This window comes from Poeciliopsis prolifica, unplaced genomic scaffold (assembly GCF_027474105.1).
Source record: "Poeciliopsis prolifica strain line A6 unplaced genomic scaffold, Auburn_PproV2 SCAFFOLD019, whole genome shotgun sequence".
Taxonomy (NCBI): Eukaryota; Metazoa; Chordata; class Actinopteri; order Cyprinodontiformes; family Poeciliidae; genus Poeciliopsis; species Poeciliopsis prolifica.
In genome coordinates, this window is record NW_026562394.1 from 8,272,042 (window position 1) to 8,560,399 (window position 288,358).

A 288,358-nucleotide genomic window follows, 5' to 3' on the forward strand; every position below is an offset into this window, starting at 1 on the left:
GTTCATAAATAAAAATATGCTTCAGATTTAATGTGACATACAGAGCAAAACACTAAAGTTGCTTGTAATTTCACTCATAAAAGGAAGAAACTATTTCTTGGAACTCACCCAAAAGTGCAAAACTACGACCGTTTCGATCAGTGACAGCTTTTAAAATGGAGGATATGACTCACCACCCAGAGCTGTATGGGCCAGAGGGGCAGCACAAGTTTAGGCAGTTGCACCCAGAATGAACTTTTGATTGCATATTTGCATTACCAGTCAGTGGAGAGTGGGAGGCTCCCCTGTGTTGTACACACTGAAAGGAAGCATATTTAGCTGTAGCTGCAGATTTGCAGCTTTCTGATCTGCTCTAAACCAAGGAGTTGTTTTCATCTTATTTTACAGTGGAGTCCAAACTGCATCTGGTTTTTGTTCTGAATAAACCCGAGCCAGAAAACCTGTGTCCACCAATGTGTTTCCAGTGTGTATACTGTATTCTACCAGAATATTAGTAGAATATTGGTACATTCTACCAATATTTTATTCAAAAACAGTCAAACTCACCAAACCAGCTTGACTGGTAGTTTTGTATGATTGTTGCACAGCAGATTATAAATCTTCCTTTTATTTACAAAAACTCTTTGCATTACCTTTATTTTCTCCTACAGTTTACTTATAATAAATCTTTTAAAAAACAACAACAACAACCACATACATACTTGCGAGGATTGTAATCAATTCAATAACATAAAATTATTGAACGCAGTCATGTGTTTTGGGGTGACTTTGTCCTTTTACTCAGTCAATTTGGTTTATTCTTCCTGTTCCGAAGTTTTGTCTGATTTTATTGACACCAATTTTGGTCCATAGAAGACAAAAATTCCATTAGAGAATCCACAAAAGTGCACATTTTGTAGTCCTGTCAGGATTCCTTTTAACAGGAAGCATTTTTATTGAACGGTGACATTTTGTGAGCAGTTAAAATCACTGTGGAAGAACAAAAATAAAATGAAAGCCAAACATCTTAACTGACGCCGAAAGGTTTGTTCAGCTACTTCATTTTTCAACTGACAGTGCAGACCATTGATAGATTTTCCCCAAATCTAAACATCGGAGCAGATAATTCAACTTCCTCTAAGGAGAAATAAACATCTTATTAAACCTGGAAGTACTTCCCTGGAATAAACAGAAGACTGTCAGTCAAGAACCGCAATTTGGCACATCAACTTTTCCTCTCAGCAGGGGAGTGGTGATTATTTTAAAGGGCTGGTGGACATTAATTGGTCGCAGGGTGATCAACCCGAGCTGCTGCCCCGGAGAATGAACCAGACACCACCTGCTTTTAATCATTACAACTGCACGGGGTTGCAGATATCACACTTTTAGTTTGGCTATTTGTACAATAAATTTTTTTTTAAATCTAATTTTAAGGTCGTGGCGTGATTTGTCGAGGTTCGGCGTAGTAAATGGTGATATTTGTGAAAAATACGACGATAAAACTATAATCAAATTGTCACAATTTGAACATTCAATCAGCTTGTCTGTATACACCAAGATTACTTTAAGATTACTAAAATTACTACTATAAGAGTGCAATGACAACTTCTCCAGCACAAAAAAATGATAAATAAAATTAAGGTTTTGAAATGGCCTAGTCAAATCCTGGGTTCAAATTATACTGAAATGGTGCCTTGAATTGGCTTTTTCTACATAAAATGGCTGAAATAAATGAATTGTGAAAAGAAGTGTGGCCTGATATTCCTCTACAGATCGATGGCAGACATTTCTGTGACTCGTTCACAGGTGCAGCACAAGAGCCAAAACAGGAGCTATATGAAGGGAGGGTTGTGCTGTTTGTGCTGTTTGCACACTATACTCTGTTGTTACAGAATAACATTTTATGAAAGCACTTCTGGTTCAGCCGAGTGCAGGAAGTTAGGATCTGAGATGAATCCAATTAGCAACCTTGGATCCACCTGCTTTTTTTTTTTTTTTTAATTACACAAAAAAGCCTGGGAGGGTTCTGGATGGATGGGGAACGCCATGAATAATGCAGGCCTCCATTAAGAGCAGGGGGGAAGTTGTGATTCACAGACTAGGAAAGGTTGACATGCAAAGTGGTTTAGAGATGAGTGCTTTGTAGGCCAGAGTCTGTTTGGTATTCATAAACTCAGCATAAATCAGAAGTCATATATAATATGACTCTCCACTGATTGGTTGATATTTCTTACGGCCAATACAGTCGCACGTTGTGAAAACAGCTGGGGTTAGTCTAATCGTAGCAGACCTACTACTCTCTCCAGGTCCAGAGGCATGAGGGAAAAAAAAAACAAACGAGAAAACTGTATTTATTTTTTCCTCTGATCTACTCTTTGTAACCCCTCAACATGCTGGAAGCTCAGTGCATAGCAGGGCGCTCTATTAATAGATACCCCCCTCCAGCTGTGGAGTCAGGAGTCGAGTTAGTGAGTGCATTAGCGAACAGGCATGCAAAGCGAATAACTACAAGCGGAGGAAGAACAAGAAGTGATGGAAACGACCGATCTGGCGATGACATCACAGGCTGCAGGTTTCATTTCACTCAGCGCTGTGAGACGCACGCACACAGAATGACACGCGCAGCTGGCTCCACTCATGCAGCTCCGCCTGCGATTGACTGCGACGCGCAGATCTATGGGATGGTAGCTGGTTCTGTGTCAGTATGTGAGGCCAAAGTGTACCGAGCTTTTTCTCTTATACACACAGAAAGAACTGCTGACCTAAAGTCACCAGATACCACACTGCTCTTCCTGAATCCGAGGTTCGACTATCCGACGGACCCTCCTCTTCAGGACCCCCGAATAGACCTTGTCAGGGAGGCTCAACAGTGTGACCCCTCTATTATTGGAGCACACCCTCGGGTCTCCCTTTTTGAACAAGGGGATCACCACCCCAGTGTCCCAATCCAGGGGAACTGTCCCTGATGTTCATGTGATATTGCAGAGTTGCGTCCGCCAACACAACCCTACAACATCCAGAGCCTTAAGGTACTCCGGCCGAATCTCATCCACCCCTGGGGCCCTGGCACTGAGCTTTTTAATTCCCTCAGCGATCTTGTCCCCAGAGATTGGAGAGCCCAACCCAGAGTCCTCAGGCTCAGCTTCCTCAATGGAAGTTATGTTGGTGGGATTGAGGAGATCAACAAAGTACTCTGCCCACCGGTCCACAACGTCTCGAGTCAAGGTCAGCAGCACACCACCCCCACTGTAAACAGTGTTGGTGTTGCACTTCTTCCCCCTCATGAGATGCTGGATGGTGGACCAGAATCGCCTCGAAGCTGAGCGGAAGTCTTTCTCCATGGCCTCTCTGAACTTCTCCCACGCCCGAGTTTTTGCCTCAGCATCCACCCGAGCCGCATGTCGCTTCACCTGTTGGTACCCATCAGATGCTTCCGGAGTCCCACAGGCCAAAAAGGTCTGATAGGACTCCATCTTCAGCCTGATAGCATCCCTCACCGAAAGTGTCCACCAATGGGTTTGAGGTTTGCCGCCACGACAGGCACCACAGCTTCTTAATGACTTGCCAAAGGTGTCAGACTAAGATAAAGTCTTGTGGAGCATACTATAACATTGGCAGAACTGCAGGAGGCGCTGCTGAGGATGGAAAATAGGGTAGGTTTAGGGTTAGGGTTAAGTTGTCTTATAAATCCTGTTGGCTGTAGATCTGTTGGAAGTACTCAATAACATGGTGGCAAGGGGAATGTTACCCCTTAGCTGTCGTAGAGCTGTGCTCACTCTTACTCCTAACAAGGGTGATCTCTATGAAATAAGTCTTTTGTGTACTGACTGTAAGATCTTCTCAAAGGTTCTGGCATGCAGTTTAAAAAAAAGTTATACATGTTGATCAGTCTTATTGTATCCCTGGCAGATCACTAAGAGATAATATAATATTAACTCGAGATTATTTGGATGTTTCTAATTTACTGGGTTCAAACTTCGGCCTGATTTCTATTGACCAAGAAAAGGGATTTGATCGAGTTAAGTACAGATGTTTATGGATGAGTTTGAAAGCTTTCGGTTTCTCCTCTAGGTTCATTGTCATGAATAAAACTCTCTATTGTGACATTGGTCCTGCTCTTTGGAGGAAGCAGTCTCCCACTGAACCTGCTTTCCTGGATGCTGATGACAGCGTGCAGAGGGTGGCTTGATGTTGCTTGTCCATAAAAGTCCAGAGCTTCTGTAAACTTCTCTTCTCCGCCATTGCTGCCAGAGAGTCCAGGCTCGTACCGACCACTCAGCCCGTCTGATTTGTTTCTCAAGGCTGGAAAGGTCTGACTTAGAGATGCTTCCACCCCAACACACCACAGTGTATAACAAGACGCGAGTGACAACAGACTGGTAAAACAAACCCAGCAGCTTTCCACAAATGTTAAAGGATCTCAGCCTCCTCAGAAAGTACATTCTGGTTTGGGCCAACTGCTTGATGTTGCTTGTTCAGTCCGGCTTGTTGTCCAGCAGCAGGGCAAGATATTTATTGCTCCACATGACCTCCACACTCCTATCAGAACTGGTTGTGGACTGCCTTTGACCCTTCTGAAGTCAATGACCAGTTTCCTTTGCCTTGGATCTGTTTGGCTGCAGGTTGTTTCTATGGCACCAGACAATAAAGTCTCTTGCCAGGCTCCTGTACTCTTCTTCGTTTTCTTTGATACAGCCCATGATGGCAGTGTCATCAACATAATTCTGAATATGGCACAAATATATATATGTATATACATATGTATAAAAAAAAAAAATCCCTTCTCACCCACCGCGGGTGGTTCTTATCCTCTGAGCTCGGGTCCTCTACCAGAGGCCTGGGAGCTTGAGGGTCCTGCAGTATCTTGGCTGTGCCAAGGACTGCACATTTCTGGACTGAGATGTCTGATGTTGTTCCTGGGATCTGTTGTAGCCACTGCTCCAGTTTGGGGGTTACTGCCCCGAGGGCCCCGATGACCACAGGCACCACTGTGGTCTTCACCTTCCAGGCCCTCTCCAGTTCCTCCCTGAGGACCTGGTATTTCTCCAGTTTCTCGTGCTCCTTTTTCCTGATGTTGCAATCACTTGGTATTGCTACATCTACCACAACGGCTTTCCTCTGTTGTTTATCCACTACGACAATGTCTGGTTGGTTCGCCATTACCATTTTGTCTGTCTGGATCTGGAAGTCCCACAGGATCTTAGCTCTGGCGTTCTCTACCACCTTTGGGGGTGTTTCCCACTTTGATCTCGGGGTTTCCAGTCCATATTCTGCACAGATGTTTCTGTACACTATGCCTGCCACTTGGTTATGTCGCTCCATGTACGCTTTCCCTGCCAGTATCTTGCACCCTGCTGTTATGTGCTGGACTGTCTCAGGGGCCTCCTTGCACAACCTACACCTTGGGTCTTGTCTGGTGTGGTAGATCTGGGCCTTTATTGCTCTGGTGTTTAGGGCCTGTTCCTGGGCGGCCAGGATGAGGGCCTCTGTGCTGTCCTTGAGTCCAGCTTTTTCCAGCCATTGGTAGGATTTACTGATATCAGCCACTTGGGTTTATAGTGGGGGTTTTATATATATATATATATATATATATATATATATATATATATATATATATATATATATATATATATATATATATATATATATATATATACACAGACATTATTCTCACGCTACTGTTTTACTTTGATATTTACATCTTTCATGCATTCACAAAATATCTGAAAACATTGTTTTCCTGTTGATTTTTGTTTCTCATATGGAGGTTTTGTTCCAGTAAAAGACAGTAATCTAGAAGTGGTTTGAGAGAAAAAGCAGCTTTCCTGCAAATACTTCACCGATGCGCGATCATCTGAAGCAGCCTCACTGACACTCTGTTATTAAGTCTGTAAAACAACCATCAGGATGCATTTTGCTAGGCCTGAGTCACTCACAGGGCCTGACTCGCTTCATTGCTCTCTCTTGCATGACTGACCATTGCGTGAAAAACTCGGTGAGAGGAAGCTACAACATCCAGAGGCTTGATGTTTCTGTCATTATTAAACACAGCTCAGAGTGACTGATTAAACGTCTCAGTGAGGAGAGAGACAGCTGATGCAGAGGAGACCTTACAGGTTTAATTTTCTTTATTTTCTGGTTCAGTGGCTTAAAAAACAAACAAACACATTTTCAGATATAAATCGGTTGCTTTCCAACCCAGTGACACAGCGTTATTGGCAAGGGACACTACCAGGTGGGTTTGAAGATGCAATAAATAACAGCTAAAATCATCTGTGAATGGGACCAAGCTGAGATGAGTCCTTCAGAGGAGCGTAGTCACAGCTCAATGAACTGGCACATGGCAGTGGTGTAGATGTGTTTACACCATGTGCTCGGCTCAATGCTGTGGGAGGATGGGGGAGGAAAGCAGGGGCAAGCCATAGGGCCAATTTGGAAGAAACAGTAAGATATCCCCCGTTTATATTCACAATTACCGGTAGATAAAACTCTTATATAAAAGTGCGTGTGTGTTTGTGTATGTCGCTGAGTCACTGGGATGATGACTGAGAGAGCTCAAGCCCGGCACGTCTTTCTACTTCTTGGCCACGGCTCCTGAGCTCTCCACGTTTACAGGAATGGTGGTCTCAGAGTACTCCAGGGCTGGCTTGTTGATTGGAGCCTCCACAGTCAGGACGCCCTCTGGAGACAGGGAGGACGTCACCTTCTCGATGTTGGCTGTAGGGGGCAGTCTAGAGAGGCGCGAAAAGGACACGGTCAAGTTTTGGGGTCTCAAAAGTACCGAATCTTTTCACGTTTTGCCCCCTTTCATTCCAATCTTCAAGGTATTTTATTTTTGACAAATGAAAATCTTAGCGCCTCATCCCACTTTATTATGTTCCCGCTAAATAAAATGCAGAACCATTAAATACGCTCCGAGGTCAACAACATACAATATTATGCAAACAAATACTTTTGTCGGAAAACTAACTTCGCAGTACACTGAACTGTAATTGAAATGGGACACCAATAAAGGGCTAAAGATACTTCTGCACGGTACCTATTTCAGTCATTTATAATGAAATGCAGAGACCTTTGATACAAGAACAACAACAGTCAACACTTCACCATGGAATATATTAAAAGCAGTACTGCATTTCAGCCTGTAGGTGACAGCAGAGCTAAACTATAGATTGGCACAGGCAGGGCTTGTCTGCCAGGAGGCCTGAAATCTAATGAATCAGTTATAAACTCAAGCAGATCTAAAAGTAGACAGACTAAGCTTTGATTTGGTTGCTGGCTTATTGCTTTATATTTTAATTATGTCATTATTTTAGATTACAAAGTTAAAAAATAAAAAAAACGGTCAGTGTTGAATTAACCGATTCTTAATTAGTGATAGTTAAAAGTGACTTACGTGTATTTTCTGGTGAAGCTTCTTGACACAAAACCATGTTCGTCCTTTCTTTCTTCATGCTTCCCTGTGAAAACGACAGCGTTATTAGCATTTCCTTAGTGCAATTGTCTATTTTCACCATGCAATTAATGAGATTCAAATGGTAAATTGTTTAATTTTGCTTTCAGATGGCTCTCTTAGTATCGAATGAAATCTACAAAACATGGGTCTTCACAAGGAGGTCTGAAGACATGATTAAGGAAATCAGCTTAAGCTGTGTCTTCTGTTTCCAAACCATGAATTTATGAGATTAGTGCGACAGCTCTTTTAGTAATATATAACCTTTAACCTCAGGCATTTTCTGGAGTATTCAGGCCGAAGCTAATGGATAACCAATAATTCATTAGCAAATTCTATCTAAAAAAAAACAACTACTAGGGAATATTGTAGCACGAAAAAAAGGAATAGAAGGAGAAAAAAAACGACCCTGAAGGGTCGTCTGGTGGTCCATTACAGTGGAGAACATTTTGCTAAAACAGGAGCAGACAGAAAGCAGAGCAATATTTGCGTCAAGGCACAAGCTAATCACTAGCAAAATAGGCTAGTAAATGTGCATAAAAAAATGATATGTTGAAGCTATGAAACTCACCAGTGCAATCTACTGAGATTTTATAAGGCCAGAAATGAAAGTAACTTATTACAGCAGCTTTTGCCATGTTTTTAAATGTGTGCCAGCCATATTGGATTTTCAGGTCAACCCAGGTGAGAAACGTTTGACTTTCTTTTGGAAATTCACTTGGGACGAACTTCCTGTTTCATTTGTTGAATGTGAAATGTGTAAATGAAATGCAGAATCATTTTATCATTTTATTTCTGTCAAAACATATATTTACAAAATTAATACAAGGTCTGAGATGAACTGGTTTAGTCCTTTGCACTCTAAGGAATATTAAATATGACTATTTTTATCTCATCTTGTTCATGAAGGCCTTTGCTTTATGGTTATTATTCTGATCGTTATTAGAAGAAGAAGAAGTGGTTTTGGCGTTGCATGTCTGTCTGTGCTGCTTAAACGCTGCCCCTCTATCATATCTTCTCAATAGGACCAAACGGCTTGATGTAAACACACAACTTCAGCTCAGCTTCTTTAGCCTTTAGTTGTGAACAGGCCTACAGCAGCTGAGGAGATGATACGTTAGCGTGTGGAAAAACATTTCTAATTAAGCTGATGATGTGAACCTTTAGACATGAAGTGTCAAATTCCCCTCCCATTGAATCACACGCTTTGTTTATCTCTGTTTTTCTGACCAGGTCCAGTGTCTTCACACCAGCGAGGCTGGCAGTGAGGCAGCGGGACGGGATCCAGCTGCCCTTTTAAAGTAGCAGATAGCCGCTGTGACTCACAATTACGTCGCTTTGCTGTGAGGACGGTCCTTTTGGTAACGCCACACAGGCGGCGCAGGGTGCAAGGCTTCGGAGATCCAGGTTATTACGGGATCTTACATCAGCTTTCAGTTTGCTTTAGTGTTTTAGGATGATGGAGGGGGAGTTAAAATAGCTTTTTCCATAGCTGACCTGCTTAACTGTCTCTCACAAACTGCATATTGTCTATCTATGGGCTTCTGTTCCTCAGGTCGTGGGGGAGGGGCAGAATACATCTTGAGACGATATCCTGAGGTGAAATCATGACAGGATTGGTTAAATATTACAATTTTGCTCTGCATGTCTGTTAGAGGTTGCAAAAGTTTCCTCCCACAAGTTGAACTGTGTGTTGTGACGTATTTGGAAGGAAATCGGCCAAAACTACCCCTCCCTTCCACTGGGGTGGGGTGTCTTGAGATAATATCCTGAGTTCTCCTTATCCTGCAACTGGAGTCTTATCCCAAGTCTTAACCCTCCTCTGTCTTCGGGTCATTTTGACCCGAAGACAAGAGGAGGTTGTTCTTATTTTTTTCGTCAAGTTCACATTTGAATTGCTGCAGCAGAAAATTCCATCTGAGTTGTGAACACTGTAGGTCTGATTCAGGACTGTTAGATTTCAAGTTTCTGTATGCAGTTGCAATTAAAAAATGTTTTATAAGGGCTTGTCCTCGGGTCATGTCAACCCGAGGGCAACAGGAGGGGGGGGAAATTTGAAAAGATATCAGTTTTACGGAGATCAGTGATGCCATTCCATACTGTTTGCCTGTCCAGCTGTGATTCCTTAGTCTTCCGGTCAGTCTGACCTGAGGCCTGGGTTTGGTTATTTTTATTTCTTTTGTAAAGTTCACATTTGGATTGCTTGAGCCTAAACTTCCCCCTGAGTTGTGCACACCATAGTTCTGATGCAGGACTGTTAGATTAAAGTTTCTGTATGCAGCTGCAATTGAAAAACATATTTTTTAAGGGCTTGTCCTCGGTCGACATAAGCCGAGGACAACAGGAGGGTTAAGGGAAAGTATTGTCCTCCTGCAGTTTAACTTCTTGTAATTCTTGCTTTTCCAACTCCTCACATCTCTCTCTGTGAAGCAAACTTTTAAAACAAGCATGCTGAAAAGGAAGGAAGGAAAAGCGCTCACCAGAAATTTCCAAAACGCCATCCTTGGTCTTCACCACCAGCTCCTCAGGTGAGAAATGGGGGACGTCCAGGGAGATCTTCCAGTTGTCCTGCGTCTGCTTGATCTCGGACATCCCGCTGCTCATCTGCCGGGACAGGGCTCTGGCCTGGTGGGCCATCATGTGTCCCGGGTGGTACATCATAGGGCTCTGGGGTATCATAATATCTGGGGTCATGAGCGATGGCCTCATGTACCCGGGCCAGTGGGTGGTGGGGAACCCAGAGAAGTCCTCGAAGACGGGCGGGAGGCCGAACGCCTGGTCGAAGATGCGGCTGGTTTGGTGCAGGTCCCGGAACGGGTCCCAGCTCTGGACGCGCTGCAAGGTGAAGGGAATGCGTCTCTCGGCCATGCTGGCTGCGGTCAGTCAGAGGAGGTGTGTCTGCAGAAGAAAAGCTCCAAACATGCTCCCTGCCTCTCAGCACAGCACCTTTATACGCTTTGAGACTCCAGCCCCCCGCCGTCAAAACATCCCACCCCCTCCAGCCCCACCGGCACGCCTCCCCCAAGAGGTCTTGGAAAGTGCTGGAACCTCTATTTGTGGCAGACGCAGCATGTAAATAGAATCCAACAGGAGGGCGGTGCGTAGCGTCAGCTGCTCTGTGGAAATCCTGTGAGGAAGCCCCTCCCCTCTCTGTGCTTCTGAAAGAAACTAGAAAACGCTGGAGGGACGCGGGATTGTTCTGGGAGGAACGAGATAAGTTCGCATTTTGGACTGAGGGAGAGAATTCACCTGCATCAACTGTGAATAAATAACAACAATGAGGCCTTTTTAAACCTAAGAATGTAAAAAATATCAATGGAAAGGAAAAGGAGGGATGCATTGAATTCACTTCCAGTGCATTGCTCTGCAGACTCAATGCATTTTATTCAAAGTTTATGTTATAAACCAATTCAAATTAGTGCATCCCTGAATTTTCTTTTTATCTGTAAAATATTTTCAAACAGCTTTATGCTGGGATATGTTTTTCATATCTACTTGAGAAGTAGCTCCAGATTCGCTCTCTAGCTGCCGTATGAATCCCGCCAATGAGCAAGAGACGATCAGCACAGCGTTACGTCTTGAGAAGGGAAAACGCATAACGCGAGAGCTTGATTAATTCCTCATTTGTTTATTACCATGTAGCTTAGTTTGTACAATACAAAGAATGATCTGAACAAAAGGGGCAATGATATACTCGACACACCGGTTGGGTTAGGTCTGCTTACACTAAGAGTTGTACGTTTGAGTGGAAAAAGACTCCGTGAATGGAAAGGAAGACTTAAGTGATTGTATCACCGGTTTACTTGCTGTCCCACAGACGATGCTGTGATTGTTTTTGTCGTGGTACATCTTCAGTTGGCGGACGTAACTAGCTGACCTTCGGTACGGCGTAAATACGATGTGGAGTTTTCTGTCGGGGACAAAAAGACGTTGTGAAAACCACATAGGAAGATTGAGCTTTTTTTTTTCTCTCAGGTGAGGCAAAAAAACAGGAAAGACGGGGCCAGAGTCTGAACAGGCCTGTTGTACAATAATTCAATCATTTACTTTACTTCTGGTCAGTCACTTGTATGTAAACCGAAACCATCTCCTTTGATCATATCCTGATGCATGATCTGTCTGCATCGGTGACAAAATGTAGAATAAATTAAACATCAAATAAATAAATAATCCAATAAATAAACATATAAATAGGATAAACTCGAGATGAAAACACACGTATGCCGGGACATAATTTTGCAGTTTTCCTGCTGATACTTGCTGATCTTTGAAGACGAGGTTTCAACACACACACACACACACACCTACACACGCACGCTCCCACACACACAGATTAGTAGAAAGAACATGGTTACGGGAGGAGAGTGAAAGTACGTAATACACGGCACCCGCCCCCCCTCCCTTCACGCACTCAATGGCACCCTTCTCAGTTTGTAAATCCTCTTCCAGGAGAATCTTTGTAACATGCTAAACACGCCTGCTTAAGCTAAATGGAATATACAGTGCATAGTTTACAAAGCCAGAACGTATCAGAGTTTAAATCTATACAGGCAATATCGATACAATAAAAGTTATAATCATAAAAAAGCTGGGTTTTTTTGTTGTCTTTTTTTTCTTTGTTCCCTCCATCTGTCCAGTTCTCCTTTGTTCTAACTTTTGTTGATCTCTGCTATTGGATAAGAAGACGGGTTTGAAGGGATGAGCACAGGATGGCAGGGAAAACAAACATCTGGAAGGTTTCCTTTTGGTGGGCTTTGTTTTCTATTTAGCTCCTGTTTGTTTTATTTTTTAGAATACATATATGTTTCTCTACTTTCACGGAGCATGTGTTTGTTTACCAACTCCCTTCTGGTGGTGGAGGATGAGACGGAAAAGTGCTAGCTGATGGTGCGATTTGTTCCTTGGGCTCAGTCAATTGATGAGTTTTTGTTTCTTGTTTTGCCTGTGCGATGCATGATCAGAGACGGTTCGATCCAAACGAATGTGCCGTAATAAAATACAGAGCGTCTTTGTTCAGGCTCTTTTCTGGAGACGGTGTTGTCCCTGATGGAGGAGCTTGGACTCCGGAAGGGAAGACTCGCAACATCCTCCACCTTGTCGGCGTTCAGAAGCCCGGGCTGTCGTAGCTGCTGTGGCTGTAGTAGCTGTGGTGGCTGCGGGAGCGGCTCCTGCTCCGGCTCCAGCTCCGGCTGCGGCTTTTGCTGCGACTCCGGCTCCAGTTCCGGCTGCGGCTGCGGCTCCTGCTGTGGCTCTGGCTTCTGGTGCGGCTGTAGCTGCTGTAGCTGCTGTAGCTGCGGCTGCGGCTGGACCGGGACGGGCTGCTGTCGTAGCTCGACGACGACGGACTGGGCCGGTAGTACGGGATCGGCCGCTTCCGAGCGCTGAGGGGGCGGGGCAGGGACAAAGACGTCGGAGAGAGACAGCAGTGTGACAAGTTAGGATGAGGGAGGTGTTAAGACATTAAGGTGATCAGGCTGTTATCTGCAACGTGATGCTTTAGAGACAAGACCAGCAAGTCAGAGTTAGGTCCCAGAAACAGTAAACGAGTGCAATTTCTAAAAGAGATGAGCTTTGTGGGTTATAAAAAGCTGATCATCCACACACTCAGCAGCAGGAAAATGCATTTTGTTAGTTGAAGCTTGAATAGATCGAATTGTTAATAGCAACCGTGGAATTGCTTCCTGTAAGGTAATCGGCTGTTAGCGCCACCAAAAGAACCGCCTTTCTCTCAGTGGAGGTCGTCACCCACACAAATCAACACCGGGGGTCGGAGAAATGCTACCAAGGAGACGCACAACATGTCTGCCCCTCCTTCTCATTCCAGCAGAACCGTGGAGTTTTCAACATTTTAGTCACTGGTGTGGTATTCGCTCAAACATCGGACTCAAATGACCTGATCGCGAACCGGAAATGCTGGCAACACTTTTCAGTGTGGAAGTTCTTACTGAAGGTGGACGACTTAGAGCCATCTGTTTTTAAATATCAGGTGTTTAAGATGTTTTTAGAGTTGTAATTAGGTTGCCGATAGGCTGTTATGTTCAAACAAGGATGAACATAAATTTGCTGTTTTTTTTTTTTGTTTGTTTGTTTTATTCCAGTTTCGAATTTGTTTTGACAGAAAATGCTGACAGCGTTTACATTTCAGGTAAAGATCTGTTTTATCTGGGAAGTTCAGATAATTCCAATTAGTTACGCTAATTGCGCCAACAGATACTACAGCAGCTTATAATGTCAGTTTAGTCTTTTTTTTTTTTTATAAAATAAAATCTGTTCAACTCCACAGGTGTGTAATGTGATGTCAGGCGTTTTCAATAAAATATTTGACTGATTATTGTACTGTCAATTATAACTAAAATACTTACATTTTCAATCAAAACCAGGCTGTTTTTTTTTTGTTTGTTGTTTTTATATGTTTATTATATTGTAAATTTAACTCCTCACAATATTCCAGAAGATTTAAAATGTTTAATTGTGCACAAAATCTTTGGTTGGTGGATATCCGGAATAAACACGTTGAACCTTTGCAGTTTATTTTCTGTCAGAATATTGTAACAAACAGCTAACAGAATAAAGTCAGAAATATTTTCAACTGTTTTTAATTGCCTGCCATTTTATATGAACTCCTGAGTTTGACAACATTTACACATTTATGGGAAAAAGTCCAGGCAGTTCTGTGGCTTGAAGGAGTTTATGTCGGGTCAGAAGTTTTTTTTTTAGTTTTTTTTAGAGAAATCACAAAATGAATGTTCAGCGGAACCTTCATCTTCTGCATCTGATGTTCTGCCAATGACCGAGTAAATGGACCTTGGCAGCATTTCGGTGTTTGCTTCCCTGCGCTGCAGCGTTAGTGCGTGATGTCAGTGGGGTGTAGCTTTAAGAACTGAACGGCGAGCTTGAGAGGTGTGATGGAGAAAGAGAGAAAGGACAAAGGAAAAGACAAGACGAGTCCAGGTTTACTCAGGGGAGCTCTGACGGTTTGATGTTCGGCTGAGTTCAGGGGTCAGACTAGCAGGGCTCTGCTGCACGGCAGCTGTTACCAGGGTAACAAGCCTGCAGCACGTGGATTCAGCAGCATCCCGTTGTCTCCAAGCGAGGACCTTCAGGACTGAAGCAAACACGACAAGGTACACGCATTTCACTCATCGGGTCCGTCAACACTTCACACGAACAGGGAGAGAAACGGCAAAGTGGATTTAACAGGAGTGGGGGAATCTTCCTTTCCTCCTGCTCAAGTAACCGATTACAAGAAACCATACAACAAGTAGGACTGATGAGGATGAAAAACTAATCATTTAACGTGAAGAACAAACCAAACATATGTGGCAGATAAAAATGATGCCTAACATGTTGTTTTCTCAGTGAAGATACTTCGAATATTCACGGCAAATCTCTGAAAAAAAAAACACAGAGAAATCAAATCGAACCCAGAGCGCAACATTGATCCATAAATTATGTGTAATAAATTGTAACCGCATGAAAAAAAAAATAGTACCAATGAAGAAAAGGCATAGGAAACCAAGAAAGCAGCTGAAATCTGTCGGTATTTAGTAACCAATCCTGCTGCTGTGTGCAATTCAACATTATCCGCTTTAAATTTAACTGGTGACTGTGAAATGTTTTCTCATTACCGAAGTATTACACAGAGTGGTGTGGTTGGTAAGGCAAAAGGTCTATTTTCTAATTGAGTTCATTTATATTTATATAGCGCTAATTCACAACAAAGGAAGTCTCAAGGCACTTTACAAAAACCAACCATTTCAATTCAATTATATTTGCATTTCGATTGATCAAACAGTACAGTAAGATAAATTAGGGTTTCAGAGATGCTACAAAGGAAACCCATCAGATCGAATTCACTCCTCCTGGACAAACACGCATAGTTTACAGTTTTTACTTTCTATTTGTATAAATAGGCAAGGTGTCTGATCCATACTGTCCATATAACTGAAATATTATGTTAAAAAGTCCAAGTTTCCTCCTTCTAATGCCTTTTTGTATGGCATCTCTTGAAGCTGCTGAACACGAGACATTTTCACACATGAGCAGGGCATTTTATGTAAAGGCTGTGATGTTCTACGATAGAAACCAGGATGTTTATTCTGGCGATAAAGAGGCGTTACCTGGTGATCCTCCGAGCCTCCATGAAGCTGGGGGAGTCCCTTCTTCTCTTCCTGATGGGCGAGTAGCTGCGTGAGCGGCGCCGAGCTCGGCTGTCGGTGTCCGAGCGGTTGGCGCTGTCCTTCTCTCTGCGTGACAGACAGTCGGCCGTCAGAGCGGCAGCAGCAAAGCGAATCTAGGTGGCGAGACCTTCGTCCCGCTGGGCCTCACCTGGAGACGTTCTGTCTGCTGTGCGGGGACTTGACCTTGCCGGTGCCCTTGTCTCTGGAGGCCGAGCGCGAGGACGAGCGGCCGCTGCTCCAGGAGCTGCTGCGCTGCCGGAGGTTGGCTTTGCTCCGAGACTTGTCGTTCTTCCTACCTGACACGTGTGAGTGGCGTCCCGGAGACGCCGACGGGCTCTTGTGATGCGCCTGGCCTCGATTAGAGCGGCTGTGACGCTTGGAGGAGTGGCCACCTTTTGCCCTGGGGGAAAAATGCAGCAATTTAATTGATTCATTTGTTTTGTTTATTAATGTAAGTACGTCTTCTGTTGTTTTCTGTCTGAAAAATCAATAAACCAAATAAAACACACAATCGACACTTTTTAGCCACAATGGAATCAGCAGATCAATCCAAAAATGTAAATTGACAGAGCAAAAAAAGAAACGAATAAGAAAAAATATACATATTTAATATTGTCTCCATGTTTTTTCTCCTTTATGTGTACATTGTTTTATTGTAAGAAGCAATATATATACGTCATTTTAAAATCAAGAGGAGCAGGAAGGGATGAAAAGTCATAACTTTGTTGACCTCTTTCCAGAATGCCACAAATCTGAGCAATTTGGCGAGAAGAGCTTGGAAAAGTCCAGCACCGGCTTACTTTCGCTGATGACGGGACGTCCTCCCTTTGTGAACGTGGTTGTGCTGGGAGTGGGCCGAGTCGCTGCTGTGATCGGGGGAGTGGGAGCTCCTTCTCTGGCCTCGCTGGCCGCTTCTACTCCCTGACGTCTGAGTTAAGGAGCTCCCGACAGCTGCGATCTTGCCATCCACACTCCCAGTCTCTTCGGCTTGGCTCCTGCTGGGGGCGCTGTGGAGCTTTTGCTCTTTTAGTAAAGAGGACTGGATGCCTGCAGAGCTTGCATTCAGCAGACGCAGCTTCTGCAGAGAAATTACGACCAACAAAGGAAAAGAACAAAAAGAAAAGAAATAGGACAAAAATAGCATCAGAATGTTTTCAGGCTGGTGATAAAGAGCTACGGTTTACTTGCCAAAAGAAGATAAACATCTAAAAGAAAAAAAAGATCTAGGTTTTCTCCATATGGCTTATAGATAGTCCTCTATGGTGCAGCGCATGCAATACTTGACATGCAAAACCATAATGAGTTGAGAGAAATAAAAATAAGAATCGCAAAAAACAAACAAAAGAACTAGGAAGAGAGAGGGAATAAAGAAAAAGTGAACCAAATAAGTTTTAGAGCAGAGGCAGAAAGAACAGAGCTACAGATTCTGGAGAATAGAAAGAGGACTTCTTCAGTATTTTTTATTTTTTTTTAGTAATGGCTAAAAATAATAGAAATGAAACAAAACAGGAAGAGAAGACAACTTGACGAAACATCACAGAAATGGAAGGAACAAAATAAAGATCACAATTATTGAATCAGTTGAATCAGAAAACAAACTGACTGTTACTCAATTTTCTCTGTGTGTTTCCTGAGAACATTTGCTGAGATGTGAACAGCGACCCATTTTCTTTTTTTTTCTTTTTTTTTTTTTTCAATGGTTACTCTTGTTTAACTCCCTTCTGTTTAACATCCACTTACCAATAAAGTGGTATTCCCTCCTTTAGTAGGTAAGGTATGAAGAAAAGGGAAAAGTGGGGCAACATAAGTGCATCATTAGATTCACAAAATGCAAGAGAAAAAGACACAAAACCTTTCCCTGCCAGTGACTCATGAGACAATGCATGGAAATCAAGAGAAAAGAACTGAAAAGCAAAGAGGAGAACCCACAATGTGCAGGGAGTCCCTCACACAGAGCGTAAATGCTCCGGACCCGGGCGCTTTCCTAAAAAAAAAACAAAGAAATCACGCAGCAGCTGCCTGGTTCAAAGGTGAAATAAGTCTTCCTCACTGTCTACAGAGGACCTGAACTGTTTGGACGTTACCGACTTCAGCGTCTGGGCTCATGGAGCCCCTTAAATCCAGGACATTAACTCTTACGAAAACAGCCTCGTTTATTTTCCAGAGAGCTGCTCCAACAGGAACATTTCATCCTCACTGACGTCGTCCAAGATCGCTGGAGCTGGCAAACCTCCATTGTACTGATATAACCTTTTTATTGAGCTGAAGTGAAAAGCAATTCTTAAAAAAGAAAAAAAAAATGCAGTTACAATAATAGACCACCGTTTACAAGGGTAAGGCTGATTTTATCACATAAAGCTCTGCAAAAGTATCCAAAGTCATTTCCACATTGTGACACGTCAGAAACATAAACAGTTTATATTTGGCTTTTATGCACATAAAATGATTTTAGTCGGCTGATCGGCTCAACGTCAACATGTTTATGGTGTTTCTTACATGACTTATAGTAAATTGTGGGTCTATTTCTCTCCTTGCCCTGTTTTTGAAGATGAGCATGTCTTAGCAAGCTTGCTATGTAGTTCGGCATATTTCTTTAAAATGTTTCAAATGTGGAAACAAGCATAACAGTTGGTCTGCTCGGCCCTCAGGTCGTGTGTTTTTTCACGTATTCCTCTTACATTTTAGGATGTTTTCACAATGGCTGCCGTGTTTTTGTTTTGTTTTAACCTTTCAAATTAATTATTGGATAAAGATGTTACGTATTTTCACAACTTGGATGAGCTGTGCATAACACTATACGTTTTTGACTTTGGCCATCATATTCATGTAACTTTAAATTAATAACATGCAACATTTCACAGGATGAGCAACAGTCATCTTCATGGTTAGCATTAGCTTCTAATCGTTTTTTTATATGTTGAGCAGATTAGCTATGGCAGAGCTATGTTTAATTTTCGGTTAGGATACCACTTGTAACCCCAAGTGGTATCAACTACCTATTTTAGTGCAAATATATAATATATTTATTTTCTATGGCTCAAAATGTGCAAAAAAGTTTGATTTGACACCAAACACGTTCATCTAATTCAGCACAACCAAGGTGTCCATCTTGGAAAATTGTCTAGCAGACAAAATAATTATTTTTTTTTATGGCTCCAGTTATGCATAATTTGACACTGAAAGTATTTATCTGTGATAACTCTGCCGACCATTTTGAATCTTTCAGTGTGTAATTGTTTGCCTTGCTTGCTTTTCCTACTACTTTACAGTCACACATTGTTCTTTGTCAGACCCAAACATTCATATGATATAATACACTGAAGTTTGTTGCTGTAATATGACAAAATGTGGAAAGGCTTAATATATATATAAATATATATATTTTTAAGTGAACAAATCCATTGAAAGGACCAAAACGAAAAAGTAATTCATGATGTTACAAAAGATGGATACCGATCGTGAAAGTGACATTCTGTATTTAGGTACAGATTTTTTCCCTTATTCAATATTATTTTACAAGTAAAACATTAATGTTCATATCATTTACTTAATAACCAGACTGAAAGCAACTTTCATTCATTTTCAGATAAAAGTTGAACAAAAACAAATAACTCCTCTTTAAGTAGCCGGCGTCCTGAAAAGGCCTGTTTTGAACAGGAAGGTTTCGTTCAGGGACAGTATTTGTGGTCCTACAAGGTCACAGCCAGTAGATTCTCTTTTTTTATTTTAATTTTGATCATTGTCGCAGTAGTACCACAAAATATCGCGATAAAATTCTACCTCATACCCATGTGAAGATTGATCCCAAACAATATTGTGAGTTTTTAAAAGCTTTTTCTTTGTTAAGCAACAAAAATAATACACAATGGGAAGAAATATTTTACCAACAAAGACTATTATGGCTTTTAAATAAAAAAAAGAAAGAAAAGTGGAGCTTTTTTAAGGGCCAAATGAATCCCAGGCTCCATAGGGACCAACTAATCAACACAAACAGTAGCTTTGGTCTTTTCAAAGGATTTGTTCGTAGGAGGAAACAACACGGCGGTGTCGACATTATCCTTTAAACAGTGTCTCGTATTGTAAGCTTTCAGCGACAATAAGGCCTAGATTAGACATTCGCCAGGGCGCTGAGGAACTACAACTCTTAATGCACTCTGCTAGAAAACAAAAGACAAAAAGAGAGCAAAACCTCCAAAATGTGTTTCAGAAAAAGCAAATTTGGCAGGATCTTCAGCATGCATTATCAACGGGCTGAACAGCTCGGTCAAACCAAAGATAGGACAAAAAGCACCGACTGGTTGCTGCAGAAAGAGAAGCCGTTCTCCACGGGAGAGAAGACAACTAAGCGGCGTAGTCAGAAAATATACAACCACTGGTGATTGTGATGGCGGTCAGAAACTGTCGGAAATAAAATAAATAAAAATATGGAAAAACTCAAAAGACGAATGGACTAAATGACTAACAGAGAAATGCCGGACAAACAATTTTTATTTCATTTTTTTAACCAAAATAAGTAAAGTAATGGGACCTGGAAGATAAGAGCGGGATAGTGGACTTCTGAATGAGGTTAAGGAGTAAAGAGAAAAACCAGAGCTCTATGTAATCCAATCTCTCACGAGTCAAATCATAATTGATGAAGTCAGACTGATTTAGTTAAAGATCATTGGTCAACAACAGAAAGAGAGGAAGAGAAAGAGAGAGAAACATTGACGTCACTCAGGCTAGGGTGCTTGTCACATTCTCATCTGCATAAAGATCACGTGCGTAGGCAAAGCGTTACCTACCTTCCATTTCAACCAGTGACACGTATGCAATATCAACAAAAAAAGGAAAGAAAGAAAAAAGGAAAAAAAAAAAGGAGAAAGGAATGTTCTCCGCAGCGAAATGGGAAAAAGACAATGACCTCTTTTAGTATCATGGCTACATATTTGAGTCCAGAGATTGAGGAGGAATAAACAAAACAAAAAAAAGTCAAAAGAAAATAGAGGAAAAGATAAAAAATTAAAAGACGAAGAATCCAGATGGAATTCAAAAGCCAACTAAAACCAGAAACAATGAATGAAACTAGAGACTACATGATTTGCTGTCTTTTTCGCTTGTACAAATGCAGCCATATTTGTATCAAAACAGGGGAGGGAGGATAGAGGGACAGAGTTAATTAGATTAGTGGAGCGAGGGAAGAGGAGGAGGAGGAGGAATAAAAGGAGGAGGAGGGCATGCAGAGCTGGCTGATGTGAAAGAGATGTGGGAAGAAAAATAACAAGAGTGAGACGTGAGTCACACTGGGCGAAGATGAACAGGTAGCAGAGGAGGAGGAGAGGAGGAGGAGGAAGTCACTGCTAAGATGGACAAACTAAAAAGAGTCAGCACATTTCAAAGGGACCCCAGTCACATTTTGGCCCCGGAGGCTTCTCCAGCAGCAGTGAACCATGCGCTTCACTCTGGACTTTTAGATGCTGGCTGGCCCAGCTCTATTACAAAACCCCTTTTTTCATTTAATATGTTTAAAACTATAAGCAGAACTGCAGCAACAAAGAGCAATCTGCCCTCCAAGGCTTACCCCTCAAATGGCTAGGGTCCCTTTTAACGTCATCACTCGTGTTAATAAGGCTGTTAGATGTCAACGTTATTTGAGGCTGTGTTCATTTATTTATTTATTGGATACTCCTTCACAATGAATGAAAACAAAAGTGGCTCCTATTCAGACCCGTTGGTCCACCGTGCAGGAGGCAGACCGCCGTGGGGAAACTGGGAGAAGCAGCAGCAAACGGGTTGTTGGTCCCTTCAAAAACCAAAAGTGCTGTCTTTTGAAAACACTGTGTCATAAAGTACTTTTTAGAAAAGTATGAATTACTTGTGAATCTCTGCTGCTCCGACTAAACATGAACCCTCTAGCGCCCTCCTGTGGCTGGGAAAGTGTCACACATCCAGCTTCCGTAAGAGGACAACGTGAGGCTCACATTTCCTCTACCAAGCTAAAAAGATGATTTAAAAAAAAAAACAATCTGCTTGGATGTTTCCTGTAATGTCACACTGGTTCGGTCGTCCTTAATATTATATTTCATCAAATTATGGGCTGCATGTCTGCCTGAACTGTCAGCTCTAGAGTTTTAAATAAAACAAAAAGAATCCATTTCACCGATTATTCATTTTATTTCCACTTTGCAAGCATTTAAAAAACGTTACAACAATAAATCTTTTGATCTGTGTTTCTACCCAGCCATCTTTCGACCTTCCTGTGGCGCCTGTATGTGACCAGCTTTGCACACACAGACTCCAGCATGGACTTGTGCCGGTGTTAGAACATCTGTGGTCAAACCACAAATCCTCAGCTGTGTTTCGGTCTGGACTCGCAATACAAGGCAATCTATCGATCTTACTTTTGCAAGCGCCTTGTGTTGGTTTTTATTTTATTTTTAGTCCTCCAACTGTATTTATTCATCAAAAATGGCAAGGTTTTGTTTTCAAAACACTATTTAAAATGTGACTCCATTTAGATGTGCTGAAGGTAAAAATGGCTCTTAGTACTGCAAAGGTTGAGATTTTCTGTTATTCGACCAAATTCTAATAAAATGCATTAGACGTTTGTGGTTGTAATGTGACAAAATATGAGAAATCTTCAAGTGTATTTCTTATTTTTTCCTGTACCAGCAAAATCTCTGATTTGAACATGCTTTAGGTTCCTCATAAAGGGAAGCTTTAAGAAGGAGGAGAGACTAATTAGCGGTTTTATTTGTTAGCTGCTACTTCAAGTTCTCCTGGGAGTTTTCTGCCTCCTCCATGGTGGAGAGACGGTTCCAAAGGGACCTACTGCAGGAACACAAACTGTGCTGATGGAGAACCAAAGAATCACACAGCTTCATAAATAAAAAAAATAAATAAATAAAACATCGGTTAGATCAAGAATCTGTCGTTTTGGTGAGACGCTGTGGCTTTTTAAAACTCTTCTAACTCTCGGTGGCGTTGCATTGTGGCAGCGTCACATTATCTATTAAAAAACGCTGGCAGAAAAATTATGACCAAATCACATGCTCCTCTTTTACTCCATCCCCACTTCTTTAGAGGTTTTTCAGTCTTCTTGCACGCATGAATTAGAAAGCAACCGGCTCCTGCCGCCTTTTGGAGACGTGCACACTGAAATGGTGCAGCAGTAAGGAGGAGCATGTGTTTGACGCCTGGTGGAGTTGTTGGATGCCTGGAAGAGAAGGGGAACTATCTCCTTTAGAAGAAAGACAACTGCATTGACAAGAAGACACTATGACACATACCCAGTTAACCTACTTGATCCAGTTCCAAAGCATATGAGCGCTTTTTACATGGACAAGACAGAGAGATTTGGGCATTTATTCACGGGCAAATATTATGTGAACCAATAAGGGCGGAAGAAAACATAAACACAGCAATGAAAGAAATAAGCAGGGAGAGGAAAAGGGGGGGAAACAGGGATCAGATGAGATCTTTTCGACACATGCAAGCTGGAGTAGAAAAACGGGGATTTCAGTTCTCAGGAGGAAGTGTTTACAGTGTGCGCAGCCAAGTTTAGAGACATATTCATCAAAGAAATGGCATTTCACAATCAGCTGCTGTGAGATACCCCTGTGACTGAGGCCTTTTAAATTCATTCCAACGTCTCCTGGGAGGCTGCTGCAGTATTAATAATCCCTTTATAGGAGGGAGGTCGTTTTCAGAAATCAACACAGGAGTTTAGAGCTCATTGGAGGAAACGAGGGCTGGTTGTCTGATTCGTGACTCTTTAAGCTTTTGGAGCATATATGTTTGATTATAAAGAATTAAAAAAAATAGTACAAAGCACCCATAAACACAAGTTCGTTTTGTACAAGCTTTGCATTTACTGCGTCATATTTGAATGGAGAAGAAATAACGGCAATGCAAAATGTATTTTCCCACCTGCAGATTTCTGCCGTTTCATCATCAAACAAACAAGGTTTGGTATCAAAAATAAAACATAAACTCAGTTACAAAGTAACCACGTCTTAACATTAAAAATAACAGAGCAACTATTTATTTATTTTTTTCTCCAAAGAGTTTTTGCAGCGGCTCGTATTTTTGACAGTAGGCAGACAGGAAAGAGGGCAAAGACATGCGGCAAAGGTCGCCGGGACCAGGAGTCGAACCCGCGACGTGCTAATAACCCCCTGAGCAACTATTGCAAACATTCACCATGATGCTTCAGCAAAGAGAGCGCCACATCGTCTCTGTCACATCAACCTTTTTTTTGCACACTCTCCTTACTTTTTGAGATCTGAGTGTTTTATTTAGCTTTTATCTGGGCTTGTGTCCCACAGCAGAACAATGCCCCTCATTGACGTGTTTGCTGTTCCCCATAGTAAAAACTTTATCATTTACATGGCAACCAATGTAAGATAAAACAGATATTAAACAGTCACTCGTGGTTAGCTATGCATGTAAAATGTGATATCTGGAGTTACAGCTGGTTGCCTTTCATTAACTCAGCTACACATAGTGCTGAACATCCTCTGATGTTGAACTTTAAGTGTTTAAATGATGGGAAACACAAAGGCATCCGCTTGTTTTGCTAATTGTAGTTAATTAGATCACTGGTTTGTTGCCTGTGATGTTTTAGCCAGATACCAATTCCTACCCCTAAAAATAATAAAATGAATCATTACTTTTATAAGATCAGACTGTATTTAAAAAAAACCATTCTCTATAACCAATAGCCTGACATCTATGGAAAACAGAAGGAAGACCTAAATGAATAGTTTTACTTTTAATGCGTATTAATCACTTTTATCCCAGTCCACAGCTGAAACAATTCATTTACGAGAGGAAAAAAAACTGATGTAAATAAAAACACAAACCATAAAAACAATAAATAGTAAAAATTATTCACTGCATTTTCTGTCCTTTTCGGAAACAGCGTCACATTTTCAGCCATTAAAATATGACACAGCAAATGTTTGACTTGTTTATTTTCCTCCAACATTTTTAAGACAGCAGCTGCTTAATTTACAGATTATGAGTCACCTGTTTATTTAGTACAACTTGTGCATGTTTAAATTTACCATCCAGGGTGTCGTACGCTAGGGGACTGACGAAAAGCACAGGAATCTTCCATCTCTTAGCTCCCTTACTGTGTCACTGGCAGAACACCGACATAGAAACAAACACACACACACAAAAAAAGAAACAACCCAAAAACTACCAAAGAGACAAAAATAAAAAAATAAATAAAAAAACAACATGATGGCAGAGAAGTGAAAGAAACAGAGCCTGAAATAAAGCAGCAGGAGCAGCAAGTTTCACACATAGGGCCTTTGACATGTCAAAAATATTTGAGTTAATAATCTTCAGACCTTGTTTACATCCCAGAGACACCTGAGAAAAGTTCACAACCAAATCTTCCTAATCCTTGCGTCTAGCTGACGAGAGCTGATGTAAACCAACACGGGAGAGCAAGTTAAGAGCTTTGCAGAGACTGTGGCAGAGACCACTGAAGGTGTGGTGGGTGGAGGGTGAGTTGTGGGAGGGGTGGGGTCAAAGTAGAGAAGAGTACATACATCATTCCCTTTCTCGCCCTCGGCGTGTGTGAATCTGGCCGCCTTGCCATTGCGGCTCCGTCGGGTGTGGTCCCCGTTGTGCCACTTGGCGGGATTGTTCGGAGCCAGAGGCGGAGATGCGGCCGACGCCTTCTGTCCGTCTGTCTTGTGCTTGGAGTTCAGTCTGGAAGAGACACAAAAACGCAGACTGGTTTACGAACCGTGAAAACAAAAAATGAACTTTTTCACCACAGGACAATTATAAATAAATTAAAGCATATAAAATATTCGGATGGGGTAAGTCTAGTAGACCCGTTTCGATTAGGGACCAAACTTGCAATATTTGTTACATTTTCAGTTCACTTTCTCTCTGCGTTACGTCAAACAATCCGAACCCTTTGAATGACCAGGTACTCCTTTGCCTATGGCGATGCTGCGCCAAGAACCACGGAAGGAAAGACACAAAAACTTCAGAAGAAGAGACGATCACAACTTCCTTCTTCACAAAATGTCATGACTCAGATTTTAGCCGTTTTATTTTTGCTTTTGTCTTTGACAAAAGACATTTCTTCACTGGTGCCAGACATATGTGATCATTTTGGTTGCATTTACCCAGAATGCCATGGGCTACAGTTTGCTTCCTGCTTTTGGAGCGGTTTCTGGTCCACTTGGCATTCACACATGCAGCAGAGTGCACTTCCACCGAAGTGAGACCTACGTTTTTAGGCAGACCACAATTTGCTTTTTTGGGTCCACATCAGAGTTTAATTGTGCATCAACACCTCCCAAACAAACTGGACTCCAGACGAACAAACTAGAGCTGGATGGTGTGAACGCGCCCTGAGAGCCAAATTTTTAAAATACTTATTTCACAAGGCTGCATAGTGAAGCACAAACTTAACACTCCCAAACTTTGGGAGTGTTAACAAAAATGAATGGGTGGTGCAAAAATACACACTTTCTGAAACAGAACACGCAGAAGGGAACACAACTTGTTCAAGAGAGGCACAAAGATCTAACATGCGCTAATCCCAACAGTGCATTGAACAGAACTCTAATTAACTTTGTACATTTTTCCAAAATGTTGCTCCAGTAAATGTAACTGAGTAAATGCAGCTAGTCATGACAGAGTGGGTTATGGTGCAGCCCAGTTTGCATCAATTCACGTGAAAATAACAGGATGTAATGACGGCCCATGTTTCAAACGAGCAGCACCGAGCATCCAGAGTTTCAAGTGTTCTTGCCAGAGGTGCATGGATTTTGCCACAGTGTAAGATCAATTATCGGGCGGATTTTAAAAGGCTTTTTGTCAAAATCAAAGAAGTGATCTATTTCAGCTTAAAGCTGGACTTGGAGGCGGTGAGAGGGGTCGTTATTGGAAATGAAGGATGGTGAAAATGCCCTCAGAAGAGGATCGTTAGAACAATTTTTCTAATGTTTCTGGAACATCACAGTGGAATTATTTTACCTGAATCATATTTATGTGGCGTTCAGCTCCAGAACTTCTTGTAATCATAATTATGCAGCTTATCAGTGTTAAATTACAGCAGTATTTATAAAGAAGCGGGCATAACTATTGTCCGCACACAGACACTATAAAGATCTTAACTATAAAAGCCTGCTGGTGGACATCAGCTGCAACGCAAGCTTTTAATGCACTTATTGTGCTGCACATTTAAAAGGTTGGAGCTTTTGAGCTGACATTTTAAAACCAGGGAACAAGAAACTCTGAAAACAAATAATAGACGGAGAAAACCCACTCATTGTCAAGCGGTAAAGCTAAAAAAAAAACCTTAACCTTAAACCAGACTCTTTTTTTTGTCAGATAAAGGATAACTCCAATAAACTTCAGTATAAACAGAAAAAAGCAGAGGCAAAACCTAACCTACTGTGTCACTAAGAGCAGAACATATTTGGATGAACTTTTGTGAAGGAAATCAAAGCAAGTAACTATCAGAACCTGAGAAAATGAAGACATTTTTAATTGGAAAACGGTCAAAGAAGAGAGTGAACTACTCCGTCCAACATGGGCTGAGCAACAACGTGACTGACGATGAATGGTTTTTCATCAAGCAGGAATGCGGAGCCAGATATTGCGACCATTCATAGCGCGTTATTAAAAGACGCGTTGAGGAGCCCAATGTGCCTCCCAATCTTTCCCCCGAGGGCTGAGAGTAAACGAGAAAGAGAGAGAGGCACCAGGACAACCGCCCAGTCAGACCAATTTGAGAGACCAATTTGAGAGAGCGAGCGAACGGAGCGTGTGCGCGTGTGTGTGTGTCAAAGAGTCGTCTACCTGGACGGGGATCTGGAGGTGCTCCGGGTGGAGGACAGGGAGACGCTTCGAGAGCTGCAGCAGCTGCCCTGACGCTGCGAGCCCCTGCTGGGGCTCTCACCTGGGGACCTGATGGATGACAGCAGATGGACAAACACACCACACACACACACACACGCACGCATGCGACGGAACATGTATGCATCATGGAGACACACACAACAACGCACACTCAGTCATCCAACTCAGAGCTTCTGAAAATGCTTCAGGCAGAGCTAAACATGTCCAATATAAAGAAATGAATATATACTTTATATTTAAGTTTGAATCTTTAATTATGAGTGGAAAGTGCTGCTATAAATTCATGCATGTCCCTGCAATTACAGCTGTTTACGTCTCCACACATGAAATCTACGCCCATGTTCTCTGCAAAACAGTTATTTTGGTAATTCATTATTATTATTAATAAGATTTTAAAAAATTGGAAAATTCTGCAGATTTGTTATTTAACCACTTTTAATACAATATTAGAAATCCATTGAATAATGCAAATAAACAATTAAATTCCTTTTTAAATAAGTAAAAAATATATATATATCACCTACAACACAATGCTATAGCATTCCTTGTGAATTTGAATCAGGTAATGGTAAAACTATGCCAGTACTAATTCTGGGTGGAACACATTTACAGACAAAAGTGTTTTCATCTTAAATACAAAATGTGTAAATATATGTAAACATATTTTTGGCTGAATCTTGCTAAAAATGTCGCTTTTTTCAGAAAGTTGTCTTTTTTTGAGTCTGAATTCTCCAGTTGACGATTAATAGATGATTAAATTAGTCATCAGTCACTCTGCTTCAGTGTTCATTTGTGTGCGACGTTATGACAAGCAGGAGAAAACAAGGTGCTCAGTGAGTAAAGTCCCTGTGTGGCTCACCTCTTTTTTTGTTTGTTCTTATCTTTGTGCTTGTTCTTCTGGCTCCCTGACCTGAAACAAAAGCCAGACAGAAGGAAATGATGCCGTGTAGATTAAAAACAATATATCACTTCCCTTTCATTACCATGTAAACAAATGGTAATTAACGAGAGCAATGCCATCAGAAGAAGACTGCACTGATGAATGCTAATGCAGCAGACTGACGAGTTGGCCAGGTGTTTTGTGTTTTTACTGTACCTGTATCTTCTCTTTTTCCTGGAGTCAGATGCTGACCTGTGAAAACAAAATGATTATGTTAGATTCCAATAATGGCAAAATGTGACACAGGTTCCAGGTGGTCCAGGGGATTACTATCCCGTCTTTTGGAGTCGGTTCCAGGATAAAAGTTAAAGTTAGACGTTGAAAGATGGTTATCAAACTGTAGCGACTCGAAAGAGCGTTTTTAATTTCTAAATGTTTTGCAAACCAAAAAAAAAAATCAAAAAAGTTTGGCGTGCATTTATATCCAGCCACTTCTAATGTAATACATTTCAAATTCTTATGACTTGAAGTTCAGCAGGTGGTGACGGTTGTGGGCAGGAAGGATCTTCTGTAGCAGCCTGTAAAACAGCGGCTTTGAAGAAGCCTCTGACTGGAGACACTCAGTTTTCATAAGACAATCTCATGATGGTCATCGTTTTCTTTTGTAGACAGACAATTTCTGATTGTAGACATGCTTAGCTATTAGACTGTTATAGACAGTGAGAAAAAGATTTTAATTTGAACAAACACTGAAAAGCTTAATGCATATGAAAGCAAATATATATCCACTTGGACGTCTGAATGTCTAAACTCCTGTGTTGAATGTTTATTTAGGAAGGAAATTCTTTTATTACGGAGTATTTTCCTTGCAAACTGGGACAGAAACCCATCCAGGTGTTTGGTGCGTTTAGTCTCAGATGTTCTTTTCACACCACAGCTGCTGCGGCTCATTTCTTCACATTTCAGTCACAGTCGGGTGTGAACTGTTCAAACAAAGCCAAGGCTCACCGTCCTTCTGTCCTCAGCATTAAGACTGACACGCCACCCTCGCATCAGTACCACCTTCATTGCAGTTACCATGGTGATTAGTCGGGCGGGTCCCGTTTAGTATCGCTCGGCTCACCTCCAGCATGCGGCATAAAGAGTGTTGACTCGCTGAAAGGGCAGTAATAAAGCTGTCATAGTAACATATGTGGCTGGTATGAAACTCTGAGGACCGGACCGGCTTTTCCTCGTTGAAAGAAATCAGTTTCTTCCTCAGACTCTCTGCTGAAACACTGAACAGTGTGAGAGTGAAGCTGTTGCTCATAGAGGTAAGAAAACAGCAGGTCAGGACTCTGAGGTCCTCTCCTCAGGTATATCTGATAGCCTCAAAACAGGAAGCCTGATGGTGGGAGTGGGAGGGCGAGACAAGGCATGTTGCTCTGGCTCCATTTGTTCGATACATTATTCATACATCAACATCACCTGCAATGCAGAGCATCCTTGGAGCGAGGACGAAAGAGAGGAGAGAGAATGAGGACAACGGCGGGGACGGGGGGCATTGGGGGAAGGGGCGTATGGATGGATGAGAGGTGGGAAAGCGCAGCGGAGCAGCTCGGCAATTTATAGAAAGGCTCATTTTTCTTGTGTTGTGCACACCCCCGTGCAGGCTGGGTTATTAGAGCAACACATTTAGCCCCACTGCCCCCCCTGAGTCAGGCGGGGAATGAAGCTGGGTGGAGGAGGCCTCTCTACAATTGCTTATTGCTGTTTCCATGTCCCAAGGCATTGCACAAGTTGCTCTTGATGAGCTCTGGCTCTTCTTCAGTTCCTTCTTTCCCTCGGTCTCCGTCTCTTAATGTCTTCACGAACGCCTCCCCTATTCTTCTTCCTCCCAGCCTCCTACCTTTGATCCCATTTTTCCACATTTGTCTCCCTACTTCAAGCTACCGTCTTTCAGCAAGTCAAATTTAAGACTCTTCAAGAGCTTTTTAACGCCACAGTTGGGGGATTTTGCTGTATTACAATTTAGCCAAGCAAAATTGTGAAATTTCTGGGGTGTGTCTGTGCCATCCACGTTGTTGTCATTCTCGTGTGTTTGGTTTCACTTGTCGAGTTCATCAACCATGATGGAAACAAAAGAGCAAACTATGCAGCTAGGGTTTATTAGTAGCTAGCGCACATCTGGGCGAAGCTCAAATGTTTGCCTGAAGTCCTGTGAGAAAAAAACCCCCAACAAAAAACAACTTAAACGGAATAAAATAGTTCTCTCAGGAAAAAATTCAAGACATTTAAGGCTAACTTGCATTTTGTAATGAATTGAACAGTTTTTGAAGCCATGAGTTCAAGACGTTTGAAGATTTTAAGGATGAGTGGACACCCTGTTTTACAAGCTGTCTCCGGTTCACTCTGTGAGAGAGCAGCACTTTCAGCAGGTAACAGGAAGGCTGTATAAACTACAGCAAAGGTTTCAATCATTGTCTGTTATGGAACGTGTTGGATTTGGAAATATTTCCAAAATTGGGGGGATTAATGGACATTTTGGGAGTTAAGGTGAAGATGCACATTCTGTAATTTTACATACATCTCATAGTATATAAGAAGGACCCAAATTCAGCAGTGGCTGATCAAATTATTACTAAAATGTAGATCAGAAATCATTGTGGTTTTAATATTTCATTTGGTCTTTTATGTTCCCTCTCCCTCTCTCCTCTTTTTTGTATTACTGATTATTCTAACATGGAAACAGCTGCCTGTGTTTTAAACCAAACCTTTTTTTCCTTAGTGCTTTTTTTTTGTCTATTTAGTTTCTCTGTCTTACTCCCTTCCTCTCTCTCGCCTTCCTCAGTAATAATTGATAACAGCTGCACACTGATCCAAAATACATGAAAGATGGAAGAGCAAAGTAAAAAGAAGAGAGAATTATTTAGATGCGTCTCTGTGAGAATAATTTAGGTTTCTGAAACTACATTTCTGCAGCTCACGTCGTTGTAGGGGTAAAACTGTGGTGCAGCCTGGAGTCTGTTCTCTGAAATCCCTTTGTGTGTGTTCCTGTTTTTTGAATGTAATTGGTGTCAATTGTACATGGAGTGATTGCTCGTCGTCTTCAGGCAACATTTTCCTTCCTCTTCTTCCGCGTAAGCATCTGTTGTTTTCTGTCGAATAAATTTTATTTCTAAGTACTTTCGATGACGGTTTCCTTTCATGCGTTATGTTCCGTGAGCCAAACCGTAACAAATTTGTTGCCAGAGACGGGCATAACTCTGAATGTGCGACGCCTCGGTGTGTATCCCGGATGAGTCTCTAATTTGTCAGAGCTTGGCTCCGACAATCATAACAAATGAGAGAAAAAAAAACCTGGGATTGTTTTACAAAATGACATTCACTTATCAAAAGCCATTGGGAACCCCAAAACAATATATTAAAAAATAGAAACTTATTCTTCCCAAGTGGGGAGAAGAGGCATAACCCGGAGGAAGGAGTCCCTGAAGTATCCGGTTCTGACCAACACCAGCAACTCAAACACAAGCTTCAGGGAAAAAAGACATGCAGCTGTGCTGCTTTGTGAATTCAGGCTTTCTTGTTTGTTTGAGTTATGACTGATGACACCTTGTACACACTCACCTGTCTCGCTTGTGCTTCTTCCCACTCTTCTTCTTCTTCTCTCTGCGAGTGGGCGAGGAGCTGCCAAACCTGTTGATGAAGAGAAGGTGAGGGAGGCAGGTATGACACCGGAGTCTTGGGCTGCTGATGAATTCTTCTTTCCTCTCTTTTCTTTTTGGCTGACATTGTCAAAAAATAAAAAAAAGGGGAGATATGCGCATACTCCTCCCATCGCTCCCTACCTCCACGGTTATGGTATCGAATGACTCATTTGCAATATTCACAGAGAAACGATTAGAATTTTATTCCACAAAACCATAGAGAGTAATTGCACCATGAGTAATTATCCTATCAGCAAGCCTGGAAAAGAAAAAGGAAGAGGAAGCATATTTAGGAAGGGCTGTTTCTGCTCACCGACTCCTTCGACGGCCAGACTTCTTCTTCTTCCTTTTCTTTGGCCGGGGGGATGGAGAGCTGGTTGATTTCCTTTTCATTCTGAATTGGCCGGAGAACGGGAGAAAAAAACGAAAGGAGACAGAGTCAGGCGGTGCAAAAGCATTTACTAGTGATTGTTATTATAACAGTTTTCAGTATTAGATTATAGTTATTTGGTGTTGTTTTGGCGCCTAGGCAATGACATAACGAATGTAAATTTTTCCCATTTCCTCAGTCCATTCAGCCAAATTGCAATAACAATGCATTACATCTCTGCAATGAAAGCAAATTGCTTATAAGAAAATGAACTAGTTATTTTCTGAGTGCAGGCTGATAGCAGCAACATTTGCAGGGTTACTCTGCATGGATGTTTCTGCTGGGTTTTCCATTTTATTTTCTCCAAAGAAATTCTCAGAAATCTTTTGCAGGACCATTTTAATTCCTATCCCCCCTTCAGCCCACCTGTCATCACTGTGGTAGGCCTGCTCATAGTCTCCGTCTTCGTAGCCGACTGCGTCTGGGTCGTCTTCGTACTCGTCGGGCTGATAATGGAAGTGGTTCACCCTGGAAGAACAGCAGTCAAGGATCACCAAACAAAGTGAGCTTTCCAAAAACCGTCTCACTCCTTCAAACTGACGCTGACTTTTCACGGCAAGCTAATTTTACTCATGACTCACATGTTTGTCAGCGGAGAGCAGACTGAACGATGAAGGAAAGTGCAGCAACATGCAAACTGTGACAATCCTCCCAGAAACCAACGCAATATTAGCAGGCGGAGTACACGATATTTATCATAACGAATTGCTCACTGCTTACGCTATTTAAAGTCTAGAGAAGTTAACTAGGGGTCAGGTGATACCAGCAGCCTCATAGTGTGTATGGTTGCTGCCTCAGACTTTTAACACTTAGGATAAAAACACATGGAAAGACATTTCCAGCTATTTACTAATACCACAATCATGCAAATTGAACTTTATCCTAATTTATTCAATAGTTTATTTTAAGTTTGTTCCCATTCATACCCTTATTTCATTGTCTTTATGTGTGATGGAGAACAAAGACTGCACTGGAATCATGATCTGACATGAATTTGTTATAAAAGTATTACTGATTAAGCTTTAAAAGTTATGAAGCTTTATGTTATTAAAGCTAAAGTTTAATCAGTAATTCTTTTATAACAAACTTATGTCAGATCATGACACGTTGTCATAATAAAGACATTTTGAATAATGCCAACTTTGTATTAAAAGTGTCATGATTTATCGAACGACACTTTATGACAACAGTCATAAATATGCATGAAGACTCACTCCTGAGTCTTCATGCAGGTGTTGCGTCACGTTTATGACGGCGTCATGACCGTCTTATTCACAACCCGTCAGATAACGTGTTACCTAACGTATTAATTTAAATTTGATTTCTTTCACTGTGGATGAAGTTTTGTTAGGACGATTCTAATTTCCCCGGACCTCACACCTGAGAACAGCGCTTTCCAATTTATGGCTCAGCTTGTGGAATTAAAATGTTCCAACTCTTCTGACAAACTACATTGTATTTTCTGACGTTTGGCTGCAAACTCCGTCCTAATCCTTCCTGCCTCAATAGCCCCGTTTTCCCTTTAGTGCCCCGGTGTAATTGACCCAACCTGACCTTACCGTGTCAATGCAGTCGTAAAAAAGAAAAAGGAGAAAACACTCACCCATCTCTTTGACACTGTCTTGTCCCATTGTAATAAAAAAAAAAATCATAATTGACTTTTTTGTGTTATGGATATGTGTTCAGTGGCTGGATGTGTGCAGGTTGTCTAGATCAGAGGGATGAGGACACAACCATCACCTTGATGAATCGCCGTGCCACCCCAGAGAATAAAACAAGAGTGGAGTAATGAAGAGAAGAAGCTGAAGCGACACACTGCAACAATTTAATAAAGCAAAGGATAGCAACTCCTAAGTGACAACCTCAAACGCACATGTGAGCTCTAAAAGACAAACCTCTACATCAGATCTGAATGGAAAGCAAAGAAGAAATCTAGATAATATGTGATGTTAGATATCTAGAGGGGGAAAGCAGAGCGGTTTGTTAGGAAGACACGAGGCAGCAGAGACCTTAATTGGCTGAGCACGGATGGGCCCAGCAGGGATGCTGTGAATCAGCTAAAAAAACCACTTATTTTACCACGACAGTCCGGCTCAAATCTCACTAATGGGAAATGAGAACGAAACCTCCAGAGTGAGTCAGACGGCAGAGAGACGCAACCAGCTGTAGGAAATATGGATGTTTCACAATTTATGTGATTGAGTTTAAATGAATGTCGATTTAAAGCTGGGGTATGTAAGTTTTATGAAAAAACAAACATGTTTTGACATACTTGTTAAAAGCGTCACTGTGTTGTGACACTTTAATAGGAGATTCTGTGAAAAAAATCATCCTTCTCTACATCCTCCCTGAGCTATTATTGTCATCTGAAGAAATGTCCCACTCCCAGCCCGAAACATCCAATCAGAGCCAGAGGAAAGGTCTCAGTGCTGACAATCAAGCTTATGTATGCGCTGGTAAAAAAACACTAATGGTGGAGAAATTACTTATCATTTCAGGAACACTGTTCATCACATGCTAACTAGCGAGAGTATTCATGACAATCTCTGTTGGGGTGAGCAAGCTGTAGCATGGCAGAGAGAAAAGGGGCAGTCTGAGCGGTGTGTGAACAAGCTTGATTGACAACACTAAAACCCTCCTCCAGGCTCTGATTGGCTGTTTCTGATCGAGTGGTTAGTTAGCAGTGAGAGAACTGGGAGAACACAGACAAAGTTGTTTTCTTTTTTCAAAAAAATTATGGCATAGAGAATTTAATGTCATGTTAGAAAAAAAACATTTGAGATTAACTGAGGTTTAAAGCATGGAGCATCGCACTGAGACATAACGGTCAGGAAATGGCGAAACTGCAGTTGTAAAAGGATTGACATGGACAGAAACAAAAATCAGGTAAGACTTGGAGTTTAAACAATCCTCAGCTGGCACTAAGGGGTCCAAAGTGTTCAATAAATATCACCAATCCTCCATCTGAGCCATCTATACCAGGCAGGAAGAGTCAGTGACTCCATATTTCTAAATTTTGACCTCACCATCTGAATATCACAGCGGAAATAGACTCAGTGTTTCCCACTGTGGACATCTGAGCTACTTTTCCCATTCGATCATCTCAAACAAGTCTGCCAATTCTCCTCCGACCTCTGACAGCCGCGAGACATTTTTATTCACAGAACTGCTTCTCACTGGATATTTTCTCTTTTCCAAGCATCCTCTGCAGTCCTGAGAGCAGGCTGTAGGTGAAACTCCCAGCAGATCAGCAGTTTCTGAAACACTCAGATCAGCCTGTCTGGCACCTTCACGTTCACAGTCGGTTGCTTCTTTCTCATTCTGATGCCCGATTTGAACTCCACCTTAATGCCTTCGGTTGCTGCCAAGTAATTTGCTGATTCGCAACTCGAGATTGAATCACTGAGCATGTTATATTGACAGGCGGGTGTCTGTTTCCAGCGGAGCGGATATGCAGGGGGAAGTGCGTCAACAATGATCGTCCTGAGTGAAACGTATGCAGAGACCAGAGCATGTCGAGTTCTTCCTTCCCTTAACTACAGAGTAGAAAGGTAAAGGAACAGTAAAAATCAATAGACCAATGTTCATTGAAACTGCCGTATTGTTTTTGAGTTGCACGTCTCTTTAATTTTATTTTATTTTTTACCAGATCATTACTCTGATTAGAAATGCTTTACACGGTTTGTTTGCGGAAAAGATTTTACACGAGAGATTTGTTAATGGAGCAGCTCTCCTTTGTTTTCTTTTAAAAAGTGGTAACCGACTTTGGGCTCTACTGGACCCGTCCTTAACACCATCCTCCATGACCAGCTAATCTGGATTTATACTAAATTCAGGATTCGTACACTTTTCCCACGGTAAAATCCAAGCACTTTTCAAGATACGCTTTTGAGATAAAAACAAAACAAGTCAATTAAGAAAGAGAAACTCAATTTACTGCTTTATGTCATAGAATGTAAATAAAATCATCTAGTCTTGGGACAAGGGAAGCTAAAATATGACAAATTTTATGTTTTGACATGAGGACAAAACACTAACTGAATAAAAAAAAGTTTAAAAAATCTCGTTTTCAGCAACTTTGTTTAACATATAAAATATAAGCAACACTTAATTTCAGTTGCATAGATTAATAAGTATTCATTACTTCAGTAAATATTCATCAACACAATCCAAGCAAATCATGTGAGGTAAAGGATTTTCCTGCTCAGACTAAATGCTTAAACATGATATACAAAGTTAGTTAAAACAAACAAACAAAAAAAGAATCTCTAAAAATATTTGTACTAAATTTTCTGGCTTTTACCAAATGGAAATAATGTTGGGAATTCTAACGGACCTAAAACGAGAAATGTTCAGTGTGAGTTAACTTCAGGCACCGATAAAAATAAATAAATTAATGTTTTAACTAGGTGTATCAGAATATCTGGTTTCAACTGTAAATAATGTTCTCCAAATGTATGCTTCAACCAAACATTGGGTGCACTTTACGACAAAATATCAAGCACCTGCCAGAAATCAAACACTTTCCAACCCTTAGAAATTGAAATGCAAGCATTTTCAGTAAATTAGGATGGTAAGAGAGTATTTTTTTTTCACTGCATGTAGGATATTAACTTTTGAAAAGTTAATATCCTAACTTTTCAAAAGTTAGGAAGTCTTATGTCTTTACGCATAAGACTGTAAACACAGTCTTATGCGTCAGTCTTTACTTGACGCATAAGACTGACATACTGTCATGAACATGACATGAACACGAAGGAGTCTTTATCAATGTTTATGACTGTCATGAAGTGTCATTCAGTAAATATTGACACTTTTAATGTAAATTTGCTTTAAAAGTTGCGTTAAAAGTCCCAACTTGCGTGATTTTGTAAATAATGACACTGAAATTCAAAGTTGTCACTTTTATTGGACTTTCAATGCAACTTTTAGAGCAGCTTTGTATGAAAAGTGTCATTATTTACCAAATGTTCATGACAGATGTTATGTCATGCTGGTGACAGTGTCATGTCAGTATTATGCACACCCCGTCAAAATAAAGTGTTACCAAATGTTTCAACAGAACCTATTTTAAAAAGCTTAAAGTACCTGTTCAAGGACATGTCAGATAAAGTATGGACTATATATGGTCTGTCTCTCTGTCCAGGCAAGAATGAGCTCTAAAAGGCACTATTTGCAGCAAGATGGATTAATATCCACAATATGTCATTGTGTCCTTCTACAAACTGAAATAAGCCGCCTGTGTGGCTTCCCGCTTTAAGCCAGGGAGGCAGCACTGAAACACACTGCCAAAAAAAGCAATTAACAACATTTTAAACTATCTAGTGCCCCCTGTGTTCAGTCATTAGTGATGACTCAACTAATTCCCCACCCTGTTCTTAATCTCCTAATTGGTGCCAGGCTCCAATATGCGAGAGACATCTGTCTAGCCAGACAGCCGCCCTGTTAGGCAGATGAACGAGTGTCCTCCACGCTCAGTGCTGCGGTGGAGAGGCGAGAGGTTTCCCACTTCAGCCTTTGTCCCCGGGACCTGGCAGTGATGGACTGTGACCGGGGCCCTGCTCCGGGCTGCAGCACAAAGTGGCGCAGCTCATTCATGTCCGCGCTCAGACAGCCGCTCGGCCGCTGAGGGATCAGTCCTGTTCTCGTTGCTGCCCAGAATTATAGTGTGTTATTTTGCAGTGGAAGTTGGATTCATTGTTCCTCAACATTTGAGCGGTGCTACATCTTGTTCCCGTGGTTTGAAGCTCATGTGTTTCACTACATCTGAAATACTGCGCTAGGTTAGCTAGCAGGGACTATGCAAAACAGCTGAACTGTCGAGTCAGATCTATTGTGCCATGTTTCTGTTCTCCAATAAGTCTGGTCTCTCTCTAGTACTTCATCCGACAGTTGGGCTTTCTGCAAAGCCAGTGCTGGGTCAACTTCTACATTAATCCTACACAGATTTCATGCGTAACTCGGAGTTACTCAACGACATTCGTTCTCTCGCTTCCCGTCCAGTCTTCAGAAAAATCAATGCAGACAGTAGTAAGTATGAACATCTATCCCTACTGCAAGCTTTTTATGAGCTGCTGTGTAACAGTAGCAAACTACTCTGCAGGGCCCTTGCCTCCTCCCAGTTGGACAAGTCACTGAAAAAAGTTATGGGCTCAACATGACTGCTACTACTGAGCAGAAGTAGACTCAAAGCAAGAGTATATTCAGTGGTAAGGTTGTCAGGATTTGTTATTTGTGAAGTTTGCATACAAATATTTCAATGTAGGGTGTTATTATTTTTCTGTATGAACTAAATTATCGGCCATCTGGGAATTTCTAAGGGTCATGGTGAAACAAACTGGTGCTGGCTGTGCAAAGAAACCTTGTGGCACGAGATCTTGGAACATTAAAACGCTGCAATGTCTTTTGTTTATGTGAAATCTGTCAGCATGTTGCTTCCTCTGGTGAGGTTGGTTTTAGTGATGGCGGTGACATGTTACATCTGTCACTTGAAGCATTTATTTTGAAGCAAAAAATGAAGTGGTTCTCAACTAATAAGACAAGATTGACTGATAAAAAGCAGATTTTTTTAAAAAATACTATTGTCTCTACTTCAAAATCTGCTTTTTGAAGTTTAAACTTAAATTTCTTTGACAGCGAACAAACTCTTTAAACACAGTTTTGAGATTTATGAAACATTTACTTTCTTTAGGGAAACATAACAATGCCTTTTTGGCTTTAGGGTCATCTTAGAGATTGGCATAAAATTATCTGAACACTCCTGGACTTGAATATTCTGTGCTGATAAATTCTTTGGAACCCTATTAGTGATTTGCAGAGTCTTTAAGCTGATTTTGTATTGGCTCATCTCATGAGAGTGAGAAAGTGAGCCAAGCATTTTCTTAAGAACATTTTCTTATGGGTTCTAAGCTTGTTTGCAGATGAGCCATTTCTGGATGTGGCCACCGACAACTCATCATCAACTCATCTAATTGGCAGAATGCCACATACTTTTGTCAGTCTTTGACTTTTGCTTTGGCTGGGCCATAAATGTCAATATATTCACCGTTGTGTAACTTTGCATGCAGCATGAGCCGCTCCATCAGCAGTGCTCCACATCTCAACATCTTCTAGGTAAATGTCAGACACCAGATGAGGTGCAAAGGAGGGAGGAATCATTAGCCGTGTCTGAGAGACAGGAGGCATGAACTTCATTAGCAGTCATAAGGTCACAAACAGTAGGTCAGGTCGACTCCACTCCGCCGCCTCTGAATGTGTGATGGACTGGCTCAGAAGGCCACCATGCCTACGCCCCTGCTGTTCCCATTGCTCATGATTCAGACATGCATTTCCTTCGGTAAGTCCATACGACGCACACACTATGACTGTCTTCATCTAAAATCCTTTTCTCCAGATGAGACCAGCTCCCTCTCAGCCTTCTGCGCAAAGCTTGAGGTCTAAAACATGAAAATTAAATTAACTTTACCATTTTTAATAAGATGTGTTCAAATATCCAATCAGGGACTTCTACCAGAAGCTTGCTAATCGATATAAAAAAGTGCCTGCTGGCTCATTAACTTACTAGCGATACAAGAGGTTTAAATCAGTTGATATTGATTATTAGACAGGTTGATTGTTTTGATTATCTGAAGTACTGTGAAACTGTCGGTGGGATCTTTCCTGTTTTATCAAGAGTATTCACTCCACAGCATTGTTTTTTTTAAGCATTTATGAGGCACAGTGGAGAAACCTGAAACTGCTGCTGCGCATTTTTCTCAACTTGCTGTTGCTAGGTAACCAAAGAGCGAGTGAGTTGATGCCACCATCCATATTTAGCTCATCATGAGACGCTGAGCAGCTAAAGCCTTTCCTCTGCCTACATCCCCCAGAATGCTGTGAGGCTCTGGATTGGAGTTCAGTGAAATTATTCAACTGATATTTTCTACTAGAATAAGATAATCAGTTCAGGTCAAATAAAGATTCATGCCATACAATTCTTTCACACTGAATAAAAATGACTCAAATGTATCATTAAAAGGCCAAATATGACATTCATATCCACAATCAGTGTAAAAAATGTCTAACTATAAAGAGGGGTAAAAGAAACTGAACTAAGATTTTGACACGCTGACGTTCCCTCTGATTAAATAACACGTCTAAATTTGCAGATTTTTCTGTGCTTATTCTTTTGTAATGTTTTCACAAGGAAAATGTGCAACTGATAAAGGAAAAGAAATAAAAAGACACATTTTCAGAATGAGCCAGATGTAATGTAACTTACACGGGTTGTGTGTGAGGGCCCTCTCTGGTGATAACACCCTCCTTGTCCATCAGCATTTGTCTGAATGTGCTCACTTTCTGCTGGATCTCCACCTCAGTGTACCTAAAGGCATGAAAAACAGAAGTTGGAAAAAAAAAACATATTTATCTGTTAGCTACAGTTTTCAATGATGAGCTCATAAAAAACGACTTTTACTAAAAGTAAACGACAGCAGCTCAAGCGTCAGGAAATATTGTCCAACGTATTTGCCAGATGCTTCCCTGGTAGCCGTCACATCTCCTGCTGCCACACAGATTTCTGTTTCGATGGACCAAAAACTGAGTTCTGGTAAATAATGTTGATGAGTCACTGCTGTCCGCTTCTGTCCCTGGCCTGCACAGCGTGTCATGTTTCATTCTGAGAGGACTTCTCCACAATTCACACAGAATAATGAAAACCACTGCAGACGAACGCAAGAAGATTTTTATCTATCGTCTCAAAAATGTAAGGTGAGTTGTGGGTGCCATGGAATTCAAAAATGCTTATTTATATTGCAGTTCCATTGAGTAAAAGGAATAAGAAAAAAAAATAGTTGTTGCTAAATACAATCCATCTATGCAACCTTAGGCTACATTTTTATTTTCTAAGACTATGTGTGTTTTATCACAGCAGCCTGCTCAGAGCTTATAAGATTAAATCGTCAACAGGACCATAAATCAGCTTAATGTGTTGCATTTATTCTTCTCCCTAAAAAGTTCTAGATAATCAAGCATCATCAGTGTGTGTTAAACACTTATTTGCCCAAAAGTACACTCAAACCTTTGGGCAAATGAAAGTTTAATTTGGGCATATGAGATAAAATTGGCTATAGCCAATTTCAATATGGCTATTGACATTTCTAAAATTTTCAACAGCCATGTACAATCACTGAGAACCGATTCTTCAAGCTATTTTTTGTTTTTAGAAAAGCTTGAAAGAAGCACATTGATCCTATGTCTTCAGCACACATGACATTATGCACCAAGATTATACATCTTTTTTTAGGGGTCCATGTAATAGGAAAAGTATAAATCAACTCGGTCATCCTGGGAGCTGTGAAGTTTGAAGTAGGCTCATGAATGATTCAGCTGTAAGCTGTGTGAGCTGAACTTTGAAGTCGTGCTGAAAGAGTTGCACATCATTGCCTTGCGCAGGTATTGGATTTGTGTTTGTCCTGTTCTCTGGTTGAAGCAGACAGGATTCTGGTTCCTTTAGATGCCTGTTGCGTTGGATGGCAGTTCGCCTCTGAACAGTTCGTTCAGGCCAGGACACGCCGCTGCCATCAAGCAGAGATCCAAGGAAACCTTTTTTTTCCCCCTCCCAATTTAAAATTTTAAAGATAATCTGCATGATGTCCAGATGTAAATGTCAAAAGTATTCATACCCCCAGGACTTCTTCTTATTGTGTCACTTAAAAACTCTCTTGTAACATTAATTTTGGAAATAGACCAACATAAAGTAGCATTTGATTGAGAAGTAGAAGGAAGTGGATAGATTTATTTTTTTTATGCCAAATTATTTTTTAAAAAGTGTGACATCTCTTTTATTCAGTTCACCTCCATCCTTGACTTTTTTTTACTTTTGTTGTAATTACACCCACAAGGTTTTGGAGCACGCCTCCACTAGCTTTGCACATCAAGAGACTGAACTCTTGTCTCTTTAATATTTCCTTTTCTTAATAGCTCGATTTTCAAGTCTTGCCACAGATTGTAAATGGCTTTCGGTCTCACTGCAAAAACACAAAATCCTACAGAGTATTTGTGGTCTAGTTTCTAGTGCAAGTAAACTAACTAACTTACAAGAAACCTTTCAACAAGATACAGGAGTTTGTTTTAAGAAAATAATTCCTTATTTTTTTATTCTAGAAAGTACTAGTTCTACTGGCAGATTATTTTACTTATAACATGACAGTTTTCCAATGTTATAAATGAAATAATCTCCAAGCTTACCTAGTATGTTTTCATCAAGATTAAGTAATCACTGACTTAAAATAGGATCCTACTTCTTGGTGAAAAGTTACTTATCAGTTAGCTTTGCCTTATTTCCAGTAGCACTAGACACTGGACCAAAGCCAAGCACCGTGTTTTTACAGGGCTGCATTTTGACTCGGCCATTTTAACACATGAAGAATCCCTCAAATGTCAAATCTGTGACACCTTTCAGCCTCCATCCATCTTCACATCGACTCATCAACCTCCCTGTCACTGAGTCACGGCCACTGTCAGTTCTTAACCAGACATTGGGTTTTACATACATTTCATAATACTACATAATCCTAACAAAACTCATTGGAGACTGGGATTTTAACTAGTTAACATTTTTGCACAGGAAAGATGTGCTAAAGTGCGATAAGTATAATACATCGGAAAGGATTTTACAGATATATTGGGGGCATCAGAAATAGCCGAGAGATATTTCAGCCGAGGGGAAGCGGGACGCTGTGACGGCTCCTTCCAGTCCAGCTGTGTAACAATCTCTCAGCTCAGCAGCTGTCGGCTCAGCACAACAAGAGGACCCAGACCAACACTTTATATTCATGGCTTTCTGTTCACAGTGCAGCAGCCATCACCATACATTAGCTGAAGCTCTGCAGCAGTCGCCCTGCTCCGTCAGATGTTTCTCTGTGGATCGAAGAAGGATACACAATGCTGAATATTCAACTCATTGGTTCTGGCCAAACACTTAACATGCGTGTGAGATTTCTGCCGTTACGTCGACAGACTAAGCATTTGCGACGAGCACCGTTGGCAACAGCCCATCAGCAGCGAAGATAAGAGTTTGTGGAGTTTGTTGACATGCAGTCAACAGAATCCGTTTCCTCTTATCCTCCTCTCTCCTGCTCAAGTGCTTCTAAACAATGGCGTTCAGCAAACGTGGGTTGTGTGCAACAAACAGAAAGTTGATGCATTTACGCTAGCAAAACCTACCGGATTTAAACGGAGGACCCAACAGCTGAAAGCATTTAAATATATCCATTGTATAAAAAGAGAAATACAAATTTCTCTCTGACTGTCGGACATTTAATTAGACTCCTGTTCTAACTCAGGAGGGGCAGAATTGGGTAATAGCTAGTTACGTTTATTTGACTGATTTCTGAATGGTGTTTCACAACAAAATGCCATGTTGATATCCTGGTTCAACCTTGGATATGAACATGACTATCATGCCATCATACTGTTCAGAAAGGAAACGGTTTTAGTGGCTTAGAGACAAACATGCCTCGATGCAAAATGCTTGGGAGCAAGAGCGAACGTTAACATTCATCACAAAGTGGCTCAAAGTCAACGAAGTCAATGTTTTGGAGTGGGTGTCCATCCTAAAGGCCTGATCTAATACCATAGAGAATTGATGGAGTATGTGATCAAGTCGGCCTGCAAAACTGATTCAGATTCACCGTTTCTGTCTGAACTAATATGAGAAGCTTGTGGAACGATACCTAAAATGTTCGACCCATATCATATCGTTTAAATGGAGAAAAATAGATTATATGTCTGTCTATACACGGTTTTCAAACATCTACATTCCCCTGTATTGGCCGGCAGGATCCTGAGCCAAGTATCTTGGGAGTATTTCAATTGAAGTTAAGGCAGAAATACACATTGAGCTCTAAATTAACTTGAGTGAATGGCCACATATGGATGTTTGTCAGATGCTATTAGGATATGCTCCCTGAATCAACACATCTCTCCAGTGCATGTTTAATTAGCACTTCTTTTAGCAATAAAGGTATCCGCTTCCCCCCAAATGTGCCATCTGTTCTACTCTGAAAATGAGCGATCGTTCCCAACAAAATCATATACTGTGAATCTGTAAAATATCTAACTGCTCGTGTCACCTGTGTATTTTTAAAAATGTGCAAGTACCTCAAAGGAATTTAGTAATTTTACAGAGGCCAAATAAACGATTCGTGTCTCCAGGAATTTGGAAGGACATTGATCTGAGAGAGGTCTTCTGTGCCTCTGTAGCCATGAAGAATTACCGCGATTAAAGAACTTGATTAGTGTAATTAGACATCTTAGAGCGCCCACAGATTTCCCCCATTAACTCCCAATCCAGAAAAATGAATAGTTGAGGCCTCCAGACCGTTCTTATGATAATAAGCATCGATTCGAGGAGTGTGGGGCACGCTTGTGCTCATCCAAACTGCCAGTGCCTGTCTGCGATTGAAGTCTGATAAGCTATTCTCTGCAAGCTGTCCCCAGACGTAGCTGTGCACCTGTGAGATTCTGAAAGCATCAGCTGTAGTTAGCGAGGCTGAGGAGCTCTGGGAACACGGGCAGCCAAATCCGACCACCCCCGTATTTCTATTTCATGGACGGAATTAAAACGACTGCCGAGCGCTACAGTAAAACGGTTTAACTCTGGAGTGGAGAGGATTTTCAATTGATGCTCTCCACACTCATAGATTTTCTAGTAAGATAACAGACCCTGGGCAGACCTGACAGAGAAGGTAGCAAAGAAGGAGCTAATCTTTCTCTCCCTTTAGAAAGCTGCCATCTTCACCTTGCCAACAGTGCAAGCTGATCAATAGCTTGGGCTCCACTGTCTACAGATTCCCTGTTCATCTTTCCTAAGACCTCCTTTAACAAAAGAACTGACAGCCGTTTTGTCTAGCATTGCCCTTTTTTTTTCACTGTCCAGGGCACTTAGTGGGGACAAAATGGTTCCTTCTTTCTTGAGAAGAACTCCAGTAAAACCTTCAGTCTTTGAGAAAACTAGCTCTTCAGTTTTTGACGCAGGCTTTAGTGTGGAAGAAAGCCTCCATTAGGGCAGAGACAGCTATTTGCTCTGGCATCAAAGACTCTGAAAGCAGCCTTCTTAATAAGATCTGGGCTTCTCACTTGTCAATTCTTGCAATTCAAAAGTACCTTCTCACATGTCTCTAAAGCAATATTCACCTATGCTGTTATATATCTGCCTGTATGGATAGACTATCTCTCTAGTGTATCATAATGTCCTATGCAAAGTAATAAAGCTATGAGGTGTCTTGTTTAGGGAATACACCAATAGTCCATAACTCTGTTCAATCCATCAGTCAAAAATGCAAATGCATGATGACAAACCTGATAAGATGTAGGTGTCCTTAACCCACAGTGGCACATGGTGTTGGTGGCTGTATTTTTAGTGGGGACAAAGAAGCTGGTCGGAGTTATTAGAGAACACTTGAATTCAGTGGGACAATGTTTAGTTGGAGCACAGCAGAGAGCTCATCAAAGAGCTGGGGAAACGGTTGGCACACTGCAGGAGTTCAAACCATGAACATTCATTAAGTCTCAATCAGCAGATTAAAACACCCTTTAAATAATCTGGCCCTGCACATGAGGGGGAACTGCTGAGTTAGTGGGCCATGTCTTCAACACAAAAACCCACGCTTTGTTTACCGCCTCGTAGTGAGCCTGTTGCCGTGTCCTGGGGACGAACGCGACAGCATGTCCCTGCGTTGTGTTCCTCCTTGCACAGATCGCATCATGCTCCTCCAACCACACATCTTTTATAAATGGCCTGATGTATGCAACCTTCAGTCATATTTAATATGTATTAATGGCAGGATTGCCAGCAGCCGTGAAGCACTCAGTGCACAAATGAATGAGGGATGCTGCCAGGCTTTAGATAGCTAAATGAACAGACTCCCTTAATCGCAGAGCCAGTTTAATTGGCTCCCATGGTGAGGCCATCACTCATGACAGGACCATTTATCCTGGTCGTCTCACAAGACAGAAGCAGATTGGGGGTCCGCGAGGGAGGAGGAGTGTGTCTTAAAGAATGTGGCAGGCATCCAACTTGTCTTCAAACCCAGATCTTCACCAGGACCTCCATCAAAAGAAATTAGGCCGAGTCCTCTGTCTCAACCCCTCAACAACTGAAAACAAAACACAGCCTCCATTTTCATTATGCCTAACGCCTGGCACTGTTCTCCCTCTCTATCCCCATGTTTCATCCTTCTCTCTATCCCTTAATCCTGTGCACACACACTTTTATTTAAAGAGGCACATTAAAAACTGGAGAGGCAGGGGTATCCTTGCCCAGCCAAGCTGGCAAATGAGCGTCCCCCTTTTCACTTCAGCCTGACAAGACGAGCCGAGTCCGTCCAGAGCTCGAACACTCTGCTAAGTAGTTGGAGTCCTTTCTGTGTGAGGCTGTGGAGCTGGTCAGCCAGGGTGTCTGGTCAGCTTGTATTCTGTCATCATTAGCCAAGCTGCTGTCTGCCACTGCAATGTTTCACCAGACAGCATGGCTCTTTTACATCGCTCTGAACCCAGGAGCCGGAAAGGAGTGGACCTTGACAGATGGGGGAAGCTCAAGTCTCCCTCTCAGGCATCCCCCCCCCTTCTCAGGCAGCCTTAATGAGGCCCCTTTGCCTGACGAGAGCATTCATGCTCAAGGACAATTGAAATCAATGGACAAAAAACTAAATTGAATCCACCACCATCCTTCTGTCGCTTCCCGTATCTGTGCGTACCCAGTAAAAATAACTAATTAGCTTGACATTTATTCAATTATTAATTAATTCTCTCTTAATATATAGTAGGATTAGGAAGTATTCTATACTTGACAAATGTGATGGAAGGAAAATGTCCGAAGGCATCTGTGGGAAAGCAACCCTTTTCTACTAAGACAGGATCACAGGGCTCCACATTAATTATGGGCTTTTCAGCATGTAGTTCAACTCCAAGCTGTGGTTATTTAAGCGGCACGGTGTGTGTGTGTGTGTGTGTGTGTGTGTGTGTGTGTGTGTGTGTGTGTGTGTGTGTGTGTGTGTGTGTGTGTGTGTGTGTGTGTGAGTGTGAAGTTGGATTCAGGGACAAGTGCTGAAATGGTGGATTACGGCTGACTGCAGTCTCAAACATTTTCATGGTTCTTTCTTAGTTTGAGTTGGATGCCGGTCGGCCATCGCCCCTCACCGACTGTCTCCAATGGCAACATCGCCGATTAACGTTTGACAATATGGATGATAATGTAATTCTCAAGAGCAGAAGCACCTCAACAGATTTCCAATGCCAGTAAAATAACCGTTACGCCTAAGTTTCAGGCAGACTCCCACAAGAAATAGTAGTTTCATTGCCAGCCATGTGTAAAAAGATTAAATAGGAAAAAAAAATCTTTTTATAACATTTTTATAGCAGGCACTTATAAATAAACACATGATAAAAAAAAAAAGATGCTATGCACCATTTCCTTACAAACACACTGTCCCTTGTGTTTACTTCACTCTACTGCAGTAATTTGCTTTAAAAAAAAAAAAAAAACTTTCCTTCCTCTGTGAAGATGAAAATGAGTTTTGGCAGGTAACAGGTTCTGGATTTAATATTTTTTGCTGCTCCTCGCAAATTCACCAGCTGCAAAGAAATAGACCTGTCAGTGTCAGGTTCTCTGCTACGGCTTTCACCGCCTCGCACTCTTTGTAACAACAGAGATGCGGAGGGAAGAGAAAACAACTAATTCTCTGAAAACACAAATGTCACTTAGAATCCAAACCTCCCTGCAAAACACACCGACACTGCAGGGAACAATATGCAACGCGAACAGAGCGGCAGAAGAAACCGTTTATTCTTCATAAGAAAATAAGTGTCCAGTTGAGTTCCTGCATACGTGACCTTTATCGATCTACCCTTCATAACATTCTCCCTGCTGTTTTGCTTTAACTAAGCCGTCTGAAATCTTTTAGACTGTAATCCTCTAAGTCGTGTGGGGAAACAGAAATAAAACATAATGCTAAGACTTAGATTATAAACAGATATTAAGGCCAGCTAAGCTCATGTTGGTAGTTTAGCAGGTGGTTAGCCTGAACTAAACAGGGGCAAACTGGGCACACACCCAGGGGACCCATTGTCTTGATTAAATCCAGGACAACTGCGTAGCGGTGCAGCCCCAAGTTCTTTGCCAAGAATATTGACCTAATCTAAATCCAAAAAAAAAAAAAAAAAAAAATCTCCCTACTGTTTTTTAATAAATAAATCTCAAAATGGATTCTGTCCTTCTTCGTAACTGACATAACGGGAACAAATCGATCATAATTCCATGTCATGAATAACTGATCACTAGCAGATAAAAGCAAATTATTTGCACTGATTCAAAATCAGCTTTTCCAGTCAGTTTCCCTGTATTGATCAAAAGAAAACGTCTGCAGAAAAAATCACAAATGCACAAAATCCTCCTTGGAGCTCCTTTCAAAAACATTTGTGACTCAGAACCTTTATGCTGGAGGACGGAGAGCATCAAGATACCAGAGAGATCCTGAAGATTTCAGCTCACATCATCAGCTAAAAGACTTAAATGAGGAGATTTGCAGAACTGGAGAATTTCTACAACAATATTCCTGCTTGGTGCATTTCTCCCGTGGCAAGTGCATCTCTGGAGAGTGACAGACTCAGTCGTGCATGAGCGAAACGGTTTTTAGAGCCTACTGAATGATGCTGTTTTTTTTTTTTTATCTCTCACACTCTCGGATTCTCTCTTTCTTTTTCTCTATCTCTCTCTCAAAAATATGATAAATAAGAGCAGAACTCTGAACTCTGAGCATAAATTTATTAATTTTACCTTGGCTTACTTGGATTTAGGACTAATTTTTGTTCATTACAAACTAACATGACACTCAAAGTGTCATTTGTCAAACTTCTAATTGTGAAAATAAATTTCAAAAGTTTCTTATGAATAAAAAAATATCTGTAGCTTGTAATGTAGAGTTTTTTTTTTAATTGTTTAAAAGAGCAGGTTATTTGATCATTGATAAACATAACAGGAATTATCTTCTGGTACATTTGACCTATAATGGCTTCCTTAGTTATTTACATACTTAAATAAAATAGAGTCATAGTTAAAAATGCTCCATTATACATTGCATAAAGCAGCAGTCTCTTGTTTTCAACTTAATTCATGAACACCATTTGCAACATGGTTTATGAGCATTGCCATGCATTTATAGATCATTGCCTGATGTTCATAAATCCAGCGCAAAACAATTATGTAAATTTGCATTGCAGCTAGGATCATAAAAACTATTTAGTTACAAGAAATGACTAAGAACCTGAAGGTTGCTGGTTGGCAATATCAACTAAATCCCACAGTACTGTCTTTGGATGACAATTTTTAACAGATAAATTAGAGGGTGTTATTCAAATGAGAAAATTATGTCACTACAGTTGTTTCACCTTTTTCTTTTGGTTTGTTTTGCAGACCTCCTGCAGCACCAGTTCTGCATAAAACTGACAGAAACTTCACTGCTAACAGCGTTGGCAACTTCTAAAGGTCGTTCAGGATGCATCTACTCACCCCTGCTCCTCCATCATTTCTTGGAGCTCCATACATTTCAGCTCCACCCTCCTCTTCCTCTCGTGGTCCAAAATCTCTCTGTGTGGCTTCTTCACCAGGACTGGCTCCAGTTTAAGCGCATCGTCCTCATCTGTTCCTGCCTGGCCCTCCTCGGCTTTGGCCTGCAGCACCGTCGTGGCCACTGGCCCTACTGAACCTGCGGCCGTTCCAGGCTCAGTTCCAGGGACCGCAGGTTGGGCCACTGCATTTAAACCATCCTTAGGTGACGGCACCCTTGTCGCGTCGTACATGACTGCTTAAATCTGTGGAGACAGTGAGAAAAGCGAAGACATAAGTTCAGTGGCGTTTTGAAGTCTCATGTTGTGCTGATGATCTGATCTTTATGAGAAATATTAACAACCTATTAAGCAATATTTTATACATTTATAGTTTGTCTGCACAACAAAGACTACAGGGAAACAGCAACCTACAAATGTTTGGAGACTGTACTGGTGAAGAGGCTGGGATTTGACTCAAATGTCTTTGGACAGGCTGCAGAGCTTCTGCTTGAACTGAGCAGTGCACTCTGCAAACTTTGCACATGTCAGCTTTGAAATGATACCAAGAAATGCATGTCCAGAAAGAATAGGGGCATCAACTCGCGCTGCATGAGTCAACAACCCTGGAGCGCAGGAAGACAAGTCAGGAAGGAAAGAGCATAATGAAACACGGTGTAAGACAAACGACAGCAGGAAAAGGGGGAAAGAAGTATGGGACACTGAACCTGCAAGAAATAAACAAGTGACAGACGACAGACGTATATTTTGGCGTGTCAGAATGAATGACTTTTTTTTACATACATTTTTATATTTTTTCACCGATCCCTTTCTGGCTCGTTTGCTCATGAAGTGATGATGGAAGCTGCCACTTCCATGTATAAACTAGTATCTGGTATCCAGTGCAGTGTGGCTCCTGCTCTGATCAAGATGGATTGTTCTTTTTTAAGGTCGGTGCAGGTACCGGCAGGAAGAGAGCTGCAGGTTTTCTGCACTGGAGTCTCAGATGACACCCAACGCTGTTATTCCTCTTCTTCTTCTACAACTGATAGCTTCATTTCTCACAAAGGAGATATAAAAACAACCAGGAGATGTAATTCATCACTGTCAAACATGGAGGAGTCAAGAGAGGATGATGGCCAGAGCTTCAGGATGACAGTCTTTTCATCCGGTTTGAGCGTGAGCGGCTTGTGATGTGGGATCAGCCGGTTATGTGCTTTCGAGCCGCTCACGGTGGTCTTTGACTGGTTAATGGGGATGTGTTTGTGTTTTCAAGTGCTGCGCCCTGCTAAACGATCCGTGGATGCGTGCGTGGCGACGCTGCTGTCGGCTGACGGAACAGGTGGCGGGACAGCAGGAGGCATCATCTCTGAATCCATAATACAGTAAATCAGCACTTAATATTCCGTGACAGCAGTCAGTTATTCACATACACTTGTCTGCAGCAAAAGAGAGCAAGGAAAAGAGCTCTCATTTATCGGGTGGGGACTTTAAGATGGCATTCAGGCAGACTGAAGTGCGGTAGAAGATCTGCGACAAACGCAAACTGGTTTTACATTTCTGTTCAACGAGAACGTCTCTGTCTGCTAATTAAGTTTTTGTCGTCAGAGGGAGTGTTTCCTAATGACTTACATGGGAAATGAGATCCTCCGAAAGCAGCAGAGTGGGAGTGGACTGGACTCTTCAGGACAGTTTGTTCAGGGGTGTTAGAAAATTGTCTTGTTTTGTTTTCACAAAAATTGGGCTCAAAAAGGGCAGTGGATCTTTCTGGCAACTTTGTAACCAAAGTGCAACTGAATGCCCTCTTCAAGGAGTGAGCCAGTTATCAAGAAAGGTTTTAAAAAGTTAGGAGCATTTTTAACTCTGTTCCTACAGCCCTTATTCTCAGGACTTTGAGCAGTGTTAGCCAACCTATATGTTAGTTTGCAGTTTATCTCAGATTTCAGTTCGGGACACTTACGGTGGCTTTGCTCTGTTCATGTCCTCTGCAGTTTTCAATAAAGAGAAACACCAATTTTGCAAACCAGTAATCAATCTCCCTTCCATTTTTGTCTGTCTGTCCAGTCACTCTTTTGTCAGATTCTTTTCTTTGCAATGTCAGCTGCTTATGATCAGTGTGTTTTCATGTGTGGCTTGGTGAATGTCTCCAGTGTAACCATTTTAACATCATTCGTGAACAGGACTGTAAGATGTTTGGACAGGGAACATGAGTCGACTATTGACTGGTTGAGATGGCATGGAGTCACTGACTAACTCAGGCTTTGAACAGATTCACTGCACAATGAAGGTCATGGACTAAAGACATCAGCAAACCACAAAACAAAGCTTCCCAAATCAAGCATCATCCTCACCACGAATACATCTCCAGATTCTGCCCATAAACACCACAAAAACCTGGCATGGTCCAACCTGAACTGGAATTGTTTGAACAAGAATTTGCCTCAAGATGGCCGCCTTAGCAGTTCCACCAGGTTGAAAACATGATCCACTGTTTAAATTAATATTTTGGTAAATGCAGCCAAAATGCTGTTTTTTATTTATTGTCTCTGTAATTTGTCTTGCTAAAATCAAAACAAAGACAAAACAAAGTAAAAATCACTTGACTACAAATATGTGTCAGTAGAAACAGTTAATACAAAACAAAGGAAACTATAACACAATTATTATTCAGCCTAGTTTTCAACAAATTACTATAACAGTGCACACTTTTATACATATTTTTGGCCGTTCGAAATGTTTGCATTTTGTTTATAACAAAAGCAATCAAATCATGTTATAAATTTTATTAACTTTATGACAAATACCACAATATTGTGAAGCCATGGTGTTAGTATTTAAGGACTACCCTGTAAAAAAAAGCATTGTGAATGTGTGTGCGTGTGTGTGTATGTACACAATAACCAATATCTGATGTCCTGATGTCAGATAAAAGCCTAAGTCGGATCGGGATCGATATCTCAGAAAGGGGAGAGGAAAGACGCAAACAATGAGTTTCATGCCGGACATCACGTCCTGGCCCCATGAATAAGCTGTAAGCAACAAATCCCACCATATGTGCCCAACCGACCGTTGAAGGCAGGTTCCGCTGTAACGAGCTACGATGAAATGAAGATATCATCAGAACATTGGGGGTCGTTTCGGCGCAACAACAGATGTGGGCTCGACGTGCCGTTTAACTCGAGCGGCCTCATTATTACGTCCCACATTCATCTGTCTTTGTTCACGAGACACGGGAGGAGAAACCGAAAATCTGTTTCCTTTCAAGTTGGAAGAAAAAGAAACCATGAGCAGAAAAGAAGCGGCGCCACACAGCTAATTGTGTTAAAGTCCTCTACGGGGGCTGAAGGTTATCTCCAGCTGCTGCGGTAATTTTCTACTGCTATTATAATATCTTCTGCTGCGTGAGACAATCACAGCATCTAACAACCATCCTTTACAAAACATGACATTTTTGTTTGTCTCAATCGCCAAGTTTAACAATGAGCTATTTTATATGACAAAGAGATAGTATTACAGTTCAGTATTCAGCAGTCTGTTTGAGGATGAGGTGCTGATTGCTGTTCTGAATAAAAGATGGCCTCGCTGGATAAGAAGAAGACGGCTCAGCCTTTAGTTTCCCTCCCTGCTGCCGCGTCTGCGGCGAGCGACGTCGCACCTCTGACGACGGGAACAAAGCCTGTAAGTAACAGCCAGACGCAGTGGGTGTGCCAGGTGCCGGTCTTCAACCGAACGTTGAAGACCGGCTGTAATTTTCATTCAAGCATCATGATCTTTCAATTACATGGTGGCTGGCAGCCCACGCAGCGCCGACTGATCTGATGCACACAGTGGATGGATCACACACTTAAAACTCCATTAATAATGATAACAGTCGCTATGGTCACACATTGCAAAAAATGAAAGTAAAAAAAAAAAAACCCTAGACACATTAGAGAGCTAATGTTGCATCAAGTTAAGATAACATGAGAGAGGAAATTGCCTATACTCGTGCCATGGTGTTTAGTTTTTCTTTTTAAATGGGGGAATAATCATCCAAGCAATTCGTCAGCAACAATCACAGGACATTACGTGATGCGGCTGAAGACAGAAACTTGATGGTCTGGAATAAAGGATGAGCGTCTATCACAGCATTGACTGTAAAAGATTTGTAACAGAAAGATTTATTTTCTCTTCAAACCTTCAGAAGGATGATCCTATTAGGTCTTAAACAATTAATCGGATTAATTGTGATTAATAGTGATTAATTGATTATTGAAATAACTTAATAAATCATTAATCGTCCACCAGACTCCAGCGGACATTTGCTGGAAGGACAACACACTCAGAGCAATAACTGCACAAAAATATCTACATTTGGCATTTAAGATGAAAACCTTTATGTGTAAATACACATCCTTTGCTGGAAATAGTCAAGTGGGCACTAAAAGAGTGTAGTTATTGCATTGTATTCACACAATACAATCCTTATTTTAAGGGATTTAATTATTTGTTCATTTGCATTTGAGATACTTTAAAAATTTCATAAATATAAAGCATGATTGTAAATTTAAGTGGTCGCACAAAAAAATGTGTGGAATGGACCCATTTTTTTCATCTGTTTAATCGATTAACCATCAGACTAATTGATAAAATAATCAATCATTAAACTAATTTTATATCAAGTAAACATAAAGGAGTTTCCTTCTGTCTATTTGTTAAAGGGAAAGGTGATGATGTTTGAAAGCTGTCGAGTGGTGGACCCGGGTCCAAATGTTTTCACTTAGACTGAATTCAGACAGGTCCAGAGGACCTCAAAGGTCCAACATGCAATAAGTTGTTTTGGTCTGAACAAAAGCTAAAGTTTGTCCAACATTACGTATCCGTGACGGATCACACGCCCACGTATTTTAAACGGTTTAAAATACTTCCCAGACGTCTCACTTTGCACTGACGTCTCCTGGTTTTTGCTTTTGCGAAACATCTTCCTGCTCCGTTTTGTGACAACAGGGCGAGTCAAATGCAAATCTTCTGGGATGTGTGACTGATGGAGACAAAGCAGGGAGGAACTGCGTGTGCATGCATTGAGCTCTAACTGTTACAGCTTAATTAACTCCTGTCTTTCTTTCCTTCATCAACAGGGTGAACTACCTCCTTCATTTAGAATCTAAAAAGTAGATTAGCACAACTTTATATTGGGAATTTTGATCTATCTATTGTAGTTTCTTACCTTTTTACCAATTTTTTAGACTTTCACTGAAAGGATGAGGAGATTTCTGGCCACATATGAAAGAGAAACACCAGCTAAAATAAAAGTTGAAATCCGTTCAGTGACTTGGAGGTGACAGATGTCCGGCTCCAACCCTTCACTGTCAAACTCTTCCTCCCAAGAAACATTGAGGTCGTTGTTGCTTCCAGAGCAATATGACTCAAAAAATATGGCTGCTATCCATCAGTAGGAGTCGCTACCTCTTTTTCACCACTCCATCTTGCTTCTTCCTGCAAAACCGTGGATAAATCGCTCAAATCGTCACTGGAATCCTCATAACTTCCCGCTCTGCTGTGCACTCAGACTTAGTGGTTTACCGTTTGATTTACCCTGAGCGGCAACATTTTGTATTTATAGCATTTCGTGAGAAACATCTATTATTGAAAGCTTTTGTGAACACGGAATGAAAGCGCAGTAGTTTATCTTTTTAAATCATGTAAGTGGGTTTGTCCCTCGAAATTACCGTGCAATAATTGCGAAATGCATCAGTCAGGGAGACGTTTCACAGTGATGCATGATGTTCCTTCTCTGAACTGTTGGACCGGCTCCATCAGAGCTTCTCTGTATTTGCCCATATGAACAGTGTTTACAGGAGGAAACGCGACAGCAGGCTTCTTTAAACAAAGACCGTATGTATGACCATCTGCACGGTAAGGTCTGTCCTCATGGACCTGCATTTGCAAACACAGTTCACTCCAAAAAACTATGAGAATATAGATGGCAGTCAGAGATAGCAATAGATTTCCTCTACAATTAAAGCCTGTGATCTAAAGTCAAATGTCACTGCTGCTTGCTGCAACAGTAGCATCACATTTGAAATCATTTGGCTCCCATATTTTCCCTTTCTTGCCTGTTTCACTGTTTATTTTACATGGTGTCACTTTCCTCATCACTCCTCTCTCATTGGTCGCTCGGCGTTGTGAACAATGACTCTGACGATTGGGCCTCATTGAGCGGTGAAAGCCTCTCGGCCGTGATTACAGGGTGGCAGTAAAAGGGTTCTGACCTGAACGGAGAGTTGCACGGCCAGACTACAGAGGCCGTCTCTTCCGGATGCAACGTGCGTGATTGCGCTCCCACCAAGTAAACCCTCCCCCTTCCTTTCCTGTGCCTCCTATCTCCCACTTTCTTCTTCCTAAAATAATCGGCCCCTCTGCTGGAGACGTGTGTTTCGTTGTCAGCCTTTTGGCACCTGCAGGATTTGTTTGGCTCCCACAAGGTCACTGCTCTTTATTCCAAGCACGTTAGATTGCTGTTGGGTGCCAGGAGACAAACAGTCTCAACTGTTTTTATTGTTTTTGTTGTTGTTGTTTTTCATTACCTCCCTCCACAGGTCCATTTTTTTGTAGTCGTCAGATGCATGGTGCATACGAATTTGAGCAGGGAATCAAAACCACAGATGTGCACTGTGACCTTTGGAGATGTTTGGACCTAAACACGCCATATCTGCTGCATATCAAACTTTTCTTTTCTTTTTTCATGCGTTTCTCATTGAACACACAAACAGCTTTTTCTGATTTGGTTAATTCAGGAGCAGCTCGTCGTTTCTCTATTTACTGACTCTAATGAAAACAAGACACGCTGGAATGAGATCTAATCGTGGCTGAAACGCGCTCCGGATGGAAGCCAGAGGCATTGTGGGGAATCGGTGCCGAATTCCACTGACGGCTCTTCGAACAGCAAACGCCTCCGAGCAAAAGCACTTCGGGCAAAGATGGGAGTCAGGGTAACAAAATGAAACATCTTGAATCAACATTCCCACATTTAATTAGTGGCTCACAAATTAAATGTGTTGTTTTAAAATTGCTGTTTGTTGGGGAAAAACGTGTAATTTTGGATTGAAATACACAGAAAATCCTTTATACTATTTTACTTTTTGAAAATGTCACCACCACAAACTACAACAGTTATAGTGTCCAATAGACAAACAGAGCAGGACATCAATCCAAATGACACATGCTGTAGTTTTTTTAATTTCTTACAAATATAACAATAAAAAGTGACATGCATTTGCTCAGCCCCCACTGCCTCCCTGCTCCGTGACCCGTCCATCATCATTCCTGCCAAGCTGAAAATTGCTCCCCTGAATTTTCAACTATTTCCACAGATTCCTGATTGGACTTTGGTCTGGAATTTCAACCACACAGATATACTTGGATCTTTGGTTGCATGTTTAGTGATGAGCCTTAACACACTACACATGCCTTGTGCTTCAAATAAGTAGACAAACTGATGCTCCACCTCAGATATGAAGCTATGCTCTTCTGACCCTGTAATTCATTTTGGCTGCCTAGTAGCATAACTCCAGCCTGTCATAGAAACTCCAGTGAGCTGCCATGTGCAGTGTCTCCTGGGAGAGATGATTAGCATCACAGTGCTCCTGATGTGATTAGAGGGGTCAGTGGCAGGGGATAGATGGGCTCAGCTCCGTCTCCGGCTGTCAAAACAAGACACAGAGAAACACAACTTTGGCCATTCGGACGGTGAGACGATCACACTGCCTTACTTACCACTTCCAATTTATCTGCATTTAACTCTCTAACCTTGTCTATGTAAGAGCTTTTATTTTAATGCTTTGTGAATCACATTATTTGAAGTATTCTAGTGGAAATCAACAATTAGTTATTTTTTGTTATTGGGAGGTATTCAGACTATGTAAAACTGGCCAATTTGAAACGGATCATCTAAAATTTTTTTCAATTTTTGAAATTATTTTGAAGCTTTTATCCGTATTTAAATGTGATGTTTTTTCACATAAAAATGAAATAAAAAGTGTCATAAGGTGAGATTATGATCTGTATGGAAAATAATGCATGTTCCTTATGCTTATGAAATATTTCTAAAACAGAGATTTGCCTTTTTTCCCTTAATATGAATAGATTTTAGAGAAATATTCCGGTTTTATCCATTTCTTTTCTTGAAATTGGCAAAACTAATTCTAACTTCTTGGTGCCTTCATGTGACATTTGTGAAAAATGCAGACACATATTTCTAGGATATAACAGACCTATGTGACGCTGGGTAGCTCATAAGCTTTAATCAGACATGTCTCTACATTTGTTTACTGTATATTTATGTAATTATGTGAAACTTTGATTTTCCTGTGATCGTTACGCCTTCACTCAGCTAACTGTCAGATTGGTCAAGATTTTGTTGATCTGCCTCCATTTTTAATTGCACATTTGTTACATCAATCGCAAGTCAAATAGCTGCCTAGATTTTGTGTCTCAGAAGGGAAATCACTGAGGGAACTGTACATTTCTGTACTGAGTGCTAAGACGAAGTTTGTGGTTGTCTTGTCATGAGACCGGGTCGATAGCTGTTGGTCTCCAGATCAATTAACTGCAAACACCGACGTAGATGGACGTGAAATCAAAACGGTTCGCTCAAATTGACATAGGGGAACAGATTTTGATTAACCTTAATTTAATTTGCTGCATTATGTCAAAAATTAACACCAGGCTGTTAACATGTGTACAAATGACCGGCATGCAAGAGCAGAAATGTGCATACGGATGTCAAGACAAGATTTTCAACAGGTGAACTAAACCCGCTTTCTCCCAGAGTTTCTCCCTAGCATGATGTAAGAGAAATATCAATAATAAATATGTGTGTCCTGTCAGTTTAATAGAGGAGCTGCCTCCAACAGCATCTTCTATAATCTACACAGTCTGCTGTATGGAATAAAATTAATTTTCCAATAAAATAAACAGCATCTACCGGCAAGACATCACTCACTTCTATCCAGTTGAGCACAGGCTGTGATCGCTTCTTTTTCGAAATATTTATTGACTCAAACACGGTTCAGAGCAAAGCATCAGTGGAAAGTATTGCAAGAAATAAAATGCAGCTACATTAAATGTAGAGAATAAATTTGAGCATTTTATAAATATCAGTGCAAATGGCTGATTTAAATAACCTGCAGAAATACACTAATACACAACAGGTTGGTACATCAGAATGAAATGGCACGTTTATGAAATACAGGTAAGCTGGGATGAAATGGCAATGTCTAGAAGTGTGTGGTGCAACTTAGGAAAGCAGAGGAATTTGAGGTCTAAAATATCAATACCAAGTCGGTATCAATATCTAATCAATAAAATCAATACTTACGTTTCAGATTCCCTCTTGATGATCATTTTTAGCACTTTGAATGTTTTTCTCTTGTTACTGTTATTCATGTTAATGTTATTGAAGTATTTTGTTGACAGATGTAAACTTTGTCCAAAGTCTGTCCTAGATTTGAACAAAATAATTAAAAAAACAAACAAACAAAAACAAAGAAATGTCAGAAGTTCGACAAATTCAAACTATGGTATCGGTATCGGCCACTGTCCCGGTATCAGCGATACCAGCCTTGTGTTTACTTGGTATCGGATAGACGCCAACATGTGCAGCATCACACACCTTTAATAGAAATGATCCTGGAGTCTTTTAGCCTAAATAAAGTATTTCTACCTTTGGTTTGTCTTCTTACAGCGTCTCTAAATTGTTTTCTTAGGCATTAGCCGACGTCGGTTCCCTTCAGGTAAATCCTACTCTTAAATTTATTTATCGTTGCTGGGAGATTTTTTTTAGCAACCATCTAAAAAAACAATTCAATTTTCTTTAATTATATTAATCTCCTTCGTCAATTCTGAAGCATCTAGTGATCAAAATTTTTACATGTGTAAGAGCTATAGATTTGATATAAAAAAAAAAACAACTAAAAAACCCCAAAACAATATGTTTTCATCACAGCTGGCTTTTCCACCACAGATTTCAGGCTGCTTTTTTAGACACCACTGTGAAGAATGCTCACACAATCTCCTGCGGTACTACCATTTCATCATGTTTGTACTCCTGTGCGCTTTGAAAACATCCGAAGACACGATTTTGATATGGATGAAATCTTCCTCTCATCCACCTCCCTGCTGTTTGTCGGGCACAGAGCCAGTCAAAGTGGGAGCCGGCTGAATCGAGTCGATGCCTGCAGCAATCTGAAGCTAATCTTCAGACTGCTGCAGAGCTGAAATGAGGCTGTCCTCCTTTCTACCTGACACAGCACTCAGGAGGACGGAGTGATCAGCTTCCTGATACGAAGCGATGGCTGTCAGTTAGCAGCAGAGTGTCGGCCTCTGACGCTCTTCACCGGGGACGTTCCTCTGAGACACCTGCAACAGAAGAAACTTCACTTCTGCTCAGCACAGCGCCCACTGTCACCCCACATAACATCCGCCGTCTCCTAATTATGGCGAAACAGCAGCAAAAGTCTCTCAAAAACTTTCCAACAATGCCTGTTTTCCCCCCTGAGGGAGAAAAATCTGCCAAGAACTGTTTTGCTGAGTGCAGCCAAAGGTTTGATGCTAAATACAGGCGCAGTCTTCACCTAACAAGCACCGTCATCGCCAGCAGACAGCAGCCCTGAAAACGGCAATGAAAATACGTACGACGATATTTACCCTATCATGTAACACCAAATTCTGCTTTACTTCACAGTTTGTGGCTAACTTATTTTAATCGTTTGACCAGTCATATTAATATGATTTAGAGCTTGTTAAAGGGGGAGTATAAAGCAAAGTTAGCTTTTTTTAGCATTACATTATGTTATCATGTTATTTCCTCATCAAAAACAAACCTGAAGTGTTGCTATGATTCTCTCATGCATGTTTGAGAAATCCTTCAATTTCCCGTGGCAACCATTCAGCTGCCCTGGGGGGCTCGAGGCGTAGCTCCTCCTCTTTTCAAGACAGCGAGAGCAGTTTCCAAGTAACCAATTTCCCATGCCACTCAGCTCCTCTAGACTAGCCAGCAGCAATTAGCAAAAACCTGGTGAAACTGCACATCTGCTGAGCTCATTATGTAAGCTACTTCTCAGTAAGAAGATGGTAAAAGTGTTGTTCAAGAGTTAGTAGAGGAGCGATGTTGTCACGACCTCCAAAAGCAGAGTTTTATATGAAGCAGGGGCTTTTATAGAGGCAAAGGCCCGACTTCAAGATGTTAATAAGGTCAAATTGCATTTCTTTTAAGTTATATTTACTATATACAGCATTTTTATAGGTACTGAAGGCACATATTGTGCTCTCAAATGCCACTATATGCCTGGAAAATAAATAATACTGCACCTTGTCAGAGGCTCTGCTATCTTCGAGTGAGAAGAGACTGCAAGGTTTTGTTAAAAATCACAAACTGAACCAGAATTTATCACGACAACCCCACTAACCCTGCTTTACCTAACCGGACCCAGATCTGCATGAAAACTCACAGTTTGAGATTTTACCTTAGTATAAGAGTGAAAACACAAAAATGACCTCTTTCATCTGACTTTAGTAGTACGCTGTCACAAAAACTGCACCGTACGGAGATGCTTTAAAGCACATTTGTTGTTTTGAAAAACCAATACTCCCTACACTTTTTTTAATGAGGGATTGTTAGTTTCTAAATAATTTAGCCAAACTCTTGTCTCATCTCCTGAGCTCGATGAATGCCTGGTGAGTGTAACTCACACATTGCCCCGGAGAAGAGAATAAATGAGTGGCACCGCTGCAGGCTGCACAGAGAACTGGAGCGTTCTGCTGCAGTCGGGCAATTCGACTGTATTTTCGGCATTTCCCATAGAAATCATCTACACTTGTGAAAAAGAACATGATATATCTGCCATATTGTAAATATATATATATATATAAATATGTTGAGAAGCAAACTCATACAACAGCCTCTGATTGTTTCTATGTAGCATAACCGACTGCGGAGGCACAGCCCTTCAGATTAGTGAAGCTGTTATACTGTAATGCTCATCCACTGCTGGAGCGTAACATATGACTCAAACTGGAGCGCAGCCAGCAATGAATTGCAGTCCTTATTAAATCTGACGTGTTGACTGAGACGCTGCATCCTTATTTATAGCTACAGAATTGAGTGTCATGTTAATATGTACGGCTAACTCCAGCACTAATTGGATAAAGTCTTAACTTTGACATGTTTACAAGCTTAATCTTGGGAGGGGGGTTTTATTTCTACTAGATTTAATGAAAAACGGGGACACATTGTGGGAAGTGGGAGAACATTCAGAGCAGGGATAGCATAAAATGTGGAAATCAGAAGACAAACGGAACCAGAGTGGTCAAAATCAATACTTTTCTTTCAGGATGTGGTGTTGTGCTGGTTAGGTTACAATAGGCAGCAATCCACAGCTAAAACAATGTGCAAGTCAGTGGGAGTAGGAGATTTTAAACTGGTGGATTTCAGGGCGACCACACACGTTTATCAACTAAGTCTGCACACTTTGTAAAAGAAAAAAAAAAGTCTGACTACATGCCAGCTTTTGAAAAGATAAAATAACACCAGGACTCAACAGATGAAGGATAAAATAATAAAACAATATCTGATTAAAACCTCCCAAACTTTCCTAATAATAGCCATGATTAAACTTGGCGTTCTCAAATCAGTGTGCCAGAGATTAAAATTTCAATCTGGCGCCCCAAATGTCTAAACGTCTGCAAAGCATAATTGTTTTTTTTTCTTGTGTTTTCAGTTTTTTTTGTCTTTCGTGAGGCTTCAACGCAAAGTTTCCAATCAAATATTTCCCCAAATCAATCCAGTTTTATCACACAAACAAATTATAATGGCTTGAATAAAATAAAAGTGTATCAGACAACATATATTGTATGTGTTAATCTGCAATAATGATATTTTCTTCAATCATAACAATGCATCTGTCAAACTTCCATGGTGGCTTCTGTTAAAATATGCCGAATCCAACAATCCACTGAAGTTGCTAACCTGGTATGCTAATGCAGACTGGCTGCAACTCGCCGGCTTTCAGGATTCCAGCTGGCTTATGGTCGCCCTCTGAGTCACGACTCTCACAGGTCAGGAACAATGACCTTGCATGCTAATAAGGAAGCTTAAAGTGAGTACAGAGAACACTAAGGTCATGCACAAAATCACCAGGATTACTGGCCAAAGATATTTATCACTTTGGGGGAAAAAAGGGTGGGAGGAAAGTGGAGTGTTTCCTTAGCAACACAAACATAAGAGATTTAAAGAACATGTTTGTTTGTTTTTTTCAGAAAACAAACAAAAAGCAGGATTCACGGTTGTGGACTTTGCCTTTATAAAGTTAACCATGATTGTCAGAGCTGAAAGGTACAGGACTGTCTTAACACGGCGCTAAACAGAGAGCAGCATGCCAAGCCGCTAAGGTGAGAACGCTCAAGTCCGCAGGCACATAAACGGTCACACCATAACACCTGGAACACCAACAAAACCACCACAGCAGAGCCTGAGCATAAACAGCTGAAGCTGCCGTTTCCTTCTAATTAGAGAAAAGTTATCTATTCAGCAGAAAAGCTTAGGAAGAGGAATGAGCTGGTGCAGAACCATTGGAAAGACTCATTAGAAAGCCATTGTGTGAGACACAGAAGCCCAGCCCAGAGGAATCCCGTAAACATTACGCTGTCACAAATCAAGGAGCTGTGGGGACAATGTGAAAAGTGAAAAATAAGGTGATGCATGCAATCCGCTGCATTTCAAAATTCTACACACACAAAAGGTTTGTAAAATAGAGGACTGCTGGGGGGGAAAAGATAGCATGTCGGCCTGTAGCGTGAAAACCGGTCAGAAAAATTGCAAGCCTCCGTGATTTTTGTTTTATTCAGAGTCACATGCAATTTTGTTCAGTCATATCTTTGAGTCAGAAAATATAAATATCTTGTTTTAGGCATAAATGAATCACAATCAGTCCGTCCTTTGATTTTCAGAGCAGATGAAAATGATTAACATGGCCATTCTGACAAAACAACAACATAGAAATGGCAATACATATGTCTGAAATTATGGAGAAAAATACTTTGTCAATGTCCAGAAAGTATACAAAACAAAAAGAGAAACTGATTGACGATAAACCGATAAAATATTTCTGTCAACACATAAGAATGAGGCTAAATAATTGGAGGGAAGTAAAATCCATCCATCCTTGTCTGAAACTAATTGTCCAGACACAGCCAGCACAAATTATTTCAAACTAAGATTGGATGAAAACCAAAACTAGCATCAGGGAGAAACAAATGTGGCAAGAATTGAATTACATTTTAGTCCAAAAATAATTTAATTATAAATTAAATTCTAATTATAATCACGCAATAAATTTGACAAATCAAACCGTTTCAGTAGTGAAGGGCAACTTGCTAAGATAAATTTATGGAAAGAAGATTAGTGCAAGCCAGCAGATGTTTAAATAAATAGACAAAGCACCAAGCATGCTTTGCAAGATAATTAGCAGCTTCCTGTGATTCTCCATGAGTTCCTCTTTTAATCCTTGATTGGGTGTTTGAGCACTTCATTCAGCAGGCTTTGGAAAATCAATGGTTATCTCAAATCCAAACTGCGATCCATCATTACTCACCCTCCTTATTAGAACCTGCAATGAAGTGACAGTTATATTCCTTGGGTAAAAGAGAGGCGGCCTTTTCTCTTTGTCACATCCGAGGTGAGTTTCCTTCCCTCGACATGTCTCCAAGGCAACTGCAGCATTCCACCTTAAAGCAATTTGGACAGTAGCACTTCAATAAATTGAGCACACAGCAAAGCCTTGAAGTGGAGGAAAAAGACACGGGGCCAAGATGTCAGTCCATTAAGGTGCGTTCCGCTCCGTCTGCCTCTTCAAATCACAAAGCCGGTGTTTGAATGCAGCCGCAGCAGTGATTTACGTGATTGGGCCGGTTTGATCATTTGTGTGTTTTTTTTTTTTTTCCTGTGTTTGTAGCAGAGATTGCTCTATGGGAGTAAGTGGAGCTGGTGTTGGCCACACACCTGTTACGGCGAGCGCGTGGAAGACCCCCGTCGCAATCCTCCAGAGATGACGAAGCGTGACCCAGCAGCGTACAGGTTTCCATTTCACGGCCGACCGCGTGCGAAAGCAACGAGCTATAGGAATAAATAGGGGTGTTATTTGCGTGCACGCCGCAATTAAAGATGACGGCTGGTGATAGCTGGAATCAAGTCAGCTTCCATGACAACAATGGAGCAGACAAGATATGAAAGAGAACAAGTGTCACCGTGGGAGGATTTCAGTGTTGCACGCTGCCCTTTTCCTCACCGAGATAAGACGCACAAAGTTAAACAGAGGGAATCGATTTGGCTACTGTTTGCTCATAAACGTGTAATTTATCCACAGCGTGGCGACTGGACTCTGCAATGCGCCACCTCGCCTACTTTGTTGTTGTTGTTGTTTTTCTTTCGCTGCCAAGACCTCCGGCTGTGTCACGATAAGGAGGAAACCTCTTTATAGCACTGGGACACACAGTGATTAACGAACACTAAAGGGCAGAAAGCTTCTGCTAAATCAAGGTCAAACTGCTAAAAGCCCCGTTCTGACAAGATTTATAAGTAATGGGCCCAGTCATCCAGAGACGCTGAGAGCAACTACAGACCCACAGCAAAGGAAGGCAGTCAGAGAAAATGAATCTGACACTGATGTTGACTGAAAACAGCAAACTATAGAGGGAAGAGTTAGATGAGTTGATGGAAGGAAAACTAAGCGACTGATAAATGACTTAGACGACAGAGGAAGCCGGAGTATCCAGAGAGAATGCGCTCAGGCACAGGGAAAACATGCCGTGAACTGGATTTAACCCAGCAACAGTTTACTGTAAAGATGAATTAGTTCAGAGTAAAATCATGCCTCCATGATGTAGGATGTAACATGACCTCGACCCCTAGGCGGGAACTAGTTTTTGGTCCACTCAAGTTTCTTTTGCATCATTTTTAACCTTGTTCACAAGACAAGAGTTTTCCAAAGTTCCTCACAAAGAGTCGCTGCGTTTCCTCCTAAAAATTGCACAAATTGAAATGACAAGAATACATTTCCCGAATGGAAACACGTCAACTTTGAAAATACAAGTTTGTTTGTGCCATATCGAAACAGATGCGTGTCGCAAAACTACAATGGAAACACTTTTTTTGCATCATACGGGATCAATAACCCGATGTTACTACTGGCAAAAATGACAAAGAAGACAACAGGAAGTATTAAGAGGCTGATAGTTTGTTTTTGTTCTTTTTCAGACAATGCGTAAATTGAAAGATTCATTTCAATTTACACGTTCATGAAAAGCTGTGAGTCATTCTGAAGTCTTCTGTAAAATCGGCAAATACAATTTCCACAAAACATATGTAGTCGCTTCAAAGAATAAAAGACTTGTTACTCCGTAGCCTGAATAAGACGCCGACTTCTCCTCTGAGCGCTGATGAGAGCTAGCACTAAGGCTCCATAATGAATATATCTCATGTAACTGTTTGCTTCCGTCACTGCCATAATTTCTAATGACTTATCGCGAGAACAACCTCATTCACCAATAGAAACACCACAATGATGAGATTCTGTTATTTTTAATTCGGCTGAGTAAAGATTCGAGCACATTTATAGTAGAAGTGCAGCTGATGCAGCATGTTTACTGAAATACATGAAAAATTAAGAAAGTATTTAAAAAATATATATAAAATCAATGCAATGGCCACAAATGACCCCCAAGCCACCCCTGTTAGAGGTAATTTATTTGACAGCGTGGCGGGAAGTCGGTACCAAAGGAAACACTTTGTGAAAATAAGAGCATGATATATACCTGACTCCATTTGATGATATAATGACCCACATGCTTCCAATGGCGATGATGACCATCGTCCTTTACTGCCCTCCAAAGCTCCAAATGATACCAATGTTCAGCTTTTACATGGATTTTTTTGAAGACGGATGTTAGGAACTCAGTTTCAATAAGATTGTCAAGGCGAGCTGGGTCACCTCAACCCATATATGTCCGTCTGTCCTCTTACGCCTCAATTTGCAGCGCTCCCGGATGGGCAGCAATGCATGAAATGGACCGGTCATGGCAAAAAAAGGAGATAACACAAGACAAATTGAGATGCCTTGACGGACATCCCACCTCTCACAGTTGCCCCCATTTCTCAACTCTGTCAGAGAAAGCTACACAACTGAGCAACAGAGCGGGACACATTCCAGCATCAACAAAGACAGCCACCCTTATTGAAGTACATGTAAACATGAATACTGTAGTTCTTTGATGTTCACAACATCATTACTTTCCCTGGCAGGATAATAAGAGCTGAAAAGCGTTTACCTTTTCATAGAAACGGCCGATGATGGAAAAAAAATCTTCAAAAAGACTTAAAATCTGCAATCAGGATTAGAGCATTCCACAACAAGCTCCAGCTTAATGACAAACAAGACTTTATGTGTTCTTACAATGATTAGGAAGCAAAGCAAATCATTCAGTGTGCGAGTTGAACTTATTAGTAAGGCAAGGTATGAAGTTTGTAACAGTCAAAACACCAACGCCACTAAAACCAATCGGCATCCTGCATTTATTTCCAATAACTGTGTATCTTTTTTGGCAGGTTGAGTCAAATGAAGCACATTTCTAAAAGTAGATATTTGTTAAAACACTCAGTAGCTGCAGCTTGGTTAATTATGTTGTTTTGTTTATTATAAAGGCCTATATGTGTATGCATCCTTTCATTGTGAGCATCCAGCCACACTGTCTGCTGTTCAATGCACTCATGTTTGGCAGAATATATGGATGGTAAATGCAAGCCAAGTCTCCAGGGAGCTAGTGACAGCAGCAGAGCCAACTTGTCAGCACTGGGGTGTGGCAGAGCCATAACACCCCCTGTGTGTTGGCGGATTGGGAGGGGTTGGTGCTGCTGGTGGTGGTGGGGGGGGGGGCGTCTCTACAAAAGGACTTGTAAAGGTTAGGTGAGTTGGCTCCTTCTCCTCCAGTGGGCTCCCACTCAGCGCCACAAAGGTTAGCCGGAGCCCTCGGCCGCAGCGGAGGTGGTGTGAGAGTGCTAGAAATGTCACTGACACCAACGGAGCTCCAGACGAAGTCGATACTGACGCAGCAGCTGCTCCACAGACCGCCAGAGTCTTTGTCACGGAGCCATTTCAGTCGGCGGAGAGAGGGGTCGGAGCAGTGAGGGGATGGCGCCCCATGTTTATCTGCCTGTGATATGCACAGGCATATCACAGGCAGGCTCTGCCTGAGTATCACCCACTCAGACTCACTCCAGAACCAAGCCACCTGCTTGGTTCTGGTGCTGCAAAAAATAACTGCAAGCATTCTTGGAAGGCCACAACAGATCCGTGTGTTTATGACTCTTTACTTAGACTTCAGCCGTAGCCAAAGCGATATAAACATCTGCAGAAGCAACAGTCCCCAAGCATTAGCAGACAAAATGTCGAACCAGACACAGAATCATCCTTTCAGTGTCACTTCCCGTCTGTGTTTCCCCATATGGGCAGCGGCCATGATGGGCTTATTAATCCCTAGGGAGGACAGAGGATGACTGTGTCCAGGCTTTCTGTGCGTCTATCTCCGCGCCACCCGCCGTCTCCTCCCCCCTCCTCACCCATTGCCATCTGTTTACTGCCCAGCACTCTGGCTTAATTTCTTGCTGCACCCAGGTCTCTCCTGCTCCTCTTTTTTTATTTTCTTTTTGGCATTTACATGTAACATTTCTGAATATCAAACATCCGCGAGTTGTGCCACACGCCTGTCGCTCTCGTCAGTTACAGCGGCTGGAAAGCGGTTTCTGGTTTCCATGGAGAATTCAATGGGACCAGAATATAATGCATCCGGTTTTTCGGCCCGGATTTTATTTTCTGTTACTGCGTCTCGTCTTCTAGTTACCAACTGCCCATTTCTGAGTGATGTTTTGTTATTGTATATAGGGAGTGGGGATGTGGCAAGCTGCTTTTCTAATCCCCTAAATAATTTGGTTCCCCTGATGCATCTCCTCGGGGCTCTGCTACTAATCCACAACAAGGGGAAGTGTGCTCTTGACATTTTGGGCTCTCATGGGTGTTTTGCTCAAATTCTGCCAGTTCTCTCATTTCAACCCAGGACGATCCCTCAGCTCGCCTCTGCTGCAGACGTGTTACTGGTGTTTAAAGACAACAGGGCTTCGGATTAAACCGAGCTCTACTGGCAGCGACGATTAATCACACTCAGGCTCACTCCGCCCATTTCTGTCCCTTTGCAGCTCAGATGGAGTGTCAGATTCCTGCACTTACCCTGACATTAAAAAGATCGCACACTCATTTCTCTCCGCATTCACAGTGATGTCATTCATCTCACGTTTCCCACTTTGTGTTTGTTAATCTTATTTACAGGGCTGGTAAAAGACCCGCCCTATTACCATCTGCCTAGTTCAAAAAGCCTGAACACCTTCAGCTCTCAGAATGATGCTGTAGATTAATCCCAGTGCTGTTGAGAGGATGAATAAAAGCATTTCTCTCTTCGGCTACGTGACCTCGTACACTTTCAGACTCCGGGTCAGGGCTTCAAAACAGCCTACGGTCTTCATGGTCCGCAATTTTTAGATGCGTGCCCCCGCCGAGGTGGATATTCCTGCTTCTCTCAAATAGGAAAGGCATTGGGCATGAAATTTCCCCTGACAGCTGACTCCCTTTAAACTCAGTAAAAAGATTTGCGCTGATCAATCAGACGGGAGGCCCTGCGACAAAATTCAGTTGAGAGTCGGGGGGGAATGGAAAAGAAACGCAACACCTAGGAGCAAAAGTAAAATCCTTAATCAACAACAAAAAAACTCTAAATGTGTAATTACTTGTCCAAGGTTATCAAACAGGTGAATATTGGTATTTACGTGGCAAAACAATGCTGTCTATTGACCATTTTGTCCTGACAGGGAGGAGAGAGGACATAGAGTTTTTATGTGGCAGAGCTTTGGAGGAAAGCAGGGTTTAAAATGCAACACATCTCTGTTGCTCCCCGTTTTTCACTTTAGTGAACGAGCCTCAACCTCACTCTCAGTGACAGCCTTTTGCAATGCCTATTAAACCGCCTGCAACGCTTTCATGTTTTGTCACGTCACAACTGCAAATGTCAATGAATTTTATTGGAATTTGAAACGACAGACCATCAAAATCAAAAAGTAGCGTAAAGCCGTGAACGAGCTGCAGTTATAGCAGCGGGCGCTTTCGGACGTGTCTGTACCAGCTCTGCACATCTGGAGGTTGAACTGTTTCCCTGCTCGATGCAAAACAGCTCAAGCTCCGACAAATTGGATTGAAGAAGCATATGAGCATCAAATTTCAACTTTCTGATTCATGAATATGACCTCATCTGGTCTTTTACTTTCCTATTCAACTAATCATGTTCTTTTGAATTGAATTATTTTGTAGTTACTCTCTGAAACATAGTTTCTTTTCATATTTTTCTCTCTATAAACTGTGTTTCCTGATATGAGAAGAGCCTGACATTGTCTCTGCTCCAAAACAAAAAAGAAACTAATAATAGAACTGCGGCGGATCAAAAGCCTAAGAGGCCTGAACTGCTGACGTAAGACACCTATAGAGCCTGTAACTTCCCACTTCTGAAAAAGTCAATCTTTTACCATTCCATTCCTCCAAAATGGGAGCCAGTAGAAATCCTCTAATGGCTACTGGGAGCCCTTAGACAAAAAAGGGCTGTCAGTGTGTCTGTTTTATCGGATTGGTTAATATAAGTGGGCCCCTGTGGTAAACAGCAGCTCCGACTGGAGCAAAAGAGCAGCAGTAAAACGCACCCCTTTATCTCAATCTCCGAGATGAAGCCCCTGCCTGGTATCACGTCTCCCTGACAGGAGAGAGTCTGCAGGCTCTCCTCGCACCTCGGCGCAACAAACAAACCTATTTCTAATTCTACTAGTTATGGTCCACAGGGAGAAGTGAAGTCAAATATGCACGGGAAAAAACCAGCAGTTGGCGAGGGTCCATGAGTCTCTGGCTGTCTGCTGGGTAAATTACTGTACCGATGGCGCAGGAGTTTGGCCTTGCTGTGTTTTTTGTCCTTGTTATTTCCAGCGCACTCTCTCAGCATTACTGTCTCCAGTTGAACGCTTCATTACTGCAGATCCTCTTCTTGTTCATCCCAGATACTCTCTAGAGCCTGATGCATGCAGATAAACTGAACATTATTCAGAAAAGCAGCCAAATCACTGCATCTGCTTTAAACAGCCGCATTACCATAATGCATTTTACTTCAGCTTAAAGAAAAATTATGCTGATTAACAATATTTCTACGTAGGAGAACAGCAGGAAAAACCACTTGATGTATTTTCCAGTTACTTTCTGTAGGGATAAAGTCTGAATTTGGAAGAACACCAATCCCTAATAAATTGTAGAGGGTCTGAATAATAAAGATATGTTTATTTTAATTCTAAAATTGGTCAGAAATGAATTAAATTAACTTATTTACCTCCTACATTTATGTAGAAGCACACATGGGAGAAACCAAATAGCCCAGTGATCTTTGTTTAATCTCTGGTATCGTTGTTGTCCAACACAAATAAACAAAACAATAGACTAGGAAAGAAAGGAAGTAGGAGAAAAGAAAAGAATAGAATAGAATAATCTGAACTTTCCCTTTGTGGGGAATTCTGGTGTATGAGAAGTAAAAAGTTGTTAGTATTTAATGCCAGAGCAGCAAAAACATGTATATTTAACTGCAGAACAAAATCCTTGAAATAAGTCAATATCTTCTTAGCTTGGAGTTCCAGTGGACACTTGTGAAACACAAGAAAATTACAAATTCGCCAGCAACAAAGAAGAAACTGCATTTGAAAGAATAAAAAAAAATATAAAAAATTTTCTGTTTGAAAAAAAAAAAAATCCCATTTGGTTTCGTTATTAATGTAACAGTCTCCCTGTATTTCTTTTTTCTTGTGTTGGATTTATTGATGAGCCTGTTTAAAATTTTTATTGCAGTCCCTCGTATTGGAATCAGCTCAAGATTGTGCGCACAGACAAAGGACATGACCTTGGTTTCAAGTGCTCACAGCGTACAGACAGAAAGTGCAAGAATTCACAAATTACATTAAATAAAATAAAGGATAAAAGAAACAGAATGTGCGTGCATGTGAAACCTTGTGGTGTTCTTTAAAGGGGCATGTTATAATGTTATTCTCTCATTAAAAACATGCCTGGAGCGTTGAATTGTTTCTTTTTGTTGAGAAATCCTTGAATCTCACATGGCAACCATTGGGCTGTGCAAAACACCTGGGTGAACCTAACGCCGCCTTCGAGATGCAACTCTGCCCCAGAGCTACCATTTTCAAGCTTCCAAGCTCCCACCTCACAGACCACCTCTCTCCTGGGCCGCAACCCCCATCAGCTCCTTCAGACTAGCCAGCAGCAATTAGCAAACACCTGGTGGAACTGCACATCTGCTGAGTTCGTTCGTTATATGAGCTACTTCTCAGTGCAACATTGCTGAGGAGCAATGATGTGATGACTTCCTGAAGATGGAGGGTCAGAAAGAGCAGGAGTTTCTTAAAGAGAGAGAGGCCCAATTTCACAGTGTTAAATTGCAAAGTCAAATTTATTTGACGCGGCTGGACAGTGGTGCAGTTTGTAGCACTGTTGCCTGGCAGCAAGAAGGTCCGGGAGTTTAATGGAGTCTCCATGGAGTTTGTATGTTCTCCCTGTGTGGTTACTCTCCGGGTACTCTGGCTTCCTCCCACAGTCCAAAAACATGACTGTAAAGTTAATTAGTCTTTCTAAATTCTCCTGTGGTTGTTTATCCTGTCTGTCTCTCCCCTGTAAGACAATAGATGGATGATATTTCTTTGATGTCATGTTTGATAAGTTGACCAACATAATTGGTGGAAGCTCAATCAAACTGATCAAAGGAGGAGACGACATGAGATGCCAGGATGACGTGAGTAACGTCTTAGCAAGACTCAGACATTACTTCAACCCTCGGCAGGTGACATGTTTCTCAAAGATAACCTTCTTTCAGATGCAGAAATCAAACGGTCCATGTTACCTCGTGCCGATCTGATACAGCTGCTTAGCTCTAATGCTCATCTGGGCTATTTTTCCCCACAGAAGGTCTGCTTAGCAGTAGATAAAGGGCTCAGTGGGGGCTACCGCATTTCAGGCTCCTCTCTCCTTGCAAATCAGTCCAATATCAGGTTTGAATTCACAAACTCTGTTTGGGAGACGCTGTCTGATAGAGCTCCTAAATAATTCACCAGCCACTATCCTTGGCCGATATGTGTAAACTCTGTCTGAGGAGATACGAGAACTGCCCGGCTGTCTTAGAGGGCAGAGGCATGTAGGGCTTTTAGTTCCTCTCCTTTACAGACACTGAAAATACATCCATCTTTGCTGTTCTTCACCTTTCCATTCATTTTTTTTTGTAGAGAACTTATTTTGTCTGATTTAACCCAAGTGCGCAGCCAGGACTGAAGAAATGCTGCTGTTGAAATCAAGTTAAAATATAAAAGTCTGGAGTAGAATTGATTTTGTTTGAAAGGAAGAGCCGAGGCTTTTGAGAAACACTTCAATCAAATATTTCTTAAGACTGTGTAGTATGAGCTAGAAACACTTGCTCTTTTTCCCCCTCAATTATCTGTCATATCTAAGTAAAGCACAGTATGATTATGCACATGTCAATTGATAAAAATGTCTCCTGGAAATTACATTTACATACAAAGGTGATGAAAAAAATAGTAATCTTTTTTAGACATTTATTTTTTTTAAAAATATTGCAATATCTGGCAACTTATTTTTTCCCCAAAAAAATTCAACCTTGAAATATAAAACTAAATCCTCCAGCTCTGTTATACTTAAGTAATGCCAAGCATATGAATTAAAAGGAAATTGTCCAGGGTAAATTACCCTGGATAAACTAGTAATTAGTACAGTTTTTGAGCTTCAGTGTATCAAATCACGCAGTAAATTAAGTATTTTTCTATTTATTCCACAAAAAACATCTGACAGTGGAACTTTTTGTTGCATTATGACACTTTCTACCTTGAAAGTTTTCTTGTGAAAGAGCTGCTCAGAGAAGCCCCAATAGTTTGAGCCAGATTTGTAGATTCAGATAATTAAAAGCAATCACTGTCTACACTTTCCTATTGAAGCAAAAAACCACACACACACACACACACACACACACACACACACACACACACACACACACACACACACACACACACACACACACACACACACACACCCACACACCACACACACACACACACACACAACAAACACACAAAGCCCGAAAACTAATTTTGAAATCCTTTTCATAGATTATCTCTGGGTGCGTCAAGATTTGCAAAGCGCCCATTTCTTTGTTCAAAAACGAAAACACATTAATCCTGCTTTAAATGCAGGTCAGATTCTTAATTGGTAACTTTATGTCTCTTAGAAACTTGTTACCATCTTCTCATATGAATGCGTTCTTGTTTGTGCTCCAAATAATAACTTCGATATGAGGAAATTTATTTTTCTTAGCATACCTGAGCATTTTTTAAAAATAAATATCTTCTTCTTGTCACTATTTCCTATTGATTTCTCCATACCAATCAATGCATAAACACTCAGTAAGTACTGAGGTCTTTCACTTAAACAGGTTACCATTCATAGAAACATCTGTTTACAGGTCCAACACGGCAGGAATATTCAATTAACTTTAACTTATTCATGCAGAGACTGACTGTTCCACCCCAACCACCCTCCCACCAGACAGCTGTTTGACAGGCTGTGGAGAGTCGACTAGCTCCTTTGAGCACACACACTTCCGACCACAAGACACAAAACGCAGTGCCACTCAAAACCCACACGTAGGTTTCGGTTTTACACCAAGGTCCCTCTGCTACTAGAACCCGCTGGTGCACACCAGCTCTGGGAGCAAGCTGCTAATTCAGCCTCGCCCGGCTCTAAATAGCAGAAAGCGCTGCGAGGGTCTCATCCGGCTGCGCTGATGGAAAATTCCCAGAGTGCTCTGCAACGGGAAAAGACAGGAAAAGGTCAGAGTCGGCATTCATCTTTTCACCAGACTCTTTTGCTCCCAGCATCACCTTTTCCTGCTTTTATTTCTGTGTCCTTGGCTGGGGTTTTTTCCCCCTCCCCGTCTCTCTGGGGTAAATAAATGTGTAAATTATGTAATCTGCCATCAGTGCTGAGTTTCAGCACTGATGGCATCCGGCCTTCTGCACCTGTCACTGAAAACGAACGATGGCTGCACAAAGTTCCTGCAAATAATTATAAGTGCTGTGTTTGCATAAAGGCAACTGCTTGCTCTAAATGGAAGCTGTGGATATGCAACATGATTCAGATCAGGCAAATAAAGTGCAAACGGAGGCTGTGGAGAGATTATACCAGTCTGCTTTTGTAAATAGGGGTTTTAATGGCTGAACCAGCAAGGTTAGTGTTCTCCAAACAGGCCATTACTGGAGCTCTGTCTCATTTCCTCAAGTGACAGATGCTCCCTGAGTCATCATCTTATCTCTGGCCGATCCTCTTCACCACATCACCCACTCAGGATTATGACAGTGGCAGAGGGGCTGCTGAGAGGATCGTTTCTCCCACTCACTCTTTTGTTTTATCTCCAATATCCATCGCGCCAGAGGGCCCTCTGAGGAATACTAGCAAACAAAAACAATCAACAGCCATTTACGGCGGCAACGTGTGCGACAGGGCATCATCATGGCATTCGCAAACAAAGTGTTTTGGTGATATGCGCCTCCTGTAGATCTTTGGAAGAAGTTTGGGTCCTTTGCGTGGATTTGAGTGGTCCGTTTGACATGGATTTTTTAGATAAGACTATAGTTCTGCAGAGACAGATTAGATGGTAAATAGCTAATTTTATATTTTCTTTGACAACATTGAAAACCTTTAAGCACAAACAAGTACTGTTGTGCAGTGGAGGAACAATAATAATTATTTTATATTATTCCAATAGAGTCCAGTTTCATTTTTCTATCAGAAACAAAATGCTTTATTCTATATGCTGAATGGATCATTCAGCATATAGAATAGGACTGTATATAAGTAAAGGCTATTTTGCTCACACTGTGACAAAAAAACAAATCTGGATTTGTATTTCAATTATTAATTTAGCATCAACAAAGCAAAGTGATTAAGGACGGAGTGTGAACGAGAAAAGCAGAAATACAAATAAATGGCAGCAGTTTTACTGCAACCTTGGTTATATTAAATACAGAACGAGAAGCAAAATGATGTGAATAAAACGAGACCAGATTACAGCGAAATGACGCCATTAACAGTCATGAACCATTTTACGTGCGAGAGCCAAGTAAACAGCGCAATAAACTGTGTTCACATCACATAAGGAGGCGTTTACTCAACTGAAGGTGTGCCTACGAACAATAAACTGATATATTAAAGTTGCTTATGGAGCATTTAAAGTGATTGCTTGGGTTTAAATTTCAGCTTTTGTTGCTGTTTCAACAAAGAAGGACAGGAAAGAGTCAAGGATGTAAGTAGGTTGGGAAGAAGCACACGCAAGAAATGAGTTTTCCACCCACTCCTCTTTGTTGCAAGGCCTATTTGGGGGATGCTAAACATGTGACGGGATTGGATAATTTTCCAAAGACCCCCCCACAAACACACACTCTCCTCCTCCCATCTCTTCACCAGCAAGTCTCCCCAGATGACCCAATCGTATTCATCCATCCCTTTAGCCCCTTTCATCAATAAACCTTTCAACTTATGTCATTGTGAAATGCGTAATGCGCAGAGAGTTTTCCTCTGATCGGTTTCAGTGCTTTCCAGAAACAAAGGTTGATCTAACAGCTCCAGCTTCCCTTCTCCCAGAGAGCCGTCTGGTCAAAATAAAACACTCAAAGTAGGACAGAAATGATAATTGTAGGTCTTTTATTCATCTGGGAAAATGTGTTGTTCTGCTGACCCAGTTCAGAGCTGCAGACGCCTAATGATTCATCCTAACTTCTTCAATTTCTAACACATAATGAAGAGCAGAAACCTCACCTTGAGGCCTTGATGTCTTTGGTTTTACTGTGGTTTTATTGATAGAAAATGATTCCCAGTAGCGTATAAATCTTGCTTTATAACTGTTGTAAAACATGCTCTGACTGCTGATTCTGTGAACAATTAGAAGAACGGACTGATTGCTGGACTGTCACATTTAGAAAGTTGTGTAACATTTTCCTTTCAGTTCAGAATTGTGTTGCTCCATAACATAACATCAAATTAATAAACACTGAAGTCTGTGGTTGTAACCTGGCAAAAAAGGGGGGAAAGTGCAATTAGTGTAGGCTTCTCCAAAGCTTCCTAATACCAACATTACTGAGAAAATGATTAATATTTCATAGTGAACCACAGCCGGAAGAGCCTTTCTGGATATGCTGCATCAAATGTGATTTTAAAGAATCGTTTGCCCAAATGTATGAATGATTGACAAAATAGACAATATTGTTTTTTGTGTGTGGAAAAGGCGGCAGAGGAACGTGTGTGGGTGCATGTACTTGTTAATCTGGCATGTTTGCTAACCTTCTGAAAATATCTGAAAATCAGGGAATAGGTTTTGAGGTATGTTGTGTAAATTGAATGGAAGTCACACAACTTCGTAATATGGATGGAAATACAAACTTACGTGTGTGTGGGTGCGTGTTCTGGTATGTACTAGATATGGAGGATCATTGTAACCATTCTCGCCTGAAAAGGACGGTCATTTTTTGGAAAGAGAGGACATTTTCCTGGTCTTTACCTTTTTTCAGTTGGCATGGGCTCCTAAACTAGTTAGGTTTAGCGTTATGACGTGAATTAAGTTCTGCTTAGGGTTCATAGAAGTAGTAATGGTTAGGAGTAGGGGAAAATGTCAGCAGCTAAAATGAATGGAAGTCAAAACAAAGTCCTCAGCAGGATGCGTGTGTTCATGTGCGTGTGTGTGTTTAATACCTTGGAGTGAGCAGCAGATGGTTTTGTGTTGGGCGTAGCAGCTGCTGCCCCTGCCCCTTTTTCTATTCTTTTCTGTGTCCGGCCCCCACTCCCACACTCCCGCACACAAGCAGCTCCTGAAATGTACACAGCAGTCACCTGACGTAACCGGACGCCGATCCGCTTCATTATTTATCAGCTCGCTGGCATGAACAGCCCTGATAAGTCTCAAGCAGAGCTCCATCCATTCCCCAGAGAAAGGACGAACGTGCACGTTGTGACATTGTTCCTAAATTATGAGGGCAAAAAGGCCCAGAGGTGAACTACGAGTATTGGAATAACAGGAATTAAGCATTTAACCGCTTTCTCCATTCATCTTTGTCTCCCCCTTTTTACTCTTTAACTCCCTCCTTCACCTCTCCGCCTCGATGCAACTTCAAAGCAGCCGTGGAGTCAGTTGGATAGAGGAAGAGGGTCCTTTGGGGGACCTATCGCAAACACACACACACACGCGCGCGCATGCAGTACACACACTCAGAGCTTAAAGATTGCTAACAAGCAGTCAAACCGTGCCCTTTGAGGAGTAACTGTGTGAACGCTTCAAAAGGGCTCGACTCGAAAATGAGCGCAGCCTCTTTTCTTGACTGCACTGACTTCAACAAAGCGGTTTCATGTGCCCTTCACGTTACACACACACACACCAAAACAGACATCCCCGTGCTCACACGCAGATGATCACTTGACAGAACGTCAGTCTGCTGCCAAAAGGAAGCAGATACAGAAGTGAAAGCAAGGCTAATGTTAGGCTTTCCACTAAAACTTCAGCGGATGGTTGTGATCTCACATTTATCAGTGTGAAGAGTTGCTTTAAAAAAAAGAGAAAAGGTGGTATAAATTATTCAAATCGCAGCCTGTTTTAAATTTAATGTCATTTTTTCCCCCCTGCCTCTTGATGAGGATGTATCTGGGGCGGAGCTGTCTTTGATCAGGAGATGAAGCAGGAGCTCTCTTGATCTTCCATCTCGGCTTAAATACTCCTCACAGTCGAGTAGCTGACCCGAAACCTAAAGTTCTGTCCTGAAAAGTACTGAGAAAAAAAACCTCAATTAACCCCAAACTGACTGGTGTGATCTCCAAGAGACGCTGGAGAAAGCCAATGTTTTATGAAAGGCCAAAAAAACAACACAGGATTATGAGGGGCCAGGTGAGAGAATAATAAAGGTGAAGATAGAGACATCAAGAAGAAAAAACTTAACGCTGCACCAATCAAATAGTTTGACAAATCTGATTTTCCAATGGCAGAATTAGTAACTTTGTTTTTTTTTTTTTTTTAAATAAGGAATTACAAGACAATACAATCTAAAAGTAGATATTTTTAGTCGGCATATTGTCAAACTTGTTTTTGGCTGACAATTTAGTTGGGCTGTCAGCTCAGGTAGCCAACCTGCAAGTAATCTGCTTAACTTACATGCAGCTTGTAGTTTATTAACTGTAGCTCTTAAACAGTTTCCTTCAACTCTCTGTATTTTTTTGTGTGCCTTGAAAAAGGCCCAAATGTCTCTATCACGCTCTGCAGGTCGATGCCTTCATAAAACAAAAACAGTGGAAGTATTTAGTTTGTAATTTTTGTATCTGATCAGATGATTGGTACCCAAACTTTCCTCCACTCGCCTGATTGGTGTACCTCTATAAAACCCCTCCCAGTCAAAAAGCTTATATAAAAAATGAATTCACCCGGGAGGAAAGCCTCCTTCTAGCTTTATCCAAGGTAATGCGGGTCAGCAAAGCCATTGGGATATGTCTGAGTGCATTGCTGCCAAGAGTGTAATGACTTACGCGGAGCAGTCCCCGGACGGCTCCTTTCCTTTGACAGTAAAAGCTTTAATTCTGAGCCTACATTTCATTTGCTGCTTCTGTCTGAAATTGCACTGCCTCTTCACTGCCAATCACAGTAATGTGCACTTCAGCTCGGTTGTCTGGGTCTGTTGTGCCTTGACCCGGCTGCTCACCCGCCAGTGTTGTCAGATGAGAAAGCTTTTGGCGACCATCAATAATGTCTCCCACTCGGAAAGCAGAAAAAGCTCTAATGTGAATTATTTCATGATCATCTATTGCAGGACGTTTTAGTGGTTGCGTCATGGATTGAGCAGCACAATCCTTCCATTGGACCGTGTACGTGCTAATCCGGTTTCCAGTACAAATGTCCTGCTTCCACATCCCAGGCTCTTTAAATTTGCCCACTGGCTGATTTCATTTCCTGTTTCCCTGCCGGCTTGGATTTAAAGGTTTTGTTCTCCATGGTGTGCATGAGGCATCCCATCAAGCACTGTGGTTGTGATGACGTTTAGCCTCGCTTCACGTTAAAAACTATCAACACTGTCGGCCTGGCCAAATAACACCTCCCAGGTGGAAGAGCAGAAAACAGAAAGGTTTATATTGTTTTGCAGTAAACTCACAGCCAAAGCTCTAGCTATGTAAATCTAATTGTTAGGGTGAGAAAGTAACAAAATACCGTGGTGATACTTAGATTTAAAAAGCAGTGGCAAAGCAAATGAGGTGGATTAGCAGCCCTTGACATCAACTGATGGCGTCGTCCAAAATGTTGATAAAAGTAGGTTCATATATTTTAGGGTTTTTTTTTTTTTAACAAACTCATTTGCTATCTGTAACTGAATTAATCTCTAGGTTTGCTTCTGTTCCTTCACACAAATCAACATATTTAGAGTTCAGGTCCTCTTATGCCGTCACTGCTGCAAATAATCTGTATCACCCGACTGTCAAGAGCCTGAATGAACCATTAGCGTATAAAAAGACAGCTGCAGCGGGGAGAGAGAGGAAAGAGTGGCTCTTTTTTTATTTTATTTTTTTCATCGCAGACTGGAGAGTATAGATTTGCTCTGCTAACATGTGAGGTGGGTGTAGATGCTGAAGCGCCGAACTCAGGGAGCGAGCTCTACACAGTCGTAGAGTGGCTAATGTTGGCAAGGAGATTCACAGACTCGAACTTGGAATTTCAGAAATGAGTCATGCTCTCCAGCTCCAACAGACGCCGAGGACGCGGAGCGGGGAGAGGGAGAGAGAGTCACCCCACGGTGCAGCAGAACGGAACAAAAACAACGCAAACTCCCACACTGAATCTGAATGCAGGAGAAAAACAAAACAAACAGCGCTTGGTGATGCATGTGCTCTCCTGCAACGCTGAGAGACGGGGCCGAGGAATCGAATGCTCCTCAAAGGAACGTGGGAGAGGGTGTGTGTGATCGCGTGCGTCCGTGCGGAGGGTGCGGGATAAACGTGGATGAGATTTATCGTTCGTAGAACAGAACGAGTGGCGTGACGGCAGCAGAGAGATGACGGTGAGGGCGGCGGGGGGGAGTTCCTTATGGAAAACTCTTCTGTAAGCTCCGATGAAAGGAGAAAGGAGGTCAGTTAAAGCTGACCTCCTTTCTCCTTTTGGAGTTTCCGATGACAAAACATGACACAAACATTCAAAATACTTCAGACCAAATATCTGTGAAAGAACGGATTCATTAGGATTCTCCCCGAGGATTACTGAGCCACTCTGCTGAAAGGTAATTAAAGCGAGGTTTAAGGAAGGGAGATCTGGGTGGAATCTTCAAATTGGCCACAGATGATTATTTGTTTAAGTCTTCACCGCTTCTACATCTCAAATTATGCAGCGTTAATGGCATAGACTCAGACTTAATTTATTGTCGTTGCACAAAAACACAACAGTGAATTTGGAAATGAAATGTTGTTGCTTGGCTACCAGGGTAGACAGAAAAAAATACCGAAAAACTATAAGTGTGAATATACATATACCAGTGTTACTGGTGCAGGTAAATAAATAATAGGATAAATAACGCAGCACAAATAATAATACAGCTCTGGAAACATAAAGAGATCACTGCAAAATTATCAGTTTCACTGATTTTACTTTTTAGAGATATGTGTTTGAGTAAAATTAACTTTGTTTTCATTCTATGACAACATGTCTCCAAAATTCAAAGCAACAAGTTTGTATTCATTTGCAGAAAAAGAGAAATAGTCGAAATCACGTAAAAGATGCGGTGCTTTCAGAGCTCAAATAATGCATATGGCTACATAAAGGCTAACTGTTGGACGGTGAAAAAGACTGGAAACTGGGCTGGAGGATCACTTTCCAGAAAGACAATCACCCAAAACATTCAACCAGATCAAAGCATTTTCATGTCTTAAAATGGCCCAGTCAAAGTCCATCTCATGAGAATCTGTAAGCATACTTGAAAATTGGTGTATGTTGTTCTGTTGGATAAAATCCCAATATAATATATTGCTAACACGTTAGGCGGGTGTAAATCCCAGCGAAATATATTGTGTTGTTGCAAAACGTGAAAAGTTTCGGAATACTTTTGCTGTAACTGGAATATCAGTCGTATGGAATGCATTTCTTGGAAGCTAATGTCAAAAAATCCACCCAATCTCATTCACCACGTTTGAATATTTCAGATGTCACACATATTGGGGATAAGCTTCATTATTTGAGTAAAAATCCAGGTTTAAACCTTCCAGATTTTCTGCTTAATCTTTAGGACAAGGGCCTCAACGTCTTAATTATTGCAACGTAGCACAAACAGTTGACACCAATTTTGTCTTATTTGAAGAAGGTGGGGGAAGGGAGGAACTTCACTCAGGTGTGCGTTGACAGAGGCGAGGAGAGACGGCGAGGAGCAGGTGGAGAGTGGTGGGGGGGGGTATCACCGCTGATCTGAACGTGGGGCAGGCGGGAGGCAGATGCTCCCAAAGCAGGATGAGAGACAGGAGGCAGCGGAAGGTGGCATTTCTCTCACACCTCTGTGAGCAGCCGCATCCTAATGCAAGCTAGCCTCTCACCTCACCTGGTCCGATCTCTCCAATAGCAGCACTGTGACAAAATGGAAAGGCTGCGTTTGAAGACGCGCTCTACGCTCCGGCTCGGCCGGGTCGCACAGGTTGTGCTACCCTTAAAATCCGTCCTGCCTTGTGGTGATGCGCGTGCGCACATCGATGCTACATCACATACTGCTTACTCAGCAGATTTCTTATGAATACGTCCTACCTGAGGAAGTTTTGTTTCATGTGTTTTATTTCATCGCAGATTACGGCAATCTTTATTTAATTTATACCTTCATTAAGCTGCTGTATCACTTCATGGTTTTAGTTTACATGACTGGCAGCTTGTAAATATATTTATAAATGACTTTAGTTTTTCCGTCTGCAATGTCGTCACTGTAAACAAGTTATCATTTGTAGGTTAATCAGGACAAAATACGTTGTTTTGTGGGCTTTTTTGTCCCTATACTTTAAAATATTCTAGTTTAATTACACTCTATTACCAGACTTTGCTAAATAGACATTGGTAGCGATATTATGTGAGATTGAAGCTGTGTAATAGCTGTGTAATATTACACAGTGTACATGAATCATACCCTGTCATTTCAGTGACCTGCGCAGTTCGGTCACTGAAATGGAATAATGCATAAAAAAGAGTTGTGGTGATCTCCGTTTGTCTTTAATTTAGTTTAGTTTCCCCCGTCTGATACTGTTTTATTCTTACAAACGCCTCTGTGCTTGAAATATTTTTTCAACAGGTAGGATGCTCTAGTAAAAGGATTAGTGCATACATCTAAGGCTTTTCATTTTAAACAGGTAGGATATTCAGATGAAGGAAGTGATCTTCTTGTGGTTTCATCATTTTATTGGATATAAATTTATTGGATATAAATTGTTCCAATGCTAAGCTAAGCATAACTCCTAAGCTTCCACTTCAGGCCCGTCACTCAAATAATGTTACCAAATATATTTAACATTAACACAACCAGTTTTCTGCTTGTAAACATGGCGGTAGGAGTTTTGGACAGTGTTAGCTATCTATCCGTGCTATGGTAGGACAATCTGACGAGGTAGCTCTGATAGTCAGTGGAGCTTGGAGCGCCGTGCACAGTCCTGCCTTTTCTCTCTCTCACACACACACACAGACACACAAAAACACACACTCCTGCTGACTTTTTTCTTTTCCCGCTCAGCAGCATGTCGCAAACCAAGCGCTGATTACTGATTGGCTCGTATGGACGGAGGCATGCAGTCAGCCGGTATGTAGACGCTGCAGAGAGATTCGCACTGCGTCTCCTAATTCCATTTCCAGTTTCTAATGTGATCATCAGTCATGTTTTATATATAAATGATCAGCAAATAAATGTGGTCAGCACATTAGCCCAACCGAAAAGCACTGACTGTCTGCGTTGAACAAGAATCAAACCAAAAAAATTGTTTTATTTTACATTATTTTACCTCAAGTGTCTATGAGTTCAGCTGCAGAATTGTTTCAATTCAGAAATGCTTTATTGATCCCAAATGGAATTTAAATGTTTCTGTTGCTCACATCACACGTTTCTTCAGAGTTTTGGTTTAAGGTGATGGCTGTGGACATCTTATCAATTAGAGGAACGACTCACTCACGATTTTTTGCAATTCTGTCAGATTAAAAACATTTTTGCGTCAGCATTTTACACCACTTGAAAGAGACAGACAAAAAAGCAGTTCCAAGCAAATTATTAAACAGTGTGTAAGCTTGCTCCATACCTTTGCTCTTTGTCGTTTGGTGTATTTCAGACTGTTTCATCATCACTGAATGCTGCCAATATTTACAAAAAATCTTTTTGATTTTATTGATAGAAATAACTCAGTGGATATAAAAACATTTTTAGAGAAGACAAATAAAAAAAAATTCATTAGATTAAAGCCAGCAATAAAGTGGAAAATGCTTTAAAAAACCTGGAGCCATCAATTAATTATAATTTGTTTGTGTTAGAAAAAAAAAACAAACAGAAAAAAAGAGGCACTAAGCTGACTGTAGACTATGGGCCAAAAGAAAAATGCTGCTTCAATCTACGCAAAATTGAGTTGCTCCTGTCCTTTTATCTTTTTTTTTTTTTTTTGCCAAATATTTACATTAATTAAATGACAATTTTTTTGAAACTACAAATTTGGCATGATTACATGGTTTTTGACAATTTGATGTAACTATGTACAAACTCCCTTTTGGCTACAGTCAAATACATCTACCATTTCATTTATATATATATAAATGTGACTGCAGTCACTACATAGTAAGTCAAGTGAAGTGTAGTTTAATTCCTATACTCCAAATTAAACACATTTTTAAATAAAGATTTATATTTTAAGAAATTTGAATACAAAATATTAACCTTTTGGTATTTTACTATACTTTTGTTCAATACGTCGCACCAAGCACCATAATACTGAACATGGCATTTGTATTAACTGAAGCATTAGTGTTTTGTTGTTTCATGGTACCATTGCTGCTTTAAGACACTTTTTAGGAAGTGAAAAATAAAACCGACGTTTACGGCACCAAAATAAATAAATAAATGAAACAAGCAGAGATGCAGCCTCGGTGAAATACAGCACGCGCCTTAATCCACATGAACAAAAATGGCTCCGGAAATATTAAATGTCCCGCAGCGAGGTGAGACCGACACACAAGCGCCAGCTGGCCGCTGTGTGTCGACAGACGGAAATAGGAGTTATGAAACCTCAGCATCATCCGCAGAGCTCGGAGATGCTGCTGCTGCCTGGCTGAAACACGGACTCCCCTCAGCCTGCGCGGTTCCTCCTCGCGTCACCACAGACGGGAGATAAATATACGGGGCCGCAACCAGAACGTAAACACCCCCGATGCCGCTGTCCCGTATTTATGAAGCAAGGAGGTCAGTCTGCTCCAACTTAATCCTATTTGAGCCTTGCTGACAACTCTTACCTCGTCCCTGCTCCTTTGTCCTGTTGCGGTCGGTGTTCCTGCCGGATATCGGTGGGTTTTCTCAGTGTATTCGGGGATCTGGGACTCGGGTGTGAGCTGGTGCTGATGGTGAGCCGCAGCTTCGGTCCCTCCGCTCGGCTTGTGGTGCTGAAGTGGACAGCGCTTCGAGCAGCTCCGGGAACAAAAACCCGTATATGGGCTTATATGGGCGCCACAGTGCATAGCGCCCTCTGTCAGAGCGGAGGAGCGCCTGCAGAACAGAGGTGACATTGAGCACAGCAAGTAAATTATTCCTGTTTTAATGGCACAAGAACTTGATTTTTAGATTTGTTTTGTTTTGGTTATGGTGAATAAGTAAATCCTTATTCAAAAAGACGAAAAAACAAAATCAGCACTTCCTTTGGGACCTAAGTTATGGTGACAATATTGGATCCAGGCGTGATAAACCAGGAAGAGAAGAAAACATGCAGGATGTCAGCCCCCGGGGGCTGACTTTGGGCACCACTGCTCTATTCAGCTTGAACCCTTTTTCATTTAATTGTGGTATAAATGTAAAACTCAATGTGTGCTGTAGGTACTGTCTTTCCATGTATAGACAGTGAGTTCAACAAAGTTGACAACTGAGATCTTAAAAGGTTGAGATATTGCTTTATAGAGAAACCCCAATCTAAACACTGAAGTTTAAGGCTGAAATGTGACAAAATATAAAAAGTTAAAGACGTATGAATGAATTAAAAGGAGCTGTAACTAGAAGAACACAAAATCATGTAAGCAGGATACAAGGCACTGACTTTATTTATGAGCAAAGGGGAGAAATTATCTTTTATCTATGTGAGTCAGCCTGAGAATAACTGTGGAAGGCCACTGGTTTAAAACACAATTATAAGACACACAATATACATGTACAATTAACTCATCATTGCTACAGTGATTGATAGCTCTACGTAGGTCACATAAATTAATGTACAGTATGCTACATGTATGCAATATGTAATATATGTATATGGTTAAACTTTAAGTGGACATCACATTTAGTATTAGTTCTGGGTGAGTTGGAAGTTTAATTGAAAATATGATTTACTTTCATTCGCTACAAACAATCTTAGAAGTGAGCATCAACTCCAAATCCAGCCTTCCAGTTGAGTTGGTCCACGATAGAAAGCTGGTTTTGTCATTAATTGTTACCCGCTCTTCAATAAACGCTGTCAAAGGCGCCACCTGGAGTTTATTAAGCAACACTACACAAATATATACAATCAGAAGGAAAATATAAAGAAAAAATTAAGTCTTATTGAGGGCACAAAGGGGCTAAATCATTTATCTAAATAGTTATGTATGTAGTCAATATAATACTGCAATAAATACATTAAATGACTCAAAAATGTATGTGTATGAATAAATATGTAAATAATTTACAATATACAAAATGACTAAATCTGCATATCATTGATTAAAACTCAAATTTACTATGTGTCCAAATCATATCTAATTACTTCAGGTATTTGTTTCATGTCAACCATTTATAAAATATTTTTTCCTCACTATGTGTCATCAAATATAGTGCACTACAAAACAGGATTATGAAATAATTTGGAAAAAAATAACCAATTGTTAACGTTTAATGTCTAAAGAACACATTTTTAACCAATTTTCAGGTATAATTATTTAAGTATTTTACAAAAATAATGAAGTAGTTCCACCTGTTTAACGTATGTGTAAGTTTTTTATTTGAACTCTTTCAATGACTTTTATTGAATTGTGGACTCTCAGACCCTTTGCACAAAAGTCCTGAGTCCTAGCTAGCTAGTTAGCTATTTTGCTAGCTAACTAGCTAGATAGTAAACTATCTAGCTAGTTAGCTAGCAAGTTAGCTATTTTGCTAGCTAACTAGCTAGATAGTAAACTATCTAGCTAGTTAGCTAGCAAAATAGTAAACTAGCTAGATAGTAAACTATCTAGCTAGTTAGCTAGACAGATTGCTAGATATGGGTTTTGTTAAGAAGTTTAAAAAGTGGTGATATACTTTTTGAACTCCAGGTGGCACTAATTAAACTTGTATACATAAATTTTGTAGTAGCGTAAAATAAAAACGATAACGGTGGGTCTTAACTGCACTTTTTAGACACCAGGTGCCACCAGAAAGCACGCAAATGAATTTTGGAGCGGCTTTCCATATTTCCGTCCCTTCACTAAACAGGATTTTTTTTGGAGGGTATTCTCCATTGGGCCGTAAGCTGTGCATACTACTGCCGCATGATGGGCTGTAAGGAGTGGTCCATAGCAGGAGCAGGCTCCCCCTGGGTCACTGCGAGTGCAGCCTGCTCCGGTAGGAGGCTTGGGTCAGTCAGGATGGCTGTGGTTGTACTCAAGAGACGGAGTGAACTCAGAACCACTGGGAGAACAAGCAAGAACAGCAGAAACAAGATTTAAAATGCATGGCTGACCACATAGAGGGAGATACTAACAAATGAAGTATCTCTAGAAGCCTCTGATGGGATTTGTGCTGGACTCACTGGGTCTAAGAGCAGGCAAGGCACAGTGCTGGTCCAACCAGGAGAGAGTGGATCGACATAGGTCTTCCACGCTGGCAGTGGAAACCATCCCATTGTAGGACTCGAACAGAGGCTCAATGATGATACTGAACTGACACTGAGCTAAGGAAGGACACGTTTCATTATCAGGATTCAATATTGTCATATAAATCCCATCCCATATTTACAAACCTGACCATATGTCAAACATTTCTCAGTGTCTAATGGGCTGAGAAATGTCAATAGACACTCTCTTCAATTCCATCCAGTTCACACCAGTTTAACAGACAAGTCAATAATTTGTAGAATAAAGCAGATTAATAAGCAGTTATTAACATCTTAAATTACAGTGTATGGAATAAGATGTACTTACATCAGAAGAATGCTAATAGTTTTACCAGCAAACATGATTATACTGCTATTGTTGATCATTTATAAATAAATGTTCAAATCAAGAAGAATTTGCTTTTTTGTATTTTAGAAATACAGAAGTAGTAGACCTGATAATGGTAATATCTGCTTTGTTATATTATTAATTTTCTATAATGAGACAATTTTTTTATGCTCATCAGCGTATCATGCAACAAAGGGAGCAAGACTGTCTTACAGTAGATCCATGCTAAGCTAAAAAAAATGCAGGATGTGATTTAGCATAGTGCTGCAGAATGATCGGGATTTGTTTCAGGGACTTATTTATCTGAACATTTTATTTCTGAATTTCTCAGAAGAATTAGACAACAAAGAGGAAGTGTTAAAACTTCACCGGCTTGTTAGATTCAAAGCCAATCAACAACCAGCATCATGTGGGTTGAAAGACAACCATGTTTCTTTGCTGGTTTAGGTTCACAGATCTTAATGTTAAATGCCTGAGGGGGAATATAATAAATCAAAAAGTGACCTTGACCATCCTCCCAACTCCTTCAGAGGCAAACTCAGATGTGAACCTGCTCGTTTTTGGTTTACAAGCTATAGATGTTTCATAAATCATCTTTCTGCACTGGTGCCTCTGGCAGCAAAGTTTGAAATTCAGAATTGTCTTTAGCTTCAGTCTTTGATGTTATCTTTGTGGTATGTTTTATTCAATATATTGAGTTGAGAGGATCCTAAGTTCATTCATATTTCACACATGGATTTAATATAATTTTTTTCAAAGAGTGGCACTGATTTTTATAGGAAAAATGGTGAATCAAATAAAAAGCAATAATTTTCAAACAACTCTTAGGTGTTTAATGTCTGTATGTTGACTCCCTGACTAAAGAGTGAACTTCTTCTGACCTCAAACTGCAAACTGTAAATTTTAATCAGAACAAATGAAATAGGTGTGGAAGTTCAACTGATATTTCACAATTTTCTTTTCTTCATTGAAAAGCATCTGCTATAACTGCCATAAAATCTGTTTATACGTATTTGGAGAAAAAGGCTTGCAGCCACATCATCATTTGATGTTCTTGAAGTGTCTGCAGCCTGATGCAGAAACTACTGTCACTTTGCTCTCAGTGGCTTTGAAAGTTAAAGAAAGTGCCTTTCTTTAACTTTAAAATCAAGCAATTGTAAAATGTTTGACTCTTATGGGCCACATAAAAATAACTGTAATAACAGTTATGTGCGTACATATTATTTTATCAGTCAAATCAAGTCAGTTTTTGTTTATTTAGTGCCAAATTATTTTTAAAAACCTATGTTTTAGAAGTACTTGTCGAATGAAGAAAAAGCGATAATTTTAAACATTCTGACACCACTGACACTTTGAGGACATTTCTCATCTCAAAGTTGCCAACACCACTGATGTATGGCATAAAATCTCAATAAAACACTCTCAGGTGTGTGGTGACAAAATATAGATCCACTTTTGTGAGGCGTCGCATCGCTTCGCATTCAGTTCCCGATTTAAAAAAAGAACTCAATTCATCCGTAAGGATACGATCCAGAACTTCCAGTTCTGGAGAGTCTGAGCCCGGACGTACTCTCTGAACTTTTGCCTCATGTAATCAAAGCGCTGCCGTGTGATGGGGACACCTGTGGCTGGGAGCTGCTGCTGGCAAGCACTGCGCAAAACACACACACACAAACAAACACACTGTGAGTCAACAGAGCAGAGTAACCCGTCTTCATGATAGGAGGGTAAGAAGAATGAGGAACATCGAGGGGATAAGCCACAGTCTTGAATGAGCATGTCTAATCCTTGCTGATTAGGAAATGAGGAAACACACAGTCAGAGGCTGATGCTGAGTAAATGTCTCACTTGATGGCAGAGTTCAGGTGCTGGATCTCCTCTCGGAGTCTCTGAACCTCCTCGTGCAGCTGAGCTCTCTCCTGCTGCATCTTACTGATGTACTCGGCAGTCTTCTGCAGCGTTGTGGCTTTGCTGATCTGTGCCAGCATGCAGACGGATTACAACCCGTGACGCAACGCCGCGTAATTACTCACAATGTCATTAGCGCTTCTGCTACACTGAGAGATGTACTTCGTCAAGTCGCTTCCACGGCTTCGTTGGCAAATGCAGCTGCATCATTTATTCGGCGTACCTTTATGCTCGGCTGGGAGCTGAGCGTCGTCACCAGGTTATGCAAAGTGTCGAATCCCAGTTTGATGTTGAAACGTCTCTTTTGCTCGGCAGAGATGTGAGTTATCCTCCTGGTCTCTGTTTGCTGCAGACACCATAGAAATGTAGATCAAATTTCAAATCTCATGTTCCCAAAACCTTCCTAGATGTGCAGCAAAGAAAAAAGATTAGAGCACTACAGTAAATATAGAAAAATATAGAAGGAAACACCCTATTTTACATGTAAACGTTACAAAATGTCCCACCTTATTAGACTCCAGCTTTCCTTGTCCTGAGAAGCCGGACTGTGGGGAGCCAGGATTGGAGGCTTTGTCCAGGTTTGGTGGAGAGATTTGACCCGGACGAGCACCGAACTGAACTAAAAGAAATATGACATTTGAATTGAGCCTCAACACATAAATAATATTCTGAATTTGAGTCTTAATTATTGAACAAATTGATCAGACTATTTGTGACTAATTGATTACTGAAATAATCGGCAACCAATTTAGTAAGTGAAAAATCGCTGCAGACTCTGAGATATGCTATTTTCTAAAAGAACAAAATCCTCGGGGTGATAATTAATAATGTTTTCAATTCGCATTTGAGATGAAAAACATTCTTTATCTGTAGATATGTGTTTTTACCCAGGATTCCTCAAATGGCATAATTTTAGCTTCACTTGGTTCAATTTCTTAAAAAAAAAAAAAAGACTCATATTAGACACCTTTTGCTGTCCAATAATTGAGTGAATTAAAAAAAAAAAGATCAACAGATTAGACTGACACTGTATTGATGCTAAGTTGAGCTAAAAGGCCTGAGATTTTCACATGTTGACGCTAGAAGAATGTTTTCCATCCTTTCATACAAATGATTGAGCTTCCACCAAAGGAATGCTTTGTTATTGCATTTTTGGCAATAAAATGTTTATTTTCTTAATTCAAAAAATTATTTGCATCTTTTATGTATTTTTAAAATCGTACCTAAAAGTGCTTCAATGAAAGATCTGCAAAATATGCCCATTTTGAATCTGATCATGCTGTTAATCATGACTAAAATAACCATATGCAGCCTTATTAGAATCAAATATGATTTGTTGATATACTGCAAGCTTTTTTTCCACACTTTCTTGAGTTAAATGTTGACATTTAATCATTTATTTGAAAATTCAGCTACAATGCCCTTGGAGAAGTGAGATATGTAAGGGCGTACCAGTCAGGCTGCTCCTGTCTGTTGCATAGAGAGGAACGGGTGACAGCTTCTCAGTCTTGGGAATGAGCAGGGCAGCGGTGCTGTTGGTGGATCCGTGGGTGAGAAGAGCGGACACCGCTGAGCCTCTCGAGGTGCTGGCCCGCGGCCCGCTGAGGCCCAGCGGCGGCGTCATCACTGCAGGCCATCCTGCTCCATGCTGCAGTGTCGAGGAAACGCCGCCACCTGGAGCGGCCCGGCTTGTCTGCTGAACAACACATGTTTTCTGATGAGAACGAGAACACCAGAGCAAATGCGTTTGATTGATGTCTGAACTAGATTTTTTTTTTTTTTTTTTACATCACATTTCTATTGAAGTCACATTAAGAGTCCCAAATCTGCTGACGAGATCATTAAAGTGCCTTTGGAGACACTTTAATACTTCAGACAGCTAACAGTAAAGACAGGAAGTGCTAACAAATACAGAAAATGAATTTTTGGTGACGAAACACTTTTTCAGAAAAATTATAACATATATTTTGAATTAAAAAAGAACCACCGCTACTAACATCAGGAAATCTAGAATTCATAACTTATTTATTGAAAAGAGTAAAAAGCACAGAAATGATTCAGTGAGCAGGTTAGTTGAGTTTCAAAAATACAAACTATTAGTTTTGATATTTCAAATCTTGCTGAATAAAATCGGTCTTCAATCCTGAACTACACTAAATTAAACCGAGCCAAAATAGATTAAGCTGACATAAACTAAGCTGAAATATGAACAAGCCAAATTAATATAAAAAACTAGATATCAAATAAATCTGAATTTAGATGCTGTAATTAAGATGAACTAAGACAAGAAAAACTAAGCAAAACAAAGCTAAAGCAGACTAAACTAAACTGCTAAAATGAAAGAGATAAAGCTAAAATATGCTTAGCTAGAAAACCGTTAACTAAAGCTAAGTAAATGTAAGCGTAACATAAGCTAGCACAAATTAACGTGAGATTAACTAGAATGGACTTATTGGAACTAAACTAAGCATAAAAAAATACAATATAAACAAAGCCAAATTAAAACAGTTTAAACTAAGGTGAGGTAAAATAGGCTAAGAAGCTTTTTCACAGGCATTATTAATGTGACACCCCCAACAATTCCTTCAAGGTGAATTCAGTGACTGTTGAATGTGTGTGTAGGGGTGTGTGTATGCGTGTGTGCGTGCGTGTTTGTGCACAGGTGAAGAAAGAACAGTCTCTGTCCAGCTTCATGGTGACTTGACATTGAGAGCATATGCTTCTTCTTATCTCGCTACTTGATAAAGACGCCTTTGGCTTTGCTTTCAGAATAAGAATCTAACCAAAAATAACAACAAATTAAACTTGGATGATCTAACATAAGCTCGTTTAAACTAGTTTAACTTATTTATGGTAAGCAAAATTACTAATAGGTAATCTAATAAGAATGAATGTACCTGTGCACTAGTAGTTTGGTCGAGGCTCAACGTAGTAAAGTTAAGCCGCTTTGCTATGCGGGACCAAACTTCTGTTTAGAGCTCTAGTTGACATATTGGACTGCAGCAGTTATTTTACATGTGAAACAAAAAGCCTAATATTTTGCTGAGCACCGTCTCTTCCTTGCTACATCCTTTCTAACATTTAGCTGGATTTAAGAGAAAACAATGCCAGAACTCCTTTGTGAAAGAAAAAAACAAAACAAACCCCACCCCCTTCATTTTACATTTAGGAGTTAATGTCTGGACATGAGCTTACAAGCTGAAGGTCTTTACTAGACAAAGCAAGACATGTTCAGTTAAGCTAACCCATGCTAAGGACCAGCCAGCTATGAGTTATAATCAGCATGGGTGCCTGTATTTGAAATATGTGTTTTAAACAATTCCCGTTACGTCTATTTATCTCTGTGTTGTGCAGAACCCTGTGCAAAACAAGAGATAGAGAAACACTTATTTAAGGCTTACCACAGAGCTCTTAGATTTTGACCTCTGACCTTTAGTTGCCATCAGGGAGGTACTATTAAACCCAAGCGTTGGTTTTCCTGTAAGAACAGAGAAAATTATCCATTGTGCGCTTCACTGTTAGCTGTTATCAGACGTAAAGCAGTTGTTTGAATTAGCTCACTGTCATGTGTGCTGGAGGAAAGCAGCTTAGCCAGGCAGCTGGTGGGGATGGGGGCAGTAGATTGGGGGTTGAAGGGCAAATCGGGGGACCCAGCTGTCCGCAGTCCTCCAGTCTTCTGCTTGTGCTTTCCCCTCACCCCTGAAACAACCAACTGCTCCGGGACAGACAGGCAGTGGGTCGCTGTGACAGGAGCCAGCGCTGCGTGGACCGGGTCCGACGCGGCAGCCGGGTAACTGAGAGAGTGGCAGTGGGTTTGGGAGTACGGGTCCGCTGCCGGAGAGTAGGTATGAGCCTGGTACACGGAGCCCTGAGCTCCCATTGTGGAGGCAGTGTGAGTAATAACTGTAGAGGTCGCGCTCGTCGTTGTGTCGAACCCGAACTTGTGACACGGCACCGGGTGCAGGAAGGGAACGCTTGCAGAGACCGGTTGCTCTGCGTTACTGGTGTATGCTGTAGACGCAGATGCATCATGGTACGACTGATGTCCATATGACATGGCTCCGGATGCCATGCTGGACGTCTGGTACTCGCCACAGTCCTGGCTCGCCCTGGTCTGCTCTGAGCGAGGGCTGGATGTAGAGGGCTGGGGTAGACAGTCAGAAGACAGACTAGGCTGCAGGGGGGAGAAAGAAGATTCAAAGTTAACATTTGTTTTTAATAAAAGTCTCCAGGAAGTGCTGTAACCAGCAGGACCACCTGAGCCAGCTGTGTGTCGATAAGACGCTGAGGGGCTGTCACAACAGGAGACGGGACGGGAGCATAAGCTGTGCTGGGGGGACCGTCAAAGAAGCTACAGTCGGCAAACCCACTCTGGTCAGTGGGGTGACCTCGGTAGTTCAGAAAGATATCTGGGAACACATTAACACTGTTTATTAGACAGACATACTTTCCATATTACAAATCTGGGAAACATTGAGGTAGGAATGTGATGTTTTATAATGTAATGTTTCCCTTTTGTGCTGAAACAATAAAAATTGTATTTAAAAAAACTATTTTTGTCCAATTTGCCAGAACACTCAGAAAGTGGAACAGTGCCCTCTGGAGGACAAACTGAGTATTACAGCATTACTGAAAACTAATGGTCTACTTCCTGCTTTCTCCAGTCATTGGTTGCTGAAGCATACACAAAAAGCTGTGAATATGAAATACCTACACTCCATGTTCATGTTTATTTTCAGCGATGAACAAAATGAGACCATGATAATGCATTCGGCATGACTCATGAGAAAGAAAGACACAAGCAAATCCTTTGGAACGAAAAACAGAAAAAACCTGTAAGAACTGGATTCATAAGAATGATAAACCTGAAACAACACTTTGTCGACGTGTTTTTGATTAAAATTACCATCCGGTTTTCTCTGGTAGGAGATTAGCAGAATATTTGCCTTCAAAATATTTTGACAAAAATATATTTTGTCAAAATTTGACCACAACTCTAAGGACATAAACATTCTTCTGGCTTTTTAATGAAGAATCTTCATTTTTTTTAAATTATTATTATTATTAAAATGAAATTATTATTTTTTTAAAAAAATACTTTTTTTCTGGTTAAAATAAAGTCTCTCTACAGTTTCAGCTGTAGAGAGTGTTGCATCAAAACCAATAGGTATTTAAAACGCCTTGGTTTACTTAAAATTTCCTGATTTCATCCATCTTGACAACAGGTCTCTGACGAGAAGTAACTGAAGACCATAATGGCGCCGGCACTATATTTCAGTCTTGTTTCTTTGGTAAAGTGCTGTGCTTGTGTCGCTCTATTCTTCCACAAGATTTTCGGAGATTTAGGAGACGTACTGGAAACAAATTTTTTTTTTTCCAACTTGACTTCATCCAGACATCTCATGGTATATTTGAGACCTTTAGTAAAGCACATTGTAGCATGTGTCTGGTAAGAGATTTATAAACTCAAAGAATTTGAGATCTGCCATTTTTACTTTACAACTGAATTGTTTTAGTACTTAATGGACAGAAAATAGTTTTTTCATCCATTCTGTCAGTCATTCTGGAGCCGCAACATGTAAAGCGGCTTCATTCCGTATTGATTGCTTTCTATTTTTAGGATATTGTCAGAAATAGTAACCGGATATGGGTCACTCTGTCTTTTAAAGTGTTTACGCAGGTTCAATAAATGACTGATCAAGTCTGGTCTTGAGTAAAATTCACAGGATCCTCATGGTCTAGCTTACTGCAAAACTATGATGGTAGCAGAAGGTGTGTTGAAATAAGGAACAACATTTATGCTGAAACACTTCCGATTTTAAAAATGGATTTATTTTGTCAGGGAAACGTCTTTAAAAATGTAGAAATTTTTTTTTTTAAATGCTCTGTGGCCACCGTCCAGATTTATACCGTTCTTGAGCTGCAATGGGAGGCCACACAAAATCCCCCCCGGGTGCTGAAAATGGCGTGTGGACCTGCACTTTGGACACCTATGGTTTCAATTTCTCAAACTGATAAGAGCCTTACCAAACCAGCTTCAAGAAAAACAACAACAGGTAATAATTAAACACTAATACATCGCATGGTGCAGTTGCACAGAGGTTCGCTGCTCCTGCTGACAAAGAAATGAATCGCGACATAAACGGTTTAATAAGAAGGGAGTACCTGGGATGTCCATGAAATCATCCATACTGGGCTGCAGCGGCGTCAGGCCTGGCTGGATCATGTCAGCATTGCTTGTGTAAGCTAAAGGGAGAAAGAATTCAAAATTAAACTATTCATTGAAAGTCCTTGTTTTCACACTATGGCATCAATTGTTAAACTCATCACCGAGACAAACAACTTTAAAGAGACGTGATTAAATCAGTCTGTAAGTTAATTTAATCTCTTATTAATACGCAACAACATAGTGATCATAACTACAGCACATTTTATCCCTTTAACCAACCCCAGACTGAATTAAAACACATTAAAATGTTAACTTCGATGGTAAGATAAATTCTCACACAGAGAACAGAACCTGCCTTCTTTATCAACTTGTCTAGTCCTTTTAAAAGAGTAATAAGGGTTATGGACTTAGACTTCTATCAGGATATTTTGTGGCATTATAGTGATAACAATAAATAAATTAAAAAAACATACATTTTTATTCATTTTTAGGAAACTGTAGGACTGTGACTGCATGACACAGCATTTATAGCACCACAAACACAAAATATTGTTCTTGAAAAACATTTGAAACGGGCTTTTTGAAACATGACGTAAAAAGAAACGACTTCAGAATTTAACACCTTAAAATTGGGGTTCTGTCTCTTAAAGACACTCCTGCTCTTTCTGACGCTCCGCCTTCAGCACGTCATCACATCACCATTCCTCTATCAAGAGTTACAGACATTCGTCAGAGCAGTGGACTGAGAAAGAGTTCCTAGAATGAGCTCCAGAGATGTGTTTGCTAAGTGCTGCTGCTGCTAGTTTGAAGGAGCTGAGCGGGGGAGGCGAAGGTAAAGAGACATCTAGACATCTATTAACGCAGAAGTTCGTCTGGGAACCTGAAGCTCCAGGAGGGCGGCGCGTTTTACAAATGCGAATGGTTGCCACGGGAGATTGAAGGATTTCTCAAGCACGCATGACAGAATCAAAGCAGCATTTATGTGCAAAGATAACGTGATGAAAAGCTCAGGAAAGTTGATTTCACATAAAACAGCTCCTTTAAGTTCCTGACTCAGACGCTGCTACCCCAACAGAAGAATGTCGACGGCTTCACTGTTTCAACGACATCCGATTTATCACCAAGAAGAATCATTAAAACAAAAAATAACCCACATACTTAAAATGTCTTCCAGTCCCAGCATTAAATGTTCGTTAGAATTTTAAGTTTATTCATCTTTAAGAACGTGTTCTTGCATTATAATCTTGCCATCATTACTTAAAAATGGTCTCAAAACAATATTATCGTTTACCAAAATAACTTCTGGAACAATTTATCATCCGGCAAAATCTGTAATCGCGACAGGCCTAATTGTGCATGACACACAACCACATAATACCACGAGGAAACCTCCCTGAACACTTTGTTAAAAAGTCCTTCAGTTTTACACAAATCCCCAGCGAAACATTTCAAAACTCTCCAGATGTGGGCATCTGACTCACTGTTGTGTCTGTCGCTGGTCCAGGGACAGGGTTTCTGGGTCATGGTGAACAGAGTGTCGGAGATGTCGGACAGAAGGCAGTCCAGGTCAAACATGTGGGCCTCTGCTGGGGCCACTTCAGGTTGCTGGTGGGAATGACTGGACCATCTGTCCAGCTTGGCCTGGCAGGTCTGCCCCTTCAGCACAGCAACAGAAAGACGAAGGAGCGTTATCATTCGATTCCAGCTTCCTCCCGCCTCAGGTCGATGTGCCCCTGAGCAAGGCACTAAACCCCAAACTGCCTGCCAATCTGTGTATTGGTGTAGAAATCTGGGAGCATTTGAGAGTGTGAGTGGGTGAAGCGCTTTGAGTGGCCGAAAAGATTGGAAAAGTTTAGTCCATTTAAAAAGTGTGGTTTATTTCACTGCCTCTCACAGTAACCACATTTAGTCATATTCATTGATGCAGTGTCAGCTTTTTTTTAATATACCAACAATGACTGAATCATCATGACAATAATAAATCAAAGTTCCTAACATGATAAGACATTTTATGCGATAAATTATAAACGATACAATAAATTATAAACTATAAGAAATAAATCTTAGCTGCAAAATTACTTTATCTCATAATAACAAAAAGCTAAAACTCAACATCTTTGAAGACATGCACTACAAAAAAGATTGACAATTGAATATGCTTTTACTAGCAAAACTACACTTGCCCCCCTTTATAGCAACCGTTCGGTTAGAAACCCTTTATATTAGAGAGCCTCTGTATTCTGGAAAGCAAGAAAAACTTACAGAAAATGCAGCTCATGACTCGGTCCGTTCCCTCTGCACACAGCGCTTTATTTCACCTTGACCGTCTTTGTCATCTTCACCCACCAACCCCAGATCCAGAGCCGGTCTTATAGGGAAGCCCAGATTGAGCCGGAAGCTCCTTTGATTACGTTTGAGACATCCCCTCTGAGAAGATTGGTGAGTTTTGCATGCGCATGCATGTGTGTGTGTGCATGTGTGCGTTTGTGAATCCCATTATGAAAAAAAAAAAACAACAAAAAAAACACATTGTCAAAAAACACAAGGCCCCCAACAGGTTATCATTATGTGGTTTCATTTTGACGTCTGAACATTTCAAAACCAGCGACAGCCTTTTGTCCCTGACCTAATTCTGCACACACGTGCATGCAAACAGGAAGACCCGAAGCCCCGGCCAGTCAAACTGCATCTGGTTAAATAGGGATAATACACACACACACGCATACACAGGAGCCTCAAAATTTCCTACTTCTGACAGCACGTATTTACATGTTTTGGGTTCCCTGCATCTGAGTGGCACCTCACAATACAGACGATGTCAAAAAAAAAAAATGAAAAGAAGATAGAAAGAATAAAGACGAAGAAAAAGGAAAGTCTAATTTATATTTGCCACAATTATCTCCATAACAGGCACAGACATTACTACAAATACCGTCAAATTCCTAAAAAAGAATTTGAATGGCAATCGCATCGCTGGCTGTCTGCAGGAAGGCGTGACGCTCTGTCCGTAACAAAAAACTAAAATAAAACACAGGATGCAGGGAGGGTGTAATTCCACTTAAGCATGGATTACTATTTAAAATGTAAAAAAATGTGACATTTTACTCTCCATTTATCATTCTACCTCCTCACACTGGAGTAGATCAGGAGGATTCTTCACACACCGATAGATTAAAGCAGAAAGCATCATTGATGTGACTCGAAAACCGATTTTGAATCAAATGGTTGGGTTTTAAAAGCGGATTCAAATCCTGAGATAATAAACAATTTCCACCTCTAGAATATAAAGTATTAGCTTTTCTAGGGTTTAATTTGTGCCTTTTTCCAAACATTATAAATATGCTACTGAAATACAATTCTAGATTAGTTCACGATTCTCAAAACAAATGGGAGTGGTGATCTTTCTCTTTTTTTTTTTTTTTTTTTTTTTTTTTTTTTTGCACTTGCCTTTTCTAAACAGTTAAAACAGCCAGATTACAATATATTTGTTGGATTCTAAAACAGAACTTCTACTCCTTAAAACTGGAAATAAAGAAAAATCTTAGCTCAATAGGTTTTGGGCCAAATTAAAACAGGGATCTAGTAAGATGAAAGACTGCAAAATTCTATTTTGATGAAACAAAATTTGCAGTTTGGTTTCGCTTGTGCTTCTCCAGCCTCTGGCTGCAACTTGTGGGAGGCCAGCTAATGCATAGCAGCGATCTTTGACCAGCTGCTGATATGTTCCCTTTTAAGTGCTGTGCAGAGCATAATCGCATGGACGCTAGGAGACAGGCTCATTACCGGAGCGTTCTTAATTTTTAACTCGGGTATATGAAGCCTCTCAGCGCCGGAGGGAAGCTCAGTTCATCCGCCGGCGCTTCATTCAGAGGACTGAGCCGTCATTCATGAGGTTCCCTCCTGCTTCTTTGCTGCCTTGGCCGAATTACTTTGGGTTTCTGCATCCTATGGCGTCACGAACAAACACACAGCACCTCTGCTGCTTAACTCTGACAAAAGCCCTGCTGCAAGTAGGTCAGATTAAAAAAAAAAAAAAAAAGAAATTACATTTCGAAGCAATTTCACTTGAATGAAGATTAAAACCCCCCTAATCACTGTGTCAATTACCTATAAATGTCAGGCGATGACGCACGGCTCAAGTGTTTGTTGTTTTTTTTGCCCTGCAGATCCTTTTTTCTACTTTCTATCTAGTTAACAGAGGGAGACTCGTTCCTCATGTTCTTATAATGCATTCAGGTGTGAATAATAACGAAGCAGGTCACCGGCCCACACAAAGCGGACCAGGTCAGGCAGCCAGTCCGCTGCCTTACCTGGTCCACTACCTTGATGCACTTCCAAGACAAACAGAAAGATACACAGGAGCAAGAATGACTTGTCAGATCAGATCACATACCTCCTGCAGCATTGACAGGATGTCATCCTTCTTCTTCTGAAGCTGCAAAACAGAAACAGAGAAGCGTTACAGTCTGATTTACAACAAGTGAGTCAGACAGTCAACACAACAAACGAAAAAGTTGACACTTTTCAATTCTTTAATGGCAGGGGAAGCAGACAAACTTTCCTGCAGAGCAAATAATATGGAGGGAAAATACTTAAATAGCCTGGTGGCTATTTCAAATTTTGCTTTAATTTTTTTCCATTCAGAACTGAGAAATCTGAAAATAAAAATTGAGAATGCTAAATAAATAGAGCATTCCAGGAAAACAACCTCATTCTAACTCTGGTGCACAGAGATGGAAGTGTCATGGTGCGGGGACGTTTTGCTGCAAAAGGACCTGATCCCTTTTGCCGTCATATTCTGGAAAATATAAGGCCATCTGTGAAACTATCAAACTGGAAATCGCAGTTTGACAACAACCCAAAACAAGACGGTCAAAACTGGTAAGGTCCTAGTCAAAACATATTCAGATGCCGTGATCCCATGATTGTATCACCTCTGCAGGCTTGTGTTTACTCTATTACATCCTGATAACCGAGTACAATTTAGGACAAAAGCATTGAAACACGTGGAGCCGACTCACACTCACCCTTTTCTTGTAATAAATCCTCCACTTGTGGTACTCCTTTATCACCACTTCAATCCTCCTCTTCCAGTAGCTGCCCTCCAAAATGATTGCCTGTTGTTCCAACACCGGAGAAAGCCGCGGTTTAACAGAGACGGAAAGCGAGCCACGACTCGACATGCATTTGAATCGCTCACCTCAGGCTTTCGGTGAGCTTCTGCCTCGGAGCCTTCCAGCGGCGTGACGAACCCGCACACCGGGTTCTTCCTCTTCTCCACATCTGAGGGTCAAAGATGCAGAGCAGGTTTATTGTTTTAGCCTGACTGAACCAGCATTGTACTGTCAAAAAGACATTTATGTGCATTCTGGTAAGAACCAAAAACATTATGGGATTCGAACTCATGAACCTTTTTTTCTGAAAGGTGCAGACCGAGGAACTATTTTTTACTCCAAGAGAAAAGAGATTCCGGTCCGACCTGCAGGCGGCGGAATCCTCTATAAATCAAACGTCAACTTTCAGCCCGACAGTCACAGCAAAGCCAAGAAACAAAAAGCTCTCCCGCTAAACTCACAGTCAGTCAATAATTTTAAGATTTGCTTGAAAGTTATAGATTGCCATCGTGTCAGAAAAATCCATAAGTTTAATCTTTATACCCATCTACCTTTTTTTTTTTTTTTAATCTAACGCCACCAGTCTGAGAGAGAGAGCTAAATTTTTATTTTTAACAAATTAGGCTAAGTGATAGAGCTGAGGCATGACAGTCCGTGTGGCTCTGTGACTTGTTTGCAGCATTGATGCAAGTGACGTCCAGCAGAAATTTAAAGGCAACACCGTTTATGCAACACCTCATGCATTTCACAGAACACAAAGGCAACATTCCACACACATTCCGGGGACGTTCAGGGTTCTGAGTGAAATTAAGAATGATTTAGAAACATTGTTAAGACTCTGCAAGGTTGTGACAATGTTTTATTATGAAAAGGAGAGGCAGCATTTTAAAAGGTAGGTAAAAGTGTGCTTTATACTGGCAGCCCGTATAGAGCATTGAAACAGTTTTCATATCAATAACACTGAAGAGGATTTTATACCAGCCAGCGGCCTTGTCATAATTCAGATGAGGCGCTGCGGCGTGTTCTTAAACTATTGATACACCGATTCACTTTTTTCTCTCCCGATACCAATATCTGAGATTTAGTATCGGCTGATACCAATCCGATACAGAAAAACAGTGCTGAATTGACTTAAAACTTCTTTTTTTTAACACAAACATAAATGAACAGAATAAAAAATTATTTGATAAACCTCCACCAATACAGCACATTTAAATACACCAATAGCGACTCAAACATGTAAAAACTAATTTAATTTGTTCAGTCAGTAGAAACAGTAGCATAACAGCCTATGTAAAATAAATAATGACAAAAGGGATTATTTAGTCGATTAACTATCTTGGTCAAACATGTACAAATAAACTGCAGAAAACCTTTCAAATGGTTCAGAAAGTTCATTTAAGAATTCTAAATATTATGTAAAATAAGTAAAGCATGACATCACTCAGAGCACAAAGTGTAGAATTAGACTGAATAGATCTATCTTTTTTAATATTGGGACCGATACCGATATTAATATTGAATCAGTGTATCTCCATCTTAAACAGACTGCTTGTGTTGGAAATGTGGCAAATTTCCAATGTGACTGAATTAAATGGGCCAAAAGTCATCCACGGTAAAGCAAAAAAGCCAAAAGGGTATAAATAAAATGGAAAACAGGAAATCGCTTTTCGCAGCTATGTGTCAGACGGTCGCTCCGCTCTTATTTTCCTAATCTCACACTTTATAACGAGCAGCAGGCGGGAGCGGAAGAGAGGACACGCAGACTCACACTGAATGAACCATGCTCTCCATATTGCGTTGTTCAGACGGATCTTATCCCTCCAAAGCAAGCGCAGACCCTTGAACGACTTCCATTTGGGAGAGACTATTTTCCCACTGTGGAGGAGCAAACAAAAAAAAAGAAGAAAAAAAGTGAAACATGAGTTACATCTTAAAGAAGAAGAATGCTGAAAAACAAATTATTGCCTGACTGTTTCGCCCCCTGCGGAAAACCTGTCCTGAATTTGACTAATAGCAACCGATTGACTGCTTTCTCGGTACTCAGACAGGATGTTTGCCTTTCTTTTTTTTTCTCTCTCTCTGAGATCCGTCTGCCTGCAGAGAGCTGAGAAGAGGACTGCTAATGTGAGGTGCTCCAGGTGTTGCTAGGAAGTCCAGCGAATCATTATCAACGTGCTTTTAGTGGGTTAAAATGTCTGCAAGTTATTTTCTGAAAACTAATTTCATCTGCTTTGTGTGCAGGAGAGCGAACAGACTGAACATATCACACATTGCGGTTGATTTTCTGGAACATTTAAGCTTTTGGAGTCAATCTATGTGTGGAGTTTCACATTTCCTGCAAAAGATCAGCTGAATTTCTTTTGTTAGTGACTTTAATATGTAGCTGCATCTTCAAACAAGCAGTTGGGAGCCTTAATCAAAGAAAAATAAAGGACATAAAGGGCAGTGGGCCTTCTTTGCGTGACCTTTTCCCCTTTGTAATCTTTCCATTCCTGCCAACTGGATTCAAAGTCCAGTTTACAGTCAAGACTTTCCAGGCTGTTGTGTAAGAGACGCAAGCCTCAGTTATCAGTTTGAAAGGGAAAAATCTATTGGAAAACAGACTTTTATGCAGACTTTCTTGACTGCAGGCTGCTCGAGGGGCTTTGATGCATTTGTAATAAAGCTTGGAGTAATTTTTAGTCTCCAGAATACTTTCTTTATTTCAGTGGAAGAATGAAATTTAAAACGGAGAATGCATGTTAATGAAGCGGGTGCTTTCATGTTATGTCAGATTCAGCACTAAAGTGCACAAAACAAAAAACGCTTTTCTATGGTGACTAAACTGTGAGCTCAGGTTAGTTGTTGACCGGGCTGCAGAACTCACCTGTAAGCCAGAGACATGCACTCGAACAGCCGGGTGAGAGTGGGGTCGATGCTCAGGCTCCCGGAGTGGTACCGGTAGGTCTGGCACCACGTCCGGTTCACCGTGTCGAAGTCGTACCGCTGCGAGCCGCCGCTCTTCCTGCGGCGCGCCGCCGAGTCGCTGTGCGGCGACGACACCATGAAGTGTCCGCTGTGGATCACCTGGGTGCGGGCGAAGGAGCCGGGCGTGGGCTCGACTCCCGCCGGGCGAGCAGGACCCCCCTCCGGCTCCGAGTCCGACTCGGAGGAGTCCTGCAGCTGGCTCCGCGCGGCCGCGCACACGCTGCCGTTTCTCGCCATGGCGCCGCAGCGGCTCCGCGGGTCTCCTCTCTCTCCCCCTCCGGCTGGCGCTGGACGACTCTTACCTGCAGAGGGCGGAGTCCTTCCAGCAAGCGGCGGCGACCGCACACCTCCGCGTGCTGGGTGGGGAGCGCGGCACTGTCAGAGCACACTGCTGTCGGCGTGTCAACTTCCTGATCCGCAAAGTCTCGCCGCGAAAAACAACCAGGAGGATCTTTCAGGAGGAAAGGGTCCAAAATGCTGCGGCATTAATTATTAGTCAGGTTCAAAACAGCGTCTCAAATTCGGACCTGCAGAGCTATGCGGTCTATTTTTGGCAGAGCTGGAAAAAAAATAAAATCTAATCGTCTATAGAACGATACTTATATCGTCAAATAGAAATATCGTCTAGTGGTATATATAACATATTCTGACTTACCGGAAGAAATTTCGATGGGAATGGGCGATATGGACTTTGAATTTAATCGCAATATTTTGTGATACTTCGATAACGATAAAAGAAACTATTACTCATACTTATATGGCTGTAAATGCATGGCACCATAAACACAAATATTGCCATTTGAATGTCACTTTACAACTTATAATCCTGAACTCCAAAAATTACCTGGATTTATTACAGATTTTCAAATTTACTGAAGAAAATAGTCAAAATAAAATTCAGTTCAGTTTAACCCTCCCCAAAAAATTATTTATATTCAGGCAAATTACAGAACATTTGTAGGTAGGCATACACATTTGCAAGTACAAATTTATGGGAGTCTATATATTGATTACAAAAAGATAATTTCCAAATAGTTATGCTAATAAATAATTCCAACATAAAAAAAACAAAAACATGCAATGTGTGATGCACTGGTTCTTTAGTTCAGTGCTCCAAATTTAACATAACTGTTAAACTTTCACCTGCTTTTTTTGTTTTGAATTTTTTTTGCACAAATTTTCTGATTCTCAACATATAAATAAATTATGAGCTACAGCTGAAAATAAAAGCTACAGTCTCATTCATTGTAGGGAGTCTATGAAAGGAAAACACTAAATGCAACAAAATAAAGTTGATGTAGAACTAATGGTTAAGTCTTTTTTAGTATGTTCACTACTTAAATGTACATTAGCCTTTTGTTTTCTTGCAATGGATTAAAGGCAAAAGGGACAAACTATCAAAACAATTTTTTACCCTGAACCTTTTTTTCAGTGTTCTTTATGTGGGATATAGTGACATCTAGGGGCAAGAGCTCCAATTAAAATCTAAATGCATTACTCATCTTGTTGAACATTTATCACTAGATCTATTCTGACACACCAACGAGGCAAACAAGTGGGAAGAACAACCTCTAATATCGTTATATGTAAAATGTTCATAGAGAAAATTAAATTTACATTTGGGTATCAAATTGTTTATTGAACAGTTTTTCCAGCTTAACACTACAGAACAGCCATTACCAGACCTTCTGAATCTGACAAACTACAACCACTTAGCAAGAACTCTGTTCCCTGGCCAGCGAGGAGGGGAAGACATGATGACATGATGATTGGAGACCGGAACACAAAATAAGCTATTAAAGGAAAACTCTGATCAGGTCACATTAAATATCCACAGCCACAGAGTCAGGTTCTGCAAGAATCGAGAGCAATGATGGTTTCTGACATCTGTCATGATGATGTCCAGACAAATTTGAATGATCTGGTTTAAACTAAGCCATAATAACAGAGCAACTGCAACATAGTGGCTGCTGGCAAGATTCCCACTCAGTCTCTTTGTGGTTTTAGATCCACCCATCCCCGAGTGCTTTACTGCGTCATACCACTGTCCTTGTTAGATTGCACACTAAGAACTATGACAATCTCGTTCGACACTACTTGCAATTAATAAAGCTTTGCAGATCTTCTAGGAACTTGATGTACTCCTTGTGCTCGATGGCTGTACTCAGCTCCGTGAGCTCATCAGCAAAGGTGTTGTCGACCCCGCGGTCAGCCAAGAAGTCCATCATATGGTCATACAGAGCCTGAAAACAGACACAGCAGCTCGAAATAAATGTTTTTCAACGTACTATGCTGCACAGCAGGCATGAAGTTCACTGTTTCTGCTCATACCCAGTCCAGAGAGTCTGTGTTGAGTGTGTAACTGGTCTCCTTCCAGTCTGATTCTCCCTCCGGCTGGAAGCTGACCTCCCGGATGGCAAAGATATCGCTCTCCTCCTCACCCTCACCATGGCTCATCTACAACACACACAAAAAAAATTGTAATTCAGAAGCAGTAAATAAAAACTGATACTTAATATCTTGGCTTCTGGAAGATTCAGTGGGTTGAATTTAAGACTTTTCACACAATTGTGATGTAAGTTTAAAACTCCCATGACTTGTGAAGAATACCCAAGTTAACTTAAAAACAACTTTTAAGTTAAATACAACTTTTTAAAAATCTTATTTAAATATTTTTACCTCATCTTCAGGAAAATGGCAGTCAAACACCAGGGAGTGTTTGGCCCCCGGTTTTGTAACTTCAATCACAAAGTTGGGTGTTGACACAATTTCTGGCTGTAAAATGAAAACAGAGTTGTCATGAGGCAAACGTTCATATTCACAGATATCTATAGCATTCTACATCTCGGGCGAATAAGGAAATCTAAAAACAGCCAGCAATTATTACATCAGGAAGACAAAAAAAAAAAAAAGATTCGGTTCACCTCATCCTCAGGAGATTTCTGCTGCTGTCCCTGCTCCACCTCCTCCTCAAAGTTGGGCGGAATACTGTTGTTGACATTGAATGTGACAGTGATTCTATAATAGGGGAGGAAAGAAATAAGGCACATGATTAACATTAGAAGAATGACTTTTCCCAAACCTACTTCTGTTTTTTTCTTCCTTTAAACTGCAGCCACCAACAGCACCAATTGGGCTGAGTCAGAGGATAGAACTACTTTCATCAGAAAGCGGAGGCAGACATAGAGAAACCAACAGCATTTACATTAATGCAACAGCCATGAAACTGGTTCAATCATGAAGCTGGTTTAGTGGAAAGACATTTAATAGAAATATTGGCCTTCTTACTTCTCTCCAGAAACTTGTTTTGTGAGTTTAGCCTCTGTGCCGTTCATCTCCAGCTCCCAGCCTCCTGACATCTTGGGGAGAGATTTGTTCTTCTGGATCTTCTTCTCTTCCTTGATTTCATCCAACAGGAACTCACCAAACGCTTTGTCACCTGTTTTAAATACGTAACAGATAAATTAAGACAGACCAGCTACTATAAGGCTGTTGTACTCCAAGTCCTAGTATTTGAAAATAGAACAGCAAAGTTGTGGTCATTCTATATTTTTTGTGTAATTCTATGTATTAAAATTGAAATATGACACAAATATGTCATTAAATTACAGTTGTAAATATTTGTTAATTTAGGAACAGTGGAATGACCTTTTTCATTGCACATAAAATTACTACAATTATCAAAATATGATTGCATTCACACTAACACAAGTGCCCTTAGAAAACAAGTCTGATCAACGCGTCTATCCAGGATGCTATAGATGCCCTACATCAATTTCAATGACGTCCTTGTAGTGACATTTAACCCTCACTTTACTGTTAGCACGTAATAAACCATGTAAACGTAGTGCTGTACTTTTCATTTTTAAGCGTTAACAGTTCTAGCTAAAAACACATTTAAATCTCCAGGTAAAAGGCAGTTAATTAGCATGAGGATGCTATTAGACTTTACATGAGACACGAACACTACACAGGTTACGTTTCACGTGTTTTTAGGAGCCCCACAGATGGCATTTAATTAGGCTCCATAGTTTAATGTTTACTACACAACTAAAAAGCCAATTGGTTGGCTAACGCCACTAAATGGATAAAATGCATCAACGTTACCTTCTGTGTGTAGTCCTCCACATCCACACGACACTGACGGATTTAAAACCTTCGAGCTCAACAGGTTGGGCCTGTATCCCGACGAAGCTCCGTTGTTATTCAACATCCAGAGTGAGCGGGTGAACGGCCGAATCGTCGCCGAGCCTGGAGAGCGCAACGCCGGGTAGCTAAGCGGCAGGGCTCGCGCTGCTGACGGAGCGACTGAATAAAGGCGAACAGCCGCTCCCACCGCACGGGCAACAGATTTCAGCATGGCTTTGTGGATGTAAGAACCTTTTTAGAAACAGGATAATCACGCCTAAGACCAAAGAGACCGCTGTGAGCCTCACGACTCCCACTGCCACTACAAGAAACACGCGACACGTGTGGAAGGACACATTGACCTAGCTTAACTCTGACGTTTGCACCGGAAGTAATACTTTAACGATAAAAAAAAGAGATTTAAAAAATATTCCGTTTATCCAAAATTTATCTGAACCTATCAGCGATTTACAACGTATAAATAAGAAAGAGAAACCTAAACAAAATAAATAAAACTATTTATTTAAAAAGAAGAATCTAATTAGCGCCCCCTGTGGCTACAATAGATACTACATTAAGCGGTGCTTCTGCTCCGCCAGGATGGTTTCATAATTTTCGACCATTCTCTGCTTCAGTCACTCAGGGCCGGTCCAAGGCACAAGCAAACTAAGCAGGCGCTTCGGGCCCCAAAGCTACTCAGGGGCCCCGTCAGTGGAGCTTTTTTATTTTTGTAATAATCTCTGTCATTATAATATAAAAAACACAGTTTCACTACGAAGTGATTTGTTTTTAGCAATAATATATATTTGATTATGTATGAAGAAATTATTTTACTGCTAAAAAGAAAACCAATAAATTGCTCTGGGGGGCCCCTGGTGGCCGCGGTAGGTACCGCATGGTTCGTCGGTAACGAGCTGCCGTCGGCCCACATTCTCAGGGGAGAAAGACTCACCTGGTACTAATTATTTTTAGCTATTGGAGTAACGCGCAAGAGAAATGTATTGAATCAAAAAATGTCATTAATATGTGTCCATCTTAAGTAGGGCTGCACCGATTGCACTTTTCTGGCCGATCCCTGGTTACCGATATAGCAAAAAAGTATATATATATATATATATATACATATATATATATATAATATATATATATATATATATATATATGTGTGTGTGTGTGTGGCGACAGTGGGGTGAATATTGTTTAGTGCAAACGTTCAGACCTGGTGGGCTGGTCTGTCAGTCAAACCTCTCACTGCAGAGCAGAAGAGGACAGAGGCTGATTTTTAAACCTTTGCCGACGAAGATAAGATCAGGGGATAAGATCAGCTTCACATGTAAGTATCGGCTGATCACGATCCCCCAAAATGAGGGAAATTGGTGCCCAGAAATTAACTGGTCGATAAATCAGTTGGCCAATAAATGCATCTTATTATACATGTATGTAATGTAAACAGCTCTGCCAGAGATGAGGTAAGTTTATAGCAGGTGTGTGAATGATCTAATGATCGGACTGCTGATTGCAGCCAGTCCATTGTTAGCAGAACTAAATGGCCCCAAAACCAGATTCCGCTAAGGGCCCCATAGAGCCTTGGGCCGGCCCTGCAATCAGTCACTTAAATATCCAATAACAAATCTAATCTAGAATGGCTCCTCGCACTAAAACTGATATGTTTCCAACTTGGTCATGTGTCTGATCACAAAACAGTACCATCACTTCCTACAAGATGCGTTTTCATATCTTAAATATGATTACTAAATTAATAGTATCTCAGTTAATTTTGTTTTGTGGACATAATTTAATACTATCACATTATAAACTTGCGTTTAGAACAAGTGGAAACCATTTTTTTTTATTAGAAACAACTTTGGTAATGCGAGACTATAACAAATTCTTATCATATACAATAGACAGTTTATGAATTCATTCAATACCTGCACTTGTTCTTACAAACTACATGCATGCACATGAAGTATTTGAAACCTCAAAAGCTTCATTTCTAGTTGCAGTCATCACAGTAATAGTAATCTCTTAGAAATTCAGTCAAAATAAAATAAAACAAAACTGCAGTTTTAATTATCCGCAGGAACCTCAAAATACATTAGCTGCAGCAGTTGGAATTTGATGCATTTTTTCAGATTATATATACACACACATATTATATATATATATATATATATATTGTATAAACCTGAGTCCACAGTAAAAAAATTACATTTAAATTTTTCAACAAAACGTATAGTTTATATTTCATTTTTTTTTTTCTACCGTCATGTCCATGCACTGCATGCATTAGATGTTCAGCAGCTACAGTAACTCATCATCTGTGTGTTGGCTGGGTAACAATCTGTCCCAATACACACTGAGTAGAGCATGAAGAGAGAAGGCACGCCACATCCTCTCACATGCAATGTCATACGTTTTAGATGCACGAGCCAACGTAGCCATTCAATCAGCAAAAGGAAATATTTTCATTGAATTCAAATGTGAATTTTTGATCTGTCGAACAGTTGATGACACATTTTACTGTCTTTGCAGAAAATTCTCAAGGACTATCCTTATAAATTTAAAACTACCTGTTGATAAAGTTGAGGACATCACTGATCTTCAAGCTATTGTTTTGAAGGCAGTCATTGCTATAATCCAGTTACACTGAAACGTGCAGCCGACGTCCAGAAGTTTGGCTCTTCTGATTCCTGCCAACTCTACACCAGCGCATTTCTGTGTAGGGCATTTCTGTGTCCCTGAAATGCCTGCAGATCCTGAAAGAGCTGAAGCAGATTTCATTAAAAAGAAACCCAAAACAAACGTTGTCGTGTGGCGCCGGAGCCTGCAGGAAGTCAACAGACGCCAATTTGTACAGCTGCAGTGAGACATTCTTGTCCAATGTCAGCAAGGAAAAAGTGGACCCCAAAAGGTTTACAAGTCCCTCATTTATTCAAGAGTGCAGTCCTGTTAGCTCCTGGTGAGGTGCAGCTTGCGGCCAAAGTACTCCGGCGCGGCGTCCAGCAGCCAGTCTGCGTCGACCAAACACAGGTCTCTCATGTAGCAGCGGGACGTGTGCAGCAGCTCGTTGAAGACCACGTACGCCGGCTTGGCCTGGAACAGGACGGAGGACGGGTGGATGGCGACGGCCTGGTGGGTCTCCAGAGCCAGGTAGCTTCCGTCAGGCTGCAGCTCGGCGGCGTTGATGAACATCCCGTGGGCGAGGCAGCGGCGAACATTCCCTGTGTCGGCTCCGCAAGACTCGAGCTTCAGGTTGAGCTGGGAAAGACGAGTGCTTTGTTAAGTCAAAAGATGAAGTACCTGGTCTGACCAAGCAAAATGAAAAACGGTTAGATCACAAATTTCATCGCATTTTAGTCTTGGAAAACCTGACTTACCTTCAGAGAAAGAGAGAAAACATCACAATGCATCCCATTAAAACATACTTTTCTGACAAACAAAGCCTTTTAGTCATGGTTTCTCAAAAAGGAATCACCATTATGAGAGTAATAGTAACATGAAAGTGTATGTAAAAACAGTTTCTGTTTTCTTCTCAAAAATGCCTTGATTAAAAAAAATTTAATCAATGCAATCAATCTCAGTATTTTGGCATTTTATAAAAAAGTCTGAATTCTTCTTTTTTTCAGTTCCCTGAATCCTCTTCAGTAGATGTGAAACAACTAATTGGCAACTTTAAAACACGGTTCACAACATGTGGATAACTGAGCAAGAGGAGTCAGCATCCACACTGTCATGCAGCCACAACCGTTGTTTGTGAGCATAAAGTTTCCGAGGTAAGAAAATTTGTTGTTATACCATTGTACATCGTCTGTGTGTCCTCTTTCAATACTATCAACTCCATAAAATCCTTCACCGCTCTCTTCCGTTACAGAGGTAATAGTAGAAGAGAGCCTTTTTTCGTCAGTGTACTTTGACTTCACTCCCATACACCATAGATGTAGCGGCAGCTTAAACTGACTTTATAGGGCTGTTGACAGTTGGAATAGAGTTTCACTTTTGTGTCATTAGTAAAGCCTTTTGATAGATAACATACTGAGGTGCAGCTAAAACTAATGCCAAGACATAACATGACAAACATGAGCAGTTGAAAAGTGAGGCTTACTACTAATACCATGTTTCACATAATTTAAGCTATTCTGGCGACATAGTAGAATGGTAACTTTTATAGGCACGTGCGTCGCGACAAAGCGACAGTGATGGCAGAATTTTTTCAACTGGTGAGTTACTACAAGTGGTTAATCATGATTACGGTTTAATCCCTAGGGTGGGTGCCGGTCTGTTTGGTATCTGTCCGACTTCTCACAGACAACATTTCTCCTGAATTTTACAAGTACAGAAATTTTAGAAGCCCAATCTGAACATGGAATCTTATTTTAACAACAAAACAGGAATCGCACAGTTCACATAAAAACAATAAAATATACTACTGAAATGTAACTCTTCGACACGATTCTGATAAGCAGATTTGTACCTTTAGACAGATTTCTCTGAGCTGAGCCTGGACGTCTTTCACCAGGCCCATATTTCTGCTGTTGACAAAGTTTTCCCGACACCACTCCTACAACACAACATGGTTCAGTTCAAACGGGTTAGCTGTGGTCTTTCTGGACATTTTTGGGAGAATTTCTCCTCGTCGCGCCCACCTTGTTACCGCCGACTTTCTTGAAAGCTCTGTAGATGTTTAGCAGGGTCATGTGATCTCCCTCGCTGGAAGTGAACTTCTTGCGTGCCGCGAGCACCTCGTCCCGCCGGGCCGGAGGGTTGTACAGGACGGTGTCCACCGACAGCAGAGATACGATGCTCAGGATCTCCTCGGAACAGGAGAAGTCCGGGGACAGCAGGATGGTCTGTGGCAGAGAGGAACCCGCACGAGGAAGCGGTGAGATATGTTTGCTTTGAATTTTGTTCATGTTGGTTCCAAATGTTCCCTCACGTTTGTTTTAAGTCTACAATAAAAGCAGGGCTGAAATGATCATTCTGATCAATGGTGATTAACTGATTATAGAACTAATCGTCATCTAATTTAGCAAATGATTAATTGTTAATGGGAGTATATTAACTCAAAAAAACAGCCATACATGTATCTGCTGAAACAACATTGCTTACTTATTGCTCAGAGCAATAAGTAAGCCAAAACTGTTAAAAAAAAAAAGCCTTCTTTGACTATAAATATGTTCTAACAAAAACTCCAAAGTAGGAGGTTTAGCTTCATCTGGTTCAAATTCTGTGAAAAAAACAACAACAAAAAAACAATTGAGCATCTTTTGCTATCCGATTATTAATTGGATAATCCAAAATTAAACAGATAATCCCTATTGTGTGCTAATTCTAAGAACCAAGCATAAATGCCTGAGGCCTCGTAGTATTCTTGGCTGCAGATCCATTCCTTGCTACAAGTGAAAAAGGAATGACACATTATTGCATTTTTAGCAACAAAATATTTCCTTAATTAAAAAGGAATTGAATTATTTATTTGCATCTTTTAAGGTATTTCAAAAAAGGCGTAAGAGGTTAAATGAAAAATCTGTGGAATGTACCAATATTTTTTAATCCAATTAATCATTAGAATAATTGAGATTAATTAAAGTAATCGTTCATTGCAGCCCTACATAAAAGCACATTGCACCTTGGCATATCTGGGTTCCAGAGGGAAGCTGGCCATCCTTTTGCCCAGAGCAGTGAGGAGAACCTGGCCGTCCTTCCTCTCCACAGCTCCCAGCAGCTCCAGATGCTCCACAGCAGAGCGGACGGCCTCTGGGTGAAACAGGGACACAGCGATACTAACAGATACACTGCATAAAAGAAAAAAAATAGAAATCAACAAGAAAAAAAGCAACCGCTTCTTACCTGGAGAAGGTTTGGACATAAAATCAAAGTTCATCACATCAGGAATGCCCAGTGCCATAAGCTGCAGCATCACACCAGCTAAATTGCACCTGGAGGATATGAACAGACACAGGAGAGAAAAGCTGCAGTAGAAAACCCTCTTCCATCAGTCTGACCTGAATAATTCAGAATTTCCAGCAGAGGAGGCTCTGCGTCCTACCTCTGGATCTCAGGCACAGTCATGGGGGTGAGGTTGTCGAATTCCTGTTCGGTGTAAAGCCGGTAGCAGAAGCCGGCGTCCTCCCTGCCAGCCCGGCCGGCTCGCTGCCATGCTTGAGCCTTGGAAACTCGCTGGACGGCCAGCACCTCCAGACCGCTGTCTGACAGGCAAAACACATCGGAAGCAAGGAGGTTATGTGGCATTATGTGTATTCTAAAAACTGTGAAAATATACAAATTACTGTTGGGCAATAAATCGACTTTATCTGGTCTTTGAATTGTTTTTAAAGATTTAACTTTAGGAAAATCTGAATTTTCTTTTTTCCACCATTGTTTTCATTGTTTTTGACGTTAGAGCCAACATCTTGTTTGACAAGCATGTATGTACATGATTCCAAAGTCTATTTTAAGTCCTGGAGATTTTAGATATGCTGAATTTGACGAACCAAGGAGGTGATTCAGCCGAGATTAAGGTGTGCTGAACCATTGCTATATCTAAAAAGTTCCAGGACTCTGGCCCCACTTATTTAAGAAAACAAAATATAATCTTTAAAAAAATGCAATGACATTTCTAACTGTAAGGTGATTAAAATATGGGGACGTTAAAGAGGTTATGTATGAAAACATGCATGAGACTGAAGCCTCTCACCAGGATTGAACCGTTTGGCTTTCACCATCCCCGTGTCGATGACATATTTGATCCCAGAGATTGTGACTGACGTTTCTGCGATATTGGTGGCGAGGATAACCTTCCTGCAGCCCTGCGCAACAACAAAAAGCAGGAACCGTTCAGCGCTTCAGACGTCACAGCCAGCTTCCTGCGTTGTTTGCCGTCTGCTTTACCTTGGGCGCTGGCTGGAAGACCCTGAGCTGCTGTGCTGGGGGCAGCGATGCGTAGAGAGGGACGACCACCATGGGGCCGCAGTCGACAGGAAGATGCTTTGCGATGTCTCTGCACGTCCTGGCCAGAGCCTCGATCTCCTCCTGGCCTGTCATGAACACTAAGATATCGTGGGACTGCGGTGCTTCCTGCGAAAAAGCAGCACAGAAAATCTCGTCAGAATGAATCATTTAACAAAACAACTGGCTTTATTTACTTTTTCCGGCCAACAAGTCCTGATTTATAATTTTTAACTGGAGAGTGAAGGACAACCTGATGGATTTGGAAGATGGAAACGAGTGCAGCCTGCAGGTAGTCCGACTGGGGCTGCTTGGTGTAGTAGATCTGAATGGGATGCTGCCTCCCCTCCAGGTACAGCACAGGCGACTTGTTGAAGTACTCCGAGAACAAATCCACGTCCATCGTGGCGGACATGATGATGACCTGCAGAAAGGAGCTGCTTTTCAGACGCTTTTTGATTAAAAGGTACAACAACAAAAAAACACAATAAATGACAGCAGGCGTCTCACCTTCAGTGGAATCTTGTTCAGCTCCCTGCGTCTGCGCTGAGCGCTCTTGACCACGCCGAACAGCACGTCGGTGTGCACGGTGCGCTCGTGGGCTTCGTCCAGGACCACCACGGTGTAGCGCAGCAGCATGGGGTCTCCGATGGCCTCGCGCAGGAGCATCCCGTCCGTCATGAACTTCACCTTCGTCTCGGGGGAGGTGACATCCTCGAAACGCACCGTATAGCCAACCTTACAGAAGTAGTACACATGCAACTGTGAGACTTCCAAGATAACAGCAGTGTGGTGTGCTTAAATATTAAAAATCAAATCTGTTTTTAATCTGCAAACGGCCAATTTATCTGCAAATTGCATCGTTATGAATAGATGTTCAATATTATTTCATTTTAGAAAGTACTTGTCAAATGCAGAGATGGATAGTTATTGGGATTTTAGCAGTTTGTTGACGGGTTTCATCAAAACATTCAGGCACAACCAGACATTCATGATTTTGATACAACCCAAAATGAAAATAAGTTTGACACCACGGTTTCGCCTAGTGTATTATAAGCCTGGCGGCTACCAGGCTTTAATTGTGCAATAAGGCTTTCTTATTTATTCAAGTCTTTTTAAAATGTTTGCATTTTTTTAAGACTTTCTAGTTGGTGTTCATGTATTCATTTTCCAACCTTTCAGCAACACATAATTATCGAGTGATATTTTTTACATTTCCTGTTAATTTCAAACATTTTTTTCGACTCAAAAACACGACAGTGGATGAACGACTGCTGAGCGCACAACCACCACTGTCCCACAGCATAATGCTGCCACCAAGATTTCATTTGTATTGCAGTTGCAATTGCAATATTTTTTGCACTTTAACTGTTAGTATGTTAACATACTGTCTGTTTTGTGTGCAGTAATTAAAGTATGAAATAAAGTTTAAGGTGGAGTAAAATCAGTCATTTTTGGAGACAACAGTGACTCTAAATTTTATTAAAGGGTATAAGTGTGTAGGGGAGTGAATATTTAACACTGTGAATCTTGAAGCACTACTTTGTGTTGGTCTGTCACTCTGGCTATATTGTTAAAAACAACGCAATACCAGCTTCCCGATCTGAGTCCTCTTCTCCTCGGACACCCGGGCTGCCAGGGAGATAGCAGCGACCCGACGTGGCTGGGTGACCGCGATCAAGCCCTGCCTGCCGATGCCGGCTTCAAACAGGTACTGGGGGATCTGAGTGGTCTTCCCGGAGCCAGTCTCGCCTGAAAAGAACGGAAATGGGTCGTGCTTAAATTGACAAAAACCGCAGGAACTGCATTATCTGCTCAAGACATGCGACGACGGCAGGAATGTTTCCCCCAAACTACAAAAAGTTGAAAACAAATGTGCATCAGCGGCTCTGGCTGTGTTTTACCTATAACTATAGCATTATGAAGCTGTCTCAGCTCGTTCACTAGCCGAGTTTTCGCCTGGTAGATTGGGAGCTGCTTCCTCTGGACGTCGATCGGTGTGGTCACATTTCCCTTTCTGGGCAGCAGCATTCCAGGTTTGCTCTTCTCCAGGCGGGAAAACACGGACCCCGGCTTGAATTTCTTCGCCGGAGGAAGGTCGGGGTCATGGGGCATGGTCTGGAGGAAATACCCGCAATGGGAGAACCTCGGCGGCTTCTTGCTTTGGAGAGAAGATGCGTGGAAAAGTTTCCTCGTGCTTCGCCGACTGGACGCGCGAGCGTCAATGCGGATGTTTTGCTACCTCTGCAAAAACGTCACCACGTGGTCGAATTCAAGCGCACACGTTTGACGTCACCGGCTCGATTTTTTTTTTATTTTTTACCATCAATGTCCCAATAAAAGTCGCTTATTTAAATACAATTCTACTAAATACACAAACATAATATTAAAAATGAAGAGTGGAAATAATTTGGACTACCTTCACCAAGCCCTGACTCCATATTAAAAGTTATATTTTTATATATATAATATATGAGCCTTTATTAACCTGAACATAGGCGTTTTCTGTTTTCTGTAACAGAAAACGTTAATATTACAGGTAATGTTAGCCAATCATAATGTAAACATGAGCGCCTCTCAGAGTTGTCCAGCAGAGGGCGACATAAACCATCGACAGTTTTAATCAGTATTTACTGTTTTCTGTCAAACGTGTCAACGCTGTACACTGACACAGAGACTATAAATCATCTCTTTTTTTCCACTTTTCCAGCACTACAGCCCTTTAACATAGTACGTATGAATGGGTCAGACTCACATTTTCCACTCTTTCCTGCTTCTTCCTAAATACCATTACTATATTTGAAATGTTTTTGTTCATACTTGTATAAAACAGCTGCCATTTACAAGGTTTTGTGGATTTTACAATGCATTATTTTTCAATTTTAGTCAAGACAGTCATCATAGTTTCCTTTCTGGATTACTTATTTGAATCCGCTGTCATCTCCCCTCTACAATCAATAACATCCCAAAGTAATTTTTTTTGATTCGTGGAGCTGGAGTGCTATTTGCTACACATTGCTGTGTATTTTTATTACAATAAAGAAAATTTACCTTTCTGAGCATCTCCATGACCTCTGTATTCCATAATGCGTTTGTCAGTGTCGGCCTGGAACTCCCACAGGATGTTGGCCCTGCCATTTTGCACCACCTTTGACTTTGGAATTGTACAAACACACTCAACACATACTCCCTTGTCAATATTCCTGCCATTTCATGATGGCTTTCAGTGACAAAATACAGAATAGGAAACATCACTGAACTTTCTCCAAGATGTCCCCCTTCAGTCTTGGTGTCCTATAAGCATCCTCAGCCGAGCTGAGCCACCATGCTGGTACTTACCTGTATCATCTTGTGTGTTGCAAGCATCTTGTACTGGAATGAAGAAATTACTGAAAAGATACACTTCAGCCTACAACTCAATGTGTCTACTACATAATATGCAGTAGGTGGGAAAAAATGATATCCCAAACATTGAGTTCTTTATGAACACATTTTGATGTCCTCTTGTTTTAGCCATGGAAAGAAACATGATTTACTTCCACTTATACAACAACACTGTTTTGCCATTACACAAACGATAACAAAAAAAATGTTTTCCTGATTCAGTCTTTAGAGGATTTGCTGGTATTTTGTGGATTATTGTTATGGTGCAACATCTGGCTCTGCTTCTGCTTTGATTTTTTTACACTGTTTAAAGATCACGCACATCTTTTCTCAGTCAATAAGTGGCTGATGTCAGCTGAAGCACAAGAAAAAAGATGGTAGTAATGAAGCATTCTTCAGTAATAGACACTTATGCAGCATCTGATAAACCCGTTATCTGTTTTCTAAAGAAATTAGGTGTAAAAATTCCTTAAATAACAGAGTTCACGTGTCAAACCTTCTTTCGGAGCGTGCTTCAACACGGTGTGACGTTGTTTTGTCAGACATGCACCAACACGCTTAAATATTCCAGAGAAATTGGTGCTTGTAACCAGGAAATTCTGTAACAAATTCGTTTTAATTGCCTTCAGCAGAAATGCCTTTCTCTCTTCTTCCCTGGCGTCTGCCGATACGTCGGTGTGCTTCGTGCTGCTGACCTGCAATCGATTTCTTTCTCTCCACATTACTGAACAAATGCAAATGTTTCCCTGTTGAGGTTTAGTTAGGACTCTCCTAGGAGACAGAAGCAAAGAAGATTAGACCTGGCAGTGAGTTAATATAATCTCTGTGTCACTGTGTCAACAGTACGCACACATAGACTGTTTTTATTAGACGATCGAACCGCCTCCGAGGTTTGTATGTGGTTCTCCAAGTTCACCTGATGTTTGTGTTTCAGGTTCATCCAGAAATCCTCTTGGTCCGAAGCCAAAAGCTGGCAGGACGTGGCCTCTTGCAAATATAAACTATATGCCATGTTCTGTCATGTTCTGTCAGTGTAAGCAAGTATAATTGTAACCACAATATGATCTCTTAAGGTGTTTCCAATGTTAACATACTGACCTTTTCAAAGTACTTTTTTTTTTAAGTACTGTACTTTCTGGACTATAAGTTGCAATTTTTTTTCATAATTTGGCTGGTCCTGCTATTTGTAGTCCGGAGCTACTAATTATGCTTTTCCTCTTCATTCTGCTTTTTCTGAGTGATGCGTCCTGTGGTGCGGCTTATAGTCCAGAGAATACAGTAGTTTTTACCCGTATTTGGACACAAATCTTGGGCTGAGGTGACACGGTCAGCTGGAATTGGGTGGAGTCTCCCAGAAATTAAACAGATCAAAACCTTTGTTGAAACTCTGTTTAATAGACTGGATATCTTCTACTTAATTACAAAGAAGGTGACTTTTGAAGAAAAAAATAACTGGGAAACCAAAGGTGAGAAGCAAACAGTCTCTATTGGATTGAAAAATCAAATGTGACGTTTAAGCCCACAAATCAGATTGTTGTGAACAAGAGTATTTTCTGTAGAATAAAGCTAAAAGACCAATGCCACCCTGGCTGATCACGTGACTTCTGATGTGATACTTCGTGACGAGTGCTACTGATCGCAGACCAGTAGGCATCCTGATGAAGACGAGCTGTAAAAGAAAACATGTTTCATGCTGCCAGCGGATGAAGGTGGGAAAATAAGTGGTAAGCAAAGCAGCATCGTCCACGGCTCTGTTACTGGGTTTGTGATTGGTAACTGACCAGACACTCTGCCACATCTCACTCCAAATATGATCCTTGTTTCTCAACCTGAAGTCCTTCTCGGTCACTGTACACATCCACATTCCCCGCCACATGAAGGCGGCGTTCCTGTTCCTCAGAGGAATCCAAGACTTCTTCTTACGCTGTCGGGCATTTTTATGTGCTGACAGTGTTTGTGCTGTAGTTGATGCAGGGCAGCACAGGTACAGCGCACTCCTCCAGATCCTCAGTACGAGTCTGTTTTTTCAAAACAATCTCGACTGAGAAAAACCACCTGTCGGCCATATTTTAACCTTTTCTTTTCCATTAATAGCAGAACCAGTTGTAGCTCTTGTTGCTCTGCTTGAGCGTTATAACCGTGGATGTAGGAACAGCTTAAATCTCACCACACACTGGCTGCCTTTTGTTGTTCTCACTCAATTTATATCAATCCTCCAAGTTCTGCTCCCAAACTAATGCTTTAAATAAGAATATATACTGAAAACACAGTCTAAACAACACAGGCAAAGATAAAGGCAGTCATGTAAACACATGACGAATATGAAAAAATTTGCAACAAAGCCTCGGCCCTCTGAGCGAGTCCTTCATCGGCCCGTATCCGCCTTTTGCACCAGATTCTACAGATTATATTGTTTTTATTAGAGCATTTGGAATCCAAATACGCCACTAATTTTGGATTATTGTTTAGAGCGACATTAAACCCTTCTTGCAATCCTTGTAAATTCGCTGCAGTCCTGCCAAATCCTTCCCAACATGCATTTTGGGGGAAATTTTCAAAACATGTTTTCCCCATTTTAGAAAAATCAGCAGTTTTGCCCTGATGTTGAGCCCAAATGTTAAAAACTCTGTGGACAAGTCATAAGTCTCCATCACCGTGGGAAATATTTCCTTTAATATCCCATCTTATTGTCACTCATTCAGTTTTTGCATAATTCCAAGTTGCCACTTCACACATCCTGTGAGGGAAGATTAGGAATGCAAAGCACCTCCTGAAGAAAAAGGAATGTAAGGCTGAGTGAGAAACACTCCTCTAAACACTCCTCCACACACATAGAATGAAAATAAAAAAAAAATTAAGAAGGCTTAACTTCTGGCAAATAGTGACAAGAGAAAAAGGAAAACAAGCTTAAATGCACGCGCTGTATTTGTGTCTATCTCCGTCTTGCATGCAGGAAGACCGCCTCGGTGGAAATGATAAGGTTTGATTGCCCTAAGTGAGGAGGAGGTCCGGTTCTTAGCGCAACAGCTGAAGACTGTTCATAACTCAAAGAAATCAAACAAATGTCTTCTGATCTATTTATAGTGTTAGTAGGATGCACAAAAAACCAAGAGATGCCAAAAAAAAAAAAGATAGAAAAAGGAAAAAGCAGATGATCAAACGCAACTGTGTGAGGAGACGGTGACCCCCGCGAGCAGAGAGGGAGGGAGAGCCGAGCTGGAGGGAGGAACTCTCTTTACTTCATCTCATGAAGCGTGTCAGACGTTAGCAGAGGAGTGTCTCTCTCTGCAAGAGCGGAGCAGAGCCACAGACTCAGGGTGAGAGAAAGAGGGATTTTTGCTTCTGCCTTCTCGTTTAAATACATATATGCGATTTAGGTGACAGGAGAAGGCCCTCCTGTCTGTGGGTCAGCTGGCGAGAAAAGATGAAGAACCAAATCACCAGCACCCTGTCTAACTTCTTCTTTGAGTACGAGACCCCTCGTCAGGTGCTGGTGAGGAACAGGAGGGTGGGAGTGGTGTGCCGGCTCATCCAGCTGGGCGTCCTGGTTTACATCATTGGGTAAGACACTTAAAGTCATCTCCTCTTCTCTTTGCTTATCAGAGCAGTGAAGATGTCCTGATCTCTGAGGATTTCTTCTTCTTCTCCTTCTTCTTCTTTTGGGTTTGAAAGTAGTTGGTCTGACTGAAACACAGACGTTTTGTTTGCAGTGCACCGAGTGTTTGTGTGGGAAACCGATATACTTTGGCTTACCACGTCCTGTTGACAGAGCAAACACTGGTCTTTAACAATCGAAGAGCCTTGACTGGCAGCCGTGGCAGAAGATCCTGACGTACCAGGACAAATATTTCCTGTCCGCTCCTATAAGTCCAGACATTAAAAAAGTGAACGTTTCTTCACTAACGATTCCTAAGCCACCCTCTCAAACATGCTTTGACAGGCAGGAGTCTATTAAGGTAGATCTAATGCGCTTATTAAATCTACTCCAATAAGCCCACAAACCAGTGGTTTGTGGTCTTAATTGCTCAAAAAGACGCCTGTTTCATTTGCAGCATTTGCACAAAATATGTTTTCATTTGTAGTTTGCGCATCGGAGCAGCAGAACTTGCAGGACTGAGTGTGATGAAACACACTGAGGCATATGCTACAACGGATAAAGATCAAGTGCTGCACAATTCGCTGCCAAACACTGCTGATGTGTTATCTGCTCAGGGTGATGTTGACAGTCCTCCAAATATGAAATTCTGAAAGAAAGTGATATAACCCGGCCTGTTGCAGAATTTACAACTTTATTGTGTGTCATCTACTTTGTGTACCTTCTTAATCCGAGCAGCGCATTTATGTTTACTCCCTGCTCCCGTCCTTCCCTTTCTCTGTCTTGGTCTCTCTCTACTCAAGTCTTGTCAACACAGCTGGATATCTGGAAAACCAAAAAATAAATAAATATGCAATTATATCTTCAATGCACACCTCAACTCTGTTTAATATAATTTCGTCTGTTTCCGTCAGTTTTCTAACACCCTTGACCTTAGAGGGGTCAGACGGGATACTGGTGCCTTTCTTCAGCTAACGTTCTGGGCGAGAGACGGGGTTTAATGAAAACAATTATAAATATAAACTCCAATAAAAGTGGTGATTTGAAAATGTCCTTACTTGCATTTGCGTGTGTATATTAGAAACCGGAAATGTGGAGGTCCATGATAATAGTTGGTATTCAAATATGGCCCCGCCATCGACGTCACATGACGTTAAAATGGATCATTGTTGTTTCGCCATGCGGTGGAGGAAAACCGACTGCCATCAGAGAAGTGCTGATTTTTATGTTGGTTCAGACACCTTTTGCTCGTTGGCTTCTGGCAAGCCCAACTGCTCCAATAATGCGTTGGGTTGCAATGGAGAAACAGCGCCGGGAGGGCCAAATGTTTTAAAACATTTCTCCGTTTCTCCCAATATGGCGGAACGATGCCGTTCCACATTGCTGGTTTTGGATCAGACTTGGACCCACGCGCTGTTAGTCCGCCTGTTCGGCCTCCTCTCAAAGCTGAGTCCAGTTTCTAATCAACCACTGTTTCTCTATCCAGTCAGCAAACTCCCTGATGTTTATGCTGCATTCCAGTTTTAGTCATAACTGGGAAATTATGACTTCCCAGTTGGAAAAATCTACTGGAATGCTCTCCTAAATGTCATTTCAAGTGGGAACAGCTCTGGCTAGCCCTACCTAGTTACAGCCTGTAAGGCCGACCTGGCAAAATGGGTCAGCGGTTGTAATGAACTGCGATGTTTATTTTATAAGAGATATTTGTAAGAGTGCATCTGAAATCAATGTCACATGTAGCTTGTGCATCTCTAAATTGAAGAAATTAAGCTTCAAGAAAATAAAGGTGAAAATGTTAAACCCAGCACTGAATTTCCACTTCTATTGGGTTTCAATGAATTTATTCTTACCTCCAACTCTTTGTTTCCTCCATCAAATTTTAAGTTTCTTTCTTTCTTTTTTTAATTAAAAACTTAAAACTCATCTCTGCTCTCTGCGTTTGGATCTTTCAATCAAACCACGATAATATTGCATGAAATGCAAGAGATTAACGAGCAGCGACAAAACCACTGCATCACTATGTTGATCTAAAACCATCTCAGCAAGAAACACAAAACACAACTGTGTCTAAAAGAATATGTGTGTTTGAAAAAGGAAGCTCAAAATCCTTAAAACAGCTCTCATTTTCATACATACAAGCTCACTAACGCCACGTATTCTGGACCAAATCAAAATATGAAGCATGACGAAGCTTATCTCTCTGCAAAAAGTGAAAGCAAGCAGATATCAGTGTGTTAGAGAAGCAAAACGGGCTGCGTTCTCCTTTACAAACTCAAACATCTACAATGAACCAGAAAAAGGAAGACTTAACATTCCTTTGAATCACTAAATTAATATCTACTTGAATGAGTTCAGTAACATTGAGCTCCGTAACATTTGTGATTGATACCAACTTCTGATACCTGAAGACGTTTCTCAGTTTTGCCTCAGAAACAGCAGCTTCTGTGTCAGATTCAGGGGGATAGTTTGAGCCAGCCACTCTATAAAAAGTAACCTTGTTGGTTTCTAACCAAGAGTCTTGTTGTTTACGAGTGAATTTGGGGGTTGTGGTTTTGTTGAAACCACAACTTTCAGTCACATCATCTGCTCAGTCGAAGTCAACATCGACCTTCGACTGAAGGGCGCCCCGGCCACTTCAGAAACACAAACCACAAATAAAACAGTCGTTTTACGTGTGAAGCGCAATTTGTTAAAAACAGTCATTTTGACAAAGCAGCAGTTATGTGCATTTTGAAAGAAGATGACTTACAAAGGAATATAGTAAATTACAATTAAAAGCTTGTTAAAATGTGAATTGGACATCTTTAAGACGCGCGTTTTGTCTTTCACGTGAGAAATAAGCAGAAGTTTCAAATGAGACGAGTTCAAACCTTTTCAATTTGTTTTGGTGAATATTCCAGGCAGAATGAGCAGCAGAGTAACTGAAGATATGCTTTTCTGAGAAGCAAGATTCGGTTTTTGCTTTCTGAAGGTGTAGAAGCAGACTTCTAGGATGTTCTCTCTCTCCTTCTTCGTCTCCTCTTATCTCCCTCTTTCCCTTTGAACCTTCCTTTCTTTTCCATCTCAGTGTCCATTTAATTAATTTGAAATAAACCCAAAGCAACTTCTCAGAAAGACATACATGTTTCAAATAGATCTGGACTAAAACCAGCGCATACAATAGCTGCTGACATCATTGTTGCGTAAAGACAACCTGTTTGAAACCAGTTTTTCTACAGGAGCATAAGCTGCTGTTTTGACTAGGCCCCTTTCAACTAATGATTTAATTCCACAGAATCAGAAACATGCATAAAATGACAATCGGTTCAGTTGGTTTTCTGTTACTCTACTACCCAAAATGGAGGTTTGGCATGTGGCAAAATCCGATTGTTAATACATGATAGCGAGTTTTGGTTTGCAGGTGAGATCGGTAGAAAGGTGAGAGGAAAAACAGGGTGAACTGTTTCAATTTGGTCTTTCAGTGTCGCGGGCTGACCATGAATCATTCCAGTTCTGTCACCAGCCTCTTTGCAGCCTATCGGGCCACATTAGAGCCGGACGGCGATGTCCCACAGAGAAGATGTAATGAGAAAGCTGCCCTGCTTCTCCTCCTCAGAATTTAGCCGGCCCAGAGACAGGTCAGGCCGGCGCCAGTCAGTCCTGTCAGGACTGTTCATGATCATCTTAACCTCAGGTCAGCCTCAGCATGTAATCAGTAGAAATCTGAAAGTTAGAAACTATACGTTGTTGCTTTGTGGCCAGATTGCTGAGAGATAAGACAAATTAAGAATTTCTGCACTCTGGCAACTTTTAAATGAGAAATATTGAGAAGTTGTCGAAAAAAAATCGTCAGCAAATCGATACATCTCTTTGTGAATAGCTCTCTTTTTGCCGCTTTTTATTTCCACTTTAATTTTTATTCCCATTTTCAACGGACACAAAGACAAATCAGAGATTTTACAGAGTATTATGGCAGTTTTGTGACAGAAACTCTTGAATTTAGATACAATGTAAGAGCTGTCCATCTATTTAAGTCCTGTCGAATATGAGAATTGACAGAGTTGCTGTTACCTCTCAAAGTAAAACCCAACGTCATTCAATCTTTGTTTTCTTGCTCTTTCTTATCAGTGTTACTCACTACTGGAAGATTAATCTCAGTGCTGCAGATTGTCTGGAAGAAAAGCTCCCACACACCAGGAAGCTTTCTTTATTGCGTTTATGTTCTCTGTCCGTTAAACGCAAATTTCACTCAGATTAGCATTTTTAACATTTTCCTTGTTTTGTGCTGAACTTATTTTCTTGGTGTACCCAGAATGACGCTTTTCTGTAACGCTCCTCTGCATGAAGACAAATGAACACCGTGATGAAACACACGTTGTCCTGTGGGCGTCGTGCCAGTGGGTAATTGCTCCTCACACCCAGCGTAAAATAGCTTCACATGTTCGACAGAGGATTTCTGTGTGGATATTTTATCTTTCCAGTGCACACCAGCTGTTGCCTGTCCCTCCCGGTGATCTTGCGCAAACACAATGCAACGTAACATGCCAGGAATCTTCATAAATGTCTCAAATCCTGGCATTAATACTGAAACCTTAACAACAGAAGATTTCATCAGCACAAACCTCGCATATTAAAGAGGCGAAAGAATCGATGGTTAAAAACAAGATTTCTGCACCGGCAGTCATACTTTTATATTTTCACAAGAAGCTCTAATGTTATAGACCAGGGCCGGCCCAAGCCTCTATGGGGCCCTAAGCTAAATTTGGCTTTGGGGCCCTCTGGTGCTGCCAACATTGTGGACTGGCTGCAATCAGCAGCCAGATCATTCAAACACCTGCTATAAACTTAATGCATCTCTGGCAGAGATGCAGAGATGTTTACATCAAATACATGTATAATATAGGACACATTTATTGGTCAACTGATTTATTGACCAGTTGATTTCTGGGTGCTGATTTCCTTAATTTTGGGGGATTGTGATCGGCTGATACTTACACGTGAAGCTGATATCATCCCCTGATCTTATCTTCTTAACAACATTTAACTGAGTACAACAATGTGACGGTACAGTATAAAAAAAATCGAGCTGCTTTGCCGATGGTTTTGGTGCTAACTACAGAAATACACCACTGAGTCAGAAACTCTTCTGGGTTACTTAGCTTATCTCAAATGCTAAGGCTAGTTAGCATGGCTACAGATGACGGCGGATGAACGGTTTTTCTTTCTCCGCCACTAGAACATTGATATGTAGCAGTTAAGACCCTCCTCCTCCCTCTGATTGGTTGTTTTTTGGTCCAGCGACGCATTTCTTCAGACAATAGCATTTGTTATTCCATGGAGAAGGTGGACGAAATCGATTTTTTCAAAGGTATTTTCACCATGTCTCATGACATGGTGAGAGTTTTCCTAAAATATAGGGAAAAACAAAGTTTTGTAAAAGTCACATACCGCAGGTTTAAATAAAATGCATTTTTTTAGTGTTATACCACTGGTGTAATAAGATTCAACTGTTGTAACTCTCCAACTTAATGTCTGTTTAACAAAACTTTCCCAAAGATATGTTTGTGCTTGTGTAAGAAAGGGGGAAAATATACCAGCTTGAAGAACTGCAAGTGGGGAGTAAATGGTCAACAGCAAATTGTATCTACACCAACTTAACGGCCTAACGCTGTTTCGGCAAGCTCTGTGTGTAGTGGCTGTTTTCAGTACCATGTGGCTCCAATCAGAATCACTTAGAAAGGCTCGACTACAGTAAAGCCTTAGAAACAAGCCTGATCAAATGAAAGAAAGAGACAAAGGAACTAGAATCAATAAATCAAACTCCAAAACAACCCCGGACGTTACAAGGACTAAACTGTGACCTGCAATGTTGTGCTTTTTTTCTTTACAGAAAATCAGATTAAGTTTTCTAACATGATGTGCATTCTGGGCATATATTTTCAGCAGATAATCTTACCCATAGTGAGATTTAATCTAATTAGCTTGATTTAATTAAACTAGGGCTGCCATCTAACTTCACAAGCTTCACCTGGTCCATTATGAGGCAAAATTAAACATATGAACAAAAACATACTGAAAATATATTCATTTTATTGTTCAAATGATTTGCTAATTTTCTTTCACGTGTAAGCTATCTTTCAAAATGCACTCTCGCATCTTTACATCTGATATGCCCTGTGCTTTCACTTGTGTCCACATGCACTAATGTGCATGGTCTAATTTCTGCATGAACCACTTGCGCTCGCTCAACAGCTTCCTGGAACGCTTTATGCTTCTTTTTCTTCTTTTTCTTTTAAATCATAAACTGAAGCTAGTAGATGTCTACATTTCGAGAACCAGCTTGTCAGATTTGTCCTTTTCGTTGAAGAGGACTAGCTGACCCACATCGAGCTGCACACGTGTCCCCTGTCAGAGACGCTGCCGGCTGTGCAGAGCGTCATGCTTCAATCACTCATGTACATAACTTTGCTGTTGGGTTTTGGTTGGACGGCTTGAGCTGGAAAGAGGTTGAGGTGCTGACAGGACTGATGTGTCTTTCACAGGTGGGTCTTCATCTATGAGAAAGGCTACCAGAGCACAGACACGGCGGTGAGCTCCGTGTTCACCAAAATGAAGGGAGTGGGCTACACTAACGTGAGCGGGATTGAGACCGTGTGGGACGTGGCCGACTACGTCTTCCCTTCTCAGGTCAGTAAGCTTTCAGCTGAAGCCCGGGCAGGTCATTCAGTCACTGCCAGTTCCAGCTACTTAAAAGTGTTTGCTTTAAACCTGGAACAGGTCAGGGAGCAATGTTTGGACAATCACTCAGAAGGGGATGAAGTCAGCATCTATGGTTCATAAATCAAACTGTCACACGGATGAAAAGTCAGCCTGACTCAGACGATAAATGTCTCAACTCTTTGCTTCCAAAAGGAAACTGCATATCATTTTAAGGATGACAGAATTTAAGTCATACAAACTGTCTAACATCAGCTTACGTTTCTGTTGTCTATCTATGAACATACTGAAATAATACGCAGACAAAAGAGTAGCTCTTTAAATTTAGTGCTCACCCAGTTTGAGAAGTTTGTCTTCAAATGGTTTTGCGTGCATGAGCAAAGTACACAACAAATCGAAAGTCACACTGCGGTTAACTACATTTGTTGACCTGAAACCTAACTGGGATTATAACATGTGGGAAAAGAAACATAAAGACATCATAAAGGTCGCTTGGTTTGAGTTTCGGGTGTGGACATTTTTTTAAAAGTATCACACAAACGAGATACTACCAACTTGATGAAAAGATCTTTTTTGTGTGCTTTGATCAAGTCGGATGAAAGCGCACAGCACGACATGTGGAAAAAAGAGCTCTTAAATGGTCATTCTTCAGGCTGCAATAAACTGGAGACGCAACGTTTAGAATTTTGTGACTAATTTCTAACAAGGCTTTGACCTTTGTGAGGATTAGAGGTGACGTCACACTGTGTGTGACAGAGGGCTCTATGTGAAACAAAGTTTCACCGTTACTTTTTATTAGAAAGGCAGAAATTGATCTCAGATTCCAAATGTTAAACTCTGGTTTTATACTGGTAATTAGCACGAGTAGCATAGTTTGAATTAGAAAATGTTACCGGGTCCCAGTTGGTCCACAAAGCAACAACTGTGAGATCTTTAGAAATCATCTTTAGAATAAAACTATACAATAAAAATGATAGTTGCAAAAGCTACTTTAGCTACTAAGAGTCAGGACGCGTATGTAGCGCATGTTAAGGTGTTTCTATTAAAATGTGAGTAAAGTAGACAAACATAAACAAACAGGTTGAATTTCAACTTGAGTAAGAATGAGTGCTCGGGTTCTCAAACTGCTTAAAGACTCAACTCTGTCAAAAACAATTCTTATATAAACTTTAAGGAAATGTTTGATTCATTCGGAAATCGATGAAGTTGCATCAACTTCATCTCGTTGCTAGAAAACGACCTTATCACAGACTAGAACAGAGAGAAACACCAGTCAGCTTAGATGGTGTGTGCGTTTGCGTCCGTGTGGGTGTGTGTGTGTTGTGAGGGGAGGAAGTGGTTTCTCCCTTTTGGTCTTCACTTTCGATGTGTTGAAAAAAAATCTTTCTGGCAGATTACTTTATTAGTGTGTATCAAACAGCTGCATTTTTGTATTTTCTTGTTTCCAACTCGATCCATGCTTGGTTACATGAGTGTTTCGACGCCCTCCCGTTCCTGCAGTTTTACTCAAAAACACTAAATGTGCCACCAACCTGAGCGTGACGTGAGCGCACATATCCAAGTAAATAAACAAAAGTTTATGGTGTGAGCTTTTAAATTACACATTCCTGCTCAATAGTTCTGACAGGCGCTCCACTCTCACGCACTTTTTCCCTGCCTGCTCCACGCCGGATGTCTGCATTTGGAACTTGGGTGCATGCAACCAGCGTCTTTCTTGCAAATACTGCATTTGGATGAAACAAAAAAAAGAAAAACCCAGTCACAACCAGAAAATTTAAAAAAAAAGAAACTGCGTCAAGTGGCAGAAATTATGAAACTGAAACAAATTTAAGAAAACAATACAACATGATAAAATAAATAAAAAATTTGGAAAAGTTTGCACCCCACCTCTCGCCCAGAATGTTGGCTGGAGAAATGCTCCAGCACCCCTCCTGACCCCAGGAGGGACAAGTGTACAGAAAATGGATGGATGGATGAAAAGTTTGCTATGCCACTGATTTGTTAATCTGAATGAACAGACTGGTCACTCCCTCATTCTGTTCCCATTTGGCTCTCTCCTTTATCTCTTCGCACTCACCAAACACACCAAAGTTTCCTTGTGATGTCAACAGGCGCTGAATACTGGGGAGAGAGGGAGTGGAGTTTTTTGCCATGTGGTTTCTTAGCACTTCATCATGAGCTCAAAAGAGAACCGTTGTTTTTGTTTCCATCCAGAATGTACGCAGTTATTTTCTTCAGGGTCTGCTGCATGCGCTCCAAACAGGAAACTGAATTTATTCATGTTTACAAGTTCCAGTTTCGCAATCAGTTTGATAATCATAAACATTTGGCTGATTTCAAGAGCACAGTCTGTTGAGTAGGAGATTATTTGTCCAATGTGAAATCAGCTATAAGCTCCTAGTTTCCATTGTAGCCTGCAGTTGTTTTGAATATTGTTTGAAAGTATTCCAAAGAAATTCCCAACTGTCAAATTTTTCCAAAAGAGATGAAGATTTATCAAGTTTGTTCAGGTTTACACTGTTTGTTTCAGACCTTGCTAAAAAATCTCCTCATTTAATACAAGAAAAACAAACACCAGAGCAGAAGTGGACTAAAAAGATTGCATGATTTAAAGTCTTTTCTCAAAATCTGAAAACTGTGGTGTGGATTTGACATGCATGTGCCCTTGAGTCAATACTTTATAGACCATACTTTGATGCGATTACAGCAGAAAGTGTTGTAGTGTGTTGCTACGAGTTTTGCACATTTACAAGCTGAGATATTTTTTTGTGTTGCAAATATTTCCCATATGAGCAGATCACGTTCTTCCCTCACATGTTTGCTGCGTCTCCTATGTGGCTTGTTGAAAACTGGAAACAGGATTAATTTTGTCTTTCTTCATGCCAACTGTGGCTCTCTGCAACTCAAGAGTTGTATGCTGTTTTGTGTTGGTCTATCACAAACAATCCCCGATGCATGTCAATATGCGTTTAAGGGTTGTGGACACTTCAGACTATAGCTTGCCTGCATTCTTTATTCTGCAGTATAATGCCAGATGTACCTTCACATGAAATATTTTAATTATATTTTGTGACTCTTTTTGAACTTTTAGGGAGACTCATCTTTCGTAGTGATGACTAACTACATCATTACCGAAGGTCAGAAGATGGGAAAATGCCCAGAGGTATGTGCTAAGCCTCCCTTCTTTCTTGCTGCCTTTGGTCTGTCTTACACGCTGCCTTAAATAGTAAAAGAAAGCATGAATCGTGTCTCATTCCAAGACTGTTTCTGTAATCGGTCATTTGTGTTGTTGTTGTTGTGTAGCAGGAAATACCCGTGTAAACCTAATGGCTTCAGTATGATGCAACACTAACAGGCTGCACACAGTACGGGAGATCATTTTAACCCAACGGTGTTGCTCTGTCCTCTTCTTCATTTGGCTGTCTGTTTACATTCCAACATGTTATATGCAAACTGACCCCATTCTCTTGTCCCCTTACAGCTAACGGGCAATCTTGTCTGCACATCAGACGCCGACTGTGTCGGAGGGAGTTTCAAACGTACGGGACACGGTAAAGTCTGAGTCTGAGTAACCATCTATGCGGAGCTCCAGTCAAGCCTCGGTGGCCTCACGGTATCGCGTTTTGATTTTGCATCTGAAAACGCATCGCTTAGTGATCCTTTGAGGACGGCAAGGTCTGACGTCCACTGAGTATTTGCGAACTAGGAAGTTCTGCCAGAAGCAGAGTCGCAGCTCACCACTAAGACAAACATTTATATGGAAATCGTAGATTACCGTTGGTCATGAGCACTGTGCATTTTTTGGCTATCTTTACTTTATTTGGGTATTTTCTCGTTGGGGTACTTATGACTTTCACTCCACTACATTTCAAAGCCACGTCTTAGCTCCACGTTTGACGTTCATAAGTTATTAAATGAAGTATGGCGTTACAAAGGCATCGATTACATTTTGTAGTTTTAATGAAAAATAAAAAAACTAAAACAAACAACATTTTACATAATAATAAGAATAAAAAATAAAATAGTTGTCTGCTTAATTACATTTTTATGCTCATGATTATACATGTGGTGAAAACGTCCAGCGCTCAGAAAACATTACAGCTTTGTGCTGATTTTGGAAAATATAAATTGTGCTTTTGAATACTTAAATACTTTCAAATACTGGAGTCAACTTTGGACCCAGGAAACTTTTACTCATATTTGATTGAACACTTTTACTTCAGTACTTCTGCATCATCCACCGCTGGCTGTGGGGTTGAAACCAACACTCCAAGCCTTAGCAACCAAACATTCGGTGTATTTGCTTATATTGTGACCTAAAACCCCGACCTAAAGCAAACAGGCACCAGATTAAGGCCGTGCGTCTGAGCTGTCTCATTGCATGACAGCAACGGGACAGAACATGAGTTGATGGGTCCAAACAACGGTTACGTAAACGTATTCTTCTTCGTCAGACTCCGGCTTTTTATTTCGGAGTCTTTCCACTTCTGCACGTCCCACATCGACTTGAATGAGAGCAAAGCTTTAGATCTGTCCTCTTCAGACCCGTCAAATTCACCTTGAGGTGGCAGAGTTTCTTTCGAGGTGGCAGGCTGGTGGGAATGAAAGCTTGCGGGAACGGGGCCCACGCGGCCGAACAGGTCGGTGACTTTCAGCGAAAGGTCAGCGGCTGCCTGCCGGTGAAATATCTGCATGTTTCTCTTGATGAGAAGACGAGATTGCCACGAAGTCAATCACGTGCACAGAAGTTATATATATATACCGTACATATAAGAATCAGGGGCAAGATAAAGAAAAACATCTATTTCAGCATTTGCTCTGCTTCACTTTTATGTCCCGCTTTGCTGCTGCTGATGTTAATCAGAGATAAGGAGAAGTACGGAAGCAGAATCCGTTTCTGTTAGATGCTGCCTCTTGGAGCGTGAGATGCACTTTTTGCCCCATTCTTGTTACAATTTGAAATTCTCATGTTTCTATTTAAAGGACAAATGACTGGAACCTGTGTCAACAAAACACAAAGCTGTGAGGTGCTGGCATGGTGCCCAATTGAGGACGACCGCACTATTCCAAAGTACGTGGGATCTCGAAATGCTTCAGCGAGTCAGGGTCCAAGCAGAAAGCTGCCAAAACGTAAATGTTTCGACTTTTGGTTTGTCTGATCCAGCAAAAACACGACTTCCTGTATTACTCCAGAAGTACCATAAGTAACGGTAAATAATCCACCATTTAAGGTTTTAAGATATGACATATTTTTCTTGGATATTTCATGTGAAAACTAATGGAAGGTGAGCAATTAGATGTCCTTTTTTGAGGCTTAAGCTGTTGTCAGATTGTTTCCTACCTTGCGATGTCAAAAATGCATCGCTTGTATTTTAAACGTATGAAAATAAATCCAGATTATACAAGAAGTAGGTCAGTGTTACTTCCAGTTTTACTTCTTGAGATGAGGAAATCTTTATCAGCGCACAGAGCACTTGTATAAAGTTATCTGAGATTAAAAGTGCTGTATGTAACTTTAGCAAAAATATGCTCTTTCTATAATTGTTAAACTGACACAGGTAATCTCTGAAAGGATCGAAGCTCCAGAAATTGAGAAAAAATTATCCTGCGAGTCCCTGGTGGTGTACTTTTGTCTGAAGCCCACCTGCACCCCAGAGCTAATTTCAAAATAAATTACAAATACACACTTTATTTTTTTGTAAACTTCTATTTTTTCTTCCACTTTCTCACTATTTGCTTCATGGCGTTGGTCATCTCGATGCTTGTAGCCATCACAAGAAGCACTTTGTTTAAATGCTTCATCACTTGCTAATTAGATTAGTGTAATTATAAAACATTTGTGCATGTGGAACAAAATCCAACGTGATATTACACAGCAGGCCGAAACAAACTGCAAAAGAAGTGTCAGTATAACGAAAATATTTAATTTAATTATGAACCTATCAGTCTATTCAGCTAATGTTTGAAGCTGAGTTATGATCCCTGATTCAGTTTGTGATTAAGCAATTCTTCCTCATAACTGAACTGAAATAAAAAGATGTTTTAAATATATTTTAAAAATTACACCAAGCCCCAGCATTAAATTTTCTCGTTCTTTAAGCGCAGGTATCTAAATCGTAAAAAGAAAACAACAAAAAAACAGGCACAGATTCTGCTTGGACCGTGATGAGTGCTAATGATTGAATGTCGGCATCTCTATTTATTAACGGGACACCTTACGACACGTAAAAAGAGCAGAAACACTGTCTGATTTTATTTTCTTGTTCTTTTCCAGTCCTCCTCTTCTGATGTCCGCAGAAAACTACACGCTTTTCATCAAAAACTCTGTAACTTTCCCTTTATTTGGCGTCACCAGGTGAAGGATGACACAAAATGAAAATAGGACAAAACTTACTCCTAACACAATAATAATCAACAGGCTTATGCACTGCTATTGAAAAATCCTAATTGCGTTCTGTTAAACGTGTGCATTGAATAGTTCACTGGTGGTTTAATCCTGTAAAATTACTGTAATTATCAAACATTTTCAGCTCATCAATGCATACGACCAAGCTGAAGCTTGAACTGTTCGCAGGAGTAACTTGGTGGAGGGAATTGATAGTGACTACATCAAAAAATGCCTTTTCGATCCCAAGGAAGACCCGCTCTGTCCAATATTCAAACTGGGAGACATAGTTAAACTGTCTGGCTTCAGCTTTGAAAAATTAGCCCAAGAGGTAAGTGTCCAGCAAAGCACCTCTGCTTTAACTGATAAAGACTCTGCAGTATTCAGTTGAGATGAAGCAGGTTTATGTTTTGTATGGTTACGGACGTTTACATGTTTTGTCTGCTTGACAGGGAGGGGCTATTGGCATCGTCGTCGACTGGACATGCAACTTCGACGTTGATGTAAAACACTGTAAGCCAGAGTACAACTTTCACGGCCTCTATGGAAATCCGAGTGAGACTGACAGCGCCAGCGCGTCGGTTGGGTATAACTTCAGGTGATAGAAGTTTTGTGGCTAATTTATGTCCGTTTTGGAGACTTCAGATGACAGTTATTTCATCGAGAGAATATGGAATTTTGATGTTTGAAAAAAAAAAAAATACGTCTGTATTTGCTGATGCATCACTTTTCACAGGTGGTCACAATTCTTAAACTTTTTTCACATTTTTGTGAAACCAGTTAGATTGATGTGGACGTTATAATTTTTAAGATGTATTTCCATAAAACTGCTTATGTTTACCAGTACAACAGTTGTATCAGCCTGTTGTTTGGTAGGTTCTAGGATTTATTTATTTTTTTCAACTATTCAATTAGATGAACCTTGTATTTCCATCACCAACTGCTCATTTTATTGACTGGACTAAAGTCATTGTTTGCTCCTTATGTTAACCTGCCTTAGATGTGTTTAGTTTGAACTTTATGATGTTTGCTTGTCTCAGGCAGTTTAACATGTTTTATATTCCTTATTCGTTTAGAATGCTTCAATTTGTTCTGCATCTTCTCTCGTGCTCCATTAAGGCGCTTATTGGTTACAAGGATACTATTTATGCGTCCTTATATTTTAATTTTTCAGTCGACGCCTGTGAGGTGAAGTAGAAGCAGTGAGGTTCTTATTCTGACTGTCCTTGTGATCGTTTACAGGTATGCAAAGCATTATATGGAGGATAAAATTCCCAAGAGAACCCTCTTTAAAGTTTTTGGCATCAGGTTTGATGTCATTGTGAAGTCACTGGTGAGTAAAATATCTATTTTCATTGGTATGAATTTAGCATTAATTAAAAAAAAAAAAAGTGAGCTTTGTGTGACTGGAGCCGTGTCCTTTAAAGGCAAGAAAATTTGACATAATCCCAACACTCACAGCAATAGGCTCAGGCGTGGGGATCTTTGGAGTGGTATGTTGTTGCTTGGATTATATTCCACATCAATAAAGTATCCATCAACAATGAGAATCACTCACAATCTGAAATTATTCATTTATTTTTCTCTTTCTCTGCAGGCAACTGTTGTTTGTGACTTGGTGCTGCTGTATTTGTTACCAAAAAGGGAGTTTTATAAGAACATGAAGTTCAAATATACAGACACACAAATACAGGTAAGTTCTGTTTCTTTACTGTAAACACAAGATGGCAGCAGAGAGACTGTCACTAACACCAGCCCAGTTCTAACAGCTAATTCTTTTCACTGTTGGAGACTATCCTTTCTTCAGCTAGGTTCGTAATGTTTGAGGTTCAAGAAGAGTCAGTGAGTTGAATTCATTTGTTAAGACTGAAATGCAGCTCTGGCCCATTGTCATGCTTTCCTTATGGGAGAACACAGCAAAACGGCACCTCACTACAGTTTCTAATTCCTTTTATAGGCCTCTATCTAAGTTAAGCTCTAACGAGGGTGGTCCCCAGTGTGTCATTTCCCTCGACTTCAGTTCTTTTTATGCGTGCGCATGCGTGTGTGTGTGTGCAAAAGCATGCAAACTCCATCTTCCTCCAAAAGAGATGGATGAAAACACAGAATTGTTCATTCCCAACATCACCTAACACCTTTCTTTCACCGTTTGAGTGTCACATACAGCGATCAAGCATAACATTATGACCACTGAGATTAACCCTGATGAGCTCTTTTTATGGCTCCTGTAAGTAGATGTAAGACCCTCCTCCTAACTGGTTGTTTTTGACTGGGAGTGGCGTATTTCTTCTTTGCTGCAAAGCAAAAATGGTTTGAGATGCTGACTTGGCCGAGTACTTAGTTCCACAAATGTCAAGCCAATCAACAGTACGTGAGATTGTTGATCGTTGAATCCACTGCTTGCAGCTGTATAGATATCATAGTGCACCTTCAGGAGTTTTGTGGAATCCATCTCAGGGATTGTTTTTTACCACTCTACTATGGTCATAATGTCATGTACCCATCCATCAGATTAAGGGCAATGTTCTTAACATTGGAGATCACTAGAGCTAGAGAGCCGCATGAGTTGCATAAAGCACAACCAGTTATCAGACATGGTACTTGGATGAAATCCTCCCCTAAACGCAAGTCTTCCCCCTCACAAGCGTCCATATTCCCTAACCTTGATTCCACCTGAAGAACTCTCCTCTCCCACCCATCCAAAAGCCTCACCAACAATATAAAAACTATCCTCCATCCTGAAGTCGCACCACTAAAACAGGAAGAACGTTTTGTATTTACAGCAGGACAGTGAGTCTATTGATTTAGACTCTAACGCCTATTACACCCTTGAAGCAAATTCAAGACAAGCCCAAGATGAAGACAAGCCCAATGTGAGTGCAAGGTGAAACCAGGACATCAGAGCAGATTCTGTTGGTTTCCAGACATATTCTATAAAGGTTGCAATGGCGGGGGCCTCACAATAGAGATCTAAATTGTTCTCTGGTATGGCTTTTATCCAGGAGGATCCTGATTCAGAGGCAGGATCCACAGAGACCGAGGTATCTGAAATGAGGATTATAATCTGTAGGAAAACATGAAGCTTCGTTGATCGCTGAGGTCTTTCCCCCTTCCATTCTTTTGCAGAAGTGATCTGGGAGCAAAGAAGGCAGTGCGCAAGCTGCTTCATAAAGTGAACTGCACAGAAACAACATTATGGGAAACGGAGAAAAACTCAAGCACACCAACTCTGGATGGACCCCAGAGAAAAGAAAAGACATCGTTTCTCTCTGATCCTCAGCAGCATCTTCATCCAGGGACCTCCTCCCACTCGAAAAGCCAACATGGCTGACTGTAATCATTACCATTTAAAGTCGAGCCATCTATTTCCAAGCTGTGTCTACTTTTTTTCCCCCCCTTTGGCTGTTTGTTGTTCCCAAGAAGGGTGTAACCTCCACAACTTGAACCATGTCTGCAAACAAACGGTTGAGAGAAGAAAACTGGTGCGGACAAATCATTCATCACCTCCGTCAGAGTCCCTGTCACTCCACATGAAAACCGACCAAACTTGTGTTTGCATTTGCCACCACAGCGATCCGTCCCATGTGTACACATGTGACGAAGAGTTGAACTGGTTATTGATTAAACACGTTCTTCAACCGTTGTGCTTTTTTTTTTTTTTTGCTTTACTCGTACAGCAACAGGCAAACATTCGGGTGTTTAGAGAATATTTTTAATGTTTTACTGTTGAGGAGTACAAAAAGCATGCAAAAAAAATAGCTTGTTTATATTGGTACATATTTACATTGTAATTGCATTCCACAGGGATGTGCCATGCTTTCATTTATTGGAGTACATTCAGATAAGAGTCCGGCATCAAACAGAGAGCAGGCACAGACGGCGGTCACAGCAGGACAGCAACAAAGATCTTAAAGGGACAGTTTTGATTTTCCTTACAGTTCTGTGATGTTTTAAGCGACAGTTCCCTTCCTGTGTCATATTGTAGTCAGTTTGTAGTAAGTGAGAAAGGAATGAGTACAATTCAGACTTGATGTCTCACATGCTGCGTTTCCATCAACTATTGCACAAACTGGAATTACAAAAATTTGTGTTTCGCAAAACTGGGATGGAAACGTTTTTCACATCACATAAGTTATGTGATCAATAACCAGATGTTGTCACTGGCAGAAAAGACAACAGGAAGTAGGAGGACGACAGCGCAGCATGTTTTTAAAGTTATCGGGTGAAGAAAGACATTTATATGTCATCTTAATTGTGTTTAATGAAAATGCAGCGAAATCATGTTATTTCAAGACGAGTGGACTATCGGCAAAGTTTTGTGCACATTTGTAGCTAAAATGCAGCTACATTTGATTCTTTATTCTTTTCTTCTTACTACAAGCCAGTGCATTATCGCCTCCTAAGAAGTTTTAGTTTAAACTGAAAAGTGGCTCATGTACAAATTACTTAAAACAAAGAGACACGTTTATTTAGCTAATTTAAGCAAACGAAAAAATTCTTACGGAAAGTGCTCACACCTGTGGGATACATTGCTATGCGAGCAAATATTAAAACTTATACACTTAAAACATGGTAATTAGCTTAGACAGAATATGGCTGCAATACATCTGCTTCCTGTGCTTTTCTGGTCAGTCAAAGATGATCAGAAAACGGCACTAAAACAGCCGCATCTTCAAAATGTAGATTTGAATATGATGCAACTCATGGATGTGAGTATTTTTAGTTTGAGTTGTTTTATGTAGCCAATTCCAGCTACAACTTTGGTGCCCATCTGACTCACCATGTTTCTATATAATGTCTCTCTATTATGGATAAGGGAACCCTCACTGTTAGCAGCTTTATATAACATAAAAAAAACAAATAAAGCTATTCCTTTAAGATAAACACTACAGTTTCCAAAACTCCCTAACTTGTATTGTTAGTGTATATATGCATTCTCATAATTCCAATGGGAATAGATTTTTGGAGTCGGTGCGCCACCAATGGTCTTCCTGTGTGAAACAATTCCTCAGAAGGAACCCCATAAAGCATCACTGTCAGAGTGACTGAAATGACGGTACATTTCTTGAAAAAGGTGAAGTTTTATTGTGCTTCCGATATAGATTTTATTGATCTTTACATCTTCCATTTTGAGTTTGTGTTTAATACAGAAAAATTATTGAGGCCGCACTGCTTTCCATCTCCGTTTCTTGTGTGAATACTCATCAGCTTCTGCGTATGTAAAAGGAATGATAGTTCTCATCGTTTTAAAATGGTGCTCTCTTGACACCTTTAATACTTAAGTTGTTTTTAGATGGTAAATTTGGCCCGACTCCTCTTGGATTAATCTGTAGCTTCAGACAAGATGGTGAACAAGGAAGAACCAATGCAGGAGGTGTAATAAACGAAGCGGTAAAAAAAAAAAAAATGCTGTATTTGGATTTGATCATAGAAGATTCTCAAACTATATGCTGCCCCCTCTGGTGACTCCTGTACTCTGCACCCTGCTCAATGTTTTAATTTACATAATTTCAGCAGGAAAGACAAAAAAAAAGAAATAAATAAAAGTTTGCCCTTGTTTTACAACATTCACATTTTTCCCCAATATGAACATACACATCAAAAACAGCAGTTAAAATGCAGTGTTTTTGCTATATGTTGTTTTTATACAAAGAAAAAGCAGTTTGCTAAATTTTCTCAAACAGTAGATGACACAATTGCAACATGCAGACTGACCGGAGGAAAAAAAAAGCACAGTAAATATGGTCTTTTACAGGTGAACCATCAGCTCAGAAACTGTACATTATGGCAACTGTATATAATGGCAGGCTGCAGACGAAGTTGTGTGTTTGAAAGTGCAATCGTTTCATTTCAATGTGAGCTGCGTTTCTGTTCTACTAAAACATAGATTCCAGAGAAAGCAACACGAGTGATCTCTTGCAGTGCAACGAGACAAAAACGCGTGGACAATTTCACAGCCGTCTGCACAGAAACACACCACTGCCAATTTAGAGAAATGTACAAAATGTGAAAGAATGATGTGAATCTCAAAAGCAAACAAATACATCACAGCTGGTCACACTTTTTTGGTTTCAAGAGCCCTTCTTTAGAGGACACCCTGCAAGCACAAACTCAAATTAAAGGTCAAAACTGCAAACGTATTATCCAGTCTCCATTACCTGCTTGGTGAGAAAATGGAGTGTCTTTAAAATCTGTGTCAACCCTTGAGCATAAAACTACAGGAATCACTTTCAGTGTGTTTTCTCTGGTTTCATTAATGCAGATTTCAGAGGTCAAGATGGAGGAACGTGACTGGCTGCACTGGATAATGGACAGAAGGTTCTGGTCTGGAAAGAGTTTTAATTTTACACTGAATTGCTTGAAATCTGTCCAGTGAAATGAAAGAAATACCCAAACAATGCAAGAGGGATGTGTCCATATGGATCTTTTGTCCCAGAAACTGATGAGTCATTTGAAAACTGACTGTGAATCGGTTTTAATTCACATCGACTGAAATGTTATCCCCAGTCTTCATATGCTACTCCGACGAGCTGCGCTTGGTTCCAAAAGGCTGCTAAACCCATCTGACGAAGAATCACCTAAGACGTGTAAATATTTATCATTTATTACTAAGAAACGTATCTGACTCAAATGCATTTAGATTCCACAATAGTCGCCTGTCTTGCCCCTGCTGACGGTGCTGCCCTGTGCAGCAATTAGCTCAAGAGCTAGGCTAACGCTAGCATGCTTGATATGATTCGTCTAGTAACATATTTCAACGCTTTTCTGGTGAAATATCTACAGCCAAAACTTTGGGAAACAGTTCTCCTGATTTATAAACCTTTTTTTTTTTTATGTCATAAAATTTAATAACTTGTGTTTCAGCTGCTTTTTTTGCTGCTCTCTCACGACTGAAACACAAAGGAAACCAACAAACATTACAGTCTCTCTTTCATGGCATAAGTCAAGATAGAGGGAAAATACTTAATTGTTACAGAATACCCTGATTTTTTTAGATGAACAAAATAATGTTTACAGTATAGAAAACAAGGGTTTTTTTCCTACAAGCCTTTTGCACTAAAATAAAACTTTAAAAACTGGGTTTGCAAATTGCAGCTGGTCGCCTCACTGGGCTGCAGCATGAGACTCCAACAGCTTTTGGGGGCTTATTTTAGTTTGGGACTGATGCAGGTGTTTTAAAAATTGATTGGGACTCAGAGCCGATCGAGGGATTGGATTAGGACATCCCTACTGAACAGCTGAGTCTGCGGAGACCAAGTAAACTACAACTGTCCTGAGTAACTGTGAACTTTACTTATGAAAAAATCTGTACCTTTCCTCCTCTGTCACGCTTCATGAGGCCGTAAAGCTCACTACCTTCACTCATCCCTCTCTGTTATGGTTTATGACACTTTTTTTTCTCAAAGGTCAGCCAAGCAGTTCAGTAAGGGAACAGTTTTTGAAAATGGCAAAGCAACATATTTTTCTCTATACCTCAGAATGATATGGTGATGCGTGTACAGATCATTTTTTGGTTTTTCTTTTATTCTTAGCAAATACAGGAAAGAATCCTAATGAACTGGCACACGTTTAACCGTTTGCATACACACTGTTGGGACCTGAAGGTGACCTGCTTCCCTTTTTTTTTAATTAACGTAAAAAAAATTAAAAATACCCCTCACTGAAATGTCTAGTGGGGAAAAAAAAAAAAAATCCTGAGCAAAAACACAAAAAACGTTCATATATGTATGCATCATATATTTACAGTTTTGATAACACTCCTGGAGTTCTCATCTCTGTTTCTATCCACCGTTCAGAATGCCGCATTTTAAAACGTCCTCCGTTATTTACATTAAAAGCAGAGATTGTGTTTGACAGCAGAAGTAGGCGCAGAAGCGTGAACTAACCTGCCATCACTGGAGTCACTTCATGTCAGACAGCAGGGGGCAGTGCCATTCAAAATGTGCGCATGCATAGCAAAGCCAGCGTCCTTCCTGCTCGACGTCTGTCGTAGAACTGGTCCATGAAGGCAGCACGGAGGCTTTCCACGCCGCCTTTCTTGTAAACGTTATCGACGGCACCGGTGTGAGAAACAAAGGGCTGCGACAGGAACAAGGAATCAGCCTCTAATATTAAAAAGACTGAACAGCAGCCAGAAGCCCTGTGGTTGACTGAAGAGACGATCCAGTGTGGTTAACATGCTGGAGTCAGAGAGAAACTGTTGACCAGATTATTATCAGATGATCTGATAATAAACATGCACAGAAATAAAGAGAGATTTCTTTTTTTTTCTTTTTAACTTTAGTGTGCAACCAAGTGGACCCAGTGAGAACAAAGCTGTTCTCACTGGGTCAGCGGTGTCACCTGGAAGCCGTTGAGCTCAGAAATCCAGAAGGAACAGAAAAAAAGGAAGAATTTTCTAAAATCAAGCCGTGTTGGCGTTAGCGTCTGAGAGCGATATTTCACATTTATAGATCCCTTTATGTACACGGTTTATACTGTGGCACTGACTGGAGCTGGGTGAAGGCGTGAACGCACAGTGGTCAAAGCAGAAAGCTCGGCTTCCCGCCGCGCCTCAGGAGAAAGGCTCATCTTCATGGAGGTCCTCCAGCTCTCCTTCTCTGGGCCCGTCCCCCGCGCTGCTCTTTCTAAACAAAGAGACGGAGAGGAGAGAGATCAGCAGGAGATGCTGTGTCTCCGATGTGGAGCTCCCCACACCCACAAAGCTTATGATTCCAGCCTCTGCAGACACACAGAGAGAGAGAGGGGGACAGAGAAGCAGCTGCTGCAGAATGATGGAGGTGGTCTGCAGGAACATGACAGAAGCATCTCTGAAATGACGGCTGGAGAGAAGCGACTGCAAAACCATTCAAATCCCATGTCATCGTTTTCCACCTTGTGTCACATTGCAACCAAAGATGTCAGTTTTGTGACGCGATGGACCAAATAAAATAGTGGACAAAAATCACGGAGCTGGAATATTACTCTTTTTTTTTATTAGTTTCTATTTAAAAATCTGAAGAGTGTGGCTTAATTTTTTTGTTCACTCTGATCACTTGATATAAAACCCAGCGCGACACTGTGCCTAAACACAAACTCTTACAAAACCAGACTGAAAGCAGATTTCTAGAAACACATGAGATTAAGTCTATAATTCTATTAATATTGATGAAAAAGTGCAAGTTAACCTGGTTGATTATATCTTATACCGCGCTGAAAAGCTCCTTTTGAGTTTGTTTCGTCTCAGATATTTGCACTAAAAACGAGACCAAAACTGCTTGGTGAGATTTTGTGTTTTTGAAGTGAACAGATTAGCTTCAGACAAACATCTATCATTTCTTTATGTATCTATATTTATATTTATTAGTGATTGGGTTTTACATTTATGTCTTGAGTGAAGACAATTGCTCTGTAGTATTGCTGTATCAATCGGGTGGCCAGACCAGCCATTTTTCTGTCACCCAAAATCCCCAAAAAAGTAAGTTTGTTGCTGCAATGTGACAAAATGTGCAAAGATTCCTGAGACAGAAAGAGTTCTGCAGGCTCTGTAAGTGAGCGCCGAGCAATCTAAGGCGAGGATGATGATGCGCGGGCACAAAGGGGTTACCTGCGTGAAGGGTGCAGTTTTAAAGAGGGCCTCAAAGGCCACGAGTCCCTGCAGTAGAGTGGGAGAAAAGACGGAGAGGTCACCGATGAGTGGGCGGAGTCATGCCAACGTGTTGGGAGTCATCAACCAACAAAACATTTCAAACGCTTCAAGCTTGATACCACTCGTAGAGACCAGTTTGAAGCTTCGCATGGTTGAAAAGGTTTTAAATGCAGACGGACAAATGAGGTAAAAATAAGATCAAACGCTTGATGCTGGAGGAGGAAAAATAAATAAGCAAACAGCCCATCTGCTGAGCTGATTGCATTATTTTACATATTGTTTTATGTGTTTTCCAGTTACCTTCAGTTCTTACAAAAATGCTGCACATATCAAATATGAGTGAAAACAAGTTTTACTTTGTATTCTAAATGCCTTTCAAATGGATCTCTGTCTCTTTATTTGACAACATTTTTACCAGCATTACACTGAGAAGTAGCAGGAATAATGAACTCAGCTGATGCAAAGTTCCACCTGGTGTTTGCAAATTGCTGCTGGCTAGTCTGAAGGAGCTGAGTGTGGGAGTAATTGATTTGTGAGGCAGAAGCTTGAAAACAGCAGCTGAATTGTTGCCAAGGAAGATTACAGGATTTCTCAAATATTCATGAAAGAATCAAAACAACTCTACAGGATGAGGAAATGACTTTATAACATCACGGGAAGCATAAAAATAAAATAAATACATTTTAAATAACACTGTCCCTTTAAATGAAATGCCTTGCAATTTGCTGTAAATGTGTCATTTGTTTTTTAGTTGGCGCTTAACTATCGTAAAGCAGAACCACAGAGAGCATTTTAACGCCCTTGTTTTTTTTCCTGTCTGCCAGCAGGGGGCAGATTTTTCTCACTTTTTCCCACTTGTTCTTTGAAAATAACCTTCGCCTCTATAAGTAGCAGCTCTCAGCAGCCCAGATAGATAAGACAACATCTCACATAACCACCACAGTTAGAGATTACAGAGCTGCTGAGCCTCATCTCCCTGGTAAATAAACCAGACGCCCTCACACAGACCGCTGTCCCAGGGGCACCAGTAGGCCAGCGGAGGGCAGCTCTGGATGCTCTGTGTGTGTTGAAGCTGCGTGGTAGGATGAGGGGATCATCCCTCTGCTGATGCTTTCAACTCCCAGCTCAGGAAACCCAAGATCAGCGCCACACCCTCGTTTTATTTTTGATTCTTTTAAACATTTTTATTCTGAACCCTCTCGTGTCACTTTGAATCCAGGCGACAACTCTTCAAAAAACACATGCTCACAAGAGCGGTAAGCTCTACTGCACAGAGCGAAAGACTGAATTATGGTGCTATGGCAACACAAAGCAGCAGGTGCTGCAGAGAAGACTGAGAGCAAGTTAACCTGATAGAGCAGAAAGAAAAGAAAAGGAAAAAAAAGGGACTCGGGTGAATGTCAGAATTTCAGACTACGGCGGAAATGGGAGCGGCTCCTTGTGTTGGTTCATCCTCGAGGAGGGGATATGGAGATATGAAATATGTAGGAGCTCTGGTGATATTTGCAGGCTGGACTGTGTGTTCTCACATGAGCAGGCTGCCAGGTGCAGACATGGATCTCTCCTCTCGCCTGCTCGGGCACTCAAAGGGGTTGCTGAACGAGCGCTTCCTCAACATCGCTTTCACCAAGATCTGAGGCACACACAGGGCGAAAACCGTCATGAGCCAAGGCTCCACTTTGATTTGAAGCTGACAGAAGTAAACAATATGAATTATTTAGTTTTTGTCAGCTTGGCGAGGGGGGAGACATGAAATTAGAGTTACATTATGAAAAATGTTCAACATCTTGGGAGCAAATTACAACTGTGTAGGCTGGGTATTGTGGATTTAAAAAAATATGTCAGAGTTTCACACATAAAAAGCTGTTGAGGGGGAGCATTGGATGTTGTCTGAGCTCATAGTAACGTTTTATAGTGCAATAAAGTAACCATTTTAAAAATGATAGATAAATCAAATATGACTAATCCGACGTTGCAACTTAATGTGTAGAAATTACACTTCTGTCTCTTTTGCTGCAACGTGAAACTCAGAGAATTCATATGCATTTGGGTTTGTTTATACACCAGGAGAGTGATTCCATATTCTGGCTTATAAAAACACTCTGTACTTCTTCGCAAACTTAATAACTTTCTGTACTCTTCTGTAATTCTACTGCTCTGTTTAGCCTTGCTCGGATTAGGAAAGGCCAAGGCGAAGCTGATCTTAGTCACATTTCTGCTGAAGACCCGCGGCGTTTCTTACCACAGCGGAGAGGCTGGGGACGAACTTCACAGAGTTCTGGATGTCCTCCTCCGTCACCTCCACCATGGAGCAGTGCTCCTCCTCCAAAGGCAGAGGGTCAGTGCCTCCTTGGGTCACCCACTGGTCCATCTACACACACACACACACACACACACACACACCACACACACACACACACACACACACACACACACACACACACACACACACACACACACACACACACACACACACACACACACACACACACACCCCGACATCCCCAATAAACACTACGTATCTCACTTGTCGTTACACTTTCGTTCTCAACGGGAGCTTTTACTCCAAGTGTTATGTGACGTGTTTGTTTCATGAAGCAAAGATCTAAACTGATTTTGATCTGATTTCAACCCTAAACATCTCATGTAAAGAAACTACATCTTTACATTTTCACAAGTCTATGGATGTGCAAAGCTTGTAGAAACATTCCCCAACACACTCACTGCTGTTATGTGCAGTTAGTCCGACAAAGTACTGAGTCTGGAGGAGTTAAATATAAAAACATTAGAATCATTCATCGTATTTCCAACACACAGCTTCAGTTATTACAGTTGGAAACCAGAGATCAGTCCCAAAATCTGGAGTGGTGAACTCAGACCTAATCTTTCTGAGACACATAAAGACAGTTAAAAAGTCAGTCTTCTATCACCTGAAGAACATTTCCAGGATTAAAGAGCTAATATCCTAGCTAGAAGTAGCATTTGGTTGCATTGATTAACACTTTACACTGTCTTCACAAGTCTGAAGACAGATTACACCTTCTGAGAGACACGGTTTGAGGTCATCTCAGGTAAGAACCAAGAACAAGCTGCCTGTCCTTTAGCTCGTCTGTGGAGCATTCGGTTCCGACTGGTCATCTGCGATGAAAACACGGAAAATGTCAAGGGAAAGTGTCGAGCCTCTCTGTGCTGCGCCGCCCTTCGTCCTATGTTTCTCTGACCTGTGTGTAAGAGAGTGTGTGGATGTCTCTGCACAAGGACACACATGATGCCTAACAGGCTCATTATCTCCTTTTCCATAAACACAAACAGCGTCTCTGGTGAGAAAATGACTCGGCATCGGATTGTGTCATGGAAACATGTTGGGGGGAGGGGGGGGCGAGGTATCTGCTATCTGCTCCGTCCTTGACCGGCCCCTGGACTCAGACTGACTCAGTTTCTAGCCCACAGGGACACACGGCTCCCGTCTCGCCAAGCTTAACGAGCCCCACTGGTCACGTGACAGGAAGTTGGTGGAATCGAAAGCCAACGCGCGAAGGTAAACAACGCCACGCCGAACATCGACTACCGCTCCGCGTGCCGCAGTACCTTGATCTCAGGAATGGTGATCCTGGTGTCCGGGTTCTTGTCCAACATCCGCAGGATCAACGTCCGCAGCTCTTCGCAGATGTTTGGTCTGCCATGAGGAACGAGACTCGGTCAGGTTTTTGGACACTGCTTCATGCCAAGGTAACAGACACTGAAATCACCCGGCATCGTTTTATGGGTTCAGGATTTTATGATTCAATTATCAACAGTGCATTAAGTATGTATAATGAAAGCCCATAATTAAAACACACTTTATTAACCAGCACTTAAAGATAAACACTCTCCTAAATGTTATTTAAGCTGCAGAAATCAAATATAACATTCTACATAAATTCAGCTGGAATAAGAGTATCAAGTATTTGCATTAATAATTAAGATAATTACACATTAGATTAAACAAAATTGAAATCATCATTTGAAAGTGGAAGAAATAATCATGGCTACTCTGAAATACTGACTTGGTAAACTAATTAGAACAAATAATAAAGGCATAGCTAAATTAATTTATAGAAAAGGGCTCATCAATTAATTTGTTGCAATTTTAATTCTAAATTCAGTTTATCCAAACAGAAATGACTAAAATTAAAACACTAAAATTCCTAACGGTTTCAACCCCGTGTTCCCCAACGTGCGTGACACTGAAAGAGGAGAATGTGATAAAAACGATGCCCACCGGGAAACCCAGTCTCCATCATTGCGACAGTGGCATGACATTACTTGTACGAACGGCGCCATCGCCGCTCAGAACAAGGCACCATTAATTGTCACAGATTTTTACAGCATACAAATGATGCGATTACAGTCCGTGTGGGAGGACAGGCGCAACCTAATGCGAGAGCTTCGCTGCTCAACCATGACTCCAGTAAACACGACGTTTCCTTATTGACAAAATAACACTTTATTCTAACACAGCCTGCCACGTTCATATTTCATCAGCATGTTCGCTCGGCGGACGCTCAATACGTGGCGTCACGTGTTCTCTGACCTCTGTGCTTCACTTCACCTTTTACTTGAAAGAAAAATCAGCTTGAACGTTGCAGTCTATATGCTTGTTTTGATGCCAAACCAGTGACTCCATTTCATATTCCAGTTGTTTTGGTTTGTTTGTATGTGTGTGGGGGTGATTTTTATTGATAAAAATCCACGATAAGAGGTAAAATACGAGCACAAAGTGGACAGAAAAGGTGTAATCAATTTTGCTATTTTCTCTAAAAAGATATGAAAAACGGCTGGAACAATAATACAAAAAAACCAACAACTCACGTTTCAGAAAAATCCACAGGCTTGGTCTTTATCTTATTGTGCAAAGCCAATATGTACTCGTCAATAAATGGGCACTGCAGGTGGAGGAGAACAAAAACAACAACAATAAAAAAAATAAAACCAAACAGGAGTGAAATCCACAATGCAGGTTGCCTGAGTCACAGCTCTGGCAGATTCAATCTGCTTCTCCGACGACGGATCAGACAAATTACAGCTGCAGCAATCAGCCTGTGGCGTTCATTTAAACGCACAAGCGCCGCATCAGACGCAGAGAAGGCGGCACGCTTTGTTCCCACGGAGGTGCTGCCACAGAGGGAGACGGCGTTCGCTGTTAAATAAGCGAGAGACGGAGAGTGTGCACACTTGCCTTCCCAAACACGAAGCAGTACAGGGTGATTCCCATGGCCCACACGTCCAGCGCCTTTAAAACAGACAAAGCAAAACAGGAGGTCAATGCAAATGTGAGCCACACCGACTGGAAATCACTCAGCACTCAAACCTAATGGGAGATTTACGGAACGTGGGGTCGTTTTATTTTAGGGCGTCTTTTTCAGAAGCCATGAAGATGGATTTGTGCTATAATGTAGCAGAGGGACTCGGCGAGCCACCGCACTCTTGGTTTTTCTCTACAGATAATCCTTACCGGGAAAAGCGGTCACCTTCTTCAAGTCCCTCCATTTGATTTAGATACAGATTCTGACCAGAGTTTAAATTTACGGCCCGAGCCCAAGCAGAGATTTGGGCCGGGTTCGGACAGAATTATTCGTGCAGCATTTAGCGGCAAATGAGAATGAATGCCATAAAGTTGCGTTGATCTGCTTATTATAGCGTAGCTGGAGGAGCAGGTTGTTCGCTCTGCGGAGGAAATAAAGAGAGGAAATAGGGAGGAAAAGTTAATCAGACTGAACAGAGCAGCGCCACCCTGCTCCGCTCCCATCAATCACACGTCCCAGAACATTTGCATCCGACTTCACCCGGCGATAAAACAAGCAACGAGACGCAGCTGGAAGATGCTAAACAAAAGCTAAAAGTGGGAGACGTTTTCAGTAACCTGCCGGAGTCGGAGTGGATGTTTTAGATGTGATCGGACCTCCAGCACTCCGAGTGCGCTTTTGGTTTTAGGTCAGAAACTGATGTTCTGTTTTAGCATTCCTTATCCCATCAATTACAAGCAAGTCACCAGTTTCATTTTGCTCCTTTTCTGAAATAATAACATTTAGTTTTACTTTAAATGCAAAAGGAAGCATTTCCTGTCAGTCTACCAAAATATTTTCACAGAAGGGAGGGAAATGAAGCAAAATGGGTGAATTATGTTCCTGGCCTTGAAACGTGTTCAATAAATAAATAAATAAAAGACATTTCTGATTGTTGAATCATTCTGAAAAGGCTTCAGGACGCTAAAACATGGCTGATACTTTGTTTCTCGTGTCTTTAACTACGTCAGACTGAGCCATGATGTGTTGCTTGTTGAGGCTTTCATGACTGTTTCATGTTTTCACAGGATCCGTTTCAGCGTTTTGTTGATTCTGCAGCTTCGGTCGAATAAAACCAAAATAAAAATGTGGTGAACAGTTGCTTCATGGCGTTGCTGGGCTTTCATTTTCGCATAGATTCAGGTTAATTTTGTTGAAATAGAATTTTAAAGTAGCACAATAGTACATAAGTTAACTTTTAGGTTAAGATAAACTTAGATACAAATCCAAACTAAGACAACTGGTGACTCTCTGAACTTACATAAATTTCTAATCAGAAAGCAGTCTTATACTCCCTAAGGAACATTTCAGACAGGGAGTCTGTCTGCCAGGCAATTAACAAATTCCTTAGCATGGTTCAAAAGTTCACTAGGATCTTAAAACTTTTTATAAATAATTTTATCTATATTAGAATTAACTATATTTCTTTAAGCATATTTTGAATTAGTTACTTCTTAGATCCAAACTTATAGTCATTATTTAGCATTACATTTTGTGCAAGCTTGGTTAAAAAAACACCAACTAGTTTCTTGTTGAAGCATCTTGAGGCAGAGATAACGTTCCAGTTCCACGCCATAAATCAGGTCGGAGCCTGGTACGAGAAGAGCTGGGTGTTTGGGTCTCAGAGGTAATAAAATTAACATTAAGACAGCCCACACAAAGGAAAAGAACACACCTCCTAATGCATATATTCAAATGAGGAGAATACACATTTTATAAAATGATTTGTTTTACATCAGAAGTTGGAATCTCTTTGTGCTGAGTGAGAGTTTCCCGGAGGATGCATCTTCTGTTAATCTTTTGTCTTTTTACTCAGTTCTTTGTTTCTGTTTTGTCATGTCTTGGACTTTTGATAATCTAGGTGAGATGCTTATTGTAACATTCTTCTTGCATTGAATTTCTCTGGATAAAACTCTGGATATCTGAAGTCTGACGTCGTATGATTGCTCTTTTCTCTCTGCACACTTACACAGACACAAGAATTCGGGACAAAGAATTAATTAACGAGCTAAATCAAGTTATTCCTCTTTTTAATTCTTAACAATTTGAATGAAGTTTTTTTTTAATTTAATAAATAAAATCAGTATTTGAAAACTGATTTTTGCATTTATTCCGGTTATCATTGCCTTGATATTAAAATCTGTTGATGATTTGAATCATGAAAGTTTGGCAAAAAAGCAAAGGGGGTGACAGGGAAAATAGTTTTTTGTTTTTTTACGCAAGACGTGATAAAAGCGCCCTCTCATTATCTACTGCAATTTATCATAATGTTAGATTCATCATGTACTTTGGGGAGTGAAGAATAAAGGACTTTAGTGACATACAAGTGTTGGATATTATAAAACTCACTTCTAATTTTTTACATCCCTTGGAACAAAGGTTTTTCTTTATCAAAACCTGAGAGAGTGCAATAACAATCAGGGAGGAGGAGGAGGCACTCGGTCCCTGAAAGCTTGACAAAACAGCCGACTGAAGCACTCAAAGTGGCTCTTTTACCCTGGTGGCTTTCTTGTCTGCAATCAAATGTTCTATTCTGGCTCCTCTTTAATGGACATACACAGCCCTTCTCTCAGGTTTTTACAGAAACCCACAGGAGGACACAGCGAAGAGGGAGGCGGCTGTACAGGAGCAGGAAGTCAAGACTGACTGCATGGATTCAGCAGGATACCTATGAAGATCCACCGCTTTGAGTCTGGGTGCCATCACGTTCACATGTCGGCAGAAAATCAAATGTGGATCAGAAACTGATAATTATGACAATTTGAAAAATACGAGAAAGCTGTTAAAAACGTAAATAGAGTGAGAGTGAGAGATTCGAAATGCGTTTTTTTAACTTCACATTGCATGACAACATGCACACAACTAATCAAGGAGACTGATGTATGATAATTAGTGTTTAACTTTGTTGGATTACACCAACTGACTTCCTCTTCAGCTGATTGGGTTGTGATGCAAAACCCATAAAAAGGGCCAAGATGACTTTAGCGCCTCTGTACGGGTTTCTTGTCCTTTTAGAATTGGTTTAAGCCCCACCTTTATAAATTTAAAGCTCTTAACACCCCTCCAAAAATGACATTACAAACAGAATGTCAAAAACACTGTAATCTACTCCAATAAGAAACACAACACCCCCCGAAAAAGATCCAAGATTCAGTATTTGTCGCCTTTTAAGCCTTTCGGACTCCGCTTTTAGAGTTCTTTCAAAAAGCTCCCTTTAAATTTCAGGACTAATTTCTAGACATATTTAATTAAGTATTTGCAGTCTTCATTTAGCGTTCTCCTTCTCTCACATTCCCTTCAGAAGCAGTGGGTGATTATTTAAATTTACCAAGAAAGTCAGGCTTATTAACCCTAAAATGACTCCCAGAAAATAAAAGGAACAAATTTCGACCCAAACGTACATGCACTACACTTTAAATGCACCGATTCAACTCACTTTCCCACTGAAGCTCTTGCACTTCTCTGACAGAGTCTCTGGCGCCATGAAAGCAGGAGTCCCTGCAGTGCTGGACAGCAGAGCGTCGTTGCCCTCGAACTGGTTGCTCACTCCGAAGTCGGCAATCTTCACATGGCCGTCATCTCCTAGTAACAAGTTGGACGGCTTGATGTCCCGGTGGATGATCTTCTGGTAGTGCACTGAGGAGGAAGGAGGTTAAAGAAGCCGTCCCGACAAAATCAAGCAAAATGCATCTGGTGTGTAAAAGTTCAATAACGTGTTTGTGATCCCTTGAAAATCTATGTTTAATTTCTTGTTTCAATTTATTGAACTCCTGGCATCTTTTTGTTGTTTTTTTGGTTTTGTTTTTTAAATCCACCAAATAGTCTCCCAGATTGTGCATGAAAAAGAAAATGTTTCTATTAAAATTCTACATATTTTAAATATTAATTTGCAGATGGCAAACACCTGTGAGTGATCAGAAACAAAACAGACGTTTCCCCACAAAAACACGGGAAGCAACGACACCAGGACACGGCTCTGAAACAAAACCCTCTGTGGTCCGACGCTGTCGTCACCATTTTGTCGAGCAGATTTTTACTTGCGCTACCTGTTCACCATCCAGGCTCACCGCTCTTGTTTGTCCGAAACTAAAATGGCCGCGCTGCGCCGTTCTAAATTTAGCAGCTCGACGTCAAACCGCGACCTCCCTCATTTCAACACTAACCCAGGTATTTAACTCCAAGCGGACCTGAGCAGTCGACCACTTCGATGGCTTCATTTCCATCAGCTCCTTATTTCCTACATGTGATTTTATGTGCTTGAATGTCAGTTTTGTTCTGATGAAATCAACAATGCAGATTTGCTTTTCTTTAACCACAATCCCACTTGGGGGAAAAAAAAAACACAAAACAAAGAAGAATCTGAAGAGGGATAATTAACAAAACAACCCATCAGAGAGAGAAGTAGTGATTAAGTCCCAGAGGAAAGCATCACCGGCTTTGATTGCCGCTTCATAAGAGTGATGGGAGGACTGTGAACCAGGGGTCATCTTTGAGTGAGAGTTAAGTATGTCCTCAAACGTCTTCTGGAATATAGGCCCTGAATGCGTCCCTGATGGGATAAGTGGTCTTCCTGAAACAGGGGGCGCTTGACTTCTCGATTATTAAACGCAGCAGCGCTCACAACAGTCAAATTAAAATGACGCCATCGGGAGCCCCGGCTAAGATTCGCGGCTGCAGGAGACATTTTAATGCACTTTAAGCACTAAAACTACGATCCAGGAAATTAAAGGCTTGAAGTTTATTGTGCCTGCAAGAGGTCAGCGTTTATATTTCAACAAAGCAGATGGACACGTTCCACAACAGATTCTCTTTCACTTATCTGCCAAACACAGGCTTCGCATCTCTTTCAGTACTTCGCAAAAGTACTTGTCCCCTGCTTCATCTATAGCAGACCTCAATGCATTTTATTGGGACTCTCAGTTCAACTTCTGTCTGCGAAGTTCTGTCACTTTTAGAAGCATCTCCACTCCATTGCAGAAGGTTCAAGTCTGATTGGTACGTCGTTCAAACGCGGTTTGATCTGAGGAATGGATCTTTAAAATCTTGCCACAGTTTCCTTAACTGGATTTAGGCCGAGACTTTGACTAGGTCACTCGCAACTCGAAACGTGCCGTCATCTTCACTGCATTCCTCGAGGACTGGTGTCCTCAAGGAAACTTTAAGACGTCTCTCTGCTTCAGCGCACACGGCTCCAATATTAGCTCATTAGCAGAGCTTCGGCTTGACTGAATGCTAGTGGGGGTGTTTAGCCTCAAGGGAAATATCTAAACGTTCCAGGATGACCTCCATCTCCCTGCTAATGCAGAGACGCTGCACAACCTCGTTGTGAGAGTTTTGCACATCTGCCGCAACAGGAAGTCCTTCCTGGCCGTAGCGATAACCAATCTACAATGACTGTTAAATAATGAGTGTAACTACAACATCTTTCCCTCTGAAATGTTTCCTTTTTTAAAAATCGACTTGAAAGCAGCCAAGTTTTACAATGAGCACTGGTATCATCTGACATCAGTCACTTGTCCCCAACAATTCCTGGAGGACGGGTGATGCACTCTGGATAAGTCTAAATTAAGACGGGACAATAATAAAACAGAGATCACTCGCTAATAATTAAGTAATTAATCAAAAAGTTGATTTCTTGCTGCTTTGGATTCATTGCAGCAATCCAAAGCAGTCTATGTATTGGACTAGCACTGCAAATTATTACTTCCTTATTACTCCAACGTCTGAGTTTTCTATGGTATTTATAATGCGGTAATTTCGCGCAACTCGAGTCGAAACGACAAAAATGTGGATTCTCCTGACTTTTGAAGACGACTAGCTGCACTGGATTTTTTTCAGGGGTATCAGAGTAAAGCGGGCAAACACAAACACATGCCTCTTTTTCTGATTTCAACTTGAAAGGATGATTTTACTTCTGCTTTCTAATTATGTACAGAGTTATGTTGGTTTTGCACTATAGGACACATACATTGAATGAATGCATTGAAGTTCTCTGGTTGCAGAAAAATGTGGAAAGAGGCGGAAACTTTTGTAGCAATCCGATTGTTCCTCGTTGGGGGAATTATGGCAGAAATGTCAACGTTAAAGGAAACATTGCTTTTGTCATGACTTGCAGACTTACGGTACTCAATGCCCAGGATGATGTCTCTGAAGTATTGCCGGGCTTGCTCCTCTGAGAAAGGAGTCTCTGTGGGCACCTCCATCACTGGACTGCAGATTCACGCAGCCGGGCAGAAACACAAAGTCACACATTGCTTTAAAAACTGGATCCAGATCGAGGAGCAAAAGCAACGAGTTGATGTCTGAAGCGAAGATGAGGCGACAACACTGAATGCGATAAATAACTAGCCCAGCGCCTCTTTGTCCTCAGCGCTTTCCTTAGACACACAACGTTATGATCACATGGCAACATGTGACCAGCGGACATAAATCATGCTGCATTCCGATTGGAGCCGAATCAGATCAGAAAATTGGCATTTGAAATGGTTTGCAAGGTCTTGAGATGATTGTGAACTGGTGCTGGATGGATGAGCTGAACCGCCTTTTTTGTTTAAAAAGCAGACGTACTGAATATACATGAATATTTGGGTCATTTTATTTGTTCTCCAGGCATTAAAAAAAACTAAATGGCATTTAGAAAGAAGAACCGCTCATGTTTATTATTGTGAGACGATTCAGACACATCAGCACCAGATCCACGACCCGAAGCCCTTTTCTAGCCGGCAATGACAGTGAAAACTCCGAGACTGTAACGTCTTTCTCTGAGGCGAGAGGTGGAGGAAAAACTCTGGCACAGTGTTCAGCTTGGAGCAATGAGCGCTGCAGAGGATGGGATGGAGAGACGGAGGAGGAGGAGGAAGACAGAAATCAGAGGACGTGTTCTCTACTCACCCCTTACGCATCAGCTCAAACACTATCGGGAACAAAACAAGGGGACAACAAAGAGGACACACGTGAGGTGGAATATTTGTGCTCGTCAGCTCATTGTGATCACTTCTGCCCAGCGAGGTCACATCCAAGCTTCCTAGTAGCCGTCCTCTACCTAGCCTAGGTTTATCTCTCGAACAGTTTGGCGTTCAGGAGGAGAACTGCGATCTGGGAATGCTGAGCGAGGATTCCACCTAGTGTGTGAACCCTGAGCTGGTGCAAAAGACACTCTGGACTGTGACGAAATTACGCAGACACCTGTGTGATTGGTAAGTGCTGCCGAGCAGAAAGCAGATCAATTAAAGGGAGAAATCAGACACACATACCCATGTAGAGGTTGTCCTCCGATGGATCGTCCAGCACCTGGAACATTAAGTAGCGGAGAACGTTCAGATATTCAAGCCGGAAGAACACATTGCTTAAAATTTAGCTTCATCAAATTGTGCATTTGAATTTTTTTTTTTTAAATATACTGAATTTTTAGGCAGGGATAATGGACATAAATTAACATTTCTGCAAGTTCACCAAAATTAGCCCAAATAGGCTATTTTTGTTCCACTATACACAAACAATGAGTAATTTGTCTTGCTGAAAACAAAACACAAAACTAGGCTGAAATGACTCAACTACACACCTTTTGTGAATAAAAATGCAAACGGTAAATGCACACTTTAATTTTTTGTGCATAAAAAGGAGTCATGACCAGGAAATGATCAGACATCTCCAAAACAACAGAGAACATCCTTCTTTCATCGTTTTCTTTTTATTCTTTTAAAGCATCAGGTTGAGATATTAGCGACGCTCTTCAAGGTCTGCTGTGTGTTTTGGCTGTGTGGCGCCTCAGGGCTCAACACTAGGAGCCCTTCTTTTCTCTCCGCCTCATTTGACTTCGTTTTGAGGCCATTTGGAATTTGACTTTGTTGTTATGCTGATGACTTTTGAGTTTACATTCTCGTTAAAAAAAAAAAAAAAAAAGACTTTGCTCTTTCTGTTATGACGTCCACGTAAAATCGAGGCATGGATGGATCGAATGAATAAAACCGTGCAAGTACACAATGAACGCAAACCACATGTCGAGTTGCTTTCTAAAATAAACAGGCGGTTGTTTTGACCACAAACAGGATAACGTGGGCAGACGTTTTAATCCCGTCCATTAGGCTGCGAGCCTCAGACCGCCGCATGCGAGCTGAGCTCCTCTGATGACAGTTTTTCCCACTGAGCTGACAGATTTTCTTGGATGCAGATTACAAACAGCTGGCAGCGGCGGTCAGACGGTCTGGACAGATTTCACAACGGTGGGAAATACGAGATTTGAATGACGGACACTGCGTTTCGTTCAGGGAGTCTTCAAAGGGATGATGGTCGGAAATAGTTGGTGACGCAAAGCAACGTTGTGATTCTGCTGTAGTCGCTGTTCATTATGTCACTGCTGAATAAAGCAGTTTTATAGAGAATGTTGCAAAAATTAGACCAACTCTTGAACTTTCCCTTTTCTTAGAAAAATATTTTCTTGGCATTTTATGTGATTAAAAAAAACAAAACGTGGTCTACAGTTCTGCCTGTTGAGGAAATGTTACATCATTTTGAAATGATTTCTACTGAAAAATGTTGAAAGCATTTTCATTAAGTCCTTCTGGGGAAATACTTTCTAGAAGAAATTACAACTGTAAAAGGTTTTGTCTCTACCAGCTTTGCACAGCTGGAGTTTGGACCTTTTGACCACAGCTCCTCAATTCATTCTCAGTCTTGAACACATCTTTCCGTATTAGCTGTGCGTCGCAGGTGGCAAATTACAAATGAGACATTTATTGGCTTTCTTTCAAGAATGTCTTTCATTGCAACACTTTTCCAAAAATAGCCAGTTTTGTGGATTCCCCTGTTAACAGTTCCTGTTTTTGAGGAGCTCCTCCTGCAGGGTCACTGTGAACGGCGTTATTCTGACCAGGTTGATGCGAGGATGGGCGCCCGATTTCATTTCAGGGCATCGTATAAAAGGGGCTAAATATTGCATTAAAAAAAAGGGATAAGTTGGGGGTGATCATTTATCTTATCATTTCTCATTTATTGCGATAAATTTCTGATTCTGATAAATCAGAATCATTTTTTGTGGCACAATAAATTCAGGTTATGTTTTAAGCAAACCTGTTCATATTTTGGAGATTTTTGATTTTTTCCCAATGTCAAACAAAATCAACAACAATAGAAATAGGACTAAATGCATTTATGGCGTCAGGCTTAGTGAAACAAATCACACTCCTTTATGTGGATATGTTGTTCAATAGTGGTGCCATGAATGTTCGTATAAGTGTGAACATTTTCATACTCTGTGTCAGCCGGTCACTTAAAATCCCAATAACATATGTGAAAGTTTGGCCCTTAGCCACTATTCATGGCATTACAACCGCAAACGTAAACTACTTTTGCACTGCGCAAAGCAGAACTCGTAACACAACATGAAACGGATGACGTCTTTTCTCTCGACGTGAGAAGAAGCAGAGTCCGCATCGAGGAGCATGCCTGTTTTCATCGCTGTCAAACTGTCACCACACCGGAGAAGTAACGACGTTACTCACATCCGTTTACAGTCGCTACATCGAATGATCGTGGCAGCAAAATATAATATGCAGGACTGCTGATAAGACTGAGGACATGTAGCTCCAGCGCTGACATGTTGAAATGGATTACGCTCCCAGCTGGAGCTGCGTTTAACCGGCTGCAGCCCAGATGAGAGGCAGACCTGCTCTTCACTGCCGCCTCCTCTTCCTCACTGGCCCCGGAGCGTCTATCCTGTTTTTCTGTGTGACATTAAAGGAGCGGGTCGCCCTGCGTCGAGCATCTCCAGCCGCAATCAAGCCCTTACTAATAGTCTGCCCCTTTCACCAGCTATTTACAAGGATATTAACCCACTTTGTGCTCTGAGTCACTCTCCTGTGACACCAGCATTCTGTTTCCACCTCCTCTACTTCACTTTTCTCCTCAGGGGGCTCAGTTCAGCTCAGTTCAGCTCAGTTCAGCTCCATGTTCCTTCATTTCCTCCCTGCCTGGCCCTCATCAGCGTCTCTCCCCACTCTCTCAGCGTCAGCCTCAGTCTCACCCCAGTTAACCAGCTGTAAATAAAGTACCGGCAAACTGAGGATCTTTTCCAGCATACGGGCCCATGAGCCTCCTTTGCGACAGATGGCAAATACAGAGAAACAGAAATCTGGTACGAACGCAGCTGCACTGAGTGTTTAGCTTCGAGGAGGTTTCTCCATAAATGTCAGACAGAAACATCTCACATACTGTTATATATTAAAACAAACCGTCAACATGTCTTCATTTCTTTGTCTGAGATTCTTTTATGTTCTCTGGCAGACAAAACTCCATGCTGCTTCTGTATAAATTGAGGATTTATAACTTGCAAAATGACAAATGAATCAACAATGGAAGCACAGTTAAATGTTAAAAGCTGAAATTAATGGTGGCGGAAACTGAAATCTTTAAAAGTTGTAAAACGATGTTGGATCCAGTCGGGTTTTTCGTTTTAAACACATGGACAAATGTGATTCACTAACATCAATGTCATTATTTTCTGCTCGCTGTTCTCACGTTTGCTGAATTTTGACTGAATCCCTAATTTGCAGTCATGTGTAAAACAATGATCAACGAGTCAAATGAAGACTTAAAATTCAATCAATCCCAAAACCCACATTTGTCCAAACAGGAACACGTAGCTGCGTTAAAACCCAGTGGACCTTCCTCCTGTGCAACTGAGGAGAAAATCCAGATATGGGAAAAACAAGTTCATGCATTTACTTCTTCGCATTTGGACAAAAGTCACATGCAAATCCTGATCACGTATGAAATCAGAAGATTTGTACATTTGCTGACAAGGTGAGAGACAAGATATTAGTGGCTTATGACGCTACAGTTGCTTTGGGGCTTTTTATTGGTGCCATTGTGCTGTTGAAATAATCAATACCAACTATATTTGATCGCTTATAGTCCAAAATCTAAAATACTTAGACAATATAATTCATGAACCCATTCCTTTGCATATCATCTCTATATATGGAATGAAATAACGATTCATATTTACACAATAAATAAACCTTTTTTTGTTTTTACAAGGTAAGAATTGTCTATTCATCTACCAATGGGGCTGAAGCAAGGTGGAACAGGATAAATCTTTATTATTTCCTGATTATTTTCTCAGACTGACGTCCTTGTATGCATGAAGCATTCAGCTCAGCGAGCGGCCTTGAAGCCGATGGTCCAGCCTCACAATGACGGCACAGCCAATGATTTGTAACGGCTCACAGTTTTCACAAAGCGCAGAGCGCTATTCGCCCGAGTTAAACATCCTGGTAGCTGCTTTAAACTGGTGCAGAGGTCAGCGCCAGTCAAGGACACCCGACTCTGGGACAATTAGTTCCCAAAATTTGCAGCCAAATCCACAAGGAAACTCCCAGGTTTGCTCGCGGCTGTTTAAATAACGTTTATTGACACGGCCTTGTGCAGGCTCTTTCAATAAGCAAGGTTTTATTTGCCCAACACTTTATGCTTTTTCAACGTAGCAGGAGAAACGTCCCTTTGCAAAGTGAAATCCGTCAATGGCTTGCTGCAAAACTGCTGGTTACAGCAGAGACTAAGAAGGGAGAAGAAAAAAAAGAAAAGAGTATTTAGGCTTTCAGGATAATGACATAACGTGTGCTTTAGGGGGAGGTTTTACTGGAGCTCTGATAAGAGCTAAACATGCTGGTGAGAACAGCACAGGCTCGTCTGTCTCTTCCCACCATCTGTGACAAATGACCAAATCACTTTCATCAGCTTTAATCTGCTCCACTTGGCGTGGGCTCAGTGTTTAAGGGACGCATGGAAAGTATATTCATAATTAGACGAGACTGCACTGAGGTCTCCTGGGGGAATCAGCTGGGAACCCCAGTGATGGGGGCATGAGCCACACCCCTTTTAAAAGCAGGGAGAGATGGAGAGGGCTAATTTAATGCGCCCATCAGGAGTGTGAGAGAGCAAGGGTGGACAAAGGATGGGAGAGATGAGAGCGAGGGTGTTCTGTCAGAGCTAGCACACGGGCGCAGAAGCACTCAACTTTCCTTTTTTTTTGTTCTTGAAAACTCAGCAGTCCTGGCTCTTAATTTAGCCAAGCGAGCCAGACTGCTTCCCGACAGCCCAAGCTTAACTCCCAGCAGTGCATCGGTTGCCCCCGCCATCTGGGCTGGATTTGAAAACACCGGCGATGTCGCCAGAGAGCGGCGTGCGTCTTGAGTCACAGTCGTCGATATCAGCGATCGTCTTTCCAAAACAAAACGCCCCTGCGGAACCTGGACGTCTGTCGATTCTCGAAATCAGACGCAGTTTATTTGCAGGATAGAAGCCTTTCTTGTCCAAGAATAAATCAACAAAGGATTAAGAAACGTGGCTGAAATGAAAAAGCGTGAGTCACGGCACACTGAGGGCAAAGGTTATCTGAAAACAGCCCAGTGAAGGATGATCCTGAGCACAAAGGATGCTAACCGTGCTGCCCGTGTCAACTTGCTGTCAGTAGAGAGGCAGATGTGAAAACATCCACACTGAACCGCTTCTTAGAGCTACATTTATTTTCCACTTTAAAATTAAACTAAATGAAAAACGTTGCAGAACGTGATTTAATGAGGTGGTTCAACGACACTAAACCAGACCTAAACAGAAGTTTTGGACATGTCAGGCAAGTCAAACGCATTACAGTTGCAGTTGAGGAATGTCGTGTACAGACGTTACTAAACTTTCCTCAATCTCATGCTACAGCATGCAAATGTTCTGTCAGCGACGTTGACTTTCTCGTACCAAATGCTTTATGTGGCTCCAGCTGCAGGGCAGGACGATCTACTTTTTTGATCAGTTATATTTAAACCATTTGAAGCTCTGACCTTCATTCCCACGGGGTCAGGCGATGATGTCATGGCTAAACATACACTATTTAGTACACATTTTAAACCCTGGATGCCAACACACCAGCCATATGCACAGCAGATGGAACCGATGTTACAAAATGTTTTATGAAGTGAAGAAATAAAGCGCTCATGGAAAAACCAGTTCTAGATCAACAAACATAAGCGGCAAGATAATAAAACAGTAGAGCAGCAGCTTAGGTTCTTCTGTGAGTGAAGCCAGCTAGCTGTTTGTGCTAGCATGAGTTAATACATTGAAGTTTAAATATGCTTTTGTCTCAAGGTTTGTTCTGTTGTTCTTGACTGGTTATTGCAAATAAGGTACAGACTATTCTTCTTGTATTAGCTGCTTTTGGAGAGTTAACCCTGAACAAGTGAAAGTGAATAATTTCAATTATATTTCAGTACTAAATGCTTTTGTTCTTTAATTAGGCTTAAAACTCAGCACACAAAACTGTGTCGGTTTTATTCCTCTATCCTACAAGTGGAGCAAAGGCTTCAACACATCCATTTTTAAACCGTTTAGCTTGATGCTGCTCGCTTCGCCAAATGGTGAATCCAAGATATTGACGATGCCTTCCGGTACAAAAACATCCTTATGAAACAAAGACAAGTGAAGCAACCAATTACAAAAGCAGAAGATTCATACCTCCACCATCTTGACAATGTTGACATGGTCTAGTTTTTTAAGAATGGCAATCTCTTGGTAAACTCTTTCCAAGGGTCCTAAGACTTTTGGCTGCTCTCCTTGGGCTGCCTTGGGTCCTCTTGGGGGAGGCCGACCTGCGGAGCACCACACACTCCAGATTACACACGGTCTGACTTTATTGTCAAACATTTAGACCATCTACTAATCCTTAAAGCTACAGTATGTAACTTCCATTTGAAAAAAAAAAACAACAGGTTTTTGACCCATTTGTTAAAACTGACACCATGTCTCAACTCCACCTGAGCGACTGGTTGCTTTTAATCTGATTGGATTAAAAACAACCAATCAGAGCCAGGAGAGTCTTAGCACTGTCAATCAACCTCTTGTACTCGCTGCTAATGTGCTAATGCTGGAGGAACAACTTACCATGACAGATCCATTGTCGTTAATGGATCTGTCTATCTAACCTAGCGCTCACAAGCCTTGCACTAGTTATTAATGGGAGCACTGGGAGAAGGTAGACAAGCTCAATTATCTGTCTCACACCATACTGTCACAACATAGAGACAATTTAAACAAATATCCATAAGAATACATATATTAAAAAAAAATAAATAAAAGTCACATACTGCGGTTTTAAATGGAACCAACTCACGTGGAAAACCGCACTGCTTCATTAACCTCTTCTTGGACAACACCTTCATGGCCTAGAACAGAAAGACGTCTGATCAAACAGCATGACCACATATCCAGGAATACATCATAAGCTCTACAGAAGCAGAAAAAACGGATGTATAAAAGCGGCAGAGGGAAAGGAAAAATGAAAGACATTTTCAATTAAATGAAACTGCATAACAAAATATTTAACTACTGAGGGTCTTCTACTGTGGATTTCAGCCCAGTTGCAGCACAAACCAACATCAAAGTGCAGAACATAAAAATTTTAGGGGATATATCTGCTGCTCTCTGTTGCAACAGGCCGGAGACGTCGACAGCCCCTGAATCTTTGATACAAAAACGGCTTCCAAAGAGAGCCATGAGGGAGCGCTTTTCCTAAAAATATATACAAAAATTGATAAAACAGCTGAAAAAGAAAAATGCAATTATTGCAAATCTTCAATAAAATGTAAAGAAACAACAACAACACTGGCACATTTGTCAGCACATGCTGCCACACTGACTTGGTGGTTTTACTGTCGGCTCATCGGAAAGGTGGGACGCTTTCTATTTCGATGACACAAAGCCGAAGTGTCGCTCGGCGGCCTCTGCGGTCGTCATGGCTAAAGCTTCGGCAGGAAGGTGGCGCCCTCGCCTCTACATGGTTTCCATGGCGCGCCGCCTGCGTTCCTCGTCAACATCCTCTTAAAAATAAAACATCGTCCGTCTCGATGCCTGAATCAATCTGTCTGCACTGGGAGGAGAGCCTCATCACTTCCAATATGAGACAGAATACACTAAGCTTTCCAAAAATAAAAAATAAAAAAATAAATAAAATGATTAAATGTAATCTTTCCGTAGCTTAACATCAACCACAGGCTAAGGAGGTAATGTGAGTGGATTTTGGCTTCGATCAAAGCCTGCAAGCAAGTTGAATATGCATGAAGGGTCCAGCGTGATTACCCCGTTACTGCCTCATTAAGCAGAAGACGTCCCCATCAATCACATGTGTAGACTAGATTATGCTAGACAAATGAGAAATAGAGAAATGAAAGAAGTAATATTTACTGAGCTGAACAGAACTCCTGTGTGTGGGGGGCTTATAAGATGTGTGTATTACTACAGGCAGAAACTACTGAAGCCCTTTGCTACACAGATTATATACCGAGTCAAAATGAAAGTTTTCAGTCACTGAGACAGTGTGACTTCTTTGTGAAGGTAATTTATAACCTCACTTGGATGTTGTTTGTAACACCAGGAGTGTACTGTAGACAGTTCTAGTGAATAGAAGCAGCTGGAAAACTCACTTTTCAACTAACTTCAGCTTTTACTGGCAAGAAGAAGAAGAGCATCAGGATAATAACGAGCCAGAGCGACCAGTGACTTTACCGTCTCATCATGGATGTTATGTGTTACAGATGCAAAGCGTGGCATGGCGTTGTGTGATGGCATAGCGTTGAGTGATGCAACGATACGAATGATGATCAGAACCACTGACGTGTGAATTGTCCCCCAGGAATCTGTTGGGTTTTGTTTTCGTCCTGTGAGAAAATCACTCGCCTTGCTTCAGCTGAACAAATTGCCGTTTCTCAGAGGGACCTCATAAGCATTTTGTCGATTTCTCGCAATATCTTATATCTAAATGACATCTGGATCATAAGAATAAACTTCCACCCTGTTGAATTGGCAACATTTTCCAACACATCCAGTTTTGACCCATTCTGCTGTTGAGTTTGACAGCCCTTCAACTTGAAGCTCCTTCTCTCAACTAAAATGCTCCATTTGTGCCATTAATTCCCACAGTTGGCTGCTATTATGCTGCTTAAGAAAAGGGAATGATGAAATTAAGGGAAAGTAATTTTTTTTTTCATTTGTAAGTGAGATTTATAGTTTTCAATTTTTTCCTCCCTTGACCGTCTTTTGGAAACAAAGCAATCCTCAGGAAACGAGTTAAGACGCAGTAGCATGTCTCATCCTGTATTTGAAGTACAGTTTCTGAAGGCCACAACTTTACCCTCATGGTCAAGTTTAGGCTACACTGTGCATGTTTTTGACCGTGCCTGAAAGAAACTGCTGATGTACTGGCATGTTAGTTGTACTAATGTGTAAATCTGGAAAAGCAGACAGAGTAAAATACTTCACCAGTTGTGCTGCTTTTGCAGTGCAGTTGCTTTTTTGTTGTTGTTTTTTCACAACAAAAAAGTATGGGAAATTTCTAAACTCCCAGTAAAATCCAGCTCTCCGCACGACGAGCTGCTGCACGTCTGAGCGGCTCTGTCATATCGTAATCACAATCAGGAGTCAAAGTTTGTGGAATAAAGATCTTTTTGTGCCCTTCGGTTCAGGGCCCTTACATAAGCGCTCGGCCGCCGACATTTCTTGCGCGTTTACAAGCTTGAATTTTCATAACAAAAAACCGTTCGGCCGCGAGCTTCCACTGGCTGCGGTTCAAAAGTACATCTTAAATCCATCCAGAGTTGGCAGCTTAAGACGACGTGACTCACCGAGAGGCTTTCATTGTTGCTGCTGCACAGGACAGCTTAGCTATGTTAAGGCATCAAAAGGCTTACATCTGCAAATCGCTTTGCTTTCCAAGGGAACGCATCACCTTGATGGAAATGCCGAAAAATGACCTTGCACCTCTGCCTCGTATGAACTCTGGGGTTTTTTTGTTGACTGACCTCAGAGCAGCAGGTGTATAAAGCAAAAGCAGCAGGGATGTGTGAAGAAAGAAAATACATATATATATATATATATATATATATATATATATATATATATATATATGTACATTTTTACATATATATATATATATATATATATATATATATATATATATATATATATATATATATATATATACAAAAAGATGCACTTCAAATGCCACCAGCTTTTATTTTATGTTCAATGCAAGGGGCGTTTATACAGCTAAAGGAAATAAAACTCAAAGCTAGGCAGTGGGGTATAAAAAAAGAACAGAAAACACAATCAATACCAGCGATGTTCTGTCAACAACTAAAGGTGAAGGTTTGATGACGACCACAAAGCAACCGGTCCAGCTACGAAGCTTTTCTGACACAAAACCAGACTTACATAATGTTTGTCGTCATCTTCGTTGTAGGCGAGCTTGACCACGCCATAGGAGCCCTACAATGCAACAACAACAACAAACCTCATTAAATACGGACCTGTGCAAAGGGAACATGCAGCGTTACATTTAAACCCCCGAGCGAGACTGCTAACATTTCTAAAGCATCGCTTCAGAGAGCAGACGGTGGCACCGCACTGACAGAGTGTTTACAAGGCAGCGCGGCTCATGTTCAGAAACCACATTTTTATTCTTTGGCAGCTCAGAATAAGATCTTCCCACGCAGGCGAACACGCACACAAAACAAACGTGTCCTTTTCTGACGTGTTTCCTTCTCGAGAAACAGGTTTTTTAGCAGGTTTAATGTTTTTGAGATTTGCTGCAAATTATTTGAAAAGTAAATTACCTTCTGACAGATATTTCCATCAAAAGCAGCAAAACAGATTTATAGAAGCTTCGAGCAGCTAAAACAACAACAACAAAACGTCTTCCAATGGCGAGGTCATGCTTTTATTCGGCGTGATTATGAAGCGTGCTGAAAGAAGATTAAGTAAATTGAAAAGGAAAAAATAAAAAGAACTTGCAAGTTTATATCACCAAAGCCCTAAAAGCCGGTGCAAACGTTTAAAGATCAGAGAAATGCATTCTCTCTGCAATTTAAATTTTTTAAGAAGTACAAAACATAATGGCAAGAATGAAGTGCGTTCTCATTCTGGCTACTTCAACAAAAACTAGTTTCTTTGTGCGACAGGCGTCGTTTTTACATGAAGCATGTGCCAGATGTAAATAAAACTTACATTTTTGCAAACAACAAAGTTAGTTCTATGACTCAAGGTCAACTCTAAACTGGTGGGTCTTTTCCTCGATTTAAAGGAACTCATTGTTTCTGAGTCTTTCCCCCACACACCATACATGTGGTGTAACTCTTGAGGTGACCGGGTTATAAAGACTGAAGCTTCAAACTATCGCTCCAACCCTCTTCCTGTTGCCTGTGACTCAGTCAGTGGCTTGAAAGGTTTTCCAGGGAAGAAAAAAAAATAAATCTGCACATTCACTGTTCACTGTCGATTTCATTGCACGAAATGATTGTATATGGAAACAAGTCGGTTTTCAGCCAAATTTAAAGAACAGTCTTTGTGGCGCTTCTTTTTTTAAGGTTTGACATTTTTGGAAGAGAGAGAGAGAAAAAAAAAAACAAGCTCACCTTTCCAATCTCACTCTTCAGCTTATACTGGTTCAGCTGAATGCAATCCTGGAAGTAGGACAAAAGATGGAGAGTTAATTATCAGCGTTATCGTCTGCAGAGTCATTATTTGCAGCATCTCAACCAAAGGAAATAATTTAAAAAAAACAACACATTCCCTCTGGGTGAGTGTGTCTCCATGTGCCCTGCAAGTCATTTGCTTCTGAGACGCAGGAAACGATGCAGTCTGTAGTTTCTGTTTACTGTCTGCAAATCCATTAGAGTGCTACTGCTTAAATGGCTGATTTGCAGCTCCATAGCAACCGCCGCTCCAGCACGGAGCCAGCCAGGGCCGCGGCAGCGCAGAGCGGGCCACAGCGGGACACGAGGGGAGGAGGAAGAGGGAGGAAGAAGAGGAGGCGAGAGGAAAGGTGAGGATCTGGTGGTGCTGGTCGGGGTGGGAGGGTGTTTTGTCAAGAGGCTAGTGCTGAGAGTGCAGCACTGCTCGGTAATGAGCAGAAAGTGAGCAGGGGATTTCTGACTGGAGAAGGAAGAGATGGAAGTGCAGAGAGAGAGACGGGGCTGAAAGCGGCTCTCTGGTTTCAGCCGGGGGCCGAGCCTGGAGCGTTGTTTACAGGATGAAGGGTGGAAGGTGAGCGCAGAACTCAAACTGGTGATTTGGATGTGGAGCTCGTCTCGCAAAGATGTAAAATTTAGAGTGATTGCTAGTCTGGTGTTACGACCCATTCGTAACACCGGCTATTGCCTTCTTATGCAATTCTGCTCAATTCAAATTTCACTTCACAGCACAATCTGGGCTTTCTCCCATTCACTTGGATTCCTCTGGTAGAATTTCAGCCGGGCCGATCAGCGAACAGAAGAGGTAAACAATGACGGCGTTTTAGAAATGCAGTTTGATTATATTTTTAGCGATGGCAGCAGATTTCCAAATATTAAGCCGACATCAACAGCTGTTTGGCTCAAGACCACCTCTCTGTTCGCAGACTGCGGCGCCGAACAAACAGAAATAACGACATGTTGACAACCGTCAACATCCATGTAAAGTTTCAGACACCCCCCCCAAAAAAAAAAAAAAAAAACATTTATGGAGTTCCAACGATGGTCTTTTAATGGCTGCTTTCAAAAACGTTCCTGGAACTTTAACTGGTTTTATTTTCCAAATTCACAAGCTTTGAAGAATTTAAAGGACTCATGAAACCCTGTATGTAGTTTGCTACGACTGTATGGCTGTTAATATAGCACAGGAGTGAAAACAGAATAAATAATAATGAACTGGCTGAGGATATAAAATGCAGGAGAAAAAAGTGGAGGGGTGTTGTAGACATGGTGCTTCACTTAACACTCAGACAAAGCATCCAGAAAGCCTTAAGTACATCTGACACATTAAAACGCTTCTCACACAAAAATCCAACTCCGGTGCTGGACTGTGACGCTGGGGATTTTTTCCATCTTTTGCTTTAATGTCAGACAATCTCTTTCCTTTAACACTGAAGCCCCACTTCATTCACGAGAAGCGTGATTCACAAGAGCTTTCCACATTTTCTCGCTTCCAAACAGCAATCCTCCATGTATTTCACTAGGATTCACTGTTAATTTCTTAAGCTACAAACAAACAAAAAGTAGTTTTAATCTGCTATAAACACAACGCCGGCTCCATGTCGCGTTGATTAAATGTTCGAGAACGTTTTAAGGCATGTTTGATGGATTAACGACGTGCCCGATTCTGCTCATCTGCAGACTTACTGCAGCCAAACACGGCAAAAAGCTGAGTCTGTGTTTGACGTTTAAATCCAGTGAGAGCAAAACTATTTCTCCCCTGGTCAGAATGAAATAAAAAGTGAAGCACTGTCACATCTGGAGCGGGAAGCAGATTTATCACCGTTTAAATCAATGCTTGCTGTACAAACGCAGCAACCTCGTCTCCGATCGCCTTGTGTATGGATGGTGCTGTACTGTAAAAAAATAAATAAAAAATCTGTAAAAATGCCCGTTTGTTTAGTAAACAGTGGATTAGTCATATTAGTGAATCTACAGCTGGACTTCTTCTTTTGTTGTGACAATGTCACAGGGTGACTCAAGTGGTTCAGGCCTCTTTTTGTGTTTCCGGCCCGCCTTGTGCTCCCACAGCCATAACCACGTCCGGCACATTACGGTCTATCTGTTCCCGCAGCCCTGGATTAATCTCCTATTTCCTCTGGATTATCTTAATCCCAACTTTAATCCACTGAACAGCAAAGTTATTGTGTCTGAGTTTGAACCCAGTTCCCTTTGTGGCAGGAAATGATGACACGTAGAACGTGTTTACAAAGCTGGGTAAAAAAAGAAAAAAGAAAAGAGATGCCGGCGTCTTTCCTCAGACGGCTTTATGTGGGATTATCTAAAGATTTCTTTTGTTTCTAAGAAGAGCTGAGACACAAGCGAATCATGTAGACCTTCTCTTACAACAAATACAAACATTAAGCACCGTTTTAAAGCTACAATGCTAACCACATATTCCCTCAGGTTCCAAGAAAAAAAAATAAAAAATTAAAAATGGCGTAATCACTGTTTGCACAGACAGAAAGTGTTGTCGCCTTCCTCTGTAAAGTGGCATTTTTGCGAATCCAGTGAGAGAGCTGAAATATAACCCGGTCCTTCATAAAGACTTAGTGAGAGCAGGAACGGGAGCGGGCACAACGACAGCTCTGCTCATCTGTGACAGCAGTCTGTTAGATTCAGAGGGCTTCCACATCCTGGCAGATCTTATGCATTTTTAATGCTCACTCCGAACTGAGAAATGCAAGAGGATGATGGATATGCCAGATGATATCCCTTCTACGTTACACGTATAACCAGCTTCTACTCTCCCTATGATACACATGATATATCCCGCTGCCAAACATTTGAATAAACAGCTTTTAACAAATATACTTTATTTTTGGGGGTTTCGAACCAGACGCAGGTAATCAGCAAAAACAACGGTTTTCTAGTTCCTTTTTTTCCCCACCAAACCGGATATATGAAAATTATTAGAAGAAATGATGTAACTGCCTACTTGGTGCAATCCCACCATCACATCTCCCACTATCAACCATGGTCTGAATCACCTGCTTTTTACTGATCCGTCGTCTCTTTTCTTTGTCTTTCATAAAAGCAAAAACTTATTACTTAATATCATTGAAACAAAAATGTCCAAACCAGAGAGTGAGGAAAAAATGTCTGTGTATTTTTTTTTTAGTAAGGGTCTGGCTCCTATTGTAATCAAGTTCCACTTAAGTCTAACTTTGAACCTGTTTGTATGACTGGCTTGAGTCTATCTGTAAACGCCTTGAGACCATATTTTTTGGGGAACTGGCGCAATGTGAACAAACTTCATCCTGGTCACTGGGTGCAGCAATTAGCCGGACAGAGCAGAGTTCAGACACTCCACCTTCCACTTCAAGGTTGGACAAATACTCGGGTTAGAAGGTAATGAAGTTTGCTTTTGACTGACAGTTCTAATTTGACGAAGCTGCGTCAAAGCAAGACAACCGAAACACAACAAACTGATCGTCCATGAGGGGTAATCTCTAGGTTTGCTATTGCCAGACTGCTGCTTTCTTGTCGCGCTGCAGTCAGCCGCCCACGTCGGCTGGCACCGAGGACCCGTCTGGTTCTGGGGAGCAGGGAGGTGAGATCGCATGTAGGAGCTCATCTATCAGCTGTGAGCTGAATTCAGGGGTCAGATTTAGCCATTTCATTAAAAGAAGTGTTGAAACTCCAATAATGCTCTGCTGTAATTAACATGCATTCAGAGCTATTTAACAAAAAAAAAAAAACTTGGTAAGTGGCTGTATAACAGCTCGAGTGCACTCACAAAGTGTCAACTAGCTGTGGCTGTTTGGACTGTGCACATCCTGCTCCGTTATGAACGCAACACTGGGTTTGTCATTTCACTTTGTTGAAATGCTGAAGAGCAGGTGAGAGTGAAGGATTCAGGTCAAGTTCTGATTCTGAATGTTAAAGGGGAAGTATTACATTTTACAGCACAATTAAGTAACACTTAGCTTCAGTTGTATATATCAATGTATATATTAAAGGAAATTTGACTAATGTAATGGTTCAATTGTTGATTTGATGTTTTTAAGATGTAAAACGTTGCTGAAATGTACTATAAAAATACAATTTGATTTAATTTTTGATTTGCAATTGAACACCTTAAAATTTGGCCTCTGTCTCTTTAAGAAGCTACTGATCTTTCCGACACGCCGCATTTCAGGAAGTCGTCACAACATCGTTCCTCCATTAACACTTTAACAGCGTTCTTAGCGTTTCAGTGAGAAGTAGTATTTTTATGTAATGATGCACAGTTCCACCAGTTGCTTGCAGTCTGCTGCTGCCACTAGTCTGAAGGAGCTTCATGTAAACCCAAAAAAAGAGAAACCTCATGTCTGACGTCGACCGCCCCTCAGAGGTTTCTGTCCAGATAAGCAGAAAAGTAAAAGCCTCACCTGAGAGTCTGAAATGGACACCCGTTTCGACTCCACCGTGGGCCTGCGAGCCCCTCGAGGGGAGATGTGTGTGTAGCCTCCCTCTGACCCCTGTGGCCGATAGGTGCCCCTCTCCTGAAGGGACAGCTTCCTGCCGGACAGGTGAGGTCGCAGCACCTGGACCCTCTTGCCTTGAATGCCCTCCTGCTGAGCCTTTCCGTTCTTCACGCCGTTGGCGGCCGAGCCTTCGGGGTCATTCGCCGTCATGGCGGCCATGATGTCGGTGAGACTCCCCGTCTGGTCGGGGGAGATGGGGTCCAGCCTCTCGCAGCCCGGGTCGCTGTTCATCGCCATGGCGTCCAGAGTGGGGTGATCGTGGCGCGGGAGAACCGAGGAGCGCCCAGCAGCATCAATGTGACCTGAGCCGGCCTGCGGTCCTCAGCTGAACTGGAATCAAACAGGAAATGAAATATGGTGAGAGTCTGAGCTGGGCGATAAAACAAATTTTTCTTTTAAAATGTTGGAAAATCTATATCATTTTTTAAATACAAATTCAAGCCAGAGTGATGTTGGTTCGCCCCCGGCCGCCATCTTTGTTTGATAAATAGAAATGATGAAACAAGCTTATTTGGACTTTGAACTCTATGACAGAACATTAGGGGCAGGACACAACTTTATTTATTTATCTCAACAATACAAAAAGTATTTATTGTACATTGACTATAGTGTCATTATTTCAACACTAGAGTCCAAATAATGACAATAATGCAATATGTTAATGTTGCAAATTTATGAAAACTAAAAAATTGTAAAATGAGGAATGACTTTTTTACAAGTTTTACAGAAAAAAAACAACCTAAATCTTCTAGGACATCAACAGCATGCAATGGTGTATTAGATTTTTTTTAAAAAGAGACAGAACTAACTAACCATCCAAGCTTTCTGCTTCTGGTAAAATTATATCTTTATTCTGTTAATATTATAACTAAATTCTCATATTTAAAGAAAAATTATCATAGCATGGTTTTTACACCCACAAAAGGGATGATGGGAATAAAAGCCACTTTTTGAAAATATTGTCTTTCATTCGTCTTTTTCTTTTTAGTTAGTAGAAAAAGAGAGAAAAGGTTGATTCCATAAAATATGCTGTTTGCATAAGAGTAAGTGCAAGAGATCTAAACGTGAAGGAATGACTCAAAGCACAAAAACAAGTTTGTATACGTTTACAAAATGACCGATTCACTTAAAACGCTCTTCTAAAAAACCTCGGTGCCCAAGCGCAACAAGTAGAGCTGATCAAAGCACCAACGCAAACCAGAGGCTGGAGTTTAATTAAGCGGTCTGATGCAAATAGGAAATGTCATCTTGTGTATGTGAGCGGCCTGCTGGGTCAAGTTTCCCACCGTAGACGTGTCCCCATTAATTCAAACAAATGTCAGAAATAATGAAAGCAACCCCTTTTATTGAAAAGTTAATTACACGTTACGCCTTCGGTCATGACCCACTGTGTCCCTGTGAAACACACAATGCATTGAAGGTGTGTTAAATTTGGGTGAATAACCAAACATTTAAGTGGATTCTAGCCTTTCACGTATAAAGAAAAGGACGTCAGAGGGAGAAAACAAGCAGTGAAACTCTCTCCAACAGCTGAGTCAGGTTTTGGAGGACAGAGGTCTCCGCTTACCTTCGTAAGCTTCTCAAACAGAAACCCAAAAGTGAGACCGGGAGGCTGAACGCAAGGTCACCTTGGAGAGGTTCGGGAAGTGGGCCATGTTGCAGCATGCTATTCCTGAAGTGTGTCAGAAAGGTACACAGCAGTGATGTGGCTCTCAAGGTGGATTGCAGTTCTTCATCCACCTGACTGTCTTTTCTACTCGCTGGCGATATGGACCTCAAGTTTTATCACAATATTATGTGATAACTACGCAGAAAAAGCCCGATTTCATTTTCCCCTGTTGCCAGAACACAGCAACACATTCAGAATGTCAAGATGGAAAGAAAAACTGCATTAAGCCAAAAGGTCTGGCCTACAACTACAGTCCCTGTCGCTTCAGCTCTGGGCTTTCTGGAGATAAACAAATCCTTGAACCATCACAATAGGAGGCAAAACCATTTAATGACATCAGTCATGTAACCTGACAGCGACTCTGTGGGCTCGCGTGACAAAATGGCAGCTCTCATCCATTTACTCAGACAAGCTTAATGACTTGAAAGGGATGTCATGTGGAGAGGTGCTGGCCAGGCGTCAGGGCCACGATCGCCCTGCGGCACATGCGCACATCAACGTCCGAAAGGCTGTTATTTAAATGATGCGCACTGCAAGAGCAGGAAGAGTCCTTTCAACCACCTGCAGCGAGGGGGAAGTGCATTGTCTGCGTCCTGACTCACTTGAACGGCAACAAAGAGGAACTGTCATATTTTGCTAATTCTCATCCCAACCGATGATTATGAGTCTCCTGATACGGTCTCTCTCTCTCTCTCTCTCTCTCTCTCTCTCTCTGCTGTGGTTCTGTTCAGCGAGCTGCATGTGGGAGCGATATCCTGGCGGCGGTGGGAGGCGGAGGAGAAGTCCTGCTCTGGTTATTAAAAATTTTAGCTGCACTGAGACTTTTTATTGGTTTACACAAGCGCATTATGCTGAGTTTTTTATTTCGTTTTTTTTTTTTCCATTAGGGCTAATATTTCATCTCACATGGGACCTTTGTACATCTGACAACCCGTCTTGTCAGATAATTGTTTTCCAGTTGAAATGGACCGGCTGTGACGTTCGCTCTGAGAGTTTGGTCGTTTACTGCAGTGACTTTCAAGATTTGATTTAAAATGAAAAACAAAAACTGAAGAAGCAACTTCCGTTTGCTTTTGTTTTAATGTGAGGTGATTAAACTCAACCTTTTGCATCAATTCAACACCACAGTTTAAGGCACTTGAGTTGAGCCAATAACATTTGTTGGTTTATAGAGGATATTCACTCTATTCTTTCTTTTAGGGCTCTTGGAAATGTTCCTATTGGCATACAGCATGTAGCAAACAGCAGAGACAATTGCAGTAAGAGGGATGAATGGCCTGTAGCCATGAGGAGAGATAAATTGATTTGGTTTCCATTTGTGAGCCACTTTTACCCCTAACCTGCTTTCAATCATCCTTTGGCTGTGTGCTGACATCAAAACCAGCCATCCTGGTCCAAATTATGGCTTGAAATGCTTAACTACAGCAAATAAATCAGTTGTGGGAAATAGAAAGTACACCCTCCTTCTATCCGGAGGTTTTTTACTCATCAGAAAAATCAGACTTTTCTGATTTTTCTGGGATTTGTTGAATAGAAGCTCGAGGTAATTAATTAAAATTAATTAAAATGTAAATGTCTGCTTGGATATGTTTGCTTATTTTCATTCTTTAAATGTCCTGTGATTAAATATGTTGACCCATTTATCCATAACAACTGGAACTTTCAATACCTGGCAAGTTATTTTCAGACTTTATTGTCTATTAAAAGAGCCTCAGAAGGATTTCAATTCAATGAATGACGTAGTGCAAGCAGTCATAGCCAGCCAGACCTCAAGACAATATTTGTGTAAATTGGGACACTTATGTGATGCTTCGATTCTCGGATGTTTGTGATTGCAAAGGTAAAAACGACCAAATTCTACCTTTGTTCATGTTAGAGCTCGATTGACTTGATGCCAGTGAGCGTTCCCTGAGTTTGAGAAAGGCTCTGTTAGATCTCTACCAACTCCTATGTTCAGTTCATTGATGTATTATTATGAGCAGGGTAATGATGTTCCACTAAAGTGCATCAGTCCATCTGGAAAAACAGCTTTAGAAGTTGTTTAGCTGGTCAACTGTTTTCTCATACATATAATTTCCAATAGCAACCGGTACAACATAACTAATCATTAAAGGACACCAGGGCAGTCAGATAAATATAGTGAGATTTGCTTCCTACAGGTTTTACAACCAAAGAGATTACTATGCAATAAAGTGAGTCAGGTGACAAAAAGCTACAAAGTCTGCTTTAAAGACGGCAGTTTGGATAGACAGGCACTGAAAATATGTTTCTCTATGCTTCAGAGGACACTACATCCCAGTGAGAATCATGAATTCATCCGCACTCAAAGTCCAGTAAATTGCAGTCAAGCAAGAGAAATTAAATGCAAAACATTTTCCCTTGAAGTTGAAAGCGCCCTCTGAATCGCTGAACTTTGGTCGGGTTTTGGGGCTTTGGAGATCGAGCTAAACGATAAACATTTACAGTCCCTCCCATGCGAAGATGCTTGCACACATCAGGGAGCCTGATTGCTGTACGCGTTACTCTCTAAATATTGAAGCCGTTTGCACTGGCTTCAACATGTATGCCTGGAAAGTCACTGTATCGGCCTTTAACAACAAACATACGAAGCATCATTTTCATCGACTCTACAACTACAGACGTTTATTACTCAGCATCCAATATTCCATCAAACCATAATCATGGCACCAATAACATTATGTGGTAATACTGCAGAATTTCCTTTAGATTTAGGCCTGGGTCATTCTAAAATACGAATATGTTTGGACTATTACATCTCAATGCATCTCTGCCTGTATGAGCAGTATGGTTGTTTTGCTTGAAGGTGAACTGGAAGTCTGTCATCGTTTTGTGTCGATGTGGGGATGCAGGGTTCATTTGGGTTCATTCGGATGTGAATTATTTTATGTTTTGTGAAACGTGCAGATTTAGGTCTCATCTAACTAGAGCACCCTCTAGTGGCCCTTTTCCACTAGCAGTGCGGGTCGACTCTGTTCTAAGTGATTTCCGCTAGTAATGATTAGGCGGAACCAGCCCGTTTTAGAACCTTTTTCACTGTGGTTCCGAGCGTGCCGAGACAGCATTGGCTGAAAGCAAGACGTCAGAAGACTGTCAGTCATTGGCTAATGGGTGGAAGAACGACTCCTTTAAACCTTTTCTCCATGACCGGAGTCGACTCCATTCACACGTCCTGAGCGGTTCTGCATTCTTAGACTGGCACATGGATTTTGGAGAAACTGGAAGCAAAATGGGGTACATCTGCAAAATGACATCATGGGAGCTTTTGTGGGCTCACAACTTCTAAAACAGACTGCCAAGGGAGACGACCACCTTGGCTAGAACCAGACAGCAGTTCCTCAGTTATAACGGAAAGTACCGCTGAGCCAAGTCGAGACGCGCTGCTTGGTGCTCGTAAAAAAGGCGCAAGACATATTTGATGGCTTCTGATTGGTTTACAAATTGCTTTCCAATTGCCACCGCTGTGTAAAGGCCCATCCTGTCAGTTGAGGTGTACAACCATGTCTCGACAGGCTTGCAGCTGTGCAGTGCGTTTCCCAGTTCTAGTTACTAGACTGAACAGTACACTTTGAAATGCCAAAAAATGTAAAAGTCTGCTATGCTTTAGGGGCATCGCATGAAATCCCTAATCTGTACTGAAGTGTGAAATTTTTTTTTTAAGCTGGCGCAGTATTCAGCAAAGGCCACATTCAGCTCCAGCCACCAAATGTTGTCTTTGGCTTGTTGTTATGCAGAAATTGGCTCCTAGAATGAAGAGATTTCCCTGCCTGGAGCTGCGTCCTCCCCGTCCCCTCAGGTTGACGGGGTCCTGTCACATTTCATCTCCCTCAAGTGAAGGACAGGTCACATTAAGTATTCATGCTGAAAACAAAGTGCTAGAATGCAAGGAGCGGACGGGCCAGCGGGAACGTTCACTTGCTGACCTGGATGGATTATGCAGCAAGACAAAAATGAGGATTTGCGTCGCTCCTCTGCAGGTACACACACACACACACACACACACACACACACACACACACACACACACACACACACACACACACACACACGCATTTGTACAAATTCTTAATTTTTATGGGATTTCAAAAGGATTACCCAAGACATGCACACTAGGACGAGGTTTTCCCAGCGTTTCTCCTGGTTGGTTGCAATAATGCTACATCTCTGTTGACTGGATGAGCCTCATCCATATGGAGCAGCAGTGTGCAGCAGCTTAAGTCAAAGAACCCATAATCCATCACACTCGGAGCAACAGGCTCTTTTGCTCTCTCTCCTGCCGTCTTTGGAATGCGATTGTTCATTTTGTGTCAAAGCCAATTTATTTTTAGTGGCAACAACGGAAGCAAAATGACACATCAGGATCCAGAACGGCTCACCAGAACAGCAGCCCAGACGTTACGAGCTCATCTGGACTCAAAGTGGTTTACAGTCGAAACCAGAAGTTTACATACAGTGAGAAAAAAACATTTTTCACCATCTTAAAAAAAATAAATTATTTAAAAAAAAATCTGACCTAACATCACTTGCTATGTTTGGTCTGATCATTAGGTCTGTTAAATTACCAAAATCATTTTTATTTGCCAAATGCCACAATAATGAGAAACGCAATTCATCAGATATTATTTACTGCTGCCTTCAAAATCTGAGTTTTACATACAGAACGACTACTTTCACTTTAAACACGGAGGGAAAGCCCAGACCATGATGACGTCAAACAACCCTTGATAGAGGAATGTTGTGATGGCAGAGTGTCAAAAAGAGCAGGAGCTTCTTAAAGGGACAGCGGTCCAATTTCAAAGCATTAAATTGCAAACTCAAATTTCTTGTAAGTCATATTTGATATATGCAGCATTTTGTAAAAGTTACTTTATTGGAAAATATCATGATGCTGGAAAACATAATAACGCCCCTTTAATTAAATGCAGAACCCACTTGTGTTGCAGAGTGCTTTGATATTACATAAAATAAATAAAAATTGTATTGCCTGGAGGCAAAAGAGAGAAACTGCATCTCATTTAAGGAAGCAATGATTCAGTCTTGATGACAGTGTTGCTGAGTTAGTATTACTTAAAAAAAAAAGAAATACAAGACAGTTTCTACTGAGTTAACCTGTCACATAATAATCCCCCGAACACTTTAAATCAATCAGCAGGATTAGCTGCTAACACTATGAAACACAGCTGGATCTTTGAACCCGTCCAACACCAGGTTTGTGCCTCCAATCCAACGGATGCGTTGGACAAAAGCAGCCATTGCTGCTCCCCAGGTGAGACAACGCGCACCAAGTCCATGAGCTGTAACCAATCTGACTGAAGTGGAAATAGTCTGGGACAACAATCCCAACCAAATCCAGGGCCACCCTCTCTGAGCCCGGCTGCCTCAGGCGATAATAAGCCCGGGATTACACAGGATGTACGAGTACAAACTGGCAAGTTGGATGAGCCAATTATTTCTCCTCTGCCAGCGCTGACAATGATCCTGCTAAGTCCGGCATGGCTGACCTCCCTGGAGTCTGAAAAAATGTCTTCTGACGAGCTTCCTTTCCGACACAGAGGGGTCCTCCACATCCTGAGAACCAAAGAGTCGCTCGATTTTTAACCGTGGTACGCCTTGGTTGTTCTATTTTTAGAACCACCTATTGCTGGTGTGTGCGTATGTGGGGAACTGCAGTTTGTTTTGTTTTTAATTCAGAGAAACATAATATTTTTTCACCTTTATTTGACCATTAAAATTCTCCCCCAGGAGCCTGAGACACCTGAATGTAAATACCTTGGCTGCTCCGCTGTGACCCTGCAGAGGATTAATCTGCTGCTGAGGAAAATGAGAAGCCATTTATCTCTCCCCTTGGGAGTAACACTCTAAATCCTTCAGAGAGGAAGAACATCCAATTGATCTCCATGCCTTCTCATCACTTGCACAAACCTGCAGGCTACTAGGAAAGTCCTGATGCACGGCGGCGGCGGCTGCTGCTGCTGGCTGAATGTTCCTGCTGTCTAACCGACTGATAAAGCGCCTGGGGAGCCATGAACGTGTAGCCAGCGAACCGATTCAGCTCTCGCTATCTTTTAATCCAGGAAGAAAAAAAAAAACAAAAAAAACCTGAGCACGACCATAACTGAGTCGATCTGCATACAGGATCAAATTTGTAGACCAGTTTTAAAAGTGTAGAAAGGTTGGCATAGGAATAATAGTGATATATGTTAGTGATCTGGCATAAACATTTTATTCTGAAATGATCAGAAGTTTCCTCTTCCCTTAGTCTGTCAATAATTGATCATCACGATTAATCCAATTAATCGTGATGATCAATTATTGATATAATAATCAATTAATTTAGTAATTGTTTGCTGAAAGAACAAAGAACATTCAGAGCAGTTAATCCAGACTGTACAAACAAAATACACATTTTGCTTTTAAGATGAAAAATATCTTTTGTTTGTAAAAACCTTGAACTTCTCTTGTGCCTGTTTAAGCTTCACCTAATTCAAATTATACAGTTAAAAGTCTATATTAACCACCATTTGCTATCCAATTGTTAAATTAGTCAGACAAATTTTTAAAAATTGCTTTGGTCTGATGAGTAAAATCAGGCCAATATTAACAACAACTGATATCGTATAGCAATATCTGTTTGAATTTTTAATATTGCTGCATCCCTGAAATGTAAAGGCATTCATCAAGCTCGATAAAATGTTGTGGCTCTAGAGAAATGTTATTTACCAGGGCAAAGGGAGCAATCTTTAATGCCATTGGAGCCTTTCCTTCAGCTGTAACTCACGCTGTGAGGCCGACTTTCATTCAACAACATCCACTGTGAGATCTTAATATCACCGGCTCCTCATTACTGCTCACCCATTTGCAGCTTCTGGCTATAAACAATGTTTCAATTAACCTAATTAGCAGCGTGATCGATGTGGCTCTTTGATCTACAGGTTTGATTCGGTTTTAGTTGTGAGGCAGAAGCAGTCGTTGCTACTTCTTGACGTCCTCAACTTCTCCTCAGTAAACCCCAAACAAATCAGTCTTTCTCGCTGGATTTAGGACAACAAGGCAAATTGTTTTTATCCTCGTCTCTGCAAAACAGGTTCCTGAATGCAACTCTGGAGGTCTGAAAAAGCTGAAGACGCTCTTGGAGAAAAAGATCAACTGGATATGCTCTTTGTTTGAGGAAGCGGTCGCCGACAAAGGAGTAGAGAGGCATCGCTGTGGGCCGACTGCTGGTATCAGAGAGAGGAATGTTTAGCCCACTGGTCCTTAGATGACTCATCTAAATAATGGCAATCTCTAAAGAAAGCTGTGCTTGTTTTTCCCCTGATCCTGTGCTTCCACTGCAGCCGCATGAAGCAGAAAGGCTTGAGTCAACTTCCACATGCCCATTAAATCGAGGACAAATTGTTGATGTTTTTCCGAAGCAGAGTAAGCAGCTCCAGAAAGCGCTCCGGTGAGTTCAGAGACTGGAGATCCGGTTTTTCTCGTTTGTTCGTCCCTTCCGCCCCGTCGTCGGGTTTCCTACAATTTGTTATTTTTTTATTTTGGTTTAATCCAGCGAGTGATTTTTAGTATCGAGGTCACAAAATGCCCTCATGAAGACAGGAAGGACAACGTTGGATGTAACCCGGCCGTAATCTACGGCTTCATCCGAGGCAAAGCGAGAGCGCAGCATTAAAAACCCAATAAGATTCCTTTAAAAGAGTAAAAGAGAGTGTCAAAAACTTAGCAGAAATCACAGTGGTTCAAATATTAAGTAGCATGACTGAACTTATGGACCCGTACAGTAAGAGGATTAAGCAATTTGCCAGATCATAAAGATAAAACCTTTGAGCGCCGCACCATTTATTTAGAACTTCTCTTGCCAATCTGAACTAAATGTTGACTTCAACTAAACTTCAAAACCAGACTTCACCTGATTTTAGTCCAATAACCTCTTCTGACTAGATTCACTTTGGCCAAACTTTAAAGAATGCTCACTGAAGCCAACAGTGATCCTAGAGCACAGGTTAACACGGTGTAGCAAACGCACAGAGGACAAAGATAAAGTGTCTGGACGCTTGTAAGACATCTAAAGGAGAAATGAGACGCAACAATTAGCATCCGGGATGAACTTTTGAATCAATGAAGCTTCCTCTGCTGCCAGTCGTAGTCAGACTACAATTCCAGAACAGTGCAGGAAAAAAATTAATCCATCGATATTATTCTTTACAATGTGAAATAAATGGATCCGTGTGAGGAAATGGCCAGGAAAACCTCCTGCGATGTGTGAAGATGTGATCTCCATGTGTTGTTGACCTACAATTTTGACCTACAAAAAAAAAAACATGCATTTTATGGACTTAACCTCACATTTTCCTCCCCATTTATAATCTAGTGCACAGCATTTTCGCTCCTTGATGGGATTAAGGACAGATGTTTTGCAAAGTATTCTCAGTATTTCCAGTAGAGTCATTCTGGTTATTTTCTCTCTGAAGGATGAAGCTCAGCTTTTAATCAAGAAATGTGGGGAACGTACGCACATTGAGCTGTGAGGCCTTTTCTCCATTTTGAAACGCCACATTAAAAAAAAAAAAAAAAACTCTTACTCCCTACCTCTGCAAAAGCTACAAAGAGAAACGGTGACGAAGGTTGTGGCTCCAGAACTGGAACGCGTGTAAAGAATGCCTCGCTCCTCCGAAAGAGGTTTCCGTCTGAAAGGGAGAGCACTAGTGTCGGTCATATTTGGCTTTCCACCCCTTCAGCGATTCAATGTGGAGCTACTGCGAGGACACCGCTGCAGAGGACCATGCAGAGAGAAGCTGAAGAGGGAGCAGAGAGTGCAGAGCTGCAAGAGCCTTCCTATCTATTTCAAAATAAATGAATAAACCTCGTCATCGGAGCAATGAGGGCTGAATTCTCGCCCAGGAACAATTTCTCTGTTAAGTGATGGCAGTCGATCAACAGGAGTCGCCTGCAGCTGCACGGAGGCAGAGATATTCTACACTTTAGCGTTTACTGCTGACAGTCAACTGCTGCCTGACTTACTGGACTGTATGCAGCGCAGGGCGAAAGTTGACATCATCATTCTGGTCCTTCAGTCTGAGGGGTTTTTAATAAGCCCTTTTTCTCAGGGTGGAACATTTATACAACAACCAACTTTAACCAATTAAAGAAAAACAAGCACACAAATTGGATGTACATAAATCTTCAGTCTGTTCCCTTTAAAACCCGATCAAATGTCCCCCAGTCTGCTTTGGGTTCGTTCACACCGGCCCCGTTTAGTTCGCTTTAAATCAAACTTTTGCTTAAAACGTCTGATCCGTTTGGGGAGAAAACTCTTGACGCAGGCCAAAAAAAAACAACAAAAAAACAATCTCTGGTCCGTCTAAAAACCCAACTTTGGAGGAACATTAAATCAAAAATAGGCACATGCATGTGGCCGAATTTGACCTTTTGTAAAGTGATATCAAATCCACAATAAAGCCAAACTTTTTACGTAAAATCACAGAGTTTGATGAGTAATTCCACTCCAGATAAAATTTTCTTTAAAAAGACACAAATGTTTCACTATAAAATGGGGCAGAATAATTACCACTACTCACCCCAAAGGAAAAAAAAACAAAAAAAAACAAGAATGTGTGAACACATTTTTAATCAGTTCTTTAAGCGATCAGCTATTTTAGTTTAAATTATAAACACCAACTTGGATGTGGAGGATTATTGATCCTCACCCTGATGGATCAATAAATCTAAAAAATAAATACATTTATTTAAGCCAATAAAGTTGTGCAGAACTGACAAGTCTATGCAGCAACCAAAAAGGGAAAAACCCTCCACAATGTGCAGTAATGTAAAATTTGAATAAATAAATCAATTCCAGGATGAGACGACTCCAGCTGCACAACAGTTCTGTGTATCTTCGGAAAACGTATTGTGTTGTTACGAGTCAATGCTGGTCTCTTTTTTGCAAAAAACAAAAACAAAAAAAACCCGACTTCCTTTGTGCAGATATGTGACTAATCATTTTTGCTTCCTTCATCTAAAAAAAGCAAAGAGTTTCCCAAGGTCAAAGCAAGTCAAAAGCGCTCTCCTCCACTGCTTGTGTGCAGGCTTAAAGCTGCACATCGTCCTCGCTTTTGGAAGAACGTGAAATCCTGCTTAACGATTGCGCAAAAGCGGAGAGAAGGCAGAGACTGAGCGGAACAATACGCCCCAAGGGAGGAGAAAAACTGTGACATGCAGCGAACAGAGGAGACGCTTCTGTCTGAGGAGGGAGACGGTTTGGACAGCACACTTTAGTTACTTCTGCTGTTATCCGACAACAGCAGACGTCTGCAAATATCCGACTGAACAGCATCTGGAGCTCCGGCACGAGAATCAGACGTTCAAGAAGTGCTCCTCGTTTCCTGTGGACTGGGTCACAGTGTGTTGCTTCTCCTTCCAACGTTTCAGTGTTGTAACGAAGTGGCCCAGTGGACAAGAAAAGCTTTTGTTGAAAGACCGGCACATAAAATCTAACTTCAATTTCTACGGAGTGGATGCAAAACACCTTTGAACGCTGCACGTCACTGTAAATAATATCAGCCCCATGGTAAGGCATGGTGGCGGCAGCATCATGCTATAGAGGTAGAGTAGCTTCACGGAAAAAACCGTCAGGTTCTTCAGTTCTAGTTTTGCACACTTGAAAGAAGACAAAACTAACTCGCAAGTAACCCTTACAGCCAGAGATAAAGAGCTTGATTCAAGTAAATAATTTCTTAATATTCTGAACTAAAGTTAAACTAGAGGCTCGATGAACAAACATGGATGTCCATTCTCAGTTTTTGGGTTGTTTTCCTCATTACCGCTCACATGCTGCAGCGTTTAGATATTCCCCTGAAATGAAACCTGCGCTGATGATAATGAATAACCGGTGCAGCTGGTACATCATGCAAGCAGGTACCTCTGATACACATGCTAATGACAAGTGGAGAGGTGTGTGTGTGTGTGTGTGTGTGTGTGTGTGTGTGTGTGTGTGTGTGTGTGTGGTTGCTTGACTGCACTTGATGAGGTTTAAGTGAGAGATCTGAGAAGTCCCTAAATCCTTGCTGCTTGTGTTTTGAATAATCAAGGCTAAAATGAAGCGTTAAGTGCTTCTCACACCGAGTGGAAAGATGAGACCCTGGAAATGTATTCACGTGTGGATCCGGTCTCTCCGGCGGTGACACCTTCCCACCCCGGGAACTGAAGCTTGGAGTGATGCTCTGAAAGCCCGGCTGACATCAACAACTATATTTTCATCAAGGTGGTGTGGAAATATGAAAGGTAGCATTTAGGTGCATATTAATTGCACCATAAATCAGTGTTGTTAAGATTTTTTTTTCTTCTTTTAGTTGATATTTGTTCAACTTTCATTTAAACTTGTGCAATTTAGAAATAAGCCACCGATTAATATCTAATAGCAGTGGCTAATCTGATATAAATCATAAATGACTGGTGCCCTGTGTTGGAGCTCACTGCATGTTTTCTGCCACCGAAGTCACCAAGAAACAATCCAAGGCTCTATTTAAAGGGCCGATTCCCAAATTTAGGAATGCACCTGGAAAACAGAAACGGAGATGAATAAAGACGAATGTCGACAGCAAATCTATTCCTGCAACTGTGTGCAGAAGTTGTCAGAAGTAGAACCAGGTGTGTTGCTTAACGCGTTTTTGTTCTCACCTTCAGTTCGTCGGATGAAGTTTAGGCTGCAGAAGTGAAACCATGAGGGAGTCAAAGGAGGCCTGGTTAAGATGGTGTGACTAAAAGCGCTTACTCATCAAAGCTCCCACTAAAGTGGAGACTTGAGAAAAGTCTGCATTTGTGTTCACGTGTGGACCTGGGAAAGCGAAGACTGTCGCACTACGGTCTGCGTCAAATAACGCGCCGATTGACATGATGCCGAGGCGACATTGTTCAGTGTTTAATTAACTTTATGCGCCAATATGCTACTTAAAAGTAGTTTGATTCGTAAAAGGACTTCATTATTGTTGTGTTTTTCTGGATAAAACTCCCAGACAGACAGCCAGACTAATTAGGCAAAACATTAGTTAGACAATAATCATAATGTGTAGACCAAGACCTAAATATTGTCTATATTTATATGTATTTCTTCATTGGAGTGCAACATGGTCAAACACGAGGGATGTGCAATTAAAGCAGGTGATCAGGCGAAAAGCTCCCGTTTGCAACACGTGATCCTCGGTGGAAACAAAGCGGCGGAATACGACTTGTTTGCATGGAACATAAAACGGACTGCTGAAGATGGCCGCTGCACGCTTTTTGTAACTCGAGCCGCCTCGTTTTCACACACGCACGCACACACCCTCGTAAAACAAATTATTTTACGCAAAGAGCAACTGCAGGCAATGTGTGATCTGCAGAGTTCATGGAGAACAAATCCAAAGAGGTGCAAGAGTGCAATTTCTGCTTTTCAGTTCAGTTAAAATTAACTTTAGCATTGTTGCAACTCATGTTGCACAACTTTCTCCAACTTGTCATTGTAGATCCTCACGGCTTCTCCTGCAGTGGACAGCGAAAATTATAGTTGTATAACTGCTTCAATAACAGGAAACTCGGGGTTGCCCATTATTTTCTTGATTTTATTTTTTTTCCCCCAAAGAATAATCTCCAGTGGCTCCACAACAAATACTGTTGAAGAAGTGACTGTATTTGCTTCTTCTTCTTCTGGTGTTTGTGTCTTTTTAAGTCCATGGCTGTGATGCTGTTACCTCAGCAGTTTTTTTTTTTGTGTGTGTGTTTGTTTTTTGTCCAATTACTCAATTAATCGCCAGAATAACCGACAGAATACTGATTGGCAGCAGTCCTAAAGAAGAATGCTTTTTACAGATAGAAATCACTAATATTGGATGCTAATCGTAGTTCAAATTAATGCATTTTAAATTAGCAAAACCGTTTTGTTTTACAGTATTTGCTACATTTCTGAATACATTCTGACTGCTCACGGTAAAATGAGAAGGAAAATGTTTGAATGCTGTTCCTAATTCTCATAGTGCTGAAAAAGGAAGGCGAATTTGGCTAATGTTGTTAAAGTCGACTGAATTAAAGCTCAGAAATCGTCCACCAGACTCTCTATCCATGGTCATAGTGGTAATATTTTTGATTCTTTCTGACGCTCAGCGGTAATCTAAAAGACAACCGAGCGCCACATGAAAAATGAAAGTATGGAGGAGCCTCTCCGTTCTGTTAGTTGTCCAAACTCGAGTCGCTCAACCCTGCAACGGCAGAACGATTCCACGGCGGCCGAGTTGCACAAACACACGCCGAGAGCTTCCAGGAACTCGGGGGCCGATTCCGCAGAGGAGAGACGGCAGCAGGGGGTCGCGACAATAACAAGAGCGGCGGCAGCGGGCGCACAGCTGCGCTTTGGTGTCAGGGACGCGAGATTGAAGACGGTGAGACTTTAAACACAGAAATGTTTGCTTTGGATACGGCAGGCATGCGCTTCTGGGAAAGCAGCGCTCTCAGCTGCACATGGCAGGTTGTCTTCCTACCTCTGCTTCAAACCCTATTGAAGAAAATGACAGAAAAACCAAAGAAGACAGGAGAAAAACTTCCCGATTGCAGAAATGTTAACAACAATGGAGCACTGTCAGATTGCAGCAGTTGTAGGATTTCTCTTTTGTCTTTGGTGACATGTGACAGTAATAAAAATGGAAGTGGTTGCCATGCAGAGTGAAGCTACAGTTGACACCAAACCGGCACAGGGCAACAGTTCAAGCCTCGATGCACGATAGGCTCATGTGGGCAGAGCTAACCTTTACACAGTACAGGTGAGAAATAGCCAGCCCTGCATGTACAGCTGCCAAGTGAAAAGGCAGCTAATCTAAATATCTCTTTAAACACACCATCTCCACAGTCAGACACGGTGGTGGCAGCATTGTGCTGTGGGAATGGAAGACGCCCGGAACAGCAGATCCTTTTTTCGGAACGAAAGGTAAAACAACACACAGTGCTGCTCAGCTGCACAAACATCAAAAGAGACGCTACTGATTTCTGTTTATGTAGCCAATTTGCTTAAGAGGCGGAAAGAGCTCGAAGGTGTCGACACTTCCTTCTCTACCCGACGGCTTCAGTTGTGCAAAGAGAGCCGATGCCGTGTCACAGCCTTCCGCATATACAGTAGAAATAATAAAAAGGAAAAGAAAATCAATAGACCACAACCAGCTTTCAGCAATAGCTTCCTCTTGTCTTTTTTTTTTTTTTGTTTGCCTTCTCGTTCTGCAAAATTGCACCATTCTGCAGCAGCATTCTGCAAAAGGCCAGAGGGACAAAACGAAAGCCGCTTTACTTGCTGCCGAATTGTTCCAAGTCAGAAAAGTCGTTTAAAGTTCATGGAATCCCATCCAGAAATCCTTCATTTTGTCCCCCCTCCTTTTCACGTTGCGTCTCCCGGTGCCGTCTGTGCCATTCACGGCCCATAAAAAATTAAAAATGAAGGAGAAGCGTGTAACGAGTCCAAAAGAGGGAAGTCGAGCGGCTGAACGCCCAGGCAGCCACAGACGCGTCGGCGATGTTGCAACGCGGCCTCTGAGCAGCTCAGCTGAGCTCATTTTATGCGCGGCCTCGGCGAGGACGGAGGTTGGTTTTCTGGTTTTCTGTGTGCGAGAGGAGCAGGCGTCATGTCACATCCTGCTGGTTCCGCTGGTCTGAGGGGCAGAACGGACATCACATGTCAGTCATGTAGTCAGTGGAAGTTCTCGCATGGACGCTGCTCCTCCTTCAGTCCCCCCGGCGAATCGCTGCGTCAGCGTTACCTTCTGCTTCGATGCGTCTCATCACAGGCGTCTTTCTGTAGAAACCGGCAGGTTAATGTGCTGAATGTTAAGCTCTCCGTTGATTTAAAAAAAAAATTTTTTCATTCACAATAACTTAATTGAGTCTAGAGGTTGCTGTGCCTGGTGAACAGTTGTTTACTTTAGTCAGGAACATAAACTGGTTGCAAAATCATTTCTGTAGTTAATTTTCGGACGGACACAGCGAATAAAATTCTCAAACTATCAGCAAAGCCTCCTGTACGATTTTAACTGCTCTCATCAGCGCTTTGTGAATGTCACATAGGTCACGTTTTAAATCGAAAGGAACGTCAAACTCGTTCCAATTTGCCATTTCTAAACAGCTGAACAAAAGAGAAACTAGATTTTTTTTTTCCCCTCTCGGGGAAACCCCTTGTTGACCTGGGTCCCATCAGCAGCAGCAGCTTATCTTGCTTATACCTTAGGCTGGCTCTGCTCTCATGCTGCAGAACCACTGAGCCCATTCAAACACATGAATAAGTCAAACCTGCAGAACCGGACGTGAAGCTTCAGCCTCATCAGTCTGATGCAAATGCATCGTCCACTGTGGCTCACAGTTATTTCTCAAAGAGAAACAAACACTTTGTTACAGTAGGCGCACACAACAGAGTTTACGCGTAAATATGCACATGAGGGCTTACATCTAGGAATTATTTCAGCAGTACCTTTATTGCCAACCACACACACACATTCAGCTCCCCTATGAGGGGCAAGGATCCCTTCATGCCAGGTGCGTGACACAGATGCACACCGTGCACGCTGTCTGTGTTCCGCTGCAGCCTGCGGGGCTCCTCTGCGCAGAAAGCGGGTACAAACTGCGGAGCATCCCGCCTCTTCCCGCTGTGTGCGGTGAGTGAGAGCCAACCACATCACATTCGTTACCCCCTCCAGAAATGTGTGCAAGGTGCAGAACGCGAATGCACCGGGAATTAAAAAAAAAAGTTTCACTCACCCCCCTCCAAACGGGATCCTGGAAGCTCTCCGCCGGAGGGGATCCGGAGGGATGTCCCGTTAGGATGCTCCGCTCCGCTCCGCGCCTCTCCTCGCAGCCGACCGGCGGACGATCCGACGGGCTTTCGGAGCTCTAGGTTGCGCGGCAGGATCGGCTCCCGTCAGGAGCTGCGTCCCATGCTTTCACACCCTCTCTTCCGGAAAACGCGGACACGGCAGCCCACGCGCCCCCCTCCTCCTCCTCCCCCCTCCTCCTTCCCCTGCGTCTGTTTTCGTGAATCGGGCGGAGGGATCGCTGCGCGCGGCTCGTCTGGCCGCTGCGCCGCCGCAGCGGAGAGGTTCGGAACGGCACCGGCGGGGCGGAGCGGGGGGAGAGGGTGGTCAGTGGGCAATTTCTGATTTGAGTCCGGCCGCTTCGGTCGCGCGTCGGCAAGCGAACGGATTCCAACAAGTTTTATCATCCGAGCAGGAATCCACCCGTGGGTCCTAAAATCCGCCCATTTCGCTCAGCGGAATCACCCGAAGAGCAGCGCCAAGGACTCGCGTCCGGCTCGCTCTCCATCCGAACCAAGCGCGTGCGCTGAATTTCATAACAAGCTTGAATACCGCACGTGCCACGAAGTCCAGTCGTTCACATGGCGCCTCCATTAAACACCGGACGATGCGGGGCTTCAGGGCCAACCAGCGCCCCCCAGTGGCCAGCTCCCGACGGTATTTCCCGAAAGCCAGGATCTCAACGAGGTTCTGATGAGTTCTGCGGAACCAGGAGAATCGACGCCTCATTACTGAGCCCGCTGGACGAGACGCGGCTGATTGGGCTCACTAATCAAGGTGTTTAGGTTCTCAACAACTCATTCAATACGTTTACTGTCATTTCTAACATTTTTTTTCCTATAGTGCCTTGAACTCCTAGTTTTGTTTTTCCCAACAGTAATCACTGCATTTTGTGCGATAAAGCAGCACGTAATTGTACACAATTAGTATGACATACTGTTTGGTGAAAGAGGATGCTATGATGTAAATTTCACACCGTATATATATATATTTAAGTCCTCTGGCCTCCTCACTAACCCTAACCCTTACCCTAACCCTAACCCTAACCCCTAAATTAGATGCCAGAAGCCATAACAATTAAAGGAAACATTTTTGTGCTTATTTTTGATTAAATGAAATGTCATCAGATTTTTACATCGCGCTTCAGATGCTTTACATGAAATCCATCATTTCCATTCATGCACACATTCACACGCTGACGATGACAAGCTACTGGATTGTAGCCCACAGTCGACCATATAGGTGTCGTCGGCCCTTCTGACCAAAATGAAGTTAGGGTTAGATTTGTCTCAAGCTAGTACTATTTTTTAGCACCTACTTTATAAATTGTTTTGTCAAAGAACTGCAAAATGTACAAATGCAAACCTACCAATGTGTGATATGTGGTTACTCTGCAGGACAAAAATTATCAAAATGTTCGAGGGTTCTGCAACTTACTGTAAATAGTTTTGACACATGACTTAACAAGAGCTTTTGTAAGAGCTTTGTCCTTTTCGACGACCCGGTTTCAACCGAGCCCCAGCCAGATGGCCTCATATCTTTTCTCTCGATTACTTTGATCTACGGATCAGCTGACGGTTCAGATGAGGTTTCCTTTCTCTTGTTTTCACAGCGCAGTGCATCATGAATGTGGTTTCAGCTGATGCTTAAACAATGTAGCCACTTTTGTTTCAAACTGCTTTAAAAAGAAAAGCCTTTCATCTTAAAAACAACAAATGTCGCGTTTTGAACTTTGACCTGTTACCTGCCAACTAAGGCCTGTGGAGTCTGGGATGGTATTTAAATGTCTTTTAGATTTTACATTTTGAGAGATTTTTATTGAATTTTCAGGACAGAAAAGCACCAAAAAATACCAGCAATGTATTTTTACATTGTTTTCTTGTCTTGTGAAGAGATTAGAAAGTATTTTACACAAACATCAACATCCCATCAAAGAAAATGTACCCTTACCTGTTCAAACATTTTCTGTTTCTCTATGTAAAAGGTAAAGATGGAAGTAACATTTCAGATCTTTGAAAGTGACAACAAATGTCCTCTATAAAAAAAAAAAAAGTGTAAGTTGTCTTTTTTCGAAAGCTAATGTGACATTTGAGCCCGTGAACCACTTTACCGGCTGCATCGAGAGCAAAATCGGCTCTTTGGGCTGCAAACCTCTGGTGTAGACAACGCACGGGTGCATGGACGTGTGCAACAGACATGAACTGCTGTGAAGAACTAAAAACATAAACATCCGACACCCCGTACTCGTGCTTGTCGTCTTGCTGCGTGTGTCGCCGCTTCACCAAGCGTGTCTGAGTCGTGTGACAGCAGCCAGTGGATCACCGACAAAACAAATGACACCCACCCTCCTCTGTCAGACCTGCACTCGATGTCAGAGCGGGCCCCGCTGGGCCCTCGTTGTCGTGAATCATCCTCTAAATAAGAAAATAAAAGCTCGGAGATGCTCCCACTCCCCGACTCAGAAAACACTTTAATTGCATGTTAATTAAGCGGCTGTTCCGAAGAGCATGCGCCACTTTTCCTGGTATCATCCACCTGGAACGTTTCCAACTGTTTCCTGGATGTTGTTTATTTTTTTGTTTTGATTTTTTTTTCCAGACTTCCAGTTTAAGTGTTGGTTTCTGATCACCACTTTGAGTGAAATTTCACAAAATTCACTTTTTAACTCGCTGTCGGTAAATGAGTGAACTGATTCTGAGTTAAGGCAGACGAGTCGTATCAATGATTTACGATCGAATCGTCTTTTAGATGAATCTGCTGCTTACAGAACAGCCAACACCCTTTATTCGCACTTAATTTGTACTTCTGCTTCTGCTTAGTGAAGAGATTCACCACTTAGGGAGCGAGTCTGGACCTCGTTACTTTCAGCCGATTGCTCTTGGAATGAAACTGTCGAAAAGACACAAAGCTCCAACGACAACTCTCCATTTGCATTAGTCGATTCTTCGTCTTTGACACCAAAAGCGATCGGCCGACACGAGCCGTGGCTCACAGGACCACTTTCCCCGTCTCTGGCGAGGACGTGCTAAAAGTTCATAGCAAGTTCATTCAGTTCCTTGGCGACGGCCTCGCAGCACAGCAGGCAGAGAGGCCGTCCTCACAGCACAACGACCCAGCGACAGTCGCTTCCTGTCCCCACCTCTCGCCCCCAGGTGGTTTGGACACTGGTACTCTGAGCCTGGTGTGCTGCCAGCAGAACTGGTTTGTTGGGAACACAGCCATGTATGAGCATACTGAGTCGGGCCCCTTGGGACCAGAGAGGCATGCTGCGCAGCCAGATCATTATCAGAGATGTCCGGCTCAAGGAGGGAAAGTTGTCTAAAAAGGAGACGTGTAAGAGAGAGAGAGAAAGAGAGAGCTGCGGTCAGTTTTAGAAAAAAAACAAACAAAATGTTGGAGACAGGGCCGGATTCACAAGGCTGTGGGTCCCTGGGTTGGAGTTGGTTTTGGTGCCCGATCATCAAAGGAAAGATGGTTTTATTAACGGAAACTACAGTTCATTAACATGTCATCCGTTACATCAGCAGGTATGAAATGCGACACAAAATTACTTCCAAATTTAGTGTTTTACTGAGATGTTGATAGCCAACTTGACACGCCAGCAAAAAGTAGCACAAAAGTGTTGAGCGGAAATGATATCAAGTTAAGATTTTAAGAGTACTTATGTTCAAACTCCTTGTAAATTTAGGATTAAAATTATTTCGTTTTTTTATATATGTGTACATTTACGGTTTGTAGCGGTGTAGTCAAAGTTCTGAATTGAACCTGCTGGTGAATCGGTGCAGGGAGAAAAAGATTAGAGGCCTTTCAGCTTCGAAGAATTAGAGAAAATCGTATTTTTTTCCCCATCGGAGTAGAGGGGGCTGAAAGCAAACACACACCGCACTTTTCAGATTTTTCCCTATATAATTTCCTTTCCCGCTCTACAATTAGGCGCTGCTCTCTACTGCTCTATCAGACGGAAACTTCCACTGAGATTTAAATCTGGAAAAAGGTCCAGGCCTCATAATGAGTCTGGCTCTGTCCTCTAGTTGTCTCAGCTGCTGTCATTAGTCTGCCTGCATATTTTGCTGGGACGCTGCCCCCCCCTCTGCCGTCCCAAATCCAGCGTCCCTGTGAGATGCGGTGTGGAAATAACAGCCCGACTCCACAGAGAGCTTCTGCTCCGTCTGCAGGGCCCCCCGGAGCCCCCTGCTGCTTTCTGCGAAGCCTCGCTCCTCTGGGAGGATGTGACTGCGTGTCACGCTCTCATGTGGGATCCTGACAAAGCATTAGCCATGTGGTAATTGGTTGTCAGATAACTGTGTGACTGGATTTGATTAAGATATCAAATAACCTGAAGTGGCAAGAAATGGCTCAACTGCCCCCTGCTGGTTAAGTCGTCACTGCAGGACTAATCAGCACACTTTCTATTTTTGGGGACAATAATCGCCTCATAATAAACATACTGACAGCAGAAATCACTGTGGGGCATCACAGAGGGAGGCACTGTGGGCAAACATCTCCCTCTGCTGGAGGAACACATGTACTGAGATTCAGGGGTTTTGTAGCATGCCAAAGGCAACGTGAAATGTGTCCAGGCGTTTTTTTTTTTTTTTAACTTTTCTCTCACATACATAGTATGATTTTAAATCACTGTAACTAAAGATTATTTAAGATTAAAATCACCTCTGCTGGAAACCCCCCCCCAAAATTGCTCACTTGTATGAGAAAAACAAAGACCAACCCAGCCAGCACACCTAGGTGGGCCCCATATGGGATATAAGTGGGCAGGCAATATGGGTCCCAAAAGGGTTTGTCCACGGTTTCCATGGTGGCCCCACATGGGTTTGCCCAAGTAAATTTTTATGGGTGCTAACTGGGTTTTCAGTGGGGCCCATGTGGTTAACTCACATGAGGCCCATCTGTGGCCCACTAGGGTGCTGTCAAGAATATTTACCTGGGTCCCTATTGGGTCTGAACTGGGCTAGAATATGGGTAACAAGTGGGTTTGTCCACGGTTTCCATGGTGGCCCCACATGGGTTTGCCCAAGTAAATTTTTATGGGTGCTAACTGGGTTTTCAGTGGGTCCCACATGGTTAACTTACATGAGGCTCATCTGTGGCCCACTAGGGTGCTGTCAAGAATATTTACCTGGGTCCCTATTGGGTCTGAACTGGGCTAGAATATGGGTACCAAGTGGGTTTGTCCACGGTTTCCATGGTGGCCCCACATGGGTTTGCCCAAGTAGATTTTAATGGGTGCTGACTGGGTTTTCAGTGGGGCCCACATGGTTAACTCACATGAGGCCCATCTGTGGCCCACTAGGGTGCTGTCAAGAATATTTACGTGGGTCCCTATTGGGTCTGAACTGGGCTAGAATATGGGTACCAAGTGGGTTTGTCCACGGTTTCCATCGTGGCCCCACATGGGTTTGCCCAGGTTGATTTCAATGGGTGCTGACTGGGTTTTCAGTGGGGCCCATGTGGTTAACTTACATGAGGCTCATCTGTGGCCCACTAGGGTGCTGTCAGGAATATTTACCTGGGTCCCAATTGGGTCTGAACTGGGCTAGAATATGGGTAACAAGTGGGTTTGTCCACGGTTTCCATGGTGGCCCCACATGGGTTTGCCCAGGTTGATTTCAATGGGTGCTAACTGGGCTTTCAGCGGGACCCAGATGCCTTAATCCTGTAGGAACAATTCTCATCTAACCTGGATGTGAATTACATTCATAGATATGCAATCTTGATCAACAATCCAAAGTCTAGCTTAAAACGTGTTCAAATAAAAAATAAAAAAAAAGAGATGAAAAAGTTATTTTGCTCAAGGCTTTTATTTAGTAATTTAAAATATTGTCAGGAGTTATTTTTTACCTCACTACAGCAATTATTAGAACTTCATTAATACTCAGGGAATGGTGCACAAAAAGAAATCTGCAATTATTCACAACATCTTTGAAAATAACAGAAGCTAGTTTACTATAACAAACTTATAAACAGATCTATAAATATATATCTATAGATGCACACAAATAAAGACACCTACATATTTTCCTACAGGTCTATAAATGTATACATCTAAATACTATCTATATAACTTTATACACGTATATTCACATTGATACACACAATGTGAATATACACACCTATATAGATCTTTCACAATACATTTTTGTTAAACATTTTTAAAAATAACCTACATGCCATATGCATGCTTAAATTTGAAATCTCTCATACTTTACTGAAACTGTCCATCTTGAAAGACCTCCCCAACCTGAGTTTGAACTGGCAGTCTCTCTAGTCTATTTCCACTTCCACTCGGGCTCCAGTAAACCACTTCGAGAGTCTTTGCTGTATGCTTGTGTGATTCTGTAGATGGATAATTTATTTTAAGTCCCCTGAAATAACAAGCAAAGGTAGAAATTGTATTAGTGTTTCATTTTAGCACAATGTAACATTCATGAGATTTGCATCTCCCCCTTCATGGGGCAAAAATGCTTGCAGAGATATGCCATAATCAAAAGGACTCTTGAGTCATCATTATTATGTACAGAAACTATATTCTTACTGTAAATTTAAAATATATCCATCTATATAAATCAACTACTAGGTTCTATCGTGGTTTTGTGGTTATTTTAATATTGTTTGAAATGCAAACAATATTACCTTCAAATTTTTAAGTTCTTAACAACAGTGAAAGAATACTGTTCAAATAAAACCAAAAATTGAAGACTCAATTTTTAACCTAAAAACATTACTAAAAATAACAAACAAAAGCATAAAACATATGTTAAACATATGTTAATAAATTAACATATGTTTAAGAAAGAAAAGTGAAAAAAAAAAGTTACTCTGACAATAAAAACTGATATTTACCATACAAAACATCAAAGAGACGCAGGTCCAAGAGCTTGTTTCCAATGTTGGCCAAAAAGGTTGAACTGGACTTCCAGTTCATGGGACATGAGGAATCGCACAGCTGGTTGTATTGTGTCATCTAAGGATGCTCCTCCAATTTCTGTAGCCATGGCAACCTTAAGTACAATGACAATAACAGGACAACATTTTGTTTTTGTTCATCAGTTTGTCATTATATCACTCTTATGTGCTTAATTTTACTAACATATTAATCTACCTTTTTCAAATCATTATAAAGTGATCTTCACACGCTGATCCTCTTGAAGCCTGCAAAAATATATATTTTATTAGTGCAATATAACATTTAGACTTTTCAAAAAAATAAAAAAATTAAGGCAAAACAGCCTTTGTATAGATTAACTACTGAAGCCTTATATTGTAAACACTGAACAGTTTTGCAATTATCCTAATTTCTTTGTTAACGTGACAGGACTAAGACAGTAGTATTACTCTTAAGAGAAGTTTAGAAAATCACTATAAATGTAACTAATAAAGCCTAAAACATTGTACATATAAAAAAATTAGAGCTACAATTAAATATAAGTACATTTCACATAACTGCTAGCTAAATATTGCAAAAATATCAAAAAGAATTTCTTCATCTTTCAATATTTGTTTCAGGCTTGGCCACTGATTGACATGATGGGTTTCAATTTACGGACCCACATGCAGTAACCACACGTTGGATAGGGATGAGTGAGTGATTTATTTACAACAGGACAAAATAAAATCTATTTCCCGGACATCAGCGGAAGGGTGAGGACCACTCGACCAGGTTGGCCTGAAACGAGAACTTAGTTATGACGGGCTTAGAATGAGTGATCGGAGGGGAAACAGGAACAGGCTTACTTCGGTGCGGGTCTTTCGAGGCGTGGGTGTGAGATGCCAGGTTCCTGAGAGAGGGTGTGCAGCGGTTCCGAAGGTAAATGCGAGGTGGGAATGGAAGAGAGCTGGAAGCTCGAAGGGTGGAGTGGAGGCAGTGGAATCGGCGGAGCGAGCAGGCAGGTATTCACTGGTGAGTTCTCGAATGAGGCGACAAAACCCCTAGGATCGAACAAACACAGAGACCAGGTGACTTCTAGTAGACACAGAAAACTGTTCACAACAGGAGAGGCCAGAGTGACTACCGGTGTATGCAACCATCTAGCATACACCAGTAGAATCTTCAGTCAATCTAGCGTAGACTGAAGATTCTGCTGCTCCTCCACCTGTGCCAAGCTCCACGGGCTCCTCACAAAGATCCTCGCTGAAATAAGATGCGACACTCACATACACACACAGGAACCCTGACACTGATGACTACTCTAGAAGACCAACACAATAGCGGCAGATTGAAATAAACTATGACATAACAAAACCCTTTAAAGTGTCACACAACAATTAAAAAAAGAATTTAAAAATATGAACTACAATGCCTTCATCCTATTTACAAAAAACCTTTTAGGCCCAATATACTGAAACCACATGGGCCCCATATAGTGTTCCCATTTCTGTCCCATGCCCAGTTAGCCCACGTTAATGCTGAATTGGGCCCATACATTTAACCCAATTGAGCCAACAATATGAGTCCCATTTCGGTTAACCTTTTGAGCCTCACGCAGTTGGCCCAGATAAAACCCATGCCTCTTATCATTACCTATATAGCCCAAAGCTAAACGATTCAATGCAGTTTTATTGAAAAAAACGACAATAATAATCTTGCATGGGTCCCAGCCAAACCAGCCTGAATCCATACATGAGACCCACCCATGCATGCTGATGTGACTGTGAGAAAGATTATTAAAAGCCCAAGTACATAGAATGAAAGCACAATAGTTACTCTTTTTAAATCATACAAATGGTTTTATTGTGTCCAGACACTTTGTAACAACCTCTGCTAGCAACATAGATTCTTCAGTGAACCGATTTCATTCTGCCTCGTTGGCGCTCAAATGAACCAATGGCAGCTCAACAAATAGAATGGCGGCGGTATTTGAAAATGGTTTGGCCCACAACGCTGCGTTTGAAATCGGTCTGCACTAAAATCTGCTTATTGTGTGTAGCTGTGTGTGTTAGCAATATCAGAAAAAGTATCACCCTAAAGAAAAGCAAAAATAACAATAACAATTAAGCCTCTTTTGGGATACTGTCGTCCGATTTGTTACGAGCAACAATTTTTTTAACAAGCGATTTAAAATCTCTCCCTAAAATTTGGTACTAGGTAAAACAGAAGAAATGTACTTACAGATTCTTTCGTAGATCAGCCAACAGGCAGACTCCGCGCCAACGGACTGATGAAGAGAACAGGCTTGATTTTGAAACCCCATATCCATCCGCGGGTCATTTTACGTTTTCCAAGAAACACAAGATTAATTTTTGAGAGTGCTACATCGGTTTAACAAATGTAAAACCGATGTAGCAAAAGTTCTCAATGTAAATAAATACATTTCGTTGTCCTCCTTATTCAAATATGTTTTGGAACTATTTTCTTCAGTGGATGTGTAAAGTGCCTACCGGTACTTCAATTCACCAACCTTTATTGGCAACGGTGCCTCAGAGCAAACAATGAACAAAAAGGTAATTGGAACCAAATAAATCATTAACAGAAATGTTACGTTTTTTTATTTTTTATTTTTATTTATACTGATGACTTGGAAAATGTTTGCAAATATATGAAAAAACAGATGCTCAAAATTTTACTCTTGTCTCTCACTTGCTAATGAGTTTTGTTTATTTTCTAAACATTTTGTGATATTTTCACAATGGTCTGATCTGAACTATTTGTCCAAATAAAAATTTAAATCTTGCTGCGAACAGGCTGCAGTAAACTCTATGGATGTCTAAACATCCAATTGATAAAAAATAATAATAAAAATAAAATAAAAAGTTATTATTATTAAAAATAAAACAAGGACTAAAGCTCAACCATGACCACTCTGTGCTTAATTTTGAGTAAGCACCAGAATATGAGTTTACGTATATATTTCAAACAGATTATTTCAAAAAAATGTTTTAAGACATTCAGACTGCAATAATAAATGAAAAAAAGTTAGGGGTTCAAAGTGTAGCAAGAGCAATACTGAACTGGCTTTTGCTTTGACATACAGTGAAAAGTTTGAAAGTGACAGGGTAACCACATTGTCGATTAAAATGTTCTACAATTTTGTCCCATTTAGACCATGAAAAAAAGTACTAGGGGCTACATTTTCCTGCCCAGGTCCAACCCATGTATGGTTAGCCCATGCTCATGTCATGTTAGTTTAATGTGGGACAGCCCACATTGGGCTTCTCATGTGGGGCCCATGATACTGAAACCACATGGGCCCCAAATAGTGTTGCCCATTTCTGTCCCATTTCCAGTTAGCCCACATTGTTGCTGAATAGGGCCCATACATTTAGCCCAAATGGGCCAGCCCATAGGGGTCCCATTTTAGTTAACCATATGTGTCCCATGAGGTTTGCCCAGATAAAACCCATGACCACTCATTACCCATATGGCCTACTACAAACCCAAGGGGGGCCCACTCATGCGTACTGGCTTGGAGACTGGACTGGACTGTTCTAGCATAAAATAATAACATGAAAAAATGTTAAGGGTTCAAAGTGTGGCTAGAGCAATACTGAACTGGTTTAAAAAAATAAAGCATTGTAGAATTATTTTTAATGTTTTAATATCCTGGTCCTCTGGAAGCCTAGTGTTTGTAAATGAGCCAGGCATAGATATCACACAGTGAACATGTTTTAGGTTCAAACATTAGGAAGACATGGATGTTCTGTTCTATCAGCAAAATATATCCTTGGGTGATCTCCAAGACGAGGTCACCTTCGTCCTGGAGACCTCGACAATGGTCAAGGTCACCAACCTTTACTATCGTCGAGGTTTCCTACAAGGAAAAAATTAAATTCTACAATTTACCTTACATCAACTCCATTAGAGGCCAGCTGAGTAACAATTGCCTTGGCAAAGACTATAAAGCTGACATCTCGGGTAATTCTTTCCAAGTTTTGAGAATCTTGCTCTTGCAGCTTTTGCTTTGACATACAGTCAAAATTTTGAAAGTGACAGGTTAACTACAGGGGTTGGACAATGAAACTGAAACACCTGGTTTTAGACCACAATAACTTATTAGCGTGGTGTAGGGCCTCCTTTTGAGGCCAATACAGCATCAATTCGTCTTGGACAAGTATGGGGCCAAGGGAATGCCATGATATGGCAGCCCACACCATCAATGATCCACCCCCATGCTTCACTCTGGCATACAACACTCTGGCTGGAATGCATCTTTGGGGCTTCTCCACACCGTAACTCTCCCGGATGTGGGGAAAACAGTAAAGGTAGACTCATCAGAGAACAATACATGTTTCACATTGTCCACAGCACAAGATTTTCGCTCCTTGCACCATTGAAACCGACGTTTGGCATTGATACGAGTGACCAAAAGTTTGGCTATAGCAGCCCGGCTGTGTATATTGACCATGTGGAGCTCCCGACGGACAGTTTTGGTGGAAACAGGAGAGTTGAGGTGCACATTTAATTCTACCGTGATTTGGGCACCGTGGTTTTATGTTTTTTTGGGATACAATCCGGGTTAGCACCCAAACATCTCTTTAAGACAGCTTCGTCTTGCATCCACAGTTAATCCTGTTAGATGTGGTTCGTCATTCTTGGTGGTATGCTGACATTACCCTGGATACTGTGGCTCTTGATAATCACAAAGACTTGCTGTCTTGGTGAACAATTTGCCCTCTTTTGAACTCCAGTATGTCCCAAATAATGTTATGTGCATTGCAATATTTTGAGCAAAACTGTGCTCTTACCCTGCTAATTGGACCTTCACACTCTGCTCTTACTGTTGCAATGTGCAATTCATGAAGATTGGCCACCAGGCTAGTCCAATTCAGGCATGAAACCTCCCACACTAAAATGAGAGGTGTTTCAGTTTCATTGTCCAACCCCTGTACATTGTTCTACAATTTTGTCTCATTTAGCCCACTTAAAAAAGGACTGGGGTCTACATATCCACACCAGGTCCAACCTGGGCGTGGATATGTACTGACCACACTGAACCCACAGTGGGTTGACCATATGGGTCAACCCACTGTGGCCACACTGAACCCACAGTGGGTTCAGTGTGGTCAGCCCACATGGTCTCCCCATGTTGGGCCCATGACATGAGCCCATGCTCATGTCATGTGGGTTCAGTGTGGTCAGCCCACATGGTCTCCCCATGTTGGGCCCATGATACTGAAACCACATGGGCCCCACATAGTTTTGCCCAGTTCTATCCCATTCCCAGTTAGCCCACTTAAAAAAGGACTGGGGCCTACATATCCACACCCAGGTCTAACCCATATATGGTCAGCCCCATGCTGATGTCATGTGGGTTCAATGTGGTCTGCCCACATGGGCTTCCCATGTTGGGCCCATGATACTGAAACCACATGGGCCCCATATACTGTTGCCCAGTACTATCCCATTCCCAGATAGCCCACTTAAAAAAGGACTGGGGCCTACATATCCACACCCAGGTCTAACCCATATATGGTCAGCCCATGCTGATGTCATGTGGGTTCAATGTGGTCAGCCCACATGGGCTTCCCATGTTGGGCCCATGATACTAGAACCACATGGGCCCCACATACTGTTGCCCAGTACTATCCCATTCCCAGATAGCCCACTTAAGAAAGGACTGGGGCCTCCATATCCACACCCAGGTCTAACCCATATATGGTCAGCCCATGCTGATGTCATGTGGGTTCAATGTGGTCAGCCCACATGGGCTTCCCATGTTGGGCCCATGATACTGAAACCACATGGGCCCATATACTGTTGCCCAGTACTATCCCATTCCCAGATAGCCCACTTAAAAAAGGACTGGGGCCTACATATCCACACCCAGGTCTAACCCATATATGGTCAGCGCATGCTGATGTCATGTGGGTTCAATGTGGTCAGCCCACATGGGCTTCCCATGTTGGGCCCATGATACTGAAACCACATGGGCCCCATATACTGTTGCCCGTTTCTATCCCATTCCCAGATAGCCCACTTAAAAAAGGACTGGGGCCTACATATCCACACCCAGGTCTAACCCATATATGGTCAGCGCATGCTGATGTCATGTGGGTTCAATGTGGTCTGCCCACATGGGCTTCCCATGTTGGGCCCATGATACTGAAACCACATGGGCCCCATATACTGTTGCCCAGTACTATCCCATTCCCAGATAGCCCACTTAAAAAAGGACTGGGGCCTACATATCCACACCCAGGTCTAACCCATATATGGTCAGCCCATGCTGATGTCATGTGGGTTCAATGTGGTCAGCCCACATGGGCTTCCCATGTTGGGCCCATGATACTAGAACCACATGGGCCCCACATACTGTTGCCCAGTACTATCCCATTCCCAGATAGCCCACTTAAGAAAGGACTGGGGCCTCCATATCCACACCCAGGTCTAACCCATATATGGTCAGCCCATGCTGATGTCATGTGGGTTCAATGTGGTCAGCCCACATGGGCTTCCCATGTTGGGCCCATGATACTAGAACCACATGGGCCCCATATACTGTTGCCCAGTACTATCCCATTCCCAGATAGCCCACTTAAAAAAGGACTGGGCCTACATATCCACACCCAGGTCTAACCCATATATGGTCAGCGCATGCTGATGTCATGTGGGTTCAATGTGGTCTGCCCACATGGGCTTCCCATGTTGGCCCATGATACTGAAACCACATGGGCCCCATATAGTGTTGCCCGTTTCTATCCCATTCCCAGATAGCCACTTAAAAAAGGACTGGGGCCTACATATCCACACCCAGGTCTAACCCATATATGGTCAGCCCATGCTGATGTCATGTGGGTTCAATGTGGTCAGCCCACATGGGCTTCCCATGTTGGGCCCATGATACTGAAACCACATGGGCCCCATATAGTGTTGCCCAGTACTATCCCATTCCCAGATAGCCCACCTAGTTGCTGAATAGGGCCCATGCATTTAGCCCATATGGGCCAGCCCATATGGGTCTCATTTTAGGTTAACCATATGTGTCCCATGCAGTTCGCCCAGATAAAACCCATGCCCACTCATTACCCATGTAGCCCACATCAAACACAAGTGGGGCCCACTCATGCGTGCTGGCTGGGAAGTAACCACGCTTCAGTTGTGATAAAAATGCTGTAAATATATGACTTAAAAGAAAATTTGGCTGTCATTCAAATTAGACTTCTGTCTCTCGAAGAAAGTCCTGCTCTTTCTGAAGTACTCACTATCGTGCTCCTATGTTATTCCTTCAACCACATTCTGCGTTACACTGAAACGCAGTAGTATGACGAGTTTAGCGGATGCGTAATTCCACCAGGTGTTTGCTAAATTGCTGCCTGCTAGTCTGAAGGAGCTGAGTGGGGGATATGCTCTGTAATGCATTCGTTTGAAGTCTCCGCCTTGAAGCAGCACACGCGTTTAGTTCATCTGAAAGTGGAGGATAACTCCTTTATTTTCTGTACTTGGGAGCACGGCCTCATCCAAAATAACAGCTCAGTATCACTAACCAGATCAGGCTGTTTTTTGTTTTTAGTAGAAATTGCATTTCTACTTTACTGTAGCAGGTGCAGTCGAGTCACAGAAAACAAACAGACGCAGCACACACAGCGCATGTTGACGGTTCTGCGTAAAGAGCAGAGAGGAGAGGAATGAATCGTCTCAAATGCTTTCAGACAGAAACCAAAAGCAGGAGGATGCGGCGAGTGTGTTCACCAGCATGAAGAACTTCCAAAACATCTGTGAGCCACGTTGCCAACAGATGGGAAGGAGAAACTACTTTGAGCAAAGACTTTAATCACAGCACTGGAACCAGGAGAGGAAAACTGGCTCACATTTGTTCCTTCTGGGAATTTGATGTTGGAGAAAAACGATGCAAGGTTCTGCATCTTTAAAATAAGTCAGTCTGGCCCTCAAAAATAATGTAAGGATTCAGAAGGCCTTGGTCATATTTATGACCTTTAAATGATATACTGTCACATTACAAACAAATCTATATTTTACTGAATGCATCTTATTCAGATTTTAAGTGACAAACCGATGCACGACCAAAACCTCTTTACTCTTTCATAAAGTTTAGTGGAACTGATTGGGACACTGGCCTGATTTAAATAATATGCTAATTTGTGTAAGTTTTGTTTTGATTACCTGATTAATAACTGGACAACAAAAGGGGCTTAATTTGAGATTTACATTATATTTACAGAATTTGAACCGAGTGAAGCTCAAACTACAAGCCACCTGAGGATGTCTGGGTAATGTATTTACAGGCAACTTTTTAAAAAGAATCTTAAATAAATGCAAAATGTATACCTTTTTAAAATTCATTATTTCTTTAAGCGAGTGTTGTTCTCTCAGCAAATGGTCTATTTTTGGAGTAACAATCGATTACTGAATTAGTTGATTACTTCAACAATCGATTAATCGTGATTAATCAACCCAAAAAATAATATATATGTATGACAAAGAACACAACCCCTGAATAAATAACAAGATAAATAATCTTTATTTCCACATCTCTGTTGTTTATAAAATTATGTGTCCACAATTAATATTAACAAGGCAACACAGAGAATCCTTTTTTTTTTTTCCCCCCCCCCCAATTTCTCAGAGGTGAAACTCGGGCTCTGGAGACGCCTCGACGGTCCAATCGGAAAAATCGGGACTCAGCCGGATTGTTCTCGACGCCTTTTCCGGTTCTCAGACCGAAGGTCGGGCCTTAAAGCGGAAGTGCCGCACGGCGAGGTGCGTACAAAGAGTGCGGCGGTTCTCCAGAGCCCGGCTCCTCACCAACAACGTACAGTCATAAAACATCAGGACTTCGCCGCTGCTCGGCGTGAACCAGACACACCGAGCAGCGGCGGAGCGTTCCCACACCAGACAGCCCTCGCTGAAATGATCCACGTTATTGCCACTAACAAACATAAGCACTATTCTTCTCTATCTTAATTTCATATCCTTGTTTTTTTTTTCTCTCTACAGTAAAGACAAAAAAATAATAAGGGGGAAAAAAAGACAGTAAGTGTAAAGACCAAACAAAAACAGTGAGGAAATGACCTTGTATTGGACACACACAAAAAAAAAACAACAAAAAAAAAAAACAGATCCTTAGCCATGTGCTCAACGGAGACGTAAAAAAACAAACGAAACCAAAAAAAATTATTTCCTTGCAAGTCTGTCTGCGGTACATATGATGTAAGAACAGAAAATTTAAATATTACATACTGTATAGGTTATTGTTACAGTAACAAGGTTCCATGCGATCGTATTCTTCTCGCCTGTACAGAATGGAGGATTCAGTAGTAGATAACCAGGCTATAGAGACCCATAGTGCCAGCGTGTCAGAGAGACCTGCACTGCAAAAACTCTAAATCCCACCAGGAGGTTTGGGTTTGGTTTCTAGAGCGTTGGAAAGTTCATTTGAAATAACTTAGAAGTAACTTTTCGGCAAAACGCAGCAGCTCGTTTCAAGTCAATAGCTCTTGAACGTCGATTTTAAAAAGTATCAGTTTTAGTGGCAGATTATTTCACTTATAAAAAGACGTTCCTCACACCAAGTTACATGTGAGATGATCTGCCAGCGGAACTAGTGTTTTCATCAATTTTAAGGATTTATTGACTTAAAACAAGCTCCTATGTCTTGCTGAAAAGTTACTTGTGAGTTCGTTTTGTCTTATTTCAATTGTACTGAGATATTTGCAATAGAAACAAACAAACAACAAAAAAAAAAGACTAAGATTTAGAGTTTTTGCAGTGTGGTGACCTGGGTGGGTGTGGGATGGTCCGCTGGTAAGGACAGGGCGCATCATTCTAGGGGCAAACCAAGGTGGCTTTTACTAAGAAATTAAAGCAACGCTTCACCCTTTTAATGCTGCGTCATTATTAACTCAGTTCGCTCGGCCGTCCCAGAGGTTTTAAGAACTCGACAAGCTGGGAACATCCTGGAGCTGATAATAAGAAAAACCCCACAAAAACAAAAGCGACAAAACAGTGAGGAACAGCAGACTGGTGTCTCAGGTTCACGACCGGAAGCAACAACGAAGAGAAAAAGAAAAGGATCCACACACACTACGCCGAGTCCAACCGGGTCAGTTTAGTTACACAAGAAAGATTTCATCCCAGCAGAGCTTCACAATGTCAAATTCACCAAAAATGTCGTGACCAAGAAAAGAGCATCTTTTTAATTTATTTGTTACAGAGACTGAAGTATTTTTGATGTAGTTTGTAGTACGAATATCTTGGTACACTTGAAATAAGACAAAAAAAGCAAGACATAAGAATAATTACAAGTCAATATTACCTTGATATTGTTGAAAAAGTACTAGTTATTATTTTACTCACACTTTTTCATCAATATTAACCAATGACTTGAAACAGAATTCTATGTTGAAAATTTACTTGTAAGTAAGTTTTGTCTCATTTAAAAGGACACAGATAAACTCGGCCTAAAGTACTCTGTTCAGTGATGTTGAAGTGTGATCAAAACCGGGGACCCGACGCCGTGTGGTTGGGTTCTCAACCAGCAACCTGAAATTCTAGTTTTTAAATGTGTGTTCTTTACCTTAAAGAAACAAGACCCCCCACTGAGAAACAGCGCCACCCACAGAGCACAGAGACTCTCTGTCCCCAAAACAAAACTCCTGCAAAGACTTGAACACACACATTCAAACCCCGCTCCCCTTCCACGTGGGTTCATTCAGTCAAATACATTGTCTAGTCTTTATGTTTTTTGTTGTTGTTTTTTTAACTTTGAGTAAACTGCGAAAGCGCTGAGAGCGAGCGGAGCTGAGGAAGCAGAACGCGAACGGGGCGAACGAACGTTCGTTCGCTCACACCGAGGACGGAGGAAAAGCTCCACGGCGACACATTCATGAGGGCCACATCTTTATTTTGGATGTGCAGTGGGCTTCACAAGACACGGACACTTCACATAGTGCAAAATGGAGACATTCAATCAGTTTAACTCAAAAAATGGAGATTATTCTGATTTTTTTCACATGAGACGAATTTACCTCAAGAAAGCTGCAGAGCAGAAAGCTTATAACAAAACGTTAAAGTTTTATCTCTTTGATGAGTTTTTTTTTTTTACAACTTATGATCGTCTGCAGAGTTATTTGTTCACTTAAACTACAGATGAGGAGAAAATGACTGAAATTGCCCAATTGTCATCCTACACACACAAGCCAGTCTTGTTGGAAATTCAAAAATGTCAATTCGAGAGCAAAACTTTCAGCAGAAAACAAGAATCCTGAATGAAACGCAAAATATGTTGAAGTTTCTCAGTTTTTATATTTGCTTTGCTTTCCACTTTTGGCTGTTATGGAAGATACAGAACTTTGGACGTCACAGTTCAGATTCTCTAAAACACACACAAGCTAGCTACGCTAACAGAATATGGAAAATGTTAGCCCTGTATTGAGTTTGTCTTTGTTTTAAAACACCTGAAGTCAGTGCTCTCTTATTTGTTGTGTGATGTCTCCTCCATTTCTAATATGAACCGGAATGAAGTTAGCTAGAAAGAAAGACCCTGTATCTTTGCGATGAACAGAAATTGGAACTGGTAAATTTAGGCTAAGGTAGGTAAAGCTTTACAAACAAACCCAGACGTCAAACATCCGGCACAAAAGTCTGATTAGTGCATCTTCAGCTACGCTAAAGCTGATCGATATCAAAGGCTAGCACATTTAGCTCCTTTGCTCTATTTCTTCCTGTTCTTAATGTCGAAGAGTCAGTTTGGTAGCTGTGCTGCTGAAAACGTTTACGGACAGACGGACGGCGTGTGGATGATTTTAATGAGGCAGATTTAAGGCCAGGATTTGTAATTTTTAAATTTAGCTTCGCTGGGGATCGTTCCGTTTTGCCCGGCGCGTCGGCTGACCTCAGCTCCTCGAGTCAAGAGCTGATAGAAGCAGCTAAAGCAGCATAAAGCTATTCACACCTTTGACCCCCAACCCCACCCACCCAAAAATGGACCCCAACCTGAGGCTCAAAGCTGCCTCCTCAAACAAGAGTGTAAGAAAGAAAGAGAGAGAGAGAGATTGCTGGAAGTGTAAACACAAACGGCGAAGACGAACTGCGAGTTGTTCTGATGAGACCGGGCTCCTGCAGCTGTGTGGGTGGTGGCAGCGGCAGGCTGCGGGACAAGAACGCGGTGGCTCTCCCACGCACACTCAGCCTCCAGGTCCCGCCTCTCCTCGTCTTTTCTCTCTTTATGTGTACAGTCTCTCCTCCTCCGCCTCTCTTTCAGACTCTGTGTTGAATCAGTATGAAGCCCCCCTCAAAACCTCCCCCGCCCTCCCTCAAGACCATTTCTCTGTACTGTGCAGTGAAAAAGAGCAAATGAGCAGAAATGGTGTTAAGAAGCCCAAGGCCGTTTTATCCTCTTTCTTTTCTTTTTTTCTGCAGTCGTTTCTCATCCTCGCAGCCAAAAAAGAAAAGTCGTGCATCTGCAAACACACACTCAGACACACGCAACCCCCTAAACACTCGTACCGAGCCGGAACATAAACCCTCTCTCCGTTTCTCTCAGGTCGTTTTTCAGCGGCGCCGTGTTTGGACATGCAGGTGGGGGGGAGACGGGAACGAGGGCCGGGGAGAGAACAGGTTCCTAGCTCATATAAAGGAAGAGTGTAGCTGTGTGTGTGTGTGTCTAACTATGCGATTGCGACAAGGGAGAGGTCTTAGTTCTGCTGCCATCTCCGCCGATATTTCTTCTCCTCGTCATCTGCCGGGGAAACGCACAAAAAAAGGAAAGAAAACATGGTTTAGAGAATGAAATGGACTGTTTATGTTGGTCCGGTTCTAAAGCAGAGAAGAAAGAGAGGAAGGAAGAAAAAACGCTGCGGTACCTTTTCTCAGAAGGTGAGATTAAAAGTTATGCTGATACGGAAAGCAGGGAAAAAACAGAAGAAGGAAAAAATAAGATCAGAAATGTGGAAAAAGCTGCTGAGCATTAGAGAAAAAAAGGAACAAAACCGAACCCGTTTAACAATAACTGAAATTCACGAAGAGGGTTTTTCTCCACTTTGACCCCAGCTTACCTTCTAAATGGTTCCTGGAAATATATTTCAGAGCTTCGTCCAGGAGGATGACGGGGATGGAAATCTTTAGGACCACAATCCACTGGGACCAGCGCAAAGGGGTCACCTGGAAGATCAGCTGAGGGGCAAAGAAAACCCATTCAGAAATATTAAAAACCATCTGAATGACCTGCAGCTGAATGACGGGGACTTTTTTTTTATCACAATATTTTTTGGAATTGTTGTGATAACAATAAAAGTGATGGTCAGAACCATTTAATCCTTTTTTTTTTAAGGTAACTGCGTAAAACCAATTCAGACAGTTTTAAACATCATTAACTGGACTACATTGGCAAACTCAGATTCTAGTCATAGTATTAAATTTATCCCAAAAACTGATAAACCATATGATAAATGGCCACCACTACTAGACCTCAAAATATTTAATAGCTTTGTTGGTCAATTTTTGATGTTTAATAATGCTGTGGTGGCGCAGGGATTGAGCACAACCCACATATGGAGGCCTTAGTCCTCAATGCGGCTGTCGCTGGTTCGATTCCCGGCCTGGTGACCTTTGCCGCATGCCTTCCCTCTCTCTCATTACCCACTTTGCTGTCAATTCATTATGAAATAAAGGCCACTAGGGCCAACAAAACCTTTTAAAAACCATTTAATAACAAATTTGTTCTTAACCAGAAAAATTGAAGCTATCCGTTTGAAAAAGACGCAGAATTAACAAAACATGGATGTTCTTTCCCAGATGTTTTTTTTAAAGGTAGATAAGGATCAACAGTTAAACACACTTTTCAGAATAACTCTGTTCTTAGAAATGTACGAATGATTTCCCTATGATTTCTGCTCCAATCAGTTAATGGTTCATGGAATTAAAATTCAGAGTTTCACGCCTCCCCTTCCACTTCTTCACTCGATAGTCGCATCACAACGAAGCGGAGTCCGTAACTGGACCTCAGCAGGCGTCCTGAGTACTCACCGGCAGAGGCTCGACGTACAGGATCAGGAAGTGGAGGGACAGAGACAGGATGATGGCTCCCAGCAGCCAAATATTGACCCAGGGAGGCATCCTGAGCAGGGACTGGTTCTCAGACAAACTGCCAAGACAGGAAAAAAAAAAAAAATGAGCCAACATCGTTCTGAGAGGCAACACGCACAACTACGAGTAGCGGTTCTGCAGTCACTTCTTTGTTCTCCACAAAACAGCTAACTTGAAGCTAACGGTTAGCTTCAAACGGTAGTAAAAAAAAAAAAAAAAAAGTAAAATGTTTCATAATTTACTTTTACAGTTATACTGCAAGGTAATAATCATGATTATTGATAGGAAAGCACAAGATATCAGCCTTTATAATGCAGGTATTGGTAAATTTTTCCCCATGTCGATATTGGTCCGAGATAAAATGGGCCAACATTAGTAATTATTTTGGTCTTGCTGCTGTTTGTGTGTGATTCATGAGGGGAAGAGAGGGCTACCCAGGTGGTATTTGTTTGGTTCACTGTCTCGAATGGGTAAATATCACTTCTTGGCTATAACAGCAATGTTAATCAGGGTTTCTGCAGGTTTCACCAACTCAAATATGCAACTTTTGAATCAAATTTAAGACCTGTTATCTTAAATTTATCTATGCACATCTAAAAATCTTCAAAAGAAAATCAAATGTTTTACTTATTTTAAAGATATATATCTTCACTATAAAAATTAAGACTTGTGACTGATATATTTAAAGCCAAATTAACTTTCTTAGACAAATTTAAGACATTATAAGGCCGCAATGATAAGATTGGTCCAAGAATGAGAAAAAATGGGCCAAAACTGATCAGATTAAATTTAAGGATTTAATCTGATCAGTCCTCCCTCCAAAAATCCATCTATCTTCCTTTTCTTAAGTTAAGTAACATCAGTTTTTATAAGGAGAAGCAGTACAGAGCTTGTTAATGACACTGTAACCGAATCCCTCCTTCAAAGGGCTCGTTGTGGCGCTGGATAACCGAGTCTGATCCCTTTAATAAAAACCTGACAGCCCTGACATTCAGCGCCCGTCTGCTCGGCCTCCACATCAGACAGCCGCTGACCTGTTGAGGGAGTTGAACATTTCGATGGTGACCAGCACCGACAGCGCCATGGTGGTGGGGTAGCGGGATTCGAACACCTCGCAGTCGATGTCCTTGAACATCGGGTTGTCCTCTGTGCACTGCATGAAGTGTCGCTGTGTGGGAAGGGAGGAGAAAAGAGGTTCAATGGGAAGACAGGGCTTTAGATTCAGAGGTCAGAGGTTTGCTGCAACGGGCGAAAACGTGTAAAGACAGGCTGAGCTCACCAGCTGGTAGAAAGACACCTGTGGGCCCTCTTCATCGAACAGATACCACCATGTGGCTGCGCTCACTGTTCCAAGGCCCACATATCCTAAAGGAAAATATGAAATCAAAGTTAAAAATAAAACTAGTGCAATAAAATGAGCCGTATGAATCCATTTTTCATGGTCTCGGACGTAACGCTACCTCCGATGGCGAGGTATCTGAAGAAGAGCCAGCCAGAGATGAGCGGCTCCTTTGGGTTACGGGGCGGTTTGTCCATGATGTCCAGGTCTGGGGGGTTGAAGCCCAGGGCGGTGGCAGGAAGTCCGTCCGTCACCAGATTCACCCACAGCAGCTGGACGGGGATCAGCGCTTCGGGGAGACCCAGGATGGCCGTCAGGAAGATGCTGCGGAGACAAAGCAGGTCAGGCGAGGACCGGGACACGGAGACGGCCTCACGTGAAGGTAGGGCTTAAAAACAAACGCCGTCCCTCTCTGGACGCTATTGCCGGAAAACAATTTGGCGCCGAGTCCTACGTGGAGTTTCCAGGTTTCAGCCTCACCACACGACTTCTCCCACGTTGGAGGAGATGAGGTATCTGATGAACTGCTTCATGTTGTTGTAGATGGCCCGGCCTTCCTCCACCGCAGCCACGATGGTGGAGAAGTTATCGTCGGACAGCACCATCTCAGACGCAGACTTGGCCACTGCCGTGCCGGAGCCCATGGCGATGCCGATCTCTGCCTTCTTCAGGGCCGGGGCGTCGTTCACGCCGTCTCCCGTCTGAGAGAAACGCAATTTGTTACATAACACAAGACACTCTAAATTGGGGGGAATTTTTTTTTTTTTTTGCTACAAAACACAAACTCTTATCAAGTATTGTTCACCTAACGTCAAGTGTATTAAAATATTTGAATTAAAAACAAGAGACTCATAATATATCGGCACTAAGATTGGTATCGGCCAATATTAGTAATGTTTTTTAATGTGTTGGTGCAATAAATAAAACTGGGTCGATAACAACTGATATTTCCATTTTGGTGCCATTTGTTTCTGGAGGAGCAGGAAAGAAGGTCGGTCATGTGACATTTGTTTAGTCATGTGACAGGGACGCAGCAAAGGATTGTGGGGAGTTTAACTGGAGCAGAAAAGCAGTTGTGTGATTTTTTTTCCAGGTGTTGAAAGGGCGGTAAAATATGTATCTGCAATATCTTTAAAATATCAGTTAAAGTACATAACAGCAATATTTATACTGTATGTCGATATCGGCCCAATCGGTGCATCCCTACAGGATATAAGACGAGTTAAAAGTGACTTACCAGCAAGATAAATACAATTGTATTAATTTAATAGTTCTTGAGTACAGATTTTCTTGAAAAAATTTATTTTACTGAGATTTTTTTCACTTAAAACACAAAAAATATCTGCCAGTGAAAGTGGCACTTTTTAAAAACTATATTTTTGACGTAAAACAAGAGTATTTATCTGAAAGGCTGAAAGGTTACTTCTGTCTCATTTCAAATGTACTAAAATAATTGCAGTAGAAAATAAACAAGATTAACTGCAAACAAGGTATTTAAAAGGGGAGAAAACTCGCATTCAAACGGAAGAAGTTAACAACGCCGCCTCGATTAAGATCAGATCTTTACGCGAGTCGGATCCGTCCGCAGTGGCAGGGCCTTGAGAGCAGTTCTGGATTTATAGGAGAACTGGACAACATCTGACAGCTAAGTGGTGATACTGTTGCCTCGCCGCCTTCCCTGAGGATCGGCCTCTCGTCTGAGGCGGGTGTCAGACAGGGAGCGGCGGAGCGAGTGACAGATATTGATGGCGCCGTCTGAGGGAGCCGCCTCAGAGAGACCGGGAACACGGCCGCTTCTCCTCCGCCGTCCAGATGTTCGTTACACAGACGGCACACACTTTTGTCATAATTTATTTTGCTTACATTATGAGGACAGAGTTGAGATACTACCAGAATAATGTGATGATTTAACATCATGATAAATAACAAAAGACTTAAATGAGGAAGCTATGCATTTCATCAAGCCTGTCACAATTAAGAAATTAGTGGTACGATAAATTAATTTCCGTTGTTACTACTAACATTTTTTGATGGACAATTTTGTTTACAGAAACATCATAATCCGTCTTTTTTATTGTTGTTGCAAGTGGTTTTTCTGTTCTGTTTACTCTTTTTAGGTGTGTTTTATTTATTTATAATGTGTGGTATTTTTCAGAAAATTTAAGTTTATTGGTCTCTGAGGGGACGAACTTGCGTTATGATACCATTATTAAAAATATTGCTTGAAAATGGTGTGAAAATAATAATATTACTCTTCGTTGCAATAACTGTTAATAATCCAACAATAATTTATTGTTGAAATGTTGTAATAACTGAACTTTTTTCATCGTTGAAAAAATGTTTTCTTGTTATTTTGTGACTTCTTTCTGGTAAAGTTATGTCTTTATCCAGCTATCATTATGACTTTACGCTCATCATTTAAAAAGTCCAAGATTCTTTGTCGTCCAACTCACAGAAGTAATGACTGAAATAAAAGCCACCATTTGGAAATATTTTCTGTCCTCTGTAATTTCTTTTGAGGAAAGCGAAAAACAAAAAAAAAACAACAGAAAATAGATTGTGTGAAAAAAATCAGCGATTTCATTTGTAAGCCTCGTCGCCTGGTATCTTCTCACCATGGCTGTGATCTCGTCAAACGACTGCAGGTATCCAACTATTTTGGACTTGTGCGCTGGCTCGACGCGGGCGAAGCACCGGGCGCGTTTCACCGCCTCTCTCTGCTCCTCGGTCGTCAGGTCGTCGAACTCGCGGCCCGTGTACGCCTTCCCCTTCACGTCCTCCTCCTCGCCGAAGATGCCGATGCGTCTGCAGATGGCCACGGCCGTGCCTTTGTTGTCTCCCGTGATCATGATGACGCGGATGCCGGCCTCGTTGCACAGCTTCACCGAGCCGATCACCTCCTTCCTGGGCGGGTCCAGCATGCCAACGCAGCCGATGAACGTCAGGCCCATCTGAAAGGAGGGAGAGAAAGGAGAGGCTGACGGGACTTTCACTGGATGGACAGTTGGAAAACCAGAGGGACGAATGATTAAAGCATAAAGAAGGAAGCCAATAAACGTTCTTCCATATTGCACTCAAATGTTAATTAAACTGAGCATTTTTATACTTATCTGGGCATGAAACATACTTCAGTTCTTACATTCCAGACAATTAGAGAGTTTTCAGGAAACTTGAATTTTTACGGTTCTTAAGCCAAACCTGGAATTAAGTGAGACGACCAGGTTCTACAGAACCACAGATCCTGAGGAACTGGTAGCAGCAGAAACAGCTAGCATGAAATCAGCTGCTAACCAGGTAGCAATTTGCCTGTGTCCTATAATCAAAGTTATTTCCAACTTTTAATAGGACTAAAAGGCTCTAAAATATTTGTATCAGACTGAATTATGAGCCTGTGCCATCATGTGACCGCGAGCGCAGCCCCTCCACGTACCTCGTACTGTGCGAACTTGCTGGAGTTCTCCAGGTCCATGTCCTCTCTGCGCGGCGGCGTGTCGTGGGTGGCCAGAGCGAGGCAGCGCAGGGTGTCCTTACCCGTCCCCCACTCCCTGATCTTACACATCAGCTGCTCGCGCAGGGCTGGCGTCATGGCGACCTTCGTCGTTCCCACACGCAGGTGGTCGCACCTCTCCATCACGCTTTCAGGAGCACCCTGTGACGGGGAAAAAATAAAGTCAGCAACAATTTAAACAAACAAAACATAAGAGATTTTTATGCTCCGTATAAAAACACATTTTTAAGCACCAACAGAATTAGAGACTTTATCCAATTGAGAATATTTTTTGTTCTCAGTGTGTTCTCAGTGTGGACAATTGTTGTGACAGTCAGACGGAAACTTTTGTAGTCTAAATTATACCTGAGAACATATACACACACACTATGCTTCTGTTCCCATACCTTAACAAACATCTTGCTCTGGGCGCCTGCTTTGACAGGAGTGCAGTAGACGGACATGGACTTGCGATCGCGGGAGAACTCCAGAGTGAACTCCTTCTTCATCAGCTGCCTGATTACCTGACGGTGACAACAGAGGATGGAGGAAAGTGAAACAAAACTTAAGAAGAAGAAGAAAGAGTCAGAGGGCGAGCTGAGCAGGTATAAGGATCAGTCAGGTTAGTAGCTTGAGAGCCAAAGCTGAGCTTCTTCACAAGGGACAGTCGAATCTCACTCTGAGATCCTCAAATCTGACTGAGGATCATCAGAAAGGACAGCTGGAAACACCGCAGTTCAATGTTAATTATTCTGCAGACTGCTATGTTCTGTATTTTATTGGGTTTTTATGCATTTGACCAACTCAAACTGTCATTAAATCATTTTACTAACCAAAATCTATGTGAGCGATATGAACTAGGGCTCCAACTAACGATTACTGTAGTAATCGAGTATCATAACGATTAATCAGAGTAAAAAAGTTGCAACATTCTGCAGGGTTTTTTGTAACAACATTTTATTTCTTCTTTACAATATTATGAATATATTAGAAAAGGCAAATAAACAAATAGTCAAATTTCTTTATTGAATAACAAAATATACGTTTTATTGACTAAAATGCAATACAGACCTTTACTGCAAAGGATTGTGTGGGGAGTTCTGCTGCTGAAAAAATACTTCTAACATCAACATGTGAAAAGCTGAGACGTTTTCTGCTCGACTGAACATCAGTTCAGTGTAAGGCTGATCTGTTGACTAGGTTTCCATTTATAATTGAAAAGCAAGCAGTGCTTAATAGGAGAGTTTACTTTTTTTTTAACAGAATGTTGACCAGGTGAAGCAAAAACTATGCCACTTGAGGAGCTCTTGGTGGAACTTATTTACAGAAAAAAAGATTTCTCTATAAATGCAAAATATATATTCTTTTATACGGTTTTGACTTAAATTATGCTCTGAACATATTCTTCTTTCAGCGAATGGCTTTTCTTTGAGCTTATTCCAGTTAATCAATGGCTAAATTAGTTGACAATTATTTAAATAATCGATTGTTTCAACCCCAAAATGAACACTTCTGCAAGGCATCTTTTGCCTCAGCCTGCATTGTGATGCCTTGTCCTACCAGCAGGGGTCCTTCTAGTTACGATCCTGTTTCGACGAGCCTGTTGAGGCTGAGCGGATTACAGACCCTCTAGATCACTGCAGGTGATGAACTGGATCCTGTAACCTGCCGCTACATCACATCAACAACTGGATGTTTATCTGAGCTCCTTTTTGTTTCTTTCTGTCAGAAGCCTAAAAAAAAACCCCATTTCAGTCAATTTTATTAAGACATCGCTTGATTGCAGGAAGTTTGTTTGGAAATTACAAAATAAAAAATAAAAAACACGCCTCCCTAATACTAGATCTGACTTTTCTTCTCATTGGAGCGCTTACGCCGTTCGTCGATCGCCACGGTGCCTTAACGAGAATGAAGCAGCATCACCGGCTCATCAGTCTGTTAATCGTTCACACAGCAGGACCCTGTGACCATTCCCACGTGATGAACTTAAACTACTACAGGAGGAAAGCAGCTGGGAGATGTTTTCACAGGCAATTTGTCCTAAGTCATAAGCAAACGATCGCCAACACGCCCTGAAGTCAAACATGTGTCAAGTGACAACAACGTGCTTCATTAACGAGTCTTTGTGTGAGGAGAAAGCAACCTGATGACTTCAGTCTTTAGTTATCCACCCATGGTTAAACAATACCCAAATGTAAAGCATGATCTGAAATAAATATGCAGAGGAGAGCACCGTTAGAGCGGATAGGTGACTTTAAAACGCCAAGCAGATGAATCACAGCCTCACAAACTGGTGTTGCTGTGGATGTCAGAATGAAAACTGAGGAGAAATAACCAGGCCTGCACAGGGAAGAGGCTTCAGCAGCTGCGACTGGACAGTTAGCAAGATCAACATCCTGTTTATAACAGTCTCTCTAATAGCATGAAGCGATAAAGCAAAAGAAACAAGAAGTGACATGTGATAGTCTTGGTTTATTATCATAATAACGATGGAAGGCTTGCAGTAAAACATGACAACCTCGCTAGAATATCAGGAGTTTTATTTAGCATGTTCTACCTGAAGATTGAAGAGACAGAAATAAAAGTCCATAACACTAAAGTACAGCAGTGGGAGCATTAGGTTTTGGGGTTGTTTTGCTGCAGGAGGGACAGGCGCATTATGAGGAAAGGACACCATAAGTCGATCTGTCGGGGTAACAAATTCTGACAAATTGTCATCCAGCAAAACTTATTGCAACTTATTGCAGAAGTTAGTGCAATAAATGATAATATTGTTGTTTAGAGACCATTTTCCACTAATGGTAATAAACACATTGTTAAAGGTCAAAAAAAATTTAAATTCTGCAAACATTTAACACTGAACCTGGAAGACATTTAAAATATTCAGAAATAAAACAACAGGAACAACAAATTAAATAAGTTATGAAGGCTCTGTAAACAAAATTGTCCTTCCAAACAAAGGGCTAGTTGAGACCAGAACACCAGACTGAAGACTTTTGTCATCCAGTTTTTGGTAGAAAGAAAAAAAAATAATAATAAATCATGCAAATAAAAATGATTGAGTTTGCTTTCATTTACCGTGCGATTACTTAATTTCTTGCTTATTGTGACAGGCCCAATTATGAGGGAAAATAACAGCCAAAAAACAAACACCGAATTCTATCGACTCACATCTAAAATCTTTAATATAAGCAGTTGGATCGAAGCACTTCGTGGGTCGGACTCCAGCAATTAGTCCGGCCCACTTTTCTATCAAACATCACTTGCATCCCACATGCAAACTCAATGTACTTATATCAGTTATAAGTATTGCTCTCTATTTGAGCAATATCACATGATCAAGTCTATTTTAACATTCCACACAACAAAATAAATAATAAAAGTACATATGATTTGAGATGATATTGTGTTGGGTCAGTATCGGTATTGCATCAGAAGTGAGAAAGTTACATTGAGACCCCCCCCCCACTTTAAAATGCAGAAAAGGTTAGATCAACTTTTAACTGTTTAGAAACAGCAACCTTTTAAAAGCCCTGTATACCCTGACATCTAAACCTGAACCCAATGCTCAAAAAGTAAAAAAGCCCAAGGTCACCAGTGTCGAATGAGATGCCGAGGGAAATCTTAGCGGGCTTACCGAGTTGCAGGCGCCGGCGCGCTCCACCTTGGTGAGTCCTGACAGGTCGGTCTTAAAGACGTTCATCTTCTCCACCAGCGTGGTGAGGGCCGTCTCGGTGGCCTCCCCCACCTTCTCATAAACCCCTTTACTCTGCAAGAGGACAGACTTGCTTTAAATTTCAACAATCACAGGAAACAGTCATATGCTTCATGTCAACAAACATTTAGTCAACGATGACCCTAAAGCAAATACCCTGTGAGCATATCCGTCTTGTTTTGGTTTTGCTGGCTGAGACGAGGCACTAACGGTAAACAGCACGCATCATTTATCTGCGTGAGAGGCAACAAAACTCCTCGTTTCTCTCTACTACTCTCATCTTCCTCCTCCTCGTCTTGCTCCTCTGTCCTCACATGTGTCAGCACGCGCGTCTTAGCGTCTCTTTCAGAAATGAGCCAAACTGGTGGCAAAGAGGCTATTTCTGAAAACTGAAATCTCGAGGGGATGAGAACAAGATGAGAACCGCTTTGTCCCTGGCCTCCCCACTCAGCGTGGTTACCATGATAACGTGGTGTTGACAAAGAGGTGAGAAAAACAATGCGGACCAGGGAGAAGACGATACGCGAGAGTAAAATTAGCTCGGAGGAACAAAATGCTCGTATAAGAAAGTGGCCGGTATTTTCCAAGTAAGAAAATTACCCTCTCGCAACACTGGATGTGGAAGAGGGAAATCTAGGGAAGAATTCAGAACCCTTAAAACTTTTATTTGCGTTGCTTCAAAAACAACCAAGGACTGCTTCAGCACTGTGGGGTGGAAGGAAAATGATGGACAGCAAGTTTGGGGTACGACTCTGCCAGGTTGAAACTTTTGCTTCTATTTCACCGTTAAATCGCCGAGATCATCCGTGTATTTAGTCTGGACTTTGAGCCATTGTAACACAAATATTCCTGCACCGAGAAATTGACCAGACAAATAAATCGGACCTGATTTCCTTAAGTTTGGGAAAATAATCCGGTGATGACTGAATGTAAAAAAAAAATATTTAAAAAATTTTTTTTAAATCTTATCTACATTTGAAATGATCTGAAAATCAGCCGTTGTCCTCTTTTGCTCTGTGGTGAGAGCAGGTGTGGTTAACAACGGTCAGGCCACTGTTGCCAAATTAGCAACTTTGTCATTATATTTAGCGATTTCTCAGGCAAAAATAAAAAAATTAATTATTTGCCAAAAAGCAAAATTGGCAGGTCAGGCTCATCAGCCACAAAAATAAACAAAAAACTACTAAGACACTAACACATTGCAGCTCTGGCTGTATGTTTATGATCACAAGAAGGTGAATTAACCTTCAAATATCACGCCTTTCGAAGCCACTCAGGTTTTCTCCGTCCTAAACTTCATCACTCCACTTCTCTGATCGGTGCTCAGTAAGGCAGCTTTGTCTTGATGCGTTTGCAGTTCTTTTAGAGTTTTTATTTTATAGCCATGGACAGTGCCAAGTAACATCTTGGTATATGGTTTCTCTGATCTGCCTGACCTGTCCGCCAACTTCTTTTTGATCCCGACTTTTCTCTAATGTTTTCTAAAAACCTCTGAGACCAAAAACAGAACAGCTGGATTTAAAATTAGATCAAATTAGAGTCTAAATATTTCTCATTTAGGTGACTTCTGAACCCTGAGCTTTATTTACTCAGAATAAACAGGGGAGATGCAACATTCATTAAAGCCATTTAGTTTCAGATTTTGCACCACTTCGTGTTGGCCTTCTTCGTACATCCCAATAAATCCCATCAAAGTTTACCATAAAATAAAAAGTGAAAAAGTTCTGCATTGCAGCTCAAAAGAACTGTATATGCAAATGACCTCGTTGTAGTCCAGCGAGGAGTCGTTGCACATGGAGCAGATAGTGGCCAGCTCCAGCAGACCGTCAAAGTCCCCGCACTGGACGGGTTTGTTCCCTTTAAGTCTGGGAGAAAAAGAAGCAGTCAGAAGGCAGGAAAACACGTCACGAAAACGTCAGAGCAGGTTTAGCCGGCAACTGGTCGAGAGGAGAAAACGGCGGCCGTACAGCGGTAAGCAGACATTGTGTGCCTCTGTCACGCATCGCTGATGACTGCACGGCGACCGTGGATCCCTTCCCTGTGGAGGCTGCAGCCGTTGCTAGCAGAGCTCCCACACAGAAACCCACACTGAGCCGTTATGAAAGCGTCAGGTTGACACGGAGCGGCGCGCTCGCTAAGCAGTCGAGCAAACAACATGAGCTGCTGACATCGTTCTCCTGTCTAATGGACGGCCACCTACCTGCACACCTCCACAAAAACATGTTCGCCGACATCAAAAACAACCCAGCAAAGCAGAAGCGTCTTATTTCGTAGCTTATAGATATAAGAGCAGTAGAGTGGAGCCTTAAGAGTGTTTTTTAAACTAAAAAGGGAGAGGTGTCGATCGCATTCTGCAAAACTCACATTTGTCCCTCGGGGGCATATGTAGAACCAGTGATGGAGAACTCATGCAGGGTGCAGCTTGAATCCTCCACCTTGTCTGTAACGAACATCTGCAGGATGAGAGAAAGTTAAGAGATGAGTCGACAGAGAAAAGCTGAACTTTGCCCTTGTTATGTGGCTGCAAGGTGTTTTAAAAAAAAGTCAGACGAGTTAATCTGTACAAATCTGTGTGTGACGAAGATTTGTTTTTGTTTTCTGTATGTAGTTATTCGAGCACAACTACTGGTCATCTTTGGTTATTTTCAAAGCTTTTCCTTTTATTCACTTTGGAGACGTCCAGCAGACGAGATGATCTCTTCAAAGACTCAACAATGACTGAAGGGAAATTGATCTTCCCAGGAAACAAAACGGAGGCATTCTGGTTCGTTGTTACGAGCAGAAAACTGACAATGGGCAGCAACGAACTGGAGTTTAAACAAATATTTAACATAAATATTTATTACATTAGAGTTACACATGTGAGCAAATTTAACAACTATTTGCCTCGTTGTTATTCGGATTTTGATCTCATTTGATTCTCTACTTCCCTTTTGTAGTTTCCTGCAAAACACAGATGGTTTAGGTTTTTCTAAAGTGATTTGTTGATTCATTAAGTGTACACATGCATTCTTTATACCGATCGTATTTTTGATCCTATTCAATTTTTCCTGGTGTGCAGCTTTTAGCATCATATTTTGATTTGATCTGTTGTCTAAACTATCCACTCACGTGTTGCTAAATTATTCAGCTGGCTTTTTCCAGGCTGAATATTCAGCCTCTTCATTTACTTCCTACTTTCTGAAATCAGTCTGCCACACACCCAACTTTAATATACATTCTGTATGATAAAAGATGCGAACTAAAGAAAGCGGAAATTATCGAGAAGCATCGTCAAAGTTTTCACACGATAAGTAAAAATGTCAAGGATCAAATTTCTTTGTACCAATACAGTCACTGCATCTTTCTTATGGCTTTTTTTTTTGCATGCACTGTTCTATCCCCTCACTATTTCTGGACATCAAAAACACCTCGAGGCATCATGGGAGTTGCAGTTCTCACAGTAATTTATCAGACACTCGTACTTGAAACCTGCTCCAGTGATGTGGTGAGATTAGAAAAAAAAGGAAAACGTTCCTTTGAGGAAACAAGGAGGAAAAACAATTATCAGTAATATTGTGAAAAATCAGCAAACGTGAATTGGAAACAAGTCTGTGACTTCTCTGATCAACAAGTGACAAAGTTAGTTATTTGGTCGTAATAATTAATTAGCAGTTTTGTTGGAAACACCTGTGGGTGTCTGATATTTAGCTGTTTAGAAGGACAATAACTTTAATAACATACTGTCAGACAGAAAGGCAGCAGTTTCTGCCTCGAGCTACAACTTAATGCTACAGATGAGCCTTTATAAGAAGACATCATCTGAAGTGGCTCTCTGCAGCAGTCACCACATCAAGTAGGCTGGAGTAGGCAAGATAAAACACAGCTAAAAAAAGCCACCACATTAAGTTAGGATCGCATTCTTTAACACGTTGTGGTTTCGTCAGATCTGCAGCTGTATGACAAAACATCTGATGATGATGATGAACACCAAAGATTCTGTTTCCCAGAAGAAATCATTTTTAAAAAGAAATTTGATCTACTGAAAAGTATACAATGTACTACAAACAATATACACCCAATACTTGATTGTTCCTCTGTTTGCAGAAAAATAATACATTTTTTCCTTCCACTTAACTTTTCAATGACCTTTTATACTTTTGGCTTCAATATAGAGGTTTTAAATAATTGTCTACGTCAACATGACCGTAACTCAACATTTCACCATTAAGAACCACCAGTGTTGCAAATATATCACCACTTATGGTGCAATAATGCTGCACAACACTGTTTGGAAAGCATTACCAGCTAAATACTGAAGTCCAGCTGTGATGAATTAATGCTTTCCATGCCCATAATGAATTGTAACAGCTGAATGAAGCCTCACTGCTTCAGTTATCCACAGTAGATGAAGCACACCGATGTCAGGCTGCTGCAAAAGACACTAAATCTTACCGATCCTTTTTTATGTTTGTTTGTTTTTGGGGGGTCTCGTTAGTGCAAATATCTTGATACACCAAGACAAAACTAATGGAGTAACTTTTTTAGCAAGATATGATGCGTTATTCTCTAAATGGGTTGCCGTTATCTGATAGATAAAACCGTTGGGAAAAAAAAATTAAAGAGTCAAAACAGGAGTGATCTTTTTTCTTTTTGTTTTCCCCTCGCTATCCGACCGACTCCAAGGGAACGAGGCGCAGTGCGATCCATGTGACTCAGTAGTAGCGCCAGAAGTTTGTTTCTTTTTGCCGCCCTGCTCACTTCCTCGGAGGTTACACGGGGATGCACTGTGAGTAACCCTGCTGACAGTAACGTGTGTGTGTGTGTGTGTCTGTGCTTCAAGTGTATAAAAGTCAAAAGAAAATGGGAAATGCTGTGTCAGGATTCAGGAGGGAATCCCTGGACATGAGGGGAATCCCCCTGACTGAGCAGGGGGAACAGAGGGATGCCTGGTGCTGCTGGGAACTGGAGGACTGACGACGCAGTGAAAAAAGCATAAAAACAGAGGAAGGACACAGTAAACATGGCCGGGGAGGAGTTAAGTTACCACAAAAAACACTATCATCAGGAAACAGCATCCGAAGACGAAAAGAAAAAGAAAAAGCACAAGAAAGAGGAAGCCTAATTTGACTTTGTGATAAGGCGTGCCTGCTTCTCTGCAGGAGGGGAGCAGAGAGCCGGGGCAGTAAAGGTAGAAGCAGAAAGTCAATATTTACTAGTGTCAGCCCGTCTTCAGGCTTTTTCTGGGACTGGAAAGCTTTCAAGGTTGTGGTAGGTTCACTCCCCTGTGCTCCTGCTGCTGCTGCTGCAGGGAACTCCCTGCTGCTACGCATTTATCCCACAGACGCTCAACATCGTCTCAGGGGAGAAACAGACTGCCTGCCACTGCAGACATGCTCTGCAAAAACCTCCAGATTACACTTAAAAACGCTGCAACTTATTTTAGTAATCGATTATTCCATTGCTTATTCTGACGATTAATCGGATAGGTTTTCCATTTGACCAATTAAACTTCGATTTGCATCTCAGAGATGCAAATTAAGAACTTTTTAAAATAAAAACAAACATTTGCAATTGCAAAAACTGTATTTAGTGTAAGATTCATCATTTGTGGCAAAGAATGCATCTGAAACTAAAAAAATACAGGAAATTCGGCCCTTTCTGCTCAACTCGTCGATACAGTGAAGGGCTGATCTGCTGACATATTTTATTTTTTATCAACCAATTAATAATTTTACAGAATTTGAACTGGTGAAGCTATAACTATGCAACTATTTAAAGACAAAGTTTTTATTTATTTATTTTTACTTAAATGCAAAATGTATGTATTTTTGGTACAGTTTATGGCTAATTGCTGCTCTCGGTGTGCTTTTCTTTCAGCAAATCAATTTTTTTCGGTTTTTATACTCCAGTTGACAATCAGTTACTAAATTAGCCAACAATTATATCAATAAGTCCGTTGTGATTAATCCAATTAATCGCACCGGACCTAGAAGCGAGGTTGAATCAATTCACCTGTCGAAATGCATTAAATATTTGTATTTATAGCTGCATTTATAATTACAATGACAGACCTGTGTATTTATTCTTTTATAGAGAAAAAAAAACTAGCAAAAATCGATACTGTTAAAAAAAATCAATATCCCCAAATTTTACTTTTCAGGAGATAACAAAAAAATGATTTCTAAATGTAAATTTTCACTGTTTGGTCAAAGTCTCATGAGATTTTTGATACTTTTTAACTGGATATTCAACAAAACATCTAGATGGGTTAAAAAAAAAAAAAGGATGCTAGTATTTTGTTTTACACAGAGAACATTTTGTTAGCTCTGGCAATTCAAGTACTCGACTCGACAAGCTATGATTAACTAATTAATGATAAACATATACAATTGACTGAATAAATACGAATGATTCCTCCATTTACTCCTCCAAACATCATGATGCTTAAATTTTGGTGCTTTCACGCTGGCCGCCGGTTCCTATGCGACTGAGGTGAGGGATGAGCTACGGGATGAAAGCACAAGGTGTTAACTGAGACTGGGATGTGTGCAGAGCGCTTAACAGGAGTCGAGACAAACAGCAGAGCTGACATTTACCCCGCGCTTAGAGAAAAGTCATTCCCCGAGTACCACACACAGGCAGACAAAGGGAAAGGGTGAGGCTATGTGCAAGTTATGAATATTTGTGGATAAGATCTTTCAGAGTTTGTAGTCTAATGTGGTTATATATGCACAGTTTATTCAACCTGGTGAACAGTTCGGGCCACGGACCAGAGCACTGTTTGTTCAGGCAACGTGACATTTCAGAGGCTTTTACTGGGCCTGTGTGGAAGCTGATTTGGCGATACAGAGGCATTGTCGTTGTCTGGGCGCTGCTTGAGCTCTACCAGCAGCTATCACGAAACCTGGCAAGTGTAGATAAACCTTAGAACAACAACAACAAAAAAAGGATTTTCCAGCTTTAACGGAAAATGTTAAGAAAGAGGAGGGTAAAAAACAGACTTAAAATAACCCTACAGAAGTTCAGCTCCCAAAATCATTATGCACACTTCCCAGGAACAACGTTGGACCCAAACTGCCGACAGGAATTTGGTTAGGATGTTCTGGAACAACCCAGGAGCCACCAGGTTTATGTGCCAGCATTCAGAGAGAGAGAGATGTAGAGAGAGACAAAGAAAGAGAGAGAGAGATGACCGAGAACGAAGTACCTGCTCCAAGATCAACACCTACAGGTCAAACTGAAAGCCAACACTAAGTTCAGAACGGACCGAACCAGAACCCTGACCGGGTCTTACCAAACTCTACCATCTCAGGAAAACATACATTATTTTATCCTTTTTAGCTTGAAGATTATCAACAATAAATATCAAACTTGTGCACCAAATTCTTGTTTTCATACAAGAATCTGCACGTTTAAGCTGGACAGACTCAAGACTTTTAAAGACATTTTTAATGCCATCTTAAATTAAATTTACAAAGAAAAAAACTGCAATTATGACAAAAGGTTGGAGATCCTGTCTTACAATGAAGCATTGCCTGAATTGCTATATTTCTAGAAAGCTTATTTTAGCTAGCTAGCCATTTTAACAAGCTGAAATACCTACCTGGCAAATCCTGCTATTTGCTAGCTAGCTTGTATTATCAGCTTGTAACCAATAGCCTCATCTGGCACGAATCCCAGAACGCAATAAAAATGTTGTGACTCAAACTTTTGCCTGACACAAAACTACCGTACATATACGAGGTTAAATATTCCTGAAAGGACAAAGTTTAAGACCTGCGATTAAAGCATTTAAGTCCAACTTACATAATTTTTTCATTAATTTTATTGAACTGAATTCTAGATCTTAATTCTAGATACGCGACTTTAAGGCCGTTTAATGATGTGAGGACACCGTTTAAGGAAGTAGCACATGAAAAGGATGTATTTTAACACGCCAATGTTGAATCTGCGTAAACTTTTCCACTGACTACTTACTCTGCAGACAGACATCTGATTGGTGGTGAGGGTCCCCGTCTTGTCAGAGCAGATGACAGACGTGCAGCCCAGGGTTTCCACTGACGGCAGGCTGCGGACGATCGCGTTCTTCTTGGCCATGCGACGCGTGCCCAGGGCCAGACAAGTGGTGATGACGGCGGGCAGGCCCTCGGGGATGGCGGCCACAGCCAAAGCAACGGCGATCTTGAAGTAATAAATCGCCCCGCGGACCCAGGAGCCGCCGTGGACGGGGTCTCCAAAGTGGCCGATGTTGATGACCCACACGGCCACGCAGATCAGGGAGATGACCTTCGAGAGCTGCTGGCCGAACTCGTCCAGCTTCTGCTGCAGCGGCGTCTTCTCCTGCTCCGTGGACGCCATCTGGTTGCGGATTTTACCGATCTCGGTGTTGACGCCCGTAGCGACGACGACGCCGATGGCGCGGCCTGCGGCGATGTTGGTGCCCTGAGGAAAGCAGAGAAACAAGCAGGAGAGAAACAGTAATTTACTTCTATTACAGATTTAACTTCTAGATAAATTGTTGCCACTTCTTTCTTAGATTTTTTTTAATATTGTTTACTTCCTTTTAACTCTTCTTCCAGTTTCTTTTTAAAGTCTGCTTGGCTGTGAAAACAACAATTTGACCTCAGACACATGAAAGTCTAGATTTTGCTATGATTGTTTTTTTTCTTGGGATTTGGTTTTATTGTTTTAAGTTCTTATTTGTTTCTGAGGAGAGAGAAAGGCATAATATCCCCGAGTGTTGCAGGAACTTGATCAAGTTTCCTTATATAAAAAAAGAGCTTGCTGCAGGGAACTGCAGAGGGTTTACTCACAGAAAACAGCATGTTCTTTTTGTCCTGGTTCACAGCTCTGGGGTCAGGAACCGGGTCAGAGTGTTTGATGACGGACACAGACTCCCCTTAAAACAACAACACATTACTATCCTGCAATGGATTTCCACATAGATGTAATTAGGTATGCACAATAAATAACCAATTTATCAATACATCATCACCACACGCAGCATGCGTAAGGCAGATAATTTCTGTGCAATGCTTCTAGACTATTTACTTAATTGTTCATCTATTGCGGGTCACATCATTATAGCAACCTTCACCGGTATTAAAGCACGTTTTCCTAATGTCGTGCAGCCCATGAACGCACCATTACCAAGACATATCATTAGGTAAACAACACTGCACACTAATTACCACGCAATATTAAAGTGGACATTTGCATACGGTGTTTGGTCAGAGAGGACTGGTACCTGTAAGGATGGACTGGTCCACTCGTAGAGTAGTGGACTTTATCGAGGTCACTCTGATGTCAGCAGGCACCTTGTCCCCAACTAAAACATTAGAAAAATAAAAAATAAAATCAATAAACGGATGTTTTTATTAGCATTCTTGTCCATTTGTCTTTTCTGAATTTGACCATGCTGTTTATTTTCTCTCAGTGTTTGCTTTTTGTTTTGTTTTTTCCTTTCCAAAATCAGTTTACAGCTGGACAGATTCTAAATGCTTTAGGGAATTGGTTTGGCAAAATGGAGGAAAGTTATAATGTACTTCTATGATAAACCCTGTGATAATGCTGACCTCTAATCGACAATGCTGAAAATCTAAAACGTTGTTTGTAAAACAAAAGCAGAGGTTTTATTTAAAGCAATAAGTGTGTGTGTGGGTTTTAAACGTAGAAATGGGTGGAAGGTGATCTCTAGGTGATTGGTGTGAAAAGAACCTGACTGTACAGCTTTCAGTTTCTGATTGTCTGGACTTGAGATGAACAATTTGTAGCCTACATCACTATTAAATTTGGTAATAATAATTCTCATTACAATTAACCTGTGTATCCATAAGGTAAGTGTGTGTTCTCTGTGCCCACTTTGAGTTTAACATCTACAAAAATGGAGACAAACAAAAACACCACCCCAAAAAAAAGTTGTTGGAAAACTATAAAAAGTCCAACTAGTGTTACATTTCAACATTTTTTCAGTTTTTATACTAAAGTATTGCTATAAAGCTCTAATGACAGCTGGTGCTTTAAACTCACTTTCCCAGAAAAACTCCCTGAAGGAGAATGCTCAGGTTTTCTTTCATTAAATGCAAATTTTGTGAACAGAGTACAAATTATGATTACCAGGAGACATGGCCATCTGCTCTACCACATAAGCCCCTACTGTAATCATTATATGATAAATTAATAAAGCTAAATAAATGAAACAGATTGAAGTTTAATCATAAGCTATAATTAATACTTCTGAAACATCAATCCTAAAAAGGGCTTTCAATGTATTTTCAAAATTAGGAATGATTGACAGAATTTCACTTCTAATTATTTACAATCTGAATAAATTTCAGTGTTAAGTGCCTTTAGTTTTGCTTATTGTAACACAAATAAGAGCTGTGACAAACTCCATTACTGTACACCAGTAACATGTACTGAGGCACTGACTTAGTCATAATTACATTTACAAATATAGACCCCCTAAAAACACAAGTTAACATTGAAAACCAATTTCCAAAGTGCCCGTGGAAATGAAAACCTTGGTTTGTCATTGCAGAAAAATGAATTCAGTCTTTTCACGGAAGGCGTGAAAATTTTTCAAGGATCTCCCAAAACTGTTAGAATTCAGTTAATTAGATTTTAAAACAACAAACCACTGAGCTTCTGCGTAAAAACAGCAAAGAGAACATGCACTTTTAATAAGGTAAATCCTGGGCTGAACCCTAAAGGAGAATTGCAGCGTTTCTGGTCAAACTGCATTAAACGTCCGTGTTCAGAAAATACATCGTTGGGTGAAAAACACAGATGGGTTTAGACCAGGATCAGCCTCCAGCCACAGGTAAACAACAGCTCGATACAACCTTGATGGAGTCACGTTGTCGTTGCACAAGAATCGATGGTTTTCCCCTCCCTTTTGTTCTCTCTTCACTCCCTGCACCTCTGATGCAACACTTCCTCATACATGTCAGACACAAGCTGAAAAGTTGGGCTTTCTGTTTATTAATCCTTCCTTATAAAGTTGCTTCTTGATTCTAGTCCAATCAAAAAAATTTTTTTAAAGAAATAACATTTATGGAACATTTTCATAAGTGAGAGCCTCTGCAGGTTTGTGAGATGTGGATTGATTTGCAAATTAAAACACCAGTTTTTCTTCTGCAAGTAGAATATGTATCTTAAAGTCTTGTCCATTTGCTTTTAGCATAACGACTTCCTCTAGGAAGAAAGTATAACCTTTTATTTCAAACAACGGATATGAAGGGGATTGCTTTAATTTTGACAGTCAAGACTTTTAACATTATTTTGAAGACAGACAGGAAGTTGTTCTCGAGTTATTTTCTGGTTGTATGCTGACTAATCTTCAGACAAGATAACAGCATTCAGTTAATGAACATTGAAGAAATTTCCATTTTTAAGGCAAAGTTCTTCGGTAAAGTTTTTGTTAACAGTTAGCCGCTAACCGCGAACAGTTAGCTGCTAACAGTTAACCGCTAACAGTTAGCTGTTAACAGTTAAAAGTTATACTAACAGTTAGCTGTTAACCATTAACTACTAGTAGTCAGCTGCTGACAGTTGGCTGCTAACCATTAACCGCTAACAGTTGGCTGCTAACAATTAACTACTAACAGCTGGCTGCTAACTGATAACCACTAACAGTTGGCTGCTAACTTTTAACTACTAACAGTTAGCTGCTATCCATTAAAAGTAGCTAACTTTTAACTACTAACAGTTAGCTGCTATCTTTTAACTACTAACAGTTAGCTGTTAACCGTTAACTACTAGCAGTTAGCTGCTGACAGTTGGCTGCTAACTGTTAACCACTAACAGTTGGCTGCTAACTTTTAACTGCTAACAACTGCTATCCGTTAACTACTAACAGTTAGCTGCTAACAGTTGGCTGCCATCCGTTAACTACTAACAGTTAGCTGTTAACCATTAGTACTTAACAAAAATTAACTGCTAGCAATTTGCCTTTTATTTAGCTAGCAGTAAATTAGCTGCTAACAATGCCAAAGGAAATTTTTTGAAGAAACATTCTGTTGACAGCAAAGGAAATTCTAGACCTGACTGATATTATTTTCAGTTACAGTGTGTAAACAGTGAAATCTTTAGTCACATTCAATAAATCAGAATATGTGTTCCAATGAGACTGCTTTGTCAAATTTGAAAAATCTTTATGCAAGTATTAAATACACTTTTTTTAAAACTCACATTTTCGTATTGAACATCCCTGTATTACTGGTCTGACGTAATATTCTAACCTTACGTGACATGCTTTCATCAACTGCAAGCAGAATAAAAATTGTCATAAATGACAAAAGCTTGAAAACACCAATCTGTGTCCTATAAAACGTGCTTCACAGTGATGGAGTTAGTGAAATTAACTTTTTCATGATATTCTAATTTAGCAAATTTGACTGTAGATGTGAAAACTTGAGAAAATCAATTATGGTTCTTTGTTGTGAGCTCCATGTACCTCTACACCTTCTAATGGGGATAATAAGAGACAGTTTCACCAGCAGTAGAAGCGATAATTACCTTTCTATTTTACGTGAAATAATTTAAGTCAGATTTCACATATAGATATTATAAATTAATGATAATCTTTATGGAACACAGTTGAAGGCAGAGTGTTATCTGAGAACAGTTTTACTTCTTACTTCTATGAGACTGTTGGTAAATCAGGGTGAGAGGCGCTTTGGGAAATGTGTGTGTGTGTGTAGGAGATGGCTTGGGGCTGCAGGTTCTGTGTAGCCGGACAGGCCGAGGGCAGTAAAGACATGCTGTTCAAACGCCTACCTCCTCTTTCTGCCACGGCCTCCCACAGGCAACAAGGAGAGATTTTATGCTGGTAGAGCTTTGCCAAGCTTTAGCTAAAGGAATAAATGATAAAGAGGATTACAGCACTCTAGGTTTAATTTGGCAACTGGAACATAGCAGATGCTTTCCTAACAAAAAAAAATAACAAGTCAGTTTTCCATCCATTCATTAGAACTCCCGAGCTAAATCTCACGTGCAGGGTCATCGTGACTTGTTTTTTTGGACAGACGCCGCGTAGGTTTCCCTCTTTTGGGTTCCATATAAACTCCTGGGTAACTCTTGACAACCAGACCGCCGCAGTGAAGCCATTCAAACAAGAGAGGAAAGTTCCAGCGGAGGCGCAAATCACAACCGCGTCGTAACCGTGGCTGGCACTGTCAGCAGCGCTGGTGGAAACTTGAGTAAATATATTTATGCTCTCCTCTCTCCTCAGGAGCACTCACTCGTTTGCTCCTTTTCTGAAGCCTCCATACAGTTTATCCTGAACCACCGCTTTACCCCCCTCCACATCGGGTTCCTGTGGAACAACCGCCAACTAATCTGCAGTGCAGAACAAGGTGGGAAAAGTCACCAGAGTGGAGGAAAGTGATGTGTTTTCTCTGTCACCTTATCCCAACAAGATTCAGACCACTGCAGATCCCCGAAGGATGTTTTTTTTGAAGATTGCCTTGGAGGATGGACCTCAGATGTTTACCCCTGTTTAAAACTGCTAAGCAACAGCATTATGTCAGTTGACTGGAACTACTCCCTGCATGACTATGCATTTCACAACTCTGCAGAAAGGTGCACAACATCATTACTACAGATCTTCAGCAAGCTTTCTTGATGGAGTGCTGCCAATGCTACCGCCAATAAAAACTCTCAGTACAGATGTACCAAAGGGGAACTTTCATGCTGATCATTTTTGGGCTATTGTATTTTGGTACATGAAAGCTGCTTGCGGTACAACAAAGTTGTGCTTTTCTCATCTCTAGCATTCAAGTTTAGACATTTCAGCATTCAAGTTTAGACATTTCAGAGTAAATCGACGCATCTGCATTCTGCACCAAACACACATTGAGACTAAAATTTAATTTTTCAAATATAATTTTTCTCTATTTTTTCACATGACCTTGCCTTTCCCTACCATAGATAAGTAATGACTGCAGGGTTTGCCACAGTCTACTGTAAGCCTGGCGGGTCACCAGGCTCTGCTTGGGTCCCCAACAGGCTAAGAATTATTATTTGTTTTAGTTTTTTTTAAATGTTTTGCATTTTCTAAAACTTTATTGTCGGTATTCAACTATTGATCTTCCAAGAAGATCAATGACATAATTATCAAGTGAAATTTTAACATTTCTACAGTCAAAAACACAGCAGACTGCTGAATGACTGACTAGCACCCAGCCACCAGGTTTAGCAAGTTTTCTGGGAGAAACCCTGAAGTGCTTATGGATGAAAGGGTGGAAGAAATATCTTGAATGTTGTTATACATCTTATGCATCTCAGGCAGGATTTCCTGTAGTGTATTAATAAGCCTGGCAGAGCGTCAGGCTTTAATTGCCCCTTCTCCAGGCGAAGTGTCATTTGTTCATTTTAAATGAGGTTCATTCAATGCATCATTAACAAACGCTTGATAAGATGAATGCAAATTGAATAACACCGTCGGCCAATCAGGGTTTTTTCTTCCAGTATTCCCTGCAAATTTTGGCCCATCCCTGTTGGACAAGTAACAAATCACAACCAGTAAATTGACGTTACTAAACAAATAAAATCAGAAACAAGTAATATCAGAATTCTGTTCCCTAAGAATATTTAGTTGAGCATAAAAAAATTGATCTCTGTCCATTTTAGGTAACATTTCTTTTTGTCTTTCTTCTGCAGGTAAGAGTAGTGAGAATAACTCCTCTTAATCTCTAAACTGGCCACAGTTCTGCTAATCAGAGATAAAGTTCAGCATCAAGAACTTATTCAACCAAATCAGTTGAGAATAATCCCAAAAATAAGTATTTGTCCTCCTGCCCATCCCTGTCGTCGAATCGAGGTGCCAGCTGCTGATCACCAGCAGTCACACACCATCAATTAAAAACCCACAACACGTCTTAAAGCTCAGTGACGGACCGAGCAGAGAAGTGCTGGTGACAGCACTGGTAACAGTGGGAGGTAAGGCAGGGGCTGAGCTTCGGAAAGCTCTACCTGTGAAGGCTTGTCCTCGTATGACTGAGAACACATTCATGTGCGATCGAGGACGCTGGCTGCAACAAGCCCAAATTCCAAGTAAGCGTTGTTGTGAGAAAAAAAAAAGAAAAAAAAAAGCAGAGTAAAACAAGTTCAATGTGTACCAACCAGTGTGTAAGGAGAGATTTATTTCTCTGTGGTTCGTTCCTGAAAATGAACAAAGCCATGAGGGCTTCTCTAGGAGCCATTTGATGATTTTTTTTTCTTTTTGATCTTCACTTTTTGAACCTTGGTGTTGAAACCATGGCAGCAGCAGCTATATTCCTTCTCCCTTCCTCTCTGTGTTGTAATTATGAATGAACACCCTGATCTCTCTCTCCCTCGCTCTCTCTGTCTCTCTCACATACACACTCATCTCTCTTCCCATAAATCATCCCAACCACCTGAAACAAATCCCCAGCCAGGGAGAGCCCAGGATTACTACAGTCACCCCCAACCCTCCAAAAAAAACCAGCCGTGTTGATGCTGCTGTGATCTCCTCGGAGGCTTGTGTGCCAGGAATACACAGATGTTGGTGGAGCTCCCAAGTGACAAATGAGGCTATTTTTAGCGCAGACTGCCCACACATCCACGACTTTACAGCAGGGGAATTGTAATGTGTGTGTGTTGGAGGAGAGTGGGGTGGAGTGTGAGTGAGGAGTTAAACATCAAGCGGCGTCCAGGTGGTGAGACTGAGCGCATGGAAAGCAAAAGAGAGAGCGAGCTGTGGAAACTTAAACCGGGTCTTAAATAAGGGCAGAGACCGCAGCAAACTTCCACACAAACAGATACAGCTGACAGCAAGACCTGCACTTACAGAAAAGTTATACAATCCAGTCTGAGATATTCCAACAGTCTTTCCAGGCTGAAGAATGAAAGGTAAAGAGTGTTTTCTGTGTATGTCAGTAGTAATGGGGCCGTGCAGGCAGCTAGGGAACAGCAGCGTGTGTGTGTGTGTGTGTGTGTGTGTGTGTGTGGGGGGTGTGTGTGTGTGTGTGTGTGTGTTTGTGTGTGTGTGTGTGCGTGTGTGTGTGTGTGTGTGTGTGTGTCAAAGCACAAATTCATCTGAGGAAGTGACAGTGAGAATTCAGGCTCGGCTAACCTGCCACCTCCACTATGTCTCCGGGGACGATGTCTCTGGCTTTGATCCTCTGGACGGCCTTGCGGTCCATGCGGTACACCTTCCCCATCTCCGGCTCGTACTCCTTCAGAGCCTCGATGGCGCTCTCTGCGTTCCGCTCCTGCACCGCGAACGGCGAGTAATATAAGAAAAAAAAAACAAAACAAAAAGATGCATCAGGAGCAATTTAGCATTTTCTTCTTCAAACTGATGTTCACACTAAAGGCGTTCATTTAAAGGTCATTTTGGAAAAATGTGCTTTGGCCATAGAAATATTTGCCTTCATAAAGAAAATTCGATAAATTTCTCTGCATTTTTGTTTTAAGATTAAGCATGGTGAGCATGACTATATTTTATGTTGCCTTTACTGGGGATCTTGAATAAGACTTTCTTCTTTCTCTTCAGTGAAAATGAAGCGTGTGACATTTTACATGATCATGTCTTAACCTGACAGACATGTCACATCGTAATGGGCTAACAGGACAAATCCCAACCTGTGTTGGGATTTATAATTCACCGGGATGCACAGGTTCGTAAAGGTTATAACTACTTAGGTATGTGAATATGTAAACAGTCGTGAGAAAAACAAAGTGTGCTCTCTATGAAGTCTAAACTTCCAGTTCTGAAATTATCAAAACCTAAACCCCAGTGTACAAAACCATTATATTTATTATCTATTGAAGGTGAAAAAAGTCAAGGATCGAAAGGCTCCCTCATCATCACTCCTCCACCACCATGCTTGATCTTTGATTACCTGAGAAATTGGCTGTTGTCAAAACTGCAGTCTGTAACTTTTATAAAAATACTTCTCTCCTTTTTTTTTCTTTTTACATATTTGTCAAAACTGTCAATATGTCTATCAGGCAGTATAGCCTGATAGACACTCTGAAAAATTTTAAAAAAAAATCTAGCTCCTCTGTTTTCTCCCAGTGCTAACTAGAAACAACCAATCAGAGCCAGGGGGCGGGTCTTAGCGCTGTCAATCACAATCTCGCTGCTCATCCCTTCTTCTGGTTATTGGAACATAAATATTATGTTTTATATGGATCTGTATATTCCAGCATAATTAGCTGTGGTTTGGTTGTAACAGGACAGGGTTAGGACATTGTTCCAGGATTATTCTGCAAATTTCTGGCTTTTTCACACGAAATGTTACACACAGACTGCATGAAAAACATTTCTCACCTGCCATACTCCAATAACAGCGTTGGCAATGAGGATAAGCAGAATAACCAGAGGCTCTACAAAGGCGGTGGTAGATTCCTCTCCCTCTTCAAACAAAGCCAACACCTAGAAGAACATACAACATAAGTAAGCAAACATTTTTCACTCTCAGGTCACATTTTCCCCAGACGCTGGCAGAACAAAAGTCATTCAAGGAGGAATCTGGAAAAAGAAGCTCAAATTAATATGCAATAATAACTAACCCCCAGTCCGTCCAGACAAATGCCAAAACCCCTGATAGCTAACATTTACGTTTCTACTTAAAGCTCGACTGAATTAGCTTAGATCAAACGTGTCTGTTACCACTTCTTTCTCTTTTTTTTTTATTTTGTTTAGCTAAATAAACAACTACTGTCATCTGACTACCCCAATGTTTTACTCTTTTGTTAGGTGACCTTTGATAAAACTATTACAATTTATAGTAACTTACTTTAAGCAACAAAGTCTCAGTTTTCCTTTGTTGTAGCCAGAAACAAAGGGGGGTAAAAAAGACAAAGACAAGTACAGCTGATGACCTAAAGTAGTTTTAAGTAAAAGAAAAATAAAAATAAAAAAACAGTAAGAAAAAGCTTTAAAAATATTTTTGTTTTTCTAACAAAAATGCAAAAATAAACATCTGTACAGGCTTAATAGATTCACTTCTAGATGCCACATTGACAAAGTTTGCCCACAAAACAACAGGCACAATGAGAAGAATATCCCCCCATTTCAACTTAGTTCCAGGAGCAGCTTATGTTTTTTGTTCCCCCTTTCCCACCTGCTGCTGCACACTGCCAGCCAGCTGGCTAAAAGAAGTCTCCTGCACTTTTCGCTTACTTGTAAGAAAGACAAAATCGCCTGAATATACTTTCGTTTATGAAAAACCCAGACAGTCTCAGTGTGGAAAGTCTGTGATAAGAATCAAAAATAGTACATTTTAAGTTTGTAGAAAAGATATCAATAATTATTGTGTTGGATTATTTTAACAGAAACTGGATTATTGCAGTTATTGCATTTTTGTTTAACTTTTAAAGCAATTAAATCGTGTCAGACGTTTCAAATTTCTGTGCAAATGTTATCATACCAAGAGGTCGTCATGCCGACTGGGAATCAAGCTGAGCGGCGCATTTGATTAACAACGTCTCTTTTTTTTTTTTTTCTAGCTCCCCGTCGATGGAAGCAGTCAGACACGACTTCTTTGCACGAACACTGTTTCTTTATTTTGGCTTCATTTTGTGCAAACGCAGAGTCGGCATCATTAACATTCAGTCGGCGTTGCACTTCTGAATGCCTGGTGAAAAGAAGTTCAATTTTCTCTTGAGCTCTTTTCTTTTTTGTTTGTTTGTTTCCACAAATGTGTGCTTTTAAACACCAAATAAGCTCCCATTATTTATTTATTTATTTCACAGCCTCAACGGCTGGACCACAAAAGCAATACAGCAATAAAAGTGGATCTATGCCACGGCGGCCTCGATGGGACCCATCGAGTGACAGCGGAATATATTCTCTGCGGAGTATTGAGCACCGGCGCGCGCCGCCGTCACGGCAGCCTGAGCTCGGTCGATAGCTCATCTTTCCCCCTCATTTGGGACGCCGAGCCTCTCTTCTGACCGAGCTGAAATTGGAGGGCAACGACAGCAGCTCTCGCGCCGAGAACGGCTCAAAAGGCACTCGGGACAATCATCATAGATTCAGAGGCTGCCTTCAATACCCAAGTGCTTTCACCTCACTGTTAAGGAGTTCAAACAAAGAGAGAAGTTGGGTTGATTTTGCGGTTTTGACATTTACTGAGGGAAACCGGCCTGAAATTTGATTGTGTTCTGCTTCGTCACTTGATTCCCAAAACTAACTCTGTCCTTTCAGCTTTCAACATCACACCAAAACTTAATCGTCACAAACAAACAACTGCAGCCCAGGGTTTCCCCCGGTGTATTGTAAGCCTGGCGGGCCACCAAGCTTCACTTTTGCCCCCACCAGGCTAAGCATTGCTTATTTATTCAAGTCTTTTTAAAATGTAGCACCCAAACACCAAGCTTAGCAAGTTTTCTGAGGGAAACCTTGATAGGCATAAAGTGTTTTTCTATTGTATGCAGGCAAATATTCAAACTATTTGTTTGAATAGTTTGTTATAAACTGCAGGCCTCCTCTTGTATTCGACGAGACTTTTAACATTAACCCGACCCCACATTGAGAGACGGTGCTCCAGTTATTATTGTGTCCGGTGGTTAGGGTGGGTTGCTGTGGTTCCTTCCTGCAAAACCTCTTACGGGGTTGTGGCTTACTTTAGCGGCTTAGTCAAATAAAAACTGCAAACAGCACACAGGAGATGCACCAATCAGTTGGCCAGAGATGCGATTCTGAAAGTTTTTCCCTTATATGGCTCTGATCTGTGATCAGCAGGTCAAATCCTAAAAAAGAAACTTTTTTTCCTACAGGGTTGGGATTATAAGCTGAATAGTCATTTATTTTGTCACTTCCTCTTGGATTTTAAAATGACTTCCTCTGTCAAAGAACCCTCTTTTTCTCTCTTTGCCTTTTTTGTCCTTAAATAAAACTGTAAAACTTTTTCCTGAAGATCTGCACAAGTGCTCAGGCGACCTGACCAGATCCACTTTACTTCAATGACCTTCATTGTCGCGCAATGCAAAGGAGGCTGGAAAATCTCATGATCCCAATTTGAATTTATTCAAAATTGCAACCAAATGAGTCCGGGTTTAGGGTTCAACTTTGACTCAGCTCCACTCTGCTTTTGCCACTCCCTGACCCCAGTGGAAACATACAAAACACTGAGCAAATAGACTCATGAAAGAACTATAAATATCTCATCAATCAAAAGCAGAGCACCGAAACAAGAACGCTTCAAGAAGCCGATCAACGGCAACGTAGTTTTGTTTTTGTGTTGCTACAAAAGCCTTACTCCACTGAAACCACCGTGACCTAGAACAGCACAGCCGTTCAGCTACAGCGTTTGTCTACGAACGCAGATAAAAAGCCCAAGTCCTCGCACTGACAAGAGTTATCTTCTGTCATGAGCGTTTTTAGAGCGATTTTCCGACGTCCCAGAAATAGCAATAGCAATTTTCATCCCAAGACAGCGGGGAAGTGCTGCAACAGATGGAAAAAAGTCATTAAACAGGCAGGATTCCCTCCCTCCACCCCTTTGTGACCTTCTCCTCCCTCAGGCTGTAGCCAGGGTCACAGTTTGAGGCACCACAACACACAGAGTTTTGATTCATTGTTTTGTTTCCAGCTTTTGGCAGACGCACTGTACTTGTTCCCTGTGCAGAAATCACACCAGACGGGCTCACACGGAAAGACTTTGCATGTTTTGCTTCATCCGGTGAAGGGAAAATTATTGCCACCTTCAAATTTTCTATTTTTTTGGTCACATTTTAACATTTTAATAGAAGAAAAGCATAAGCAGATTCAAAATGCTGTTTTTGATTAAGATTTCATCTATTAAGGAAAAAGAAATTATACAAAGGTTTTATTCTTTATATGTATATGTTTGAGTAAAATGAACTTTGTTTTTTATTCTGTAATCTACTGACATGTCTAAGAAACTGCAAGGTAAAATTTTGTATCTATTTCCAGAAAATAACAAAAAAGTGCTTACAGATATCAAACAATATAAAGAAAAGAAGTTTATGTTCATTTAGAAACAGCAATTCTAAAGTTTTAACTCAAGAAGAGTTCAGAAGTCGATATCAGGAGGAGCAACCAGAAGGTTTTCAGTGCAGTGGGCTCTTCATTTTTTATTTTTTATAAAATGTGAAAAGGAAAAGTGATTTTAATTCATGATATGAAGGAACGTTGAGTAAAAAAAAACATGCGAGACAAATGCAAACATGATTTGAGATGGAGGTGAATTGTATTTCCATAAAGAATAAAGCAAAAGTTGAAAAGAAAAATTGCAGATATGTGTAAAGGGGTAAAACCTTTTCACCGTTCTGGAGGTTTCTGTGAGTCCTAAGAGGAGAATAAAGTGGCTAACAGGGCAGTCTTTTAGGCAGCAATTTTCTGTCCGTTGTCCAATTAGGGTCTCAAGTCCCACTGGGTTCACATTTACAATGAAGACAGAGCAGAAATAAGGAGAGTGCTGGCGGCGTTTTAATTAGCTGGTACTCACAAAGGAGACGCAGGCAGCTAGCAGCAGGATCCTGACCAGGAGGTCCTCAAATTGCTCCACCACCAACTCCCACAGGGATTTCCCTGAAACGTGCAAACGACACGTCACACACACACACATCACATCGAGATCAAGACACAAGCTCGCCCAGAAAGGCGGAGCAACGTATTGACATTAGATCTGAGATGATGATGATGATGAGCAGCTGGAAAAGCCAGGCTGTTTACAAAGGAGTAGTGCTGTGTGCTGATGGGTGGGAAAGTCCTGCAGGGTGCAATCCTAAAGTTTACCCGCAGGTCTATATAAAACAAAAAGATCCATACACAGGACACTCAATCAGGTAGTAAAGGGAGGAGGGTGGCAGCTCATTAGAAGAATCAATATTTACCTTCTTCGGCTGGGAGCTCTGTGGACGTCGCACACCATCGGTTGAGGAGGAATAAAATACAGCCAAGCAGGAGAGGGAGGCGGAGGGAGAGAAAGACAAAGAGTAGTTAATGCATTTGATTACTTCAGTGTGACATTGAGATGCACACGCGCATACAAATTGCTTTGTAGGGCTGTTTGGCTCGGATTAAACGGCACAAACTGAGGCGGCGCAGTCACTTGTTGTTTGCTGAGGATCCGAACCTGAAAGCAAGCCACCGCTGAACTTCTCTGGAGGAATTTTAAAACCAACACCGTCAGAGTTGCACTGATCTCGTGGGTCGATTTCTCGTTTTTTGTCCAGCCCGATTTTCTTGGCGAAGAACTTTAATGCATCTAAATTCGTATGCAAAAGCAGCAGCTAAGCATAAATATAAGCAACCATCAAGAGAACAAAATGTGTGGCAGGCTCTTAGTAGGAGTTATACTTTAAAATCCAACCAAAAACGAGGAAATTACAAGATTACATCAAAGCATACGTCTTTTAACTTATCAGATTCAAACTCAATTGAATAAAAAATCATGCCATTTAGCTGAGAGAATAAAAAACACCTCTATATATCAATATGTATATATATAGAGAGAGAGTATAGTGTCATGAGGAAGAGATGAAAAAGACCTATTCTAAGAGCCAATTTTAGCATCTAAACTTAACTACTTCACTTCTCTTGCCTTCAAAAGGACAAATTCAGCTGTAAATTTTCTATGTCAAAATACTGAGAGTTATGATTTATGAACTAAAGGAAATCTGCAAATACTCGAGATTCCATCTAAAAATGCTCACGACTCCCATCTATTTTAATAGTTCAATCAGCAAATATATCACACTGTGCATTAATAAGTACAGTGGAAACTGCCTGAGGGCTGCTACAGAGGCTAGCATTTTTATTTGTGTTCTTGTAGGTACAGCCAAGCAATAGCAATCAAAATAAATGGAGCTCCTGAATTGGCTAGCGTCTAATGTAACGTTGCATGTAGGTATTTCACTTTCCCACACTGCACTTTCTTTCATTGCTTTACAAACAAATCTAGATGTAGGCAAATTTATGTTATGTCATGATGTATTTATTCACAATTTTGGCGTAAATCCAGTGACATTTTACCAGTTCCATACTACAAGTAGGAAGATAAAAGGCTAATCAACTGATTGGTGCAGAAGCAATTAAAAAAAAACACACACACACAACAACCTAAAGTGTGGATAGTCTCTCTTGAAATTTTAAAAACAGACACCGACGCTGCACAATAAACACCGCCTCGTATTTGGACAGAAAACAACCAATGCCTTATTTTTACTCTAGACAAGTTGAGCATCCCATCCACTCTCACTTGCTGAGCAGAACTCCTCGCCCACCACGCGCATGAGTCAGTGGTGTGAGGAGACGGCACATCAGTCATGTTTTAAAAACACACCAAATGACGAGGGCTGCCGATCGGAGTCACCGCAGCGAGTCCGAGGCGTGATTAGTCACCGTGTTTGTCGCAACGCAAGGTTATGACTGAGCAAGTCCCACGTAACAGCCATCCTCCGTTACATCTGCCTGAGAAAGAGAGGCTCCGGCCACATGGCGCGCCGGAGTCGAAGTAAGCAGAAGCTGAAATTACGTCGTGAATTGGTGGGAAAGCGGGTATATTTAGAAGGCGCTGGGCTGGAACATTAAATGACAGCAGTATTCTCTGCTGTGGAAACCTCGTGTTGTGACCGCAGCGAGCAGCACGAGTAACAATCGTGACCCTGTACGGAGCGGGGCTTGGAAGAGAGGAAAGCCCGTGAAGTGAGCTAAAAACAAACATGGCAACTAATCACACTGCGGCAGAGGGGAGTTACTAGACTTCAGGGAGGCGTTTTAAATAAATGGGTTTTCTTGGTGATCAAGAGGAAAACAAAGAACCACAGCTGCAAAGATTGAATAGCATGGAAAACAGAAAAACAATGTGACTCTGGTTCTTTGATAGAGCTGACATTATTAAATTGAAAACAATTTGAAAATTGAGAAATTATAGGTTGATGCCTTTCTAGACCAAAACAGTGGGATTCGGTATCTGGCCAGCTAGCATGTGAATCTCTAAGATTTATTCTTAATCTGCTGCAACATGATAGGTTAACCTTTAATCTGCCATTTTGATTATGATCCATTTTCGCAAAAATACTAAAATACTATAACACTACACTAACAGTACGTTTTCTTTCACGCCAATAAAATCTAGTTAGTTAGCTGGGTTACCTGCTCATGTAGCCTGCAAAACAGCAATGTTACTTGTAGACAAATTCCACTTTTAAAAACAGCGTCACTTTTATCTTATTGTGACTGGAGGGTAATAAAACCAAAACTTTTAGGCTGCAGCAGAACGGAAACAGAATTTCTCTCTCGTGAGAAAAATATCCTTCTGCAGCAACATGTGGGGGAGGGTTAGAGCCACCTTGCTCTATGAGTCCATCTCACCAGTAAAACTAAAACAAGAATGTTAAACCTTTGAGGAGAACCAGCTCAGACCCGGATAAAGACTGATTTACGCTTATCGCATCTGTTCGGTGCCACATAGTCAAACTACCGCATTTCAGAAACCACGCTCTTCTGCGGCAACCGAATTTTCCACAACGTACACCTCTAAAAATTTGTAACAACACAGACAGTTCAGGAACATGGAGGACAAGCAAGAGTTGATAAATACATCCACCTTAATGATCCCGCCCATAAACACAAAAATACCTCCACCACAGTCACAGATGCACCATATTCCTGCTAAAAACTGTGGGTTTTTTTTGTTTGTTTTACTTCTAAACATGTAACAATTTCCTTATGCCCCCTACACTGCCCCCTGGAGTCTAGGAGAATATGGGTAGTGATGAGGTAACAACCAGCTCCTTGTTCTACGCCATTTGCTTGAAAAGATGCTGAAGGGAGGCCTTTTTTCTTGGTTTCTACAGACATATTTTTTAATGAACTGCAACACTTTCAAACTGCTGAATTTTTCTTTCTTGTAAGCGATGAGGGTAGGAAAAGTATCATTCTCAGTTTAGCCTGTAGCAAAACTAAGCGGTTTATTGCAACCCAAACAACTCGCACGAAAAAAACAACAAGCGGCGCAAAAAAAGCATCAAATATGCATTAAAGCTCGACACGACGACACAAGAATGTCTCCGGGCTTTACTGCAAATGATCTGCTGAATTATTAGAACCACATTGTCTTTTCTGAAAACAACCCTCATTTCTCTCTCCCTCTCCCCTCCAACAAAAGACCCTCCTCGGCCTGTGTAATAAGAGCCGATGACTCACTGTGGATAGCTTTTCAAACCTGCTGTCTGGAGGGTTTTCAGAGTTCAGATTGGACACGGTTGAACTCACAGGGGACGTTGGACTGTGGTGTGCCAGCAGAAGTGGGAGAAGTAGCTTCTGCTGTTTTCTATGCTCCACCAGTCTGACATAAGAACGTTCCCCTTTTCTGCTCCTGCCTGGTTGTGCAATTTCTCGACGGCAGCCGGCTTGCCTCCAGACAGAGATGGGATGAGTAAAAGGACAAGATAGATGAGGGTAGAAAACAGGGAGGTTAGAGAGAGGGGAAGGGCTGGAGGTGTCGGGACGGGGTTCCCCGGCTTCCCTCTGCCAAGGATTCCCTCCCAGTCATCAGGGCTGCTTCGACCCGAGGCTTGCCAAGGCGCATTCCTGAATACTGACTTCACCTCTCTCCCTCGCTCTCTCCATGTCCCCGCCGCCTCCTCCTCCTCCCTCGCAGCCCAGACAATGAATAAAAAGAGGCTGTTTACGCACAGCAGAATAATCGAGCAGCGCCAAGCAGAGGGGAGACACTTCCTGGAGACAGTTGCCAACAACAGCAACAGGGAGACCGTTTCATGGTCCAGAGAGAACTGGGGGAAAGGAAAAAAATAAAAATAAAGGCAGGAAGCCGTCCATCACAACAACCACGTGGCGAACATTATGCTGGGTAAAGAGTTTAACGTTCAAGATCCTTTTGATGGTCACAAAGGAGTTTCCAAAATTCCAATTAATATTATCATTATTAATTCTATTAATAATGGGAATCAGTCCCTTTTTAATAATCAGATTAAAATCAATGAGAGGCCAATTTTTCTTTGACCAGATCAATAGCTACTCCATTTTTTCTTGATGAGATATGACCAATGATTGGCTGAAATCTGATTGATGAATTGGCTTATGTTCTCTTTTTGGCCGTGATCTGTGCAAGTTCAAATGAAAAAAAATAAATAAAATGAAAACAATCTGAAAATTGCTCGTCTTGGAAAATGGAATAGGAGAAACCCGATCGGTGCGTTTCCGATCATGACCGAGATCATTGGGTCGTTTCCAACAAGCCAGGATTCAGGCTGCCGTGTGAAAACTGCAAACACGAGAAATGTTTCGCCAGTTACCACGGCGACCGGGCTCACAGCCCGTCACGACGTAATGCATCAGTATCTGTCAAACCGTCCTGAAAAGAAAAAGAAAAAACGACAACTCCCATGCAATAATAGGGGCTTTGATACAGCACATCACAACATGCTCCTCTTTCTAATGCAGATATTCCGTTTCTGCCTCCCCTCCTCGATCTGCGGCTAATGCACCTTTAGCAGCAGCGAGGAGGCAAGCAGACACATAAACAAGCCAACAAGTCCAGTGAGAGGGGAAACACATTTATAGCAAAGAAGGAACAGTAAGCTGAGGACTTGTGCTTCAAGATCCCGAGCAATCTACTAACCATAAGAGCGTAAAACAGGCCTATAAATACCATGATGGTAACCCCTAATGATAGCTTCCTATATCCACTTAAAACTCTTAACGTATTCTCCCACTGGAAACGGTCTGAACGCATTAGCCGTATCAAATGGGAATGATAAATGTACCTCATTATCAACTCTAACGTTATTACGGAGCGCTCAGAAAGCAGCACGTACAACAGAGACATCAGTCGTCTCATCGGGTCGCTGTTTTTCTTGGATTACATGGCTGCAGAGCAGCAACGCGCCGGACTTGGCAACAACCTTGGGTTTTGGATTTTGTTTAATTCTCATGTTGATCAGTTCAGAATTCTGTCAAAGTCAAGGGATTTTAAAATGGGGGAAAAGGGGAAGATTTTGATTAACATTCCAGTGTTTTTAAGGCCTCAAACCAACAAGTGTAAGACTTTATGGTTTAAAAGGGACGTAAAGACAACAGAGCTGTCAGACACCTTAAGAATCCTGGAAGAAAATAGCCTGAAATATTGGGAGGACCCTGTTTTAGAAGTCTGCAGTCTGTTTTTAAGAATCTCCAGCCATTAGACCGATTGACTTGATGGAAATTTGTCAAAGTTGGTGCAGAAAAGTCATGCACAGACATTCAGATGAGTTCAAGAGGACTGAATGGGGCTTTGACTGTGCACAGCTCACTGACAGTTGACAGTGATAGGACATTATAAATAGATTTAAGGAAGTGCTGGGAAAAATGTTCATGGAAAAGCTACTGTCCCTCGGGTTTGTGGGACACGAGATCAAAACATGCATCGCATATGAAAAGAAGACGGATGATATGGGCTCTCTGATCCCTGGTTCACCAATTTGGATACAAAAATTAATATTGGGTTTATTCCTACTTTTATATCTTTACAAAAACAAAATAGAATTACGGAACTGCAACCATAGCATTGATCTTTAGTGCAGTTCAAATATGTGACTGGAAAGTGCTTCAAAAGCAGGAAGTGAACTATAGCGCAGGGCATTCTGGGTAAATACAACCAAAACAAACGTGCGGGTCCAGCAGCGAGGAGTTTGTGTCGTTTCCTTCACTGGTTCTTGGTGCAGCGCCACCACAGGACAGGAGGGGTATATGTGTTTCACAGAGTTTGGATTGTTTGACACAGAGCAGTGTAAAACTGGCTGAAAATGCAACAAATGTTGCAATTTGGGTAGACTCAGTTGAGCCGAGTCTACCCGACTGTCACCCTTAAGAAAAATCTAGTAGACAGAGGCGCCGTTTACGACCATTAAAGGTACGAGCCGTCAAAGTTGAAACCACCAGTACCTGCGGCGGATTTGTTGCCGATTCTTAGGGGATGTTATTAAACTTTGAAAATAAATCTGATACCACAAATAAATAACAATTAAGAGCGGTTAAAATTCATGAGATTGAAACTGTGCAGCTATGAGTGCTGGCCTGAATCTATTTGAAAGAAGCTGAAGAAAAGCTGAAACCTGAAACCCAAACATGCACCTCAATGCCACCAGCAACAAAAACTGACAAGGTGGCAGGTGTGCCAGCACATGTGAAAGATGAGTCCTGATGGTCACATTCTACACAACTGTGCCACGCTTTGTGTTTCCTTGTATGGGGGACACTATATTATTAAATATTAACTTTTCTAGCCATTTCAATTTGGGTATTTGTATTTATTTCTTCAGTTGGGTTGGACAAACCATTTCTAAATTTGCTAAGTATTGATTGACTTTGCTTTGGTAGTAATAATGTTTTAATTAATATCACTGTTACCATTTAAAACAAAAATGCAGAACTGCTGCATAAAGTCGTCATTTTATTCAGCAGTCTGTTCAGAGTTTCAGATTTCTACTTGTAAAAAAAAAGTGAAAATTTCCACTTTGATCTGGGCAACAACCTTTAGTTGATGACTGTTTTGTTTTTTTCCATCATTAGTGCTTTTCTGGAGTTCATTCACTGTCGGACAAACATACAAGACAATCATAGGATTTCATAGTAATTAACTTGTGACGCGTTTAAGTCCTGTGAGATTTTTTAAAATTGTACAGCGTGTGCCAAGCATACAAGAAGTGATTTTTTCTTTCTTTTTTTTTTTTAGAAACTTTCACAGATATTCGGATTAATTGTGCAACACTTGGACCACAGACTGTCCCTCTGTGGTGGCCGACAGGTGACTTTAAAAGAGAAGAAGAACTCTTGTGTCATTTCAAAGCAGAATGATACCTGACAGATAAACTGTGCATTAAAGTTTTGGTCACTGCTGGTTTCAGTCATCTGCATAAACAGTTTCAAAAATCTGTTCTTGGTTTTCTGATTAAGGAATCCCACCACGTCTTGGCAGAAGGTGCCAAACGGAGCTTTGTGTTTCTTTAGTTTGTTTGACACTTTGACAAAACCAGCATTAAAACCTGCTGACATCTAAAGATCCTGAACGGATTCACACGTTCTAAAATAATTTGTTAATTTCATTGAGGCTGATTCCAATAACATGCACAGTTGGTGTATATAAAGGGCACCAAAGGAGTTAATGTGCTGGAGAAAACAATTTGGTTTATTTCAGCTATAGATTAACTGATCTATTTGATATTCTGGTACAGATACAGATATTTTGGGGAGATTTCAGCTAACATTTGAGATTTTCTGTAGCCAATTAGGACGGCAGTTGACATGCTGCAGCTGTTCATTGGCCGGACCGTTTCTGGCACCAACAATCTTGGTGACAGAAACTGTATCTTCCCCATCAATCTGTATTTGCACAGAATATTGCATGCTGAACTTATCCAGTGGAATCATTTACACGGTCCACTTGTGACTGCATGCTGCTTTTGTTTGCCTTTACAAATGCTGCATTTTAATGATTTGATCATCTGCTGCAGATTACGGCAGCTGTTTATTGTTGTGGATTCATAGAGAAGTACATTTAATCTTTGCATCCATGCAATGTTTCACATGCGTGACATTCTCTTTAAAATGAGACCAAAATGTCACATTTTACCACCACCGGCAAGTTAAGAGAGGAAAAGGAAAACATGCTGTTAACAGAAAAGGACATGCATGAGGTGATTAGCACAGAGCTGTTAGCTCTGTCGGGACTCGAAGCTTCCTCTTCGAGGTCACAGCTGTGCAAAGAGTCGTTTTATTTTTTAATAAATAAACAGGCGAGGAGGAGGGTGGCAAATAGCCATCCAGTAGCCAACTAATACAGCTGAAAGCTGCCAAGAGAAAAAAAAAAATCTGCAATCCCCAAAACACCGGCCCCCAAAAATATCTGTGTTAGTGCTGTGCTATTAATACGGTTTATTCTAGGTTTGGAAACCAGAGCGACACTTCTGTCCAATCAAAAGGACCGATCAACAGCTCTGAAGCAAGAGCGGCGAGAGAGAAAACTTTGTTGCTCTGGAATCGTGGTTTGAAGAATCATGAATTGCAGAGGCAGTGTGCAGCAAAAGATGTGGGCCAATAAGGTTAAAATTATTCGTTTTTATTCTGTGCTTTACCAAATTCAGTATTGTAGTGGGGCATAACCAGGAAGTGGTTCGACACACAAAAAATCCGCAAGATGTGACTTTTTTTTATCCGCCCCACTTACAGCTATGTTTTGAACCACTTATAGCTGTTTTAAAGTTTTGCACTCCTACAAAGTAAATTATGAGCATGTTGTCATGGTTTCTCCATTATATTTAGGTCTGAACCCATGAATCAGATTTGATTCAAGTCGTCCTAAAGATTGGTGTGGTACTGAAAGCAGAACCCACATCCCCAATCTCAAGCTTTTATGGAGTTTCCCAGGTTTTCTTAGCAGACTGCCCTGTACCTGCTGAGGTCAAGCCTCCCCACAACATCGTGTTATTGTCACAAAGACGTGTTATGTGGACATTGTGGTTTTCCGCCATGCCCAGCATGTTAGACGTAGCCCAGTAAGATTAATTTGGGTCAGGACCAGCCAAAGTACTGCTCTACATGTGACTTGTGGAAAAATGCAAACTACACGTTTTGCAGCTTTCTGTCAGAAAATGCTACAACTCGTGCTACTCTTTTGTCAAGGTCAGGTCAGATTCTTCCACCTCAGTCGTGGTTGGCGGCAGCTCCCCCAGAGTTACCCTGGGTAACTTGTCCGCTTGCATGATTACTGCTCTGTTTAGGTGAGCGGCCATGTTTGGGTAGGTGTGTGGTGCGTTTTTTTTTTTTTACATTTTTTGAATGACATTCAAGGCTGGGACTGTTTAATAACCTGGACCTTTTTCTTCCCCTGATCTTTCTGCCGGGTCACTTGGTCTTCATGATGCTGCTAAAAGTGCTGTAAAAGTAACATCTATTCTCTTTAAATAAGCTGTCAGAAAATCACATGCGGTCGACAATTGAATTGCTGAATTTTCTGCGGACATAGATCTTTTCAAATTTTCTGTTCAGTTATTATGCTACAATGATTGTGTTTAGTATTTATTTTCACAAATCACAGAGTGGCGGTAGTCCCATTTCATCATAATGCTGCACAAAGTGTGACTAAATAATAAGAATAAAAAGCTACCGTATTAAATCATGCTCCTAACTGCTAAACATATTGAATATATTAATATAAAGTTTATATCTATAAGCCCATGCATCATTATCTTTCATTCTTTATAATTATCCAAAATAAATTCCATGTTCTGTGGCTGCAACATGACAAAATAAAAATATTAAGGAATGCGAATAGCATTGCATGCATTTCTGAACAAACTGAACTAAATTAATAAATAAATGCAATGACTGAGAATAAATGAGACACAGGCAGGTTTCATGTGTGGGACCATCTGTGCTGCAGAGCTCCAGCGACGTCCAATTAAGAGAAAAAATTAATAAATAAAATCCGAACATCACACGTCAGTTCGCACTGTTTCCATCTGCATGCTATGCTCGGCCGTCGCTTTATTTTGGAAACATTCATATATACCATCTGGCTCCAAATATACTCAAAACATTTCCGCCCAGAGCTCATCGATCTGCACAAAACCCTAAAAACACCCAGGCTGCATAAAACACCTCGTCTTACTTTTTCTCTGCAGAAGACCGGACTCTTACTCAACAACATCATCATCATCATCATCATCAACAGCATACGGCTGTGACAGATGCAGAGGTGGGAGGGAAGAAGTGACGAGCTAGAACAGGATCACAGCTCCATCTGAAGCCAGATACACACAAGAGCCAACTAGAAGAGGGAAGTGACTCAACCCCCCCTGCAAACAGCTTCAAGTTTAGCTTTCTCTAACCCTAACTGTCCCTTCTCAGCCCACAAAGTGCCAACACTGTTCACGCCGTTTCACCAACTCCACCGGACACCTTTTCTGTTTCTTTTAGCAGCTGACAGCCGCACGGTCAGAAGCAATGTGCAGTCGCTCTGGTGCGAAGGAGGAGGAGGAGGAGCAGCAGGAAGCGGCACAACGTATCTCGTAGTTCAAACTTGAGAGCGATAAAGTCAGACCGCACTGATGTTGAGTTGCAGAACAGGAAGAGAAACGACATCATGACAGAGATCCCGCCAGACTACTAGAGGAAGTTGTAGTTATTATTTGTGGCAGAAGCAAAAGCGTGCAGAGTGCTGCAACATTTCAGAAGTGAAGCAGGGAGACTTCAACCTGCAGGCTATGATGAGAAAACAGGCAAAAAATATAGGAACATCTGAGAAGACTTTAAATTGATGCAAGCAGAGTGGCACAGCGCAGCCTTCCAGTGTATGAAAAAGTTTGAGTTTTGCCTTCATGACATTTTAGAAAGTCAGGCAACGACCTAAGATTCAGCCGCACAGAACAGTAACCTGAGAAAAACACAGCAGTTTCACTATATTTACAGAAAAACAAAATCTGAATTAAAATGCTTAACATTATCAAGTCGATTTGAATAATTCTACAAACTGGTTCATGCTAGTCTGCTGTTAGCATACTCAGAGGACGCCGCATTTAATTTCACTCCCCTTTAGGACACATTAAATATAAGGTCAGATGTTCCACATTTTTCCACAGCACGTATTTCCTACTTATTATCATAATTGGGTATTGATCTCTAACAAAACCAGAGATCGGAACTTGGCCACAATAATTTAAACATTACGTCTCTGGCTAAAATCATATAACATATTGACAATTCCAATTATAACAATCACAACTACACCCAACTCTTGACTATAATTCATACAGACCATCAAAAAGCTAAAACCTGCTAAATTTGGTCAGTGTTTAAGTAAAACAGCTCTACTTTAATGAGTACAGTAGGTGGCTCTCCGATTATTTGCACACAATGATTGTTCACAGTTCTTGTAACTGGAACAACATAAGAAAAAGTCATATTTGCATCTCATTAAAAGGACTTTAAACCATGGGAACAGTAGGAAGGAACATATTTGCGTCTTTGAACCCAGTTTCAAAAACCTTGTTACCACTAGATGAACCCCGCCTCATTAATGGGAGTAGCTCCTTCAGTCTTCACATCGTGACTCTACATGTTTGAAAACATTTCCAAACCGTTTGTGTCGCCAGCCGGCTGACCAGCAGTATGCAGCAACAGGTGTGGGAGGGTCAGCGCTGCGTTAGAGTCAGCTCCGGTCACCCCGGCGCTTTCTCGGGTATCTCACACGTTGACGTAAAATGTTAGAAACCGTTACCCGCCGCCCGGCAATCGCTCCATGCCTACTAGAAGAGCTTCCATCGCGACGCAAAGTGCCCGATCCGACTGTGTTGCATAATGGGTCTTCGTGTGGGAGGGTCCCGTCTAATTTTTACAAGCCTCTAAAATCTTCATGACTCCTCATCCTTGCACAGCAACGCAGAGAGAGAGGAAATTACGATATTAATAATGACAAACACTCCTCTCTGGCGCAATAGCATTCAGCCGTGTGAAGAACTGAAGCCGGGACACAGGAACCTCTATTAGGGAATTCTCCACTCATCCGAGCGTCGCAATCATTTAAGGACGGCCATCGGGAGACCCGCCGCCAGGTTCAGGACAAAAAAGGCTGATTTCTCAAGGGGGCCATATTCCTTTTTACTGAAACGCTTCGAAAATGAACAGAGTGCACCCTCGAAATAAGGGCTGGGGGCACACAGGACACAATCGCACACCACAAAGCCTCCTTCCTGCAGAGAAACAGAGTGTGTGCATCAGTGTGTGGAAGTGAGACTACCTTCCCGCTCTAGTACATCAGAAGGAGCCATTTCTCAATGAAGGTGCTAAAACGTGTGGTAAAAACGAGGTGCTCGTACAACCTGGCAGCAGAATTAGATAAATGCATCTTTAAATGAATGACACCAAGAGCAGGGAAGCTCCTAGAAAAGCATTAACTGTGAGCGTAACGTCACCCGGCCAGTGTGGCTAAGCTCATTTTCCAAGATCATAGGAAAAAAAATCCAATTGTGTGTTTGAAGGTGGGTGGGTGGGTTGAGGGGCGCTCCCGGCATCACATGGAGGGAGGGGAAATAAAAAAACACAGCAAAAGCTGATAAACGTGAAAAAGATGTTGCGATTTGTCTTCTTGGAGTGGAAAGTCTGATGGAAAGAAAGCACGTAAAATCTCATTTCAGCCTTTGTTTTTTTTTTTTGTTGTTGTTTTTTTTACCTTCAGAGGCAAAGAGCTATGAGAGCTCCGCTTAACAAGACAGCAAACCGCTTCCAGACTGCGGCCGAATGCAGAGAGGCAGCAAGGAAACCCTCTTCCAACGTAGAGGAAGAGCACAGCTACTTTTCTCCTCTACTGCTCATCTCAGTGTGGCTTGTGTGTTTTTAACGTCATCAGCTACAAAATGGCTAAAAATTCACACAAAAATTTTGATTTGGTCAAAAACTTGAATCGACACCTCAAAAGAGATTAGGTACTGAAATCGGAAAAAGAAAAGGATGACCGATGCATCTCTAATTTCCAGTTGTGCTAAATAAGAATATTCACTTTCAAAGATTGCATCAAACAAAAGGCAAATGTAAAAAAAAAAAAAAAAAAGGTGCAGAGTCAGCTACTGATCACAAGATAAAAAAAGTGATCATTTTAAAGGAATACTGTGTGCCTTATAGCTTTCAGGATTAGCAGGAACAGGAACAAATTGTAATTGTTTCCTGGTATAAAAAATAATAATAGTAATGATTAAAATGTCACATGGCAAGTCTGGAAAAAAGGACAAGGCACGTTTAGAGATTCCAGTTATTCATTTATTAAAGAGGCTTTGCTCTGATCAGAAACTAGCTTCAGCCATAAAAAATATATAAATATATATATAAATAAAAATGTTTAGGGCGTTATGGTAGGGTATTAACTGCTAAAAGCTTTCAACAAAACCCCATTTTCAGAAAGCAAATTACTCATTCAGCTAACTTTAATCAAGCCGTGCTAAACACCTGGGCAAAATCGATCCGTGATAAAAAGACATCAGTGCAGCTGTTTTGGTGACGGGTGGACAACGTGTTTGACTTCTAAGTTGTACAACTTTGAGCCGGCCTTGCCAGTGGGGGTTTGGGGGGTCGTCCAGGGTGTGAAGGAGCCTGTCACTTCCAGTACCGACACATTTTCGAGTAAATTCCATCACACTGTGAAACCGTGGCATTTTCACTTAATAGTTATCGCTGCAAGAGTCTAATTATGGTGACAGCAGAGTCTTCAGGAGTTTCCAACATACTGCTCACTCCCTGCAAACTGATGTGAACAGATGCTCACCTCGCTTCATCAACAGAGCCCTGCGGTTTACCAGCAGAGGGAAGGGAGGCACTGAGCAGTCGAACCAGAAGTAAAACTAGAAAAAAAAAACTAATCCAAGCCACCCCAATGCTGTCTTTAACTCGTTTTGGCTCGCACATGAACCTGAAAGGGAACAAGAGGGGTATTCCTCCCCCCGCCCCACTATACAGTGTTTGCCTGCAACGCGCTCGCACAAGGCAGGAAGTTCACAGCTAAAAGCGAAAGAGATGTTATCTGTGGCAAGACGTTGCTTTTTTTTTTTTTTTTTTTTTTTGCTTTTTTTTCCATGAAGTCATCACAAGCCCCTGGGCTTAGAGAGGAGGCCGGCTTGCAACAAAAGGGCTAGTGTTCGGCCCCTGCACAATGTGCCACTCTGCTCCGCGGCTTGGCCACACATGCAAATGACAGGCAGGCAGAGGGGGGGACAGAAAGGTGTGTTGACGTCAGGTCGGAGTCCAGAAATGCATCAAACACCAGCGTGGTGTTCAGGATGATGGAGGGGGGCTGTGACTAAACAGAATCGATTTCCCTACACAGCTACTTTATGACTGTTATTATCTTTCAAGGACCTGGAGGAAGACAGTGGGGGCATTTACTGCCCTCCTGCCTCTCCCCTCCAACCTCTGTGGCACAATGTGAACTGGAAACATGTGCAGAGCGACTGTTGAAAGTGAAAACAGGTTGTTCAGGATCGCCTGTTACATCGTCTGATGCATCTCCTGTAAGTCTTCCAGGAAGCCTGAGGCACCCAGCTCTCTGCACTTCCTGATCCCAGGCTGCCGCTCTCGGACGCAGCGGCTGCACCTACCGACAAAAGATCCGGGGTTGAGGTGTTGGAGGGGGTGAACCTGGGTGATGGAGGAGTGTAGGAGGGGGAGGGGAGGAAATGGGGTGGAAGCTAGAGGTGATGCGTCCCCGCATGACCAGAGGACACCTCAACTTTAAAACAGACCTGGCTGCTTCACTGAATGTCCAGCTTGTATAAGCGCTCGAGGGGGAAATTGTGTTTTTTTTTTTTTTTTTTTACTCGCTCTACCTGCCTCAGCATTGAACATACAGAAACGTCGGCTGAGGGATTTCCTGGCGGAGGAATCGACGCGAGCCCCACGCAGCGGACGGGCGGGGGGGCCAGAGCGCGGGTTCGTGCGGGTGTACAAACTCACCGTTCGGCCCGTATTTCTGCAGGCTGGCGTGGACCTGCTCCAGGGTCAGCCCGGTGATTTCATTCACGCCGAAGTTGTCCAAAACTTCGCTCGCAGACTTAGTGTGCGCATTTTCCATCTTGGTCGGACGAGAGGCTTGTCAGATGTTCGGGTCCAAATGCATGCAGCTGGAAGTAAGTAGTAAGGTGCGCGAGGCTGGTCACCGCTAATGGACCCTCCCGGCCGGTCGGTCGGTGTGTCTCAGTCACCTGGGGGTTTTTTCCCCTCCTTCTCCCCAAAGCTGAAGGGAGAGCGAGAAGGTGGAAGAAGACACACACACAAAAAAAATACACGTCCGGGATCCGCGGTTCGGTCGCTTTCGTCCTTCTGTAGCTGCGCCGCCGCTGTTACTTCGTCTCCATCTGAAGGTGTGCTGTGGCTGTGGCGCCGCAGACCGCCTCCTCGCCGCTGGGCCCTCCCTCCTGCGCTCCTATTGGCTGCGTCTACCTGGGCTACAAAAAAAAAAAAAAAAAAAAAGAAGAAGAAGAAGGAGGAAAAAAATAAATAACTCCAGCACAGCCTGGGCCAAATTAGTTCTTGCTGCGGGATAATTTTTATTCCATTCAAAGAGTAAATGGCTTATATGGCTTTGAATTGAACAACCTCCGGTTGTCCTTCGAGCAGAGGCGAATCCAAGGTTTTTGGGGACCGGTTTACCAAGTTGAAGCCTCGCCCCCCCATTCAAATAAATAAGTCAACAACAGCTACTCTAATATAATTTAAAAAATAAAATTACTACAATAAAGTCGTAAAATTACAAAAATGAAGTCAGAATATTTCATACATGCGAGAATAATGTTAGGAAAATAGTGTGTGAGAATAAAGTCGAAATATTCTGACTTCATTCTGGCAATATTGTGATTTTGCGTGTGTAACTTTATAACTTTCCCGTTCCAATTTTATTTTCTTGAAGTGGCATTAAGACTCCGGTCATAACTAAAGTCACTCGTCAAAATTGCTGCGTGTTGCTATTTTTGTTGCTTTACTTGACAAAAAACTATTTTACTTTTTGAAATCTCGTGTCACAAATGTAAACAGTGGAGAGAGAAGCGAAAATAAAGGTTGCATTTTGAGTTTGTGTCAGCTAAAGATGACAATATCAGGTGCGTTGATGCAGTCATCTCTGACAGACATGACAGTATTTGTGCTGCTGACAAAGTGCTAATCAAAAGTGATATTCTGTACTTTTCTCATCAACAGTTTAATTCACTAAGGACAGTACACCAAAGCCCCCTGGAGGAGGATTACAAATTGATCAAAGAGTAAACTAAACATTGTGGTATCTTAGAGTAACATGGGAAAACAAATAACTTTTCTTATTTTTTAGGTTTATATCAACTAATGTGTATTGACTTTTATTGTAAATTGTCAGTAAAAATTTTTTGGGGGGTTTTACAGTCAACTGTTGTACTACGAAATCAACAATACAACCATCTCCATGTGAATCCACAAGGACCACAGCTGTCGTCAGGGACTTGGAGTGGAAAAAAACAGTGGAACTCTCCCTTTACAGAGCAAAAAGTGATGAATATTACAAACAATAACGTAAAGCGTTTAAAGTTTTGTCTTTAGAGAGGACATATTATCACCTCCCAGAGTCATTATGAGGACATAAAAAGCCACACGTTACTGATCTGTCGTCACTGTATTTACCATTCATGCATTTTATGGGTTCCTAGAAAGTCAACACTTGTTTTGCTCGTCCCTTGCATGCTTCACTTTAGGCTATTAATAAGTAAATGATGAAGGCTGTTGCTTTCGCTTACTTATTTGTTCTAGTGCTTATCTCTGGAGAACAGTGATTGGATGCAGTTTTATTTGGAAGGTCAAGACAATTTAATTAGATCAAGTTCTAGTTGGAGTTTGCATGAGAAATTACTCAAGATGGGTAATGTGGACAAAAATTGTACTCAAGTAAAGTTTGTTTTACTTTAAAATTATAGTCTTACTCTATGATTAGCGTACTTTTTATTTATTATTTACTTCCTGAATATGTAACGGGAATAACATAAGAACGAAGCGTTATCTGAGGTGGGGTCTCATGGGATCTTTGGTCTGGCTTTGATTACTCACCTTGAGAGTGATTGGATTGCAGTCAAAATGATTTTCTCTCTCCATCATTCCTTAACCTCATTGCATCTTCAAATGAGGTCATGGAAAGGAGCTTAGAAATAGACAGGAGGTAATGTGTTTTGTTTTGTTTTTGCCAGTGTAGCCGTACCCAGTTGTGCCAGTTATGAGCGGACTAGTTTACACAAGCCTTCAACTCAGCCCTGAGGCCATCGCTGCTAGGATTATGCTAATGAAGTCACTGAAGTCGTCTTGATTTCCAATTGAAATGCTTAAAATCAAACACGAGGCTATTTGATTAAAGGGGGAAAAAAAGTGAAGGTTAGAGTTCATCTGGGATAAAAAACAAAAAAAGAAAGAAAAAAGAAGAAGAACCACACTGGAGTTTGAAAACAATTCTTAGGAATCAGTGAGAAAAAGATAGAGTGTGATCATTTAAGATAAGAAAAGACACAGAAGACTGCTTATACACAAATGGATTTAAAAAAATGCAGTTATAATGATACACAATATATTACTTACTTGTCAAAAATAATAACAATTGGTAAATATCACTAAGAATATTTTAGTTCATTACTTTGCAAATCTCAACCTATTCTTGTTTATTTATTTCTACACCATGCATTGGTTGCTGATCTTACTATAATACTGGGGTTTTTCCATAACCGTCGCTGTTTGTTTTTCACCCATTACATTCAAAGTGAAAGAGAGAATGTCTGTGCAGATGTTCACAGGTGTGCAGAGAGCAGCCGAAACACTCGCTGTTAAATTTCATGACGTTCAAAAACCCATTGCAAGTTTTATGAGGCAGGAGCGCAACTCGGCTATGAGTTAAACAGACATGATTCACTCAAACTGCAAGATGTTAGCAGCTGGATTATCAACAAGTCACAGCTAAGCTAATAGCTTAGTGCAAATTTTCATTGTTTCATTTAACAACCAAATGTAATAACAAAAACCAAATGTACCACAAAATGATGGGATTCTTTATTAACCCCATTGATTTATCAAAGAATATGTCTTTAGCCTTTATCTGATTTTTCTTACACTGAATACGAACAAAGAGAAGAGATCACGCTAAGTTGTGGTTCTGTTCCTGTTAAAAGGAAAGAATTTCGTTCAACCGTTGCTTCATGCTTACCTTGGAACAGCGATTGCTACAAAATCAGCAGGGCCAGCTACAAACTTACATTGTTCAAGGGTTAAAAAGACAGAATGCATATGAAGAAGTTTGTTTTTCCAACCAATGCTTCAAAGAACTAAGGTGAACTGGAACTCATAGAACAGTTCTCAGGATACAACTTGTGTATCAGGAGCTTTTGTACTGTAAAACAGACAAGCAGCTTGAAACAATGTCGTTTCCACGTCGAGGTTTTCTTCAGAAATCCTGACCTCCTCTGGCAGAAATCCTAAGTCAACTGGCAACTTTAAATCCACACACAGATGCTACTCAATGCCTCCACATTGTTCCGTCTCAACTCTATGCTCGGCCCCACATTTGACCGCTTCTATTTTCATTCTCCAGTTACGGCAAAATGTAACCTGAAATACAACTTTAAGAACTGTTTGGTATCACTGTGCATGCAGTTCTTCCCCTTTCAAAGAGTGAGGGCATTTCTTAGCTGCAACCTCAGCTTGAATCGCACAGCACACGAGAGACTGAAAGGAACAGAAGTGATGCAACCACGTGGCGACCGGTTGGACGATGAACCTGAACGTTCATTGGCTGAAAATACTGCATCGCCCCTAGCACTGTTGAACAAAACACATGGAAGCAAATGGCACGATATTTGCTTCAACTGGGAATTTGAAGTCGTCTGTAGCAGCGGCGGCTCTGGTGTTAGCAGTGTTCTCTAGCTACATTGTAGCTTCAGCGATCTGGAGGGAAAGCTCTATAGAAGGACGAGCCGTTTAGCATCTACTTGTGACTAATTCAGCTGGGTCGTAAGCTTTGTCTTCTATTAGCGAAGCTGATGCTAGCAACTAGGGCCGTAAAAACGTACAAATTTCATTAAAAACTGCCAATGTACCTACTCCAACAACACGTTGAGAGTGCATACCAGCAGTGTATTAAGTATTTCATAAGCAGTTCAAAATGCAAATCATATTCACAGAACAAAGCTGAGGAATCGCCACTGTAAACTGAACAAGGCCTGACAGTGCTTGCTGGGAAATGAAATGGATTGCAAGGTGCACAACAGGCGGTAAACAAGACCGTCTGCAGCTCTGACAGCTGAGCTCTCTCCGTCTCCGTCTCCGGTTCCCTCAAGGAGTTTTACCAGGAACGTTGTTGTCTGGTCCGCTGTAGTGATGTTGAAAAGAAGCCGCTGAGTCGTGAGGACCGACCCTGAATTGGGAAGGTCTTTGGTTCCCAGCCTGGACGGCGACGTGAAATGACAAGGCAATTGGAAAAATGGAAACAATTTTTCCAGCACATGGCACAAAATCCACAGCCGATCAAAGAATGTTGAACTAACTATCAATTATTACAGCTACTAATGAATTAGGGCTAAATTATATTTTATTTTCTTCATTCTTTTATTGTTCAAAATTTCTGTTATTGTTCAGTGTCTCACTCTGACACCACTGACCCAGTCATTACCAAAACATTTCTATCTTGGAGTGGCTGTGAAAAGTGTATGCACTCGTGGTCAAAAGGTCAAAATAAATACTTTTACCACATGCACACTGCAAAAACACAACATTTTACAAATTATTTTTGGTCTACTTCCCAGAAAATCTTAGTACACTTGAAATAAAACTAAACTAATGACATATAACTGTTTGACAAGATATAGGAGCTTGTTTTAAGTGGATAATTATTTAACATTGATGCAAAAGTACTTGTTGCTCCGGCTGCAATTTTGTATATTACAAGTGAAATAATCTTCCTGTGGAATTAGTACTTATCCAAGTCAATATTGAGAAATTATTGACTTAAAAACAAGCTCCCATTTCTTGCTAAAAATGTACTTGTATGTTAGTTTTGTCTTATTTCAAATGCGCCAAGTTATTTGGACCAAACATACTTCTGTTTTTGCAGCTCAGCATGTCCTGCACAATTTATGTATTTAGAAACAATCAGAGAAGAAAAGGTCAACTTTTTGGGATTTTTTTTTTTATTTTTTTAAAGGTGACATCACCTGGTTGCACAACTGTCAACCAGTTTACGGTTCACACAACTGTAAGCCGTGACTCGGCTAATGATTTGATTGTTGCATTCATTCCTGTGTAATTGTTTGCCACTGCAGTAGCAGAGACCGAACTGTTCTGCAGATTCATCAGAAGATTTTATTCAACCAAGTGGAAGTAATAGTTAAAAAAAAGAAATTGTTCTCCATATTTTCTTTCCCTCTCCTTATCCTGGATGTGAGGTTACTGCAGCACTACTTCCTCACCGCATGCGGACTTGGGAAAAGAAAAGAAAAAAAAAAGGGTCTTCAGTCGGACATCGCCAGTGCTGGACTGGGACCTCATAAGCACAAAGGAACATCATGCTCCAGATCTGTCCTTGCTCGCAGCTGGCCTCTTCTCTCACAGCAGGAAAAGTGGAGTATTTATTTCTGGAGCTTATGTAACTTCCAGAACTGCTGTCCTGAGGATGGTACCTGTCTCCCTGACGTTCCCGGAAGCCAAACGGGAACAAGTCCCCGCCCCACATCACTTTGGACAGTCTTTATCTCTTGGCGACTCAGAAGTGCAATGAAGAATCAAGAGCTACACGTCACTAAAACAGCAATGCAGTTGATGGGATCGCCTCCAGCGGTGTGGAGCGGCGCTGTGAGAGGGGTTGTCCGTGTTTCTCAGGACTGACTTTAGTCTAACAAACGTCAAGAGAGAAACCCCTGAAACAACAGAGCTCGTCTGACAAAAGGAAAACCCCTCCCTCTTTCTCGGCTCTGGTGCACACTGGGGGACTGTGCTGGTCCTTGCGCCACTCGCACAACATTTTCCACTCAGGACTGACGGCGAGCCGATAGCATTTGCCTTCCTCTTTTGCCTGCAGCCTTCATTTGCATGAGGAAAATGAGCCATGGCCTCTCAAGCAAATAAACAGACTTTCTCTCGACGCTCTGCGAGGAAACAGAGACATACATCTGCTGTGCCAGTGACAGAAGCTATTTCCCCTTTCAACGACTTCTTAAGTTTTCTTTTTGTTTGTTTGTTTTAGATCATCAAATAAATTATATCAGACAAGAATGACCTAAGTTCGTGAGTCATTTCTAAGTTTTTTTTTTTTGATCCACGCTGCAAAAACACAAACTCTCACCAAGTCTTTTTGTCCAGTTCCTAGTTCATGTAATTCTGTACACTTCAAGTAAAACACGACTACTTTAAATGTACAAGCAAGATATGGACACTTGTTTAAAGTCAATAATTCTTTGGGGGGAAAAAAGCATGTTAAAAAAGCAATAAGTTCACTTAAAACGCACAAAATATGTCCTGGTATAGTAAAAAAAAAAAAAAAAATCTGCCAATTGAATCTTCGTCTTTACTCAAGAATTTGTTTACCTTAAATAAATGAACTAAAAACGAGACGAAGAGATTTTGTGTTTTTGTAAGCACACAGTGAGCGAATGGTTTCCAAAAACGGTAAAACTGCAGAGTTTGACATTTCGAAGATAAATGTGCTTAATGAAAAAAAAAATGTTGATTTCAGAGTCAAAGACCGAACTTAAAACCTGCCATGATGCAGACTCTGCCCCCAATACATGGGGGCAGGTTTGGGAGGCACCTTAAAATCCAGTCTGGCACCCTATATGGACAGTTTCTGGGTGTGCCACTTGGCATATCCCTGAACAGGGTCTTTACAGTTGGAAACGATCCATTGCGTCTGAATTCATTCTGCATAAAAGACGTGGCCAGAATCTCTCTTCTTTCTTCGGTGAGGAGCTTTAAAAATCAGCCAGCCTTTCGACAGAGCTCTGTTGAAGACAGGCGGACAAAACAGCTGCTGCTGCCACTGACTTTGTATCAAGGAGATAATGGTGAAGTGAGTCACCCCCAGAGTCCAGAGCAGCTGTACCTGACAAGCAGCCCAAGTAGCAAGTGGTCCCCATCCAGCCGCTTTCATCATTAATAAACCTCTCCCCTCGTCCGCCGTCTCTCCTTCATCTCCCCTCCCGCTTGGGGGTCGGGGGGCTCCGCACGCCGCTGACAAAGTCATCATTTCACAGTCTGGCACAACAGGACGCCACGCAGGCTGTCAGGCGCGAGACAAGAGGAGGAATGTTTTACGTCAGGGGAGTCTGGACTATTGTGCTTGTTATATTAACTCTGAATTTTTAATTCTAATATAATAATAGAAATTCTCAAATGGCACTTTAAATGGCACAGCGCTTTCACTAAAGCGCTGAGGAGTTAATTACTTTCAGAGCGTCAGGGAGGACCGGCAGCTCGTCTGTGTGATTATCCGGCTGAAAATAAACGGATAGGTGGACAGAAAGTTGAGGATTAAACTGGTGGGGGACGTTTCCTCTTGGAAAATGAAGAAGAAAGAAGTCATCCAGCTTTTAAATTCAGTTCAGTTTCATGACATGTTTTCCAGCGGAAACTGAAGAGCAAAGAGAAAAACGTTTGAAACGATAAATGGTTTGTCTTTGCTTGTTCAATTTAGGAGAAAACGATAACTTGTTGTCGCGTTGATGCATCGTAATCACTGTGAAGAGCAAGAATCGTTTTAGTTGCACAGCATCCAGAAGGAACGACCGTCCAAACGGACAATGCCTCCAAACAAACAAACAAACTATAAACAAAGTCCACAAAAGGAGAAAATCGGAACCAAATCTAGAATAAAGCATCAAAAAATCAGTATTACCATTTTATTGAATGATACCAATAGCAAAAAGATTCATTTGTAGCCACTCATTAACAAAACAACAGGAGGCCTGAAAAATATCTGCGTTTTTTTAGGAGGTTGTGTGAGAGAGAGGCTGACGTGCGATTTGGGCCAATTCCATGTTAATTTATCAGCCGTGTTTGGGGAGGCGTTGGGTGTCATGGCGGTGCTCAGGTTGCTGCAGGCTGCGTGTTGAAATGATCACCTGAACAAAACAGCCAGTTCAAAGTCAAGCTGGTGCTTCGTGTGGGTCGGACTCCACAGGGACTGGCTCTCATCCGTAATCCGGTCCACGGTGTACATGGTCCACAGCTTAAGATGTTGTCATGGAGCGGAGGCTGTTCTCTGGATCGTTTCAGACCCACAGCTGGAAAGGGATAAACACAGACTTTAGTCAAATCTACAGAAATGCTTTTGTTTTTTGGTCAGAAAAAGAAACAAACCGTTGGAGCTCAGCATTGCTGCAGCACTTCCTGCTCAAAACTCACGACCAGTTTCACCCTCTTCTCAAAATCAAGTGATGTTTTAAAACACACAATCTGAGGGGTTTTCACTAAACAGGATATGTTTGGTAAATATTCCATCTGAACACATCATATTTCCTTCTGTCGTGGTATTGATGTGTATTCCTTTTTATAACGTGCTTCCTTTTTCTAGTCAGTACTTATATAGCTGGTTAAATTTAAAAAATCAGTTACATGTTATCTTGTGTAGATGCTGTGTTTCATGGGTGATAATGTTGCACACACAATAATTAATGTCTATTTGTATATCACTTCAACCATCAGTTATGAAACAAGAAAGAAACATTACATTTTGTCAAATGTCATCATTAACCAAAAAATACGTCGACCACAGGTGAGTTTGATTTAGAACAGGGGTGTCAGACTCATTTTCGTTTTGGGCCAAATCAAGATCATGAAGGCTCTTAAATGGCCGGTTGTGCCAGAATGTGTTGATAAAACCTGTTCACAAACTGTTAATATGTCAATAAATTCTTAAAATTACATAATATTATTGAACATCTTTTCAGGCCCTTCAGGAACTAATAATAAATGCGACCGTTTATTGACTCGCTGTATAAATCATGGACTAAAATCATACACCAACTGAATTCTCAAGAAACTGGAGGGATTGATCGATATAAATTGGCAGTAAACAGATAAAAACTGCATTGATATGATTGATAATATAACATTTAATCACACTTAGTGTTTAGTCTAGACTGTAGAGGGCCACATAAAAAGCTATGGCGGGCCGCATTTGGCCCCCGGGCCTTGAGTTTGACACGTGATTTAGAGGAAGTCTGTGTTTCGGCTGTTTCTCGGTTTTCTGGAAGTTTAGAGGAGCACAGAAACTGAATGCTGCGTCTCCATGTTTGGTTCTGGTTCTGGGGATGCAGAGCAGACCCAGAAGACCTGAGAGGTCTGGAGGGTCGATACGACAACAACAACGGCAGGTTTTTAATGTATTATGGCGCTAAACCATTCAGTGGTTTATAAAATAACACACATATTCTCTCCCAAACGTGACCTCAAAATCCAAAAATATGTAGATATCCAAGATCTAATATCTAACATCTAGAAAGACTATTTGCCTTGGTGGAGAGAGAGAAATTGGATGTCTGGGCAGATGAATTTATGATTGATTACTGTCAATAAAACAAAGAATTTCATATTACATTGCAGCTTATGTAAGCTCCCTCTTGAGCACACAATTATATTTCTATGTTGTCTCCAATAACCCATTCTTTGGTGTTTCCATTTGCTGAATGACAAAAAATACCTTCAGTTTGATACATTGGTCTCAACTAACCCCCAACCCTTTATCCCCCCCAAGAATAACTGTGATTACAGAGACTTCAGTGGGCATTTTCTTTGTTTTGTGTATTTATTTTGGATGTTTAAAATGTCTTCCAGTTCCAGAGGGAAGCATTTGTTGGAAATCAAAGTGTACTGACCTTTGAGAGATTGTACTTGCATTATTATGCCGTTGTATCGCTTGAAAATGGTCTCAAAACAACATTACCATTTGCCGCAGTAACCTCTCTTATCTCTCAAAACATTCAGAATGAAAACTTTTACACTGTGATGGTATATGTGACTGAACCTCACAACATCTGACAACCCACTTTTTACGCTTGTCACTATTCATTTAGTATTTCCTCCCCTAAGGCGACGTTTTATTTTCAAACCAGCGCACACTCATCCTCATCATCATCAGCAGCATCAGCATCATTATCACCGCCGCCGCCACGTCCAGGCAAGCGAAGTGTGTGCTGCGCCGTCATTTTGGACAGGATGAGTCACTGTGGGTTGACTGGACCCGTCTCGTCAGTCAGTCCATCTGCAGTGGAATCAAACGGGACGTGTGAAGCAATTACCCGAGTCGCCGGTGATGTCAGTTTAATAGATAGCTCGTCGCGCCCGGGCCTTTTTCCTTTTGTCACACAGAACCAACCAGATGCTGGGGGAAAAAAGTGAAAGATGGAGAGGATTTCACTCGATTGTCCCATCTGGCTCTGACAGAGATTGCTGTTCTGCAGCCGATAGGAAAGATTTTTACCGTGCCACGAAAGCGGAGCCACAACGTCCCAGAGCTCCCCATCCCACACCTCAGTCTGACCAAAATCACATCAGGGCTCTGTAAAGCTCAATGCTCCTGGCGAATTGGTGCCCGACAGTCCTTTAACTACAGCGTGTGCTCCATCGGTGCGACATGCAGTTAAAGAAGAGAGGAGAAACTGCTACCCGCACACCCGAGATCACAGGATCAATTTCAGCCACTTACAGACAGAATGAGTCGATCAAAATTACGAGAACACCAATCTCTATCCAGATGTGGAACATCGTCTTTGTTTTAAGTTTATTTTTTATGTCAGTTTAGTTTCATTGTGACTTTTTCTTAACTCAGTAAGAACACACTTGCTAGTTTTTGTTAGCTGTTATTAGATATTAGTTAGTTTTTTTTTATCCTTTGGTTGATGCTTCATTGCGTTCATGTGTATGTTGATTGGGTAATGAGTACTCAATACCATTTTTATAAAGAATGTATTCAATTACTGTCGAACAACCAACCGACTCCGACGTTTTCCCTCCAACTTTTGCTGTCGCCATTTTGCGAAGTAGTGCAAGTGCCGGCGCTTATGGAGTACCGTAATTTGCCGACTGCTGACGTAAACCGCTTGTATCGGAGAAAAGTGAAAACGATTTCACATCAGTTCAAAATGCTGATGTAGCTCCAGTTAGTTGTACCACCCCTCCCTCCCCCCCACATTGATTGCCATTTTGATTTTATCCAGTTAATGAAAAATGTTTTCTAGTTTTAGTTAAGCTGCAACTAAAACTGGTGGTCTAAGCATCTTTTAGAAAGAAATTTTGTTAACCTTTTTGAGTGCCTGAAACATTACATAATCAACTAAATGAGAGCAAATAGTCACAGAGCGAGATTTGCTCTGAGGGAACCCAATTTCCCAAAGCTGCAAGAAGGAACAGCTTCCAAGAGAGCGTGTTGAAGACAAATAGGAGGATGAGATATGGCCTATGAGGCTGTAAAAAAAGCTCTTGAACTTTCAGGGGTTTGATCATAGATCTGAGTTCCCTTTACGTCCCACAGCCATAAAATCACACTCCAGTTCAGATCTGAGAAATTATGGCTGTGCAGCGCCTTGTGAGGATTTTCATTTGTCTTGAATAGCTTCACATTTTATCATATTGCAATGAAAAACTTTTTACATGTGTCATCTTGTTGATTAAAACCAAGGAATATCTATTTGACCTATAACCCGCCTTGTTTTTTGGCCAAAGACAGGAAGAGAGTACCAGGAAAACCCCCATGCACACACTGAATGAAAACTTTAAGACTTCAACTATGAATTACAACCAGATTCTACAAGGTGGGCCATAAAGTCTCCATACATATATTTTATCGGACAACCGTTTTTATTTTTGTAGGACTCTGTGTAATCGCTGCATGTGTTGGACCACTTCCTGGTTGATCTGCGACAGTTCCAGTTTTCTGAAACCTGAAAACAAGTTTTGCCACCGTGTCGTGTGTTTGATGCTCGTTCCATGTTTTCTGTTAAAGTTTCGTGCAGCCATGCGACCGCTTCCCGATCCGGCCGTCAGTATGACTTCAATTCTTTGCTCTTTTGTCAAACGCATCTTCTTGGGTGTCTGAAATATAAAAAAATATACATTTACTTCTTGCCTATGTAAGAGGTGTGTCCGTTGTTCTGGAATGGGCCGATGTCATTTCAAAAGGTTTGTCCCACTGTATCCCCTCAATTAATCGGCAATGAAACGTGGGAAAAAGTTCCAACCGATGAAAGAAATAATTTTCACAATGGAAACCTTCCGAAATATATTGAATAATCAAATTAGTAAAGCGTACTCTGTTTCGCTCTCATAACGGTTCCCTGCCTCTTGTAATTGTCTCTCCACACTAATCAGCGTCAAGGATCAATTGGGCTATCAAAGAAAACCTAGTGTGAGCTCCTTCACTCCTCCCCAAAGGAATATTATGTAAATTAGCAATGAAAACTTTTCACATGATAACACACAGAGCTCGACAGCAAAACAGCCTGTCACCTCCTGTCAAACTGCTACAATCACCAATTAGTGACCTGGGAAACAGAAAGTAAGCATGGTGGAGAAAAGAGAGGCAGCAGGTGATACAGAAACCCAGGATGTAAAATTCAAACAGAACATCCACTTATGGGATTTATACCAAATAGAAACATCGTTTTCTGCTTGACCTCGCCTCGCTGCGCTCCTTGGTTTCGTGAGGCCGCGTATTTGCGAATGCAGATATCGCAGACACGTTTAATAGCGAACTTTGAGAGGGAAAGATGGGCGTACAAACCGAACGGAGCCGGGTGATTTGTCGGCGTGTCCATTCTTGAAATGGAGAGAGACGCACATTGTTGTACGTTTGCGTTGCTTGTTGTAGACAGCCTGGGTCAGTGAGCACAGCCATTAGCAAATTCCACGGGTTTTTTTTCCTTTCCATTTATTTTTATTTTGAGGTTTTGTGTTCTCCTCGAGCTTAATGTCCCCCGATCCAGTTTACAACCTGCAGGGCAAATTAAATTAAGCCTTAGTGAATTCTAGGATTTTGAAAGTTGTGTAGGAAATATAGCATACCCAATGAAAATGGTCATCTCTTTTAACATGCAAGTGAAAAGCGATTTACGTGAAACGAGTGGTGTTTCTCATTTTACAGTGGAGTCTATTTTCCTAATCAGTGGACCACCAGAGCTCAGTTTCAGGAGGAGCATAGTCTTTCTCAGGAGGATTAAATCTTATTTTCACTTTAAATAGAAAGAGTGCTGAGCGCTGCCTATTTTAAGAGTTTCCAAACCAGCTGCCATATGATTCATTTAACAGGTTTTGTTAATTGAACGAGTTTAGCTCGGTAGGTCAGGTCTAGTACTTTCACTGAAGAAAAAATGTGCAGCAGTGATGGTTTCTTGCTTGACCAAGTAATTGTTTTTTCTCTTTGGTGATTTCGGAACCATAAAGGAATTGACAGTAAATACAAATTAAGACGCATAAAAGCCTCAAAACTTTTTCTGTTTTTGCTGAAAGCTTTTAAAGAGAGTGTTTGTAATTTTTGAACCAGCGGTTTGCTTAATGGAAATTCACGTTTTTCTATAAAACGTTTGAGCTACGGCCATATGGAAATTGGTTTATTTTCCAAAGGTGCGATTTAAAAACGTCTTTTGCCTCGCACGAATTTTGTGGTTAACAACCGGATGTTACTGGCAGACGAGACGGCGATGACAGGAAGTGGTAGGCGTAGGATGAATGTTTTTTAATGACTCGTCGCATGGGCAAACGTATTCACACGTGATTTCAAATTCACTTTGTTTTATGTAGTGGAAACACAGCAATTGCAAAAATGTGTGTTTTTGACATTTGTGGGACACCGACAAAGTTTTTTGTACATTTATAATGAGAACCAAGCCTGTAACTTCGACTAGATAGAATGGATGCTCCATTTTAAGTATTTCACACTGGAAGATCGATGGTGTTGCGTCGCCTGCAGACTCCCAATTCCTGTCATTTAACCTCACCATGCAAACACCACTGTGGTTCAAAGGTTCACAAAATAGGATTCCCATCAACAGTTTGGAGTTTGAGCTCTGGTGTTGGTGTCTCTAAAACTAATCATTAGCTTCAGCTGCCAAGACCAACACTGTTCAGTTTTAGACTGACAGGAGATGCAAAAAATGTTTTCAAATGTATTTTTACATGTCTATATATTTAAGTTTCATATTTCTAGAATCTGTTGAGGTGTTGGAACAAACTTTTGTTGTTTTTTTTGGGGGGGGGGTCATGTTCTGGTTTGTCTGGGTGAGGAAAAAGTAAGTTTTATAAATTGTGAGTCAGTTTAAAGGGGCAGTATCATGTAAAATTGACTTTTTTGAGCTTTACATCGTGTTATAATGTGCATCAGCTGAGCTCTCTGTTCAATGCTGGTGATCATGTTGTTAAAGGGTTAATAGAGGAGGTGGAGTTTCAGATAGAATAGGTGTTTCTTAAAGAGACAGAGGAGTAAAAAAAAGGGCAAATTTTTAAAACAATTGCTATAAGATGTCACTATATGCCTGGAAAACTGCTTTAAATATATCAATTTTACTGAAAATAACCTGAATCTAACAGGTTATTTTCACAGACACAATGTGCAATTAAAGTAACCTGGATTATTTTCATAATCCAGGCCCAATGCACCAATGTGCTTTCACATACAAGCATTTTGCATAAAAGCATCTGAATCTTCCATCGCATGCTTTACTGAGATCCAGATAACTGCAGCATAAGCAAGATGCAAATCCTACATTCACTCCTGCAAGTCAAATCCGAAGCCTCCAGGCTCATCGCCTAATTCAGCTGAGGACTCCTAACAAGGAAGCAGCTCGTGTTCGGGTTTCTTCTCTCAGAGTTGCCATGGCGGACTCGGGAGTTATCATTGATCCGGCATCCCACAGGAGAGTTTTCTCTCCCGGTGCGTGTGGATTAGGACTGCTGTATCCAGCAGTGGTCTGGCTCTTCTCTCCCTTCCCCGGTTCTTAATGAGGGACAGATGGCCCTTTCTCATCAGCACCTCTTTCGCTCACAGTACAGCAGAGCAACGGCCGCATAATAACCGGCACAGCACGAAGCTCTTCATAGTGGAGCTTCCCTCCCAAGTGGCAGAACAACGGTGTTGTTTGGTTTCAACTCAGGAGGTGACTCAGGCTTCTGACTCTGACTCGACAAACTGTGCCACACAGAACAGATGGGCGAGGATAGTGACTCTTCAGTTGGAAAATTGACACTTCCCCTTTCAGAATAAACGTGACCTGATCGAAGTGGGCTGAGCGAGGGCGAGAGAGAAAGAGACAGAGAGAGCGACTTCCTCTCCCGACCGACAAAGAATGGAACAAAGCCGACAGACCGACGTCACCGCTGGATGGATGTCAGTGTGAGACTTTGCGAGGGAGTTCCTCCTGGTTGAACATTTGAGAGCAGGTCTGTCCTGTTATCTAATCCCAGCAGCCTTTGTGAATTGTAAGGCACATGAAAGCACAGCGCATCCTGAACAAAGAGCAAACAATTGTCTCTATGATGTGACAGTTTCATTAAGCGAGACAATAAAAAAAAAAATCTCAATAATGAAAGTAGCTGAGATGTCAGGGCCGGTTGTATAAGCAGCAGACGGTTTTGCTTTTCCCTTATAATTCTTAAAAAATGCTTATATTTAATTACATATTTCCATGTGCCTGCTTCTTCTTATTTCAGTTTATATATTTATTTTTTTACTTGGGTCATATTGAAATTACTCCTAATTTCACACTTTTGCTATAAATTTTACATCACTAAGCGTTATATTTATATTTGCTAATATTTAACACTTGAGATTCTGTGATGTGACTGTGAAGTTCACACTAACACATAGAGTAAGTAGCAAGATGTTTCTGCAGAGTTGGGGGATTTCAGTGGTTGTTTCCCCCTCACGCGACGACTCCCTTCAATGACATCTAAACGCACCCACATGCAATACTTTATGAAAATCTATTAATCGTTCTGCATAATCTGCAAATTGTTTGCATTTTCATGTCTATACATCATTTTGTTGCATCCCATTATTCAATCTGCATCTAGAGAAAACATGAGCACCGTCTACGGCCGCTTGCCATTGTCTGTCGGCGGTTACTTAGATGTTGTGTGGGTGTTTGTCACAGCTGACATCAGCAGCCTATTGTGCTGGTTCGGTTCCAAACGAATTTCCCTTTCAGCATCATAAAGTTTCTCTCGCCAAATTCTGCAAGGCAGAACGACAATGTGTGGCAGGACGAAGGCGAAACGTGTCCGGTAAACTGTGAGATGAAAGGTTGCAGTGTGGTCCGGAGCTTGATGACAGCTTTTAAGTTGTTGATTCATTGCCTCGAGACGTGCAGAGAAACTACAAACTATAAAAATGGCATCAGAAATAATCAACTCAATGATTTTTAAAAAAGCAAGAACTGGTTATACAATTTGATATTTTTATAATCTGCATTTCTATTTGTCCTCTACTTAGTTTGTGACAAACAGCAAATATAACTTCCTATGTCTTTATTCCAACAATGACTTTCTCCTAATCTCTCTCCTGCTTGCTGTTGCTGTGTAAACTAGGTGTTCGTTAGCCTGCCTTTGCCTTCTTGCGTCATTCCCTTCGATTCAAATCTCACAGCGCTATCAGGGCTTCCTGCCGTTCACTTGGATTCCCTCCAGTTGATATTCAACCAGGCCAATCAGCAAACAAACGGAGAAGTTGTGAACGACGATTGTGATTTTCGAACTGCCTGTACTTTTAGCAATATCAGCTTGGTGGCCATGCTGATATTGCTGAATTAACACCAACAGCCGACTTGATTATTTGTCTCTACACAATAGAGGAGAGTTATTTACAGTGGGGGCAATTTCTGGTAAGCTTCATAGCATCGACCTGCCGCATTACAGATTCCTCTGGTAGAATTTGTTTTTCTAGTAAGCGGTTGCTTTTCAGGCATTTTTTGCAACGATGCAGTAAAAAACTTTCTTTCCTCAAGAGTTTGTTCTCAGCTGTTTAGATAACAGGCCTTGCTCAGCTATGACTGAGACTTTCTACCTGTGTTGCTTCACAATCTGGCTTGTCTGGCCATGCTCTGCTCATCTTCTCTCAGGGATGTCCCTCTTCCCCCACTGCCTCCATCATCAAAACTCCTCTCCTTCATCTGAGGCCCTGCTACGGCGGTTGAATTTTAGGAGAACAGGGGGAGATTACACGAGGCTCTAATGAGCTGCCACGTCGTCGGTCTCAGACGGATAATTAACCGTGATCATTTGTCACATCATAATATCACTGGAGGCTTCCCCTGCAGACTCATCGGCTGATATCTGAGTGTCATGTCGCCACGGCTGCAGGTGGGAGCAGATGGAGTGGAGGGAAGGAAAGTGAAGAGGAGAGGAGGAGGGAAGTTGATGGAGGTCGGCGATTAGGCCAGCGGATGTTGATACTTTGGGGAATGCTGCTCCTCTGTGAAGTTTCAATCTTTTAATAGTCTCTGTAGTTTTCGCCCGGCAGGCTGCAGGGATCCCTGACACTTCATTTCTTATTAAGATTTCCCTTCCGCAACGTCTTCTTCTTTGTCGAGGAACGTGACATCGCGCTCCCGACTGTTTGCGTTTGCCGAACTCTTCTGAGCTGCTCAAATACATACATGCAAACTTACTGACTCACCGCTCTGCTCCCTCCGAGAGACCAGTTCACTGTTGGAAGACATGAAAGGCTTTTGAGATGCAATGCTGGAGAATCCAGCAGCAAGTAATGCACCAGGAGAGCACCTGCAAGAGGAGGGATGTGTAGGCACAGGTAAGGTGTGAACAGATTGCAAAGGCGTGCCGAACACCCTTAAAACGTACACGCACACACACAAATTGGACAAAACGCAAGAAGAGTTCACATCACGTCTGTGGGAGGTTCAAAATGAGCAGACTGTCCAGTTCAACAAGCTAGAAGCTAAGCAGGAGCTTTCTTAGCTTTAGCTGGGCGTCCCTGGCTGTCACACAAGCAAACATGAACCAAACACAGCAAGAACTTCATCAAGAACAGCAACTTTCTTCCCTCTCTTAAACCGCAGAACCGGACCAAGGCATAAAGAAGCTAGGGTTCTACCCCGAAACTATCAGAGTCCTCCCATTAACGCTTGGATTCCAACAAAGGTCAAGAATTTTTGTATTTGTCTACTGAGAATGAAAATATTATCACAATTTATTGTCATTATTGGTCGGGAAAGTGACGGACCTGAATGCAGAGAGGCAGATGCGGGAAGCAGGTTAGACAATTCAGTGGCAAATCAAGAACAACAAACGTAGAAAAGCCGCAAGGTGCACAGAGAGCCAGAGCAGAACGAAAAAAAGATGAGTTTAAACACTGAGAGTGTGAATGCTGGAGCAATAGAGCAGGGCAGATTGGTTGCAGGTGTGAGGAGAGAGAGAGAGATATCATACTGTTTCAAAGAAAAAGGTTCAAAAAAGGAAAACGAACGAACACCAATGAAGGTCAATATCAGTTCACCATTTCCTGGCTTGGTTTGCTATGCTAGTATGCAACATTTGTTTTTGTTTGAGTTCGCAGTAAAACGTATCAACCAAAACTACACATACGCATCCCTCCGTCTATGTTAACACTGCTGAGTAAACAGGGTCAAGACGAAGATCTACATGCTTATTCTACTTGTCGGCACTTCGGATCGAAAGTTATTTGCACCTGTGTTGTAGTGTGTTGCAAAAACTGTTACATTTTCCAATGAAAATAGGCAGGTAAATGTTTGATAGTTTGCAAAAAACGGTTTTACAAATAAAAAAAAAATCAATATGTCGCTCACATTTTACCTTCTTTAGTTTGATAACACTAATAAAATCCTTCCTAAGTCACTTATTACAAAGTATACTTATGTGTTATTTAATGTTTAATTTCCCTTTGGCATAAATGAAGGAATTTTGAGTTGCAATTGGATTTGAAGTAACATGTCAATATGAGATCTAGTTCAAGGAGTGAGATTGTTATTTGTGATAGCATTGTTCATGTTAATTTGCTGTTTAAGACATTTAAAACATAGAAAATGCTGTTCACCAGTGCACAAGCATTGGATGTTTCAAGTTTCCACATTCTACTTAAAACACACAGGATTGCCACTGGTCGCCAAACGGGTTGCAGAACGCGCATGTATGTGCATGTGCTAAACGCATACTGCGAGTTTCGAGACTCAAGAGCGTGAAAGCCGCCTCAGGTGTCAAGCCCTGCACATATTGTACGTCAGTGTGCTCAACACAGACCTATAAACCATCCGAGAGGAGCAACTGAAAAACACAGCACATTCTGAGTGGAGAGGAAGTTTATGTAGGACAGAACATGCCATGTCATTCGAGCTTTCGAAAGATATGATGCAGAGAAAAAGCAGAAAAGGTTGGGAGCGAACACTGACGCAAGTGCATATATGAGGAGGAATGGGATTGCTGTCAGAAATGTAGGAGAGCTTCACTGGAATTTTACCAAATATTTACCTGAACTGACTTGCTGCAAAAAAGCAACTTACGAAGACCGGACTTCCAGGATTTGCAGTGTCCGGTATACGTGCAGAGCAAAGTTTCTGGTGCGATCAGTGGTGTGTGTAAGAAAGTCTCTTAGAAATGTGGAGATTGGACCGTCAGGGCGAGGCTTAAGAGTCGCCTTCGGATGATCCTGGACCAGAAGGCAGATTTGTCACTGTGAGCTTCTGCAGTAGGATCATCGTCTAGAACAGGAGTCTTCAAATCCAGGCCTTGAGGTCTGGTGTACCGTAACTTTTACATGTGTCCCCGATCCAACACACCTGAATCAAATGGTTGAATTATCTCCTCAGTATGCAGCCGAGTTCTCCAGAGTTCTGCTATCGGCCTCATTATTTGACTCAGGCATGTTTAGAGCTGACACACTGGACCCCGAGGCCTGAATTTGAAGACCCCTGATCTTGAAATTGTGCTGTACACTGCATAAAAAAAGGGAGAACATGAACGGAGAAGGAGGGTGCACCGAACACAGCAGCCATCGTGTCTTGATAAATGATGAAGACTGATATTACAGAATGTGGTGGGTGGGAGCCCGACGTAGATCATCTTGTCCCAGGCAAGGCTGTTAGTCGGTCTGCTGTCGATCGTGATCCACAAAGGAATGTCGTCAAACTGGAAAAGTGGGAGCTTCACATTTCAGCTCTACTCCGTCTTCAACATGACAGGTTGGAACAGACCCCTCATTACAGCAGGCAATGTGTCTACATTATGGTCTACTTTATATTGGACTATGTTTAGCAGAGCTTGGTCACTTGGTGCCTATTCTACTCTTCCCACTGAAACACTTGGTTTAAGTTTCAGACACTCCTTTGTTTCTAATTCCTCTAAGGTTTATGTACATTCCCCCCCTTTTTGACCATTTGCTGTTTTTACATCAGTCTTGCTTTTCCATAGTCCTGTATTAAATATTGGTGTTGGTCTTTTATCTCTATTCTCATTGCTTTTCGTTTTGGTCCTTACTACCAGCGTTTCTTCATCCCACAGTGCTTTACACTGTAAAAACATGATACAGTAACCAATTATGAAACAGCAGTAAACATTACTTTTTGTCAAATCGCATCATCAAAACTATCAAGCAAAAAACATTAATCCTTTGATTCTGGAAGGGATCTTCAGGTGATGGAAGGGCGTCTTTGTAACCGTCTTTATGTGTCACTACATTACACCCAAATGTCCTGCCTGAACTCTAGTTTCTAGCTGAAGCAGAGCGCTGGCTCTCGATCTTTCCTCTTCAGGTACAAAGGTAACATTTTAAATTTAGCTTCTGTTCGTCTTCTACACTTCATTTAAGAATCAGAGAGTCAGCCGCGTTCCTGTAGGAGTCAAGTTCAAACGGAGAGCAGAGCAACTCAAAGTACACGAGACACTTTTCAATGCGGCTGCACTGGTTTCGCTTTTTCTTTACAAAAGCCAGACCGGAGAAAGATTTGGTGGACTAAAGTTGCATGTCAAGCTGGATTAGATCAATCTCCATGTTTTTTCGCGGTTGCCTTCGTCGCTGGCCGTTCGTCACGTTGTGCTTTTTGCAGCTTGTTCCTGCTGCTGTCCACATTCAGATGGTTTGGCCTTGTCCGCCCACTAAAAGGGTCATTTTTACAGGAAGCAAACAGCTCACAATATCAACATACCTACGTTTCCTGCTTTTACGGGCACTTTAGCAAATATCAAACACACTTGTCCACCCACATGTTCATTAATGAACACGATAAAATCTCTCATCACATCGGCATAAACACGTGTAACCATCGCAAGCTCTATCTTTTCCCTGAATTATTTCCATCTGGGTCAGATAATTCCTTCGTTATCACGCATCGAAGCAGCTGTCCAGCATCTGAGTGCTCCCAATCTCAAAGTTGGAGCACGCACTGGAAAACAAAAAGAAGAAAAAGGCTGAGGTGTTAAAAGTTAGAAGGAGGTCTGATCACCTTTGTGAGAGTCGGGCTGCGCAGCATCAACCCCGCCCCCGAGAGAGCAGCCACTGCCCACGTTGCAGCCTTTAAATAAAACACTGCCCTGATTATACCGCAGTCGTACCGGCACAGAGCTCCGTTTCAGACACATGCAGCAGAAGGCAGGTTGCCGACATGGCCTAGATGTGAAACGCGGCACGGTACAAGAAAATCACAGCACATGGGACAAGATGGTAAGAGTACGGGGGTCTCGCCAAACAGCCTAACCCAGCTGAAGCTTCCCAGTGCTGGTGAAGATGTTTGCCTTTCGGACGCCTTGCCTCTTTTGTCTGATTAAAACCACAAAATATAAATGTGCAGAATTGATATCTCACGTGATACACCAGCACAGAGTCGTGCATAATTAGGAAGTGGTAGGACAAAAAAGCATGTTTCTTTTTTCTTTTTTTTTAATAAATAAAAATGTGGACGCTTGTGGAAACACATTTTGACAAAAACAGCAGATCTTTTAGGTACAGAATAGGATTAGGACAAGTGAAAAATAATAGGATTAAAGTCAGAATTATGAGACAAAAAAAGTCAGAATTTGCTTCCATGGCCCTAATTTTCCATGTTTATCTAGCAACCCTTCACCTCAAGAAACAAAGATTAGTTTCCCATTCTTCTCAAAATAAGTCAACCTCAGTCAGACTGGATGGAAAGCGTGTGCATACAGCAACTTTAAAGTCTATGCAAAGATCCTCAACAGAATATATGTCTGGACTTTGATTGGGCCGTGTCAACACTTGAACATACTTTAATGTAAAACATTCTTCTCGAGGTCTAGTCTAGACATGCATCTGGTGTTGTCCTGAAGGAACTCTACCCTCCATCCCACTCTAATTATTTTGCAGCCTAAAGTAGATTTTCCTCCAGCACTGAACTGCATTTAGATCCAAACAGCTTCACGCAAGTTCACGTTTAAAGTCTTTCGCTGCATCTGTCAGGGTTTCTTGATGGATCATCCCATGTTCAGCTCCACCCAACTCCCCATCAATAGTGAGCTGTGGGTTCTTATCGTTCGACATGGACAATTTTACCGGAAAAGCAATTAGGTAATTTACAGCTTCTGGTGGACGGTAGATGCGGCAGTGTGTAGGACATTAGTTGATGGCTGGTCAACCCAGAGCATGCTCATCATTTGCCTAGCAAATTTTGGCGAGCAGTGGCAGACACTCCATGCAAACAAGGCTGAGGTAATATGAGTGGAGGCTGGCACACACCCTGTCAGGATGTATATGATAAGTGTTATGTGTGACAGATCCCACTGAGAGGTGTCTTAACTAACAGGGAATATATGCCCAATAACCATCATAGACACATTCTGCTTTTAATATCCTTTTATGTAAATGGAAGAAAAAATCATGTAGAAAATGGTGTGAGTTCTGCACTCGTTTCACTCGTTCAAAAGTCCACAGTTAAGAGTTGGAAGAGGTGAACTTTGGGTTGAAGTGCATAAAAAAAAAAACACACATATATTGATGAGGACTTTGCATTTTACAAGCAGTTGCCAGGACACCTTGTGAAGCTTCTTCACTGGAGCAGCACCCCCATATTTGCAAATGAAACAAAAACACATCCATCAACCTGTCACTACTTGCGAACGAGACACCAAGACACTCAAACTCCTCCACTGGAGGCAAATTCTGGGGCCCAGCCCTGGAGAATCTACACAAACTGGTTCAGGTACGCTCCAACACCGACATCTGGTCTTGAGATGTGGATATACGACGTTTTTGCATAGCGATTGAAGTCAGCTTCCTCCGCTGTGTTGTCAGGCTCAGACGTAGCGATAGTGTAAAGAGCTCCATCAGCTGGGAGAAGTTTGGAGTACAGGTTCTGGTTCTTCCTAACCCTCACTTCAGTATGTAACGTTTATAAAAATCTTTAAGAGACAATCAGAACCAGGAGGAAGGTCTTAGCTCTGCTAATCATCCTCATGTACACGCTGCTCAATGTGCCAGAATCAGAGAAGCAATATACATTTCCAGAAACGTTTTGTCTGGTGTCATCCTTGGTCATCTTAAGATCCTTCTTGAAGAGATAGAAATATTGCAGACATAGAGCTTCTACAGAGAAGATGAGAGTGTTGGTTTTAAAAGCGAGACCCTCCGGAGAAAAGATATTTAAAGTTGAAGCAGAACTGGAAATCAAGCACAGATATCTCCTGGACAGGTGAAGTTAACACCTTCACCTGTGCATCAAATAGAGATGCTGTCTGTGACATGAGACGGACTGAACCAGCGCTTAACCGTCCCCGTTAACGTCGAGCAGCTAAAGGTGAGAAGTGAAGACGCCCTCCTATAGCAGACACAACATGTCCTCCGGGCAGAAATGAATTTTCATTCAAGGTTAATTGTTATTAATTACCCACAATAAAACACTCCGCAGAGAGAAAATGAAAAAAGGTTAGAAGACAATGCGTCATTAATCTGTCACGCTAAACAACCAAATATTTAAAGGGAGTTTTCATTGCCTCTTTGAGCTAACTCCAAAGAATGCAATGAGGAAATGTCGTATTTCAGTGATCGCTGCCACGCCGTCAGATTCCTCCGATGGCTCTCTCTTTCAGTTTGCAAAATGAAATGTCTTGTATCAACTAAAGTAAAGACTATGGCCTTGGGCAGATCATGATCCACACTTCCTGGTGGAGGCAGGAGGAGGGTGTGGACAAACACACACGCACAGGTTTTCTGCTACTTTCACTGTGGCTTTCTTGCCAATTTCCTCCTCAGGACATGGTTTGCTTTTGCTCTGTTTAAAGATTTAGAACGTTTTCATTACTCGAGGTAAAACTTAAACAGGATCTCTGGAGCCGACTCTGGTATTTTGGACAGCAGGTCAAAGTGCAACGCCATTAGAAATGAGCCTCTGTTGTATTTGCTGAATGAGAAGACACCTGTCCGATAGGCGTGCTCAGATGTGACCATGTCTTCACCATGCAAATTCCCAGACAAGCAGATGCCGTTTCTCTCTGTCCTCTGAAAACGAAACGAGTCTCTCAGAGAGAACAGCAGCAACATACCAGCCCACAATTTAACGATGGAGTTCCCAGAGTCTAATTTAAATGATAATGAGCGACCGCAATGGTTTGGTGATGAGGATATGATTAGTCCCCCGATGGAGCAAAGCGATTCATGAGGATTTACCTCTGAAGCCAGCTTTTCCTGGAACAAGGCCACAGTTGTAATCAGGCATAAAGTCTCAGAAGGAGAGGTGGAGGCAGGCGGAGGCCGGAGGAGATTGCGATGCGTCCGCAATAATAACACGCAACACGTGAAAGACGCAAAGTTTTCAGATGGGCTGAAAAGAGGTTTCTTGCTTGTACTACTTCTTATTGTTTTCGCATTTCATCACGTTACATCCACCTGCTTCTGTGGATGGAATTATGAGTTCAACTAATAAGTAGTGAAGGTAGTGAAAGTGAAATGGAGGTAAAAGTTACATTTTTGCAAATTAAGTTTAAATATCGTGGCACGCTCGTTGCAACTTAGTCTGCTTCTCGAAGAAAGAGAAAAGGATAGGAAAGGAAGGAAAGAAAAAGAGAAAGGAATTTATAAATCTATTTAAAAAAATGTATAAACTTACTCTGCTTTGAACTCCTTCACAATGCTAACCCTTGACCTCTCTGCTGTGGTCCTTGGTCTTCATTATGACGTGTGTCCAGTAATGTTCACTTGCAAATTTCTGAGGCTGAACTGAGTCTATTAAAAAAACAAAAAAACAAGTGATGTCTGGAGGCAGCTGGATTTTATTTAGGGACATTAAATTGAAAGAGAAAGAAAATAAATGCATGCCACACTTTTTAGAGTTTTTTTCTACACTAAGTAATACCTTTTGTAAAATCCCTGTCACTTAAGCGACATGACAAAGTGCAAAAGGTTTAGCGTAGGGCTGTCCAAAGTGTGGCACGAGGGCCGTTAGTGGCCCATAGACTGATTTTGTTTGGGCCCTTCAACTGCAGTTCAAGAATGATACAAATTTTATCCATAGAGCACAGGTGGAAAAATTTGATTTATAATCTGGCTAAAAAATTTTTACTTGCATAATTTTTATACAACAGAAAACGTTAGGTACAACACAAAGTATTCATCTTTTTATAATCAAACTTTTATAATAACTAGAACCACGTCTGTCCAGACACTTTGACACAATGAAATCAGCTTTTATTAAATTTATTCAACTTGACTGAGTATAGCAAGAATTTGAAAGGATGGGACTCAAATCTAGACCTTATGTCTAGACTAAAAACTATTTGAAAACTAGATGATGTTCCTTTAATACAGAAAATTAACAAACAATTGATTCGGAAGCGAGAAGTCCCAAACACAAGACGGTCAAACATGATTTCGGTTTGTTTTGCAGCCATCGCAACACAAGAGACGCGGCATCGTTGCTTTGACAGCTTGTTTATTCAAATGTCTGCTTTCGAGGCAATCAGCGAACGGACGGAGAAGTTGTGGACGTCCGCAGATGAGAAATGTCCCTGGCGGTGGAGTTAGGGATATGAACTTGCAGCCATCCTTCAAAGAAACATAATACTGCATTCCTGGTATTCTGGCTGGGCCCTGCGTAGCGTTGATCGATATGAATTTCGACTTTTAGAATTTATTTTGATTATCTGCATTCGTATGATTACTTAATTTGATTTAAAATGTGCTGAACGAGATGGGGAAATATTTATAAAAGAAAAAGAGAAAGACAGCAAGGAAAGCTGCCTTTGAGCTGGAAAACCTCCTAAAGTCAAAAGATTTTTGGAGAAACAAGAAGAAGTTTCCAAGACAGAAATGGCTGAGAATCCGACAGCCACCTTCCAAAAGTGATATTTATACAGATAAAACTCCAAACTCTGCCAAAAATGCCAGTGATGTTTGTTTGTACCGCTGTGCTGGCCATTCGGCATATCGGGCACCTGCTCAGTTTGCAACGGTCTAGCAAAGCCATTGTTTTGTTGTCAAATGTGCTGTTGCTTCAGGTTTGAGTAATAATACAAGAGGACATTAACTATTAACCAGCTCCCTTTCAATCATACAGAGGCTCCATTGTCAGTCCAGGCCATTTGGTGAGAAAGGTTCCTGAGGTGGTTGGTGGTGGTTGGTGGGAGAGGAGTGCAGGGGGTTCAATAAAAGTGAGCGAATTAAAATATCATCTTTCACGGCCTTGACTCCACTGGACCATCCGCGTTCAATCTAAATGAGTTCTAGTGCAGTGAACTCTTAAGAACATTACAGCGTGCCGTAAGTTAATATAGCTGCAAGCGGTCCACTGCAGTACATTGCTGTGCAGCAAAGTGTGACCTGAATCTGGACCACAGGAGCCGCAGCCTTTTTTGATCGGGTCGGAGTTTTGTACGAAATGGAAGTTGCTTGTTCACCTGCGCAGCAGGGTGACCTTTCTGACGGTTCAAGAATACCCGAGCAGTTCGGATGAGCTCTTTTGGCTTTGATCAATCTCTGCAACGCTTCCAAGTGAGACTCATCAAATGATGTTTTTACATAGAAATGGGTGAAGGATGAATCAGTTGACCAAACTGAGCTCAGTTGTTGAAAAATATTCCTTTAGCTATCTTGAAATAGCAAAAGAAAAGTTAGAGGCCGAGCGGAACTTCATAATGAATCCAACGATGACTTCAATGACCACGTCTTACACGCACATTTTTATTTCGAGCCACATCAAGCGCGATCACTCGACGTCCTTAAAGGGCCGGTTGTGACAGAACGTATCGCTTAAAACCAATTTGACACATTTCCACATTGATGTAATTTGGTCCGATAAAACAAAAGAAAACAGATTTAATGTGACGAAATAGTAGTTACGCACATAGCTGTTGTCTTAAAGTTAAATTCATGTGGCCCTCATGCGTAGCTATGGCGGGCCAGATTTGGCCCGTGAGTCTTGAGTTTGACACCTCAAGATGCTTGACTGATTCGCTGACGTTAGCTCAAACAAGGCTAACTAATGACCAGCTAGTGATATAGCAAAATGAGCAGGTAGTAATAAAGCAATAATTAACTAACGGCGAACAGCAAATTTGATGTGTGACTTCACTTTAAAAGAAACAGAAAGGTCAAGTAGCGCCTAAGGAAAATTGGAGTTACAGTCACCTGACAGTTAGCGACACATGCTGATGTAAAAAGGCTAATATAACATATTATTATGCCATAATGATGCAATAGTTCACTGATGTTAACCTATTTCGATGTGTGACGGCGTCAGGGTGAACAAAAAGCTGAGTTAAAAAATATTAATTTTCAGCTAACAGTTAGCTAACAGCTAGCTAACAGTTAGCAACAGATCTTGCTGCGCCATTACAGTTCAGGAGAAACAAAAGAGACGAATTCATTGTTAGATAATGAAGACTAACAGCGAACAACATACTTGATCAACAGATAATGGTAGAGCAGCAGTTAAACTTGCTCCTTTTGGGTCAAGAGCAGCTAGCCACTGCTTAATGCCTGGGCACCAACCTGAATGTGAGTAGAAGCTCATCGTTAGCTGAAAATGAATCCTTGATCAGTTCATTAGTTTTAATTTAAAGAGTAGTTGCAAAGCAAGATTTTTGCTGTGCTTAATGACCTCAAAAGAACTAAAGAACACAATCAGGCCAGCCAGGTGTAAATTTAGTATCACTCCTCAGTAAGAGGCGTTTAAACTACCAGAGGAAAGGCTTTGCACTGTCTCACCTCCTGTCTTTATTTCCCTCCATTCCTCCTCGTCCTTCATGTCCTGTCTTATCTATAGCTTTAATAAACTGCAGCAGATTTGAGGGACATCGAGCATCTTGCCAGTCCTCTCGGTTCTGCTGAACAAGCTTTGTCCCAGTTGGAGGAAAACCTCTGACACTAAAAGGCTTGTTTTGGTTTTCCTTTAGCTCCAAATGTTCAGGTGGCGGTGTACACATGAGTAAAGCAGAAGCATCCAGGTTAACGAGATGTACTTGGAAACCTCGTAGGATATGGAAAATGTAACGCAAAATGCTTAAGGAACCATCCCAAATATATTTTTCCAACTTTATTGAACTGTACCTTTCGCTTCTTCCTCAGCAACGCCTTTGAAGTGTGAGCAGATTGAGGATGGGCTGGGCTTGTTGAAAAATGCATGAATGCCTTGGTAGTTATAAAATCCTACTTTTATGCATAAATGCTGACAGAAGAGGAAAAAGTTGAATCTATCAACAAAAAAAAAAACCAAAAAAAATTTTAAGTTTGTTTTTGAAATAAAATTTAAAAAGCTAATTTTTATTCCACATTTACAGTTCTCTTCACTCTGTTATTTTTGGAGGGAAAAAAAGGATTGCCAATTGGTCTTTGTTGAAACACAGCAAACCAGCTCTGGTAAATCAGGAATCTTGACATGCTTTTTCAATTCAAACGTGCAATATTCCTCATCTTCTAGTCTGGGAAATAGAACAAGAATCTCATCAAAATCGTGAATTCATGTTGACAACAAAGTTGAATATATGTTTAGGTGGACTTTAAACACCACATTATTTTATGTGGTGTAAAAAGCTTTTCTGAATAAATCAGAAAAGGTTGGGTGTTTTTTTCCATTGAGTTCAGGGAAACCGGCAGAGGAACAACTCAAGAAACAGAAAATCATTGGGAATTATAACAGAGGAGTCTGGGGCAGCATGACAGAGGACACAGCAGGGAGTGGATGAAAAAAGAGGAGCTTGAGTAATGTGGGAGAGGTGGAAATGACAAAAACGACCGGAAGAGCTATTTACAGAAGATGGATAGAGGTGGGGAAGGGAGCAGACAGAGGCAAATGAAGAAATGATAGACAGCTGTGATGAGGAGCAGAATGGCTGATGGTACAGGAGGCATGAACCTAATTTACCAATAAACAGAGAGAGAAACAAAACAAAAAGAAAGCAAAGAATTAAATACATTAGAAAACGATTTGAATAAATGAACTGACAAGGGAATATTAAAATGGCAAAAAGTAAGTGGCTGTATTGTAGTTAATTTCCGTAGGCACTATAATCCAGAAAGTGACGCTGTTGTTTTGTTAAATTATTTTTGATATTTCAAATCTCTGTCAGTTCCAGCGTTAAATGTTCATCGGAATCTAAAAGTTTATTAATCTTTGAGAGTGTGCTCTTGCGTTTTCATGCCACTACCGTTAAATTACTTGAAAATGGTCTCGAAACAACAATGTTATCGTTTATCGCAGTAATTCTGGGACAATTCATCGTCGAGCAACATTTGTTATCGTTACAAGCTGAGCAAGCTGGATGTTTGACGGAAAACATCTGTGGCAAAGTCTCAGAAACTTCAGAAACAAGAAGCAAAAGTACCAAAAATTGTCAAAAAGTAGATCAAACTAAAACTGAAACAGGAAATGGAGAAAAGTCACCAAAAAATAACTAAACAAAAATTAGTGATAAATCACAAGGTTTTTTTTTTCTTTACTCAGGTCAGTATATCAAAAGTTGAGAAAAAAAAAGTGTGCCCAGTAAGCTGTTTTACTGGGCTTGCTGGGCAGCCGTCTCTGCTGTGTGGAGAGGCATAAATCCTGCATAAATACAGGATGTGTCCAGCAGTCGGCCATCTTTCCTCACCCGAGGACCTCCTCCAGGAAACACCATGACAACACGCAGGCCTCCTCGGTCCCAGACGAGCAGTGAAGGGTGATACGGCTGGTGACAGTGTTACCCCGAAGATAACCCTCGCTTTGTCGTGGCAGGCGCTGGTAATCAGCCCTGAAATGTTTCCCCCCCTCAAAAGGAGGAAGCACGAACGCATGCCGTCCACTCTGAATGACATTTGTTTGAAAAGCAGAGGACAAAGTCGGGGATGGTTCACTTCCAGTTTCAAGAATTACAGATTCCATCTCTGGGAGTGTTTGTCTTTCAGCTGGAGTGAATCTCAACCCTCTGCAGGGCTTTTAGGATTTAAGCATCAATGCAGAACATAAAGGAATAATAGTCATTATGTGCAGCTAGTTTCCAAACTAAGAAAATCAAGGATTTCACCTTTAAGTCCTGTTGGTTTTAGAGACAGATTCATCAGAGGCTGAGGAAAAAAATAAAGGCTATACACCGCATAATGTAAAGAAATATGAACTGAATACATCTTAGTGGTCTGTTCATTATTCTAATAGAAAAAGACACAAGAAAGCTCAAAGAAGCAAAAATATTTGTTTTATTAGAAAAGCTGGAAATGTTTTAAAAAACCTTATGCAGAACTCCCATCAATTACCTTGAAGCCGCAGTGTGTAACTTTTATAAACAGTGTAGTTTTTACATATTTGTTTAAACTGTTTAATGGCGGTGATGCTAACTAGCCTTAGCATCCAGATTTCTTATCAACACATCCGTCCTATGTGTGGAAGATTAGTTTTGTTTTTTTATTTTGTGGAAGATTGAAGAT

The 288,358-nt window shown here is 41.4% G+C and overlaps 8 protein-coding genes and 1 long non-coding RNA gene across 21 annotated transcripts; 1 reads left to right on the forward strand and 8 right to left on the reverse strand.

Annotated features, from left to right (window-relative positions):
* Window positions 1–6,089: 6,089 nt before the first annotated feature.
* On the reverse strand, window positions 6,090–10,422 carry hspb1 (heat shock protein, alpha-crystallin-related, 1). Its single transcript, XM_055043415.1, has 3 exons — window positions 9,913–10,422; window positions 7,376–7,439; window positions 6,090–6,710 (listed from the first exon to the last, which is right to left on the reverse strand). Exons 1-3 carry the CDS (start codon window positions 10,298–10,300, stop codon window positions 6,554–6,556), a joined length of 609 nt encoding a protein of 202 aa, XP_054899390.1. The 5' UTR covers window positions 10,301–10,422; the 3' UTR covers window positions 6,090–6,553.
* Window positions 10,423–11,040: 618 nt separating this feature from the next.
* Window positions 11,041–86,351, reverse strand: srrm3 (serine/arginine repetitive matrix 3). Of its 3 annotated transcripts, none has more exons than XM_055043409.1 (14): window positions 85,820–86,351; window positions 50,034–50,335; window positions 40,746–40,847; window positions 32,852–32,953; window positions 32,369–32,449; window positions 31,976–32,044; window positions 28,586–28,621; window positions 28,349–28,399; window positions 27,430–27,537; window positions 25,155–25,317; window positions 16,413–16,687; window positions 15,761–16,012; window positions 15,553–15,678; window positions 11,041–12,813 (listed from the first exon to the last, which is right to left on the reverse strand). In XM_055043409.1, the coding sequence occupies exons 2-14, from the start codon at window positions 50,321–50,323 to the stop codon at window positions 12,537–12,539; spliced, it is 1,932 nt and encodes a 643-aa protein (XP_054899384.1). In that variant the 5' UTR covers window positions 50,324–50,335; window positions 85,820–86,351; the 3' UTR covers window positions 11,041–12,536. The 3 variants fall into 3 exon arrangements, with proteins under 3 accessions (XP_054899384.1, XP_054899383.1, XP_054899385.1); XM_055043408.1 differs by having other exon boundaries at window positions 16,413–16,690; XM_055043410.1 differs by lacking the exon at window positions 11,041–12,813 and adding an exon at window positions 14,025–14,537 and having other exon boundaries at window positions 16,413–16,690.
* A 96-nt stretch (window positions 86,352–86,447) lies between these two features.
* Window positions 86,448–105,241, reverse strand: LOC129368437 (carbohydrate-responsive element-binding protein). Of its 3 annotated transcripts, none has more exons than XM_055043406.1 (17): window positions 104,805–105,241; window positions 103,707–103,813; window positions 102,022–102,104; window positions 101,849–101,938; window positions 101,215–101,256; window positions 98,303–98,477; window positions 96,818–96,898; window positions 94,910–95,061; window positions 94,214–94,826; window positions 94,054–94,130; window positions 92,105–92,345; window positions 91,159–91,271; window positions 90,876–90,998; window positions 90,593–90,720; window positions 90,272–90,395; window positions 88,333–88,462; window positions 86,448–88,211 (listed from the first exon to the last, which is right to left on the reverse strand). In XM_055043406.1, the coding sequence occupies exons 1-17, from the start codon at window positions 105,140–105,142 to the stop codon at window positions 88,063–88,065; spliced, it is 2,766 nt and encodes a 921-aa protein (XP_054899381.1). In that variant the 5' UTR covers window positions 105,143–105,241; the 3' UTR covers window positions 86,448–88,062. The 3 variants fall into 3 exon arrangements, with proteins under 3 accessions (XP_054899381.1, XP_054899380.1, XP_054899379.1); XM_055043405.1 differs by having other exon boundaries at window positions 92,105–92,348; XM_055043404.1 differs by having other exon boundaries at window positions 92,105–92,366.
* A 456-nt stretch (window positions 105,242–105,697) lies between these two features.
* Window positions 105,698–109,405, reverse strand: c1qbp (complement component 1, q subcomponent binding protein). Its single transcript, XM_055043298.1, has 6 exons — window positions 109,013–109,405; window positions 108,194–108,344; window positions 107,830–107,923; window positions 107,585–107,680; window positions 107,237–107,362; window positions 105,698–107,148 (listed from the first exon to the last, which is right to left on the reverse strand). Exons 1-6 carry the CDS (start codon window positions 109,263–109,265, stop codon window positions 106,999–107,001), a joined length of 870 nt encoding a protein of 289 aa, XP_054899273.1. The 5' UTR covers window positions 109,266–109,405; the 3' UTR covers window positions 105,698–106,998.
* Window positions 109,406–110,866: 1,461 nt separating this feature from the next.
* dhx33 (DEAH (Asp-Glu-Ala-His) box polypeptide 33) lies at window positions 110,867–118,211 on the reverse strand. Its single transcript, XM_055043987.1, has 12 exons — window positions 117,886–118,211; window positions 117,573–117,733; window positions 116,492–116,719; window positions 116,235–116,405; window positions 115,925–116,110; window positions 115,731–115,842; window positions 115,083–115,242; window positions 114,884–114,972; window positions 114,663–114,790; window positions 113,680–113,883; window positions 113,508–113,594; window positions 110,867–112,294 (listed from the first exon to the last, which is right to left on the reverse strand). Exons 1-12 carry the CDS (start codon window positions 118,094–118,096, stop codon window positions 111,986–111,988), a joined length of 2,046 nt encoding a protein of 681 aa, XP_054899962.1. The 5' UTR covers window positions 118,097–118,211; the 3' UTR covers window positions 110,867–111,985.
* A 4,047-nt stretch (window positions 118,212–122,258) lies between these two features.
* p2rx1 (purinergic receptor P2X, ligand-gated ion channel, 1) lies at window positions 122,259–139,679 on the forward strand. 3 transcript variants are annotated; one of them, XM_055043420.1, is made up of 14 exons: window positions 122,259–122,926; window positions 129,482–129,626; window positions 132,748–132,819; window positions 133,138–133,207; window positions 134,640–134,727; window positions 135,931–136,011; window positions 136,231–136,372; window positions 136,494–136,639; window positions 137,284–137,374; window positions 137,469–137,534; window positions 137,639–137,734; window positions 138,825–138,914; window positions 139,044–139,082; window positions 139,168–139,679. In XM_055043420.1, the coding sequence occupies exons 1-14, from the start codon at window positions 122,790–122,792 to the stop codon at window positions 139,171–139,173; spliced, it is 1,269 nt and encodes a 422-aa protein (XP_054899395.1). In that variant the 5' UTR covers window positions 122,259–122,789; the 3' UTR covers window positions 139,174–139,679. The 3 variants fall into 3 exon arrangements, with proteins under 3 accessions (XP_054899395.1, XP_054899396.1, XP_054899397.1); XM_055043421.1 differs by having other exon boundaries at window positions 133,138–133,195; XM_055043422.1 differs by lacking the exon at window positions 138,825–138,914.
* A 60-nt stretch (window positions 139,680–139,739) lies between these two features.
* camkk1a (calcium/calmodulin-dependent protein kinase kinase 1, alpha a) lies at window positions 139,740–191,669 on the reverse strand. Of its 3 annotated transcripts, XR_008606863.1 has the most exons (18): window positions 191,454–191,669; window positions 173,915–174,340; window positions 169,446–169,493; window positions 168,247–168,300; window positions 165,152–165,203; window positions 164,497–164,630; window positions 158,247–158,283; window positions 157,885–157,906; window positions 157,115–157,203; window positions 154,430–154,629; window positions 150,888–150,941; window positions 150,521–150,594; window positions 149,258–149,345; window positions 147,912–148,040; window positions 147,199–147,302; window positions 145,628–145,675; window positions 144,532–144,668; window positions 139,740–144,120 (listed from the first exon to the last, which is right to left on the reverse strand). XR_008606863.1 is itself a non-coding variant. In XM_055043418.1 (17 exons), the coding sequence occupies exons 2-17, from the start codon at window positions 174,245–174,247 to the stop codon at window positions 144,596–144,598; spliced, it is 1,539 nt and encodes a 512-aa protein (XP_054899393.1). In that variant the 5' UTR covers window positions 174,248–174,340; window positions 191,454–191,669; the 3' UTR covers window positions 139,740–144,595. The 3 variants fall into 3 exon arrangements, 2 of the variants coding, with proteins under 2 accessions (XP_054899393.1, XP_054899394.1); XM_055043418.1 differs by having other exon boundaries at window positions 139,740–144,668; XM_055043419.1 differs by lacking the exon at window positions 145,628–145,675 and having other exon boundaries at window positions 139,740–144,668.
* A 5,783-nt stretch (window positions 191,670–197,452) lies between these two features.
* On the reverse strand, window positions 197,453–199,494 carry LOC129368850 (uncharacterized). Its single transcript, XR_008606897.1, has 3 exons — window positions 198,624–199,494; window positions 198,365–198,522; window positions 197,453–197,886 (listed from the first exon to the last, which is right to left on the reverse strand). It is a non-coding gene; the product is annotated as an uncharacterized LOC129368850 (long non-coding RNA).
* A 7,420-nt stretch (window positions 199,495–206,914) lies between these two features.
* Window positions 206,915–286,074, reverse strand: atp2a3 (ATPase sarcoplasmic/endoplasmic reticulum Ca2+ transporting 3). Of its 5 annotated transcripts, XM_055043486.1 has the most exons (25): window positions 285,668–285,845; window positions 282,573–282,688; window positions 265,623–265,784; window positions 257,470–257,960; window positions 242,862–242,879; window positions 242,474–242,556; window positions 238,327–238,431; window positions 237,124–237,262; window positions 230,272–230,352; window positions 229,838–229,923; window positions 229,002–229,466; window positions 223,407–223,495; window positions 222,805–222,907; window positions 220,965–221,096; window positions 217,735–217,851; window positions 217,271–217,489; window positions 216,456–216,791; window positions 214,321–214,541; window positions 213,962–214,164; window positions 213,781–213,866; window positions 213,536–213,669; window positions 212,442–212,559; window positions 211,472–211,589; window positions 211,280–211,310; window positions 206,915–211,155 (listed from the first exon to the last, which is right to left on the reverse strand). In XM_055043486.1, the coding sequence occupies exons 4-24, from the start codon at window positions 257,585–257,587 to the stop codon at window positions 211,306–211,308; spliced, it is 2,976 nt and encodes a 991-aa protein (XP_054899461.1). In that variant the 5' UTR covers window positions 257,588–257,960; window positions 265,623–265,784; window positions 282,573–282,688; window positions 285,668–285,845; the 3' UTR covers window positions 206,915–211,155; window positions 211,280–211,305. The 5 variants fall into 5 exon arrangements, with proteins under 5 accessions (XP_054899461.1, XP_054899460.1, XP_054899457.1 ...); XM_055043485.1 differs by lacking the exons at window positions 211,280–211,310; window positions 285,668–285,845 and adding an exon at window positions 286,010–286,074; XM_055043482.1 differs by lacking the exon at window positions 211,280–211,310.
* Window positions 286,075–288,358: the final 2,284 nt, after the last annotated feature.

Coding starts and splice junctions, on each gene's coding strand:
- camkk1a (XM_055043418.1), bottom strand. CDS start 174,247: ATGGCGATGAACAGCGACCCGGGCTGCGAGAGGCTGGACCCCATCTCC. Junction 169,494..173,914: donor TGTCCATTTCAGACTCTCAG/GTGAGGCTTTTA, acceptor TCCTACTTCCAG/GATTGCATTCAGCTGAACCA. Junction 144,669..145,627: donor AAACTGCACCCTTCACGCAG/GTAACCCCTTTG, acceptor CTCTTTGTTTAG/AAAGAGCAGCGCGGGGGACG.
- c1qbp (XM_055043298.1), bottom strand. CDS start 109,265: ATGCTGAAATCTGTTGCCCGTGCGGTGGGAGCGGCTGTTCGCCTTTAT. Junction 107,924..108,193: donor AAACAAGTTTCTGGAGAGAA/GTAAGAAGGCCA, acceptor CCCCTATTATAG/AATCACTGTCACATTCAATG. Junction 107,149..107,236: donor ACACAGACTCTCTGGACTGG/GTATGAGCAGAA, acceptor GTCTGTTTTCAG/GCTCTGTATGACCATATGAT.
- p2rx1 (XM_055043420.1), top strand. CDS start 122,790: ATGAAGAACCAAATCACCAGCACCCTGTCTAACTTCTTCTTTGAGTAC. Junction 133,208..134,639: donor TTTCAAACGTACGGGACACG/GTAAAGTCTGAG, acceptor TTCTATTTAAAG/GACAAATGACTGGAACCTGT. Junction 136,012..136,230: donor CCTTTATTTGGCGTCACCAG/GTGAAGGATGAC, acceptor AACTGTTCGCAG/GAGTAACTTGGTGGAGGGAA.
- atp2a3 (XM_055043485.1), bottom strand. CDS start 257,587: ATGGAAAATGCGCACACTAAGTCTGCGAGCGAAGTTTTGGACAACTTC. Junction 229,467..229,837: donor AAAAGAACATGCTGTTTTCT/GTGAGTAAACCC, acceptor TGCTTTCCTCAG/GGCACCAACATCGCCGCAGG. Junction 217,490..217,734: donor AGAGCAAGATGTTTGTTAAG/GTATGGGAACAG, acceptor TCCCCGTCACAG/GGTGCTCCTGAAAGCGTGAT.
- hspb1 (XM_055043415.1), bottom strand. CDS start 10,300: ATGGCCGAGAGACGCATTCCCTTCACCTTGCAGCGCGTCCAGAGCTGG. Junction 7,440..9,912: donor TGGCGTTTTGGAAATTTCTG/GTGAGCGCTTTT, acceptor TCGTTTTCACAG/GGAAGCATGAAGAAAGAAAG. Junction 6,711..7,375: donor AGCTTCACCAGAAAATACAC/GTAAGTCACTTT, acceptor GCGCCTCTCTAG/ACTGCCCCCTACAGCCAACA.
- dhx33 (XM_055043987.1), bottom strand. CDS start 118,096: ATGCCCCATGACCCCGACCTTCCTCCGGCGAAGAAATTCAAGCCGGGG. Junction 114,973..115,082: donor ACTGTGCCTGAGATCCAGAG/GTAGGACGCAGA, acceptor CATATCCTCCAG/GTGCAATTTAGCTGGTGTGA. Junction 114,791..114,883: donor TATGTCCAAACCTTCTCCAG/GTAAGAAGCGGT, acceptor TGTTTCACCCAG/AGGCCGTCCGCTCTGCTGTG.
- LOC129368437 (XM_055043404.1), bottom strand. CDS start 105,142: ATGGCGAGAAACGGCAGCGTGTGCGCGGCCGCGCGGAGCCAGCTGCAG. Junction 95,062..96,817: donor TGATTTCATGGACATCCCAG/GTACTCCCTTCT, acceptor ATGTGTTCCCAG/ATATCTTTCTGAACTACCGA. Junction 94,131..94,213: donor TTCCTCCAGCACACATGACA/GTGAGCTAATTC, acceptor CTGTTCTTACAG/GAAAACCAACGCTTGGGTTT.
- srrm3 (XM_055043408.1), bottom strand. CDS start 50,323: ATGTACGACGCGACAAGGGTGCCGTCACCTAAGGATGGTTTAAATGCA. Junction 40,848..50,033: donor GAAATGATGGAGGAGCAGGG/GTGAGTAGATGC, acceptor TCATGCCTTTAG/GTACACTGAGGTGGAGATCC. Junction 32,450..32,851: donor GCCTACCACAGTGATGACAG/GTGGGCTGAAGG, acceptor CGGCCAATTCAG/AATGAAAAGGAAATCAACCA.